At 39.2% G+C, this 285,263-nt stretch overlaps 17 protein-coding genes and 2 long non-coding RNA genes across 44 annotated transcripts in view; 14 read left to right on the top strand and 5 right to left on the bottom strand.

Annotated features, from left to right (window-relative positions):
• The window catches only part of card14 (caspase recruitment domain family, member 14), a 24,129-nt gene extending 8,678 nt beyond the window's left edge, over positions 1-15,451 (top strand). For both annotated transcript variants that reach the window (XM_025908215.1, XM_005470127.4), the window contains exons 6-22: positions 721-876; positions 974-1,093; positions 1,390-1,515; positions 7,127-7,276; positions 7,360-7,479; positions 8,407-8,507; positions 8,962-9,017; positions 9,445-9,505; positions 9,963-10,179; positions 10,264-10,390; positions 12,176-12,416; positions 12,521-12,584; positions 12,691-12,811; positions 13,242-13,406; positions 13,846-13,964; positions 14,234-14,349; positions 14,797-15,451. In XM_025908215.1, the coding sequence (XP_025764000.1) occupies positions 721-876; positions 974-1,093; positions 1,390-1,515; positions 7,127-7,276; positions 7,360-7,479; positions 8,407-8,507; positions 8,962-9,017; positions 9,445-9,505; positions 9,963-10,179; positions 10,264-10,390; positions 12,176-12,416; positions 12,521-12,584; positions 12,691-12,811; positions 13,242-13,406; positions 13,846-13,964; positions 14,234-14,349; positions 14,797-15,004 (2,268 nt within the window). In that variant the 3' untranslated portion in view covers positions 15,005-15,451. The remainder of the gene's footprint in view (positions 1-720; positions 877-973; positions 1,094-1,389; positions 1,516-7,126; positions 7,277-7,359; positions 7,480-8,406; positions 8,508-8,961; positions 9,018-9,444; positions 9,506-9,962; positions 10,180-10,263; positions 10,391-12,175; positions 12,417-12,520; positions 12,585-12,690; positions 12,812-13,241; positions 13,407-13,845; positions 13,965-14,233; positions 14,350-14,796) is intronic.
• An 864-nt stretch (positions 15,452-16,315) lies between these two features.
• LOC112847108 (uncharacterized) lies at positions 16,316-17,553 on the top strand. The gene is made up of 3 exons (XR_003220450.1): positions 16,316-16,399; positions 17,220-17,313; positions 17,398-17,553. It is a non-coding gene; the product is annotated as an uncharacterized LOC112847108 (long non-coding RNA).
• Positions 17,554-19,714: 2,161 nt separating this feature from the next.
• Positions 19,715-52,239, top strand: ctnnd1 (catenin (cadherin-associated protein), delta 1). 13 transcript variants are annotated; one of them, XM_013273009.3, is made up of 23 exons: positions 19,734-19,852; positions 28,936-29,083; positions 32,361-32,435; positions 32,527-32,652; positions 32,876-33,165; positions 33,284-33,374; positions 33,657-33,847; positions 33,925-34,177; positions 34,971-35,042; positions 37,032-37,182; positions 39,206-39,407; positions 41,755-41,872; positions 42,014-42,170; positions 42,980-42,997; positions 43,315-43,380; positions 44,875-45,002; positions 46,906-47,056; positions 47,206-47,401; positions 47,533-47,717; positions 48,432-48,479; positions 48,783-48,865; positions 49,637-49,691; positions 50,188-52,239. In XM_013273009.3, exons 2-23 carry the CDS (start codon positions 28,943-28,945, stop codon positions 50,244-50,246), a joined length of 2,856 nt encoding a protein of 951 aa, XP_013128463.1. In that variant the 5' UTR covers positions 19,734-19,852; positions 28,936-28,942; the 3' UTR covers positions 50,247-52,239. The 13 variants fall into 13 exon arrangements, with proteins under 13 accessions (XP_013128470.1, XP_013128463.1, XP_013128468.1 ...); XM_013273014.3 differs by having other exon boundaries at positions 49,637-49,733; XM_025908035.1 differs by lacking the exon at positions 19,734-19,852 and adding an exon at positions 19,861-20,102.
• Positions 52,240-53,434: 1,195 nt separating this feature from the next.
• LOC102082595 (uncharacterized) lies at positions 53,435-65,281 on the top strand. 4 transcript variants are annotated; one of them, XM_019359595.2, is made up of 8 exons: positions 53,435-53,587; positions 56,674-56,792; positions 56,891-57,825; positions 58,008-58,100; positions 59,690-60,155; positions 61,434-63,191; positions 64,300-64,446; positions 64,530-65,281. In XM_019359595.2, exons 2-8 carry the CDS (start codon positions 56,690-56,692, stop codon positions 64,832-64,834), a joined length of 3,807 nt encoding a protein of 1,268 aa, XP_019215140.1. In that variant the 5' UTR covers positions 53,435-53,587; positions 56,674-56,689; the 3' UTR covers positions 64,835-65,281. The 4 variants fall into 4 exon arrangements, with proteins under 4 accessions (XP_019215140.1, XP_019215138.1, XP_013128461.1 ...); XM_019359593.2 differs by having other exon boundaries at positions 61,413-63,191; XM_019359594.2 differs by lacking the exon at positions 53,435-53,587 and adding an exon at positions 53,979-54,109 and having other exon boundaries at positions 61,413-63,191.
• A 939-nt stretch (positions 65,282-66,220) lies between these two features.
• Positions 66,221-70,319, top strand: timm10 (translocase of inner mitochondrial membrane 10 homolog (yeast)). The gene is made up of 2 exons (XM_003447987.5): positions 66,221-66,453; positions 69,214-70,319. Exons 1-2 carry the CDS (start codon positions 66,383-66,385, stop codon positions 69,407-69,409), a joined length of 267 nt encoding a protein of 88 aa, XP_003448035.1. The 5' UTR covers positions 66,221-66,382; the 3' UTR covers positions 69,410-70,319.
• A 2,641-nt stretch (positions 70,320-72,960) lies between these two features.
• On the top strand, positions 72,961-87,519 carry unc93b1 (unc-93 homolog B1, TLR signaling regulator). Its single transcript, XM_003448036.5, has 13 exons — positions 72,961-73,144; positions 75,541-75,657; positions 75,813-75,954; positions 76,062-76,215; positions 76,299-76,460; positions 78,000-78,129; positions 78,224-78,320; positions 79,905-80,029; positions 81,382-81,564; positions 81,727-82,000; positions 82,081-82,202; positions 82,291-82,413; positions 84,861-87,519. The coding sequence occupies exons 2-13, from the start codon at positions 75,541-75,543 to the stop codon at positions 85,104-85,106; spliced, it is 1,875 nt and encodes a 624-aa protein (XP_003448084.1). The 5' UTR covers positions 72,961-73,144; the 3' UTR covers positions 85,107-87,519.
• A 1,103-nt stretch (positions 87,520-88,622) lies between these two features.
• cryba1l2 (crystallin, beta A1, like 2) lies at positions 88,623-145,137 on the bottom strand. Of its 3 annotated transcripts, none has more exons than XR_003220494.1 (6): positions 97,287-97,361; positions 97,077-97,195; positions 91,919-92,060; positions 91,554-91,696; positions 89,066-89,268; positions 88,623-88,911 (listed from the first exon to the last, which is right to left on the bottom strand). XR_003220494.1 is itself a non-coding variant. In XM_025908034.1 (6 exons), the coding sequence occupies exons 2-6, from the start codon at positions 97,359-97,361 to the stop codon at positions 89,121-89,123; spliced, it is 627 nt and encodes a 208-aa protein (XP_025763819.1). In that variant the 5' UTR covers positions 97,362-97,363; positions 145,016-145,137; the 3' UTR covers positions 88,623-89,120. The 3 variants fall into 3 exon arrangements, 2 of the variants coding, with proteins under 2 accessions (XP_025763819.1, XP_003448036.1); XM_025908034.1 differs by adding an exon at positions 145,016-145,137 and having other exon boundaries at positions 88,623-89,268; positions 97,287-97,363; XM_003447988.5 differs by adding an exon at positions 97,596-97,769 and having other exon boundaries at positions 88,623-89,268; positions 97,287-97,363.
• LOC100705765 (beta-crystallin B1) lies at positions 101,832-107,036 on the top strand. 2 transcript variants are annotated; one of them, XM_025908033.1, is made up of 7 exons: positions 101,832-101,904; positions 102,734-102,823; positions 103,601-103,701; positions 104,076-104,194; positions 104,679-104,811; positions 104,920-105,062; positions 106,268-107,036. In XM_025908033.1, the coding sequence occupies exons 1-7, from the start codon at positions 101,847-101,849 to the stop codon at positions 106,437-106,439; spliced, it is 816 nt and encodes a 271-aa protein (XP_025763818.1). In that variant the 5' UTR covers positions 101,832-101,846; the 3' UTR covers positions 106,440-107,036. The 2 variants fall into 2 exon arrangements, with proteins under 2 accessions (XP_025763818.1, XP_003448037.2); XM_003447989.5 differs by lacking the exon at positions 101,832-101,904 and having other exon boundaries at positions 102,637-102,823.
• rtn4rl2a (reticulon 4 receptor-like 2 a) lies at positions 144,337-147,864 on the top strand. Its single transcript, XM_003447990.5, has 4 exons — positions 144,337-144,528; positions 145,118-145,344; positions 145,468-145,701; positions 145,880-147,864. Exons 1-4 carry the CDS (start codon positions 144,471-144,473, stop codon positions 146,738-146,740), a joined length of 1,380 nt encoding a protein of 459 aa, XP_003448038.1. The 5' UTR covers positions 144,337-144,470; the 3' UTR covers positions 146,741-147,864.
• A 16,857-nt stretch (positions 147,865-164,721) lies between these two features.
• On the bottom strand, positions 164,722-166,620 carry LOC112847188 (uncharacterized). The gene is made up of 3 exons (XR_003220589.1): positions 165,818-166,620; positions 165,392-165,536; positions 164,722-165,196 (listed from the first exon to the last, which is right to left on the bottom strand). It is a non-coding gene; the product is annotated as an uncharacterized LOC112847188 (long non-coding RNA).
• Positions 166,621-168,121: 1,501 nt separating this feature from the next.
• Positions 168,122-172,194, top strand: LOC100696276 (N-acetylaspartate synthetase). 2 transcript variants are annotated; one of them, XM_025908291.1, is made up of 4 exons: positions 168,122-168,131; positions 168,899-169,293; positions 169,616-169,780; positions 170,555-172,194. In XM_025908291.1, exons 2-4 carry the CDS (start codon positions 169,077-169,079, stop codon positions 170,947-170,949), a joined length of 777 nt encoding a protein of 258 aa, XP_025764076.1. In that variant the 5' UTR covers positions 168,122-168,131; positions 168,899-169,076; the 3' UTR covers positions 170,950-172,194. The 2 variants fall into 2 exon arrangements, with proteins under 2 accessions (XP_025764076.1, XP_005470090.1); XM_005470033.4 differs by lacking the exon at positions 168,122-168,131 and having other exon boundaries at positions 168,798-169,293.
• Positions 172,195-173,301: 1,107 nt separating this feature from the next.
• LOC100706287 (CD209 antigen) lies at positions 173,302-176,975 on the top strand. Its single transcript, XM_003447991.5, has 7 exons — positions 173,302-173,416; positions 173,609-173,737; positions 174,371-174,469; positions 174,576-175,370; positions 175,457-175,599; positions 176,075-176,184; positions 176,283-176,975. Exons 2-7 carry the CDS (start codon positions 173,641-173,643, stop codon positions 176,419-176,421), a joined length of 1,383 nt encoding a protein of 460 aa, XP_003448039.1. The 5' UTR covers positions 173,302-173,416; positions 173,609-173,640; the 3' UTR covers positions 176,422-176,975.
• Positions 176,976-183,080: 6,105 nt separating this feature from the next.
• LOC102077594 (up-regulator of cell proliferation-like) lies at positions 183,081-195,988 on the top strand. Of its 2 annotated transcripts, XM_013273003.3 has the most exons (17): positions 183,081-183,126; positions 184,693-184,808; positions 184,919-185,002; positions 186,624-186,707; positions 186,814-186,906; positions 187,223-187,306; positions 187,414-187,506; positions 187,819-187,893; positions 188,262-188,324; positions 188,423-188,545; positions 188,919-188,984; positions 189,317-189,442; positions 189,528-189,819; positions 189,897-189,942; positions 190,736-191,005; positions 191,092-191,358; positions 193,501-195,988. In XM_013273003.3, exons 2-17 carry the CDS (start codon positions 184,780-184,782, stop codon positions 195,969-195,971), a joined length of 4,266 nt encoding a protein of 1,421 aa, XP_013128457.1. In that variant the 5' UTR covers positions 183,081-183,126; positions 184,693-184,779; the 3' UTR covers positions 195,972-195,988. The 2 variants fall into 2 exon arrangements, with proteins under 2 accessions (XP_013128457.1, XP_013128458.1); XM_013273004.3 differs by lacking the exons at positions 187,223-187,306; positions 187,414-187,506.
• Positions 195,989-195,997: 9 nt separating this feature from the next.
• cabp2a (calcium binding protein 2a) lies at positions 195,998-220,229 on the bottom strand. Of its 3 annotated transcripts, none has more exons than XM_005470032.4 (7): positions 219,722-220,229; positions 219,208-219,390; positions 201,587-201,617; positions 199,978-200,112; positions 198,154-198,263; positions 197,098-197,245; positions 195,998-196,927 (listed from the first exon to the last, which is right to left on the bottom strand). In XM_005470032.4, exons 1-7 carry the CDS (start codon positions 219,779-219,781, stop codon positions 196,902-196,904), a joined length of 693 nt encoding a protein of 230 aa, XP_005470089.1. In that variant the 5' UTR covers positions 219,782-220,229; the 3' UTR covers positions 195,998-196,901. The 3 variants fall into 3 exon arrangements, with proteins under 3 accessions (XP_005470089.1, XP_005470088.1, XP_013128459.1); XM_005470031.4 differs by lacking the exons at positions 219,208-219,390; positions 219,722-220,229 and adding exons at positions 207,017-207,238; positions 207,462-209,530; XM_013273005.3 differs by lacking the exons at positions 219,208-219,390; positions 219,722-220,229 and adding an exon at positions 207,127-207,231.
• A 4,621-nt stretch (positions 220,230-224,850) lies between these two features.
• vwa11 (von Willebrand factor A domain containing 11) lies at positions 224,851-248,209 on the top strand. 2 transcript variants are annotated; one of them, XM_005470030.4, is made up of 19 exons: positions 224,870-225,007; positions 238,765-238,796; positions 240,819-241,008; positions 241,401-241,537; positions 241,638-241,782; positions 241,917-242,010; positions 242,362-242,490; positions 243,443-243,629; positions 243,741-243,910; positions 244,104-244,216; positions 244,339-244,455; positions 244,554-244,727; positions 244,858-244,990; positions 245,151-245,303; positions 245,440-245,532; positions 245,929-246,200; positions 246,378-246,511; positions 246,887-247,046; positions 247,186-248,209. In XM_005470030.4, the coding sequence occupies exons 3-19, from the start codon at positions 240,826-240,828 to the stop codon at positions 247,564-247,566; spliced, it is 2,775 nt and encodes a 924-aa protein (XP_005470087.1). In that variant the 5' UTR covers positions 224,870-225,007; positions 238,765-238,796; positions 240,819-240,825; the 3' UTR covers positions 247,567-248,209. The 2 variants fall into 2 exon arrangements, with proteins under 2 accessions (XP_003448088.2, XP_005470087.1); XM_003448040.4 differs by lacking the exon at positions 238,765-238,796 and having other exon boundaries at positions 224,851-225,007.
• On the bottom strand, positions 225,018-235,062 carry LOC100696805 (prostaglandin D2 receptor 2). 2 transcript variants are annotated; one of them, XM_019359597.2, is made up of 2 exons: positions 233,986-235,062; positions 225,018-230,343 (listed from the first exon to the last, which is right to left on the bottom strand). In XM_019359597.2, exon 2 carries the CDS (start codon positions 230,324-230,326, stop codon positions 228,980-228,982), a length of 1,347 nt encoding a protein of 448 aa, XP_019215142.1. In that variant the 5' UTR covers positions 230,327-230,343; positions 233,986-235,062; the 3' UTR covers positions 225,018-228,979. The 2 variants fall into 2 exon arrangements, with proteins under 2 accessions (XP_019215142.1, XP_005470086.1); XM_005470029.4 differs by lacking the exon at positions 233,986-235,062 and adding an exon at positions 233,635-233,979.
• A 281-nt stretch (positions 248,210-248,490) lies between the features above and the next one.
• On the bottom strand, positions 248,491-261,356 carry LOC100697343 (mucin-17). The gene is made up of 5 exons (XM_005470028.4): positions 260,590-261,356; positions 256,271-256,431; positions 256,075-256,168; positions 252,308-254,658; positions 248,491-252,108 (listed from the first exon to the last, which is right to left on the bottom strand). The coding sequence occupies exons 1-5, from the start codon at positions 260,858-260,860 to the stop codon at positions 250,087-250,089; spliced, it is 4,899 nt and encodes a 1,632-aa protein (XP_005470085.1). The 5' UTR covers positions 260,861-261,356; the 3' UTR covers positions 248,491-250,086.
• Positions 261,357-261,598: 242 nt separating this feature from the next.
• si:ch73-109d9.2 (zinc finger protein 239) lies at positions 261,599-266,734 on the top strand. The gene is made up of 4 exons (XM_005470027.4): positions 261,599-262,875; positions 264,606-264,739; positions 265,045-265,141; positions 265,292-266,734. Exons 1-4 carry the CDS (start codon positions 262,611-262,613, stop codon positions 266,458-266,460), a joined length of 1,665 nt encoding a protein of 554 aa, XP_005470084.1. The 5' UTR covers positions 261,599-262,610; the 3' UTR covers positions 266,461-266,734.
• A 2,788-nt stretch (positions 266,735-269,522) lies between these two features.
• On the top strand, positions 269,523-275,473 carry LOC100697879 (zinc finger protein 37). Its single transcript, XM_005470026.4, has 4 exons — positions 269,523-270,392; positions 270,493-270,635; positions 270,870-270,972; positions 271,917-275,473. Exons 1-4 carry the CDS (start codon positions 270,089-270,091, stop codon positions 273,116-273,118), a joined length of 1,752 nt encoding a protein of 583 aa, XP_005470083.1. The 5' UTR covers positions 269,523-270,088; the 3' UTR covers positions 273,119-275,473.
• The last annotated feature ends 9,790 nt before the right edge of the window (positions 275,474-285,263 follow it).

The following is a 285,263-nucleotide window of genomic DNA, read 5'->3' as shown; positions in this document are numbered from 1 at the left end:
GATGGGTAACAGAGAACTTGTTGAAAGGAGACCACAAAAAGAGTCCTGTTTACTTCAATCATGCAAGGATACCAGAACTGACTTCAAATCATCAGAACTGTTTTGTCAGAGTCATCTCACCTGTTGTTTTCCAGCTGGTCAAAGTCATTTGATGAAGAGAATATATTTCTCCTTTACTAGCATCTCTCTATCATTGAATCTAAAATCCTTGTCCTCACATACAAGATCTTGAAAAGTCAAGCTGAGGGTATTTAAAAGTAGAATAGGAAGCAAAGCCTGCAGCACTCAGGCCAGAAGGCCTCTCTCCTGTGAATCCAGTTCCAAGTTTGGATTTCTCTACTTTTAAGATTAGGCCTAAAACATTCATTTTTGAAAAAGCTTGTAGTTAGCGCTGGATCAGATGACTGTGAACCTTCCCTTAGTTGCTGCTGCTGCTGTGGGCTTCTCATGATGCTCTGAGCTTTTCTTTTCCCTTCACTGCTTCTCTCTCTCCTTGTTTTCACACAACATTATTGCATTTAGTTTCTAGTAAACTCTGAACCTGGTTGCTTCCCACTGCCACCAAGTGCTTGCTCATGGGGGGATGGGGGTCATCTAATTGCTGAATTGAATTGAATTGTCTCCAGTGCCTCAGATTTACTGATTTACTCTCTTTGTTTCTTACCACAGACTATAAAAACATAAAACAAGTCAAGTCTTGTTTGTCTTGTGTGGTTGCAGGTGTATCAGCTGCAGACTGAGCTGCAAAATGCCCAAGCAGAGAATGAATTCCAGAGGCAGCGGTCACTCAAGTCTGTTTGTCCTGAATCACCACAGCTCCAAGATGAAGTCAGGAGCCTGCGCTGCCAGCTGGTGAAGGCAGAAAAACTAGACCCCGTGAGAGCATTTGTTCTTTTTTTGTTTATCACTTAGACCATTTTTCACTCATATTCTTTAGAAGGTGAAATCTTATTTGCTGTTCCTGTTGCATCAGGCTCGTCAGGACATCTTGGCCCAAGACCTGGCGGAGGCCATAGACAGTCAGGTGGAGCTAGCAGAGCAGCTCCGATCATACAGGGAGGAGAACGAACAGTTGCTCAGAGACAAAAAAAAGGTGTGTTTGGTTTTTTTTTCCCTTCAGTGGTTACAGTAACCGGACCAGGAAATGTCATACAAATTTAACCAGTAATCTCTGATGGAAAGTGACCTTTTCAGACTCCCACTCAGCAGCATGATGGGCAAAAGTATTCAGCCGCTACTAGGACACTAGAGTTATTGTTACCTAACACTAATATGAAGAAAAACATGAAACCATGAATACCACATAATTCTTTATGTAATAATTGACTTTCTAATGTAACATAAGCTTAAAATTAAAGCTAAATTGGAAAATATGCGTGTATTTGTCAGCTCTTGGATCAGAACGAGTCTCTGAGCCTCCAGGTGCAGCAGCTGACTCTGGACTGCAAAATGCACCAAGAGAAGAACACTGTGATCCAGAGCCAGATGAAAGCTCTCCAGGCCGAGAGAGACCAGGTAAGGAAGTGGTACCGGTGCCTCTAATCAATCTGACCTGGCTTTGGTAAACAAATTTCACATTTCACATTTTCAAGCTGCATTTTTCAGTTTTAGACTTTACTTTTACAGAGATCATCGGTTTTGCTCTGGTTCACTGTCGTCTTGTTTCAGTGCTTCACTGTCAGATATTACGCCGTTCTTCTGTAATTGTCTGTTGTGTGTGTAGGTGTGTGTTTATGTGTCTTTGATAAAGGACACAGTGTACACACCTCTCTGTTATAAACAATACCTTTTTTTTTAAAGGAGCGAATTCTAGTTTTTTCTAACATGTATGTTCTTACCTTCACATGAAACCATCGTGAAGAAATGACTCACTTTAAAGTCATTTAACATCAGCTGTCGTTCACTTGAACCCTTTCCTCCGAAAACAATGAAATGAAAAATTCTACCACACCCTAAAAACTGTCAGATTGCATTTAACAGCATTTAACTGCTTCACTGAAGCAGAGGAATTAGATTTTTTTTTTTTTTTTTTTTTTTAATTTGTTCATTTCAGGCACAACAATAAAGTTGAACATAAAGTGCACAAAAAACAAAAACAAACAACAAAATGTACCTGAAAAGGAGTGGGATGAAGAAAACTTATTAAATCCCACCCCTATATTCACTTATCAACAGAAACAATAAACTTCCCGCAGCTACGCCCAAGCAAAACAAATAGAACCTTCATAACTGAATACAGAATATATTAATTATAAATTGCGTTACCACAGGTAACAGGCAATAATAATTACAAGTAACAAACACACATACATATACATACATACATATATATCTACACACACATGTACATATATATACATACATACACACAAACTTTTTTTTTTTTTTTTTTTTTTTTTTTCCCCCCTTGGAATCCATACCAGCAATGGTAAGAGAACAGACATTTCAGAGCACACTAACACCATCATTGATTATACTGTGACCAGACCAACTGTTTGTAGAGAAATTTAAATCTATGAATATTTTTGCATTGTTTCAGTTGTAAACTCAGACTGTTCCAGATTTTCACACCACATACAGACACACAAAAACCTTTACGGGTTGTTCGAGTTCTGGGTAATTTGAATTGTCCAAAGCCTCTCACATTATAAGCCCTTTCTCGAATTTCAAATATAGATTGTAAATTTGCAGGTAGAAGTTTATTAAAGGCTTTGTATAAAATTATGGATGTATTGTAATTAACCAGATCCTGGAATTTAAGTAACTTTGCCTGAAGAAAGAGTTTGTGAGTATGATCTAGATAACCAGCCTTGTGAATAATACGCAGTGCTCGTTTCTGTACTGTGACTAATGGATTAGTTGTGTTTTTATATGTGTTTCCCCACACTTCCACACAATATGTAAAATATGGAAGAACCAGAGTACAGTACAGAGTACGAAGTGCATCTTTATCAAGGTATGGTTTCACTTTATTCAAAACTGCGAGGCTTCTGGAAATTTTGGTTTTTATGTGTCTGACGTGGGGTTTCCATGAAATTTTGTTATCAATTATGACTCCCAAAAATTTGTTTTCACTCACATTATCAATGGGTACACCTTCTATAGTAATTGGTAATTCTATATTATATTTTAAATTACCAAAAAACATTGCCTTAGTTTTATTTATATTTAATGATAATTTATTTATATCCATCCATTTTTTAATTAATTTTAGCTCCCTGTTTACGGTCATTACAAGATCGGTATAATCATCGCTACTGAAAAATATGTTAGTATCATCTGCGAACAGTATGAGTTTAAGTACTTGAGAAACATCAAAAATATCATTTATGTAAACATTGAAAAGTTTTGGTCCCAACACTGACCCTTGGGGAACACCACATGTAATACCAAGTTTCTCTGAATGGTAATGCCCTATACTAACATATTGTTCCCGACCCGTTAGGTAACTTTTTAACCAGTTTCCAGCTTTCCCTCGAACACCATATCTTTCCAATTTATCCAATAAAATTGAGTGATTGATTGTGTCGAAGGCCTTCTTGAGATCAACAAAAATACCGACTGCATATTTATTTTTATCCAGTGCATTGGTAATTTCTTCTACTGCCTCAATTATCGCCATAGAAGTGGTTCTTTGCGTTCTGAAACCATACTGACCAACATTTATTATTTTATGTTTTTCAAGGAATTTTTCTAATCTTGAATTAAAAAGTTTTTCTAAAATTTTTGAGAATTGAGGCAGTAGTGAAATAGGCCTATAATTGGTAAAACTGTGTTTGTCATTACTTTTGTATAGTGGTATTACTTTTGCAATTTTCATTTTTTTTGGAAAACAACCAGACTGAAATGATAAATTACAGATATATGTTAAGGGACTAGCAATGTTCAGAATAACCTGTTTAACTACAGACATATTTATGTCATGATAATCCATTGAAGACTTACTTTTACATTTTAATGTGATATTTATTACTTCTTGCTCATTTGTAGCTGAAAGGAACAGTGAAAAGGGATTTGGTTTTATATTACTGATATTTTCATTTTTTTGACACGGGATGTCCGCTGCTAGTTCAGGGCCAACATTTATAAAAAATTTATTGAACCCATCAACAATGTTACTCATGTTGTAATTTACACCATTTGCATCAATGAAATATTCAGGATATGATGTTCCAGAAGATCCTTGTTTAATTAAGTTATTTAACACATCCCAAGTTCCTTTTATATTGTTTTTATTATCATATAATCTTCTTCTATAGATCAAGACAGTACCTTCAATTATATAACTACTTCTTTAGGCATGACATATTCAGACTTACGCTGCCTATAGTTTGGCTTTGCTTGTTTTTTAAAGAAAAACTTTAATCTAGTGTAATTTGAAATTGTTTAAAAAAATTAAAAGATAATTAACTACTGACAAAAAGACTTACTTTACCTCACTGTGCTTTGTTTTCTACATGTATATGTATATTTGTATTTATTTGACGCTGCGCCCAACATTTCCTCTGAGTTTTCATAACAAGTATTCTCAAGCAAAGAGGATAAAAAAAATACTCATATTCCTACGAGTATTTCCTTGGAGAATCGTGTTAGGCATACAGATGTCCATTTCAGTGTCTCAGTAAGAAGCTGTGTCACCAAATGCAGGTTTATCACATTAAAAGTTTAATTGTTCAGGTTAGCCCAGATGGAAGCTCTTTAAATCACTGATTTTTCTCCCTTTTTCCAGTTTTTGAATAATGTCTGAAAATGCCAAAACATAAGAACTTTTTTTTTCATGAAAATTATCAGAGCGTGATCAAAGTATATCTTACACACCGGAAAAATATAACTGACACATTAACTATTTAACAAAGCTGTTTCCCAAACTAGAGCTTCTGATGCTCGTCTCCCCCAGTTGTGCCTTAAAGTCTCCCACTTCCTGTTCCACTTCCTGTTTTCTGGTGGTGATTTAAAACATAATTGGACAATAGCTTTCCTAATAATGAATTAGTAACTCAGTGTGCCATTGGAACACCACAGAGATGCTTTCCACAGCATGTCTTTTATCCTGTCTTCCTTCGCTCACCCCAACCGCTCACAGCAGATGGCCCCGCCCCCCTGAGCCTGGTTCTGCTGGAAGTTTCTTTCTGCTAAAAGGGAGTTTTTCCTTCCCACTTTCGCCAAATACTATCATCCCAGACATTCTTATAGACAAACTGGTAAACTTGGACTTCCCCCCCCCTCCACATGTGCATGGATCAAAAACTTCCTCACAGACCATTCACAATCAGTCAAGGTTGGCAACCAGCAATCATCCACCCTGTCGCTCAGCACTGGCTCACCACAGGGATGTGTGAGTCCACTATTATACACCATCTACACCAGTGACTGCACCCCTATGCACCCCTGCAACATCATCATCAAATTTGCAGATGACACCACTCTGATGGGGCTCATCACCAACGATGATGACACCGCCTACAGGGATGAGGTCCAGCGGCTGTCAGAATGGTGTAACTACAATAACCTCACCCTAAACACCAAGAAAACCAAGGAAGTGGTCACGGACTTCCGCAAAACAAGGACTGATCCTCCCCCCCTCTCCATAAAAGGTGACTATGTGGAGAGGGTGTCCTCCTTTAAGTTCCTCGGCACCCACATATCCAAGGACCTATCCTGGTCCACAAACACATCAGCCCTAGTAAAGAAAGCCCAGCAGCGCCTCCATTTCTTGAGGGTTCTGAGATGGAACAGGCTGCAGACTGAACTCCTAGTGTCCTTCTACCGTGCCACTATCGAGAGTGTGCTGGTGCACGCCATCCCTGTGTGGTACGCTGGTTGCACAACAGCTGACAAGAAGAGACTACAGAGGATCATCAGAACTGCAGAGAAGGTGATCGGCTGTCCACTCCCCTCCCTGGACTTAATTGCCAGCTCAAGATGTCTCTCCAGAGCCAGGGCAATTATAAAGGACCACCTCCATCCTAACCACCACCTCTTCAACATCCTGCCCTCTGGAAAAAGGCTCAGATCCATCGGGTGCAAAACCAACAGACTAAAGAACAGCTTCTTCCTGTGGGCTGTCAGAACTATTAATGGAAACTAAGAGTGTGTAAAGACTTCCCCAACACATCCACTCTGACACTGCTGTTGATCATCTATGTGCAATATCTCAGTCTTTCCATGTTCTGTGCAATATTTTTGGCTCAAGTGCAATTATTTTGGTCCCAGTCTGTTTCAATGTTTCCTACACATACACCATGTATATAGTTCCACTCACACATGTATATATATACACTGCTTTTTATTTTATTCTATTTATTTTTTTTATTTTTTTTCCACCTTCGATGTATATTGGTTTCTCTTTTTCTTACTTTAGCACCTTTGTGGTCCAGCTACCCAATTTCGCTGTGCAAGAAACTGCACAATGACAATAAAAAGCTCTAAGTCTCTAAGTCAAAGTGCTTGCTCATGGGGGTCATATGATTGTTGGGTTTTCCTTTGTATGTATTATTGTAGGGTCTACCTTACAATATAAAGCGCCTTGAGGTGACTGTTGTTGTGATTTGGCGCTGTATAAATAAAATTGAATTGAATTAAATTGAATTGAATTATACCTTATATTTCATTAAAAACTATAAATAATTTAATATAATTATATTAATCATTCATTTAAAACCGATCAATTTGATGTCATACAGAACATTTCTAAGTGTTGTGTTTTGGTATTTATATCCATATGAGGTTTTTCAAGTGAGTGATGCATTACTCACGATGACTTGGAAATACAGTACTTCTATTTTTAAGTTTCCATCGAGTATTGTTCCAGAGGTGTGTTTGCTGAAAGGTGTTGAAAATAGATCGCTGTCTGCTGTTGACGCCGCTTTGACAATCGACTGCATACCACATGCTTGTATCCAAGCCAGCACGTACTCTCCTCGGGGACACGTGCAAGTTATGTTGATATGTTACAGATGGTGCATGACGGGGTTTTTTTAGTTGTGGTTATTAACGCTTTGTGTTTTTTACATGAGGCCTAAACTTGGCTCAACTGTGTCTGTGTGCCTGACTAAGAATCAAAGTAGTTTCATGCGTAGGCAGCTAAACGACCTTAAATGACTGTCAATCATCCATGTGCTTCTAGGCTTATCAGTCCAGGGATGAGGCCCAGGCCATGATCGCACGTGTCCTGGCTGAGAAGGACACCCTGAGGTGCCAGCTAGTGGAGCTACAGGAGAAGGTGTTCAGCTTACAGACCAAGCGCAGCTCTACAGAACTGCACCAGAGCTCTGAAGTAAATTTTTTAAACACACATGTGCTCACATATGCATGCTAGGAAAAATGCTATTAATGACTGGCTTCATGTCTACCTTTAAGGAGACGGAGGGCGGCTGGGACAGTCCGAGTTCCAGCAGTGATGAATGCCCCGTATCATGTCGACGCAGACTCTGCCGCATGGATGCAATTAATCCTTCAATGGTTTCCTGCAATTCGGAGGTGTGTGAGTGTGGGAAATAGCTGTGAAGTGCTTGGTTATTTTTTTCCCACATGTAAAAATATAATCATGTATTTTAAATCTGATGTTTTTATACAGCCCTCCATTTTAAAGAATAGAGTTAATACAGTCACAGACAAGGATTAGGGTCAACTCACAGAAGTTAGATGAGGTGGAGGCGAGGCTGTGGCTGGCTGATGTGTGTAGACTGGAATGATTGGTAAGGAGTCATCTTAGGCAGAAGGAAAACAGTGCAGACAAAAAGCAACAAGAGAAACTAGGGCTTATTGTCTAGCGGCCCGATGAACACTGTAGCCACTTTGGTAGACTCAGTAATGCAGTGAGTAATGGATGAAATCTACAGCTGCCAAGCTGAATAGACAAAGAGTAGGTGTGGCCGGTCAAGTAAACAGTGAGAGTGACTACAGAGCCACACCTGAGCACACCAACACAAATCCCTCTTTTCTTCCTCTCGCTGCCAGCAGAGGGTGGTTAGGTTAATTTCTAAAATGGACAAAATCTGTAGGATGCACCTACCAGTCACTGTTAGTGCTTCCAACAATGCACCTAACAGTTTTATAGTGGAAACTTTTTCCCATGAATAAAAGTTATTTATTTATGGCATTCAACTGCATGCAACCAATATTAAATTGGGTGCTGGCACATTATCAGTGGGAAAAAAGGTGAGATGGAGACAAGACCAGGCACTAGTGACAACCACCAGTGTTCAAATACAAATATGTGTAATCAAAGCCTGATAGCACTAATAATGAAAAACCCTGGCATATCAGTTAACCACAGTGCACAGAGTGGCATGTTCCTGCTTTCTCATTCAAATTATACCCTTGTGACATACTGTTACTTTTCTTGCAGTCATGATTTTATGCTCTGTGTCTGTGTGTGCCGTGTATATTGACTTGTGTTGGAAGTGTGAAGATGGTGCTATGTGTAGCGTGCGATCCCGAAACGCTGAGCCTCCCAGTCCGGAGTCTCTCCGCCGAAGGAAGGAAATTCTGTATGCAGAGAGCAGGTATGCCTGTGTTTCCTAGAAGTGCATCTCATAATTTCTTACTGAAATTGTGAGATTTTGGGAAGCATTTCACTGGGACGGATGAATGAGCAGTGTTGCTGACCTCTGCATTCCTTTCTGTGTTTATATGATGGCAGCGTTTCAGGTTGATCACTGATTTACAGCAGTAAAAGAAAGACAGAAGAAAAGTGCGATCGAGAGCTAAAGAATGCAAATTTGTTTAGGAGCCTCAGAAGTTCTATTGAAATCACAAACTGAGTAGACTTTACATACCTTTCTAAGTGTTTTGCTGTTGTCATAGCAACCCACCAAACCAGTCTGTAGACGTTATCACCATTTATCACACACTTCTTTGCGAAGTAAACTCAGTGTAAAATGCATACTTTCATTGTTGTGTGCATCCATATTTGTTGGATCTGATAAGGGCGTTTGTCTGTATTTCTTTTTCTTGTAGCTCAGAGGCAGCAGAGACTGACAGTCTATTGGATGACTTTGTGTTGCTCCCCAGCGGTGTGTATTAAAAGCATTATTTTTCTTTAAATTACTGTATATGTGTACAGAGATACTAGAAAGAGACCTTCTTTCTTAGCTTTTCTTCTTCCTCTCACCCACAACTGGAGCGGCAGATAGCTGCCCGTTCCTGAGCCTGGTTCTGCCAGATTTTTCTTCCTGTTACAAAGGAGTTTTTCTTTCCCACTGTCACCAACTGCTTTCTCTATTCTCCATATTTCTCATAGGGGATCATCTGATCATTGGTGTTTTCTCTCTATTATTGTAGTACATTCTTTACCTTATAGCTGTTGTTTGAGGGGAGTTTCATTAGCTTTTGTCCCCTGTTGTGTCTTTGCCAGCATAGAGTGACACATTAACCCCGACACATTATTTCCTGGGAAACAACCCTGATGTCCAATCATTAAACACTCTCTCTTTTGTCCAGTGGTGAACGAGGGCATGCAGACATTCAGGCTTTCCTCTCGTAGGAGGTCCAGCTCTCGCAGGTGAGACAGTGACACGAATTTTTTAATAGAGTTAGATGCTACTGGACCAAAAGGGTATGGACACTTTTAAGGCCAATCATAAATCTAATGCAGGTTATTAATCACGGAAGAGGGACATACAGGACATTGTTGATCACTAGCTGGTGAAGTGAAAAAAACTCTTCACCAGTTGAGAATTTTACACCACAATAAAAAACATCCTCGGTGTCTCAGATCACATTCTTCCACACTTACTTCTTACACTTAGTAACTTGGGAACATATGCCTGTTTATAAAACAGTGCTCTACAAATAACCGGATATTGTACTCAAATGTGAGTCTGGACAGCTGTAGCAAAATCAGTCCAGGAGAGCAGGTCCACTTTCTATTAATCCCAGTGTGCAGGAATAATTTGTAATCATTAGTGATCAATATTTGCTAAAGAGCTTGGATAACTTCCCTAATTTTCTGTCGTCAGCCTGTCAAGATCCTCAGTCCCTCCCTTCCTGATGCGTTCTCGTCCAAAAGCGATCCGTGTCAGTGGCAGAGTTCTCAGCATCTCCTTCCAGGGTGAGGCGCTGCTCAGCCAGCTGGCAGTAGTGGGGGGCAATAAGACGGGAGTGTTTGTGCATCAGGTGACTGAAGGCAGTGCAGCTCACACGGTTGGCATCAGCCCCGGGGCTCAGATAGTGGAGGTAGGTGCAAATGCGTGTGTAAAAGCAGTTTTTCTCCTTATCACCTGTTGTGAAGGTGAGTCTCACCACGCTGTTGGTCTGCAGGTGAAGTACGAGAAGAATCAGAAGGCTCTGAGGATGGTGCTGGAAGATTCCACTTTAGAGGAAGCCATGTGGGCTCTTGGCCAGGTTGCAGGCATCTGTCATCTCTCCCTCCGCCCCAGGCAAGATGGTACGTCATATTTCTTGTACTGATTCATCGAGAACTTACACATGAATTGCATCCGATTTCCATATAACTTGTACCATAACCGGAACACCGTTTTACTGTAACCCTGCATCGCAGCCTTCTATGTAGCTTGGCGTGCCTCCTGAGAAATGTGACTACATGTCGGGTCAGTGCATACCACAACCACTTGAAGGCTGCGGTATAGGGATAAAAAGAACTTCCAGTTGCTACATAAGTTAGGACGTAAATTTCCCACAAAGTCTTAGTCTCATCATAAATCACTGATATGCCATTTTAGCGGAGATGTTAGATCTCGCTCTGTGACATGTCTGCAGTCTTGAAGCCAAATTGTTCTCTGTTATTATTTTTCTTCCACACTATCATCTAAACTTACTGAAGCTGTAAACATACCCATAAACATGCAAGAGTATTGGCAATACCGTATTATACTTTGTGTTTGTTTTACACGCATAGCTGCAAAATAAGACTTTATGGTTACAGCTGACTTCAGGAAGGAGGCTGCTTTGGTTGACATTAAAAGGATGCCTGACATGAGACATCTCCTCATGAGGAAGTAGAAACTGGGTATGATGAACCTGCTGTAGTCATAAGGGTGTGTTTGTTTTGAGTCATGCAAAGAATTCAGCTCTGAAACCCTATCATTTTGAAAAAGTAAACCACATTTTTGGCACGTATCCAAAGACAGAACATATTAAAAAGGAGGTCCTGCATGGTTGATATAATAAAATGATTGTTTGTGTGTTATTCCCTCTCCTTCACGCGTTGCATCACAAACTGGTCTTTTAAATGTTCTCAGCAGGTTATTTATGCGTGTACAAGAACTCAAAGTTCTCATGTATTCAGAAACCACACCTGATTTGATTTCCCCGTCTTCTTCCCCGGGGCGATCGTGGCTCAAGAGTTGGCAGTTCGTATTGTAATCGGAAGGTTGCCGGTTCGAGCCCCGGCTCCGACAGTCTCGCTCATTGTGTCCTTGGGCAAGACACTTCACCCGTTGCCTACTGGTGGTGGTCAGAGGGCCCGGTGGCTCCAGTGTTTGGCAGCCTCGCCTCTGTTAGTGCGCCCCAGGGCAGCTGTGGCTACAATGTAGCTTGCCATCACCAGTGTGTGTGAATCGGTGGATGACTGAATGTAGTGTAAAGCGCTTTGGGGTCCTTAGGGACTAAGTAAAGCGCTATATAAATACAAGCCATTTACCATTTGTGCACATCTGGCCCACTCTGGCTAGAATGCTACTTTGTGACTGCACCCTGGCAGTCCACTTCTGACCACTTCTGCATTTTCACTATGACCCTCAAACTATCAAGTAAAATCTTAATTTTTATTGTGTGGATTATTGCTCGCGAGGAGAGCAGGGTGTTCAAGAAAGTTCAGTTTGAAGGATTGCTGTTTTTAGCTACTCTGGAAAAGCTCCAGCCCTCATCACAGACACACAGGTGTAAGTGATCAGAACAGGACGAGCTTTGAAGCGGATCTGATAAAATAAGGTCTAGTATAGGTTTAGATTTTATCGGTGAAGTTTATAAATGCATCTTTACAGGTAAGGCATGTGCTTATTTTGGGTGTGAGGATTAAGCACAGAAGGTAATAAAGTACAGTTACCATGAAGGTATATTGTTCTTTAAACTTGACATTATGGCAGTTCTGCATCACTGGGATATAATGTAGAGCATGTACAGCAACTGACATCAGTTCTGAATATCATCCACATGGTGTGTACTGCAGAGTGTCAGTCCAGTGGTTTAACGTCCTCTTCTGTCTGCTCAGACTACGAGGCGCTGCTGCAACAGCTGCAGAGCAGTGAGACATCATCAGGAGACTCCTTTTACGTACGTGTCAACATGTCCCTCGCTGCCGGCCCTGGAGGAACCCTGGCCGTGTCCTGTAACGACATCCTGCATGTGACGAACACACGGCCCGCCGGCATTGACGACTCGTGGTGCGCCAGTCACGTTCACCCGTGTCAGCTGCTGGACCTGCAGAGTGGAACTGTTCCCAATTATTACAGGTTGGTGCACTGATGAATGAAGAGTTCAGGTTCACAACTGTGCACTCTTCAGATTATTTGAGAATGGAGTCAGATCACTACTCACTGATTTCTTGATGTCACAGGGCACAGCGGCTTCTGATTCGAGCTATTGAGGACATGAGCTTTCAAGCAAAGAAGTCTGAAAAGGTAAGAATAAATTAAAGCACTGGTTTTTTGTTGCTTTGTTTAGTTTTTTTCACAAATTACATCTTTCCTCTAATTAACTCCCTGGAATATTCTTCTGCTTCATCAGGGTGAGCGTGTGATGACCCAGAATACGCAGAAGACTGTGAGGATTGTCAGCACTGGGCGCCAGGGCAGGAACCCACTGTGGGTCAGCGTGGAGGAGGAGAAGAGCGCGAGTGCAGAATCAGGTACAGTAACCCCAGTGGTCACAAAAGAGCAGAATTCCTCAGGGCCACATATTCTACAAAAAGCCAGTGAATCTCAGCATTAGAGAAAAATACTTACTTAGCAGTTTTGTTTTAATTAGTGCAGAGCTACAAATTACAGACGATAATAAAATTAAGAAATCAAACATCTAAAGCAGTCATGTAATTTTTAAAGAACCTCCAGATTGTGTAGAAATCTGAAGCGTCAAATGACAGGACACTACTTTGGGCATGCACTGCTGTTAAAAAAGGGCGATGATGGTGCCTGTTAGATTTAAGTTTAGGTCAGCATTTTACATTTAGCTGTGACTTTTATTCTTACAATGCAATGCCACTGAATGTCCTTAAATTGAGATTTATGGAATTATTAGTGAGATATAAACATTTGCACTGTCTATTCCTTCCACTGTAGATGCAACATCTGCACCCAGAAGTTGTGTAACTCTCATGCCCTACACCCTGGTGACGCCACGCTATCCGCCCGTCTGCAGGCCTGTCCTGCTGCTGCCCTCGGTGCTGGGACGCATCCTGGACAAGAAGCTGGCCAGCTGGCAGGGCTTTCAGCTCTGTGAGCCTGGTAAGAAATGCTGTGTCAATATAAGCTGACATGAAATCTTATGTGAATCTTGGCTACAGAATAAACAGCTGAAGACAAATTGTTAGATAAGCAGGAGGGACACGGTTTCCTGAGCTGACTCATGTTTTATGGGTGAGATTGCTCACACACCTCCTACTCTATTTCCGATTTCATGCTGTAATGGAAGCTTAGTAAATAACCGGTCTCATACTGTACAATGAGATAGGTTTGTGGGTTACTGTAAACCAGGAAGGAAATAAATATCAATAAAAGAAGGACAGCAGCCATAAAGTCTAAATCTTTACCATCATTACAGCAACACAGGCGTAGAATATTTAGAGGAAATAACAGGCTACACCAAACGAAATCAATTAATGTGTGTTTCCAATAATACACAGCATTATCTTGAGTGTTATAATCTCTTTCCTCTCTGCTTCAGAGGTGCTGAGCTCCAGTGAGCATGCAGCCCAGCTTCAGAGGTCTGAGATCCTGGAGGAGGTTGAGCAGGGCGGGAGCCGCTGCTACACCCTGCAAAGTGTTGAGAAGGTCATGAAGAAGGTCAGTGCAAAGAAGGAAGCTGTGGCCAACAAACTGTGTGCAATGCTAAAGAGATGATGACCAGTTGAGCCACAACTTTTGGACAAATATGAATGAGATTTATGTTGTAAACATTACATTTTGGTTATCTGATGACTTTAGCACCATCATCAGGTTTAAACCAGTATTTTACTTTATCACAGTGCCAGAGATTCTTTAAAATGTATTTCATATAACAGCACTGCGCTTAAATCACACTTAAGCCAATTTTCTTTATTTATAACCTGCAGGGCATCCACTGCGTGCTGCCATTAGGCCTCGACTGTGTGCGCCGGCTGCAGCGCTCTGAGATCTTCCCCATTATCATCTTCATTGGCCAGTCTGCACGTAGCGCACGTAAACTGAGGTAGATTCGTCTTCATCTCACGCAATACTGCCTCATGCCTCTGATATTACATTTTTCTTCCGATCGTAAGCAGCGAGAGAATGCAAGCTTGGGCAAAAATAATGAGTCAACATTTTTCCCGGAACACCTTCCCTGTTTTTCCAGTTAGACTCCATGGCACACAGATTCATTGACAAATATCTTAGAGTTGTAAAATAACTTCATATTTTCAGACGAGTAAAACAATATAGAGTATAGAGTTTAATAGTGAAATCAATTGTTTAACTAATTTCACCTTTATTACTGCATTAATAGCAGAGACAGGAAATCAGGGAGACATACAGCAAAGGGACCTATTATAATGAGCCCAGTTGTAGGTGTAAAGAAATGTGTTGATATTACTTCATGTTAATACAAAAGTTCATAAAAGCAGGAGGTTATAGTTTATTTATCTAACTTTTACGTTAGGTCAAAGCTGCACCGTCACAGTCAGACGGAGGAGCAGCTGCTGGCGTGTTCGAGGAGCGAGGAGCCGCTGCTGGACAAGCTGCCGTGTCTGTATCACAGCGTGGATCCAGAATCCTGGTGTGACCAGACCTCCCTCCTGACCAGCCTGCGCACCATCATCTGGGAGGAGCAGAAGAAGATTGTGTGGGTGGAGCCTGACCTGTGGTAGGGCAAGAAAAGGCAACAGAAGAAAAACTCAGAACATTTATGTAAATAATGTAAATTTCTTAAAGGGCTTCTTGTTTACTGGATCATTAAAAAACACATTAATATTAAAAGAATAAATAAGCTTTACAAGAAAACTTTTTGTAAACACGAGTATGTATCTGTGATACTTTATGAGTAACTGGAGGACCATTTAGTGTGCATGTAGCTGCATTACTTACTGAGAAACATGTTCCTCGCTGCACATTGCCTCCTTTTTTTGACTTATTTGTTTAAAACAAACATTTGTAGTGTCCTCTGAAGACACAGGTTTTCTCATGAAACACACGCTTGTATTTACTGCATCCGTACAAAATGTTGTAGATAATTTTTCATTTTCTATGTTTTCTTCCTCACATGCTGTGTTTTGTAAGTCACATCCTTGATTTAGAATAAAATAATAATAATCTGAGCTGTTGTGTCATGTGGGGTTTCAAAGTGCGATTTCATTGAAGATGGTGCATTCTTTGGTGTGAGTGTGAAATAAAGTGCTGTAAGTACAGATGAGTGAATGTGGTTCGTCGTGTACGGGACAGAGCACATCCGGCACTATGAACACATTTACAGGTTTTGTTTTTTGTTTTTTAAATTAAGCACAGCTGCAGAGCATCATGTGATTCTTTTAGCTTGTCACAAACAGCCTGTTTCTTTAATTTTTTGAGCAGTGTATTACCTGTGTTAGCAGTAAATCTAAACAATATCAAAGTGCATTGCTGACTTGTAGAGGAAGTGAAGAAAAATCTCTCCAGGGTGTGGATCTTCAGAGAATATCAGCGCAAAATAAATCCTCATGCAAATATCGAAAAAAGGAAGGAAAAACACAAAAAGAAACTTGTCAACTTTTGCACAGTAATACGTTTCTATGGAGCAGATGTAAAGAAGTCTTATTCCTTGTATCCGTCCCTAAAGCCCCTCACTGGTGCCGCAATGTTTGTCACAGAAACTCTCAGAAATTTTCATCCAGATTGGTCCACTTGTCTAAGAGGAGTATGGGGAACATATAAATGTGCACACACACACACTAGAATCATTATAGTATCTGACACTGGGACCCAGTCATATGCCAGTCCAGCACAGGAGCAGCACAGACACACAACCTCTTATTCCACTCTCACATTCACACCGCGTGTGAAGAATCGCCAGTGAACTCTGAAGGATGACTTTGGACTTTGGGAGGAAATCGGAACAGGGCAGGTGGCGCTCCAGGGATTTATTTTGATTTATTTTGATGTGGTACTGCCACCTAGTGGACGAAAATAATTTTTAGGAGTCGCAGCCGGAGAGTAAAGAACCAAATCTGCACCACCATCAACGCACAGAAAAGAAAAGCGTTGTAGCTCATTTTTATGTCAACAGCTGGGTCAGTAAGTTCAGAATGTTATATAAATATGTTATAAAAATATAAAAACTAGGAACATTTTTTAAGGTTGCCAAGCATGCCATTGAACACACAGGAGTGACATGGATGTAGCATTTGTTGTGCTTTGTTTCAGTTTGACCCAGGGGGCCAAAGTGGTTCATTTTTACCTTACAGTTTTGCTGTTATTAATGCAGCATATTAAAACCAGGTTAAAGTCTACATATTGTTTCTTTTTTTCTACATTTTTTTAAAATCTCATTTGATTTTTAAGATGCCAAATTGTGTCTATTCCCTGAATTATTGTGCATTTGTGTGCAAATAGTCATTTATAACAAGTTCATAAATTGTTAAAATTATGAAAAAACTATAATGTGTCGATAAGAAAACATCAGTTAACCACAGTCTGCACAGCATTACTGCCACATGTTAAAGATGGAAGAGTTGTTACCATTACTGAGGAGGAATATTTTGTAGCTGACAAACCAGGATGCACCAAGAGCATATGTGGCTGTGCTGAGCTTTACCCTTACAGATGAGAGGTTTGCAGGTAAACAAAGGAGCACATTGTTTAGGTGCAATTTATGCATCAGAAACTGTTAAACTGCATTTTCCGTGCATTTTTAGGTGGTAATCAAAGGAAATAAAGTAAGAATGCGGTGACTTTCTGACTCTCCACTCCCACCTAGTGAAAGTTTTGATTTTTGCACTGCTCCAGCTACAGTTGAAATTGTGGTCCTTACAAAGAACTCAAAACACATGGACAACACAATATAATTAAGACATGTATAGGTGTGTGTGTGTGTTTGCTTCTGTGCTGCAGAGGGGAAGTGTTTCCTTGGACTCCGCCTTCGTTGATTGCACACCTGAAACTGCTTATTACAGCTGGGCTACTTAAGGCTAGCGCTTTCCCAGAGGTCATGCCAGATTGTTGCACTGCTTGTGCTATCCAAGCTGATAAACTTGTTTGTGCTAAACTTACCTTTGTTTCCTCTGTTTAGATGCTTGCTGCGTTGAGGAGAAATGTCAAGACAGAGCTAGAGAGTCTGAAAAGACAGATGCTTGCCTGTCCCCCTGCTTTAACCAGTCAGTGAAGCGCAGTCTGGAAATGACTGTTTTCACTGCTCTGCTTGCAAACAACTCAGTCTAACTTAAGAAATGTGTCACCATGACTGTTTGGAATTAAACTGTAAGAAATAAATGTGTAAAATTACAATAAATATTCAGTAAATATTCTTTAGACTGTCCTGTAATTATAAAACTGAACTCACAGAAAATGTCCTTTTTTGTGGACACTTTATAAAAAAAAAACAACAAATTTCTATAATCAACAGTGAAAAATCAGGAACTTTTCAGTTATTTAGTTACTGTAGTGTAGTGTGAATGGCCATTTAGGGAGGTCTTCGTTAGCTTAAAAAAACTGGAAAACTTTTTAAAATACATTTAATATTCCAAAGATTTAATCTCTTTACATTTTCTAAGTCCAGAGTCTTTGCCAGGCCTGTTCCAGACCCTGGGCCTTATGTTTGACATCTCTGCTATAGAGGGAGAAGTTATGACAGTCATGCAGCAAATTTGTTCATTGTTTAGCCAAATTAATGAAGATTTATAAAATAAATAGTGCAAATTTATCCTAAAAATGTTTTCAAGGATTGCAGCTAGCTCAAAATCACCAAAACATATTTCACGGAAGCTCCAACAGACAGTTTGAAATAAACAAAGTGAAAGTGAGGAGCAGTTTGATGTTATCAGTGTCCTACAATGCTGCCATAGAACAAAATAATATTTCAGATATATGTTCCATATGGCCAGTTTCACAGTTTCCCTATATTTTCAGTACTGATAAAGGGATGGTGGGATGCTGCAAAGGAAAAAAATGTAAGTATTAAACGAAAAGTATTAAACTATTCCACTGTGTAAATCTGAAAATGGTCTTACAGCTGACCTGTGTGGGCAGAAGAACACAGAATATCATTTACCATTAAATCCTGAATAATCAGCAAATCGAATTTACACACTGTCACTAACTCTGGACATTTTTGAATGTTTGCCATTTATGCTTAATATTTATTAAAATCAGTATTATATACTGTAAAATTCAAACATTAGGACAGATTTGATCTTCTGTTGCATTAATTGTTGCATTTAGGACATTTCAGTGTTGTACATTACAGATCTGAGAGAAGGAAAAAAACAAGTTACATGAAAATGATTTGTGGTGTTGCAGAAATGTATGACTGTGCGTGTTTTCATTATGGACCGATTTCTATCATTTGACTAAAATCTTAAACACTGTAAATGAATTGGCTCACTTTAAAAAGAGCTTGATTGCCAGCATGTGTTTTGCACTGTGGTTCTCTGAAACAGAAACACCTACAAATACTTATGTAATGAGGTCAAATGCAAACATAACTTAGAAATAAATAAATAAATTTAGTGAATTTAAAATACCTACGTTCTTTTTTTCCCATCACTTTACAGGCACTGTTTTCTTGCAAAGTAGGATGAGTATGATGATGTAGCAGGTTTACCTTTACTAAAGGTTTATTTAGTTTTTTTCAGGCCTGAAAAGTTGATGGGATACTGCCATCACCCTGCCAGACAGATGGGTACTGTGGTCACCCAACTTTGTGAACACGAACAAGGCGATGTAGAGTTTTACATTGATACCAGTGGTACGTCAACTAAGAATCTCAGATGAGGTTGAATCTTTCAAGTTCAGAGGTAAAGCTTTCTGAAAATTTTGTGAGCACAACAATTCAAGAAAGCTCTGATCTAGGATTTCCAAATTGACACCATAAGTATGTCTAATAAAAGTCTCTTAAAAATGGAAACTTCAAGGCTGGAGGTCAAGGTTTCTGAAAATCTTGTGAATAAATCGCTAATTCCTAAGAAGTTAATGCAATCGTTTTTTAAACCCCTTCAAGTAAAAGGGAAATGTAATTAAAGGGGAAAAATGACAAAAATCTTCCAAATATAACATTATAACTATAACATTATGACCACATGAGGGCAACAGCAGAACACCAAAAATGTCACCTGCAGTATTGGAGGCTAAAATATCATAGAATTTGTGTTAATTTTACTGATTGAAAGTTGACAGATTGACTGAAAGTTCACTGGCTGGAGCGAGTTCCCATGGAAATTCCTTTTTTTTGTTCCTTTATAATGGAAGAGAGCAAATTAAATGGAGACAAACAGAAGCTTTTTATATTATTACATGAATAAAATAAATCATTAGTATTGATTTGGAGTCAGACATACAGTGAACAAATATTATTACACCGTTTTTTTTGTTGTTGTTGTTATTACATGAAGCTATCCTGTTCTGTCTGTTCTCCTCGATGCTGCTCTCTTTTTCTCGGGAGCTCGCCCCCACCTCTCCCCCCCAGCAGAGAGGCAGAGCTGAGACAAGTGAACAACAAGCCAAAGCCAGGCAGACAGGAGACTGCATAGGTGGGTGTTTTCCCCGTCTTCATGTTGAGTGCTCTCGCTCCGCGGCGCTCAGTTCGTCTGCTCTCTTTTAGGGCGTACCTTCGACAACGTAGAGGTGGTTTTTGTTGTTTCATCCCAACTCTTTCTGATATTTGGATCGTGTCAGCGCAGGAGCGGCGACAGCGGCAGAGGCTAAGCTAAGCTAGGCCTGAATCTCCCATCTCAAATACTTATGGACTTTGCAAAACAAACCTAACAGTCTCCAGGATCGGTAATGGTTTGTCTTATGGTGTTTGTTTTATTTTATTTTGTTTTACCTTTTGCTCGATGCAAGTGTTTAGGATTTGTTGAAGGCAGATTTTGTTTTTCTTAGTGAACTTGATTGTTGTAGACACAGCGCTAGCAGGCTAGTGAGGCGCAGTAGAAGCTAATTACGTTAGCACTGGCTTGATGAATAACTCCAGTAGAGTGAGGCTCGGGGAAAGTTTAAGAAAACTCACATCATGAACGTATGAACAGGGCTGGAGAGGCAAGGGTATAAAACGTACTGTGCACTCGGTAAACACGGGACTTTGTGGTTTGAATGGTTTGTGGTTTTGGTGAGTTGGAAGGTGTGCAGTGCTGTTACATTACACGTCGAATCTTCTGTTTACGAAAACGGCGAGGTTTTAATGAACAGCTTCGTATTGCCGTTTTTTTCCCCGAGCTAGCTGGGGGGTTATCCAGGGCAGGTGAGAGAGAGAACAAGGAAGTGGGCAGGCACCTGGCTGACTGCATCGTAGCTTTTAGTGGAGTCAAAGTCCAATCTCGGCTTATCAATTTCCTATTATGTTACGCCCATTCTCGGTGGACTCTTGGCGCTTCCAGGTGTTTCAGCGCCTACGGTGTGTGCTTGTGCTTTTAATTTTGTTCATTTTAGTCACTGTTTATTGTTTCTGCAGCTGTCTTTTGATGTGGTTTGCCAGGTAGAGGAGGAGAGAGACGGGATTTGTGGTGCTGGTTGTTGCGGTGGCGGATCAACGGCAGCCAAGGACAAAAGCAAGAACCTGTTGTGTAGGTCTGGACGGGGTGTGGTAAGGTGGCTGGCAGGCAGGCAGGCGGGAAGGTGTGCTGGTTCCTTCATTATTCTGCCCCTTGTGTAGAAGTTTGCGACATAGACGCCTTCTCAATTTACTGTTTTACAGAGGTAAAACAGTGAATTGCCAGAGGGAGCAGATTGGTGTGTGTCCCTGTTTAGAGTGAGCTTTGAGCTTTCAGTTTGCTTCATGTGGCTTCGTTGTGATGTTAAAAAAACATTAATATCACACAGACCAGCATGTAAAGTAACCGAATTGTTGATTTAGTTTGATACAGTCAGCTGATTGGACATGCCTGACATATTCCTGTTCATACCCTACGGGCATATCTGTTTGAGTCTGTTGGGGCAGAGATGGAAGAGATTGTGGACAAGTTTGAACAAGTTGTTTGCTGTGATTTGCCTTCTCTGAAAGATTTAGAAATGAGGGACAGGAAAAAAGAAAAATCAGAAGTTGGGCACTTCTCTTGCCTCCTAACCATGTTGTCTGTGGAGGCTGAAGTCTTGCTACTCAGCCAGTTGTTTTAGCCAGGGCTATCATTTGTGAGCCTCTGTAATGACGGGCTTTCAGAGAAATACCATGGGTGTGTCCCTTTGACTGACACACACACACACACACACACACACACACAAGCTGGGGTTTTCTTATATTTGCTCCTCCTCCATGTCTCCCCACTTATCTCTCTCTTCTTCAGTCTATTTCCAGCAGTCACACCTGCAGTCTGTTTTTATTTAAACTCTGAGCTCTTCAGCTGGGTGTGCATGGGAGATGTGTGATAATGGGTGAAATCAGAGTGTACAGGGTATGACGCTGTGAAGCAAAACAGCCGTACAGCACCCCTCCCTCTGTGCTGGTGGTTATTTTTCTTGGACAGGTTGAGTTTGGTATGCACGTTTATGAACCTCACGACAGCAACTTAGCAAACTTCCGTGTTAAGAAGTGATTGCACTGTTGTTTGCGGTTCACTTGTGGCAAATCTTTACTAATGGCTGAATATTGGATTTTAGTTTGTGTGACCATTTTTTAGTGAATCAGTTGAGAGGGAATGTTTTGCTGCATGCATAATTTCTGTGATTTCTGGTAGTGATATTGACTAATGCTGAATTAAAGCTAAACTGTGTGGGTGAATCTTGAGCAACCTTTACAGGTAGTTTCAGAGATGCACTGATTGGAAAATTGTGGTCCTAACTGTGCAACTCTTTAACAACATTTGGCTGGCAGTTTTGTATCTTTGTAATCTTTTCCACCCCTATTTGTGTGAGAGTAAAATTTGAACATTTAGCCAGTGTGAAGTGATGTGACACAGCAGATAAATATTGTCCACTTGAGATGGGCAAATGTCATCTTTTCTGGATTCAAAAAGCTCGATATATCGGGGCATCCAGAGGCTTAATTAAATCTAGCTCTATCACAGAGCACACAGCAGAATATGATTATTTGATGACATTTAGTTGACTCATGATGAAATAGAATTTAATTTAATTTATAAATGATTGTTGTTAAATTTAATGAGTTCATAGCAGCCAGTTGTCTAAGCTTTGATAACTTAGTGCCAGTTTAGGGAGCAAGTGTTTGAGTGAGTATTTAGATATTGTTTCTAAACGGTCGGTTGTAGGGCTGGGCAATTTATCCATTTTTAATTTCCATTCCATTTTGGATTCCACGGATTAATTAAACAAGATAAAAGAAGTTCTGTTTTGCCCTTCAGCACATCTTTCTCTCTCCCTCCTTTACTTTTGCCACTCCTCTGTGGCAGGTTTATTTCAGTTCACAGTTATTTATTTATGTAGTTTGTTCATTCCAGTTATAACTAAAGTTCAGGGATAGTCACTTCATTTTAAAAAAGGAAAGTGTCTTCTGTTTTAAGTTTAATAAATAGCTCTAAGGTCTGTGAGTAATTGTGTTAAATGTCACTATCAATGACAATTGCTGTACTTAGGATTTTTGCCATAATCGAGCAGCCTCAGTTTGTTCAGAGAGCGGCCTTTTGATTCATTTGGTTTCATTTCTAGTTACCAGCTCTATTTATTAATGTCAGGAAGGTTTAGTCAGCTTTGGTGGCAAGGAAAGGCGAGCTAACGCAGATGGAAATGATTCTGTTCTGTGACATAAACTAGAGCTAAAAGAAATTTAAATTATTATTTTTTTCACTGTTTTCTTGTCTTTTCTGCAATTAGCATGCAGGCTGCACTGGTTGTAGAGGATGTTGTTGTTCAGTTAATTACTAATTAATTAACTGACCTCTACTGGCTTTGTATTAAACCAAGCAGGTTGAGGTCGCTCATCCATCTGTTTTATATGATTAATGTGTTGGACTCAAAGTGCATTCTTGGAATTGTTAAAAATTTTTTAACTTTGACTTAATAAATAACAAATATGACAAAAATAAAAATTGTATTACTTGATACCACCTTTTATAGTATAAGTAGAGGTAAGTGATATGTAGTTGTTAAAGTAATGCTGCTTTTGAGACTAAGCAGTACAACAAAAATGTATTACAGTGACTAATGGCATCCTATCAGTATCAGGGTTTTTCCTGGTTCAAAATGAGCCTTTGAAGGGCAGCTACACATGCAACCGCAATTGGTCTGCATGTAGTTAACACAAAGAGTCTGTTACCCGATTTAACAGACGTCTGTGCATTTTCCTGTCATTTTTAGCCATTTGATAAATATTATTTTATGCGTGATTAAATGAAACCCCACCTGCCAAAAAAATCAGTGCTGGGTTTTTGTTTTTTTCGTGTTTTTCCTTTGGGGCAAGGCCAATAACTCCCAAAAACTGGTGGTATCATATCTGTAGTCTTAGCTCCAGCTTGACGTCCACATATTTGAACTTACTCGCTCATTTTTAGACTCGAGCTGCAGTTAAAAGGCCCTCCGCTCAAATGGGGCTGCACGTTTCCTTCTCACCAAGAATAGTACGCTGGTGTTGTGCAGATTGGGCAGCTGGCCTTGTGGTGGTCCCTGCAAAGTGTGTGTGGGTGTGTGTGAATGTGTGCTCTCCACAGTGTGCCCACGCTGTACACCACATGGTGGGCTGTTTATACGCGCGTGTGTGTGTGTGTGTGTGTGTGTGTGTGTGTGTGTGTGTGTGTGTGTGTGTGTGTGTGTGTGTGTGAAGAGGGGGTGGTTCTACTTTGATGGGAAAGGTGGTAGTAGTTGGATGTGAGCCAAGGCTACACAAAAAAAGGAACAACTAAACTAACACACACGGGCCAAATCTCCGAGTGACCATTCAAATGAGGCTGAGTCAGCGGAGTATTTGGCCAAGCCACAACAGCATTTTACCAAAGCTTCACCTCAGCTGTGTGTGTGCGCATAGACAGGAACAGGGTGTATTTCAGCCTTCCACAACCACCAGTGACTAACTCCCTCAAATAGAAGTGATAGCATATGATAATAAGGCAATTCTCCAGACTAACAAACTGTTAGCGAGTTTTCAGTCAGTAGTGGACACAAACTGTGTGTGCGCGTGTGTGAGTGTTGTGTGGTAGCTCTGGCTGAGTAGTAAGTGGTTTAGCAGTGTAATTCTGAGTCTATCCCATTAGCAGATACAATTTAGCGTTGCTGCTAATGGCCTTACAGTAGATTACAAAAGCATAATGGCCAGACTTTAAGTGGCAAAAGCCATTAAACTTTAAGAAGGAACTACTTCCCGCCTCAAGAATGTTAGTGGTGTGGCCCTCATGGCTGCAGAGGCCGTGTGCATCTGAAAGTCCATTACACTGAGGTGCAGTCCTCATCCGTGCTAACAAAAAGTGTTGATGTTTTTGACAAAGCCTCAAAGAACATATCCTAAACCATAGCGTTATCTGGTTTGTGTGATGTTAGTTGAGTTCCATTTTCTGTAATGCCGGGTTCAGATAATTGTCAGAGTTTAGGCAAATACGTAGTAATAATGTGATGCCTTTTTGTGTCTGTAAGACATGACAGACTGCTCCCTGAAAAAAAAAAAACATCAGGAAGGAGCCTGTGTCGTACCATTTTACAGTTCCACTTAGGTGCTACAGCAACATCACTTTTCTTTGGTTATGGTTCAGATTAAATTATGATCACATGATGAGACCTATAACATCCATCTGTTTATCCATTTTCTTTCACTTTCCTGGTTCAGGAGTGCTGGAGCCTATTGCTGCTGTCATAGGGTGAAAGGCAGGACACGCCCTGAACAGGTTACCAGGCTGTCACAGGGCTAACATAGTTCTTGTTATTATTGCCTCTAGGGAAAAGTAAGATACGAGGCAAATTCATATTCTGAAAGCTGATGTGTGAAGTGAACCGCAGTTCATCTGTAATGTTCAGCTGAGTGGTGCAAAAAGATCCCTACACTAAAACTGTTCAGGCTTAGAGAAAGAGAAATGGCTTTCTGACAGGGATGTTGCCACCCTCGAGACCATACAGCATTACCAGCAATGTATTCCATGCCTGTTGGCTCACCTAGTCTCCTGTTACCATTAGTTGTTGAATGTTGCTGCTTAGTTAGTACTAGAAATACCAGTTTAATAAAATAAGCAAATAATTAATTTAACAATGTACAAATTTCTAAGATGTTGCGCAGCTACTTGTGGGAACACCTGTCTCTCTGTGATGCAAAGTTGTAAAGAAGCAAGGTGGAAAGTAGAACTGAGGACAGAAGCTTGGTTGTGGGTTTCTAGAAATTTAGAAAATGGGCACTTGTATTTAGGCTGCGTCAGAGTAGACTGAGAAGAAAACGACTCGACAGGAGCATCGTCGATGCGTGTTATGTTAACCTGCAAGGAAGGGTTCTGGTGCTAGCACTGTGTGTCACAAACTGCACACACAATATCACATTAGTTTGCAGTCTTACGCACAGCTTAGAGTATGATAATCAGAATGTTTGGAATGGGTCTCGACTATATACACAATGCATGTATGGCAGATGTTTAGTGTCGCTTAGTGTTGACTGTTTCCTGAGTGTTCTCTTACTTTCAGACAAGTCGACTGATTGATTTCCTTTGTATTTCTAAGGTTTAAACATCTAAATTTATTTTGAGGAACACTGAGCAGTTGGAATAAATAACTATGAAGTAAACTAATAGACCAGGTAAATGCTAATTGAATTACCTGTTTGGTTGATAGTCACCCACTTATATCAACTAATTAAGGACTGTAATGAATTACTGGGATTATCAACTTCCCTGGCAGAAACTCTGTGACACTAAAACATCTGTTAGTTTGTGAGCCCCGGACGCCCTGATTGGGTTGTAGAAAAAAACAGTGCCTATGCTCCGTTTCCAAGATTTAAATGTTTGTCTGGGGGAAAAACATTGTTGTCGAAGACGGATGAGAGCAGCACAAAAGAAAGAATGAAGGGCTCCCTTTTTAGGACAGCTTCCAACAGCTGGGACAGGATATGACACGCTGAATCTTACTGTGGAATGTATGACAATGGCAGGACGTGTGTGTGCGTGTGTTTTTTGTGCGGCTCATATGCATTTGTTCAGAAATGTGTCTATTTACTTTTCCAGGGAACAAAATTAAACAGCATTAAATTGGCCAAAAGCAGCTGCGTATCTGTTTGAGTATTCAAGGATAAAAGCGGTGTCAGCCAAACTCACTTGCCACCTTTATTTAGTCTCTGACCCACATACACTCACACACTCGCCCTCACACAGATGTGAACACACACTTGTGCTGGTGTAAGTGTGCGCTCGGGCTTTTGACTGGAGTCTTTGTTTGCTCCAAGAGTCTTGTATGTTTGGACGGAGAGCAGATTTGATCTACATGACTCAGTGAACTTTGAGGTACAAAACAGTTTTTGCTCTGGTTTGGAGATGAGCCACACTCATGTCATCTCGTTATTAGACAGACACTGCTGAAGCAATCATCTCCTAAATTCCTCATTCCTTCCTCACCAGTGTCCCTGCTGAGGGTCAGCGTCTCAGAAAAAGGACTTTGTCATTGTCTTAATTTGGGCTAGAAGGACCTTTCCTTTTTATCTTGCCTCTGTAATTTAGGCTTAGGTCATCTGTGGTTTTTCATGATGCATTTCCTTCGCAAAGTCCAAGTTTATGTTTAAAAACCCCCAACAAGTTTTGTACTTACTTTCCTTTGCAGCTACAGCTTTTTTTTTCTTTGCTAGCACTTTTCTCTCTGGCTCAGGATTTATTGCTTACATAAGTAAAAGTTTTATATAAATCTATTGGTTATTTTGAATTGTTTAAGCATGTTGCAGGTTTCATCTGTACTTTGTCAGACACTATTATTTATTTATATTTAAGTAACTGGTAAACCCACCATGGTTGCATAGTTAAAAGCACAGTAGGAGGAGCAGGTAAGTTCTAGTTAAAAAATGCATTTAATTTAAAGTCTGAAAGCCATTCAAGCTTATGTTTCTCTATCTGAGATTCTCATAGTGTGACTATTAATGAGATTGTGGCAGAAATAGACTTGAACATTGGAACTTTTATGTATTTTTTTTTAATGAAGCAGGATAATGAAAAGCACTAAAGAAGCAAACATCTTAAACTGATCTAGAGACTCGAGCAAGAACTAAAGGCAGTTTTTTATTAGGTAATTTGTGTATGGGAAGCATCCCTTCAGGACTGCTTTCAAGGATGTTTTTGGTAAGAGTAGCAAATACCTGCGTTGGAGTGGTTACTTCTGAGTGAGGGTTTTTATGCCTTTCCACTGTAAATGCACATGTAATAGGAGCAGATGTAATGAATGTGGAAAAAATGAGATAATTTTAAAATCACACTTACTGTTGTAATGTAAAATGTTTTTCATGTCTCAATATATTTGTCATCTCTCTCTCTTTTTTACGACTCACACTTAAAATGAGACCTATTATAGCAGAGATGATGCTTTATTTTAGCTTTAAGTGAGTGGATGTGATTGATGTGTTACACTTGGGCTTACAGTTTCAGCTTTTTAATAACCTTTTAGAGTGTACATGCACTTTGAGGGTTGCTATTTTAAATTGTTTGTTATGAAATGATTGTTTTACTGGTAAAGCTGCATGTGGGGCATTAACTAAAACGATTTGGAGCCTCCTTGTTTAACACATCAGCAAACTATGGCAAAGCATATCCTATTAGCAATATTAGACCAGACTCCCTTTAGAGTAATTGTGTAATAGCGCTATACAAATACAGGCCATTTACCATTTAATAGATACAAAGGTGGTCAGTCAGAATTGGAAAAGTGGTAGGGTCTTGTCCCACAATCCATACAATAATTTAACAGGTAAATCAATGAGTTTAAATACAGAGGAATTGTCTAGGTAATTTGCATGTATTCATCATTGTCATGCCAGTACTGAACAGTGCTTTCACACATGTTGCATTTTTCCTTCATCAGGGATGCAGGCCTTTCTGTCATCTCCTTGCTGTGGAGGTCACACCCTGAGAGTTTTAAACACCTCAGGCTTTTTAAATTTAGTTTAACTTGCTGGCGTGACTCTTGTCTCATGATATCTCCTCTCTCTGCTCTCGCACTCATCTCCCTCTTCCTTTCTCACTTCATCTGCATTTTTGGAGTGAGGAAGTGCTAACAAGCTCCACACGCTGCAGCTGAAAACACGCTGTAATTCTCTCTCTCATCATGCATCGCGCTTATTATTTTTAACCCAGCATAGGAGTAGGTGGAGGGGGAAAAGGAAAAAGAAAAAGGTGATGGGAGCTTTCATCCATGGCTGCTTTGCTGGTTCCACCTTGTTTGAATTGAATAATCTTTTTTTTAATGAAATAAGTATGCTTTCTTTTTACTGCTCATCCTTGCGGCATTTCTCACACATGCTCCAACTTAAATCACGTTTTCTCGCTCCTGTTCCCTCGTTGATCTCGCCTCGCTTTGCCTCCCTGCGTCAGCTCCAGCTGCTTTTTAGCCTTTAAATATCAACTTCATTAGCACTTCCCAGATATACTGTGCCAGCTCTTCTTTTATGTTTTGTACTTGGGTGATTCTGTCTGTTCTTTGTTAAATCCTGGTGTTGGTTGAATCTGATCTTGCTCTCTGGTGTTGACTCTGTCCTATCCTTTCCTGTCCTGTGCTCTGCTCTCAGCGTGTGAATGGAGCAGTGTGCGAGTACGGCCTCCCTGCTGGCCTCGGTGCGGGAGCAGGAGAGGCAGTTTGAGATGCTGAGCCGAGCTCTGGAGGAGGAGCGGAGGTCGTGTGCTGGCACCTTGCCCCGCCCCCTCCCCAACATGCAGGTAACACCAAACAAACCCCGCCCTTACCACCACCATCCCTCACGCATTGTTTTCCATCGAAACACCCCTTGGATTCATCTGTAATCTGAGCAAGTTTCATCCTCACGGTCACCCCATCCTCTCTGTGTGGACTGGCTGAAATCTAAACCATGCCAGGGGTTAAACATACCTCCTCTCTGGGTTTAATCTAACTGGACTCTTGATAACTGCTTGAATTCTGCTTGAGTTTTCGAACTTAAAAGTTAAGTCAAGCGAAGATGCTTTTCAGTAAAGTCTTCCGAGGAGGTATTTTACACCTGCTGTTTCTTCTCGCAGCTTTTGATCACACTTTTCGTCCTATCATCCATCTGTCCTGTTCTACATTTCCTCAGTAAACCACCTGTTCCTCATTCAATATAAGTCTAATCATCCTCATCATCATGTCCTTCCATCAACCTTACAAACCCAATATGTTTGCATGCAGAACGTCTTGTTTGATATTTTGTCTTTGTTTTTTTTTTTGTTTTTTTTCTTTCTTCATTCATTTTCAGTTGAAATGAAATTAAAGTCTGAGAAGACAAACAAACGAAAAAGTTTTTAAAAAATTTATAAATCCACTATTTTTACCAACTTAAGTAATCATGTTAAATAATGTTCATCCTAGTATTGGCTAAAGTAACTGTGCCAGTGAGACTAATGCATTATTACATTTATCAGACATCTCAGGGGGAAATTGAAATAAAAAAATAAATACAAGTTATAAGGTGTAACTTGGTTGCAATGTTTTACAAAATAACTGCAACTTGTTTGCAGAGTTGCCAGAGGTTTCTTCCTGTTAAAAGGGAGTTTTTTCCTTCCCACTGTTGCCAAAGCACTTGCTCATAGGGGGCCAAATGATTGTTGGGGTTTTCTCTGTATTACTCTAGGGCCTTTGCCTTACAATATAAAGGCATCTATCAGTTGTACTGATTTATATATTTTTAAAAAAAAAAGGAAAAATATCCATCCAGCCATCTTCTTCTGCTTATCTGGGGCCGGGTCGCGAGGGCAGCAGCCTAAGCAGTGAAGCCTAGACCAGATTGGGCTTCTAATAGAAAGATATATAAATATAAAAATTGGATAGTGCGCTTATTTAGCCTTTAGAGAGCAGTGTAATTTGTAAGAGAAGGGATTTCCAGAGTAGCCTGTGGATATAAGTTATCAGCTAATGTTTGCAAATGCAAGCTAAACTGACAACAACCTTTGGTTTCAAGATTGTGTTTTAGCTAATCCATTAAATCCATATTTTAACCTTTACATGGACTGCTTACAGCAGGGCTGTCCAACTCCAGGCCTGCAGGGCCGGTGTCCTGCAGATTTTAGAGGTGTCCTTGATCCAACACAGCTGATTTAAATGGCTGAATGACCTCCTCAACATGTCTTGAAGTTATCCAGAGGCCTGGTAATGAACTAGTCATTTGATTCAGGTGTGCTGACCTGGGTGATATCTAAAACCTGCAGAACACCGGCCCTCGAGGCCTGGAGTTGGACAGCCCTGGCTTACAGCATTTTTCCTGCGTATTAAAATACTCTGCTGTGCCTCCAAAGAAGTTTTGGGTTCCACCAAAGGAAAACTACCAGGATGAGATTTTTTTTTTTCTTCTTTTTTTTTAAACGATCTGAGGTCTGCTTTACTCAAACTAAAAATAAATGGTCCAAAATAACAGGAAAATTATTTATTTTGCCACCTCAGGTAACGTTGACCTCTTTTCCTTTAAAGGTAGGCGAGCTAATCATGCTTACACAGAAGCTTATTGTGATCCAGGAAAACCCCTGTTTACCTGCATATACCCAGACTCTGCTCAAAAATACAGAGAGCAGAACGCTTCCTGTACCAAAAAATATGTCTTACTTACAAATTCTGTGTATTAGTATGCAGATTTTTTTTTTCTGTTTAAAATAATATTTCATTTTGTTATGCCAGAAACAAGACTTCGCCTTTGCAGTAACAACCAGCAGATTACATATGAGACCAATGCCCTGCCTTTCAGTGGGCTGCAGTCAGACTTTGAGTCAGAAATTCTCTGTAAAACTCTTGATTTCCGAGAATGATGCACTCACACACCTTCTTTATCTTTAGAGTCAGTTACTTGTTTCAGAGTGACTTCATGCTCTGAGTTTACCTCACAGACGCCCACGCTTACTCATTCTTTCGCTTTCTGATTGTACAACCATTAGCATGCCTGAAAGAGCAGGTGTGTCCTTGCTCACACTTTTTGGCCCTGAGGAGGCCTGTGCAACATACCAATTAAACTTGGTCTCTTCCTTATTTTCCTTCTGTCTTTTGCCACTGTAGCATGTTGGCATGCTTTCAGTGGGACGCGTCTCAGTCCCAGGCTAATAAAGAGCAGTGTGTGTCACAGTGACAGCAGAAGAGAAGTGTAGTCTGTTCTAGTTCTTATCGCTGCTCTGTGTTTATATAGCCCAGAGGCTTTCAACATGCCTCTGCCACTTTCTCAAGGCAGCGCACTACAACCTCAGTCTTTACTGACAAGTTCCCACACGCTCGCCTCTGCTCGGTACTTTCTGATCTTCTCTCTGCCTGAGCCTTCATCACAAGGCTGTTTTGCTTATCTACGTGTTGCCTGTAAGAGCTTGGCTGCAGTTTTATTGCACCTCTAACCAGCACATTTTTCAGCATGGTGTTCACATCTTTTCTTGTGTAAATTTGAGACTACAGCTTTTCTATCAGTATGACGCATATTTCTAAATCAGGGTTGGGCAATTAACCTCCTGGTTGTGTCCTTGTAGTGAAGATTGACCTGCTGTAGTAACAGAGATAGGGCTCCATCTGTGGCTGGAAGGGGAAGTACACCACACCCATTGCCACTCCTGGACAGGCAATGTGGATGGTGGTGACTTGCATGAGGAAGTCTGATTTCTACAAGTCTAGTTTTCTTCACCTGTTCTCTCTACCATCACATTCATTATATATATATATATATATATATATATATATATATATATATATATCTTTTTTTTGTGAAAATAGGTATTAGATTTAAGCCTTCTATGACTTGATTGACCTAGATTAATGGTATAAGTTAAAATGAAAGTTGGCGATGGTTGCAACTCTTTCGCTTTTGTTTTTTGTTTGTTTTGCATGTGTATGTATTGCATATTGCTCAATATATGTGGAAAACCTGCTCTGTCAGTAGTGTTGTCAATGTTTGCTCATGGCTACATACATTCCTCTTTCATTTAGTTTGTGTGTTGGGCCATGTCATGTGTAATTTTTCTTCTTCCTCTATTTCTACAGAACGGCCGCATTCCTTGTGATGCAGACATAGAAAGGCTGACATTGAACGAGGGTTACATCAACGGGACACATCACGTAAGCACCTTTCAGATAGTGTTGATCCAGGGTTACTGAGTGTGTAACCTACATTTGAAGCTTACTCTGAAATGTATCCAAATGTGTGCAGTTCAGGATGGAGCCTGGTCAGGTGGTGCAGGAGACATTCACGGTGGAGGAACAACCCCAGGAGATGCCACCTATTGTGTCTGTGGAGACCAGTGAAGATGGGACAACAAAGCGTACAGAAACCACAGTAAGAGCTAGATGCTAATAGTAGTCACTTGTTGCGAAGGAGTTTCCAGCTGTAACACAAGGGGAAGAGTGGCATTCTGGCCAAACTGGTTCATTCTTGTTTTTGTTCTAGTTTGTTGCAAGGTTTGCTTTGGATGCTATCTCTGTAAAGCAGAGAAGTTCATACTTGTAATTATTCAGCATTGATACCTCATCTCTTTACTGTCTTGTCATCCCCTTTTAAGGTAAAGAAAGTAGTAAAGACTACCACCACCCGCACAGTCATCCCTTCTGTGTCAGACACACTGTCAGTGGATGGTGGAGGCTCTGTGACAGGTGGATACACTACACCCGCGGACCGAATCTACAGGCAGGGCCCTGGAGTTCCTGTGCCAATGGACTACCCCACTCAAACTGTGCCCCGAAACTACCACTACGGACCTCCAGTGGGACCTTATGACGACTACCGCACTGGACCTCCATCTGAGGTCTATACAAGCCTCAACAGGGGAGCTCACATGGATGATCGCTACAGGTAACATGTTCAATGAAATTCCTGTTTATCTAGGCTTCAAGGCATGCAGATTGTTTTAAAACTTTTCCATGATAATGTTTTATCTCATTGTCAACCTCCTCCTCCTCCTCCTTTCCAGACCGGTTCATCCAGATGGGTATAGGACTCTAGATCCCAACTACAGAGCCCCCAGTAGGAACCAGTTGGACCCCTATGCTGCTCAGCCACAGGTGTGTTAAGCAATCATTGCTCAATTTACTCTGGCACGTCTGTCTTGCCGGAATTTTACTTTGCGGGAATTTTACAAACGACACATTTTTCTGGCGAGGGAGCGAGAACATAAGAATGAATTCAAAACTGTCTCCAACAATCCCTTCCCACCAATCAATTGTACTTTTATCATAATGTGTATGTCTGAGTTTCCAAGCTCAGACACAAGCCATTGAAAATCTATTTTGGAGTGCAGCCATAGTTTCAGTTGTTTTTGGATCACAATCTTTGTCTCTGTGTAGGTTGGGCCTATGGGAAGTGGTATGGAGCTTTCCTCCATTCCAAGGTTTGTTCCAGAGCCATACGGTCTGGAGGATGACCAACGCAGCATGGGCTATGATGAGCCCGACTATGGCATGGGACCTCCAATGCATTACAGCACTGTGCCACGCAACCCCCATGCTTACCCTCGTGCACCGCCTCGCAGGACCGGGTAAGTTGTGTGATCTTTGATTTTCCGTAATATATTTTAGTGTCAGCCTTTACAGATCTCTTCCTTTTTCCTCTCAGGAGCTATGAGGGCCTCTTGGATGGCGACATGAGCGGTGCAGGAGATTACTACTGGGGTGGTGGTGCGCCGCTGGCTCAGGGTGAAAGAGGGAGCATGGCTTCATTGGACAGCACTCTAAGGAAAGGCCCAGGCCCCGGTGGCTGGCGTCAGCCAGAGTTGCCTGAGGTCATCGCCATGCTCAACTACAGGCTGGACCCCGTCAGGAGCAATGCAGCTGCTTATCTGCAGCATCTCACCTATAAGAATGATAAGGTAAAGGATCCGAAAACAATGCAAGCTCGTTTTTTTTCACCGTTATAAAGTTTGTAAGGTTTTATATGTTTATATATTATTTTTTCACTAGATTTATTGTTTCATATTTTTTTTCTCATTTCTCATTATAATGTCAGCTGAATTTGTCCAGGGCTGATTTTTAAGTAGTGGACTTTAAGTTATGTTGACTTCATGACTTGTAGACTTTCCAGTCTCTAAACCATGTGAACCAAAGCCTCCTAAAGCTTACAAAGATTAAAGCTAAGGACATTTCTTGATTTGTAAGCACATCATATCTTTTCAGTTGGTTTTCATCTTTTATAAAGGGGTAGTTTTTATTTCGATTTCGGTGGTAGTTTGCACAGTGCAGGAATGATTGAGACGTGGTTTAAAACAAATGGAACAGACCAGAGCTAAACTTTGAGGATGTCACTAAACTTTAGAAATATAAGCAATGGCAAAATCAGAGGTAATAACTTGTAAAATAGCATGATCTGACAGAGCCATTTTTGATTGTTCCAAGGGCTTAAGAAGTATTTTGTTTTGTATTTTGTGTGCATGCTTTTTCCCCTCAATGTTGATGGGAAATTCCCTCACAGATTAAAATACTTGTGGTTTTTATTGTCTTTTCAATGATTTTTCAGTGTCTCTCACTTGTTACCCTGTATCCTTGTTTTGGTCCCTTGCTTGTCTATTCATTCTTGATTTAATAATTGTTTTGCATGGTTTCTATTTAAATAATATAACAAATCCCCATTCACACTATTGCTGTGTCCCTCCTTTTTATTTTCAGGTGAAGTCCGATGTGCGTCGTCTGAAAGGCATTCCAGCACTGGTTTCTATGCTCGACAACCCACACAGAGAGGTCAGTTTGCTGTTTTTCTCCAAGGCTTTCTGTTCACTCTTTGCTGTTCTGGAAGTTTGTTATGATTGGGCTAAAAGTGAAGCTTAAGGGATGAAGTGTATTTTAAACTGTGAGGACAAGGTGAACTGTAGATTTACCTGTAATACCAAATGAATGTGAACTATAAACAAGCAGCATGTATTGGACTTCAAATCCTGGAGGGCGACAGTTGTTCTAAATCCGGTTTTGGCCGAAACATTCAGTGGTTTTTCTTCAGTTCCCTTTCATTTCGGTCTAGTTGTGGCAAAATTTTGCTGATGTTTGTAAGGGCACTACCAAGGAAACCACATCATGCATTCCAGTCCCGAGGCAAAGAAGCATCTTAATTTCACATTTCATGCTCCGTGGCCAGTGACAGGTTTGTAGTCTGGTGTGTGTGTGAGATAACTTGCTGACTGAGGAAATGGGTCACTCAGCAACTGCATCTTCTAAACATTTGAAAGTGGTTTTAAAGAGTCCATCCAATAAGTTTGTGTGTATGGAAAAACGAGTCCACATTAAGTATAATATAATGAAAAAATGGTCCAGGAATGCAGACTATTATAACTTTCAAAGCAACAGCGGAGAAAAAATTCTAGGATGTTTGTTAACTTAGTGGAAATAAAGTGGAAGTATTGCCTTTTTCCTTTTTATTTTTTTTCACCACTATTGATTATAACTCAGATACAAATGTTCTAATGCTGCAAACAATTGTGCAGTTCTTCTTTTTCTGTAGGTTTTTACATTATTAGCCATACATTTATTATTAAATAATACATACAAGTATTAATACAGACAAAATGCACAAAACAAAGTGATAGGTGAGGTATTATGGCAGTAATAAATACTATTATACAGGTATTGTATATTTGTGGGCCATAATTATCATGTTGTAAATATCTGATATTCTAACCAATAAGTACTGTGATAAAGGTGGATGCTCAAATTGAAGGTGCCTAGTTTGAAATGTAGGTCACTTCTCTTGGATAAGTTGAGTAGCTAGCTTGTGGTCCTCTCCAATGATGATTCTTTCTTGTTGTCAGAAAGAATTGTAGCCACATGAAAGTGAAATTAAGAGGCTGTTTGCATTTTAACCACAATAGAAACACATTTAGAAATAGAAATATAACACAATTACAAATAGAATGTCTTTATGCAGATAAACTGTTAGCTTAGTTTGCTACCATCTTTTACTTTAGCAGCTTTAGACATACTTTGTATTTTTTACTTAAGGCTACATACATCAGCCACACCTTCTGTTGTTGTAATACCGGTGTTCTGAGAAACTGTCCTACTTTGGCAAATCGCCCTACCCGTATGATAATGTGACAGTGACCTCTGACTAACCCTAACCATAACAAATATTCACTATTGCTTTAAAAAATGAAGTAAATTTGGGTTTTGTGTGTGCAGCAAATGCGCAGAAACAACGGGTAGGATGGTTTGTGTGGTAGGATGGATTCCCAGAACACCGGCAGCGTGCATGTGTGTGTCTAAGGGGGAACGTGGGGTACAAAAATATAGGGGTTTTTTTTTTGTGTGTGTGTTTTTGTTTGTTTGTTTTTCCCTAACTCTGAAAAATATTAATATATAAGGATCCAGTAAAAATGAGCAACTGGATAAAAAAAAAAAAAAAAAGGTTCCTTATATAAATAATTAAACCGTGCATCGTGAAAAGTTACGCTAGTGGAGACCAAGGACAAAACTATGAGTCTTGAAATGAGCATAATAGTTCCCCTTTAACATTTCTTTAATGTGTAAATGTGTGCAAAATGCAGCCTGCTAATTTACCGCTAATTGTAGTAATTACTCGTATGAGGAGCTCTGCCAAGACCTATTTAATGTGTGCAGTACAGTTTCGAGGCCATGACTGTTTCTTGCTAGCAATCTCCATGCATTTGAAATCAGTGCATTCAAGTACCACTCCATCGTGGCTGATGGCCCATTAAGCTGTGCTCGTGTATGTTACAGGTTCACTACGCAGCCTGCGGCGCACTAAAGAACATCTCATATGGCAAAGATCAAGACAATAAGATTGCCATCAAGAACTGTGATGGCGTCCCGGCTCTGATCAGGCTGCTGAGGAAGACTCATGACCAGGATCTGACGGATGTTATCACAGGTACATGATGCATAGAGATCCTGGACTCTGTTTTCAGTCTTGTTCAGTGTGGTTGTTTACTTTTGTTAAGGTGGCTATTATTAATTTAATTAATGTGTGACAATTTAGATTTTCATACTAGATAAAGCTGTTGGACAGCTATTGGATATGAATTTGCAACCCAACAGAAGTCATTTAGCCAACTGGCAGCAATCCCGCCAAGAACCATGCAGCTCCCTGCAAAATCTCCAAAATCCTACACCAAGATAAACTTTAATATAAAATGTACACAAAGGAAAGAGAAATTTTGTCAAGTCAGGATTTAAAACAGATTGTCTATTTAAAAAAAGGGTCAAAGTTTGTACTAATACATAAAATAGAACTGTCATACAACCTTATTTAAACTGCATTTTAAATGGGCAATAGGTTATATTGTTGCTTTTCATTGTGCAATCAACATTTATTTCATAATGTTATGGCTGTAGAATTGATGACACTGTCAAGGTTTAACGTGACAGTAACGTTAGCTTCGCTTTCACAGTGCAGCTCTGTCTGCCTCTGGGACCAAATCTCCACATTGCACAACCAAAATAGTAAGTTGGTAGGGCTTTTGTTTTCCATGGAAACTTCTGGTAGCTAAATATGGAAAAACTACCGGGGGGGGAAAAAAAGTCTTCTGTTGCAGGAGGCAAAAAAAAGGGAGTGAGTGATGCAACCAAAGTAAAGCAAATGAACCTTGGACAGGCAATTTCTTGAACCTAAGAGGGATCAAAAGCCACATCAAGTTGGCATTGTGCCAAAAAGAAACAATGTAACTCCTGCTTACTTATTAGCCAGCCTGGTGTTTTTTTTTAAATATTTTTTGGAAGAGCTCTGTTTATTCATTTGCATTCATTCATAGGATTCCTGAGTTTGCAGAAACCTTCAGTACTTTTAAGTTTAAAATACAAGAAGACTTGATGATGATCAAAATATAGTCCACAGGGTATTTCCTGCATATAAAAAATGTTGGCGCACATCGACGACGTTGGCCCTCCCCCACAGAAAATTCACGAAGACTGTGATAAATCTTTAACCAGTGTTTTTAATGTTTAATTTACTCAGGCTTAAACTCAACTTTTTATGATTTAAAAGAAAAACACCTATATTTCTGTTGAGTAAGCCAGCGCAGTCACCCCACAAAGGCCCGCTCGAGCCAAGAAAAACCCTGAACTGATTGTAAGATGTTTGTAAATTTGTGTGGAAATAAAGTGGGTGTATTGCATTTTTCTTATTATCTGTCACACACCATGGTGTTACAGTACTCCAATATTGATGACAACTGTTATAGTAATGTGCTAAAAGCAGTCATTGGGTGATTCCAATCATTTCTGTTGAGTCAGGCAGCTCAGACTCTCTTCCTTGTTCCTTTTGGACCAGTCACGCTTGCATGTGTATGTGTGTGTGTCACCACACAAAGGCTGAGTCCATTATAGTAATAATATATTTGTGCTCTTTTAGAAAAATATATTTGCAAAGTTTTCATAATTTCTCAGTGATATCAGTTGCAGGAAAAAAAGGTGCAGAAATCTAACTGAATCTTCTCGTCTGCTTTGGCAGCAGAAACAAACTTGTACCGGATGCATCTTTGTTTAGTTTGGATTCTTTTTTTTGTCCTTTGCAAGACCACAAATTGCATCAGGAGTGTTTGCACAGGATGCTTTATTTTGAAAATTGAGCATATTCTCTATGTGGTTCCTTACCTCCTTATCTGCTCTGTTGCAGCATCTGTTTAAAATAAAATAAAAAAAATAACAGTTGTAATATAATATGATATAATATAATATAATATACTGGACTTGAGAGTGGACAGCTCCTTCTGAGGCACTGAAAGTAGTATTGTGGTGGTGTTGTTTTGGCTTTCAGCTCTAGTGTAGTACATGGGTTGTCTTTTAGATTTTACACAGCTTTTTACCACATACACTGTTCATGGATGAGACAAATACAAATGCTCTAACCTGCAGGTTGTGTTGTAAATTTCAGTTTTATATTTTATTGTGTTAAGGAACGCTGTGGAACTTATCGTCTCACGATTCTGTGAAAATGGAGATCGTGGATCATGCATTGCACGCCCTCTCCGACGAGGTGATGGTTCCCCATTCAGGCTGGGAGCGAGGGAGCAACGGAGCAGGTGGTGGGGAGGAAAACTGCAAGCCCAGACATCTTGAATGGGAGACGGCCCTCACCAACACAGCAGGCTGCCTGAGGTATGGAGCAAAGGAAGGATGGAAGCAACATTAGAGAAGCATGATATAGTGGAGATGGAAGAAGAGAGGTTTATGTAGCTGGGAAAAGAAAGTGGAAAGTTGCCAGGTCAACAGATTGACAGAGCAGTGGGATGTGTGAGGGAGGATGGAAGCAATGATGAGCTAACAGAGCAGAAGAGCAGGAAATGCATCATGGAGTAGGCATAGTGAAGATGGAGAATGATGGTAGAGTCATAATAAAAAAATACTGAAGACAAATGTCTTCAGTCAGATTAAACTCAAAATGATTTTCTTTTTAAAAAAAAATCAGAGCTCTATTTACTTGGTCTTTATAAGATGCTAGGTGTAAATGCATACATGTGTAGTAGAAGTATGTTTTAATTAAAACTATCTTTTCTGTAGAAGGAAATGAATAAGTAACAAAAACTCCAAGCAGATTCAAAAATTCAGACTTAAAAAAGTGAGTATATTAGAGTGATGCATCTAAGATATTTTTCATGTTAAAGACTCTAATTACTAGTACATATAAACACTTCTGGGTTAAATGTCAGTTATATATCAACATCAAAGAAAAGAAAAATTACCCAGTAACTGAGCTATCAGGAAGTGAGGGTGGGGGGGCAGGAAGGGAATTTCAGAGTTTACAGGGAGGGGGCAAGCAGAGGACAGTGGGGCATTGACTTTTCTACTATAAACAGTATGTTCAGGCCTGTCTCTCTGTTATCTGGGATTTCCCTCAGCCATAAGTCTAATTATAAAAAGGTTACTCGCAGGTGTGGAAACGCATCTTATCTTGAGGATTAAAAAAGTTCAGTATTTACAGAAATGGTCTGGACAGCATCGTCAAATTTCAGCCTGACATTACGCAGGAGATGCCAGAGCTAAACAATCTCTTAAAAATTGGGCGGTTGTACTAGCATGTTGGTGACATAGTTAGAGCTGGGTCACTATGCCCTTTGACCCAGACAATTGTAGGACAAGTTGTAATTGGCCTTCCTGCAGCCAAACTCTGCAATTTCTCAGCTCACGTTGTTCAGACCAGCTGAAGAGTTGAGCTCACGCGGAGTGGGAATGCCAAGCTCCTACAAGCTTTTGTCTATGTTATTCCACTTAACAACATTCAAACAAACAAGAATGCTCTCTTCATTGTTGCCAAATAGACAGGGAGTGTTACTTGTGCAGAGATTTTGTGTCAATGAAGCTTCAGTTGCACTGCTGGGTTTAATGGTTAATTTAAGGTCATTATGAGTGCAGTTTGTTTTGCCTTAATGGATATGTATATACGCAGCAATATGAGTGCCTTAATTATAGTATAAATTCTAGCCAGTTTTGGCCATGTGGTAGCCACTATTATAATAGTCTACATATGGGCCATTGAAACGATGAGTGTGTCATTTCTGTTTAAAGCAGTTTTTGTTTTTTTTCAATTTAAGACTTGTAGGAGATCTTTGACAGAGAACTTGTTTTCTGCAGAGTACTTAATGACTATATTTACTCAGGAAATTCCTCTTTAAGTTTTAATACTGAGATGAATATTTTCAGGACTCTCTGTGACTGTAAATCTAACCTTTAGTTTCACTTTATGATTTCGTGTCACTTCACTGTTGAACTGTAAACGACAGATGGAAGGCAGAGTTAAACTTTTATGGCTTCAGAAGTCATGCGGGCATATCGTGAACAGTGGCACACATGTTTAATGTCTGCCTTATGTGTCTTCTTTTATAGCAAAGGTTAGTGAAGAGGGATTAAGGTCAAACACTACTTTATTTATATATGTAAATAGATATCTTCTTGCTTTTTTCCCCGTTTGTTTGAAATACGTTTAGCAAATTTCAAGCGTCGTTTTTTGGAAACCGGGACTCTCTTTTCGTTTCCCTGCCGCAGTCCTGATTTGATTCAGTCAGCATTTTTTATTTTAAATGTCTGCCTACCGCAGCATGTAAATAAACTTCTCAAACTATGTAGTGAAGTCAGATGAGTGCCCTGTGCAGTGAAAGAGAATGTGTCCTGGTATTATGTGAAAGGGTGTGTCTGCCGACGGGAAACATAAAAGACGAAAGGCCACGACACTCAGTTTTCCAGCTCTCTTGAATCTTTTAAGTGCAGCTGAGTCAGAGAGCAGTTGAGAAAATTGGCCCAGAGATGTAACTCGATCTTGTCAAACTGTACTCTCTTTGTAAACTAGTACATTTAACAGGAGTTTCATTCAAACTTAATGGGGGTGTGCTCGGGCATTATGTACTGGAATCCTTTTGTAGTCACTATAGCAGACTCCTTCCTCTCCCCTTTAACCTCTTCTAATCTGCATTCTTGTTTCTCCTCTTCTTAACTTTCCTCTCGGCTAAAGAAATGTGAGTTCAGAGCGAAGTGAGGCGAGGAGGAAGCTCAGGGAGTGCACGGGATTGGTCGACTCGCTCATGTACATTGTCAAGTCCCAAATTGACTGTAAAGATGTGGACAATAAGGTATGTGGAATCCCGATTGATTAAATCCTTTGACACATTTGTTTGATCCTTGTTGCTTTTGTGTGTTCATTAACATTTACCTGTGAATTTACAATGAGAAAGGCAGCATTTTGATTCTTAACTTTCTCTCCATCTCTGCAGTTGACAGAGAACTGTGTGTGTCTGCTGAGGAACCTGTCCTACCAAGTGCACCGTGAAATCCCCAACCCTGAGCGCTACCTGGAGGCCACACCAAACCACCAAGGCCCCGCCTACTCCAGCAATAAGGGCAGTTGCTTCGGTTCCCGCAAGAGCAAAGGTGTGTGCCCTAGACAGACAGAGATAGCGTAGTTTTCATTCAGTATCGAGAGCATTTGGTGAGGTCACATCATCTCACTGAGCTGATACTTGCACATACACACAATCTTAGACAAACACACTTACACAAACAAAGCCAGTCATCAGCACAGGAATGTTAACCCCTCCCCCCCCTTAGAGAAATCTTATCCTCTCTTCAGCTGCTCTGTTTGTGTTTCACCGAGAGTATTGATTTGTTTTTGTCAGACTACAGCCCCAACTACAATTTGCTGGCTTTGTATTACAAAATCAATTGCAACAACCATGTGTTAATATTGGTATAAATATGTCAAATGTTTAGTTTTTTAGTTTTATTTTTTTCCCTTTATTTCTGATTTGACTCTTTACTTTTAGAAGATAGTGACTGATGATATAAGAGTGAGTGGTGAGGTGGTAGGGCAGAACTTAACTCGGGCTGCTGCAGGTGAGGTATAGGGCAGCCCCCAGGTAGTTACTTTGTGTTTGTAGCTACTCTACACTTTGAGTGCTACTTGTACATTTTTAATACATCTGATGTACAATTTCATGTGAATATGAAATTAATTGTTTGGTTTGGGCGTTTCCCTGCATTTGCTTTATTTGGCCTTCATACATGGCATGTCACATGCTGATTCTGTGTGGTGGCAGTGCTGCTTTTGGGGTGTAAACAGGTGTTTACGGAGTGGCTCAATTATGGCTGCTTTCCTTTTTACTTAAATGCTCTCTTCCTCCTGTTCTGCTGCTCTTCTCTTTCTCCTCCCTGCCCTACATCCTCCTTCGGCCTGGCTGCAGATGAGTGGTTTTCCAAAGGTAAGCTTTCTTTACCTGGCTATGCACTTTACTTCTGCTTTGTACTTTTGTCTTGGAGTAGGAGCAGTAGGATCATGGCTTAGATAACAAATGTTTTACTAGCACTAACATGCCCGATTTCTTAATAGCGGAACACTCGTAGAATGTGCACTGTAGTTTTTAAATCTTCGTGTTTGCCCTGAACAGCATGTGTCTAACCAAATCAGAACACATGTACTAACAGTGCATGTGTCAGTCTGAAACAGCCATCACACTCAGAGTCAACAGCAGATTGTTTTGACATTTTTGTTGATGTTAATGTTTAATGTTGCTTCCAGGAAGGAAAGATGAGGATACAGCTGATGATACAATAGACATTCCAAAAAGGAACTCACCTGCTCAAGGTAAGCAAAGGCTCTATGAACACCTTTTACTGAATTAAGCCTTTATAGACATGTAGTTCAAAACACTGAACGTGTTGTGGTGACAGCGGTCTCTCATTCAGATGAAATCCACCTTTAGATGACTGTTTGCTACAGCTCCATTCACAGGCAGACACGTAGAGGATGTCATAGTACACCTGAGTTATCTCTTATTTGTCACAAATGCCAAGTAAACTTGGTGGTTTTTTGACACCAAATATGTTCCTTGTCAACTGATAAAGCGCTCAGACTTCTGAAAATGTAGTTTGCTCTGGCTTTGCTCTGGCTTTGCTACTGCACGCGCAGTTTGATGTAGGCTGTACCTGCTCCATCCACATGGACTTGGAAGACCTCTCTTCTTGATTGCAAATGGCAATAATGCATCAGTAATCGGTGATGCATTGTTTGTAGTATACTTTCTGTAAGTAGAATTTGGAAACAGAATTTTGTGACATATGACTGTTGTTGCTATACAGCTTAGAATAATCTACAGGACAAAAATCTAAATCTGGACCATGAATATTCATGAGATGATGTCCTGTTGAGCAGAGTGGTCATGTAAGGGCAGCCAATGTGAGTGCTAAAAGAAAGACATGCCTTCCAGCAGAGGAAGTGGATGAGGACAGTAAGGAAATGAGTTACAGACTTTGCTTTTAGAAGTGCAAATTTACACCAATTCATATTTGTAAGTTTTGCAGATTTCTGCCTCTCTTGTCCGTTTTGATTTCATACGTCGTCATAACATGCTTCTGGAAAGATCTGTTGTTGTGCACTTTTTCATGGGAGATTGATGAGATTGATTCATGGGAGCAGTGGGTGCCTGTTGTTTGCATTCATGTGGAAACAATCTCACAGACAGACACACACGGGATCTCTGCCATTTTCTCTGATTGGACTCACTGTGCTTTAAGAGGCTTTCAAGACACCACAACAGAGATGTTCTCTCTATCACAGGGTTTGGTGTAAAGGAAGATTTATTAGACTTAATGGTAAATGTAGGTGTCATAGTGGTCAGGCTCCTCCTGTCCTGGTGTGTCTCTGCTTATTCTCCATCAATCGTCTCTGCTGTTTTAAGAGTTAATATTTGGAGTAAGATCTTCTGTCCAAGGCTTTTAGAGCTTAATGAGCAGACAGTTGGGCACCATTTGTTTTGTCTCTACTGAAGCCTTTACCAAGTGTCTATCGGCTTGATGATAGTATAGAAGTTTGCTGTGTTCTTATCTGGAGGCTGGTATAAAGAAAACCGTATGTGTACTTGGATAAAGATTAGGTATCACTCCATCTTGATACCACATTCAGGAACACTTATCCTCTTTGATTTTCAAGAATTACTGCTTAATACATCCTTGCACATGTTGTTCAATAATTAATATGTCTGTATTTTATACTCCTGAAAGATTATTTCTTTATGAAGGACCTGTTACATTATCAATGTTCCCATCACACACGTGTCCACACTCTGCCTGTTTCCTGTAGGCTATGAGCTGTTGTATCAGCCGGAGGTGGTTCGCATCTACATGTCTCTGGTAAAGGAGTCCCAAAACCCCACAGTGTTGGAAGCTTCAGCTGGAGCTATTCAGAACCTGTGCGCTGGACACTGGAATGTAAGAACTGCCATCTTTTTTGATTTTACAGTAGCAGAACTTTATGTGCTAAGTAGTAAACCAGATTGGGAAGTCGGAATAAATGGTGCTGTTTTAGCATTAGTCATTGCAATCAAAGGTTATTTCAGGAACATTAGTAAACACTCTATGTGAGGATTTCTATTAGATTTGTCTGTTCTTAGAGGTTATCTGTGATGTAACATACAAGTATTTTGACTTTGTGCAAATGAGAAAAATCACCGTGGTATTTGTTTAGTCAACACTCCACCTAAAGAGCTGAAGTATTAGTTTACTGGTTGATCTACATTCCTATGCTAACATATGGCCTAAAGCTACAGGTCAAAGCAGCAGAAACAAGCTTCCTCTGAAGGTTGGCTGGGATCAGCTTTAGAGAGAGGGTGATAAACTCAGTTATTTGAGAGGGTCTCAGAGCTGCTAGTTCTCTTACATCAAAAGCAACAACTCACTGGATGGTAACAACTCATCCAGTCCACACATGCAAAAAAAATCAAAGCATAGGTGTCCCTAAATTATTATGTGCAATAATTAGAAATGACAGAGGGAAAAGTATTGAACACCTGAAGAAAGGGAGGTGTGGAACATCATGACACGCCTGAAATCTATCAGTAATTAGAAAGCAGTTCTGCCACTTAGTCAAAATTAAGATCTGCTCATGATGAGCTGTTGGAGCCAGAAGTGGAGGCGCCATCATTTCACCATAAACAACCGCGACCAAGATGTTCCCCACAAGATTTCACACAGAAGAGTGAAAAGTTGTCAGAGAGCAAAGGACCACTTGTGGAAAGCTACAGAAAGACCTGGAATCAAAAACATGTAATGCACTCAACTGCCATGGCATGCATGCACTTTCACCACACAAGATGCCGTTGCTGAAGAAAAAACATGTTGAAGCATGCCTTCTCTCAAGTTTGGTGAACAGCATTTAGACAAGCCTGTGAAATACTTGGAAAATGCAGTCTGGTCAGATGAGACTAAAATGGAACTCTTTTGATACCATAATAAACACCATGTTCAGAGGTCAAAAGGCACTGCAACTCCACCACAACACATTTTACCTGCTGCTAAAATGTGTTTGTCAAATAAAATAAACTGAAAAACACATATAAATGCTACAGTATTCTGTGATGCCATTATTATTATTATGGGGCTGTTTTTCAGCATATGGTACTGGCACGATTCATATGATTGAAGGAAGGATTGATGGAAACTGAGATATTCTTTATGAAAATCTGCTGCCATCTACCAGGATGATGAAGATGAAATGACGGGGGGATATTTCAGCAAGACATTATTCCCAAACACAGCCAAGGAAACTGGTGGTTTGTTTCAGAGAAAGAAAAATAACGCTGCTAGAATGGCCCAGCCAATCACCTGACCTCAATCTAACTAAAAACCTATAGAAAGAAATAAAGCTCAGATTTTGAAACCTTCAAAGACTGTTTGTGTGGAAGACTGGCACAAAATCACACCTGCAACTAGTTTCTCCTTACAAGAGACATCTCGAAGCGGTCATCACCAACCGCTTTTGTAACAAGTATTAAATGAATTTCAGTCGGTGTGTTCAATACGTTTTGCTTATGTCATTTATCATTATTACACAAAATTTAATTTATGAACATCGATCTTTGATTTCTTTGCATGTGTGGAGTGGATGTGTTATCAACATCTGGTGAGAATTTCATATCAGTGACAGCTTTAGAAATATATTTACTTAGAAAACTGGTGATGTGTCCAATACTTATTTTACCCTGTGTAAGTAGCATTTGACAGGCAACGGTGACCCACTGAGTGAAAAGTTTGTTAAAAACCAAGCACGAGATTTAGCAGCAATGGTCGTCAAGATGGTCTTCTAAATCAGTAAAAGCACATTGTGTGTCTGTAGTATGGCAGATGCATCCGTGGCTTGGTGCGCAGGGAGAAAGGTTTATCCATGATGACGGAGCAGCTGGCTCATAACAACGACCGCGTAGTCCGAGCCATGTCCGGAGCCCTTCGCAACCTGGCCATTGATGGACGAAACAAAGAGCTACTAGGTGAGACATTTAACTCTTTGTGTGACTGAGCTTCAGTGAAAATGGTTTTAACCAGAGTTTTAAAAAAAAAACAAACTCCCCAGCTTTATTACATACCAGTGTCAGTAGTTGTAAGTATGTTGCAATCTTAATCTTCCCTGTGTTGTCAGGTAAACATGCGGTGCCTAACTTGGTAAATAACCTGCCTGGTGCTGGTCAGAGTCAGCCAGTGCGAACAGTGTCAGAAGAGACGGTGGTGTCTATACTGAGCACGCTCCATGAGGTGCTGGGCTCCAGTCTGGAAGCAGCCAAGACCCTCAGGGCTGCGAATGGCATCGAGAGACTGGTGCTCATCAACAAGGATGGGTAAGCAGTGACAGATGGCTACAGAGCATTTGTATAATTTTCTGTCCAGGTTTTAGAGCATCTTGAAATTGCAATAACGGGTTATTTTCCTAAATTGCACCTTCCTCCCTCTCTGTGCCTCTCTTCTTCAGTAATCGTTCCGATCGGGAGGTGCGTGGAGCCGGCCTAGTGCTGCAGACAGTTTGGGGCTACAAGGAGCTGCGGCGCACTTTGGAAAAGGATGGCTGGAAGAAGACAGACTTCATGGTCAACTTAAACCCTCCCACCAACAAACCCAATGGATATGAGGAAAGCACTCTGCCGCTTATAGACAAAGGTCAGTGGTAGGAGCCAAAATAGCCAACACTTTGCTTAAAAGGTTTCAGTGTAATGATTGTTGCCAGTCTTGTTTTTAAAAAGTAAATTGTGTAGTGGTGTCAGTTGTTATTCACATTGGCATTTTAAGTATCTATTCAGAGTTTCACATAAATTCCTTCTTAGATCTCTCTAAACTCGAGTCTGAACGATTCCTCTGCATGACTGCAACTCGGAAGTTGATTGTGCAGAATGATAACAGGCTGTTTGCAGATATGGAGTTATTCATCTCAGCCAACTTTGGATTCATTACATTTACAGCTTTACCGCATGGGGAATTTTCAAGAATAGTGAAAGCACATTTGATCTGCACTGCCTCCCAGTCAGTTTGCATGTTTTTGTTTTTTACTGTGTGTTGGACCCTCCTGACTCCTCCCTGAGTACTGAGGTCAGGTTTAAGGTATAGAAGGGACCGGGCCTCCTGAAGTGTGTGGCACTTTTTGTTGAAATGTCAACACAGGACATTTTTATTACCGTTTTAAAAGCACAGTTTCATTCTTTGAATTTCAAAGTAGACTGAATCTGGACATTTGCTTTTACTTAGTGTTAGTTGTGGTGATTTATTTAGTTTAATTTTTTTTACCTGTAGAGCAGTTTGGTCAGCATTCGTTGCTCGTTCGTATTTGTCTCGACTTACATGTATTTCTGACTGTTTTAATATTTCTCTGACACACAGGTGGCAAAAGTGACCGGGACATGATTCCATTGAATGACATGGGACCAGGCAAGTGTGCAAACACAAAACACACAGATACAATTGACAGAAGAGCTGTCCAACATGTCTTTGCTTTTATTGGCGTCAAGTCATCACTGACTTCCAGCTGCTGCCTTTATGAGTCAGCACAGCGGACCATCTGCCTCTGTCCCTAGGATCCTCCTCTGTCACACTAACCTACTGCATGTTTTCCTTCACTACATCATAAATCTCCTCTGCGGTCTTCTTTTTCTCTTTCCTGCCAGCTCCATATTCTACGCCCTTTGTGTATTTATTGGAAGTACCAATTAAACACGTGCTTCTCCTCTTCAGATGCCTACTCCACACTGGACCAGACGGGGAGAAGGAACACTCTGGATAACACACTCGGACCTACTGACAAAGATTTTGATCAGGTATCGGCCAACCTCGTGACACACACTGACACTCCTCACACCTTTGCCTAGAGACATAAGCCCGCATGTCTGCACCTTTACTGAGAATTTACTGCCTCACTCCTAACATGCACTTTGCTCTTTGCTACATACTCCTACATCTCTCTCCTGACCCCAATGTAATGTAATGCTTCGCTTAATTTTTAAAGTTATCTAGCCAATCCACACCTTGTTGTTGTTTTTGATTATAAATGGAATATTTTGGGGTTGAGGATAGCTGATCCGAGAAGCCAAAAACACCAAGCTGTGCTGTAGCTGCAGTGCTTCATCTGATTTTAGGCGCCATCCAAGTTCAGTCTGCGCACTCACAAAGCTGCTAAAGTTGTTGTTCAATGAATCTAAAGGTAAAAAACAATTAATCGTGTAAATTTCACACACTGGTTTCCCAGAAAGTTACCGTGTGAATGGACATGTTCTCACACACACCCACAGGCAGCATGTTGATGCATGTCTCGGTACAGCACAGGAGTTGATATTTATCTTGTGCGTTATTTCTCACCCTTGTCCCCTTTTTCCCACCTTAAAACAGGACCTAACATTTCACTAACATGTTGCAACTCTTCTTTCTTTCGTCATCCTGAACTCCCTCCACTTTTCCCCCTTCTGTGTCTACTCACCTCCTCTTTGGATTTTCACACTAAACCCTCTTTATTAACCCACTCCTTTGGGCTCTTCTCTCTCCTCATCTTTCTCTGTCCTTCTCTCCTCTTTCTTTTTGTCTCTCTCTCCCAGGGAGGGATGTATGGGGAGAGGCAGGCCTCCTTGCCTCTAATGGATTCTTACGATGGTTAGGCTACACCCACTGTGTCACACTGCATGTCACCGCATGGTATGTGTGTCCCACGGGCTGCTCTCACAACTCACCGCATGGCCTAATATTCGTTTTGTAGTAAGATTTGTGACTATTTGTGTGTTTCTAATTGTGACTTGGATTATTAATGAGCTTCCATTGTACTATTTTTTGGACTGTTTTGCTCCCCCTGCTGGTGAAAAGTGTCAAATCTTTATTTTTTTGTGGTTCCCTGGGTCTGATATACACATATTATTTTTTTTGTTACCTCTGCTTTGCACAGTGTGTACATTTTTTTTTTTTTTTTTTTTTTTTTTTTTTGTCCAATGTTAAGTAACATTTTTACCCACACCCTTTATCGTGTATTGTATTTTTTAATTAATCTATTTATTTTTCTTTAAAAGTGTGATTCTTTCCGCCCAGGCATGGTGCCTCACCTGTTAGCTGCTCCATGTTACCCGTTCACACGTTTGTACCTCTTCTTCTCTTGCAGAAAAACTGATAGTGTGCATAACAAGACGACAGCCTCCTCCCACTTACTGCCCTTGCTGAACTGACAATGGGGGACTACCGCTACACTACCGACATGACTAAACTTCATCCCTTACACTCACTCTCTTGCAGCTTCTCTTCCTCCCTCTGTCTCTCTGTTACATTCCTCCATTGCAGTTTAAACACTCGAATGAAACCATATGGAAAACTGACGATGCTCTGCATTCCCTGTGGACAGCCGGATGTGACACTACGACCACTTGACTCCAAAACCACTCCATCAGCACTACAGCTTGCTTGGACAACACTAATGCTCTCTTTCTTTGAGACTGTGGCTTCTTTGGTATTTTCTCGGAGGTCAGAGCAAAGACTAATTAAACTAATTAAAAAGGAACTGTTGGAATCATATCAGGACACTTTATGGTGAGATTTTCCATAAATGGCTAACACACTCTGTTTTGAAGAAATCGAGGGAATGTGTCATTGGTTTTCTCTCTCTCTCTCTTTCCTTAATGGTCACACACTACAAAATATGAGTAATTTCCTACCGGTGGGATCTTGTATTTATCTGTCTAATTAGATATGTGTACAGCTTCTGCTTCTGTTTTGGTAGCGGTTGTTCCTCTACTCGCTTCGCTGTGTACTTTTCGTTGCGTACGCGTGCCAAATGACACTGCTACTGCTGTGACTGCCACTGCTAACGCGCAACAACATGGCACACTCAGACTTTTCTCCAGCAGCTACACTGAAAACTTGTCATCCGCTTTGTTCTGTTGGCATCTTGTGTTGGTGACAGCCCAAACGTGCGCGGGCGTGCTGCTTTTTTCTGCATTTGATTGTGATGATCCACAACTGTACAAGGTTAGTTATACAGCCAGGAATAAAGCAGACGAATGATTCTCCTCCTCCTTGTTGGAACAGACGGCAGAGTCTATTTCTAAAGTGATCTTTCTGTTAAATGCATCCCCCTTTTTCTTGGTAATTCTTAGTGGATATTTCAAGGATCCGGCGGGTGCATTTCCTTTTATCTGCAGGTCCATAATCTTATGAATGTGTACATATGCAAGATTGTCTTTAATCGTGGGCTAACTGGAGTGCCTCGCTTATTCAGGATGGGTCTCATGGGTGTGTCCAGCGTGACCTGGGTAACTGGTCAAGTTGTTTTTTTGTTTTTTCACAGCGGCATACAATTTGGGAGTACTGTATGTAGAACTCAGAAGTTTTTATTCTGCGAGAATATGTGATCTTGTATGTTATTGGATATTTCTTTAAAAAAAATTAAACTCTTGAGTTCTGTATAACTTACTGCTTCACAAATCCATAACCTGCCTGGCTTTAAGACTACAGATCGACACAGTGCTGTCTGTTTTTTGCCCACATTTCTTTAGTACGGTGTTTGTTCTGAAGAGGAATGCTTATTCTTAGTGCCGAGTGAGATGTAGATACTTGCTGCGTGGATGATTAAAAGAAGCACTACGGGGTTGTAATGTGTGATTTTTCTTTTCTTTTTTAACCTCCTTTTTTCATGCCAGTTGAAATATGACAGCCTCCTTTTCTCAAATTAACAAGTTGTCTTCTAGATTGGGCTGACTGACTGAAAGATGAAAATGATAGCGAGCGAGGGCTAGTGTTAGAAAAGGAGGCATAGACCAGAATCTGCTATTAGATAAAATCAAGAAAAATGTAAAAGCACATTTAAACTATATATACAAGAGAATATTTGTTAATTTTAATGGTTTTATGTATTATTATTTTTTATATATATATTGATTTGGGTTTAATTGTTTTGGGTGCTCTGGGTGAATGCATATGCAATCTTTTTTTTTTTTTTTCTTTTTGGTTTGATTGAAAACAGTTTGTCTTAATTGAAAGCAAAACCAAGTTAGCTGAATAGAAATCCTCCGACACCATCATCAGATACACTAATGGGAAGGAAAAAACCAGATTGTTGACTAATGTAATCTCTTTGCCTTGGCTCTTAAAGTTGCACATTCTCATTTATGAATGAATTATGTAACTAGCAATAATGTTTTTAATAAAAAAGAAAATTATTTCTTGGTGCCCGTGTTCTCTTTTGTCAGATTCTATTTTTTTATTTAATTATTTTTTTTTAAATGGGAACAAGGAGACGTTTATGGTTTTTGTAGTCCCTCAGTATCATTTACTTGTGGTTATTATAGTTGAAAATGGGGGTAAAAGAACAAGACTACAAAAAAAGTATTTGATACTTTTAAAAACATATTGAGGAAATTAAGCAGCAGTAATTTTAAGCATGAGAAGGAACTGGTCCAGACTTTTAGTGACACTGTAGGAAGTCCACATGGCTGCGAGTCAGGTGACAAAATTCCAGCAAATTAAAATTGGGACAATAATTCTGAGCCATTTATCATGTGAAGGACAAATTCCATTTGAAAGCAACATTCCTGACACCCGTATGCAGGTCTCCCTTTACTCATGTCTCCTTTTTACATGTTTCTGCTGCTGTTTCATCTACAAAACTTTTGGCCGTCTGAGGGGAAACGTCCATTAGCATATTTTTTTTTTCTTTTTAAATCCAGAAATGTTCTGGTCTTTGTTTTTGCTGCATTTGCTTTTTTGTGGTAGTATTTGGCATATTCCACATAATTCTGCATATTTTGTGACTTGCAGTGGTTTTTTTACCTTCTGCTGTCAAGCATTGGCAGAATAACCACGACGATAACCTTTAACACCCATGTCTGTCACATAGCTATAGATGCACTGTAGATGGGATAAAGTACAAAAACATCTGTAGACTCAAAGTTCTCAAGTCCTGATGCAAGACCACCAAGGTGGTTGAGAACAACAGGACTAAGGTCCTGTGAGACTTTAAGTTCCAGACAGAGAAGCAGCTACTGACCAACCAACCACACATAGTGGCGGCTGACAAGGAGGAGAAGACTGCAGTTGTGATAGTTATGGTGATGACCAATGCACACCGACATCAGGAAGAAGGAACATGAACACAAACACAAGTAAAAGGGCTCTCCCTCTCATATATACACATTTTGATTTCCGCTGATTCGGTTTCATGCTGTTTTGTTATCAACAAACTACACAGTATATGTCAGTAAAGATTTCCAACTTGAATATTTAATTCATAAATTTATTTATTTTTCACTATCACAGAAACTAGAACTAAAAAATTCAAACCAATGGAACTAAAAGTGAATCCACTCTGAGTCGACACCAAACTTACTAATAATTGAGCGCTCGGTGTCATTTCACAGGGCGGTCAGTAGGTGTCGCTATCACGTTGCAACACCATCTCGGATGCAAAAACTGGTGATGGGCGGTGAGGTGTTGCATATGATTGTGTGACTTTGGGGAAAAATAAACATAATCTTCCATGAACCCTCTGCTCCTGCTACAGCAAAATTTTGGTAAGTGTAATTTTAAAGCTAAGCTACATTAGCCAAAGTGTTTGAAATCGCTCCAGAGTTAGCCAGCTTAATAAAGTTAAGCCAATTAAACCTTCATTCTAAGGAATTGAAGGGTTATTAAATTGTAGTCTATGAATAAAGTGGGAAAATATGCGAAATGAAAGGGCGTTTTTTTTTTTTTTTGCATTTTTGTGCTAACTTGTAGCTACCTCTTAAGCTAGCTAGGATAAGTCTAGACAGCGATGATTAACCAACACATTTTGTTAAAAAAAAGTCGGCTTAGGTGTCCAGAAAAATGCGATTAATGGAACAAATGAAACAAATAAACAAATAAAAACGTTGTCTGATTGGTAACAAGCCGATAGTGAAGTTCGCAAACGCTAATTAATTTGTAGGGCTCCTCCACGTGGTCCACATGCTCCCAGAGTAAGTGTTAGCTGTGATCCTGCCAGAGAGACCACCTCTGTACACTCCGCACACAGGAAACTAGCCGTGACTCATTACACTGCAGGAAGAAAACAGGTATCTAGCGGTGTACCTAGTATTCAAATTAATGATCTCAAGTTGTACCAAGAACTTAAACCTGCAGAAAATTATAAAAAGAGGTCAAAAGTTTGGCTTCCCCAAACCATGAATGCAGCAATTGAGCAATTTCCTCAGAAATGTTCTTTTCGATTTTAGGAAACAAAGCTCTTCAACACAAAAGATAAAAGGTTTTCTCATAAATAAACTGGAGGTATTATTCAGATTAATAGAAAATAAATTAAACCATTATCTAGTATCCATGTATGCAGAAAAGCTCAAAATGGTATGTTAAATTACAATAAAAGCAGTAATACAATTATAAAAGCAAAAAATAGTAATTGGAATATTTGTGTACTTTTAAAGGAATACCATACCATGAATATGATTTGTTTCTGTTTTTTTTCTCATCATCAACAGATCTGTTTCCTGCCGTTTGGAAAAAAAAAAAACATTTCTAAGCAAAGTTGGTCAAATAATTCATTTTTGTGCAAATCAGCCAAACTTTGAAAGCAGTTTTTAATTTATTTGACTGGTAATTTCTATGCAAGGTTTTCCATGTCTGCTAATACTGACTACCTTATGACTGTGCTCGTATTCAATGGGATAGTGAGTTTTTTTCCCGCATGTTACCGGGATATTCTGTACATGCATTAATTATAATACCATAAGGAGCTTAACAGTTATAGGACACTTACTAGGACATAAATATTAACAGTAATAGGAATGAGAACTTTTTAAAGCCGGGGTAAAGTCAACAAGCTATTTAAGTGTTTAACAGATTTGTTTGGAGGCAGACGATGTGTGGCGACCTCTTAAAGTTGTAGCCGAAAGAAGAACAATGTTTCTATACAAGCAGTTTTTGTGTCCCAGTTTTTGCTGAAATTAAATTCACATGCCCTTCAGTGAACTATGCTGTATAGCCAAGCTGGAAAAAAAAAGAAATGGGTTGTGACTATTGTCCACCCATTTCCCTAAATAATTATCACAGTGATTTAATTTTTTAGCTGGCAGCAGGTTATTTAACCCTACCTAAGGCAGTGAGTAGGTTCTCTTCTATTAAACAACCATGTCTGGAGACGTATCCTGAGGTTGTGGAAAAGATCTTACTCTATTTCAGAAGGGTGAAATTATTGGCCTGAGCAGGGGAAAAACTCAGGAGATTCCTAAAATGACGAAAACTGGGTTAGTAACTGTCCAGTGCATTATTGCATTATTGAAACTGTAAGCATGGTGGGGAACCATCATCTTTGATGAAGAAATGGACAAAATCTTGAATGATCCTGATCAGAGATTACTGAAATATTTGGTGAAATTAGTTTGTAAAAGCCTCAGTTTAATTTATAGAACGCCAAATCACAGCAACAGTCTTGTCGAAGTGCTTTATATTGTAATAGAACAACCCTACAATAATACAGAGAAAACCATCCATGAGCAAGCACTTGGCAGTGGTGGAAAGGAAAAACTCCCTTTTAACAGGAAGAAACCTAAAAAAAACAGAGTCATGGCATTTCCAATCTTACATTGTAGCAATGGGACTAAATGCAATCATAGCCCTAAGAAAACCACTTCTCAGTGAGGCTGTAACGGTGGAAAGAAGACTTCAATTTGCTTAGGCGCTTAAAGATAGTCTGAGCCCAGATTTATCCTGCTTAAGAGTGATTAGCACGTCATACTGAGGGATACAGATAAATTGATGCACCAACACAAGCCTGGGGGGCAGTCTTGTGGTTGGTTTAGTTGCTCATACCTAGGTTCAGCATTGTTGAATGAATGTACTGAATGACCAGCTTTTTCCAGCCACGGATTTTTTTTCTTCCCTGATGGCATGGACATATTCCAAGATGGACATATTCCAAGATGGCCGCATTCATTCTGATCAAATTGTGGCAAAGTGGTTTGGGTCCAGATGTTTATTCACTGAGAATCTTTGGAATGTGCGTGTCGGCATAGAAATAAATGTTGTGACATTTCGTAAGCTTAATGAAATGACTCATAAAGGTCTGAGACAAATTCCAAATGGCAGCTGGTTTATAAGCTTCCAGATGAGAAGATGAAGACAAGCACACACACAGTCAGATAAGTCAGGAAGTCATGCAGGCACATGTTGATGTGACAGAGATAAGTCCTTGTAGTCCCTTATTTGGGCAGTTACTTTGAAGGACTATCTAATCGTTATCATTATCTGAGTGGTAACCATGGAATAAAAACTGTACATTTACAATCACCTGTTAAATCTGATTTAAAACGATTGCATACTTTGTGCCAAAATAAGACTTTGAAATGCTTTTTTCCATCTGAAGGTTGGGCTTCAGCCACCGTGTTTGCTGTTACAGAATTCTCACTTAAGGATTCTTTGCCATGTCTCTCTTATGCCTCTGATGTTGTGTAGGGAAACAGAATTTTTGCACACATGCCCTGAAATGTTAACCATATTACTTTTTTTAAATTTAAAAACTTCTCTTTGGATGGGTATTTCAAACTCCCTCTGGCTGCAAATGCTCTTGTGCGTGATTGATTTCGCTTGCAAACTTCAAGACGGCTTCTGTTTGTACTTCAAACAGAAGTGCCCATGCGAACATGCAGAGGTACCTGTGGCCTGGTTATGAGGTGCAGCTTCTTGGGGGGCTGCAGAGACAACAGAACAGTGCCCAGTTCTGTGACACCCTGCTCCAAACTGAGGGTGAGAAAGAAGGAAAATTACAAAGTTCTTTGTGATGTAAGACAATGTACAAAATGCACAATTGAGTCATTCTTTCCTAACTTATTCTTTATGTAAAGGTATCTCAATCCCAACCCACAGCTGCGTCCTTGCAGCTCTCAGCCCGTACTTGTCTCAGAAGCTTTCAGCCTCCCCCTCACCTCCATCTGGACAGAAGCGTCAGCTCCAGCTCCAGACCGTGAAGGCCCAGACTCTGCTCAAGCTGGTTGGTCTGCTTTACTCTGGTGTGCTGGAGGTAAAAGGAAACAATGAGAAGAGCGATGTGCTGGCTGCAGCCCACCAGTTTGGAATCACAGACCTTGTACGAGGACAGAAGGGTGGAGGGCCGAAAGAAGTCCAGGAAAGGAGGCCGAGTCTTGGGAATTGCAGAGAGAGATGGGGAAGCCTAAAAATACAGGAGACACATGTTGAGGCTGAGGTGGCTGGCACGGGAGAGGAAAATTCACCAGTCAGAAAGAAAATCTGTGTGTCTGTTGGCACACAGACAGTAACCATTGTTGAAAATTCAGTGGATTTTGGAAATCCGGAGCCTGCCTCCTCTGTAGCTCAAAGCCCGGATGTTTGTGTCACTGTTCCACATCTCACGCCTCGCCCCACCGTTCCCAGTGATGGAGAGTCTACATTTGGCCAAACTTGTGACAGTGTAACGAATCCCACATCCACTTCATCTTTTTCCATTGACACGGTGCCTTTTCCTACCATCCGTAATGATTCCAGCTCCTCAGAAGCTCAGGACGACTGTTACCAAGAGTCATCCGAGTCTGGAGACGGCGTCCGCTGGTTGGCCAGAGAAAGGGCAGGATTGGAGGATGGAAAATCAAACGGCACGGCAGCTGAGAATGAAAGAAATGCAGAGCAGCCACGACAGGTCTGCAGAGATGAGATGAACAAAAAACAAAACTCGAGTGAAAGGAGTCCTTCACAATGCAGCACAGCGGTGAAAGATCTAACCAAGATGAAGGAGATGATGGAAGACGCACAGATATCCATCAAGGTGAGAAGAAATTGTATTTTTTTCGTATTGTGAGCAAGAGTTCCGTTTCATGAATTGAGTGTAGGCATCATGTACGTTCGTTGTCTCTGGATTAGTTTGTTATATGTCACACCACATGTGTTGGACGCCTTTCTCACTTTGTGTGTTTTTGTCAGAACTATATTTGTCTTACCTGTGTGCAGGTGAAGCTGAGGAGAAGAACGACAGGAGAGATGTGGGAGGTGGTGAAGGTACAAAGCCCAGATGAGACGTCAGTCCTGACATCACTGACTCAGGTATTTAAGGAATTTTAAGGAATAAATTGCAAAAAAAAAAAAAATTAATTACATTGTTTTGAAGCTACACTAAATACTTTTCAAAAAAATTATTTATGGTTCAGGCTTTACATGGTTAAGTGTGACAGTGTCATGAGATTTGTCATGAGCTATTGGGAGATTTGATGTATTTAGAAAAGTACATTTCAGTATCACTTAAATTCCCAGTTCTGAGTCTGACAGACGGCATAATTGAGTGAACATCAAGACTTTCATAAAGTGGAAGAATTCCCTGTGACAAAAACGTTTATTTTGATAAAAAATAGGATAAAAAATTACAATAACCAGCTTCTTCTTATTATTATTAATCTTTGTTTATACTGTGTTATAGACCCAGGCAGCTGGAGACCTGAGAAACGAGTAATCATACCTTGTTATACTTTGAAATGTGCTTGAAGACCGTTGCTTGGTCTTTGCTTATTCTTGATGCCAGATGTTTCGCATTGTTTTGAAATATTACCTATGAAAGCATGACAACTAAACATTTGATATAACTTAAGCTTACACTGGTAAGCAAGAAACAAGACACATCCATTCGTCAACAAGAATAGAGACCGCAAGAGGGACGGTGCATTTCTGCAGAATAGAGTAGGCTGAAGAGGAGGAGGAGGAGGAGGTGCACGTGGCCTGACCGATGGTTTGGTGAGACGTTAAAGTCTCACTCTGCACTCTGTGAGAAGTAAGCATCAGCGGTATGATGTAAATGTGGTGTAAAACCTTAGCTGGGCAGGTTTAGCACGGCTGTTGCCTCAGGCTCGACTAGAAAGAAGGTGCGTTTCATCATGTTCTCCCCCTGAGATCAGCAGCACAGCAGACATATTTACTCTGTGGAAACTTTGCCATCCTTTTACCTGGTAAAGGGAAAATGTCTTGATGGTAAAGCAGTATCTGTTTTTATACTTGTCTAGAAATTTGTCAATTGTTTAATGTGAATATGAAAAATAGGAATTGGAAAAAAGTGTTTATAAAATGACAAGATCGTCAGTTAATTTCTTTTTCTTCACTTTGTTTTCTGTGAGTGCTGCAAACAGTGAAGTCGTTCGTTATTCAAACTGTGGGTCAGAAAAGTGAGTCTTAAATATTTTAACTGGTTTCTGCTGAGAGAGATTTCAGTGTTCCTTTCCAGCTCTCATCAAATAACTTGAACTGGAGGAATGAAAATCCAAACTTTGATATGAAACTTAGATTCCAGAGGTAAAATAAAGTCTTCCTCCCCTCGCCCCTACCCTGTCGTGGCTGATTGTCGGGGCTCCCTGAGCCAGAGTGTTGTTCATGTTTCAACCGTCGCCAAAGCGCTTGTTCATAGGGGGTCGTCTGATTGTTAAGGGTTTTTTGTTTTCTCTGTATTACTATATTACCTCACCTTACCTACCTTATAAATCACGTAGAGGAAAGTGTTGGGGACTCATTTTCAGAGAAGCACCTAAATAAAATAGTTTGTTAGTCCATAGTTTAGCTGCAGACAGATGAATTCACCTTTGTTTTAAAGTTTGAATGAAAGGTGATATTTTGTAATGGTTTTAATGGTTTCCTATTCATCTTTCAAAAAGCCACAGACAGATGCTGAGGAACTCGAGCCTCCTCCCTCCCCTGTCCACCCATGCCCTGTTCAGAAACCAGAGATCCAGAACCTTCCACCTGCTGTAACCAGCTCTCCCACACAACCAGAACAACACCACAACACCACCTCTGAATCCCAGTCTTTATCCACCAGCTGCTTCACCTCAAACCCCAACAGTGAGGTTGAATCAGCGCCGGCGCCTCAGCCGCAGGGCTCTGTGGACGAGTGTGACGAGCAGATAGAGAAGCTGTTAGAGGACGTCATGATGAGCCTGAACATCCTGCCCAACTTTGAGGGTAACTGTAAGAAGTTGGAGTCGAGCCACAATGTTTGCCGAGTCCCAGTTTCACAGGGTGACGCAGCCCAGAGTCGGATGGATCCTGTTACCAGTGCAGCAGAGTGTGCTTTCTTCCAGGATTTGGAGTCACAAAGCAACCAGACGTCAGTGGATACAGGTAGAAGCTTTCTTTGTAAATACACATATATTTTTAATATCACATTATGAGGATAGTCGTGGCGGACCTGTGCTATGCTGCCTTTACCTGTAAGGTTTTTTTGTTTTCTGTATTTTTCTTCTTTTGATGAAGACTCCTCAGCATCTCTCCTCACTGCTCCACAGGCTCCACGGGTCTCATTTCTGGCCTGTTTTTCTATTTTTATTGTTTAATTGTGGCTAGCAAACAGTTTTTAGGTCCATTACTGCCACCTTCTGAGTGCAGTAGTGTATTACATCTTACCAGTATTGGGGTTGTTTTTTGTTTGTTTGTTTGTTTTTAAGTATTTTGAGACAAGACATTGATTAATTTTAGAATAGGGAGTCAAAAATCCTGACCACCCCTCACTGTGAGTGTACTGAAGTTTACTGTTCAGCTTTTAACATTTATTGGTGATTTTTGTGTTTGTTTAGTTACATTTTAACAACATGTAAAGCCTTAAAGTTTGTCTTTATTATTTTTTATACCTTGTTTCTTTGAGAAATGGCCATCATGAGTAACTGAAGCCACGCTGCATGTTTTGTCTGAAACCTCAAACAGTTCTTCGTTCCTTGGATTAAACTTTTTAGTGTTTCTGCAAAGAAAATGAATTTGAAGAATTAACTGAGAGTAGGGAGCAGGTGGAAGAGAGCCTGGACAGAAGAGAAATAAAAAAGTCAGTGGAAGCAAAAAAAGAATACATGTGTATGAATGAGAGGGAGACTGGTGTAACAGTGAATCTGCAAAGAGTAGAGGTAATGGGAGTAGAGCAGGTTTGTGGTTTGGAGATGGGGGGCTCTGACAAAAAAATGCAGGAGGTGGAGGTGGCACAGTTGAAGATGCTCAGATTTTATCTGGAAGTGAGTAGGAGGGACAGCTGAGGTTGAGCAGTTTGTAGACGACTGTTTTAGCCCAGACTTCTGTCCTTTTTTTCGATTTTAAAAAGGCAGATGTGTATTTTCAGAGAGTAACACAGTAGAACCTTTTTCTTTTTAAAAGCACATTAAATGTTACTACAGAAGCAAACTGTGTTGTACCCGACTTAAGTCTCAGTTCAGGCGCTCTCGCTGCTACCCATCCTGCTGCCCTTCTCAGTTTTCAGGAGCTTATTAATTGGTACTTTAGATTTTTTGTTTGTCACAGGTAATGTCTATAAAAATATAGGACTTATCATTCACATACAGTTCTTCTTTGGTAATTCAGGATGAACTGATAGTCATCTTCCCACTTGCTCTTTAGGTATCCATTGTTGTTTTGCAGGTCCAAACCAGCCCAAGTTAATCCAGCAGCAGCAGCCGCCGACTCTCCAGTGCAACTCAGCTGTCAGATCTTTATGGCAAATCGATGGATTGAGCTGCCAGGGTTTACCTCCATTCAAAAGGAAATATTCTCTGTATCCGGAAACACCCACAGGCTCAGTCCTGTCTTCAGCTTTCTTCACCAGAGGCCAGAAACTCCATTACCCAGCATTTCAGCCACCATCCTCACAAGATGATCAACACAGTCTCGAGTTTTTACCTCTGCCAAATGGAAATGGGACACAATCTGAACCCACTTTTTCCTCACCTTGCATGGATGACTTGCGTCTTCCTCAGCGTCTCTCCCCATTAGAGCCAAGCACATCTGCAGCTAAAGGTCAGCCTCTACTCAACAACTCGGCAAACCCCAAACAGGGTGTCCAGCAGCAGCCATCCTTACGTAGGAGACCCTGGCTCTCGGACAACGCTGGTTTACTGCAGTTTCCCTTTAGCAGCATCATTTGCATGGGTCATAAAAATACATCTCCGTCACCAGATCCAGATCACAGCTGTCAGTCAAAGCAAGAGCAGCAGGAGAAGGATTCACATCTAAAAAATGGAGGAACTAGTGCAGAAGGTTGCAAAGGGAATAGCTTGAAAGAGAGAGGAAAAAAATCAGCAGCAGAAGTAAAATCGTACTCCAGGAGGCTGAAGGAGAGTTTCAAATATAGACATGATGACACTACAGGAGACGGGAGGAAGAGAAGGCGCACAAATGATCAACAAGACTCCACCGGTTCTTGTTCTGCGTACAAAGATTTAAAAGTCAGTGATGGAACAAAGGATTGTTCAGTGAGTTTGTCGAGTAACAATGTGCTATTGAAGGAAAGAGAAGAGACTATCAGGTCTTCAAACGCACCATCTGGTCTTCCAGGGAAACCCAGTAAAATGTCGCCCGTCATTGACAATGGGGGAGAAAAACCCTTTGGCACCAAGCCGTCTCGGATCAGGACCAGGGCCTTTATAAAAAAATCTCAAGAGGCAGCAAATAACACAACCCCACCTGAAACGCCTTGCATTTTCAAGCCTGTTGTCAGCAGAGCTCGGCTTGTGAATCAGGATGGCGTCTTGCATGCGAAAAGGAAACGTGGTAGACCCCGAAAAATAAGACCTGTAGAGGAATCTTCAGAAAGTGTTCCTGCCATTGTTGAAAACAATGAAAATGGCGACAATGCGCAGGTTGACAGGAACTTGCCAAAAGAGCAGGAGGAGAAAAAAATGGAGAAGACGTGCAGAAAACGGAGGAGGAATGAGAGCGAGGTGGAGGTCAGCCCAGTGAAGAAGACTGCGAGTGTCGAGCACACTGAAAAGGCTGAAGAAATGAATGCCTGTGACGTAAAACCTGGGACAGTGAATCAGCGGCACATGGTCACTCTGAAGGACATTCAGAAGCTTATTAAATGGCAACACGCACGAAGGATGAAGTCCAAACAGACCCAGGAAACACATGAACCTGTAAAAGGCACAGATGGCATATTGAAGAAAGGAGCAGACATTAAAGACGGGACAAACTCTGAAGAACATCACAAAGGTTCAAACATCGCAGTTGATAAAAATCACAATCTTCTTTTGAGCCCGTCTGCAGAGACAAACGGCCGTATGAGCGAGAAGAGGAGTTTGGATGGTGATGAAGACCACCCGGTGTCCTTAGACGTTGTGGAGGAAGATGAAGCCAAGGTGACAACGGAGAGAGAGCGACCACTGGGAAGACCTGATGAAGGTACTTTGAATTTTGCTGTTTCTGTTGCCATGGTAAATTACTTGGATTTTGCTTTGAAGGTTGTTATTCAGAATGAATGATCACATTGGTAGTATTGATTTTTCTGCTCTATGCCAATCATATAGGCACCTCCGAGGATGGGTTGGCATAGTGTGCTGTGGCTTCAGGCCATTTGTCTCAGCAGACGTGTACTGTAGAAAACACAGACCACAAACTGTCATGGTGGAGCTAAGGCACAGTGTTTGTGTTGCCCCCATGTGGGCTAACTGGAAGCTGCACAGTCTCACTTCAAAAACCTTTTTTAAAGTAGATGCAGATTTAGACATATGAAAGAGAAAAAAATAATTAAAAAAACTGAAGGTCATTACAGTTTAAACCTTGCAGTAGAACAATTTTACTTTTTAATATTTTTTTTCTTTTTAAGTCTGCTCATAATTTCAGTGGCTGTTCAGACATCAGCCTTAATACGGCCATTTTTTAAAACGTGCTGTTGCACAATCCAGCGCATGAACAAAATGTACTTAAGTGCTGTTTGTCCTGCTGTCTGGTTGCACTGCACCTTCATTTCTCAGTGGCTCTACTACATATAAAAAAATCTACCTTGGAATGAGAATGCAGTGTTTTGTGTAGGAAACACTTTAAAATTCTCTCTGTAGGCATGTGTCCATGTTTGCTTTTGCTATCTAGTTTCTTCTTTTTCTTTCTTTTTTTTAATGTCCTCAGTTATCTGTCACAACAGTGAGATGGCACTCGAGCAGTTAAAGCATGCCATAAAGCTTTCTTTCCATTTGGCTGTGCAGGTTTCTGTCATCTACTAACTGTTATTTTCAAACTAACCACCTAACCCTGGTCCTTCCTGTGGAGGACCAAGACTAGGTGGCAGCCTGACCAGGTTGCTCTTGTGGCAGTCACCATAGATCAGGGGTGTCCAACTCCAGGCCTCAAGGGCCGGTGTCCTGCAGGTTTTAGATAGCACTCTGGGTCAGCACACCTGAATCAAATGATTAGTTCATTTCCAGGTCTCTGGAGAACGTAAAGAGATGTTGAGGAGGTAATTTCGCCATTTAAATCAGCTGTGATGGATAAAAGACACATCTAAAACCTGCAGGACATCGGCCCTCGAGGCCTGGAGTTCCCCACCCCTGGTCTAGGTGGATGGACTGTGAGATCAGTGGCCACTCGACTGAGATGATGCTGGTCAAAAGCTCACTGCTGGCTGTAGAGGCAGGTGATCAGTTATTTATCATCGGAAAGTGTGAGTATGCCTCTTTGTGCTTGCACACAAACATGCATGCACATGCCCCTGCTACCCTCACAGTCTCCTTCTATTTGGCACAGGGAAATCGGATACAACAGGGTCTCCATTCCTCAACGATGACTGCTCATCTCACAGTGACACCCTCCTGCCTGAAGAAAACACAGCTTTGGACTTGTTGCACCCCTTGACCGTGAAGATAACCAGTACAGACAAAAAGGGAAAAGAGGAGGAGGAAGAAGAGGTGGATGTCCTGGTTTGCTCCCCAGAAAAAGCACCTCAGACCAGAGAGTGTGAGGGGTTCCTCAACAACATAGACATGACTCCGAATGAAGATGAGGAAGATGATGTGAATGAGATTGACGTGACTGGAGACGAAGCAGAGTAACGTCATGTACGTGTGTGTATTTTTTACCCCGTCCAGTGGTCGGCTCTCACTCTAATGCTGTCTCTGTTCTGGTTGTATTTATGTTCACATGTCACATGAAGTTGCGTATAAAGATTCATTTTTACATTCTTCACTTCATGTTTGCACCACTTTGGGTTTTCGTTTAGTTCCTTGTGTATGCGGTTCAAAAAGATGTTTAATTTCCATTAATAATATGCTAAAGAAAAAGTTTACAATAAGTTTGTTTTGTCAATTTTATACATTTTACATTTTCAGCGAAATTGTCAGATGAATAGAGGAAAAGGCACTTGAGTGGCCTTCAGTGATGTCCCTCTGTATGTTTCCAATGTGGAAAAGATCTGTTGTTTTAAGTCTATATTTGTAAAAGTGTTTTATGTACATCAGTACATAATATAATTATGGTTTATTAAACGTTTTCATGTGACAGCCTGCTTTCTTTAAAAAGCACCATAGCTGAACACAAGAGGGCACTACAGAATATACACTCACTGGCCACATTATTAGTTACATCTTGCTAGAACTCTAATTGGCATAGATTTAACAAAGTGCTGGAAATATTCCTTTTCCATTTTGGTCCATATTGACATGACGGCATTGCATGTCACGGCTGCAGATTTATGAGCTACACATTTATAATGCAATACTTTGGATTGAGCTCTGGTATCTATGGAGGCCCTTTGAGTGTCTTGCTGGAAGCAGGCATCAGAAGATGGGTACACTGTGGTCATAAAGGGATGGACATGACACACAAAGCAAGGTCAATCTCTGCTTTTATGTTTTCACAAACTTCTTGACCAACCATCCAAATACTGCAGAAGAAATGGAGACGTACAATTGGGAAGCAGTTTTTCCACTCCCAAAACCAAGCATCCGGTGGTTATTTGAGTTACTGTTGCCTTCTCATCAGCTTGCAGCAGTCTGCCCATTTTCCTTTGTCGTCTGCCATCCACAATTAATTTTTACCCAGAGAACTGGTGCTCACTGGACATTTGATCTTTTTCTGATCTCTCTCTGTATTGGAACATCTCAGAAGATTCAAAACGTTTATTGTCATGTGTACAAAGAAAAGCATTTCTCTGTACGATGAAATTCTTTCTCTGCTGTCCACACACAGATGCTGGTTAATATGTACTAATAGATAAAATACAAATAGCATGAATAAATAAATGGAGACAGAAGTTTCAGAAATACAGAACAAACCAACTTCCTCATTCTGATTTGAACTTGAGCGTTTTTTTTTTTGTCCTTCATCTCCCTGTGAGGCTCTTATCTTACTTTGGAGAAATACACATTCAAACACACACCAGTAGAGGGCGCACTTCCTGCTCTCTCCGCTTTCTGCTTTTTGAATCCAACTTTATTGTCACCGGAAGTATGTGGAGGAAACGGTACACACGTGTTTTCGTGCAGGTTTGAAGGTTACTGAAGCAGCGGGTAGTGCTCCTTGCTTGCTGTCCGGAGGAGAGGCTCAGCGGGACGGCGTGTTTGTGGATCGAGACCCGGTGTGAGCAGAACTGAAGCGGAGCCATGGATCCTGTGAAGGCGCAGCAGCTGGCGGCGGAGCTGGAGGTGGAGATGATGGCTGACATGTACAACCGGTAAAGCCCAAACAAGCTAACCTCTCAGCTAGCCACAGCAGTCTGCTGTGAAGTGTGGCGGCTTTTATGTGTCAAACTTACATTTATTTACAGTGTGCCAGAATAATGTGCAAAGATAATTACTGTTTAGTGAAGCTGAGCCTGTAGAGCTCATCGTTAATGCGAGCAACACCTGATAAAGTCAGTGTCCTGCTAAAAAGCTCATTATTATAAAGGCCCACCAGCCGGCATGTTTAAGGCAAGGGGAGGCTTCTACTAAAGGGTGGCAAGGGTTAAATCCAGTGTATTTTAAAAAGAGCTATACTGACTAAAAATTAAAGACCTGAGTTAAGTGCTTAACTCACTGAATTTTCTTCACATAGCACAAATTACAGTATAGGCACAGTACGGCTGTTACTCATAATATAAAGATGTGTCCTCGTGTCATAACACAGTAATCTACTTAAATGCCGTCACTGGTGTAAGAGTAAGAGTGCATTCATTTATATGCCTATAGCTGCCCCCCGGTCATTGTCTTTGTTGTCTTTGTTGAAAAGCCCAAGTTATTTTCTATTTGCAAGAGAAGCATTGATAATGATTTGCTATGCGCCAGTGCACAGGTCAGTGATGAAATACATGTGTTGTAAATGTGGACCTAAAATGCAGCGCTCACAAAGGGTTTCTCTTTATCACGTCCACATATAGTTAAAGCAAATAGGCTGTGTTACCTGATGACAGGTGTGTGGATTTTAATGTTCTTTTTGGCTTACAAAAAAAACCTGACAAAAAACAAAAGAATTAATTTAAGCTTTTATTAAATTAAACCTCACTTTAAAATACCCCCAAAAAAACAGTTAAGTGATTTTGATCACAAGTATTTTTATACTTGGAAGAAACCTTTACAGCACAGACCTGCGTCTCTGAATGAAGAAAAAACTAGCCTGGTTAATATTTATCCTTTAACGACCTTGCACAAATTATACATTCATGTGCTTTTAATAAAGTCTTGCAGTTAAAGCCCACCGAGCCCGAGTCAGATTCAGTCAGTTGCCAAAGAAAATAGTTTTTGTATATTTTTTTCCAAGTGTGTTTGGCTTGAGAAAGATGAATAAATATACGTGAGCTATGAGTTATTGGTTTGTTCAACACAGAGCAACAAACAAGCAGTTCGCTTGCTTTACTTTTTTGACTGAGGTTTGATTGGCTCTTGGCTCTCTGTCATTTTGCTGGGATTTTCTTCTGCAGTAATTTGATGGCACCCAGTTTTTGACATCACTCCATAAACCAAATACTATTTTTTGTTTACATTTTGTGGATGGAAGTGAGCAATAATTCTATCAAATTCTAGTTAAAATTTTCTGAACATTCATATGATACCTGGCAACATCTTAGAGCCATTAAAGATGTCTTACTTGCCACCTGATTATTGCTTGCTCATACGTGATAATTCCCCTTTTGCCTTTAGCATAGATATAAAAAAATTGGTGGAAACATTCCTCAGAGATTTTGGTCTGTCTTGACGTGATGGCGTCACACAGTTGTTGGACATTGTCAGATGGGCCGTTCTGTTTAGTTGGCTCTGGTGGGCGAGGCATGTTATGTTTGTTTGTTATGTTTAGTATCTTTTCACAGGAAACATTTTGACATGTCAGTAAGTTGATAATGTTTCAGATTTGGGTTTTTTTTTTTGGTATCCCAATGCTGGCAATACTTTTACAAGTATGTTGTGTAAAATAATGTTTTTAACAGTTTAACTGTTTCTTGTAGTTCACCACAACAGTGACAGTAACTGGGTCTTTCGGGCAGTTAGAGGTGTTCGTGGCTTATCGTCAGCCTTGTTGCAGTTTTTTGAATTCTGGGGCAGGATGTGAAGAACCTAACCAATAATTTTAGTCGGGTTAAAGAAATAATCCACTGAAATGTAATTTATCAGAATTAGCAGTAAGGTCCTATCAGGTCACCACCCCTGTGTGTCCTAAGGCAAACGGTGATGGTGACCTGCAGAAGGACCTTAAGGCTTCTTCTGATGAGCATGGTGTTGTATTGAAAGACGTTTGGCTCGATGAAGTGCTTTTGGATAGACTCATTCAGCACCATGAAATGAGAGGTTGATGACTTTCATGTGAAATGTTTTTTGAGTTTGGTCTCTTTGTGAATCTCCTGCAGTGAAGAGGAACTGGGTTTAATGTCCGTCGGTGGTCATGTGGTGTTTGTTGGGCAAGGATGTATGAAATTCTGTCCTTGGGGCTTATCCCTGTGAAGACTTTGAGGACAAAGGAAGTAATTAGTTGCCATTTAACTTTTTGCTAGTTCTGGTTTGAAGTATATAATTAAACTGAATCTGTGTCCCTCCCTGCTCTGATGGAGGATCTGTGTCAAAACTGGGAAGCACATTTCTGCTGTGACATGAACCAGAATACATTTTATTTGCAGAAATTCTAAATGCTCTTCTTAAATGCACCTTTTCTTGACCTAAAAGTTGGTTAATTTAACATCTTTAAGAAAAGAAATAACTGTTATATCAGGTAATGTGAAAATATGAGTTTTAAAAGGAGAGTCTTTAAATTCAGAGCCAACTTTAGGTTCACAAAAACAACTCCAGCAGATGGCGCTGTTCTGTTTTACTAAGTGACTGTTGTAAGCAAGTCATAATGGGACCCCACAATAAGGTGCTTATGCATGAATACATCATCTAGCAACAAGTTTGTTATGTTTTAAAAATGTCTGTATCATCACTCTTAATACTGAAGAATCTTGACTGTTTCCTTCCTTTCCTCTCAGAATGACTAATGCCTGCCACAGGAAGTGCGTACCGCCACATTATAAGGAGGCAGAGCTGACCAAGGGTGAGTCAGTCTGCCTGGACCGCTGCGTGGCCAAATATCTGGACCTTCACGAGCGGCTAGGACGCAAGCTGACGGAGCTCTCCGTCCAGGACGAGGAAATGATGAGGAAGGCGGCTGTGGGGAGCGGATAGATGCTGATGAAGAAAAAGTGGAGAATGATGTGGGATCAAAAGGTCATGGGGATGGGGTTAGCATGTGTGGCTTCAAACAATGAGAGACTTGTATTTTAATTAAAGGGTGGGAAATTAAAAAAAATAAATAAAGTGTGAAGTTAATGCTGTCGAGGGTCCGCTGAGAGAAACTGCCTCTTCCTCAGAAACCTGGTGGATCAGCAGCATAAGGACACGTTGAAACTGCTCACAGTGGACCAGACACTCTGGATCTTTTCCACTTTCTGTATGTTGAGCCTGGACTCTGGAAGTCACCTGAAAATCTGACTGAAAAGGAGAAAGGCCTCTGACGCTTAACATCAGAAAGTTAGAAACCAGAAACCTGGTTACATGTGACAGGTCCAGACAAATGCAAAGAATCATTCAACTTTAATCTTTATGTCAATTCACCCTTTGAACTGGGGTCAGATTTTTCTTGTTTGGTTTTGGAAGGCACTGAAAGTAAATATAGACTCTTTGCAAAGCTGCAGTTCAACCCGTGGAACTAGTTTATTTACAGTTGTCTGTCATGCAGACATGTCAGTCCTGTGCAACACCTCAGAAACAGCGAATCATGGGTCAGGGCTTGCACAGAATTCATTATGGGCTGAGCCAAAATGTCTTTTTTGTACTATTCATGGTTTACTCTTTTGACCCTGGTTGGTTCTTTGTCATTAACAGCTCAGATAAAAAAATAACAATGCCTGAATTTTGCTCATTTTGTCATGCTTGTGTAGACTGTGTTGTGCTGTGTGTCAGTGGACCATGTTTTAGTGTGTGTGTCTCTTTTTCTTCATGTTTAAACCACAGTGACACAGCTTTTCATCTGCACCGCAAAGAAGCTGCACAGTGTGCTGTTAACTCTAATAAAGCGCTGTCATCATGTAGCCTAGCTTCATGAGTGTTGGAAGTATTTATTCTGGCCCTCACACGAGGTTTGTGGCATGGTTCGACTTCACTCTCACGCAGTATGTGGACAACAGAGTGTGTGTGAATGAATATACAGTAACTATAAGATGATATACAATGAAAGCTTGTGTGATTATTACAGATACAACACGATGTTTTTCTACATTTTGAAAAAAAAAAGGTTCCCAAATCTTTTGGATATATAATTTTTGTAATTTTGCTGCTGTACACCACCATCGAAGATCTATAGTTTATTGCAGTTGTTGAACTTCCGTTTGGTACTTGTTCACTGGAACTCTCAATATGAAAGCCGATGAGATGTTAATGCAAGTGGAGGAGGCTATTATTGAACTGAAAAAAACAGACTAAACCTATTGGAGAGCTAAAAAAAAAACTAGAAAAATTTGCATTTCCTGCGAAAATGCTGTGTGGATGCCTTAACGCTGAAATTGCGTGCTGAAAAAGCTGAAAAAGATGAAAACTTGCAAAAAGTTATATGGCGGTGAAGAAACTGAAAATTCTGCTGAAAACAGGTGAAGAAGCATAAAATGTTTGCTGAAAAGTGATGAAAAGCCAAAAACTTCTACTGAAAGGGGTAAAGACAGAGAAATTGTTGCTGAAAAAAAACATCGCCCTAAGCAGGATTCGAACCTGGCCCTCAGGCAGCAACTCATCTCACTGAGCCAAAGTCATTCTGACAAAGAAGAGGTGGAGAGACTGACAATTCTGCTTAAATGAGCAGAAGCTGCTGAGAATTGTGCTGATAAGAGGTGAAAAGGCTGAAAATTTTGCAGAAAAGAGGTGAATCAGCAGAATTTCAGCTGAAGAGGTAAAGAAGCAGAAAGTTGCGCTGAAAAGAGATGAATCAGCAGAATTTCTGCTCAAAAGAGTTTTTTCTGAAAACAGCTGAGATTTGTGCTGATAATAGGGGAAAAGGCTGAAAATTGTGCTGAAAAGGGGTGAAAAAGCTTAAATTTGTGTTGAAAAGAGTTAAAAAAGTTTAACTGTTAAGTGAAAGAAATGTTGCCATAAGCGGGATTTGAACCCGGGCCTCCCAGTCTGAGAACGGATGCTCATCTCACTGAGCTAAAACACAGCTCAAACCGGCAAGGAAAACTAGTGACCCCACTGATAATATGGCAGAAATGGGCAAAAAATATTGCAAAAAAAATTCAATATCTCAAAAAGTATAGAGGTTATGAGCACCAAAAGTCATTAGGCATTAGCAGAAAGAGCAGAATTTTTTTTAAGTTTGAATGGCGAAAATCGGATAAGAACTGAGGGAGTAGTTAAGTGCCAAAAAGTGTACGGAAGCAACTAGAATAATATAGTGGAATAAAGAATAAAGAGAAACAGGAACTCAATAGTGTGGAAGCCCTTTAGGGCATCCACACAATTACTTTAGGCAAACAATGTGGAATGCACTCGTCACCTCCAAAACACTAAAGTTCTGATACACCACAGAAGACAACTGCTTTACAATTTCTAGCCAGGCAGGACGCTCTCAAGGAGGGAGGCTGATTAACCGTATCTACAATCAAGAGATGCAGATGCAGAGGGTTTAAAACATGAAGCAAACCACTGGTTACACAAGAACAGGAAGGCTAGATTAGACTTTGCAAAGAAACATGTCAAAGATCCTGCAGACTCAAAATAAAAAACCTGTGCTCAAAGGAGAGACACACCTTAAGATCTCAAGTACTGCATCATCTGTCATACATAGTGGAGACAGTGTTATAGCGAGCATGTATGGCGGCCAGTGGAACCGGGCCACTAGTGTTTATTTGTGACCAATAGAGCATGCTTTTCAGTTACTGAAGGCAGAGAGAGCCACAAACAAGCAGCAACCGAAACCGGCTTTCAGCTTTTTATCCATAATGCAGGCAGTGTCTGGATCTAAAGATCTTTCTCTAGAATAAATAAAGTTAGTGCATTTTTACTCCTGTGTACCAGCATGATGTCACCAGAGCAGGAACAGCAATGCATGTTATTTTTTTATTAAATGTATAATTAATGAGTTCACTGCAGCTTTCGCACTGTGCAAAGCCATCTGGTGGGTCGCTCTGAATCAACCAAACCGAGCAAGTGTGAGACATTGTTGCTCCCACCGCTCAACAGAACAACACGTGTGATGTTATAACAGAACTGCAAACTGCGCAACTGAGACGGAATTATAATAACCGGTGAATTTCAAAGGATTTGCTTCAGTATTAATTTTATATATCCGCTTTCCCATGCCCACTCCATCCCCAACCCGCGATACCGCGCTTAATAATTCATAATCATTCTTAAAAGTCCCGACACACACACACACACACACACATGTCTGGTTTGTTATCCTCGTGGGGACATCCCATTGACATAATGCTTACCCTAACCCTAACCATCAAAAATGAATGCCTAATCCTAATCATCAGCCTAAACCTAACCATACACTATTTGTAACTCTGACACTAAAATCACATTTTGAGCCTCAAAAATGCCTTCAAACTCGTGGGGACGGGCATTTGGTCCCCCATAGGTCCTCACAAAGATGCCTAAACATGTACACATACACACACATACACATGGAGAGTGAAGGGGGCGTGTTTCCTAAAATCGTGTCTGTGGCTTTAAGAGAAACAGGCACCAGTGAGGAAGTGAAGATAACTAACTTTCGTTTCCTCCACGAAACTTTTTATTTATACTGCACCTAATTTCAGAAAGGAGAAGTAACGACAACAGGGTCTGAAAGGGACACAGGGACGGGGATGTCCGTGTGTCTCTGTCCCCGTCTTCATTCTGCTCCAGCCCCGCTACACTGACACGGTAAGTGAATTTCAGGGTAGATGGCAAAACACGGTCGTGATTGTTTTATGAACGTGGGTTTGACTGATAACTTTGAAACGCTGAAAAGTCAACAAGACCTGGATGCAAACTGCCATGAAAGTAATAACAAGGGTCAAAGAAATCTGAAATAAGGGGTTAAACGCAGTTACACCATCCCGCACGTTTTAACTTTCATAGTTTCCATACTGGGAAGGAAAAGAGAAGTCAGGCAAACATAAGGCTTGTGAATGAGTGTGAAAGGTTAGTTTGTTAACACAGACACGCTTTTCTGACGATAAATGTGTTTTGCTGCTAATATTTTTAAAGAAGATGCATCACATCTGCTTTTATAAAAATGCAGTTTATAATTCTGGTTAAAAGTTTCAAAAAAGTCATAAAACAAACAAAAGACACTTCAGTAATTATTACAGGAGAAGGGAGAGTCCATGAACTGTGAATGGTAACCTATAATAGTAATAAGAATAATATTAATTATGCAAAAGAATGTGATGTAAATACAATTTAAAAGAAACAAAGGAACACTTCTTGTAGGGCCACTTCTCCTATGCAAGTTAATTTTCTATAGTTGGGGGTTTGACTCACCAAGTAACAACTTGATTTGGCAAGTTGTTAATTCAAAAGTAGAAACCATTACCACTTAACAACTTAAACAGGGTCTGAGGAGTGAGGCCACAAAGTGACTGCATGTATTTACACTTCTGTTATTGACTTGTTGGCCTTTAATATGTGAAACATATGTCAAATGTATCCCTCATGAATGACGTCATTGAGCTACAAACAACATTCCTGTCACAATGTAGAAGCTGCTGTCGGTTTTTGGCAAAGCGACTTTTATATATCCTTTATTTATCCAGTTGAAAAGCCTCACTGAAAGGAAACATGTTCTTTAAAAAAGTGATCTGGCCAAGAGGGCAGCAGAAACTGCAAAAATTTAACATAACGGTTGTATAAAGAGAGTTCAATAGAATAGGACTTTAATCGTCATTGTACATGCACAATTAAATTATGGATACTCCACACGAACTATGCAGGAGTATATAAATAGTAATAGTAAACAGCAGAGATGTACAGTCCAGAGGAATCTATACAAAACAACAGAAAAGCACAGTGGCCAAAAAAGACTGGGTTGGTTATAATGTAGCTACAATAACGCAGACTCATAAAGATACTTGCAAAACAGGCCATTTCTTAATTTCATATATAACCCCTGTGTGATTTCTGTTCACCAAAGTCTTCCAACATAAGTAAAGACATTAGACATCAAAACAAATTGGAAACATTGGAAATCAGTTTTTGGCACAACACCAGAACTGGTTGAAAAGGTCCAGCGTAGAATAGTGGACGGATTTACAAGCGGCAAAATTGCAGTGATGTCATAAATATCACCAGCTTTTTATAAAATGCATTGCAGTTTGTGGTGTGGTGATTCCAGTATTACTACAGAGGCATAACAATGTAAGAAGAGTTGAGAGTATTTAGTTAGTTTTAGTTATTTAGAAATGCTGCAGTTGTTTAGCTCCAAAAACACATGTGAAGGTTTTGGACTTTTGTAGCTGCACCGTGATCGGCACGCGTAATAAACGTGCAGCTCACGGTGCACGGGAAGGTCAACCTGCCACACACTACTCATCTTTTTTTATGTTTCATTAAATATGAATATGTTGTTGGACTTTTACGTATAATTATTTCACTTGAAATAAAAACTTGCATAACATAAGTTAAACAGTCGTGTGTTAAAGTATTCATTCAGCTAGTTTTTAAAGTAAATGAAAATATTATATCCTGATGTGAATGTGAGTAGCCCCTTATCTGAACATATCCTCTATATAACTGCCGCCCCTATTGTATGATTTCTTAATATTTGTATTAAAATAGCTTTTCAAGCTTTAAAAGGTTTTGGCTCTTTGTATTGAGAAACAATTAAGAGGAAGTATGGCTTCTGTAATGCTACAGGGGAAAAAAAATGCTGAATCGTGACAATAAAACATTTATGCATTTTTCTGAATTTCAACACAATCTCACTTTATAACGTGTTCAGTTTTAAAGCTATAAATACATGTGCTAAAATTAGCCAGTTATGTTTTGTCTCAGAGTACTGAAACCAAAAATAAATGAACAAAATACTTAAAAATAAATCAGAAAATGCATCTAAACTGATTTGGAGTCAGGCGTGTTTAATACAACTTTATAGTAATTACACTAATGATATTTACGTCTGCAGTTAATTTGATGTTGAAAACTTTAAGCATCTATAGAGTTTCGTTCATGTGCAGCAGCTTGAAAACCACGGTGGCTGCAGGTGGCCGATTGGTTTCGATGATGGCAGAAGGTGCAGTGAAGTACTAATATAGCGTGCTGCTTCTTCTGGTTACCAGATGGAGGCAACTGCCGATGAAGCTTTGATCCCTCATGATGATCAGTTTGTAGTGCCTCCAAATGGCAACGTGAACGAAATGCTTAATGTGGACCACGAAGACAACATGCAGGGCCAGGTGAGCTCAGCTGATTTCAGAAAACCTTCATAAATCCAGCTTCTCTGGTTGTCAGTTTCAGAGTTGTACGGATCAGAACAATCCTATTTTAATTTGATAAACACGTCTCTGCCTCTGCTTAAGTGTTGCATAAGTTTTTGTCCTTCTTTCCTGAGGTGGAGGAGTTTTTGGGCCCACAGGCAGATTACAACGAGGAGGAGGAGGAGAAGAAATACTATCGAAGGAAGAGGCTGGGAATCATCAAGAATGTTGTTGCAGCCAGTATTGGAGCCATGATTGTGTACAGTGTGTACATGGGTGAGTTTCACTGAAGATGGGGTGCTGAAACTGGCAAACAGGCACATACAGACAGGGTAACTTGAATACTTGTGAACATTTACTGTACCTGTACATGTGTGCAATAGGCCTCCTGCAGATGCAGTTGATCCTCCACTATGATACGACCTACCGTGAGGTAAAGTACAGCAACCTCGGCCTGCAGGACATCGACCAGAAGATGCTGATGGGGATTAATGTCACACCGATCGTAGGCCTCCTGTACACGCCTCTCCTCATCAGGTAGCGACATCAACTTACGTTTCAAAACATGTCTTTATATAAATGTCCCTGCTCTTCCCTTAAGCACCCCGTCTCACATCCAGGTTTCTAGGTACCAAGTGGATGATGTTCCTGGCTTCGGGGATCTACGCTCTCTTCGTCTCTACCAATTACTGGGAGCGTTACTACACCCTCGTTCCATCGGCTGTGGCCATCGGTGTGGCCATTGTGCCCCTGTGGGCCTCCTTGGGAAATTATATCACACGGTAAGAAAGAAGAAGTAGAAGTTTGGGTGGGAGGAAATGTTTCCTTAACCCTTGGTGCTTCTTAAGATTTAAAGAAATTAAAAAACAAACAAACAAAAAACAAACCAGCCCAAAAAAACCCAAAACTGTAGTAACTTTTCAGGATATTCTGTTCCAGTGCTCTGAGAGGGAAGTAGAAACCTGCTGCTCCTCTTGCCGCATTCATTCTTTTAAAAGCGAGCCAATCACGGGCCTTTTAACAGCCGATCAGGTAAAACGATAAACTAGCAGAAAGAGCAACAAAGTCTCCATGGGAGGCACAATACAATATTGTAGTGGGCTTTGTGAGCAGACTTTTAGATGAGAGAGGACGGTTGAAATCTAAAAAAAACCCCAACTTATAAAAAAGGCTTTAGTGCGGCTCTTCGGTTCATTCTCTGTGAGAAACACGCCGTTTCAGCTCCTCTCTCCAGTCCTTTATTGCAGCTTTCGTCTGACTTGCTCATGAGCAGAAGGTTTGAACAGCAAGTGGAGGCCTCTGTGGTCACAGCCAGCTCCATGTGTCATAGTGACATCAAACAGCCAAGACTACAATAAAAGTGTTTAGAGCAGTCTGAAGCTCTAAACACTTTTGGCTACCAGGAATTATTTGTTTATATGCAGACATCATTACTTGAAACTAAGTGTTTATTATGAGTAGCTACAGTATTTAACAGAGCGACAGAAGAAGATCTCAACTGTAGGCAGTAGTAGAGCTCTGTAAAGAACATTTTGCTATTGTAGTTCTTCAAGCAAAAATGGGACTCTTGGAGTTTTAGAGCCAGGCACAATTTTCCTAGTAGCTAATCGAGCAATGCTCCATATTGCTGCTAGATGTAAGGTCTAATGTTTACATGTTTCATGTGGATGATAAGACCTGCTGCTCTGTGAAGACACTGACAGTTAAAAATACATTCAGGCTGAAGTGGACTGTAGACAACTTTCAAAGAATACCCGTCCCTACGTCACGTGTCCCTCCGGCACAACAAAGCTCTCAGAAAGCATCATCGAGTGAGCATTTTTTAAAATGTCTTTTCACCGACAGATGTAACAAAACCTTGTATCAGTTTAATCAATGGCAGACTGAAAGAACAATTTACCAGGCTCTTTGTTGTATTTCTTTTGAGCCGTGCTGCACTGACTACAAGCCGAGATCTTTTTTCTGTTCAGTTTGTATTGATCTTTCTTTTTATTATAAATGCTGCTTGCAGAATCCTTTTTTTTTTTTTTGCTCTGATGTGTTTTGCCTTTTATGAAGTCGCTAAATCCGAAAAGAGGAAATGTGAATGTAAAGCTTGTTCTCGGGTTCTTTACACCTCTTGAATATAGACCATTTATAGGGCAAAGCGTAGCTGTTAAAGTGTGAAACAGAGACACACCCTATGTGGTTTTGTAGCATAGATCTATTTAAACACTTCATACACAGAGGCAAGGGTCTCGTGTGATTAATTGAAGATAAGTACAAAATAAATACCTCTAAATTTGTTTTCTAACACCATAAACACTCTCACATGTGTGCAGGATGGCACAGCAGTACTATGAATGCGTCAACTACAAGGAGGAGCACGTGCAGGAGCAGAAGAAGCTCCCAAAGGGAGCGTGCCACTGCTATATCATCGTCTTCCAGTCGGTCTTTAACATCATTTTCAATGTAAGTCTTTCAGCTTTCCCTCATTAATGATTTCATTAATATCATACTGTTTGCTGAACAAATGGGCAAACCTTTTTCTTTTCTTCTACATCAGCTGAGTTTTGTCTTCGCCGAGTTCCCCATGGCCTTCGTCCTCAACAACGTTTACCTCCATGACAACCCCCACATCCTCGCCCAAGTGAAAGTCTGCGGTAAAGACACGTGCCACCTCACTTCCAGTGGCGCCTCAGTACAGATACACCACGATAAGCTCGGGACAATAAGAGTTCAATTTACTTCCATGTTAATAGTGAAAGGAAGAGTACGGGAAATAGGAATGTTTATCAACTTTTCAACTAAATCCATCATCATTCCAAAAAAAGAAAACAATCTATCCTGTTAATTGTGAGGCTGTCATTTAAAACCAGTTAATTCATGTAGCTTTTTCTATTTATAACAAATTATATTTTAGGGATTTTAACTCCCATCCCTGCTTTTTATTTTGTAAACACACACGAGGAAGTCCATCAGTCTTCCCGTCTTACTTTTTATTAGTTCCCCTAGTGCCTTGTGGAGTGTTTGGAGGATTCAGAGTAATCATAGACAAACACTTTGTTGCCCGAGTGTTAATATTGGCTAGGCAGAATGTAATTATGGAAAAAGCTGACACAGCCACTTTATGTTACCTGGTTTAATCCAAGTACTAAAAGTAAAATTACACACTTCTCTCAGAGACCAAACCACAGCCAAACCTGGAGGCTCGTTATCTCACCAGGTGCTGGAAACAGGTTGAAATATCCACATATTGTTCTGTGTCTGCTGGATTTGTGAATTTTCAATTTCAAAAAGCAATAAAATGTCAATTTGTATTTTCAACTTTCAGTGCAAATTTAAAATCTGATGTTCAGTATTCAATCTTATCTACAAAGACTGCTAGTGATGTAATGATTCAGCCTAATTACTCTACATGACAATGATCCCTGCACTGCCAGTGCAGAAAAAATATACCTAGATAGAAAATCACAGTCACGGACTGGTCTGCCCAGAGCCTGATCCTCAACATTATTAAAGCAGCGTGGGATCGTCTTGACAGAGAAATGAACAAAAGGCAGAAACAGCTAAAGTAGAGCTTTGAATGTCCTTCAAAAAGCCCACAAGCTAGAACTGTTCAAGCTGTTTTTGCCTTATGCAGGTTCAATAAATTGCTGCATGCCTCTAAGATTTTTGCACAGTACTTTCAGTACTATTTAAGCACCTTGATCGCAGCTGCTTTTTTAAAAATCAGCATTTACCAACTAAACAGGTGGTAAATAAAAATAGTTGGAAACATTGGTGTTATTCAAAATGAAACTTAAAGAGAACTTAATGAGAAACATCACCAACTGACAGGCTGTGTCACTGTTTCCCCATTCAGATGTTTTCATTAAGAGGAAGTAGGTTTACTGGCTAAAACACACACATTTTAACAGTAGGAGGAAACAGAACTAAGGTAGAGGATCACACGACTGTAGCTGACCTCTTCGAATTACATCACAACTGCATAAAGAACTGTTTTCTTCAGTCTGCAGCTCTGTTAGGTTTTATTAAATCAGCATTCCTATCTACCTTTCATCCACTCAGAGACTTTTAAAGCATTTTTGTAATTTTATAAAGTACGGATGCAATAAAAGTAAAGTCTGTAAAGTATAGTTTGTTCCTTAAATGTACAGACAGACACTTTAACAGTCTGTAGGACTAACACAGGCTGTTTGGCTGACATTAGTTATCTTCTAATTTCTTTCCTGCCCCTAAACCAGGTGCTAAAGTCACCGGATTGATCCCTGGCTTCAACAACACCGTGCTGAAAAAACTTCCAAGCTCCATGCTGCTCATCAAAGTGGAGAGCGTGCTCATGGGCTTCGCCTTCCTCTCCATGATCATTGTGAGTTCTCTTCCTACACAGGCACATAAACACGTGGACTCGAGGTCGGAGGTAGTCAGTTTGTTTAGGTGTTTGTTTTCTAATTATCTAGACAGGCTTTTGTATAATCTGTGTCGCTGTTTCCTGTTGTGACGTTCTTGCAAAACAACAATAAAACATCAGCATTAAGTAGTCACTAGACAAGCATATAAAACCAAAACAAAGAGCAAATTACTGAGAGAAAATTGAATTGGGTACCCAAAAATGCTCTGATGGAATTAACACAGAGCTGAAACGGTAATCTTATTCTTATAAATCCCTGTGTACATCACTTTCTCATTAAAAGATAAATGTAAAAATGCTCTGAGGAAACCATTTCAGATGGAATTACATGTGATAAAAGACTTGCAAAGTTTTCTTAAGAATGTTTGGATTTACAGAGAAGAGAAATTAATTCTTAGATAATATCAAATCTTTATAAATAAAGGAAAAATTAAGCCTTTTTCGAACCTGTATTGATGTCTAAAATATGGCATGTTGTGCGCAGCTGAGAACCTCTCTCACAGTTAGCATGTGTAACCCACGAGAAGCTATAAATATTCAATAAACAAGACTTTCAGATTGATGTTATAAAAGAAGTCACAGGAGAGCTACCATAAAGAAAGCTGCAAACTATGAAGCCGTTAACAGAGATGCAGCAGAGCGCCGCAACTCCAGGCATCCTTTAAGGCCTGCGTTAGTCTTGTAGCAGAGTTGATTGGGACATTCATCAGCTGTAATTTTTGTGCTTGAATGTTCCATATGAGTTATTTTACAGTATTCTAGTATTGTGAGCTGCACATTATGCCATGTTGTGGCATCTTTTGCCCTGCAGTGTTTTTGCAGGGTGATCCAATCAGACGTTTTGCAACTGTTCTTGTGGCTACTTGCAAGATGTGAACAAAGTACTGGAAAACACCTCGTAAGGATACTCAGAGCTCCGGTATTAACAGTCAGCGAATTGGGATTCTTGCTGGGAAGCTGGCATCCATTTGGCTTAGAATTTGTTCAATGAACTGCTAGAAATGATGAAAGTGATGAGACTGTAAAACTAAAACAATAAGCTAATAGATGCTAAAACACTTTTTGTCCGTCTACTATTTGGAGGCAAAATAGTTTAACACTCCATGTTTAACACTTTTCACTGACTTTAGTCTGTACCAACTGGGTACCAGCTGCTAGTTTAAGAGCTAATATTGCTCTCAGGCGTCTGTTGTGTTTATTCTATTCTTAGACTTTTTTAAAACCTCACCATGGGACAAAAACAAACTGAAGCACAAGCTCCATTGAAAACGATTCTGAATAAAGTGATTTCTGTGTGCTGCTACTCACAGTTCCTCGGGCTGTGTGGGGCTGCCTACCGCCCAACAGAAGAGATCGACCTTCGCAGTATAGGCTGGGGAAACATCTTTCAGCTGCCTTTCAAACACCTGAGGGACTACCGCCTGCGACTGCTCTGCCCCTTCTTCATCTACAGTGGATTTGAGACGCTGTTTGCCATCTCTGGATTCACCCTGGTACTAAACTCATGCAGATTGTCTGTACAGTAGTTTAAGTTTGTTAAAGAGAAACGGAAATTCAGGGTGTAGGATTTAAGGATGTCATGAGAGAAAGCAGAGTCGTGAATCAGGACATAAAATGTTGAAAGAATGTATCTCTCGCCCCTTCTTTCTCAACAGTCTTATGGTGTGTGTACTTTGGGTCTAAATAAACTGTGGCTTCTCATCGTCGTCTACGGCCTCTCCGCCTCCGTCTTTTCCTCCCTAAGCCTTTCCCTCTTACGGCTTCCACGCTGGGTGTGTCTCATCAGTGGTGCTTTTGTGCATGGAGTGCTTGTCGTGGTTCTCATGGCATTTTCTCCAGAGCCAAATCACCTCAAGTATGAGGGCCCTCTACTGGTGATCTCTGTGCTGTGGGGACTCGGCACCGCCCTGAACAAGACAGGCGTCAGCAGTGAGTATCATCCATGGTCTCCGTGTTTGCATGTCTTCAGCTATGACACATGACAACATGAGTTCCTCTGTGTGTTCCAGCCCTACTCGGGATGCTGTACGCTGAAGAAAAGGAACGCCTGGACTTTGTCTACACCATCTATCACTGGTGGCAGGCAATCGCCATCTTTATAGTCTACCTTTGGTATGGTCTTCCTATGAGGGTATGAGACTCAGTGTTTATGTCGTTAGTTTTTCCCTCCATTTTTTTGTTCCTATTCTAACCTATTTTTTTCTTCACTTTCCTTTAAGGCAAAACTTTCCATACTACTAGTCACTTTGTTGCTGGCTTGCTGTTGCTATTGGGTGATGGAGCGTCGCCTGGCCAAGAGAGTGCCATTCAGACTGCCTCGCATCCCTCGGCCGCGACACAAGGTAACTAGTCAGTCCATCGAGGATCAATACATGAATGTGGTCTTTGTAATAAGCCCTTTTCAAACATGATTTCTGCATATTTTCAGGAAAATCAAAGTTGTTTTGTGACGTTCCACACAGCAGGAGATTTTGTCCGACATGTTTTCTCTTCGGTAAAAAAAAAAAATTGGTGGCACCTGATTAGAGCACGCAGAGCAGTGGGGACATGACAAACTCAGTGGGAACCTTGAGCGGTTTCTTTGCTCACACAGTGTGTTATAGTCTTTACCTGAAGTATAAGGTGACACACGGTGTAACATAAAGAGTGGACACTAGCAAACTTTAAGTCAGAACTAATGGACAGGCCTCTCCTCTGCTATAAATCATTGTAAGTCAACAAGTTATATAATTAAAGAAGGAAAAAGGGGAATAAAATAAGGAGGAAGCTAGACTTCAGGGTCTCCAAGGCTAGATCCCTGGACCTCTGGACCCCTGCTCCAACACCACCACCAAAACCATGAAAAAAAAAAGAAATCGGAGCTCTGTGTTAAAAACATAAAAACATCGAAGACTATAAACTAATTAGGCTCTGCTGTTAGTCACAAACAGAGGAAAACAGTTGGCAGAGAACGTGGCAAAGAACCCCTACCAAACTTCCAGATTCTTACAGGCAAACTTACTCAAACATAAAAAGACAGCGGAGTTGCCTAAAGTTATGATTAAAGGTCACGTTTTGAATTTTACTGGGCTCATCCTGAAAACACAGACCACAGTGGCCAAACCGTAAGGAGTGCTTTAGTAGTGCTGGATCGAAGCACAGTTTCATTAATGAGCAGAATGCTGATCAGCTGCAGCACTCAGGTGTGGCAGGCTTTTCTCATTTCTCTAATTTCATCTCCTCTGTCCTCCATCCGCCTCCTTGTCACCTTGAAATGGGTCTTAGTACATCATGCTGGAGGATGCTTCAATTTCTAAAATCCACCTGAAGGGCAGAGGCTATAATTGAAGATGCACACGTGAAGTGTTTTCATTGTCAATTTATAAAACAGGCACTGGCACACAGCTGAAATATGCAAACCATGGCCACAGGGGCACTTGTTAAAACCTTGTATTCATATGTTGTTTCAGTTATTTAATGTCATCAGACTCTGTGCTTTTCATAGATTCTGTGTGCGTGGTTAAAAGATCATTCAAAATCTTGTCACATTGTGCCATGTTATCAATCTAATTAAAAGTGTCCCTAAATATGAAACATGTTCTGAGCACTGTTAAACCTCACGTAATAAAATACAGCTGTAGCAATTTATTATGCAGCTGTGACCAACTTCATGTTTAATTGACATTTAATTGACTGTAAACTGAAGCTACGCAGCGAGGATCTCGTTTTGCCACCTGACTCCAACTTCTCATGTTCCTTCGTCAGCTCTTCGACATGAGAGGAGTCGAGTATGTCGACTTTTCTGTGGACATATTATAGTGGCTTTAAGATATATTATTTTAGATTTAAGATATACTAAGATATTATACATAAATCAGAATAAAAATATTCTGATTGATCTGAATTTTTGGTTTTGCAGTAAGGCAGCAGGCAAAAAATAGTCTGTTTAAAGAAGATTGAATACAGTGCTGTTTATCAACTACACCACAAACTGAGCAGTGACGCATTTTCTGCACGAGCTGTCATCGTTTCTTTAGATTTCAACAACAATCAGAGTACTTCTGTGATATTGAACTGAACATATCATAAAGGTCTCTGTGGGCCTTTGGGAGGTGACTGTGTTTGAAAGCAGACAATACAGGCAATTAGTGCGTGTTACCGTATCTGACGACATCCATACATATTCCTGTATTTCTGATCATCTGAAAAAAATGAAACCCTAATTAAGAGGCAGCTGATTATTTTTCTTATGCTCTGGCTAAATTTAGTTTGGGGCAAGCCAAAAACTCCCCCACGCAGTCTGTAAGAACTTTTTCTTTGAAGAGGAATGAATAGATATAAGCTCATTATGTTTTCCTTTTTTTCCTTCATTTTCTTTTGTAGAAAAAAAAAATCACACCAAAGGCAAATTAGTTTTTCAAACATAGTTTACAATTATCTGCAAATGTATGAGCAGTATTACCCATGAAGATGTCCTTTAGGACAATATCTGAAAATAATATTACATGTCTATCAAGTCCGTGTCACCGTTTAAACATGTGTGAAGTCACTGAATACACATAGTTATTGTTACATTTGCATTATATTCAACAGGCTGTTGAGAGATTGTCTGCTTACATAAGCGTTTTATATAGGTAGAACATAGTGTTTTGTTATGGGGTTAGAATAGAATTGCTAAAAACTGATTTGTCCTTCTTATGGAAGAAGGTAATCCAAGGATCAGTGCATTTTATTGTGAAAAATGCTACGGCATACTAAGCTAGAAACGTGTTTTGACATCAGAGCAACTAATTCAACTTTTTGTCCTCAGGTCAAAGGTTACCGCTACCTGGAAGAGGACAACTCTGATGAGTCTGACTCGGAGAGGAGCGAGGAGGACGACGGAGAAGACGAGAGGGAGGAAGACGACTATGATGTAGTGCAAAATTTGGACGGGGAGGAAAGGGACCAAGAGGGTTGGTATCAGGGAGCTAACTCACCCAGAGCCAGGAGAAGAGGAGCCGAGGGCCGTGGACAGGAAGACGCCCGTGTGAATGAGAGCGGCGGAGAGATTTGAGAAGAGGAGAGGAAGACTTAAAATAGCACTGGATGCTCTTTTTTTCATTAATATTTCTGTAACTTTGGTTTGTTTTTCAGTGGAAAATATAAAAATTAAGAAAAAAGCCCCAATAGTTTATAGTTTTCTAACTTTGAAGGAAAGCTATAGGTAACTGCTTAACTGAAATTACAGTCATCAATAAGAAAAGTACACCGGCTTTAACAGCTATATTGTTATAATACATCAGCACATTCTGGATAAAACAAAAAATTCGAGTCCTTTTTCTTTCTATGTAAACTGGCTAACCAAATGATAAGTGCAGAGAGCATTTCACTTCATCAGAATTTGTTGTTTATTATTGAAAAAAAATCTGCATAGAAAGACTTGAAAGCAAGCGACAAAATGAAGGAATTGATTTTCTGAGTTCAATCACAAGTTGTGTGTTTTGATAGAAAAACAAGCCTGCCTCTTGTAAGCAACATAAAAAGCCCCATATTTGTTGTTTTAATTCCTTATAATTTCAGTATTTCATTTAATAGTGTTTGGACATTGGTCAGAGAATCTGGAATCACACAAGGCATTGTCAGAAGCTCAGAGGACTGTCTGCTGTAAGATGCAGAAGATGAGCTTGAATATATTTAATGAAGTGCAGCATTTAGCATCTTTCCTATACATTTAAGAAATCTAAAATAATATTCAGAAACAAACAAACAAAAAGGGCTACAGCCACACGAGCTATATGCTAACATTAGCATGTAGCCCTGCAACATTGCTTGCTGCGTCTTGGTTTGTAGCAGCTGATACGGTGGGTATACCAGACACTAGTTGCATAGTGCATGTTAAAGCTGAGAGTACATTAGCATTGTATCTGTGAACTTTGCTCTGCTAATAATTGTTGTTATTGCTACAAGTTGATGATTAGCCGAAGACAATGCTAAGTCCAGATAAGGTTCATGCACTTTAAAATAGAGTGCTACAAATGGAAACCCACTAATTTCATTCTGACAGGGGCATTAGATGAAGGGTCAGAGATGTCAGTCAGAAAATTAAATTAAAAAAACAAACACTCATACATAACTTAGTGTTTTGTACATGTCAAAACAGTAAAGGGCCAAATATGCTTTTTGAACCTGCATACATACAGTATCATTTCACTAAAGTATCAAAGGGTCTAACATAGAAACCTTTTTGCTCATGCAGTAACTGCTTTTCTGTGCTGAATGATTATTTCTAATGACGGCTACACTCCCAAAGATGTGAAAGTGTAGGCTATTTAAAAGACAGATGTGAGTGCCTTGAAGACTTGCTTTGTTAGTGGAGTCGTGTTTAGAGCCCTCAACTCAATATTATAATCATAGGCATCGTCATGTTTTTATGTTTTCTAAAAAAAACTTGTGACATGACAAGCAAGAGGTAGATCTGACAAAGAAACACTATGGTCGTAAAGTAGGAACTTGACACAATGTCTCCACACCCTAAAGCTTACTCAGTCTATTTTAGTTTAAGTATTTTTACAAAGTGAACATCATGCTGTATTAAATAAGATTTGAAAATAAGACTTGAAACTAGAAATTGACTCCATGAAATTATCAGGAAAGTGTTTGCTGTGGTCACAAATGGAGTGAGCATTACAGTCAACTTCTTTCAAATGTTAATATATCGGACAATACTTTGGAGCCAGAGGAGTCACCCTCTGCTGGCCATAAGAAAGAATACAAGTTTAAGGCACTGCGGTTCCTCTGGACTGAAAACTGAAGTCTAAGTTAAACTGTCATTCAATCTATGGCTGGTTTGCCGTCATGTCATGCAGAAACACTTGCTGGAACTTCACCATCATAAATTTCACCTGTCAACTATTTGCCCTGTAAAAATGAGGGAATTCTGCACATCACTGTGCAGCCTTTGCTGTGTATATATACCAAAACTTTTTCTTATTGTGTCTATTTTACTTAAATGGGTTTCATGTCTTTTGTTTTACTTTGTATTCATGGTTTCCGAGGTGACTTTAGATTTACTTGACAGCACTCTGTATTCCCTAATCTTTCAGAACCGCAAGCCTAAATGTTTTCATACAGAAACCTTCATATATATATAGATATATCTATATATATATGTATTTGTGGTTTTCTATAGTAGTTTTGTATAGTAAGGTTGGATGTAATTGAACCACAGCTTCTTCTTTTCCAGTCATCAAGGTACAGATTTCTATTTTAACCAGCTGTAGGAGGAAGGAATGTAATCAACATCCTACGGTGGACATATAACATTTAATTTAACTTTATATGGGATTGTAAGTGTTTTAGAGAGCTTAGCTGCGTTATTGCCGTGCTGATGTTGTTCAGTTTATGTAATTTCTGACCCTGAGAATGTATTTTGTGCTTTTCTCCAGTATAAACATGCAGTTTGAAGTAAAAAGATGTGCTGAATCGAACTGTTGTTGACTGTGATGTTTACGTCTGACAGGCGGGTGGTGTGTTGTCAAAGTCACTGACTTTATATTAAGGTAGTGGTGACAGCTAGAGTCATTACCATGGAAACCTGAAAATGTAACCAGAGTGTAACCAGTACAAGGAACAGCAAGACTGAAGTAAATTGGTTTGCAATTATTCTCACACAGAAATATTTTTATAAATAATAGGCTACTTCAATGCCACATGAGGTATTCATCACTCGTCCACAGTTCACAAGAATCACTGCTCCTCCTACAGTATTGGGCAGAATTTAATTAAACCTAAACACAACTGTCATCTAAAGTTTATTTGTTGACTGGGCACGAGTATCACTACTCATCCTAGATTATAATGTTCATAGAAGTGTTTGTATGTGCCTCTCTACCATCTATAGATAAATCTTGTAATTCGGTTTATTTATGGCAAAATAATGTCTTAAGCTAGGTGCTCACGAGCCTGGGCCATAACATACGATTCTTCATGTTGAAGAACTCGAAATACAAAATAATAAAAAAAAAGATTAAAAATACAAAATGATGCAATAGCTTGAAATCTCACTGCCACATGCCGTGTAACACTCGTATCCTGTTATTTTGATGATATTGAGTTTAGTGTTTGTGATCATGGAGGGACTGGTTCCATTAGCTGACTCCCATATGAGGAAGGTGTGGTTGGGGCCTTTCTGTCGCTTTTATTGTAACACCAGTAATATGACAAATATGGCTGTTTGTGCATCTCAACTTCTCAGTGGATTTGAAGTTTCTTTTGTTTGTGCAAAAGAGAAAACAAATAAGAAATGGTACCACTTTCTTTCTGTACTTCACACGTTACAATAACCTGTGAATTTTGGTGGCTCATGAGCTGGATGAGCTACTTCGCCACGAGGTACACATGTAGTGCTGATTCTTCAGCTCAGGTACGACTGACACCTTAATAGTTTTACACAGTCTAGTATGTGATCACGTCTTTATTATTCACTGACTTTTGTTACTGTCCTGTCACCTCGCTCTCAGTGCTCATTTGGGAGATCAGCTGATCCAATACCGAACACTGTCCTGCATTCTCACACAACACAGGAATAACGTTTCACATTCTCACTCTGATCTTTATTTTACATGTACCAAAAGAAAACTGTAGCTGGCATAGTGGTAGCAGTGGAGCAGGTAGTCCAGGGTATGAATCCACCGCCCGGCTGGGTCCTTTCTGCATGGAGTGTGCATGTTTTCCCTGTGCCTATGAGGTTTTCTCCAGGTTCTCCGGTTTGTACCGTGATCCGAAGACATATTTGTGAAATTAGCAGAAATGTTTGTCTTTCTGTGTACCCGGCCTCTTGTCCCATGTAAGCTGGGATAGGCTCCAACCGTCCCGTGAGCCTGTATTGTGTAAACGGATGGATGGAAAACAACACACTTCATTTTTAAGAGAAACAAATACACGTGCTGGAATAAAGAGGTAGCTGCTACATCACTAATGGTTTGTGTCACAGAACTGTAGGTTAATGATTTGGGCTCCTAAATTTGAACACACAGGTGTTAGCCAGGGCCCAGGTTGTTCTGCTGCTGCTGTCCTGATCTGCCGCCTCTCAGTGCCTGATGCGTCTGATGGACTGGATCTTTGGAGTCTGACAGTGAGAGCCCCAGTTCCTCCAGTGCTGGTAATCGCCGCTGTGCCTGTCACACTCCATGATGTACTGCTGGCCTCTGTAGCCGGGGTACTCATAGCACACAAAGCTGTGGAAACGCAGAGGCAGGAGGAGGAGATTCATTAAGAACAGTCACTATGTGGATGACTAAATGAATGCAAACATATCTTTGATATTACTGCACAACTATATGATTTTAGTGATTAGTCAACAAATCTGTGACAGGCACATAACCGTATGCCAATTTTATTTGAGGGCTTGTTTTGATGAAAAATAGTCGTAAATAACAAATGTGTCATGACGAATTCAGTGGAAATGTGTAAACAAAAATACAGAGTCATGTTAGCTGCTCTTTGAGGCTGTGACACTCATAATAAATAACACCAAAGTCCGGCAGTTAATATGACAGGGCACACCAGAAATGTGAGAGGTTGTCACATCGCACACGAGCTGTTACCCTGTTAAGCAGACCGCGTAGACCCTTCTTATTTTAGCATGCTCATTAAAATGTTTTTTTTGCAGACATTCTGTCATAAAGAAAAGAACAGAGGCCAGGCTGAAGATGATAATAAAAAGATATTGCACTTCACCCCAGGGGAAACACGGACATCTATAAAAGACTGAATGTCACGCTACAGGCTACAGGAGTTGTTGAGATATTTCCCAGTTGGCCAAAGTAGTTGCCTGATTCACACGGCCGTCTCTGCTAACTGTGTTAAAAATAACTGTGTCATCCTTTTAAAGCTGCTAAAAAAACCAAAACAAAGATGAAAGTAGCTCTCTGAACTTTTCTATACTTCACATGCCATACGCACACGTGACAGCGCAAATGTTTGACACAATCAGATGAGATGCTAGAGAGTTTTTCACCCGCCCATCGCGGTTAGGGATATTTTTGTGTTCAGAAGTTTTACTTCCTCCGTTTTGTTAGTTCTTCCACATTTGTAATTATCTGCCCCGCCCACATTAGCATCATCTGTGTTTACCTAGCCAAACATGCTTCTTATCAGCTAATTACTCTACACAATCAGACTTTGCGGCGTTCTGCAGCTGGTAATTCTCATGTTTCCATTGTTTTTACTTTTTCTTCCTTGTTTTTGACGTTTGTTGCTCTGTTGACTGACCTCCGGCTACTGTACGATCTCAGCTCGGATTATATATTTACTCTACAGTTGTTACACTGTTAACTCCCTAATACACTGCTCAGAGTGTGTATCGGCGAGTATCTTCACCTAAACATCACTGACAGCACTGCTGACGCAAAGCATCTCCTGCTCTGCGATCCATGTTTCAGAAAGATAATTTGGAACAGAGTCTAAGTTTTATTCTCTCAACCTTTTGTTGAAGTTCATGTGTGAAATGTAGAGCATCAAGGATGTATTTTAAAATAAAAATATGTCTCCTAGAAGAGAATAAAGTCTTGCTCGGAACATTGACAGTGAAGCGTGAAGCCTTTTTCACACATGCATTTAACAAAGGGAGACATATTTGCAATTGGGGCTTAATTTTAAAGTAATGTCAATTCAACATAATGTGACACAACACGATCATTAATTTATTAGCTACAATTTGACTAGTGCTGTGGTTCATGATCTCAGATGTAACTGTGATCTCCTCTATCGAAAGAAAACTTTGTTTTTTAAATTACACACGAATGTTGAAGGACAGAAGCTTTGATCACATAGCTGACCATCTTAAATCACTGAAACAACCTATTAAAACAAAATATTCTTTTTGTAAAATCAGAGGTAAAAACACTTTGTCTTTGTAAGACCTGCAGCCTCCTCTCTCTCCTCTCTGGTGCATTTTAGTAACTGACACAATTTTCAGTTCTGACATCTGAGATCATTTCTAGGTCACAGTCAGAAGGTGGAGACAAGACGAGGAGGCACAAATTAAAGATATAATGTACGGTCAGACCCATTTGAGAGATTAGCAGATAATCTGGTGAAATGGTGCATCATGTGACCTACCTCCTGCATACCCTCAAAACGTCCTCATCAAAACAAGTTGAGTATTTCGAGTTGAGAGAAAATACCACACAAGAAAAGTTATGTAAGAAAGAACGACTCTAGACGAGGACCTGATCATCAAACATTTCAGGAGTGTGAAAGTGACTTGAGCATGTAAATCAGGGTGTGTTTTTAGTCTCAGTTCTTAATGGATTTTGTTCTCCCCTGTCTATGCAGCTGCTTTCAGATCAGTTTTATTTACCCCCAAAGGTTTTTTATATTGTAATGGAAACATTATGAAGAGATGCCCAATGATCCCCAATGTGCAAGCACTTGAAGAGCAAGCATCTTTGAAGCCACTCACGTTGGCTTTTACTTAAACCTAAACTGGAAGATTTATAGAGGAACGTGTCTGACTTACGCGCCATACTGCACATGCATGGAGCCCACCTCGGGCATGAACCAGCCCATGGCCTCCAGGGAGGGGTAGTCGTCACACAGCTCGGTGCAACGGCCCATGAAGTTTTCCCTCTCAAAGATCATCATACGGCTGCTGTAGTGAGACTTTGGAAATAGAGAAAAAGAAACACACTAATGTTAGCGCAGAGGGAGCACAGATTTAGCTCTGAACTGTCTCATTTCTATTTTTGAGCCGTCTCAGTCACCCGCTGTGTGGCTCACTGCACCTTCTGTCACTCACTATCATCATCTCTCTCACTCCCGCTTATCTTGTACCCTTTCATTTTTGTATCCCCCCAACCCTTTCCTCCCTCTGCTGCTACTCACAGCACAGTAGATGGGGCGGAATGACATGAAGCGTTCGGTGTGGTAGGACAGAGAGCCGCTGTAGGCTTCCCAGTTGGGGTACTCGCCCCTCTCCAGGATGAACTGCTGGCCTTGGAAATCATGGTGCTCAAAACCCACCCAGCTGGAAACACGAGTGGCAGAGGTAAAAATATCAGAGCAAAAATGGTAATGAGCACATTTTGAAATCAGTCTGAACATAAATCAGACAAGTGACATCAGACAGGATGAGAGGGCCTGCTCGTCAGCCTCATGAGTGCTGATGCATCATGTTGTAAGCTGTGAGTGTCTATTTTGGATTTTTATTTCTGTTTTTTTGCACACACGCAACATTAAAAACAGAATTTTCGAACTCATATTTACAACCAACAGGTCAGCCATCATCAGCAGCTTATGTAACTTTCCCACAATGAGTTATCAGCCATTAACAAGACTTAATGTGGAGCAAGAATGCGTTATTATGTACTAATTCAGAGAGATCTGAATGTTCGATATGTTTGAACTTCAAAAACACCAGGGATAAAATTGTTGTGCAGTCCCACATGTCATCCTATTCCTACAAGTCAAAGGAGCAAAAAGTGAAAAACAATTCTGAAAGTGTTTTTTTCCCACCAAACGATGTCTGAGAAAGAAAAAGTTGTGAATAAAAGACTGCCTGTCTTGAGTCTGACTAACATACATTTTTTAAAGACAATGGAGAGAACTTCACACAATGCACTGCAACTTCTGTTTTTTTTATTGACCAAACAGCTGTCAGTGTTTTTTTCCTACCTGCTCTGAAATGGGATTTGTACCCAAACCACCCAGGCCCAGTCAATACTTCATAAAAAACTTTTAACTCGAACGTATCAACAAAATAAAAGAAGTTTCAGCTCAACTTTTCCCCCCAGTGTTCAGATAAATGTTCTGTAAATGTACCTGAAAGAGTGTATATTAACACAGATAAAAGAGGAAGTAATCAAGCTACCATGTTTGAAGGGTTTTTACTCTCTTATAGTTCATTTTAAATTGCCTAAAATTTGGATCACTACTCTACAATCTTCTTTCAGCTATTCCCTTTAGAGGATGCTAGGGACAGCGGATCATCTGCCTCCGTCTCCCCCTGACCCTAGCATCCTCTTCTGTTACACCGACCCCATATGTCCTCCTTCAATACATCTACAAACCTTCTCTGTGGTCTTCCTCGTTTCTCCTGCCTGGCAGCTCCATTTTTAACATCCTTTGTCCAACATATCCTCTAGCCCTCCTCTGCACATGTCCACATGGCCTCAGCCTTGGCTCTCTACATCTACAAGCAGCTCAACCCGAGCTGTTCCTCAGTTATACTCATTTCTGATCCTGTCCCTCCTGGTCACTCCCAGCAAAAATCTAAGCATCTTCAGCTCTGCCGCCTCCAGCTCAGGCATATATAGTTCTTTTCTATGCTTACTGCACCACTGCAACACAATGCTTTTAAAAAGTATCTATTTGTAATTAAATTAGTCTTAGATAAAAATTGCAACCAAAATCTGAGTTGTGTCTACACAATAAAACTGCCAAACAATTTTTGAGGAGTATTTTTGATAGAAACACTTAAGTAAACTTTCCTTGATCATTGAGAATGTGGACTTTATGACCCTCCCCAGGCCAGCCGAGAGAGTTCGAGATGTCTCGACTTTTTGAGCCGCTGTCACATTGACGTGGCCTATCAACACAATTTAAAAACTGGTATATAGTTTGAAGTCGCCACTTTTAACACAAAAATGGAGACTCAGGGTTGTCTTGGGTTGTTGCTATGTCATCTTAAATTGGTCATGTGATTGGTTTACCATGGCTATTCTTCCTCAGGTAATCAGCAGAACTTGTGCAATTGTTTTGCCCCCCCTAACTCCCGGTAAGCTGAAGACAGCTTCAATTGTCTGTCTGTTGAAAAATAGTAACACACCGCAACACATTTTCTTGTTAGTAAGGGTTATGGCGTTATAACGATAGAAATAGTAATTTGTTAGATTACCAATTACTGAAAAAAGTAACAGCGTTAGTAACGATGTTACTTCTAACACCGTTATTCCCATCACTGTAAATCTCACTAGCCACCATCTTTTTTATTTGTCAAAACAGTCTTTCAGATTTTAGTGAGATACCTAAACCTGATGATGTCTTTACCAAGTTTGACTGAGAGGAAATCTTTCCTCAGAATAAAGGCTGGAACCTCAGAGATCCATTATGTAATTTTGTTCCCACTAAATATTAACGCATTTGCACAAAGGAAGGGAGTACAAATAGCTGACACTGCACTGTTAGTGAAAAGCAGTGCTCACCATCTTTTACTTTTCAGTGTGTGTTTTTCACTGATAAGATAGAACTGGCGAAAGCAGCATGTGTTTGGAGAATCACTACTCTGGCAGGCTTTACACACCATGACTAAGGCCTGGGCGGTTACGTATGAGGATACAAGCAGTAACGATTTGGTCTTATGTGCGTCAGACACAAGTTTGCTCTTACACTCAGCGTTAAGAATAAATGCATGCATAAATGTCCCAGACCATTACGTCTAGTGCTCTGCTCCTAAATTAAGACAAGTCCAAAGGCTTTCTGACCCTGTGAGACATCACCAGCAGACAGCTGCATTATTTACAGAGGAAGGGACTACACTTTCCTTTAGGAATCACAACTTGAGCTTCACAGTTCAAGTTGTAAGTCTAATAAAACTTTCTGTTAATTTGAAATTAGTTTGAATTTGAAAATTCAATTTGAAATTCAGAGTAAAATGACAACATGATACTCATCTAAACAAATTACTGGACTGTAAAATTCTTTGATGATGACTTCCAGAAAAGCAATCACCAATGTTTGCTAAACTGTTCAATATACTTCTTGTTTTGACACATTTCTATACATTTTAGGACCAAATATGTGGGTCACATTAAAGTCCTTAAGAATATATGATCAAAATGAGCTTCCTGTCGTGTTTTACATAAACACAAACAAACCTGCAAAAGGTGGAAATGTCACACACGTTCATGCTCAACCAAGAACATAATGTTTGAATCCACAAGTCATGATGGTGAAGGCACTGATCACTCTTGGGCTGGCTGAGTTTAAACCTAAGATAAATGTGTCATGACAGTGTAAAACTATTTAAACCTGTAAATTTAAAGAGGAAAATGAAAAGTGGCGCAGTCCTTTTAATGATAAAACAACAAGAGCTACTGATTGAATGTGCAGCTCTGCTCAGTTTTTCAGAACTTTATAGCAAATTTTAGCCCAGTATTCAACAGCATGTTGCAAATGTACATTTGTGCTCAACTATCAATATTTTCTTTTGCAATAAAGGCTTTAAAAACACCCGTTAGCAGTTAGCTAGTGAACTAAAACGCCAAAAAGTGAGAGCTAGGTAACACAAGAATTTGAAAGATTTGAAATACACGACTCTTTTCTCCAAATGGAGGGGAAAAAAGTTATTAATCACAATTATAAGCGAACAGTTCAACCGAAAATCAAATGAAGTCTTAAGCCCAAAATATCCACAAACCTTGTTGTGAGCAGTTTTCTTGTCTGTCCACTGCCACCGCTAATCTCACTGCGCAGAAGAAAGAATCTCTATCCTGACAGTGTGAAAGGAGGGTGTCCCCCTTCAGCTGTGTTAATGTTAGCTAGCTGCACCCACAGCTGGTGATTGAAGAAATTATGTCCTACATAAAATCTTTCAGAACAAAATTGCTTGTGGCTTTTGTTTTGTTTGTTTTTGGGTCATGATTTCTGGAAGGGCCCATTGCTGCTGTCTGCAGAACAGTCCTGTGTATTTTCTGGAGCTTTGTACAAAGCAAGCATCTCATTTCATTATAATTAAAAGCAAAATTATGTACATGCACACGCAGCATCACAGGCAAGAGGATAATTTTAAAATGTAATTTAGATTTTTGTCTCTTAAATATACGATTTCTTTACAACTTCTGTAGTCGGTTATTTAATGTTTTATGACAGTTGGGTAGTCGGCACGTTCATCTATTTGTTGCTGAAAATTAGCACGGTAGAAATATATAAACTAACATAAACGGAAATACTCTTTTAAAGTACTTCAAAGCAGGTACTCAACTTACTTCTCACCACTGATAACTCCAAACTTTACAACAGGGATGTCAAACTTGTTTTACATACACTTTGATCTTAAGTGGGCCGGACCCGTGAAGGACACTGAACTAAATATTTAATCCCTGAGATGAACTAATGTAGAACTAAAGAAATAAAATTGTAATTCCAACAGTATGTCTCAGTTTTTCCATAATCAATGTGTAAAATTACAGTAAAAGTACTGGTAGCTCATTAACTAGACTGTCCTATATTTATAAAATATAAAGTTTTTGTTAATTCACACTTTTAATCAAGCTTTACAGTAGATAATAGTTTTATTGCCTGTTAATTTACTACTTTGTAATACGAATGACAACGGAGGAGGTCTTTATGAATAGAAGAAGCTGTACAACCTATGAAAATACAGTAAAAAGTTTAAAATCTGCACACTGCTTCACATTTTTCAAAGCCCAGTGGACCCGTCTTTGCTGGGTTGATTAGGGCCCCCAGGGCTTATGTTTGACATCCCAACTCTAAAATATGTAAACTCATTAAGAAATCTTAATATCTGAGTAACACAAAAGTGTTTCCAGTCCAGTAAAGCTTCACGAAAGGTTATTATAACAGCACTGGTAGTACATAATGGATATCATTTTTTTTAAAGCTACTCTAAATAGATAGTTCTTTCTAAAAGCATCATCTTTATCTGAGAGATCCTGACACTGGCCTTCACATACAAGCAATGAAAAAAAAGGTGGACAGCAAGCTATAAAAATAAAACCATTCATGTGGCCTTAAAGAATGAATGATGAGGAAAGTATAACAGCTTTTAAAGCCAGAAATGGTGAAAGCAATTTGAATGTCTTTAAAATAAAAGACTCCTTTTCACCCCCCATTACTGCCTTGGTGTGTGGACCCTACATGTAGGACGCAGTGGCCTTTGCGGTGGCATGTTTGGTAGTGGGTGCCTCATTCTCTACCCTTGTATCACAGAAACACACTTACATAAACACACACTCACACACATACACACACACACAGTCAGCTGTCCACAGAGACTTGCAGGCGTACAGGCTGTGTGACTCACGCTCCACTCTCCACTCGGATGGAGCGGATGTTGTCCATACCACAGTTGTGGATGTTGCAGCACTCAGAAGTGAACTCCAGACACTTGCCCTGGAAATGCTCCTGTTCAAACACAGTCACCTGCACACGGGGGGAGACACGGAGAAAGGGTGAAGCTGGGCATGTCTACACTTTACATTTATGAGTGTAAATAAAAAGTATGTGAATTCACCTTAAAGAAATGAGCAGTGCCCATTCTAGGGAACATCATAGGTGAGGTCATGTGGGCTTTAACGACTCTATTCATTTCTAGAGTAAAGAGAGATAAAGAGCATGAATGAAAATATGTACAAGCATTAAAATGTAGCATCTCTGGAGTAGTTTTTAAAAATCACACCAACAGTTTCTGTTTGAGATTCCTTTCTGTATAAATTTAACCTCCACCTTCTCATTTCTACAATACGACCAACCAGGCCCATTTAATCAATTAAACCACTCCCGTGGGAAAGTTTTGAAGCAGGAAATGTCCGGGTCATCTTACCTGGATGCGCTGCTGGCACTCCTCACACTCTAAATGCTCTTTGCATAGACTTTAGTCTGAACCTGGAGGTTCTATTTTATACTGGCGTTCACGCGGGATCCTCATGCTCGTTAGTGTGCGCGTGCCGCCCTTCTTTTCCAATGACGTGAAAGTGGTGAGTGTTTGCAGTAGGACAGGAACATGACTGATGTCTTCCGGCTAAATTCTTCAAAATTAAAGTACAGCACTAGCTCTTTGTACTCTCAGAATAATATATATATACATTTTCTATTAGCTTGTCACAGAGAAGCTAAACTTTTTAAGTCCTCAGTGTTGTGTTTATTCCTGCTTCTTTATTCTGATTCAAACAAATTTACAACTTACTGAATCACTTTCACAGCAGCAAGCATTCTGGGTCCCAGGCTTGTTTCATAATTCCTATGACCCTGTGTTTTGAAGTCACCAGCTTTAAGTTCTGAGATTAGTACATTTTGCTTTTAGAAGATAAATAAAATAATCATTTCGCATATATTGAGTGTATTTTGTATATTAATCATATCGACACCTAACATGTGGAGGCCCCTCAACATTTATTTTGAAGGTAGCTTGAGGAAAACTTCCGGTAAGTGTGGGAAAATTGGCGCAGGTGAGAAAATAATCGCTCCTGGGGTCGTGCGTAAAAACGGTTTGTGCACGCGCAACTACGATTTTACGCACGGGCTCAGTGCTCGCTTTCCATGTCCCCCACACGCACACCCCCCTTACTTCCCTCTCTCTCTCTCTCTCTCTCTCTCTTTGTAACCCTATGGGGCCTGTCGACTCAGCAGATCATATACAGCGCAGTCACAGAGGTGCGGGCGATGAATGCGTGGCTGTTTTTAGTCTATTCGTATAGGTCAGCAGTGCCATCGTATAGAGCAACAATGGCCGGGGCTATAGGCAGAGAATGAGGAGGATTTGGAGAGTCATTCGGGGAGTCTGTTTAAATGGTGGCTTCCAAAAGTGGAGGAAATTGGGACCGAATAATTCAATATGTTATTGATAACTGTTAATTAATAATGCCTGTTATATAGATTCTATAAAAAAAGCATAAAAGTTGTGAAAAAAATACAAGCAAAGTCGTTTTGACATCACTGCGAGCCTTTGACAGATGACCCTTCAGTTGTTTTAAACGTGGGACTGCAGTCACCACAGCAACATCCACCTCCTTCGGTCAGCCCCTTGCTGCTTGACATTTCATCAACAGAGCCTCAAATTCTCCTTAACATGTTTAACATCACACAGGCAAACACACACAAACACACACATGAAAAGGCAGTGGCTAACTCAAAGACCTCTAAATCACGACTCCCAGCTTTTATCCTGCTGTGCTCTAAAAACATTTACTCACACTGTGTGGATTTGTCCAGAAGAAACTTGTCTTGGACAAAGTGCTTCAATCTGCTATTTTACATGAAAGACACGAATGAGGCTGGACAGAGGTTTCATTTGGGTGTTGGAGGGAGAAAGCATTAAGCAGACCTTTGGGGAAAAAGACATGAAATCCGGCACTTGTTACTATTAGCAGAAGGGGTTTTACAAAAGTATCACATTAAATGTTTAGTAGTTGCATTTTCAGAGGCTCAAAACTAATTAGGCAAAAAATATTTCAAATGTTATTATTTTTAATACCTGGATTGGCAGTCAGTGACTACCTGACATCTAAAACCCATCTAGATCACAAAATGTTGTTTCCTCCAGTGAGATGCTCTGCCAGGCCGCAGCTGCCCTCATTTGCTGCTGAGTTGTGGGCTTCCCTGCCTTCAGTTTTGTCTTCAGAACCTGAAAAGCATGTTTTATCGGGCTGAGATCAAGTGACAATTTTGCACTTGTCAATATCAATTTGCACTGTCTGATCAGTTTTGCAGCATTTCACCGAATCTAAGTGGAAAGTATAGCCCTGTACACTTCAGAATTCATCCTACTACTTCTGTCAACCTTCACATAGTCAATTAACACCAGTGGCCCACTTCAACTAGCAGCCATACTTGGCTACGGCGTAGCATTGCCTCCATCATATTTTCTCTTTTAAAATATATATTTATGTATGTATATGTATGTGTGTATTATAGTCATGTGGTACTGCAGATGTCATGCCAACCTTTCTGAAACACAAATATGTTTAGGTTTCATGTTTTAGGCAACAAGGACAGATGGTGTTGTATGCTGTACACACTGTAAAGCCCTCTGAGGTATATTTGGCAATAATGAAATTACAGAAATAACTATAGAAACTAAGTTGACTCACAACTATAATTAACAAAACTTTCATTTCACTGATACACATATGAGAAGTTTTTTTTAGTGCTGTGCTGTAAATGTCAGCTATACAAATTATATGATGAAAAATAGACACATAGAGGGGTCAGTGGATGGATTTTCAGTCATTGTAGAAATTGGTGTAAAAGCTCTGGGTGAAGGGGATGAAACAGGATTTGAGTCATTTAGCAAAATGGGCTGTCTTTGTTAAACACAGGATATAAAAACAAGCCTATGTATGAAGAGTAAAGCATACAATGTCATTAAAGGCAAAGCTAATCTGGCATATTTTTCCGCAAGTGAGAAAAATCAATCAAACCGGTATTCAGCCATTATTCAGAGTATTTCACATTTGTGGAGGTGCATCTGCTGTGCTCCACATATCGATCAATGGGCTCTTTGAAGAGGATCTTTTATCAAAGCACATGGAAAATCACACAGTTTTGTTGGCTATTTCATTATTCGATGCCACATCTGCTAAAACATGTTAGTACTCATGCCTTGCATGTATGATCTGACTTTGTATTGTATTATAAAGAACAGCCACTTCTTATGAAAGACTGCCTCTTGTATAAATGATGCATAGTATTTGAAGCTGTGTTAGGTTGTTACAGGGAGATTTATGCTGAAAAATGCATTAATTTCCTGCCTTAATATGTAACGGGAATTTTATTATATACACAACTGCTTGTATGTTTATGGCCAGTTGGACATGACTCTGTTTTAAAAGAAGTCAGTTTGCTTTCATCTATTATAATATGTCAGTATTCAAAAGTCTTGTAAATAATAATTAATGGAATCAGTAATCATAGATTGTAACTTAAATTTAATGAAATATACACAGGTATATTTTCAGCAGCCATCACTTCTGTGCCCCAACAGCACACTGTGTTATCTAAAATAAGTTTATTATACTAAAAGATCAACTGGTCATCACAAAAAAATGTTCTAATCATTTCAGAACAGCTGGAAATAGTTTATCCAATTACAAAAACAATGCATTGGACTATTGGATTATATGAACCATCTTATGGGTTTAAATATAATAAAATAAAGATTCTTGAAGAATCTTGATCTAGGTTATGAAGGGTATTGTATGCAGGAAGTTAAAAAAGGAAAATATCATACAGCAGAGTGTACAACTTTGTTCAGAAAACAGTAAAGCTGTCTCTAACCAGAACAGAAAGAAAACAATTGAATCTGCATCTTTAGCTTAAGGAGCAGACACATAACAGGTGGTTAAATTAAATGTGTTTCCAGCTGTGATCGGGAGAAAGGCGAGGTAAAGACAGGTCACCAGTCCATCACAGGAGCAACTCAGAGACACAGATAACACTCACATTCACACCTATAGTGAAATATAATCGCCAGTTAATGTGACATGCATGTCTTTAGACTCTAGGAGGAACCTGTAGCACCAAGAGAGAACCCAAAGTGCAGCGAGAACATGCAAACTTCACACAGAAAGACTCCGGCTGGTTCAGGCGACATTGCTAACCACTGCAGCATCCATTAATTTACTTTCACTTTTGCTTATAGAAATTGTTTTCTGTCCATCTGTCTCTAACATGTCTTTGGAGTGTGGGAAGACACCTACATGCAATGCCCCAATCAGTTTAAACCCAGAACCAGCTAACAGCCAAGAGGTAATAGTGCTGGCCCCTCCACGGCTCTGCTAAATCCATTTTCATGTGTATTATTGTGCCGTTTCCTGCTTCCCTTGTTTTTCTTCTTCAAGAGACTCTCTGCAGTCCTCAGCCACTTCACTGGGTCTGATTCACTCCTGCATCACTTCCTCCACTGACCTTTCAATGATGCTTAATTGAGCGTAATGATTTGAGCAAATTCAAGTTTCAAAATTAATAAGTCTGACCATTGAATTGAAGACATGAATGGCTTTACCTGAATGCTCACAATCTCATGTGGCACTCAGCTGCACCTCCTATTTCCCTCCTGTCGTCATCTGAAGCCTTAATGAAGCACAACACGCGACCTCGCCAGCTACAACTACGACTGTTTTGCTTGTTCTCTTGTGAGTGCTTTGAAATAAACATCTCAAACACTTTTTACATTTTCCAGCTAACACTCACTGTAACATTTTACTGACCCATACAGGGAAAAAAAGGCAAAGCTTTGATAGAAAAGCCTTCTCCTACTGAGATGAACAGAGACAGAATCAGATTATTGTCCATGCAAACCTTGAACCTCTTTGCTCACCCTGAGGTGCAGGCACTGGACCGTTATTGCTTCTCACAGCTTATTGTTTTTCCTGTTATTGTTTTTCCCAGCGCCTCTTTTTTTTATAGCACTGAAGGGAACAGGAGGGAATGATTTTGCAATAGGCTCATTAATGTGAACCTGGTCAGCTCGGCTGTCATTAGACTGAAACTGTAAAGGGCGTAGAATAGTGCATTATCTCACGTTACTCCAGCCGGACTGTCATTTCTTTCACTCGGTGCACGAGTTCATACCATGAGCAAGCTTTTATAAGGTTCCTTTGTCTTTTGTTAACCTATCAAAATGTAGCAGATCACTGACGTCAAGAAAAAAATTGAACAGAAAAATGTATTTGATTTCATTTGAAATTCAAAATTCTCAACATTTGCCTGTTTTAACATTTGGCTAAAACAAAAGTTAATCCTGATTATAACTCCAGATGCGGTTAAGTCATCTGAGGTCGAACATATGTTGATATATCTGAGTTTGTCATATTTTCTTCCTCATATTCTTTCAACCATATGCTCTGTCTCTCTTTCTGCCCGTCTCTCTCTCTTTGATGATGGGGGTATTTCTATTCTGTGGGGGCTGTGAGCTCAGCGAGTTTGTTTCTGTGTCTATAATCCCCTCTCTCTGGGCGCCAGCGTATAAAAGCGACGAGGGGCCCCGCGCACTCTCACACAGACCACCAGTCTCAGGCCTGAGTCTACTCCTTTACGCACACACAGCCACAGGTAAGACAGTGGACAAACATACTGAACAGAACAGAAAGATAAAAACTTTTCGCTAACCCAGGGGACAATCTAGGAAGTTAATTATAACTGAAGTCAACTGTTGGTGGTAAAATGCGATTTTTCTTTTGTACGCAGCTAGCAGCTGAGAGTAAATGCACTTGGGCATATTCAGAAAAAAGCATCAGAGTTTAGAAACTAATGTTTACATTTGAAACTTCTGACTAGGATCTGGGAATCAAGCTGGTTTCACAAATGCACCATTGAAAGTGCACCATTTCAGACTCAGAGCTAAGAAAAGCTTCATGCTACTAAAATCTGCTTTTGATGAGTGTTTTTTTTAGCTTTTGTTGTGAAGTAGGTGTTGTGTTGTGTAGAGGTTTTTGGGACATTTTCTGATTGGTTCTTTTAATGCCGATTACTTCAACACACATGTGGCAGCTTTGTAAATACAGCATGCTTAGAAACTGTACAGAAATGACTTAGGATGTATGAATCTTTGAACCTTCTGAGCAAAACAGAAATTTTTCTAACAGGAAGGTAAAAATAGTAAAAATAACGAATGTATAAAGAAAAGAGTCTGTAAAGAATGACCCTCATTTTTGCTATTTTTGGTCATTCCTAATTCAACTTCAACAGGATCAGAAGAACATATCAAAGCTAAAGGCCTTGTTCCCTGAATAACAAATCATTAGACCCCATTCTCAAGAAAATAATTTTTGTACAACCTCTTAGTGTGACAGTCAAACTAGAGCTATAACAGCTTCTTTTTTATCCCAGTCGTCATGTCTGCTGGAGGAGAGAAATCCAAGTCTGCTTCCCAGACTGATGGGAAAGCAGCTCAGACCAAGATGTCTGAGATGGGCTTAACATCTTACAAGGTACAGTACACACACACACACACACACACATATAAAACAGATGATTAAACATCACAAATACAGCATACAGTATTTTTCACACAGTGGGAAGCAGCTGGCCTCACACCACTGTAACAGTTTACCTTGTGAGCTGACGTCTGTTAGCGCGACCTGCTGGTTCTTATAGCTCTTTGAGGGGGTGGCTGACAACTATAACTGACAGAAAAAACCCCCAGTGTGTTAAATCACTGTGGAGGTAGCTGTCATAACAACATTGGCACTTCATCTTCATCTCCCCGTGTCACACTTCCTGCTTCATATATCTCCCCTTGATTCTGAATCTACCTCAGTGACCTCGGTTCTTATTTTCTTTGCTCCCCACTGCAATCGTTCAGATGTGGGTTTACGACCAGGAGAATTTCCAGGGCCGCTGTATTGAGATCAACGGCGAGTGCATGAATGTGTGTGACTTGGGCATGGACAAGGTGCGCTCCCTGCGTGTCGACTGTGGGCCGTAAGTATTCCGATTGCGTGCTGTGACATGTATACACCCACATGTGCTAGTGTGGTACCCAGCAGCACCCACACTCCTCTGAGAGAAGAGCAGGTGATTTAACAGCTACACTCCACCATTATGCGACATTTCCCCACTTTGCATTTAGGCATTATGCTGATGCTTTTATCCCGAGTGATTTTGCAGCGAGTACAGCAGTGGAGAGAACTTTGGCTGCTAACATAATAAAGCACACAACGCACCACAGTGATGGAAGCATGTCAGTTAATAAAAGAAAATAAAAGCAAGGAGATAAGGAGTAGTGTAACAAGGGACACATTTAAAAATCAAAGCAGCAGAGGCCAAGATGCTATAAGACATTTACAAGCTGCACACTCCTCAAGAGGAGTCAGCTCATTCATTTGAGTGTAATCAGTGAGCTGACTCTTCTTGAGGGACGTTCAATGATCACTCTCCTTCCTCTTGACCTTTTCCCCGTCCTCAGCTTTGTGGGTTTTGAGCAGATGAACTTCTGTGGAGAAATGTTCATCTTGGAGAAGGGCGAGTACCCCCGCTGGGACTCTTGGAGCAACTGCCAGAAGAATGACTACCTGCTGTCCTTCAGGCCTGTCCGCATGGTGAGTCCTATGTTCCAGCCACTCAACTGTGTAAGTTTGCTCTACTTTTATTGCCTTCTTTCCATCCTTATTCTCTTTATCTCCTTCCTCGTGCCCGCCACCTCGCAGGATCCTGAGAAGCACAAGATATGCTTGTATGAGGTCGGAGAGTTCAAGGGCCGCAAGATGGAAATCATGGATGATGACGTTCCCAGCCTGTTTTCCTATGGTTTCACTGACAGGGTGGGCAGCATCATGGTCAGCTGTGGAACGTGAGTAGGTTGTGAAATTACAACATCTTATTGCATTTTGCCAGAGAGTTAAATGAGTAGAATAACACCACTCTGTAGTGTGGTAAATATGAGGCTACAACCAACATCCAGCTAGCTTAACTTTGCATAAAGACTGGAAACAGGGCTTAAGCTAACCTGGATCTTTTTGAAAGTAATAGTCAGCTTAACAGCACATGCAAAGCTCACAAATGAACTTGCTATATGCTATGTGATTCCAACAAAACCATGAAACATTAGTATAAAACAAGAGTTTGTGGTTGTGGGCCAGATTTGGGTGCAGCAGCTTCAACAAGTCTTGCTGTCAAAGAGGTAACAAGCTAGCAAAGCACCCCATAAAACTCAGCTTTCATAAAGTTTTTACACTTCCTATTCTTTTAGAATTCAATAAACAATGTATAACATCTTAATTAGTTAACCTTAACAGTCTGGGGGTGTTTGTCGCAAGTGTGAAAGACCAAGGCTTGAACTGTTTCAAGCCCCAAATACGAGTGCTATCAGCCTTGTGAACAAACAGAAATCTAGAAGACCTGCATTTTCTGTAAGGCTGACTGTGAAGCTGTAACTCTGCTACCTTTTCCAGCCTTCTGGTTGATAAATCATGCATTTTTCAGCAGCACTGACTACAAACACCACACTCTGCTTTTGCAACAGCTGCGTCAAAAAAAGTCCAGCTCCTTGTACCATTTCTACATCAGTGACGTCATTCTTAAACTGACAGAAACAGCACTCTGTCTGGGAATGTGCTCAGGAATAGAGGCTTTTTCATCAGCAGCTACATGAGGGTGTCACGAACGTCAGCAGCTCCATGTCTCTGTCTGCGCTCCCAGAGGCGTGGCAGGCAGCGTACACTGTTGTTTTATCGGCTGTGATTACTTTATTTGGACTGCTACCCGCAGTCTCCAAACAGGCAGCTGGAAGGCAGACGACTCTGTGCTTTAACACCTAGAAGCACGATAAACAGATCGATGACTTCATTTGTTCGATGTTTACTCTCCCTCAATTATTAGCATGTGTCCTTCTAGCATCTTTCATCACGTTTCTCACTTGTCTGCTGCTTCTGTTTCACCTCGTGCTTTTTTTTGCTGCCTCACATTTTCTCTGCTGAACAGTTTGCTGTCCAACCTTGTAATCCCTCTCTATTTATTCTCTATCCTTGCCTCTCTTCTCCCTTTTTCTCTCCTCAGTTGGGTGGGTTACCAGTTCCCCGGCTACCGTGGCAGCCAGTTTCTGCTGGAGAAGGGTGATTACAGGCATTTCAATGAGTTTGGTGCCCGCTGCCCCCAGATGCAGTCCATTAGGCGCATTCGTGACATGCAGTGGCACCCACACGGCTGCTACACCATGTCCTCCAAGTGAAACCCAGCGAGGGCGAGGAAGAGAGGGACCGGAGGAGAGGCGGAGGCCGAGGGCGGGCACAGAGATGGAGGTGGAGGAGGAAGAGCAAAGAAGGAGAGGAGGAGGGAGAGGGTGTAATAATGTTTCCTCTGTCCTAAATTCTCTTGACGGTTTGAGTGCAGGACGGGGGGAGTACATTAGGTTGTTATTTATAGTTGTAATTTAGCGGCCAATGAAAAGTTATTCAAAGTTTAGGAGGAGATAATTACGCTAACCACAGAGACTACTTCTGATAAAAAATGCTCTCTCCATTTTTGTTCTTCCTCTTTCGCTGTCTCCGTTTGTCAGCCTCTGGCTCCCCACTCTCCTCTCTCTCCTCCCCTCCCTCCCTCTCTCCCCTCACATATATTATTCCACATCTCACCAATGTCAGCGCTCGCTCGACCCGTCAGAGCCTGACCGAAGGGGTACCAGCGTGGATTTGTGTTTGTTTGTGTGAAGAGGGCACTGAGACAGAAGAAAACAACCACAGAGACAAATGGCGGTGACTGCTCTTTGCTCAGATCCTGCTACCACACTAGCCTTAAACCCCAATAAATCATCTCACTACCTGCTTTACTTGGAATGACATTTTATTCAACAGACTTTTATATATATTTAACAAATGCACAGAAAAACTGAACCCATGAAACTGAACCCAGCATGAGACCCTGTTATATTTAGTAAAAACAGATCCTCAAATTAAAGCTGCTACAATCAATATTTTTTCCCCGTCTACAGTGGGAGCAACACCCCACAACAGAATCAGCTGAGTCAGTCGTTGTCTACAACTCTGTGGAGCCTTAAAGCACTCTCATGGCTATCATAGAACTATTTATCATAGCTGATGAACACTGTGCTGGATTCAATGGCTAAAGAGCCACAAAAGAACAACAGGGAAACTCAATAAATATCAGCTAACTTCTAATACATTAGAGTGTTTCCAAAATAAGTCCTGTGCATTTGCATTTGCCACTCACTGTATAACAAGGGAACTCAGCGTGTAATAAGCACACCAAGTTAATTTTATCTGCTTTAAACACAGCTTTACTGTTGCTATTGTAAATGCTCTTAGCCCCGAGTGGCCCAAGGGATGTACGCATAAAGCTGGTTTTCAGGAATAATTAGTCCAGAGAATCTAACTAATTTTAGTCCATGAGCCTAATGGTATTATTATACAGCTTATTATGAAAATGTTCACATTTAATTGACTGCACATTTAAATATACTGCCTGAGATTTCTTCAGAACAATCTGACTGATCTTAAAGTGGATCCATCATGTGCATCAATATGTTTTTACTCTTGGACTCTGCTGGAGTAGCTCTGTATCACTCACAGTTCAAAATAATCACTATTCTGTTCACATGGTGCAGCCTCTCAGTTCTTCTGTGCCTGAAAGCAGCTCATCTATTCCTTTAAGCAAAGTTGGTTCTGACTGGTTGTCCTTTGTAAACAAAAAGTTTGAAGAACAAGTTGGTGGGAGTTCTGTGATCAAAGTCAGAGATGTGAACCCCGGGAAATTATTGTTTTAAGGAAATTTGCTCCATCGTATAAGGAAAGAAGAGGAAAAACAGTCCACCATGATTTCCAGCACACTAAGTCTAAATAGATTGTCATTCTCTTTCTTCACTTTCTACACATCATCCAGCGAGGCCAGATGGACTCTTGAGTGATTCAGTTCTTCCATGTATGTTTGACATAACTCCTGGTCCAGCACACCTAAAACTTTGAATAACCTTTACAGAGATTGTTGGAATCAGATGTACAGAGATTTTAGCTTCATGACCACTTTGTTCCAGAAACCTTTGTGATGCAATATGAAATGTGGGCAATTGATGGAGTTTAATTTGTTGTCGTTTGAAACCCGAGGTATATTTTTGTCACACGGCTAAAGGAAAAAGAGTCAAGTACGGACTCGGGAGGGAGGCAGGATTTAATAAAAATCAAGCTATTTCATTAGACTGCTTTATATACTCACACACTGAGGGCTAATGGGGATTAGACAGCTGGGAGGAAATGAGACTCAGGTGTACACAATCCACATAACTAGATGTAAGACAACTTACTAAAATAAAAGAAGTAGGAAAATTAATTAAAATGGGATTCTCAGACATGAAAATAAACTTAACACAAAGACACAACAGAGATGGAAGACAGAAGGCAAAACAGGACAAAGGAACTAGCAAACTTTAACAAACACCATAACCTAAAATAGGAACTTAAGAAACAAAATATATACAAAGAAGAAATACTAAGAATCAAAGAAAAAAATAATTGACTATGAACAGAATTTAAGCATTCCAACAACTCAAAACCTTGCGATCTATGACATGGGATGATGATTTTCTAGGTGACCATTTCAGCAAATGTTTGACAAACTTCAAAAAATGGTGGTGGATGCATTTGTACATCACATACAACCTGATCTCAGGATCTCCAAAAGTGTTTGATCATGCAGCTGAGAGGGAAAATAACAAAACAGAAAAATAAACTTTAGATCTGAGTTGGCACGAGAGGGTTAATAACGTATCAATATTAAAGAATCCCTTCATATTTTAAGAGCTAAAAAACTTGGTTGCAGATCAGAAACATGGTTCTGTGCTTCTTTTTGATTTTTAACTTTCACCGAGCAGAGTGGTGCATCTGCACAGTTTGACAGATGAAAGCTGTTTTCAGATTAATTTGCTGGAAGTAGAAAGTTTTTCGGAGCTCCCCAATAATAAGACAAGCATATGCGAGCAGGAGTCATTCAAGGGGACTGGAAGTCGATCCTGCCCCAGTTACCAACTTTCTGCAGTGTAATGTGGATAGTTGAACCTGTGCTGCTCTCTCCATGACGTAAGAAACATTCGCAAATATATTTAAACTAGATACATTTGCGTATTCATAACATCATTGAGAGAGGACAGAACATTAAAAAATCCTCCTCTAATTTATTTAAAACAATGTTCATTTGTATATTTTTGAATATTGTGTAAATTGCACACTGTAAAGTTCAACAGCACACTTGTGTGACTTGCAAACTAGAATGTTGAACATATTTAGTATCTTGGACTTAATTGTTAAAAGCTATTTGTTAAAATTCCCCACAGACTCCCCATTTTAAAATCCTGAACTTTGCAGCATTAAAACCTAATTTACCCCTTCATAAAAACTGTACCCAGAGCGCTTTATCTGGTGAAGTGGGAAGTTCCAAGATGCTTTAGAAAAACAGGTGACATCACAGCACATGACACTTAAATGATACACTGCCAGCACCCGACCACTGCAAACCACAGGTGGCAAACGAATGCCCTGTGTGCATCCACCCATGGATCAGAGCTATTTTGGCATCACGGGGGAGACGTTCACAAAATTGGGCGAGGCTTTAATGCTGTGGCTGATGACTCTGCTATTAAACACCACACTACAGAGTCTGAAGAGTCTGCCTTTCTCAGAAAATCAACTTTTCTTGATTCCATAAACTCCAAGTAACTCGAAGAATAGAGCATCTCAATAAATCTGTTACTTTAGAGAACATCTTGAGGCAATTTACAGTTTCTATCCCCAGTCCACCCACTGTGTATTCACCCGGCATAATGCCTGCTCCAAAGATGCAGATTTAATTTGTACTGATGGAAAGCAATTTGGACCAATTTGTTATTCTATAAAAGAAAATCAAAATCTGTGCCACCGCAGCACTCTGTCTACAGCAGCACTTTAGGTCTTGAAGCCTTCTGTAATGAGTGATTTCATATATTATTTATCTTTCTCACCAAAGAGATTATTAATGGCCAGCTGTGCCAACGTCAGCACCAAAGACAGATATGACTGGATTTTAGTATTCGCACATCCTTTTCCATATGTGATAAATTATGCAATGCTTTCTTCTTCCCCTCAAGCTTATGAAATATTCATGAATACCAAACGCCATCATTCATGATGTAATCTGCACACGATATCGATGCTTTGCGGTTTATCAAGGGAATCATCAATGACATCAATTTTATGAAAGAGGGCTTTTGTATTGCTGAGTATTTGAAATCATGAAAATATAAGAAGGCAGCTTTCAGTAAACAGGATTAGACTATTATTCAATCACTATTAACCCAGAAATGATAGATATGGTACAGAAATATCTCCATCCATTAGTTTTCACCACATCCAGCCCATTGATCATTGTTCTGCTTTCTATTAATAGACACCAAAACTTGATTATTGACACTAATGACATAATCTAAAAGGACAATAGCTAATATAGCACAATGGCATTTTGATGTCACAGTTCCAGGAAGTAATTTGAAGCTTATTTATAGTATTGGGGTTCTTTTTCTCTCCTTCAGCACTACCTCGTTGAAAAGAGAGACAGTTTCCATTCACCTTTCTTTGCAGTCAAAATAATGCTGTCTAGTTGTATGATCATAAAACATGCAAGAAGTCCTTAAAGTTCAAACACCTGCACATTCTGATGAAATCCAGCATGATGCACCTGCAATCCTACTCTTTGAGGCCTTCAGTTTTCACTTATGGTTGATTAAGTGTCAGACAATTGTCTGGCTGAGACGTCGTGTCTTGTATGTTTGATTTGTCTATTATTAAACATATACAGGGATTTTTTGTTGTGCAAATGCTTATGCGTCTGCTTTCTTTTAAACTGCAAGTATGAATTTTAGGTTTAGCGCCCAAGTCAGGTTCAGTGTTTCATCCCCAGGTGACTATATCAGTTTTTGTGCAGGGCTGCATATGCTTTGCAGCCTTGCACAATGAGTCAGTGTTTGCTGTTTCAAATCATTCATAACATGGCTTTCATTTCAAAAGTGAGGGCTGAACCAACAATGATAGGATGCAGTCAAAGAGTGGACAGGAATGCCCTCTTTAGCAGGCCCACGAAATCACTGTTGAAATATGTCTGAGTTAAGCCAACTGGCAACCTCTGGGATCCTGCGAGGTCGCAGAAGTGCCAAAAGCTGGAGTTCCTCTAAAGACCACTTGAAAAGTGAATCAGTCCCCATAGATTATTATGTTAAACAGGATTAAAAGCAGGTTTACACACATTGTTTCTTCCTTGTAACAGCTGGCAGGTGATTACATTTGTTCTCATGTATGTGGATGGCAGTAAAGCTCAAAGTGTGGGACAGGGCTGCTTTGAATTTTGGTGCCTCCCAATTATCAGCCTGGCCATGAAGACTGGATGACAAGGCAGATGTGCGAGACAAAGGTTTCAGTAGGCTTATCTTTGAGACACACAGTACAAACTAATCTGACCAAAGTTTAACTAATTTGTATTCTAAATTTTGATCATTTGATCAAAGTTTGATCGTTGTCAGACTTGTCTTGTGTTCTGTCATTGAAAAGTTTTTAAAGTTGATTTTTTGCATCTCTGAATTCCTGCAGTTACCAAACTTCCTTTGCCGTGCTGGACAGAAGTTGTGTAAAAGATAAAAAAATAAATAAATATTGTGATTGTTTACTTCTATTGCAGATCGTTACATCTTCCACTGATTTGTAAGACTACATGTTCTTAATTTTCTGCTTTCTGCTCTCTTTATCTCTTTGATCCTGCAGGAAAGCAGTTGCATATAATGAAGTTGTGATGTATTCAGGATAAAGGTGTATGACTACTGTTTTATGGCTCCTTGCATTTGGTAATAGAACCAGAATAACATTTTCAGTGTTTTGCAGTAAAAATGCAGTTGAAGCCATTTTTTGTCTGCTGTGGATTACTGTGATGTGATTTATAGCTATGCTACTGCCTCCTGTTCAAGCCCTTGGATGCTGTTTATCATTCTGCCCTTTACATTTATTACTGCTGTTGTTTATAGTACTCATCATTGTATGTCATATGGAAAAGTTGGGTGGTCTTTGCCGTCTGAAGGACGTCAGAGGGATATGTTTCTGTTCATCTTCAAAGGTATCGTGGCAAAGCTGCCTTTTTACATCACCTCTGTGCTAGGCTGGTGCTCCAGGCCATATCAGACTCAATGTACTGACTGGCAATCACTGCAAGTGTGGACTTGGAAAAACTGCTTCCAGTTTTTATGCTTCATCTATTAGAACCTCTTTTAAAAGCACCCTAATTTATGTTTGTCATTACAAACCATTTAGCTTATTTCGTCACACTTTCAGCTTTATCAATCTTGTATTTTTAATAATTTTATTCTTTTTTTCATATTTGCATTTTTTTTACGTTGGCCATGACATTTTTTTTGTTATTGACTAATCACTTTAGGTGATCATTTTTGCTGAAATTATCTGGAGAACTGATTAAAATATCATATACATAAACAGTGTGTTTATTGGAGAGGGATTTAGAGTAACTCTGAATGAAGTATTAAGACACGTTCAGTCCCTGAACTTAAATTAAAATCACTGAGGTTAAATTTAAAGGGTTGTGGGTTGCAGACGCTCGTTAATAATTCACACATTTTTGCATTTCAAATGTCATCACTGACTGATTCTGGGTCAGAGCTGGAAGAATTTACCCGTTTCTGAGTTTTTCATCCTAGTTGCAACAACAAAGCCTTCTGAAGTGAGAGCTGCTGTTATTCATTCTTGCTAGATTCAAAACATAAAGAGATGAAACAAGGTCACAATATCAAAGACAGTAAAACTAAAACTAACGACACAGGAAGTAATTTTCTGAAAGATGACTGAGATTGTTTATATTTTAAAGAATGAGTCCTTAAATGCTCTCTATATTTCAGAAATATTTCAGTATTAGTAATGAATTTACTAGAAGAATATCTGCAATATTTGCAATAATTAAAATGTGAAACAGCTGCAACTGCTAACTAAAAAAACAACTGTTAGTGGATAGACTCATACCCTCAAGAATGGGACACGGGTAATGGCCTTAATTGAATAAATTAATTTGTAAAACCAGAGTTTTTAATGTTCTGGATTTTTTTTCAGGGATTTGACACACAGCTACACATCAGTTCTTAATTAAAATGTTTTCTAAAACACTAAAAGTCTCATCTTAGCAAAGACACTAATAACAACATCATGTTTTTTCTTCTTCTAAATAACACTCAAAGTTTTTCACTTTTCATACATAGGCCCACCAAGGTTGTCATGTTTTCCATTTCTTTTTCTTGGAGTGGCTCTCAATACATATTTTAACATCATTTTCAATGTGCAAGGATTTCTGTGAGAGAGATCAAAGTAACGCTGCAGCACTTCGGCCTCCTGGAATCTGCCTTAAAACATAATCTTTCAAAATGGGAAATTTTAAGTCTGTACAAGAACATGCTCTAGTGTGCCAGTTTATATGAAGTACATTTAAATATGCAATACTTAACACCTTAATCAAGGACAACTAACTTTTAAACTAACTTTAGAATTAAAATATACAAAAACAATAAGTTCATATAAAGCTTCAAAGAAATGTATCCTTGCCAGAGATGGGCAGTAACTAATCCGATTACTTTTTTCAAGTAACGAGTAAAGTAAGGAAATACTATTGCAAAAACGGTAATTAGATTACTGTTACTTTCCCATAAGCACGCTGCATTAGTGCGTTACTAAAACCGTGATTTTTTTGCGAGAGTGTCTCATGACAGTGACGTAAGCGAGTGCGACGTTCGTGGCAACAGCTGTGTGCAGATCAACAATGGATAATATATCGAGTGCAGAGAGAGTATGAGCATGCAGCGTTCAAAGCGTGGAAGTACTGACCTTATTTTGAGTTTGATTCCGTAAAAAGTGACAAAAACATTAGCGTCCGCTGTTCACTGCGTGGGAAGAAAACTTCTTTTTACAGCGAAAAAAACCCCTAAACTTCCGAGCAAGCACCGAGTGCGCTACCACAGAATGAGAAATTCACAGAGAAACTCGCCGATTCTTCCACTGACCGCTGTGGCACCTGCACCAGGCAAACATCCGCCTGCTATACAGGTGAAAATAGAGCAACAGGACCGCTGAGTCTTTGATTTTATTTATTTTCTGCTGTGTTTCACTTGCATTTATTTGAAAGACTGAGTGTAAACACAAAAAAATATTTTATTTTATGTGCTGGAATGTGCAGAAAATAGGTTTAAATGTTAAACAAATTTCTTCCAGTCAGAGAATTTTGCATATAATTTAATTTTTGCTTGATGCATAAAGTTAAAAGATTAAACTAATAAAACCAAGTTTTAAAAAGAGACTTTTCCATTTGATTACATTTTGTATGATGAATTATGCAGAAAAAGTAGAATTGGGCTGAAAGATCTATCGCTTTATCACCTATTCAGGTTGTAAATCGTGTTTTTAAAAAGTAACTAAGTAACTAAGTAACTAGGTAATTAATTACTTTTGAAAATAAGTAATCAGTAAAGTAACGGGATTACTTTTTGGGGGGAAGTAATCAGTAATTAGTTACTGATTATTTTTTTCAAGTAACTTGACCAACACTGACCCTTGCTATCCAGAATTAATGCTTTTGAGATCGTTTTTATCTTATACCCTCTTCTTATCCTTAATACAAAGGCACAAAGCTTATATAATAATTTTTTAAAACACAGCCAAAACATTAAGTGTGTAATTAAGTGCAATAAGTGGATAATCTGGACTGTACAGGAACTATGGGTGAAGAAATTCATAGCCCAAATCTTTCTTTTTAGAAAGATGGACTGAATTTTATGTGTCAATATTATCAAACATATTTAAAAAAAAAAAAAAGTTTTCTAACTTTTATAAACCAGATTTTATGGCAGCTATAATATTCTTCTTTCATAATCTGATATGTGTAAGGTTCTTATATGTATCAGATATGATATTTCAGTATATTAACTTAAAAACCTACCAATGGGCTAAAATGATCCATGTGTACTCATTACACATCTATAACTCTTTATATCAGTTTAAACCTAACTTAATATTAGTTTATATACACAAAACTGCAATTAGACATGATGTTAAGACGTCATTGTGTTGCCTAGCAAACACCTGATAACATACTAATTGTAAACAATGCCATAACATGTGCATGCTCTAGAGAAATAAAGACCACAAATCAAAATACAAAGAAAAATATTCCAACAGAAAAGGAAAATTGCTCCAGGAAAGTTCCCAGTTTTTACTCCCTGGGAAATAACATGACTTAACAAGTTTAATCTACAGGGTGGGCCATTTATATGGATACACCGTAATAAAATGGGAATGGTTGGTGATATTAAAGTCCTGTTTGTGGCACATTAGTATATGTGAGGGGGCAAACTCCTCAAGATGGGTGGTGACCATGGTGGCCATTTAGAAGTCGGCCATCTTGGATACAACTTTTGTTTTTTCAATAGGAAGAGGGCCATGTGACACATCAAACTTATTGGTAATGTCACAAGAAAAACAATGCTGTGCTTGGTTTCAACGTAACTTTATTCTTTCATGAGTTATTTACAAGTTTCTCTTTGTTCACAGCCATTGACATGTCGAAGAGGTTAACACGTGAGGAGCGGATCGAAATTGTGTTGATATCTGGTGAACGCAGTAACCGGGTCATAGCAGCAGATTTCAGTGCAAGACACCCTACGAGACCACCCATCTCCCATGCTACAGTTAGCAAACTGCTTGCTAAGTTTCGTGAAACTGGTTCAGTGTTGGATTTGCCAAAATGTGGATGCAAAAAAAACTGTCACTAATGAAGAAACATCAGTGGCTGTCCTAGCTTCAATCAGCAAGAGCCCACAGCGTAGCACTCGCCGCATGTCACTGGAGAGTGGCATTAGTCGAACATCCCTTCGGCGGATATTAGCTACTCACAAATGGCACCCTTACAAACTCCAGCTACTGCAGCATCTCAACGAGGATGACCCAGATCGGCGCACAGAATTTGCAGAATGGGCAAAACAAAAATTGGAACAGGACCCTCAGTTCACGCAGAAGATTTTGTTCAGTGATGAGGCAAACTTTTATGTGAATGGTGAAGTTAGCAAACAAAACCACCGCTATTGGTCTGACACTAACCCACATTGGATGGATCCCTCCAAGACTGTTGGAACAACAAAAGTGATGGTTTGGTGTGGTATATGGGGTACAACGATAGTGGGTCCATTCTTCATCAATGGAAACCTCAGGGCCACTGGATATTTGAAATTGCTACATGATGACGTGTTTCCCTCTTTGTGCACTGAAGCTGGCACGTTCCCTGAGTTTTTCCAGCAAGATGGTGCACCACCACATTTTGGGTGCCAGGTCCGAGCATTCCTAGATGAACAGTTTCCTGGAAAGTGGATTGGTCGTCGTGGGCCAGTTGAATGGCCCCCAAGGTCTCCCGATCTGACCCCTTTAGACTTTTATCTTTGGGGTCATCTGAAGGCAATTGTCTATGGTGTGAAGATACGAGATGTGCAGCACCTGAAACTACGGATACTGGATGCCTGTGCTGGCATTTCTCCTGCGGTGTTGCTATCAGTGTGTGAAGAGTGGGAGAAGAGGGTTGCATTGACAATCCAACACAATGGGCAGCACACTGAACACATTTTATAAGTGGTCAGAAACTTGTAAATAACTCATGAAAGAATAAAGTTACGTTGAAACCAAGCACAACATTGTTTTTCTTGTGACATTACCAATAGGTTTGATGTGTCACATGGCCCTCTTCCTATTGAAAAAACAAAAGTTGTATCCAAGATGGCCGACTTCTAAATGGCCACCATGGTCACCACCCATCTTTGAGGAGTTTGCCCCCTCACATATACTAATGTGCCACAAACAGGACTTTAATATCAATTCAATTCAATTCAATTCAATTTTATTTGTACAGCGCCAAATCACAACAAAAGTCGCCTCAAGGCGCTTTATATTGTACAATAGATCGCACAATAATAAATACAGAGAAAACCCCAACAATCATATCATATGACCCCCTATGAGCAAGCACTTTGGCGACAGTGGGAAGGAAAAACTCCCTTTTAACAGGAAGAAACCTCCGGCAGAACCAGGCTCAGGGAGGGGCGGCCATCTGCTGCGACCGGTTGGGGTGAAGAAGGAAAACAGGATGAACCAACCATTCCCATGTTATTACGGTGTATCCATATAAATGGCCCACCCTGTATTATGAAATATTGTAGCTCACCATTGGGTGATTCCAAATAAATAATAGTGCTCTTCTGTCATTCTGCCTCTCAGACTCTCATTCGCACAACCTGCCTTCTCCCCAGCTCTGCCTCACCCTGGTCATTCAAAGCCTCATCCAAGCCTTCATCTTCATCTTCACCACCATTAGCAAGACTCCAAAGGGTCCTGTCCTAATTTCTATAACTGCTGGAACTCCTGCTATGATGGTTCATTAGAGTCTGATCACCAAATAGATGATTGAACATATTCTGTATGACAATAAAAGACGTTCAGTTCTTCCAAATGACCTTTCCTTACGTTAGAGACAGCTGCATTTATGTGAAAATACTACTCACTGAAATGGTCGACTCTGCCAAGCCCTGCCCACCTGGTTGTTGATGCTTTCCTTTTTGCCTTAAATGCCTGATTAAAAAACGAATTGCTTTATTACTCCATTAGTAGCACCTGAAGCTGCTTTACTTTCCCTGAATTTAATATAATGCAGATTAAAAAGCAATTACAAATAAGGACCGCTGGGGCATGAATAACAAAGAGATATCAGGATGTCTTTGCTTATCTGTCTTCACTCATCCCTTAGCCCCACAAATGGATTAAGCGCTCAAGTGAAAGTGGTCATCTATTTGATTAGTCAGTCCATGGTGTTGGCTATAAGCACATTCAGGTTTACCAGTTGATTGCAAGCACTTTTATCTTCTAAACCTTAGTCTTTTAAAACTGTAGACCTTATTACTAACCACACACTAAGGTTTGGGGGATCTTCTAACATGGTTTTCCCCCTGAGAACTAATTCATAAGTAAGCAGTGATTCTGTATATGTCATCTTGAACCTAACATTCTGTGGAGCAGGTTAGGTTGGACATTTACTAATGCTGCAAATGCAGGTTTGCTTGCTAAAAGAAACATTTTGAAAAAGTAATGTTTAGTCATTTTTGGAACTAGTTATTCTAAAATATACATTTAGCATTATTACATTTCTTTATAAAGTTCTCTCCTGAAGCAGCAATCAGGAATTATTATATGTTTTTATATGAATGCATATTGTACAATCAATGGAGAATTCTCAGAATGAATGAATGCAGCACAAAGTGATCACCACACTAACATGTAGGTGGAAAAATCAACAAAAATAGCAAAACCAATGGAAAGAACTCTTCCAGCTGACTGAAAGTGAATATATCTCCACGTAAAGACATCCCATGAGCTCAATAAATAAGTTCTCTTTGAGTCGTTTTGGTTTACAGTTGAGAAACATTGTTTTTCCTGGGAACATGAATGACTTGAGAGAAGTGTGAATCCTCATCTGATGGATGAGTTTTTTCTTGTAATGGCTAAATGGCTTCATAGAGATATTTGAATAAGTGATGATGCATTATTTCAACACTTTCCTCGTATTTTTAACATTCACTCAAACTTCTATGTAAAAAAAAGGGTAATACCCATTTTTACCAGAATGCATTTCCTTGCAGACCCATTCCAGAAATAAACACTCTTGTTTTAGCTCAGCCATCCTCAAGCATTCACAATGGAGGGAAAGGCACACTTCACCTGTCACACTGGCACCCAGTTTAGTTCATTCTATAAATACACTGAGAAAAGACACCTACAAGGTGCTGTGAGCATTCCTCACTATGCAGTTAAATATGGATTGGAGGAGTATTGACGTCAGACTGACACGCACACACTCACATGCACAGACACAGAAGTTAACACACACATATGGGCCTTCATATGTGAGTTAACCAGCGCGCAAGCTGGCCCTCACACACACACAAACATGCACGCACACACTCTAACACACTTTCACACTTTCTCTTCCTCTCTCTCTCTTACACACACACACACACACACACACACACACACACACACACACACGCACACATGAGGCTACTCTTATTTCTAGCCCTGCTTCTGATGTCACTCTGTGAATTGGGACTGTCTCAGCAGCAGAGCATTATGGGAAGGCTTATGAGAGCTTAATGATTCCTTGAGGTACAATGCTGCTAAATAATGGGAAGAGTGAAAGAGAGCAAAGGATTAACATGCACACACAGATACACTCATGTTCAGCAAATCTTTCTCACAATCCGTTTGTAAAGCTTCACTTTCACTCCGTATTGGGATTTAATGTTGACTGCCTGGCTGGCTGCTCGCACAGGTAGTCCTTTACTCACATCACTAAGCATTGGCAAATTCATTACGAGCTAAAGACATGCAGAAGGACTGGTGTGACGGGAGAGGATGCTAGGCATAGGGTGAGATGGAGGCTGATGATCCACTGCTGAAACCCCCTAAAAGGGGAGCAGCCAAAACACGAAGAAGAAAAAGAATTAAGAAGAAGGAATAAATCATTAGATTTCACACTCACACTTTGATAGCCAAGAATGTTCCTCATCACATTTCTTCTATAAGAATAGGGTCACTTAGGTATCGACCTTGAAGTGCATATAATAACATAAGCTATAAAATGAATCTGTGCAACCAAAAGATGACTGTATAAATAAATACACCTACTCTCAAGACCTTATATAAACAAATTCATACCCATGACCTCGGGAGGTGGAACATCTCACCCTATAAGAGTCGTTCCTTTGGTCTCATCGACAATAACTACATGTATAACTTCTCATCTGCTTAAACCTGAATGGGACTGTGGTATGAATAGGATGACTCATGCTAAAAGGAGTGCAAAGAGCTGAGCAATCTACATTGTTCAAACCTCATAGGGCAACAGATCTCAGAATAGCAGAGCTTTCTGGCTGCTTTGGGTAATTTCTTCCGTATAAAATGTTAGCAAATGAATATGCAATGTGCCAGTAACTTTCAAACCTGACACCTGACATGCCACCTTTCCTATTTGCAGTGTTCTGACTTAGCTTTACACCTGAATGTGTTGTCACTCTGCTAACCTTTCCTCATTTGCTTTATTAGACAATTTCACACAATCCAAAAAACTCTGGTGCTGTCTCTGGTTTGGATCCAGCGCAGTGTTTTGCCAAATTTCTCTCCAAAGGGAGGATTGGTGTCCAAGTGCATCTTTAGTTTGCTTGGCACCAGGTTAGCATTCAGCAACTTCTCTCAACAGAGGACACACTCGGGCTGAGAGCTGTTAACCTCCACAGCATTAGTTAGGGCTTTCATGTGTTATGCTTTAATTACTGCCTCAGCCTTGTAACAGTGCAAGCAAACTGGAAGCCTTGTGAAAAATTTCTTAAGGATTTTTTGTTAATGAATAAATATAATAAATACATAATAAATAAAATGTGCAAAGTCCTGATATAGTAAATGCACCATTCATTTGTAATCTTCTCTGTAGTTGTATACTGGAGTAACAATGCATGGTTCTCACAAAAGTCAAAGGCACACCTGGACCTATGAGTTTGGGAACTTGGATCAGGAAATTGGAAAAACAAGTGGTACTAAAAATAAACACCTAGAAGAAATTTTTAATAATTGGTAGTAATAATTAGCTTGATTCGCAACAGTTCAGTAACATGTTTGGGTATAAAAAGAGCATCTCAGAGAGGCAGACTTTCCCAGAAGCAAATATCTGCAATGAACTGCATCTGCAAATATGCTAAACTGCATAAGGCATCTATTACATTATTATAAGAGTCTGAATGATGAACTGGAACTTTCAGCAACTCAAAACATTTGGTGCATCATGAAACAATGAAATATGATATATGACTGGTGAGCATCATATATCAGACACGAATGAGACAACTTTCCTCTCATTCCTGTCTTCCCAGACATTTGCAAATTATTATGATGTATGTACCCAAAATGGTCCATTTTCTTCATTTAAACATTTGACATGTTTTCTGTGTTTTACCGTGAATAAATATGGGTTTATGAGATCTGAAAATCAATGCTTTTTCTTTTAAATTTACATTTTACATAGCTTTTGAACTGGAACTGGGGTCATAATCAGACTTCTGGTTGAGTATCCCTGCAGCAACTGAACCATAACATTAAAATGGGAATGGCACAAACAAACCAGCACTGTTTAGATAGTCTCCAGACTCATACTTGAGAGCATGAATCACATTGGTATTCAATACCTTAACTGGACACTAGGTTAGTAACTCATTTTCCCTGACTGTGCGCAGGATAGGGGTTAAAAGTGATTTAGCACCTCATCTATAGCAGGGTTGTAGTGTGTGTCATGTGGCCCCATCACTCATGAAATCTGGGTTTGGGGCAGAGGGAGGGTTATGTTTGCAGAATGTGTTGATTTTAGGCAGACTGAAAACAGACAGCTTAACATTCCCCTAGTATAACTAGATATCGTTAGCTTCATAGCATAATTGCCTAAGTCACTTTGACCAGACAATGACTTAGGCACTTATGCTATGAAGCTAACGATATGCTTTTCCACTACCAAACGATTATAAATTTATTTTGAAGCACTACTATAAATTAGTTTAGTGCTAGATTGGCAACCACAGACTATAAAAGCAGCGTCTTGAGAAACAGTGTGCGTCAGACCATGCTGAGCACGCTGCTGCAGCTGTACTGCCAGGGGCCCTTCTAAAATAAGCTATAGCATCATGTAAGACAGTTTCTGTAGTTGTCAAATTCCATTTTGTTAATTTTAATTTTTTCCCCTCAGTCATATTCTTGAGATCTTGAGACTTTACTGTTAGCTCGACCAATTAATCCACACTGTAAATTTGGGGAAATAATCCACTACTGTAATATCTAAATCAGAAAAAAGACTGTATTGGTGAACTACTTTAAGGGCTTTTATTCAAGCCTCCATTGGATGGCCAGTCCTCACAAACATGAACAGGTCAACTTTATCTGTGTCTTTTATATCTTTGAACTGACTCTAGTTTTTAAAAATCTGCTGTGTAGGATAGATTAGTTTCTAAAGCCTTTGTTTTATCCAGAAATCAAGGACTTGCTGTTATCATAAGTGCAGGTTAATGTTTTGCTGCCAAAGCTGTTTCCAGTGTGGAAACTTACAAAGTCATGATACACGGGCTGCAACACGTGTCTCACAAGAAATGTGGCTCAAAAAGATGAGCCACATGCAGGCATCCACATGAATGGATGCCTGCATATTGAAATCAATCCTAAATTAGGAGCAACAAAAGCATCCTAAATAACAGCTGAACCAATTATTCATGTTTGTTCTTTATGTTACATATATCAAAATTGAAATCTTCCTCTGAGTACAAGCAACCTTGTCTCACATCATCTAACACAAACGAACACTTTGACCCACTGTTTGTTTGGATCTGATTACCATATGCCCCACAGGGCATAGAGACACCCTCTATGCCCTGTGGGAATCAGATTTAACTGATAAAGCTAGCAAAGCAGAGCAGTGTGTCAAAAACAGCTATCTTAAAAGACAGCTTCCATTGCTGCTTAGCATTAATCTCATTGACAAATGAGACATTTCCTGGAAAAAACTAATTTGGGTGTGACCTGCAAGTGGGGCTTAGACACAAGCCAAGGGTTCAAAATATTCGTCACTGCAGGGACTAGATCAGTATAGTTTTTTTGATAGTCTTCTCTAACAATATAAAAATAGCCCAGACCCAGAAGCGCTACCATATAAGATTAGAAAAGGTGAGATGAGATGTGATCTATCTATCCCGGAGCTGGGAAATTCAAGTGTTACAACAGCCTAGAACAAAGTTACTTAAATAAATTAGAATATACCTTGCTAAAATAAAATATAATACATCCTACCTAGGTTAGCTAGTGATTCTAAATTGTCAATAAGTTGCATCTCTGTATCTTTAGTCTTGTGAGGGATTAACGATTTGTCTGCAGCGTACCTGACGTTTGCACTATAATTCTGATTTGGATACGCTGAAGAAAATGGGTGGATGACAAGCCCAAGTGGCTCAATAAGACAAAAATTACCCAAAAGATAGGAACACAATTAAATAGCGAAACATATTTAAAAAAATCAACTCAAGAAAAATAAGTAGGCAATTTAAACAATAAACATTTCCCATAATTGTCCTTGTGCCAGTGGAACTGAGAAAGTTATGTGTGAAAGTTGTCTCCTGTGCAGTATGTAGTCTGGATCATCTATGACTGATACCATTTCTTCCAGTGACCTTCTCTCCAGGCTTGCTACAGTGGTGTGAGTGATGTCATGCTACATGCTACATTCACACAGCAACAACAACAGTAAAAAGTTTCCTCTTCAAGGACTTCAGACACATTCTACAGCTGGCAATTTAATATCCAGGCCTTCACAATGATACTGCACATATTTCATTCACCAACAGTGTCATTTTACAACAAACTGCAAGACAATTGTCACAATTCACAGGAACACAAGAACTGAGCGGTGGATTAATATGGCTAAATCAATTTTCTGACTCTAGTGTACCTGGTCTCTGAGGTGACAAACAATTGAATTTAACTCAATTTTTCTAGCGTAGAAAGCTGCACCTGCTGAAGTCAAAAGAATGACTTTGTTCACACAAGGTCTCAAGAGTTGGTGAAAGAATAGTTAATATTAGATTTCAACTGTAGTCAAGATCAGACTGAGATTGAAAGAGCAATTGAGTTTCATTTACACAAGCGAGAATGTACAGTAGTTTCTTCACTTTGGAGGCTTATGGGGATGCTACATTAACTTGAGGTAATAAATAAATAAATGCAATAAGAAATGAATAAAAAACATTAGTAAGACATATTAGAGGAAGAAAGAAACCCACAACAGTTTGTTGTGTATAATGTCACTTTTATCTTCCATGAGAACGCTGAACCTCCCAAAAAGTTGATTCTGTTCATCTGGACGTGATGTTTTCAGTGGGAGAAACGTTTCGTCACTTATCCAAGTGACTTCTCAGCTGACTGCAGGTTTTCCCAACCTTATAAACAGTCCATTTGCACAATGACTGAAACTACCACACTGAGTGAACAACAGGCTGTGAGTTCAGTTCCTTGATCGTTAATATGCAAACTGTCATGACAAAATGCTATGTCTAGATGAACAGATTCAACGTTTGGGGATTTACTTTGTTCTAATGTGCAAAATGAAAACAAACATAAAATAAAACAAAAACAAACAAGCACAATGTCCAATAACAATTTCAAAACCAAACGCGACTGCAGAGGCTGATTTTCCTTACTAAACTATGATGAAGCCACAAGCAAAGCTCTAACTGGATAAAAATGATTGCATGCTTCTTAGGGATGCTCTCTGCACACAGTAATAAGTTACAGGAGCAGCAGCGAGTGCTTTTGGATTTGGTCCCAGATTCCACCTCTCAGGCTGCCCTGACCCTCCAATGTGTGAAGAATCCTGAGAGGAATACCTGAAATTAGATAAGTGAAGTCTGACTGACAACCCCCCACCGGCACCCCCACCTGAACCGACACGTCTGATCATCAGCTTACTCTGTATTTTCAGCATCCTGCTTAACTATGTGGTGTGTTTTATATCCACTTAATATATATTTATCTTTTATATTTTGTATTTATAATTTTATGCATTTGTTTATGTTTTATTTGTATATTCTGAACACAGGGCAGTGATTAGCACTGTTGGCTCAAAGCAGGAAGAGCGTAGCTTCAGAAATAGCGGCCTGCTGGGGCGATTTTGTGTGGAGTTCACATGTTCTCCCCTGGCTTGTGTTTGAACGTGACTGTGAATGGCTGCCTGCCTCTTTGTGTTAGCCTTGCAGTTGACTGGCAGCCTGTCCAGAGCGTACCCCGCCACTGGCCCTGTGATGGCTTGGATTGGCTCCAGGTCCTTTGTGACCCTAAACTAAACAAGGAGAAAAAAGTAGATGGAGTTTTTTATTCTCCAATTTATTCAAGCAAATTTCTGTCTCATTTGATCCTCCATACGTAAGTATGAAATAATTACCTTTGCTTCCCACTCACTGCACAGTTGCTGTTTACTGCTTTTCCCTTCAGATTTGCAGGCAGATAAAATAAAATAATCATTTGGAGGATTCTTTGCATTGTTAGCTGCTATAATACAAAATTTTGCTTGCAATAGAATGCGTCATCTGTACTAATTTTACTATTTTAATAATTAAGTCCTACATACAGCCTTAGTAATCACAGTCTGGATGCAGCCATTGTTACGTGCAGAAGTTGTGATGTATAAGTGTGGAAACAGCTTGAACACGTATGTCGAGTAGGAGTCTACTGATGATTTTAGCTTCATTGTCCAATTATGAGTAATGTTACCTCATTATTATAATCTGGAGGGAGGAGAGGTGAGGTGGCAGAGCATATGGAGAAGTAAAACTTTCTTTGGTCTGCTGTATGATTCTGTGGAGCTACTTTCTAGATGTCTAGATCTGTATGCAGCCACTCAAATGAACCATTCACATATTTGCACTACTTCTCACACGCATAAGCGGACACGTGCAAGCGCATAGATACTCAAGCCTGACAGTTGGTGTGCGTCATGTGGTGCTGATGCTCATTCAGTGCCTCTATGAAAAGTCTCAGGCTGACTGTTGAGTGATGCAAGATTGATATGTAACTCCTCTTCTTTTTGCTCAGACAAACGAGTGGGTGTGTTAAGCTTTCAGGAAGATCTGGTAGTGAAGGAGAGGGAAGAAGTGGGAATAATGAAGCTTTGATTATGTTTTCTAGTTTGTTGACGTGGTATTTCACTGATGTCTGACATGTTCTGGGAAATCTACCTGTTTAGCTGTGCGATATGTGTAAAAAGAATCTTGACAGCGTTTCTGCCTCTCTCTAATATATCTCACCACCTATCTGTCTTCAGTGGTCTTTAACTCAGTCTTTCTCCCACCTTTCTCCCTCCCTTGTCTCTCTCTCTCTCTCTCTCTCTCCCTCACTCTCTCTGTCTCTCTCTCTCTCAGTCTCTATGCCTCCAGCGAAGGCCTTTTCCTTCTTTAGTTTACTGTGTCCGCATTACGCGCCCATCTGCGTCACGCATGAGGCATGGCTTAGTGTTAAAAATAACAGATGAAAGGGGAACAGACGGATGCAAAAAGAGAGGTGAGGGGGCTGATGACTAGGGTTAGGGATATGGAGGGGAGAGGAGGCGAGAGAAGGAAGAGAAGGAGGACTGGCCTTAGAAGCACCAGCCTGCAGGAGAGAACTAAAAAAACACCCCATCCATCAATTGTTCATATATTTGTTCTGAAGGCCATTATCTGCAACTGTGGTGGCACAGAAACAGACTTGAACAGGGCTTGAATCCTGTCTGCTTGAGGTTAATAAAGATCTGAATGAAAGCACCTGGGTCCCGAGTGATGGGAGGACTTGCGTCGTGTGTGGTGTCTGGTCTCTAAATATAAAAGAAGAAACGTGTATAGTTTTTGTTTAGTTTGAGTCAGACTCAAAGTAAAGTTGCTAGTCACTTTGGTTTAGTGTTAAAGGTTAATGATTAAATTAGATTTAAATTCAAGTTATTTTATGATCTTCTAAGTTAAGGTGAGCATTTATGGTTACAATATTTTATATTTCAAACATGCATATCATTCCATAGTTTTACAAAACTGGCTTTGTGTGGCTCTATCCAGAAATATTTAGAGCTACTAACTTTAAAAAACAGTGATTAATAATTTACCAACTTGATGCTGTAATTGATAAACACAGACAGAGGTTTAGTCTCTCTAGACTTCTTCTTTTCATTGTTTGGTTCTTAGCTTTGTTCACTTAATGAATCTGGATTTTTTTTCATGGTTGAAGGTTTTTAAATCAACCCTAATAAAAACACCCCTCACATCCCCCCACTTCCTTTACTAGTGTGCAATGCTGGAAAAATGCATAGAACCTTTTGATCTATACATGTTGTTAAAATGCAAATTACTTTACCATTTTGTGGTTTTGTGCATTAGTGGTGGATATTACCAAACAATTCTGCAGTTAATGCAAACCATTTGACACAATCTGACAGCTCCCTCTTTGCCTTATTTAAGAGGTACAGTCATAAAGTCCTGCATAAAAAAAAACTTAATTAAATTTTAACTGAGCTCCCCTTTAAGGTTCTTACCTCGTACAATGCAGAACTGCTTCCAACTGCTGCTTGTTTTACATCGCTCCCTCAAAGTCCCGTCTGGACCAATTTGCACTTGTGCTTCTCTGATCTACAGTGGCATAATGGCATGCACCAGAGTTCAGACTGTTTGTTCTGAATGTTCTTCATCAGATGCCCCAGGATGTTACAGTGAAACTCAGTCTGATCATTAGGGACAACTTTCTGTTTGCAGTTCTGACCTGATGCACTGCCTTCAGGCCTGAAAACTTTACACTCTAACACTTTAAAAGTTGTTTTGGGTTATATTGCACCAGTTTGCTCTGTCAAGTTTCAGGCCCATGTTGACACACATGCAAGTAGTGAGCAAAAAGACCGGGGCATTTAAAAATGGCAGATGTGTTACATCGGTACATGATGTGGCAATGTTGAAGGCAAATTTTGTTTGGGTATGATATTGAATTTTTATTAGGGAGAACTGTAGAACTTCTGGATTGTACTTCATAAGAATACTGACATGTTGGTTTGACCCTATAAAGAACAGGTGATGTGGAGACTATCCAGCCTTTACATTATGCTGCCAGATGAATACCAATGTTTATGTTGGTCAGTCTAAGTAATGTTCAAGTTCAGATGACAGTGCTGTAGTCACTGCTGTAGTTGTAGTTGTTCCAGAGAAGTTTTTATCTTTTATCTTTTATCCTGTCTTCCTTCTCTCACCCCAATCCGTCGCAGCAGATGGCCCCGCCCCTCCCTGAGCCTGGTTCTGCCGGAAGTTTCTTCCTGTTAAAAGGGAGTTTTTCCTTCCCACTGTCGCCAGTGCTTGCTCATAGGGGGTCATATGATTGTTGTTGTTTTTTTTCTCTGTATGTATTATTGCAGGGTCTACCTTACAATATAAAGTGCCTTGAGGTGACTGTTGTTGTGATTTGGCGCTATTTAAATAAAACTGAATTGAAAATTGAATTGAAAAAAGTTTGAGTGCTGCATAAAATGTAAGTATAATAATATGTAAATCTCACAAAGCCATATTTTATTCACAACTTTACTGGCAACAGGTTAGTAACATAGCTGAATATAAAAAGATTAGAGAGGCAGTTTCTCAGAACGAAAGATATGCTAAGGTTCACCAATCTGGGAAAAAATATTTGCAGTAATTGTAAAACAATTTCAGAATAAGGTATGTAATAATGAATGTTAAATAGTAAAGAATTATACCTCATCATTTACAGTACATAATATGACCAAAAGATTGTGAAAATCTGAAGAAATCTCTGTGTGCAAGGGACAAGGCCAAAAATCAGCACAAAAATCAGTTTGTGAATTTTAGAGGGCACTGTAATAGATTCTGTAATGGAAATCACTGCATGGGCTCAGGAATACTCCCAGAAAGCACTGTCTCTGAACACAGCTCACCATGCCATACACAAAGTTTAAAATCTCTCATGCAAAGAATAAGCTGTATGTAAACAAGACATATAAACATGATCCAGAAATACCAGCGAATTAGAAATTCTGAAATTCCTATACTACATCCTCTAGACTGAAGAGGAGGGGGACTTGTTATTAATACTCAGTTCAAAAGGCTGCATGTCTGATGGGATGAGGGTGCCTCATTAGTGCCTAATAAACTGGCAGCTTGCATATCTGGAAATGCACCATCAACGTTACAGGTTTCAGAAAAACATATGATCCCATCTAGATGACATATTTTTCGGAAAAGGCCTTGCAGATTTCAGCAAGACATTACTAAAGTGCACATTGCATCAATTAAAACAGCGTGGCTTTGTAGTAGAAGAGTGTGAGGGCTGATACTCCTCTCTATGGCCGCAGCCCAACTTTTCCATGAAGTGTTGCTATCATCAAATTGTCGTCTCAGGTTAAGCATTTAAACGTTTTCTTATTTAGTGTGAATAAGATATAAAAATATGGATTTATGAGATTTGCAAATCATTGCATTCAGCCCGACTTTTCTGGAACTGGGGCTGGATTTAAAATGTGTTGATGTGTGTGTGTGTGTTCATGGACAGACTGCTAAGCAGAGGAGTTATAGGGAGCCACACAGTGTTTGTTAGCTTACTAAATTTAGCTGCTAATAATCCTACAGACATCAGCTCCTGTTGGTCAGTGTTGGAGGATGTGTGAACCCCACATTATCAGTGTGAGGACTGGAGTGCTGCTGCCAAATGTTGATTATTATCCCTTTAAATGCAGTGCTGGCTATTTATACAAAGAGCTTTCTCTTTTTCCAATGAAATTATGACTATCATGGTAACTAGCAGAAGTGGAAGTAGAAGTACAGATATTAGTGTTAAAAAATACTCCACAAGTAAAAGTAAAAAAAGTATAGGCTCGGAAATGTACTTAAAATTTCTACCATCTATTTTTATGCAAGGCTAACTGAACTGTGTGCTATATAATATTAATAATAAAATAATATGAGTAGATAGAAATACAAACAAACACAGTCTAAATTTGAATTCTAATGCCCTGAGCTTGAATCAGTTAAATAGAACATGAGCGGAGAAAAAGATGGAAAATAAAAAATAGCTCTATTTTCTGTAACTTGCGTTGTAGAGGGTGACTTAAGAGGTTAAAGTGGGAATTAAAATGAGTTTTAATGGCTCAGCGTGGGGAAAAGAATCACAATTCACAATAACTTCTATTGAGCGCTCCGGTAGATTTTCTTAGTGTACATGCTGTGATCATCTGACCTGCTGCTCTTTGTGGATGTGCACACCTGAATTCAACCAGATATTTCATGGGCTGGCTGATTTCAGTCCTCTACACTGACAGTAAACTGTTTATGCTGTCTTTTCTCTCGATGGTATAAAGTTGGTATGAAGGTGAAATTCAGTGATCATCAGGTTAAATTCAAACTCATCTCTGCTACCCTTTCTGTACCTTACTCTGACCATGAAACCATGGCCACTGTGCACCAGTCACAGACTGTTCTTTACTTTAAACCCACCACAGTACAGCAAACTAACCTGTTTATCCTGCACTAACCTGCAGAGGATTCTTCATGCAACCTTTAAATAACCCAGTTAGTCTACCTCGGTTTGTTTTGCAGCAGGTTTCATAATATGAGAAAACATAATCTCACATGTGCAGATAGTTTATGAGACACCACTGAGCAGTCCTTACCTTTAAATCTAACCTCTCTTCTTCCTCTCCTGTCCTGTCTTTCTTATCTTTCTCCATCTCTGAGTGAAGTCAGCTCTTTCTGTGAAACACAGCAGCTGGACCTTTAGCTACAGCAACACACTGTGTGGCAAACTGCACACACACAGTTTGTGTGTTTGCTGATGTTTGTTGCTGATAGAAATGCTGCATTTGAAATGACCTGCCACAACATGTTACTCCCTTTATGCTCGCTCATATTCTGCATGGCCAGCTACACGTGCAGCAACCGCAACTTATGGACACCTGCAGTTGTTCCGATGTTGTGCCAAAAAATAAAGTTGTGCTCACTTTTACACCCCCACTGCCACACAGTGTGCACACAGTTTTTCCTCTTTCATCTCTTTTTATGGGATTAACACGCAAACAGGATTGCCTTTCATGTGTTACTGTTTAGGTGTCAAACCAAAAGTAACGAGCCCATTTTGAGAATGTAAGGAGTAGAAAGTACAGATGTTTAACACTGTGGGGAGGAAAAGTAAACAGTCTCAGAAAAATAACTACTCAAGTAAAGTACAGATACCTGAAAATTCTACTTAAGTATAGTAGCAATGTTTTATGTACTATTATGACCTTTGCTTTAAAGATTAATGTTAAAAGTTCCCTAGACGCACTCTGAGTGGTTCCAGCACATGCCACATGACCATAATGCATTTCCTGAGGAATATCTGCCGTGTAGCTTATGCACAACTTCAATATCACGCACTGTCTTGGCTTCTCTTGGTGGTAGTGGCTATTTCCTGAGCCTCTCTTTTCTTTGTCACTTATATTTTCCCACAATGTCAAAATCACCCCCTTCTCAGTTTTAACGTCACTACTCTCACTCAGTGATTTATCTTCCACGTTCTTTCATTTCATGTTAATCTCTCCCCGTGCCTTTCAGCCCTTCTATCAGCTCCGACCTCAGGATTGGTACGCCAGTGGGGGGTCCTGTCATTATTTTCTGTCGTTTTACAGGACTGGAAATTTTGTTCCTTCCTTCTCTCGTTGTTGAACCGAACGTTCTGCCCCCCTCTCTCACACTGCTTGTTTTTCATCAACCTCTTCACCATTACCCGTCGAATAGGGGCACACATTGAAGAAAAGTATTACTTTTCAGCCACATTATCACTTGAAATTGCTGGCGTAAAAGAGATAATGGAAAATGAGGGTAATTAATATTTCCTGATGCTCAGTAACAAGAAATTTCCTGATTAGTCAGAATCTGCTTCACACATCAAATGTGAAAAGATTTCATCTTCTGAATATTTCACTGTAGTCTGAATGACTTCTGCTGAGAATCCATTATTCTGATATTCATCTCGTTGCCTTATTTTTTCATTTTGACCTCCCATGGGTAGTTGCTGGGATTTGAGAGATTCGCCTTGGTCTCTGTGCGTCACATCACTGACGTCAGCCTACTTGCTCCTCACATATGGATTGAGGTTAATTGTCTGTTGGTTTATCCTGTCATGTTGCTGTGGCTTGTCTGAGTTTCCCATTTCCTGTTTGCTGGTGAAAGATTTTTTTGGAACTGGTCTGATCCAAGCCTTGGTAGATTATCTCAGACTCACAGCCTTGTTAGAGGTTACATTCCTACATTCTTCAGTGCATCCATTAATGCAGTCTCATATTAATTTATAAAGCTACTGTTAGAAAACATTACAATTTACTTTCCTCCTAATGTCATTACTACAGAGTTGATCCATGCAGATTTGATTTGGCACTGCTATTACAGGAGAGCAATTATTAAAGGCTGCCTTATTTCAATGTAACTGACACAGACACAGCATCCTGAAGTAGGAGTGAAAACATTTTCACAAGACCAGAAGATTTAACACCTGGAGAGAAGTGTTAATAAGAAAATGTATGTGCAGACGTAGGCAGACACAAAAACACAGGTGAAATAGTCACAGGTAATATCTGGAAGAAACAATGACGTCAGGCTAGTGGGAGAAATGTGAGAACAGAATAAAACTGTGATTCTAAGAAGTTCTACCATCGGCAGGACTATAATGATGCCAGCAAAGCTTCAGTGAATTCAATCAAACAGACGTCAGGGACAGATGGAGGCAAGAGAGGACAGTGAAGCAAATTAAACACTGATACAGATCAGACGAAAGTGAAACAAAATAGCTTTTTACCGGACACAGAAAATCTGCCTCAGCTGATTACTATCTGTTCTTTATGCAAGATCCTAATCAGCCATATTAACATTCACCTGCTCCCTGAAGATTAAGCACGCTTTAAAAGAAAAAAGGAGAGTGGAGTGTTTATGGGTCACCACATGCAAGCTGTACCATAGATTCTCTGCAGGGAATCCTTCCAAGACCCAGACGCTCTGTGTGAGCTGCCTTTCTTTAAACAGAAGTGTGTTTTTATGTGTACTGCATATTATATATAAGGGTGGCAGTTGAAGCTGTAGTTAGAGCTGTCACCCTACACCAAGTGGGTTCCTGTTTCCTCTAAGAGTCTTAGGACTTTTTAGATCAATCATTGATTTTAATCTGGCTCTGGATGTGAGTCTGAATGGTTAGCTGCCTCTCTGTCTTAGTCCTGTGACGATCCTGTGGTTAAGAAAATGGATAAATACTGTATTTATTTTTGTTTCTTGTACCCAGCAGGCGGCAACTCTTGTGGTAGAAAGAACCACGGGAATAAACATATCTTACATAATGTTCATTTTGTATAATATTAGTGCCAATTACTGCTCAGAAGAGACATAAATGCAGGGTTTACCTAAGAGAGGGTTGCTACTATGTGAACATGAATAGTTTTTCAGTCACGTGCACTCCTCACTTTTCACACCCAGTTTGAAAACATGAAGATGGAGATGGCCAAAATACTCAGCTTAATGCAACAGGATATCATCAGCCAGCATCAAGGTGGCTACATCCATCTTTTTATATGTGTACTATGGGTTCAACCTTATGTTTGGCATTTTAAAAGGCCAGACATCGATGGGATTATCAATTGCTGTTTTAAATTCTTGGAAATTGTAACACATTGTCATTTGGTAACCATATATCATAGGTGGGCTGTATGCTGTGCAACTTCACTATTTTCATCTTATAGTGGGATTTTTGGCTACAGCAGGCAGCTGTTTTCAGTGAAAAGCATTTAAAGGGGATCTATTATTCTTTGCCTTTTTGTCATGCACAGGGTTGGATTCATTAATTTAAAAAAGGTATGCATTACCTGTTACTTTTAAGCAACGTATTGAAGTATGTTACTTTATTACTTGCTGGGAAAAGTTATTTGTTACACTTCTTGTTACATTACATTTGTGTTACTTCATAACAAGACATGAACTGGATTGTCACACAATTATCAGAAACTATTTAAACCTCACACTACAGTTGTCAAGTCATACACATACATCCTTCTTTTAGTGCTTATGTTTGAACCCGCCCCTCCAAGGAAAAACAACAACAACAACAACAACAATAAACAGCATAAAGCAAAGTGAATGACATGGAAAAAAAGAGGCCACAGTGCTGCTCATAACTGCCTTTGTTACCTGTTGAAAATCAGACTCTGGCTGCTGGGCTGGGATCAGTATACAATTAGCTTTAACCTGGCTCTCAGTTCTTGGCTAGCTTTGTGTTAGCATGCTGTCTGTGCAGATGCAAAGAGCTGATGCTTTTTTTGCAGTATGATGCAAATGTTTCTGTTCTGGACACAGTTTGCACTTTACTGCTGCACTATTGCCCTTTCATGCAATAAAAGTAAAGCCAGTGTTCATATCTCTACTTTCCAAAAGCTGTAGACCGCACCACTATTTTCCTTCTCCCTACTAATTATAGCACACGTGTGTGTGGGGAAAAAGGTTTTTCTTTTCTATCTGCCTGTAATTCACAGAGGGTCTTGTAACGCAAATAGCAACATAATTGTATCTGTAATGTGATTAATGAAGTTAGTACAGTACATTACTGCATTAATGAAAAATGTAATGAGATTACAGTAATGCATTACTTTGGTACTTGTTACACCCAGCACTGGTAACGATATATTCTTACAAGGGTTGAAGCTTATATTAAATATGGCTTTATATGGTTTTAAGTAATGATGCCACTGTATGTATAAGTATGTAAGTATATGTCTGTTTTCTATATGAGGGGATATACTTCTGTAGCCACTCACCCCACACACCTGCTGTTCAAACTCTATTTTTGTGAGGATGAGCCAGCCAGAACAAAGTTGGGTTAAAGCGAGGGTGTAATTGAAGGTTAAACATTGAAAACACCTTTTTTCAGTCAATGAAAAAACTGCATGAAGGAGCTTCATGAATGCCCAAAATAAGTTAAATACAATTTAATTAAACTTGTGAAGCATGCAGTGCTACTCTTACATATTTTATTCTTGGACTAGAATCCAAGAATAAATATGGAGCTGGCAATGAGCATCATCTCCGTCAAAACCCAACTATACACTCTCTGCTCATTTAGGAACAAGCTGGAGGACAGCTGGTGGAGCAGCTAAAGAGTCATTTTCTTTGGGAGTTGGTAAAAATTAAAAACAGAGCCAAACAATAGTGTAAATTGGCCTTACATTTGCCAGGTGGTGAGAGACTCCAAATGAATGATTATGTTGCTATCTAAGAAGTGGCTGCAGGTTTTCGTAAACTCAGCATAACAAATTGCATCTCTTGTTTATTGAGCCTCCCAAGTTGCTTTTTTTTTTCTTTCTTTTTTTTTTTGAAAGAACTACATGTGAAACGAACATTTGTTTTTACTGCTGACACTAAAAAACGAAGATGAGGTGCACGTGGTAGTGCTGTGGCTGCCAAGTGGCTTTAATACTGTAATAGTTTCACTTCCTCCATCAGCAGGACTGTTTGGAATCTGCTAAATATGCATTTTGTCAAGGATTTATTTAAAGATAATACTTTAATCTTTACCTTTTGATTATGTACCATCAGCCACAACATTAAAACTTCCTGTCTTAGATTGTGCAGATACCATTTGTGAGAGGTACTGTCCAGGTCTCGACATTGCTGACACAGTGTTTGTATGAATACTTTGGGTTTAAATGCTTTCAAGGGGAAGACCTCGTTGGAATGGCCTTTTTCCAGTGCAGTCCAAACAATGATTGAAAAGACTAGGAACTGATAAGTCTGGAGTTTGGGTTAACAATCTGGACTTTTTCTCATGTTGCTTAAGCTGCTCTTCAGCTATTGCAATGAGGTGTATTGTCGTGATGGAGAGGACCATTACTATGATGCTGTTTAAGCTTATTCCGCTTCAATGTTTATGTGGGTGGAACTTGTTAAGACACCATAAGAATGAATGCCAGGACTCAAGGTTTCCCAGCAGCAACAATACCAGCAGTGTTATCTGTTTCACATGTCTGTGATTGTACTGTTGTGGCTGATTGGTCTAGTTTACATGTATAAAACTTTAAGAAAGCCTTTATATAAAACATAACATGATATACATTTATATAGAAACATAGTTTTAACCCCCACCCCCACCCCCTTCCCTTTCCACCCATACTACTGTAAACATTTTCACTCAATCCCTTGATGCCAAGAACCTGAACTATTGAAAGTCTATGAAGAAATCTTAAATCTGTTTGAACAGCATCTAAGGCTGCTGGAGTCCAGCTGTGGTCCTCTCTGATTATGAGAAGGAAAGAATGCACTGTACATATCATTCATCAGCACTTCATGTTATACTATAATACAATATAATTACACAGAGTGAGTCCAAGGGAGTGCTACTCTTCTGTTTCAGCTGAGTCATTAAGGGCTTGTGTTTGCTATCATAGCAGATTAAATAACGCTGGTGTCAGGAAATGCAACAGCCACCTAAAAAGGTGGCAACCTAAAACTATACAAAATTGCAAATGTGACTGAATAAAATGAAATGCAGAGATTAATGAGTTATCAGCACATCAAGGATAGTGTCATATGTACATGGCTTCCTAAATTATAAACCTAGTCATAAAAACGTTAATAAAGTGCAATCTCAAGCATGCTTTGGGGAATGCTGTCATGTTTAATTTTAAAATATAATAACATGTATTAGTAATATTAAATTACCTACATTATAAAATGAGGAAGTGACAGATATAGACATGAAAAAGAAAGCATACCCTCTTTCAGTTCTAAAGTTTTAAGTATCAGGAGACAATAAAATAATCATCTATTCTTAGCAAGTCTTAAAGTTTGACAAATGCAACTTCATATGAGCAACAAAACATGACATACAGCATGCCATTATTCATTTAATAAAAGGAAGAAGCAGTGTGTGAAAAACTTTGCAGATCCCATTATTCAGCAGCTTGTTACCACCAGCAGCAATAACTTGACACAATGTTTTTCCTGCAAGAAATTATTAGTCTCACGTAGGAATTTGGGCCACATTTCTTGACAACATTGCTTCAGTTCATTGAAGTTTGCAAGCATCTGTTTATATACAGCTTTCTTAAGGTTCCACTACAGCTTTCAGTTGGGTTGATTCTGGGACTTTGACTGGGTCATTGCAACATCTTGATTCTTTTCTTTTTCAGCCATTCTGGTGTAGATTTGCTGGGGTGCTTGGTATCATTGTCCTGCTGCGTGACCCAGTGTGGGTTGGTCCAAGCTTTAGCTGTTGGACAGATGACCTTACATTTGATACTGGAATACTTTGATATACTGAGAAGTTTATGGTGGAGTTGATTGGAAGGTGCCCAGTGGCTGCGAAACCCCCCCAGATCATTAGCCCTCCACCACTGTGCTTGACAGTTGGTATAAGGTGTTTGTGCTCATATGCTGTGTTTAGTCTTGTAAAAAATGGGACTGTGCGTTATGACCAAACATCTCCACATTGGTCTTCCAGAGGTGGAACAATATGATTTGTTCAGATGCAAATTTGGAAACTAAAGCAGTGCTGTCGTTTTCTTTTTTTTTTAGAGATAAATGGCTTTCTAGGGCAGCACGGTGGTGCAGTGGTCCTGAGTCCCTGGCGGGGCCTTTCTGTGTGGGGTTTGCATGTTCTCCCTGTGCTTGTGTGGGTTCTTTCTGGGTACTCCTGTTTCCTCTCACAGTCCAAAGTCACTCAGTTAGAGGGGTTAGGTTAACTGATGATTCTAAACTGCCCATAGGTTTGGATTTTAGTGTAAATGGTTGTCTGTTTCTCTGTGTTAGCCCTGCAACAGACTGGCGACCTGTCCAGGGTGAACTCTGCCTTTTGTCCTATGGTAGCTGGGATAGGCTCCAGTGCCCCTGTGACTCTGATAAGAATAAGTGGAAGAGAATGGATGGATGGAAGGAAATGTCTTTCTCTGGCAACCTTTCCAAACAAGCCATACTTGTTTAGTCTTTTTCTTATTGCCCTTTCGTGAACATTAACAATTAAAATCCTATCTGAGGCCTGTAGTGTCTGAGATGCAGCTCTTTGTAGGGTCTTTCCCTTACAATATAAAGTAACTGTTGTGGTGATTTGGCACTATATATAAATTAATTGAACTGAATTTGATTATTTGCAGTTTCATTGCACGGTCTGACCTTGGGGTGATTTTGCTGAGATGTCCTCTCCTGAGAATACTGACAGCTGTTTTGAATGCTTTCTACTCTTGAATAATCTTTATCACCATCAGCATCAGATTGTTCGGAAATAGCCTTAAATCCTTCCTAGATTGACGGGCAGCAACAATTATTTCTCTAAGATAATTGCTGATGTCATTCCTCTTTGGCATTGTGTAACATATATTGTTTTATAGCTCCAAGAAAACTGTCAAAACTTCTGCATTTATAGAGGTGGCCAGCTTTGCTGATAATCAAATAATCATAAATAATGACATGATGTAATATATCACGTGTCGTTGTTCATCTGGGGTAATAATTAAAAAGCTTTAGAATAAATTTAATGATTTGTTTATGTTCTGATATGTAAAGCCTTAAAACCAAAAAAAAGGGTGTAGTTTCTTTTTCACATGATTGTAGATCAATAGAGGGAGAGATATTGTCGGGAAAATGCTTTCATGTTTTTTGTAATACCAACAGGAAGCAGTGAGTGGACACTGAGCAGATTAGCTCTGAAGAGAAATGGAGTGAGTGAGCGAGTGAGTGAGAGAGGGATGATGGAGGAGGAGGAGGAGGAGGAGGAGGAGGAAGAGTAGAAAACATTGATCTGAATGCATGCAAACATGTATGGCTTAGAGTTATACAATTGTTCTCTTGATGAAAGATGAGGAGAGGAAGCTGTATTGACCAAAAAAAGCATAGCGACTCCAATCCTATCTACATAACTTAGCACAGCTGGGACAGCATTATTTTAATTTAGCTTGATTTAATTCAATCTAATTTTATTTTATGTGAATTCAGTCAATTTTAGTTACATTGATTTAATATTTCAGCTTAATAAAATTCAATTCAGTTCAAGTCATGTAAAACCAAATGACAACAACAGTCACCTCAAGGCACTTTATATGCAAGGTAAAGACCGTACAGCAATAGAGAGAAAACCCCAACAGTCAGACGAACCACTATCCTGATCTTCGGCAGAACCAGGCTCAAGGAGGGCCAGCCATCTGCTGCAGTGTGCCAACGGGTCGCGTGGCCCCTGTTCATATTATACACATTATGTCTTAACCTTTGTTATTAAAATGATTAATTACAAACAATTACAATGTGTGACCTAAGAAACATAAAGACAAACCTACAACTAACGACATAACTGGACAACCAACAGTCTTTAGCTGGATTTACTGCATGAACCCAGGTTGTTGTAGATTTTATGTTGATACTCTAGTGCAGGTCCACAAAATCACAATACAGACACAGTCTCGCCAGACGCCAATCCATCACGGAGCTCCTAATAAATGTCTGTCATAGATGGAATAAACCTCAGCCCTCCTGTGACCCTGACCTGGATAAGCAGTGGTCAAAAAAGTGGATGGATGGTGAAAAGTGAAGTTTTTGACAACTAGAATGATGGAACAATTCTTGTTCAAGCGACTCTCTTTTATTTGCATCATGCAGGCACTGAAAACACAGAAGCGCAACTTTTTTTAAATATCAGATCAAATTACAGGCAACTTAAAGTTGTTAGCAGCTGAATGATATCAAAGCAGTAAGCAAGGAACATAAACAATGAACCACAACAGCTGTATGCAGTGAACTGCACCTCAAAGACACAGAAATGGCATTTTCTTTAGAAATGATGAATAAATGCATTTGTCTGTAAGAAACCTCTGCAGGATATCTTCAGCATAGCTCCTCAAATTTTAAATGAACATGATTTTCAACATTTTATCACTGTTATTATTTTACATGTTAATGTTGGGGATATTCAAAAATAATCAGCTAGCATACCCGAAGAAGTAGATAACCAAAAACTATAGAAAAAACTGCCATGAAAAGTCTTGATTTGTGCATACTGGCTGCTTACTGAGGGTGCTGGAGTACACATCAGTAGGCAATATGTTGTGACTTTGTTAATTTGCTTTAGTCACACTAAACAATGGCTCATTCTGTATTTTTAAATGAGCAGTAAAACATTGCTGCATTATAATAATAATATAGGTTTTATAAGTCAGACCTAAATCAGCTAGTGCTGCCATTAATATGGGTATTCTCTCCTTCCAGAAAACCTTAGACCGCTGTTTTCACAGGCTTAATAGGAAGAATAATAAACAAAGCTTTTTGTATACAACTCAAAGATCGAAAAGACTGGTAGGCTTATGATTGTGTATTTGAGAGTGGACTAAGAAAAAGGACAAATCAAATTCAGCTATAATTTAATTACCCTGTGAGAATAATGATATTAAGTGGAATTAATTCATTTGTAGCAAGTTCATTATTCTCTACTGATTTATCTACATTCATTAACAATTTGTGAGCAAGCTTTTCTTGTAAAAGGAAGACATCTCATTATACTATACTGACTTATCTTATTATTGAAGAACAACGGAGTCAACTTTGAAAAAAAGAGGCTAAAATCAAATAACAATAGTGATGACGTGCTCCCTGAATGGCTGTCTTATATTTCTGAAACTCAAAAAACTACTTGCCTTATAAGTAGAAGGAACTAATTAAACGCCACACCAGTAACCATTGTGCTGCAGAGTGTGTGCCAGTGTGTGGAAAGACAGTCGCAGTATATGGTTAAGCGGAAGTGGTGACGCCAAGAGACCAAACAAATGAAAGACACTGGCAAAAAAATAAAAAATAAAGAAGAAGGGAGGGAGTACTGGAAGACAAAGAGCGAAAGGATGCAGGAAAGGGGAGGCGAGCAAGATGAGGGAGAACAGCACGAGCGTCTTTGTCTGTGACAATTGGACAGACGCTGAAAAATGCTGGTGCCTCTGTATACGCGTGTGAAAGATAGACGGACCGTGCCAGTGAGCAATGTATTAATTTGCTTCAAAACAATATGACATGTTGAGTCACCTTCAAGAAGTACATGTCCGGGGCTCCTTTTGTTTTGCTGTTTGTGTGCGTGACACTGCACTGTCTATGTGCTGTCTGTGTCTTTGAATCATTTTATTTCACTTATTAGATATTTTATTTATCTAACGCAAACACCGCAAGGCATGTGGTCACATCCTCCTGTCTTTCTCGTTTCTTCTCATTACTCTGGGCCTATGGGGCACAAATACTCTGAGTCTACAAGTTGTGCATGCAATAATAGTTCTTTGATTAAGTTTTGTGGAAGGAATAAGCAAGCAGAAGTCATCCACCTTTACTGAACTTCATTATTACAGCAACTCTAAAAAAAGAAGAGCTAATCGAGAGTGTTTAAGTGAACTGTTCACAATGGGGCTAAAATCCAATACCAGGAAGCTATAACCCATATTTAATATCTTCCAAATAAGGCGTGAGAAGAGAGGGCTGTGTTGTTACCTTGGCAACAGACACACCTTTACTACAGTATCCCATTACACTCACTGGCATCCACTGCAACCTGCTATCAGCGTGACATCACACTGGACAGGATTGCGCAGGCACACCTGCAGACGAGAGTACAAGAGGCCCTTTTTGATTGGCTGAGAGTGAAATCAGTTTATTTTAGAGTGGAGCAGGTGCAGTGACGCACGCCTTGGTTTGTTACTAATGGTGGATGAAAGCCCAGCATAGAGTGGATAAAGCGATGTAGGACTGACATAGAAAGACAGAAAGGCAAATGGACAGATAGATGGGTTAGGAGATGTGCTGGAGTGGGAGCAGGCCGGGGAAGCCTCGGTTTGTTTTTTGTGTGGGGATTACACAAACACGACGTAGCGATCATCATCACACACCGAGACCATGCCTACACAGTACTGCGAACCTGCTGTGTGGGTGACTGGCACAACACTGACTGACTGACACACTGCGGTGGCATTTAGACAAAGTTTGCCTCAACAGGCAAGCATGCTAACACGCAAGTACAGACAGTCACAGACAGACACACTACCACAGCTGGTGGCGTGGGTTTGTGGAAAGGGGAAGCCAATGAGGTGCTGGTCGTGGATGACCAGCGGCTACTGAAGCTTGCGTGTCCACAAGTCCAGTTAAGGACAGAGCAGGAGGTGTGAAGGAATAACAGCACACACCGTGGAATGGATCCCCTCAATTACTCATTTGTTTATCGTGCCTGCGGCTCAGTTGGCTTTGTGTAGAATGGCAGTTACAAACTGTGTGTGTATTCGCTTATGTATGCACCCGTGCACACGCCCAAATGTGTGACTCTTTCCTCACTCATACGCTCATCTGTTGAGCCGCCTGTGTGTTTCTATGAATGGGTATGCTTCTGTTGTCTACATTCTCACATCTCTCGGTCTGAGCAGCGGTCTACATTTATTTTTAATGTCAGACACACAAAGAAAAGCTGAAATTATTCTTTAAGGTCAACTCTGATCCACTCTAGTGCGGCTTGAATGATGCAATTTCACAGTTATTGTTAGTGTGAAGGTTATTTTCCTGTATTTTGAAAGTGTTGCTTGTGTAATGCCACATTAACAAAGTGCTTGCCAAAAACACACTGTAACAGTTTATCCATAGATTTTTATGCAGCTTTATTCAACTCTTGCATGTCAATCGAATTCATAATTAAATAAAGCAAAACTGAGTCATATCGAGAAGGTAGACAGGAAAGCATATTCATCAGTCTGAAGAGACCTTAAATGATTGCACAAAAGTCTTCAACAAATGAGCAGAAAATTCACAATAAAAAACTTATTGCAATCACTTCTGTCCTACTGACTGCAGATGCAATACCTGGTGGCATGTCTGTCCCCTTAGGCCAGTGTTTGAAATAGTGGGGCTGGACTCACTGGTGGGAAATTGAGCCACAGCAGGACTGAAACTCAGTTACATGTAAGATGCATGTTAGGATATATAGATCAAAGATGCTGTGCTGACCCTTATCGCTGAAATGAAACTCGGATTCTTTTTACTGTTATTGCTGGATAAAAACTGAGGTTTGGGCTGGATTCTAGGTGGGGAATGGCCCCCATAAAGTTTGCTTAGTTATGAAATATACTTGCTTAATGTCATATTATGGTTAAAATTGCACAAAACAGCAAACAGTTTGTTTAACTGATTTTCCAAACCAGGTAATGCGTGGGGCGCTATCTGCAAGGCATACCCTGGGTTGCCAGTCCATCACAGGGTAGTTTATCTAAAAAGGCTGAAAGACTACAAAAGACTTTTGTCCTTGATTGCATACCCAGTACACTCCTTCAGATGGTGGACTGCATGTTTAAAACTTAATGTGATCAAATAAAAGTCAAATGAGAGCATAATTTATCACATGGTGGCACTGTTACATCTGATGCTATCTTGCTATCTTACAGCTGGTGGCTGAACACAAGCAATGACAGCTTGAGGCACAGACAGACAGCAAAACAGTTTTCAAGTGGCATGAATATTAAGGCATCTGTTGTGTTTTACTGTCGTTTTTCTTTTTGGATTCATTACTAGCTAATCACCCCTCCATTATTAACCTAATTAACAATATTTCAACTAGTGCAATAAAAATATAGAAAAACAAGAAGAAGGACATTAGCAGAGAGAGGAATTATGTTTGATAACCCCCATCCTCATCTTCATATCTCAGATTTTCTTTAACGCGCCCAAATGTCCTTAAATAGCAAATGAACCCTCACTTTCATATGTCCACTTCTATCTCGTTTAGCTAATGACTGCCATTTGATATCTTCATCATCAAATTATGTCAGGAGCTATAATTAATCTACCAACAGTATGACTGGAGTATGTCGTAATTAACCTCCACACCAAACAGGCCACTATTCAATCACTGTTGTTTTGAGTGACTCTCTTCTGGCACCGAGCTCTCCCTTATGGTTGAATCATGATTCGGGGGCATCCTTCTTTGCTAAGACAGGACCATCTAAGTCTTTTTCTGTATCTTTCTGTCTGGCTGCTGCGCGCCGGAAGCAGACCATAATAAGCGTCGGCCAGGAAACAAGCTATGCGCTCTTCTCCTACCCGTCCTCCGCTCCTCCACAACTCAGTCATCATTACCGGGCACCGTGCCTTGGCTCATTCACCCCTCCCTACACTGCTTCTACATTCACTCTTTAGCACTCCCTCCCTCTTTTCCCAATGTGCGTCGAAAAGTCTCCTCCTCTCACAGAGTCTGAGCGCACGTCTCCAACCAGCCTTTACGCGCGAGCAAACTCTCCAAGAGAATCCCCTACGGTCGGCCCCTCCCCTTTCCGTTTCTTGCCGCCCTCACTCATTCATGACCCCGATCAGTGACGTAGGAGATTCCACGGTGCCTACTGCCGTAGGCAATGACAAGGTGCTTGAGTATATATGGGACACTGGTAGCCATCAACCGGCACACTCTCAGTCGCTCCGACTCGGGAACCAGGGCATCAGCGGAGATAGCAGGCTTTACTTCGCGGTCTTAGGCTAACTCGCTTTGGGCTTTGGTTCAGAATGGAAACGTCTACTTTTTCTCGGAGCCGACGATGCTCCATCATGCGCAGCTGCAAAAGTAAGTTTCTCTCTATCTTCTTTGGTTTTGGACACCCATTGGATTCAAATGACAGTTAATGCTGCTTTGCTTTAGAACTCGAACACTTTAAAGTTTTTTTTAAATGTAAGAATGTGTGAAGTACTTTGATTTATATGAAACAGAACATCCAAAATTGATATACGGATGGATGATACAACATCGAAATGAAAAACCGTCAGCTCTCTGCCTGTTTGGTGATTTATTCAAGCTAAATTGTATGTACAAGTGTGTTAAGAGCTTTTTCTTTGACTCTGAGAAATCGTTGCTGTGATTTGATTAAGTTCCTTTCTGATTACGCTGTGCGTAATGGTCGGCGTAAGTGTAGTGCCAAGGTGTAAACTCAATTTACTGCGACAGATAAGGTTTCTGTACATGAAACCTCAGAGAAAATAACAGTAGATGCAAGCCATAATCGCCAAAAACAATCAAATATTTTTCTTATTTAAAAATGAAGGCAGATATTTACCGTTATGCACTCTGCATGATGTTTCGTTCAATGGTAATGGATGATTATCGCACCATGGACAGCTCCCACTCACTTCCTTTTCTCTGTCCCCGCTCTTTCTAGGCGGTCTCTCCCTCTGGCTGGTGGTGTGGCTAGTCCTTGGCAAGCCAAGTCCGGCATCGGCATGTCCGCACCTGTGTGTGTGCTATCCGACGCCGATGACTGTGAGCTGCCAGGCGCAGAACTTCACCGCCGTTCCTGTCGGAGTGCCGTACGAGTCGCAGCGCGTGTTTCTCCAGAACAACAGGATCACGGAGCTTAGAGTTGGCTCTTTTGGCTTCGGAACTCAGGTAAGAAAGAATGAAGAAAGCAGCATCTACAGTGTGAAGTTGTTGCTTTTCCACACTGAAAGTTTAAAAATAATGAAAAATATGATCAAAATTTAATGTCATAAATACGTTTTCTCCCTTCAGGTTCTGTGGCTGTTTTCCAACAACATCACTTGGATTGAGGCAGGGGCCTTCAGTGAGCTGAGGGACTTGGAGGAGTTGGACCTGGGGGATAACCCTAACCTCCACAGGTTGGAGGGGGGAGCCTTCCGTGGCCTTGAGAAGCTCCAGAGCCTCCACATGCACCGCTGCCGGCTCACTGCCCTGCCCCATGACATCTTCCACAAGCTTTACAGTCTGCAGTTCCTTTATCTGCAGGTAGGGGCGCTGGAAAGCCATGCACATGCATACAGATAACTCTGACACATAGAAACACATGCATCCACCCACACATGTGCCTTCACATGCAGCATCACACAATGTTACTAATATTACAAATCACACTCATTGTGTCTGATTTTCTGAGCCTAAACCCCATTTTTTCTCCAATTTGCAGGAGAATAATCTTCACTTCCTGCAGGATGACATCTTTTCTGACCTCATCAACCTGAGTCAGCTGTTCCTGCATGGCAACCGTATCCGTACCCTTTCAGAGAACGTGTTCCGTGGCCTGGTCAACCTCGATCGCCTTCTCCTCCATGACAACCGCATCAGACAGGTGAACCGCCGGGCCTTCCGTGACCTTGGCCGCCTGACAATGCTCTTCCTCTTCAATAACTCTCTGGCTGAGCTGCCCAGCCAGACTCTGAGGGACACCCAGGGCATCGAGTTCCTCCGCCTCAATGCCAACCCCTGGTCTTGTGGGTGTGAGGCCCGTGCCCTGTGGGAGTGGTTCCGTGAGGCCCGTGTCTCCTCATCTGAAGTCATCTGCTCCTCCCCTTCCACCCGTCGTGGCCAGGATCTCCGCTTCCTTCGTGAGATGGACTTCGCCCTCTGCCCCTTGCCTGACCCTGGCTCCATTGCCGGCTCCACCACCACCACCTTCAGCACCAAGACCCGCTGGTGGTTCCACAAGAACAAGCCCCAGTCATCCACTAAAGGTGTCTTCGAGAAAGCCTCAGAGACTGTGAAGGCTGGTTTGTACGGAAAGGGCCCGTCCACAATCACCTCAGCAGTCAAGTATGAGCTGGGAGAGGATGAGCTGGCGCTGCCCAAACTCGAGCAAGAAGAGTACTGGGCAAACTATGGCAATGAGGACTCAGGTGTCACCCTGCGGTGCTTTGAGCTTGAATGTCCACCTGAGTTCGACCTGCCTCCATCTTCCTCCTCTCCCAGATCCTCCTCACCCTCTTTTCTTTTACTACTAGCCCTTTCTGTTTTCACCCTCTGCCTCAACCTTCACCTGCTATTTGGCTGAATCTGACTCTTAGTACCACACCCCTACCCTTCCAGCCTGTTTTAAAGGCTGTGAGGATCCCTGTTAGACTTTCTACACCCCCTTTGCCCACTTTGCTGTAAGCAAATCCTCAAGGCACAGCAAGGGAGATGGGGGGGACGGTTAGATTTGAAATCTACCAACTACAGGGCTTAACACTTTTCAGGGCTGCTAAGAGTTCTTCAGCTAAGGTATATATTTATCTACAATGCTCTGCAGGTATGGCTTTCTCTGCCTTACCTGTATGATGTCATGTTATGATTCCCTGTAATCAGGGCTACGAGGGCTGAGTCCATCTCTAGTACAAACGCAATTTGATAGCAGCTGTGAATGATGTTGTCAATTCTGTCACCTCAACTTATTTAAAACTACTAGTGCTTTTAGTGCATCCAAATAACTGGTTGCTACGAATGCTACAATTACTGTTAGAATCAGTGCACAGTAATGAAAATACTGTAACCACTTAAAGTGTCATGTAAATAGTTATGTGTACTGTGAGTGTTCAAACTAATATCTGTGGTTCATCACAATCATGTTCATCTTGATCCAGAAAAACTGTGAAGGCTTGTGCTTCTACAGGACAGAGCACCAGGCGCAATGAAGCTGAGGGTCTTAGAGCAAGAGAGGAGAAAGGGAAACAAAGTGAGGTTGAGCGGCAGCAAAAGGAACAAGAGAGAGATGCACAGACGTCATAGAAGAAGGAAGGGAGACAAAATGGCAGTGAGAGGAAGGGAGGAGATTTCAAAGGAAACAGCTTTAGAAAGAAGAAGATGTGGGTGGGGAGGGGAGTGTTCAGGCAGCAATAAGAAAAGACGCAGAAAAACAGCGAGACAGAACAGAGGACAGTGCTGGCGGTAGAAGCAGCAATTTGCAGGAGACAAATAATAAATCTACTCATCAGTAGTTGTTCCATCCATTATACTCATACCGTTCACCATTTTCTGTATATATAGTGTTGTTTTGCGACAACCACAGGGAATGAATGCTTCCTGTCAGGAAGCCAGAGATTTTGTTTTTTGGATGTCTTTCTGTGACATATTGATATAATGTGTGATGATTGTTGACTTGGATGCAGATGAAGATCTTGATAAAAAAGATATATTGAATATTTCTTGAATCATTCTTTTCTTGGGGGCAGTTTTTGCTGAATATATTTTAACTGGAGGAATTCAGAGGTGCACTTTACAACCTTAAAACAAATGTGGGATCAAAATGCACAAATTGTCTCAGTGCATCTGTAGTGTGGTGACTACACTGGACTGAAAGGACTGATCACTTGGCCACATGGAAAGCTCTGACTTAACGGGCATCTGTGTGTGTGCATAAATGGGGATGAATGGATTCTCAAGTAGGCAACACTGCAAAAGGCAAGTACGTCAGTAGGTTTCTCACTTTTGTGATTCATCAACAGGCGATGCCAAATGGACAGACAAAGCGCAAACTGGCTGATTTGTAAATACACCAAGAGAGCAATGAGAGAGTCTGGAGAGAGACAGAAATCAGAGTTAAATTTAGGCTGAAAGACTAATGGAAATGGTATGAGGTGAAACAGGAAAAATGTGCTGAGGCAGCAGGCTGGAGAAATGCTCTGATGGAGCAACACAAGAAGAGAAAAACAAAAGAAGCAGCAGGAAGTTACCTTATACACAAAAATTCTAGATATCCATCAGGAAGGTTTATTAATTGCTTCTTCTTGAAAACAATTTACTGTACTGACTTGGAAAAAAGGGAAAGATAGTGTAGGTGTACAGCTACTCTGTTTCCTAACAGTCTTTTAAATTACTCACTGTTATCCTAAAGCTCTCTTGATCTCTCGAGGGTAAAGACAGGATGAAAAGAGGTGATGTCTGGCTGTGACGGTGGTGAGTAGGGCAAGGCAAAGATGTAGTAGGAGTGAAAGAGTAGGAGGTAGTGAGCCACGTACAAGCCAGTTGGCCTTGCAAGGGTTACAGAAAACTAGTTCCTCTTTGAGATTTTCTTTTTTTTTTTTGCCAACTGACTTCCCCATTAGGAATGATTTTGGAAAATACTCAGTGTCATCTTTGTCAGCTTTTTTAGTCTCTTACAAAGTCTAATGGAGGAGGTCAAACTGAGCCCGGGTGCTCTTCAGTGGCCATGACAGTGAGGTCACTGTCAGATGACCAAAGTGCCAGTTATACCATTTCCAATTTTTGTTTGTTTTTCTGTCTGCATGTTCTATGTTTTGTATCTGAAAAAGAAATGATTCTATATGAAAAATCTGCTTATTTGGTATTTATTTTTACTGTAAAAGAAAATCAAAGATGTTCTTCAAAGATGCACCATAAAGAAAGAATAAATTCATACTTGTTATAACAAAGCATTTTTTAAAAAATGTGTGGGTGTTTCATTCTATGTCTTGGCAACTGTCCAGTCAAACACCCAAAGCAATCAAACTGCACACACACATATGCATGCAAGCATGCACGCACACACAAAATCACGTGGACACACAGACACAGTTGCCATTGTGTAAGTCCTCCAGGCAGTTCTCCAGCTTTCTTAACGGTGCAACTACTCAATAGAGAAAGAGAACAGGAAATGTGGGGGTGAAAACAGTGAGGAGAGTTAAACTATTCACTGTTTAAGGTTCAACCTGCCTCATAAGGAGCACCTGCTCTTGCAGTAAGATCACATAATCAAAAAGAGACACCAATAATGATAGTAATCAAAATATAATGACCATAAGCACTGTTTATGGCCACAGGGTTATTTCTGACAAAAAAGGAAAAAGACAAAAGTAAAAATTTTGAGACATTTTTCAATAAACAACTAATATTAAAGGAAACGTTACATATAATCAAAACTTTATTACAACACTCAAACACTCTCCTCTAATCATAATGTCTGGGAGGAAGTTGCACTTTAAGTGTAACGAAATCCATTATACTTGGTCATTTGAAGCCTCAGATTCAATCTGAGTGAAAATCTGACTTCTGTGGGATACAGCTGAGCTAACTGATTTTGGACCCAGAAAGATGACCAACACCATAGTTTAAACTTACAACAGACTTCCTGTGACACATACTCAAAGTTACCACTGTGACACTTTTATGACCAAAGAAAAGGTGGAAAAGAAAACCAGAGCAAAAACATGGAAAGTGAAATGAAGATAATCGAGCTGACAGGTTACAGCAAAATATATGATGTGTCCTGCAGTGGTGTCCCCATTTTCATTTAACCCTTTTCCATACATCAAATCTTGTCATACCAGATTTATTGTGTGGATGCCCTCAAAGGCATCCACACTATTGAGTTCCTGTTTCTCTTTATTCTTTATTCCACTATATTCTAGTTGCTTCCGTACGTTTTTTGGCACTTAACTACTCCCTCAGTTTTTATCCGATTTTCGCCGTTCAAACTTTAAAAAATTCTGCTGTTTCTGCTAATGGGTGCTATGACTTTTGGTGCTCATAACTTCTATACTTTTTGAGATATTGAATTTTTTATGCAATATTTTTTGCCCATTTCTGCCACTTTATCAGTGGGGTCACTAGTTTTCCTTGCCGGTTTGAGCTGTGTTTTAGCTCAGTGAGATAAACAGCCGTTCTCAGACTGGGAGGCCCGGGTTGAAATCCCGCTTATGGCAACTATTTTTTTCAGTGCACAATTATAGTGTTTTAACTCTTTTCAACACAAATTTCACATTCTTCACCCCTTTTCACCAGAATTCGCAGTTTTTTCACCACTTTTCAGCACAAATCCCAGCTTTTTCACCTTTTTTCAGCAAAAACCTCTTTTCAGCAGAATTCTGCTCATTCACCTCTTTTCAGCAGAATTTTCAGAATTTTCACCTCTTTTCAGCCCAAATTCTGCTTATTCACCTCTTCTGCAAAATTTTCTGTCCTTTCACCTCTTATCAGCACAAATCTCAGCCGTTTTCAGAAAAAACCTCTTTTGAGCAGAAATTCTGCTGATTCATCTCTTTTCAGCGCAACTTTCGGCTTCTTTACCTCTTTTCAGTAGAAATTCTGCTGATTCACCTCTTTTCTGCAGAATTTTTAGCCTTTTTACCTCTTATCAGCACAATTCTCAGCAGAGAATAATGTCACGTTTTTGTGTGTGTGTGTTTTAAGCGTTTTCTAAGGAAAGCGTGAAAACAGTAAGGAAAGGAAAAAAAGCCACCTCTTTCCTATCGGTGGAAAAATGCACCATGTCGACCAATTTTTAAAAAAGTCAACATGTGGGATTTTGTTGTTTAGGAAGAGGGAAAAGTTTTGGGAGTGACGGTAATGGCAGCGAGACAGAGCGAGCGAGAGAGAGAGAGGGAGGGAGAGAGAGAGAGAGAGAGAGTTTTTAGATGTGGGAGATTTGTGATGTTTAGTGTGGAGTGTATACTTAGTGTGTTGTGTTGTCTTGTGTAGTTGTTCTGTTGTGTAGTAGTTTTGTTTTGTGTGTCAGTGAGGGCACTAATGAATGTCACAAAGGCACATTTGCAATGTAAACACTGTCACTAAGTAGAAAACTAGTGGAGTGATGCACCTCCTGTTGTCAGGCCTGCAGGTTTGTCCCTGTGCTCTTCTGTTTTTGGTGGACAAACTTTTTTTTTTACTGGCACACATCATTTGTGGGGCATCTTATTGCAACACCTGATTGTTCTCTCATTTTAGTTTTAGTAATATTTTTAAATGGTTGTACAAAATGAAAAAACGGCAGGTGTATTGGCTGCATTTTTAGATAAATAGTTGTAGGCTATATGTTTACAAAATGTACAATTTATATTTGCATTTCAAGTTATAAAAATTTACTCAACATGTCTGTTTTTTTTACAGCAAAAAATACTACTAGGGTTTAAAGTTCTTTGTGTGATTTCAGATCCGTAATAGTACTATTAATAGTAATAGCAGTACTAATGCAGTATGTCGGTGAAAAAAACAACTAAATTCAGTTGAGCTGAAAAGAATGATACCAAACAAGGCAAGGGGGAAAAAAATAAAATGAAACAATCTGAGGGTGAAATACAAACGTAAACTCAAATTAGTCAAAAATGGCCGGGTGTATTTCAGACCTCAGTGGGTTAATCCAACAAATCATGAAAAATCAGGTTAAAATTTTTGTTCATGACAGTGCAGATTTCTGACATTTTGTGTAATTTAAGCTGTAACAATTTGATTGTTTTCTAACAAAAAACAGTGTGAAACTTAAGTTAGACTTGTGTTTGTAAATGAACCGCCCCATGTTGTGTAGCTTTCTGGATTTTATACTTATTGGGCTACATATTTATTTATTATACAGGCTATACAGTACATAACATCAAAACTCACATGTTTTATGTAACTAAAGTATGTAATTATGTGGGCTACAGACAATAATTAAGTTATAGACTATATTTATGTGAAAAACATGTATACTTACTGCATTTGAATCATTTTAACCATATGTAACCACCTGCATATGTGTTTGAAAAAAAAAGCCTTGATTTTGCCACCCCACTTGACTTCTTTGCCACCCTCTTGCCACCCTAAGAAAATTTCTCTAGATCTGCCCCTGTGGGTGCCTAAGCGCTAAGTTAATACACGGGGAGCGGCTCTCACAGAACACGCTCACACAAACACACAGCAAAAGTATAGGCTGGAAACCAGGGCCAGGACCACGTCGGCTGTCAAACTGCTCGCTTCTCTCTCTCTCCGGCGGGAGCTGTCAGAGCGCCTTTTTGAAAGCGGTCACGTGTTCCACGGTCCAATCAGCTGCTCACTACTCTTCATTAGGGGAGAGACCTGCAAAGAGTCTTAAGCACAGTAAAGAGACAGAACAAAACAGCCCACACAGTGTTCTTATGGCCACAGCCGTAACAAAATTGAATCATAATTTATACAAATTAATGAGAAGCATTTGTTTTTTTAGTAGAATGCAGCAATAATGGACCGTGCACAGATTTATCAAGCTGGCAGGGTAATTACCTACCTACTTGGCATGTGGGAGTTTTAGTTTAACTATATATGATTTGGTAGAGATTGCATACATCTTTAATAAAATAATAAAAACAAAAAAACAGTGGTTTAAATTGTTTCATTGCTTTGATGCAAATATGAGAAGGAATCCTTAATCTTTTCACATTGCCACACACCATACTGTTGGACAGACTTCAGTCTGTGCAAACACAAAGCTGCTACATACAAAAGTCACAGACTCCTGCTGCACACACACCACTCTCTGTGGCACGGAGCTCGCTCCGTGGAATCACAGCTTGTCATGCCTATATAAGGATGAAACAAGCACATCAGACAGCTCATCCTTCACATTCCTATTGGTCTCCAAGCTTTTGTTTGGCATAAAAATTCTATGACGCACTTCGTCGTAGAGTCCATTTAAACTGTGTGGGTTTGATTGGATGACGTCCATGTCACTCAACCATCAGATCAGACAAAATCAGAACCACAGCGAGTAGAGTGGGGAGGCAGGGTATGAATGTATCTGTATAAGCTACATTATGTTGAAAAGATGAATATTAATGACTACAGAGTTATTGAAGAGAAGTGAGGGAGCAGCACAGAAACGAGGAGGAAGCTCGTTTCTCTGCACTTGTTCAAGTGCGTCACTACTTTGTCACACTTATTTCCACCTGCTGGGCCTCATCCCTCTCTTTTTCTCTCTCTCGCGCTCACACACACATACACCTTCTCATGAGCATACGCAATTTGCATGTCTTTCGACTTTGTGCTGAGCAGCTGAATTTACACCACCTCTCAGATTCCTGTGCAACAAATCGAAGATCTTTTCACGTCTTGACACGAGGTCTTTGCGTTCTTGCTTTCACACATCTCTTTCTCTAAAGCGCACTTGACGTCATGTCTGTTGCTCTTCTCATATTTCTGTACTTTGCTTCCTATTTGAACAAAGAACCTTCCCTGATACATGGTTTTTCCTTTTTCATAGAGATAAATAGAAATGTGACCCTTTCAACCTCTCATTTGTAGGTATTTGTGTTTGGCTGATAGCTGAATTCGCTCTATGTCATTTTCTAAAATACTTTACATTTATGTTTGACGCTTTCTTTTGATCCTTCAAAGTATTCTTTGTCAGTTTCTGCACAAACAGCTGACTGTACATAACTGTTCATTATTTCTTTTGTCCCTTTTTACGGCCGGTAGGAAAAGAAATATCTTGCATATCAAAGAGACGACAACAAAAGTTGCTTGCTATAACAAGTTGAGAGAGAAAAGCTTTTTGATCCATTTTACAGCCATGAGGCCAGTTTTTATTGTCATTAACTTCATCCATATAAAACATATGGAAAGATTAAGAGTTATGCATGTATTATGCATAAGGTAAGCCCATTAAAAACAGCAGTACAGCACATGTATTAAACTTTATGGAAATGGTAGTATTTGATGCTTGATGCTATTCATTTAAATAAATCAAATCATGCCATCTATTACAAACAGATATGCATGATTAGACAGCATCTTCTGTGCAGTTAAAAAGTTAGCACACTCTTACTCATATCATGTGTGCACTCAGGAAAAAGTGAAAAGTCACTGACGCCAATATGAAGTTAAAAAACACCGCTCGCTGTTAACAGAATGAGATGAAAATGAGGATTTGTGTAAAAGAGAGGGAGACGGAAAGCTAGCAGCAGAAGAGGTGTGACGTTTGAGTCATGTACTTGGATCTCTTTTCAGCGAGAACATTTGGAAGGCTTAAGTGTGCAAGCACACACACACGTGCGAATGCACCCCCGTTGGCAGCATTTGGCGTTGCTAGTATGCCTTAAGAGAGACCCACTGGGAGACAGACGTTTCTCATCGCATCACACAAGCGGGATCCACGCACATACATGCCCACACACACACATGCATACTACACACTGACACCTACATGCAGACTCACCCGGTTTTCTCAACCAGGTGGCCCCAAAATAATCTTTCCATGGCATAAACATTTGCATTTCTGTGTGTATTTTGGTGTTTCTGAGGTGACAAGTACGTCAGGAACTCTGCTGCCATCTTGATCCCCCTGAAAATGTTGAATTTAAACAAAAATCTGCCTGTTCACAAAAATGTTTATGTATACATTGAAAAAGAGTCCATGCAGAGTGCTGAGTATATACCAAATAAGCAAAGAAGAAGAAGCTAAAACACACAGGAAACAGATGGACGAAATCACATACAGATGTCCCAGATGATTCTAACATCATCTGTCTGTTCGTCACTTAAAGTGAGATGAAAGAGCGAGACGAGGAGGTGGGAAAGAAAGGGAGAGAAAAAACAATGGACTGAAAATAGAATATGACAGGAGAAACAAGTGCACGGAGAGATGAGGGGGATAAAGGTGAAACAGAAAGAAGATATATGTTTACTATATCATGTCCTCTGACGTGTTTATCTAACCTTTCCTACTTGTTTTACTTTGCCACTGTAAAGTTCTCCCTGTCATTATCACCCAATGCTGAACCCGGTGAACTCGGCGACTGTGATAAATTCTGACTCAATCAAATTATGCCATCTGTTACAAACAGACATGCACGATTATGTCAGAGAATATAGACCCAGGAATCTATTTCGTGTCCTAGGATGCCAAACTCACCCAGACCCAGAAAACGTAACGTCTGAGTTACAAAAGTTACTTTAAAGGTTGCTGTAAGTGCTTATTCTGTCTTTAGCAGTATTTTCCTGAGGCCTAGATGCAGTTTTATGAATGTTTTTTCTTCCAAATATGGTAAATGACATTATTTATCGTGTAATTCACATTATTTGTAAAAAGAACAAACTTTGAAATATTGCATAAAGATCCTGGTTTGGCTTCTTTCTTGACAATTTCTTTAAAAATCCTATTTTATAGCAAAATATTAATAAAATATAGGCAAACTACAGTAGTACTACTGCTGATGTGTTAACGGTAAATGCATCCTACATGTAACATGTCACTCCATACAATATAATATTAAAATCAACTGTAAAGATGACATTTTTTAATATCTAACAGCAGAAATTACAACAAAAGCTAATAGTTGATATCATAATTTTTAAATCTGTGATTAAAAAGAAGATTAGGATGATTAACCAATAAGGGAGATTTTTATAGGTTCCATGGAAGGAATATGAGCCTTAATACCATTGGTCACATTATTACCTATACTACACCTTAGACTCTATTGTACCTCAGGGTCATAGCCGAGGTCAGCTGTCAATCCTCAGCTGCTCCAGTCTGGATGTTGAAGTTTCACTGGGCACAATGTTGAGCCCTAAAACTAACCCTGATGTGTTAATAGAGAATGTAGCTTGCATTGTAGTGTGCTTTGAGTGGTTGAAAAGACAGGAAAGAGACTTATTAATGCAGTCCATTTACCACTCACTCAGCTGTTGATAAAACTTGACTGAAGCATGCATGCTAAATGGCTGTGCCCCATTTTAAACCACAGAGGAGAGCACAGATTTAAATACTACAAAAGTCTCTAATGTGAGATTTAATTTTTGCAAAATGTAGGAAGGTACTGGGGGAAGGATGAGCAGGCTGCTTGCTTATAAAATGAGATAAGAGACAACTCCTCTTTAGAAATGGTTAATTGATTCAACATTTCCTCCCAAAGTGGGTTTGCAACTGTACTCCACATATGCAACTATTTCATAGCCGTGGTTTGCCCCAGAGGAAAATCTTTTGGCCAGTGTTAATAAACAGGCTCAAAAAGGCTCAGAGAATATTTCCAGAAAGTAGGGGGTGGCCATGTCTGATCTCTCTATCGCACAGAATCATGATACAGCACCAATAAATTAGTCCTCCTACCCACAGTTTCCACTTCTCCGTGTCCTAATTCTCCACTGTGCTTCACCGATTATAACTGTCGCAGAATAACAACATCACATGTTTTAACCAACCCTTGCTTCGTGTTTTTCCTCTAGTCCACGTTTTCTGGACTCACATGGAGCTTCACGTTTGCATCCTGGAGCACCAAATAAAACTTTGTGTTCATTTCAACATCTTCCCACCTCGTTGCCTTTCTCTTGCCAACTCCTCCCTCCTCTTTTCTTCTCCTCTGTCATCCACCAGTATGTTCTGTTCTGTTCTACCGCCGATGACTTGCTGTGTCACTGAGGTGTTGCCTCAGTCAGCAGTCATTTGTAGTCATCTTTCTTGCACTGTAATTGTGTTTAAAGACACTTCAAACTTGAAAGTGGGTTGTAAACATATTTTTCAGCCTGAATATTGACAACGTGAAGTCATCCAGTTATTTCCAGCACACAGAATTCTATTATGCAAATTTGTTCATGCTTTACAAAACCTGTGTAGTAAACACTGAAAACATCCAGGGTATCCACAATTTGTGAAAAGTTAGAGAAAGTACTGGTTAGTTTAATATAATATGTATAAACAAATCTTTACATACAATTCTGGAAGCGCAGCTTCCAGGTGCCATGGCAGTAACATGTTGTAAATAAGTTTGTATTATTTTATTCTTTAGTCTGTGCTTATGTATCACTAATTTGAGGTTACTGGTAGGACTGGTGGATTTAGAGGACATGTAGTGGACTACTGACCAGTAATTCACCTTCAAATAACTCTGGCTTCGTACACTCTCAATCAGGCATTTCTTAGTGATCACTTTGTTTCTTTATTTCACCATCCTTCCATCAGTTTCTCAGTTTCTATCACTTAGGGGCATCCCCACAGCATGATGCTGCCGCCATCATGCTTTACTATTGGGACTGTATTAGTAGGCGATGAGCAATGCTTGGATTTGCCAACCATTTGCAGTCTTTGGAGTTCTGCCCAAAGAGAAAATTTTTGTCTCAATACACCAGATAATCATTTCTTAGGCCTTTAGATGCAATTTGGAAACCACCAAGTGGGCTGTCATAAGCATTGTTCTCAGAGTGGTTTCAGTCTACTACTCTGCCACAAAGGCCTGATTCACGAGTGCAGCTCAGATGGTCATCCATCTGGCAGGTTACTTCATCTCTGCAGAGGACTTGTGAAGCTCTTTTAAACAAACTGTCTTTTTCACATCTTTGACCAGGAACGTCTCACTCATTTACATAGATTTGCTCATATTTTTGCTCTATTGATCTTAAATAGCACTTTTCTATTCTACTTTAACACTCAAAGTCCTTGTACAGCACACTCCATTCACACACATTTATACAAACAGGCCTAAGTGCTTTTATCGAACATTCACACACATTCACATCCTGAGGGATGCATAGAAGAGCAACTTTGGGTTCAGTATCTTGCCCAAGCATACCTTGGCATACAGACTGGAGCAGCCAGGAATGGAACCACCAACCGTCTGATTCATAGACGACCTGCTCTATCAGCTTTCTAAACTACCAAACCTTTAAAAAAAAAAACAACACGTCTCCCAACCGGTCACAGCAGATGGCCGCCCCGCCCAGCAGATGGCTCTGCTGGAGTTTTTCCCTCCCACTATCGCCAAAGCGTCTGGTAATGTGGCGTTGTATGGTTGTTGGGGTTTCTCTGTATTATTGAAGGGTCTTTACCGTACAATATAAAGTGCCTTGAGGCGACTGTTGTTGTGATTTCGTGCTAAACAAATAAAATGAATTTAACTGAATTTAAATTGTAGTCAATCTTTAGTATTACTGTTTCTTCATGACACAACACAACACCTTGATCTAAACTTAAGTATATTTAGGAAAGTTTTTTTTTGAATTGAGGTTTAACTACAATATAATATAATGCTAAAAACACACAGGAGACGGTGCCGGGTTGTGGAAGGTGACATGTTGTCCGGGTATCTTGAATACATTGGCTGAGATGGACATTGTATTCTGCCTAATTATGTTTTATGTATGTAACTAGAGACTGGACACAAACATGAAACACCTTATTAGTTACTTTTAATTTAAAAATCATAAATTTCTCTTTGAAACTATATATGACCATTTAAAATTTGTACATGTATATTTTCATCATCCCTTTCTCATTACGCCTTTCTTCTCCTCCTCTTAATTTGCCTTCTCACTCCTCCTTCATTTCCAACTCATCCTCTTCCTCCTCACTTCAAGCCTCATCTCCTGAACTGAAGTTCACAAAAACATGCGCAAACATGTTTCAGCAGAGTAGATATGTGACCATACTGTCTTTGGACAGCTGACAGTTTGCTGGCTAGACAACAACTGATTATAAGCTAACATTATGCCAGCTAATGTTAGGCTCGAGTGCCCTTAAAAAAAAAAGAAAAGAAAGAAAGACAAAAAACAGGTTCATTACATTTTGACATCAAATGTGAGTTTTGTCCAAGTCCAACAATGTTAGAGTGACTTCAAAGAAAGTTGCAATAATGCCAACCAACAGTGCCCAAAACAGCCACGCTTACTGACAGAAAAGTTCTTCAACAGCTCAAATCAGCTGACCCCCATTAGACTCCTTTCACCAGGGTTTACAGCCTCCTCCAGAAAATAGACAGGGACAAGTAGCATACTGGCGACTGAGTTGCCAGCATGTAGTGTGTGTTTGTGGATTGACAAACACACAGATAAACAACTACCAGAGTTTTTGAGGTGACTTAGGAGCAAAATACTACAAAATATTAAATTGTTTTGTTAATTGTTTAATCCTTTTTTATTCTTGATTTATTGCTAAGTGTAAGTATAAAAGTATAGTGTGTACAAAAATGTTTTTCTAAGTGAACATGGTCTGATTTACATTTTACGTTTTTGATCTCTTGGCTGACTTAAACCTCTTTGTTGTACAGTAGCCAACGTAGCTAGGCACTTGAATTGGGAGAGGTAAGAAAATAGACTTCAGCTGGAATTAATTGACATCTAGCAGTGAGATTTTTCACATTGTACCTTAAAATATTGTGCTTGTAGATGTTTTCTGATTTTTAAATTGTTACATAATGAGGAAGGGTGAAATATTATAAACAGACAAGAAGACATAAGCTTATAATTTGTTATTTTATTCATTATTTTTTTTTAAAAAAAACACTTTGCTGTGATACAGTGAATACTTAACATAACAGTTCACTTTGACCTTAAGGATTTTTAAGAAAAAAATCTGCATTGTTATGTCATTTAAAATCAAGTATATAAATTATTGATATAATAATTTGCAGAAAAAAAGGATCTTAGCACTTTGTAAAGACACCACCTGCTCTTTGTGTAAGAGAGCTAGTATGCTTCTTAAGTAGTTCTTGTTGTATCATCAGTTGACTTTGAAAACCTCCTGATTGCACTTTGTTATTTGTGGATTTAAACAATGTGGCATCTCCCCTGACTTTATGATGGCTCTCTTTTCAAGATACCCTTTTAGTGGGGAGACAGTTCAGAAAAAATGATCAGATGATGAAACTAAAGTACATCTCATCCAAATTCAAGTCACCCTACATGAGCTGCATTCGGTTTTGAATGCAAATAGCCCCCCGAAACCTAAGATTCAAATCTGTCAGCCATTACTGGGCCACAGCACAGCAACACTCTGTTTGTGGATCCAAACAGCACAACGTTAAAGAAGCTCCTGGAACAGAAGACGCTGTACTATTTTACTGTAATTCAGCATGCTGAATTTAAAAGAATGAAATCATTTCACTTAATCTCTTTTTTCTCACTGCTCTGTAGACTGATCGAGGGTGACTAATGCCCTCCAGGAATCAGGAGAAGCAGCAGCAAACACAAATTGACTGCAGGCATGGTGGGGGAACGAGAAAATGACGGACCAGGACAGAGGCCTCCAAGATTTAGCCCACACAGCACAAACTGAACAGCTTGATTTAACTCAGGGCATCACTCACTAACAAACATAACAAGGACATTTGTTTCCCTGCAGTTCAAGTGAGCCCTTTCTCAGGTGTGGGCTTGCTTAGTCAGATTTTGCCCATTTAAATTAGGGAAGTATTTACATCCTCTGTGGGATGGTTTTAAGGCAATACTCATTTGGCGAGGTCCAACATTTTTCAGCATAAACAAAATGTGTGTCCTATAACGCCTTTAGCAGTGGGTGTCTTTTGATTTGACTGAGTCACAAGCTAAATTATCCTAAAAATGAGCTATCACATATGTCACCACAACACCAGGATAAAGAAACAAGAAAAAATTAAAAAAAACATGTCTCAGGGGATCACCAGATATGGATGATCAAAGTGTGGCAAATCAATCATAGGCTTATATGACATTATAGCTGACAGGAAACTCTCTCAGCTCTGAGAAATCTTCAGTCAGTCTGGCCCAGAAATCAATAGACACAGATGATCAAAAGCAGCAAATATTCTTCTGGCACGCACCAAAAGATGATGCATGAATAACTGACAGGAAACTCTGAGTATAGCATAGCACTTATGTCAGTTAAAGTTTACTTTGAAATATTATGGTTGCATCTTGGAGCAGCGCATCAGGAGAAAGGCTCCAATGACCTCATCTATTAAATGGACTAGTACTAATATAGCACCTTTCTGCTCAATTTTGAGCACTCAGAGCACTTTCTACTACAAATCTCATTCACCTAATTATGCACATACATACAGTGCTTTTATCTATACATAAGCACTTTTCTCCACCATTCACACGCACTTTAGTGAATGCATCTGGGGCAACTTGTGGCTCAGTACCCTGCCCAAGGATGACACTATAGACTGAAGCAGCCAGGGATAAATCCACCAACTGCCTGAACCTTAGCCGCCACTGTTTATAGGATTACGGATATGCTCCTGTATCCAACTATAAAAGCACTGAATGTGGAAAACTGGAGTAATCATACAGTCTGTGTTACCATTTAGTTTGATCTGATTAGCAACAATGGTGGAATTTTGGACATTGACGAGTTTATGCTCTCCTTAAATTTTTATTCAGGCTGCAACCAATTTTTCGTTTTCTGCTCAGACCTTTTAACACCATCAGTGGTGGAGCAATAAGATTAATGGTAAATTTGTTTTAAGCACCATAGGAATGTATCTAGAAGAATCCATCTAGCAAGCAATACATAAACAGGCAACAATGCATTGCCTTAGTCAGACGCGTACATGCCGTAATGATGACCCTGAGATTGATGGATGTCAATACCATCATTAACTTACTAACTTTTTTCCAGCTTTCATTCTTATCTTTAAATGCACTGTAGCTCCTTTTTAGATTTACTGACCACTGAGAAGGCTTTTTACTATAAGCCACACTGATGTATTCAGACAAACACGCACATACACACTCATGGGACTCTTATGCTATACAAAATATCATAATTTGCTTTTTATTTGTAAAAGTTGCTTGGTAAATTTATCCATGTTTGTTTGGCCACAGTTTGTTTTGGGCAGCACGGTGGTTAGCACTGTTGCCTCACAGCAAGAAGGCCCACCATCAGGCCGGAGGTCTTTTTCTGAATGTTTTGTGTATGTTCTCCCCGTGTTTGTGTGTTTCCGGGTACTCCGGCTGTCACGGCTGAGCAGCCAGTGTGTTGGAGGAACGGACCCAAAAGCAGACACGGGAGAAATGAACTATGGTTTAACAAAAAGCGAGCTGTTTATTTAGGCTGATGAAAAAAAACAGAAAAGCAAGGCGAGTTGAAACAAGGGTGAAACTAAAATGAAACCTATAACTATGGCTACCTATGGAAACAATGAAAAGAGACTAGAACATAAAACTGAACAGGAACATGCGATAATGAAACTATGAAATAAAAATCTAACATGAACCTGAAGAGTAGGAGCAAAAACTCTGTGACGTGACGTGAGGCGGAAACAAACAAACGACCCAACACTGAACAGTAAGAGACAGAGGAGGGAGGGTAATGAGGGAAGTGGAAACACCTGGAGACACAGCTGACACAAATGAACATAATGGTGCCACAGGGGAAAAGTAAAACTAAGCACATTGTACCCTGCCTCTCTCCCTAAGACAGCTGGGATAGGCTCCAGCCGCCACCCCCCCCCGACCCTGAAAAGGATAAGTGGGACAGAATGGATAGTTGTTTTGGTCACATGTTTATAGACACATCTTCATTTTTGTAACAACATCTCCTAGTTTGGGAAACCCTGGGCTGACCTATGAAATTAATATCTACATTTGTGTCATTGACTATTCTGATATTAGGGTAAGTGAAGCCAGAAACAGAAACAAACCCACCAGACACTTTATTAGTTACACCTGCTATACTTCTTCTTTAATATAATATATATCCTATATTATGCAAATACCTAATCAGCCAGTCACATGCCAAGTTTAGACTGAAATAATAGGGCTGCATCTTGAAACAACACATTAGGAGAAAGGCTCCAATGACCTCATCTATTAAATGGACTAGTACTAATATAGCACCTTTCTGCTCAATTTTGAGCACTCAGAGCATTTTCTACTACAAATCTCATTCACCCAACCACGTACATACGTACAGTGCTTTTATCTATACCTAAGCACTTTTCTCCAACATTCACGTGCACATTAGTGAATGCATCTGGGGCAATTTGTGGTTCAGTACCCTGCCGAAGGATATTCTGACACATAGACTGATAATTGGAGTAATCATACAGTCAATGTTACCATTTGCCTTTCACTGATTTGGACATTGATGAGTTTATCCCCTCCTTAAAGTTTTGTGCGGGCTGCAGGTGATTTTTCTTTCCCTGACAGAGCCTTTAACATCATCAGTGGTGGAGCAAAAAGATGAAGGTTAAATGTGTGTTAAACACCATAAAGATACATCTGGAAGAATCCATCCAATCCCACACTAGCAATTCAGTCCATTTAGACAAACAGATATGGTTGACCTATTCAAGTTCAAATGGAGCTTCACAATCAGGATGAATGGTTTAAGTGACTATAAAGGTGATGTGACTGGTCAGGGTGTGTCAGAAAGTAATATACTGTGATTTTCCTTTACAAAGATCTCCAAAAAGTAGGAGTTTTTTGAGTGAAGATGTTGAAGTCAGAAAAGAATGGTTTTAAGCTGATAAGGCACCAGGAACTTAAGTAGCCACTCATTACAAAAGCACAAAACATTGAATCTTTAAGCAGATGAGCTACAGCAGCTAAGACCACACTGGTTGCCTGTCAGCAAAGACAATCTCCATCCAGCAAGTCTCCATTTCTGCTGCCAGAATTTGGAATAACACGGATCCATCCTGCTTTCTATTAGTGGTTTAGGCTGGTGGTGGGGCTGTAAAGGTTTGAGGGACATTTTCTTGGCACAATTTGGGCCCCTTAGTACTAAATGAGCATCATTTAATGCCATGGCCTAACTACGTGTTGCTGCAGACCATGGCAGTCCAACACAGTGTGCCAATTCTCTAATAGCTGCTTCTACCAGGATAATATGACATGTCACAAACCTCAAATCACCTCAGACTGCTTTCTTAAACATGGTAATGAGTTCACTGTACTCAAATGGCTTCCATAATCACCAGATCTCAATCCAACAGAGCAGCTTTGGGATATGGTGGAACAAGAGATTCACATCATGGATGCACAGCAGACAAATCAGCAGCAATTGCATCAAACAGCTACATGATTATATACTGAAACCTCTGAGGAGTATTTCCAGCACCTTAATAAATATATGCCATAAAGAATTAAGGTGGTTCTACAGGCAAAAAGTGGTCAGAATTGACAGTACCAAGGTGTACCTAATTGAGGATATTTTGCAAGTTAGTACTAACCAAAATACATTAAGTTCAACAGCTTGCACACACTGAGTGTTCTTCATGATAGGTGAGGTTCATTTGTGGAGAAGAGGGATGCTGAAATATGTCTGCCTGCTCGAGGATGATGGCTTGTGGCTTTGAGTTGTCATACAGTACACAATAATGACACCTAGGCAGCTTGCTTTGGTGGCTCATTTGAATGCACAAGGTAACCTGTCAGGACTGAATCAACATCTGAAATAGTTCTCATTGTAACTGTGGTAACTGCTGCAGACGGGAAAGGTTTGTTTTCCAGCATATGGTGATAGGGTGTTTTTTTTTTCTTTTTTCTGAAAACATGATCTTTTTCTAAAGATATTCAAGTTGTTTAAGGGCCTAAAACAGGCCAAAATGCCTAGAGGTCTGATTCCTCATCAAATTTGTATGTGGGGAACAACTGAATGAATATTTTAACAGTTTTTATTTATTTATTTTTAAAGCATATTACCTCTGAATTTGAACACAGAGCTCCACAGTCAGAAGTTTGAAGTCCATGTTTTACAACGTTAAACAATCTGAACAACATGCCATGATTGATAAAAGTAACTGAAAAATCAACTGAAGAATATGACTGGAGATTTCATCTCTTCTCTGTTGTAGTCCTTTAAAAATGACTTGATTTAGTGTTTTCCAGGATAGGTGGTTCTCTACATGGACTAAGTAACAAGTAAATTTTATCTGTAATATTTCTAAATGTATAGGACGCAATATTTAGCTATTAACATGATGGAGCATGTCATCATATTATATTGTCCAAAACTACAGCAACTGGGGGAAAGTAGGGTTTATCTGTAGCTTAGTTTGTAGATTTGTCATCGTATCAGCCTGGATTTTGTAGCTGGCTTGAGGTCCTAAAACTCAAAGTACAACAAAATACTGAGGTTAGGGTTTTTCATCAGAAAATGTATTTTATTCTACATAAACTTTTGGAGGAAAGATCGAAGGGACTGATGCAATGGATCTACAAACAGCAGCTGAGGTAATTCTTTAGTATTTTCATGAAATAGGACATAGCAGTTGGTGGCTTCCAGCTGCAATGTCCTGTTATGTACCTGTTGATTTATTGTAGAGCTCAACATTCCCCATGTCTGTGCTCGTGGCTCACTTCAGGTAACCATGGATGACACATCTACTGTAGAAGTGCACACCACAGGAGTTGTAATACCCATCAACATTCGGTGATGACACGAGATATAACTGCCAGAGGAAAGATTTACTGTGATACTTAAATGTTAAGCAATCATAAAGTTCTTCAGCGTGACAAGGAAACACTCAAAATAAAGTTTTAGGATGTGGTGGAAGATGAGATTCATGTCATGAACTGGCAGCTGATAAATCTGCGGAAGTTGTGTGATGCCATCATATCAGTGTTTCCAGCATTTTGTTGAATCTATGCCATGAAGAATTAGGGCAATGCTGAAGGCAAAAAATGTTTCCAACCCAGCAATAGTAAGGTGTACTGAGTATGTTGAACTTACTTCTCAGTACATCTCAAAACCACTGCAAAAACAACCCACTGTGATTTCATGCTTTCAAACAGAGCCACACCTGCTGCAAACCAACAACTCTTCCAACTCCTTCCACTTCAATGATCCAGCATCAAATGAAGGGAAACCTCCAGCTTAAATAGCAGCCTGATCCGTCACAGATTACCAACACGTGAGTTCATCAGTTCAGGTGTGTCAACAGCTGAGGTGGGAACAGAGGGAAGGCCCGGTCCTGCAACAGAAAGTGCGGTTATTGCATACACACACAGAAGAAGAGACGGATAGAAATATGTGAGACGCACAGGAGACTGGGGAACCATGACAGTTTTTAAACTAGGCTTAAGCTAAGTTAACAGCCTATTTACTCCACAACACTATACTTAGAAAAGAGAATTCTTTCAATTCTTTCATTTTCCTCTGCAATGAATGAAAATTTCAGCTATCGAACACAGCTAATATACAAGTTATATTTTGTTAAAATGAAAAGAGAAGCATTTTTACTGTAGTAAGCACAATAACAACAGAGTTTTAATGTGTTGCATTTATGCAATAGTGCTGCAGAATAAAGAGTTAAGAGGGTTAAATAGGGCTAGACAAAGAGGATAGTATTGATTTCAGAAGAAAGTGAGTACTTGAGAGTGGGAGGCAACGTGCTCATAGTATATATACTGAAAAACCAAAGAAGATAAAAATGTAGCTTAGTAACATAGAATTACAAATACAAATACACCCCCACACACACTGTGTTCTTACTGAATTGAAATTTGACATTACTGAGCTGTTTGTTCAGTGTATCTCCTTCCTAGACTGAAGCAGTCATGATATTACTGCTTCACCTGTGTATGAACGATGCGGTGAGGCATTTTTTTCCAAGCAGACGGCATTGCTGCTCATTTGCATCTAAAAAAGACAGAATAGTGTCTGCAAACTTTTCTGCGATGAGCTTATCTGAAGGATAGTTTCGCGCTGTGATCCAAGCACAGTTCTTCCATTTGCTTGCCTCCTGCCCTTGTTGTGGTTTTCCATTCAAGCCTTGAATGGATCAGTATCATTTTGTATGCATCACAACTGAAAAACGTCATCACTGTTAAATATAGCATCCAACTGATCCGACCCTCATGTCACATTTGGCATGTTTAGTCCTTTCGGATGTACGATGATTCTTTTTAATCTCAACAGATCTTTCTAGAATTTTCGGACTAGTGAGTCACTCCGCACCAGCTTCCCTGCTTCCTCTCAGCCTCTTGCCTTCTGCTGCCACCGTCGTATTCTATTTTAATACAGCGGAACATTTCTTAAAGTGATTACACTACATTAGTGACATCCTTTGTAGTGCTCATGAATAAGCAGGGTATTTTGTGGCTCATGTTTAAGCCTTAAGCCAACATAGAAACAGTTGGGGATTGTGTATATTCTTTATTGTGCTCAAATAATTTTAATCCTGTTGCAATCATTTGCTTTGTAATTTTGAGCAATTTGCTTTTCAGGTTTGAGATTTTATGCACAGTGAATAAGTGAGTTGTTGGAACTGTGCACAAAAGGTAATTCATTTCTTGCCAGATAACTTAGAATTTAAATGACATAGTTTCGTTTAAAACCATGTTGGTTTTCCATTTCCTGGCCATTCTACCTGTCATAGCTCCAGTCTTTTACTTACCACAGACACATGCATTGCTCCCCTATTTTACAGTGAGCGCACCTGTTTCTACTCCCCTCCATATATAATAGCTATCCAGGTTCAGTGGGTGCAGTATTTTTCTTACTGCTGGGGTACACGGTGTTACAAAGTGATGACCAAGTCATTTAAAGGCACCTATTTAAAGTGAGACTTCGGCAATCAAACAAACATTTTCACGACATTGTCATGCACAGGTGCAGTGGCAGGCAGGAAGATGACCCAAACACAAAGGGTTAAACTGAAGGAGGTAGCTTTATTGCACTGTAGCAAGATTACTAAATACAAAAGTAAGAAACCAGGAGCGCACGAAACACAACAATGTGGGACGACGCGACAATGGCAGAGGAAAACACAGGGCTTAAATACACAAAACATAACAAGGGAATTAGACACAGGAGGGAAACACAGGTGGGACTAATCTGACAAAATGAGACAGGGAGGAAGCAAAAGTGAATACACTAAACACAGGACGCGGGACTGTCAAAGGAAAACAGGAAACACATGGAGACAAGGAGAAGGACATGCAAGCTTAATGCTTGAAACAGACATGGGGACATAACTGACTTACTTAATCACACAAGCCAAGATGTGAAAACGGGTGTAGGTCACAATCAGCCAAGGTTTCGGGTGAGCTCACTGTGAAACCTAGCCCCACCCTATCATGTGATTTCTTGAGGTCAAATGGCCCAGGATGTGATTTAAGGTGTCTAGGAAGAGATCTCAAAACTGGATTATAGATGGCAGACAGTTGGTGTCGTAAACCACCACCTCTGTTCAAAAATGGTCGCCCACAGTGGACATAGATGGCTTCTTTCACTACTCTTTCAAACCATCTGTCTTCTCTGTCCAAAATGTGAACATCGGCATTCTCAAAAGAGTGACCTTTGTCCTTTAGATGCAGATGCAGGTGGCTTTTCTATGTTGTGCCATGCGTTTATGAAGTGGCTGTTTGGTCTCTCCAATGTAGAGGTCTGAGCATTCCTCGCTGCACTGTACAGCATACACTACATTGTTAAGTTTGTGTTTAGGAGTTTTGTCTTTGGGATGAACCAGCTTTTGTCTGAGTGTGTTGCTGGGTCTGAAGTAAACTGGGATGTCGTGGTTGGAGACAACTCTCCTGAATTTTTCTGATACACCAGCTACATAGGGGATGACAATGTCGTTGCTTTTGTCTTTCTGATCCTCCCTAGTTGGTGTTTCACCTTTTTTTCTGTGGGTCTTTGTTGACTTGATGAAAGCCCAATTAGGATAACCGCATGTTTTAAGAGCTTCCTTTGCTTGTGTGTGTTCCCTCTTTTCCCCTTCAGGCTTAGAGTTAATAGGAACTACAAGAAAAACAGTTCTTTACAAGAACCAGTTCTTGATTTTAATCTCTAATTACCATATTTATTTAGTGGGGGAGGAGGAGTTCTCGGAAATAGGTGTGACAGAAGACCCAAGTTGACTAACTCTACCTGTTACACAGAAAAACACCACATGAGGAAACACTGTTGCTGAAAGAAGGTCTTCCTGTTGGCCCTCAGCTTCTTATTTTACACACTCAGATTCTCTGCTGGCATCATCAAGTGTGATATGGAGAAAAAAACGCTAAAAAAGTACGACAAAAAACAAAGCAATGGACTGAAAGAGCAAAATGAATACATTCCATTAGTACGCAAATTTGAACCAGATGACAATCTGGTAGTGCAGCAAATTTTTTATGAAGGGCTGATGGAGATGGTGCCAGACACTGCCTTCAGAGGATTAAGACATCACCCTGAAAGTCTCTGGCTTTATGCTGCTATGACAGGTAAGATCACCTATCTAATGTCTGAAACAAACATTCTTTTAAGGTAAATTGTTCTCTATATTTCTGTTTTTGTAATTTGAAAATTTTGTAAGATTCTAACTCCAGATACACCAAGAAGCTCCGTGCCTGCACAAAGACCAACCACCTGTTCTGTAAAAGCTACTTGTCTGCTACTAAAACCTTTTGTTCTTTTAGTTCTACTTGAATCAGTTTTAATGTCCGAATGTCTGAATGAATTGAAATTTGTGCTTTTTGTGTTGTTCTTTATGAACTTTATAATTTATTTACATTTAAGCATCACGGTATATCTTTCCTCTGGCAGTTATATCTCTTGTCATCACCAAATGTTGGTGGGTGATAGGAGTCCTCCCAGCAAGTGTGATGTGTTTGCGCTACTTCTACAGCAGACGTGTCATCCATGGTTACCTCAGGCGAGCCATGAACACAGACATGGGGAACATTGAGAAGTTCTACATGAAGCCACCAGGTACATAACATTTACGTGGAAACCACAAACTGCCACGTTCTGTTTTGCCATAATACGAAAGACTTGTCTCAGTTTCTATTTGTAATGCATGGTCCCTTGCTTGAAGTGGTTTGAAACAGACATTTAGAAATATTACAGATACAATTTTGGTGTTACTTACGTCCACATAGATGACCTCCTGTCCCGGAAAACACAAAATTAAAGCTGTTGCTCATCAGTTCCTTTTATCAGTGGTGCCATGTTTTTTTTCTTTTTCTGACTGTTCTCATGACTGCAGAGTCATCAGCTTAGAACTTTTTCAGATTCATTGTGAAGCGTCACAATGTGGTAACAGGGAACTATTATCATATTTATTTCCTGGAGAGTTTCTTGGAAAGAGGTGTAAGAGGGGTAAATTGACTCTACCAGTTTGTGTTTAGACCTTATATAGACACAAACACACCACACAAGGAAACACTGTTGCTGAAATCTTAGAGATGGCTGTGCGATCAGGTTCTGAAGTATTACAACCAGTTTGTCTGGTACTGCATTCTCTGCTCCATTTTAATGTTCAGTTTCAATTTCAGGACGTTGCTTTGGACTGCACTGAGTTGCTTCTGTGTAATTGGCTGATTTGAACAGGTGCACCTAATGTATACACAACTATTTTTCTCTTAACTTCTGCGAGAGCCCTTTTAACCTTCATGTTGTCAGCATTCAATATTATACCAAATATTTTTTTTTCCAATATTTGAAGCAATAGGCTGAGTTCTGTTTATTGTCTGCTTGCCCCAGGCTCCTGTTTTTGGGTAGCAGTGCTCGAAGGCAAAGTGGTGGGCACTGTAGCAGCAGTTGGCCAGCAAGAGGAATCAGGAGGTGCTGTTGTCCTGCAGAGAATGTCTGTTGACCAGAGATATCGGAAATGCGGGGTTGGTGTTGCGCTGGGAAGGAAAGTTCTGGAGTTTGCTGCTCATTATGGATATTCTTCAGTTATCCTTGGGACCACAGCATATGCACCAGCAGCGCACCGCCTCTACCAGCGCCTGGGTTTCTGCTGTGTGGGGGTCACCAACGGGTATGCCACACCAGGAGGACGACAGTCTTTACTTGAACAAATTTTCTACAGAGTACGCCATCATCACTATAGCATTGATGTGCAAAACATCTCAAATGGACACCAACTCCAGTGATTGTGCAGGTGACTAAAAATGAAGGGAATTTTTGAGAATGATGGGAAAGTGAACTTGCATAGTCACCATATTTGCCAGCTTTCCTTTCTGCCTTAAAATGGGCTAAACTTTATTAATATAATAAATCTTTTCTGGTCTTACTGACGAAGGTAAAGTGAAAACATTCACACAGCAAACTACTGTACACAGTTTTCCCTCCCACACACATACTTGACTAATTTGTCTATAGCAGCTGTGTTGTTTTTAGTCTATATTTAATCTCTACATATTTTTCTAATATTATAGTTTTACCTTTGGAAAATCAGCTGCTCTGCTGCCAGTGAACTTATTCATACTTGTGACTGGTGAGGCACTGGCAATGTCACCCCTTTCATGTGAATACGCTTGTAGCTCGCTTGGAAAAATGCTAGGCTTTATTAATGAGTTGATGAACAGCTTCATCTTACCACTTAGCCTGATTGATAACAGAACAATGCCCCGAGTATTGTAAACTAATTTTGTAATACAGGGCCCAAAAAGTAAAAGTACAAGAGATAAAAAGAAAATTAATTTCTAAAAAAAAAAGAGAAATAATGAAGAGAAATTTGTAAAGACAGAATGAGACAGAATGAACACAGACAAGGAAGCGGCAGGGAAACTAAAGTAAAGAGTAAAGTAAAACTCAGAAATATAAACAAACCTGAGACTGGGATAGACGCACTTTTATCAGAGAGCCGTTCTTATTTCAGTTCATTTTTATGGGTGTCCTTTTGTTGCTTTTCTCTCTACTTTCTTCTTCATGTGTTAAACTGTGTTATTTTTTTTATTGTACTGGATTTTGTGATGGACCAATTTGTGCCTTGTTGTAAAGAACTCAATAAAGATTATTATTATTGTCATAGTGTTTGCTGACTTAGTACTATATGGCTGCTATTACCTCCCCATGTCTTTGTTGTTGCTTATTTGTCTGTTGTCAGGGTAACATCAAAAACAGCTTTCCTGAAACTGAAAGTTCTTTATCGGTTTGAAATTCATTATATTTTATTTGTACATTTATCACAATATGTGTGTTAATGTAACGGCACCGCAGCACTCCAATTCAAACCACACTCTTTGTGCATACTCTGTGGGTTGGCTATGTTCTATTATACTCTGTGGCTATTTTTGACATTGTAACTGATTGTGATACATACATCTGCTGGATGTATAACATCTGCTTGGCTGAGATAATAAAAGGGTTTATCTGTCAAACCCACACTTTCTGCACTCTTGCTTTTCTCACATTTTTTTTTATCACTTTACTTGCTCAGCAGAAACTCGTTGCCCCTACAGTAAAGTTAGATGAACTGGAGAACAGCAGGGTCCACCTAAGTGCAAAGGCTGGAGTATCACGTCTTCATGAACAGTCAAAGATGGGAACAATAGTTAGAGAACCGCTGATCATAAAACGATTAAAATCAGTGATTTTACTTTGAAAGATGCATAATTTTTGGCTTCACATTGTATTACAAAATGAGCAGACCTAAGAAAGGGATAGACATTAATCATACACAACACAGCCTTTCAGCGGCAGGTATTCTTCATAGCATCACACAGGTATCTAACGGTTAATCTGTTATCTCAGTAAAATGCAGCTCTATGGCATTTTCCTTTCTTCTGTTGACTATTTTATTGCACAACTCAGTATTCAGTATGCAGTATGGTGGTAAAATAGCCCTACTGCCTTAGAGCCACATGGTTCTGGGTTTGAACCTCATGGTTATCTGGAGCCTCTGTGTTCTCTGCCTTCCTTTCATATGTCAAAATACACACATTTTGGACCTCGTCTCTCAACCTGCAACCTGTGGGGTCGGCTCCAGTGGCCCAACAACCCCACATGGAAAAGTGGTTAAGAGAATGAATCGACAAAGTAGATTAGAAGGTTAAGAAGTTGGCACGTATTTAGCCTACTTATTTTTTTTTCTACAAAGAGATCTTAGAATAAAACTTTAATAATATATCTGACTTGGACTTTTTGCATAATACCTTCACATTGAAACTTCAATCTCAGCATTTTTAAGTTTTTGTGAAATCTACGGTTCCGCATATCTATTCATGAAAGCAGGCGGTTCATGTTGCGAAATTCCAACTCAGACAGCCAGGATCAAAACTTTTCTATGGTGTCAAATATTTGGCGAGTTTATTGGTGGGTATTAAATCAGAAGCACTATAATATTAAGTTTATCATAATTGCTTTGTGTTCTGTTCTGTTCAATGCACTGTTAAAATTCATCACAGATTTTTAGATTATCTTTTGATTTCCCATCATCTCTAGCTGACTCACTCAGGAAAGAGGTATGCTCTTGCTCCACCTCCTAAAATACCCCCCAAAGTTTGCCCTATAAGCAAAAAGAAAGGAAGTAGATTAGATTTTAAACTCTTCAAACTGAAAACGCACATCATTCTATTTCCAGCTCGTCCATTGTTTTTGTTAGATCTGCAAGGGGAGGTAAGGATTATTTCAATTACATTTTGCATTCATTAAAGTTTAGGCATATACATTTGATCATTGATCATTAACCTTATTTTAAAATTATTAAAATATTAAATTAAAATATTAAATTTTAGTGTAAATAGTTTGAAAGGGAGGGGATTTATTATAGTGAAAACTATTTCACATAAAATATTTTTGATTTCACAGATTGGACTCCAGCTTATAAGGCACATGCAAGGATGAGTGTCGAGTACCATGCATCCACACATGGCATTGAGGAGAGTAAAATTGCCTACAAGCAGTTTTTTGAAGAAGGCAGCAAATTTCACTCTGCAGGTAATGAACCTTGATTTGAAATTTCCTGTCTTTTTTTTTCAAAGGCAATCACAATAACATGACATTACTCTGCTCTCAACTTCTATGCTTGGCTCCGATGGCAAATTTTGATCTAAATGGAGCAATGAGGAAATGGTAACCTTCCTGTAGTTGAAGGTGTGCTTTTAGTGCTAAGCAGTAGTTTTATAGAAAATCAACAATTTGTCTAGTACCTGCACAAAATCACCATGCACTCTCATCTCTTTATTATTTCCACAATGCAATGGAACCAAAATGCACCAAGATGAATATTTAACTTATATATGCCCTTTCATCAAAATCACACCGTTATATGACCACAAAAAGCTTCATGTGAATATATTGTATTTAAAGTCAAACAGAACACTTTTTAGGGTGCAGTGAACGTAGTATTATTTATTCCATTAATAGTCATTGTATATAGCACATATGGTTGAAGTTGCTTTATTAAAAATATTTGAATTATGTACATTTTGAAAGAGGAATTAACCATCTTTATGCAAGATGAATGTTTTTTAAGTGTAATTTTGCAATACCACCCTCTAAAACCACAAGTTCCTTAGCACACTTCACCAACTTGTAGTTTCTCCTTCTCTTTTGTCATCCGTCATTCAGTTTATACAGTGAGAACCAGCCCTTTCAAGCTTGCCACAGTGTGCCTGGGGTTGCTGTGTTTACTCCTCTTGGCTGGTGTCATAGGTCAAACGATCCACTGTGAGTCTACCTTTTTGTTCTGTCTGTCAAGTATTAACATTTCCTTATACCAAGGTGAAATAAATTGATTGTCCTCACCTCTGTCTGTCTGACTCCTCTTCAACAGATCAAAATGTGGAACGAGACTATCAGAACAGCTCAAAAGCCATGAGTATGGAGAATCAGAACCTGCAGCAAAACATAAAAGCTGTGCAAAAAGAGAAACGGGATACGCAGATAAGCTATGATCGCTTACAGGAAAAGTACAACTACTTATCTAACAGCAGAGAACGGTTGCAGACCAATTACAATTCACTGATGGAGGAAAAACAACAGCTTACAGAAAGCCAAGCCCAGTTAAAGGACAATAACACTGCTTTAAACCAAGATTTGAAAAAGCTAACAACTCTTAAAAACCAGCTGCAGTTGAGCAATGATGCCTTGACTACAGGCAAAGACTTGCTACAAAAAAATTATGATTCAGTCCTCAAGCAAAGAAATGACTTGCGGACCAGTTATGACTCTGTGACCAAAGAGAGGAACAACTTACAGAACAAATTCAACAATGTAACCAGATCAAGAGAGCAGCTGCAGAATAGTTACAACGACTTGATTAAGACAGTGGAAAATCTGCAAGATAGCTACAACTTCTCTACAAGTGAGAAGGACAAGTTAGCAAAAGGTCACCAAAATCTGACTGTACAACTTGAGCGTCTTCAGTCTACCTACAATGTAATCAAAAAAGCAGAAAATGTCCTGCGGGCTAATTATGACTCATTGGTTAAGGAAAAAAATGCTCTTCAAAGCAATTTTCAGAATGTAACATCAGAAAGAGACCTGCTGAAGGTGAATAATGAAAACCTGACTGCTGAGAGAGTAAAGCTGTTGGAGGAAATTAACAGACTGAATGCAACAATGCAAGGTAAGCAAAAAGAAGACTGCTATCAAACATCTCTTTTTTCCCCACCAGAGTTTTTGTTATTGATCAACAAAAATTGTAAATTACAGAGAAGATATGCCCCACTGGCTGGAAGAAGTTTGAGCACAGCTGCTACTTCACTTCAGTTAGCAAAAAAACGTGGGAAGGGAGCAGAGCTGACTGCCAGAATAGAGGAGCAGACCTGGCAATAATAAAAAGCCAAGAGGAAATGGTTTGTTTACATTTGTCTTCTCTCCATATATAGTATTTGAAGTCATTTTCTTTTCTTAAAGTTGAACTAAGCTTTTTTTCCTCCCCATTTTCACCAATACATCAACTGACAACACATGCTATGAATTTCAGCTGCTGAAAGTTTTTTTTTATTCAGTCACTTTTTGATTTAGGAAGTGTGAAATAAAATGATTTTCATAAAACTAACATATTGACATACCGTAATCATTATGAGATAAATGGCAAAGGCTGCCCCTCCCTGTTAAAAGGGAGTTTTTCCTTCCTGCTGTCGCCGGGGTGCTTGCTCATAGGGGGTCATGTGATTGTTGGGTTTTTCTCTGTATGTATTACTGTAGGGTCTAACTTAGAATTTAAAGTGCCTTGATTGTTGTGATTTGGTGCTGTATAAATACAACTGAATTGATCCTTTTTTATGACAAACATTTGCTGTAACTTGCATGTCTCTTTTTTAATAGACCTTCATCAATGGCTTGTATAGCAGTGACAAAGAAGTCTGGATTGGACTGACTGATGAAGGAGTAGAGGGCCAGTGGAAATGGGTGGATGGAACTCCATTGACCTTAACGTAGGAAATTTAATCTATATGTTTTTTTGTTTTTTTTAAAGTTCTGCTTATCCAAGGACATTTTTATTCTCACTTTGATATTTCCCCATCTCCTGTAGGTTTTGGGGTAAAGGCCAGCCCAACAGCTATGATGGGAGAAACCAAGACTGTGTGGAGTTTTGGCACCGCACATCAGGCATCGGTGATTGGAATGATGAGAACTGTAATGTTGAACAAAACTGGATCTGTGAGATGTAGTTTTTCCAGAATGCGTTAGGTGATACTTACTGTTACCAATGAACATCATGTAATGTAAGAATAGAAACATATAAAGGATTATAATAGTATGTTTTACAACTCACCAATTTATTCAAACGTCATCTGTTGGAGCAAATACAGATTGATGTAGCTTGTTGAATGAGTGACCCAAAAGGGACTCCAAAAATATCTGCGTATACTGTTTATCATCTTATTCCTGACTCTGATGGGGACACAGTATCTGTCACTTGCCAACAGATATTTTTGAAGGTACAATTAATTTGAAACATGTAACTTGCCCATATGCTAGTTTGCATGAAATCATTTTACTGTCATGACCATTTAGTACATTGATTAATGAATGCCTTTACAAAGACTTGTACTGTTATAATCAGTTATATTATTATCATTTAATTATGCTGTACTTGCTTATCAGTGATTTTTTGTGACTGGGAAATGGTACCAAATTAAATGCTGTGTAATTATGGATATATTAATTTACCACCATTCAGTTTTTGCTTTCATTATTACAATTAAATAAAATGTGATTTTCATCTTGCTCTTTCATTTAGATATTAATCCAAGCAAATTAAATAACACAGCCTGCACTACTTTTTACAGAAATTATATTCAAAGACTTGTTATGACCTTGTAGTTTTTGACATCAAGCTGTGTTTTTACATACAACTCCCTGTTTCATTTGTTAGCAAGAGTATAGTCAAGGGTGACATGTGCTGAAACCTCTGTGGTCACGGTGGTTTCCTGTTTCACCGATGTAGTGGAATTGGCAGAATCAAGCTATAAACATTCAATAAAATTTGAATTTGAATTTGAATTTGAACATTAGGGTAGGATAACAGTCAGTTTGAGGAATGAATGTGTTAAAGTAGGGAAAAAAGGGAAGCGGTGGTGTGACAGCTCAGACTATTTCAGTGTTTAACAATAACGGTCCACTAGAGGGAGGTACAGCCAACACATTCCCATCAGCTTTGTCTGCTTTGCATTTTTCATTCTGAAAACTTTTAGTAGAATTAACTTTTGCAACCATATTAGCCCGTGTTGGTTTAAGTACCTTCTCCCTCATTTTTTTCCATGTCAACAGTCCTTTCTGGCACTAGTGAATGCTAATACATGTGCTCCACAAAATTTTTGTTCTTTGAGCCCATCAGAGGATACGCTTCTACATCACTAAGAAATAAAACGGTGTTACAAGAGGATGGGTCTGTTACATTTCTGCCTGAATCGCTTCTACCATTTGGCCTTGCAGTCCCACACAAGAGATCCTACTCATTTCTCTCCAGGCTACTTTTTACATTTGCAGGAGTTGTCTCTCAGTCTTGTATATAGTGTAGATATAGCTTATCTTTACTCTTTAACTACTTTTAAAAATGATTTATCTATCTATCCATTCTCTTCTGGTTATCTTCAGGATTGCGGGGGGGGGGGGGGGGGGCTGGAGGCCATCCCAGCTACAGGGCGAGAGGCCGGGTTTACCCTGCACAGGTCGCCAGTCTGTTGCAGGGCTAACAGAGAGACAGACACTATTCACAGACACCTATGGACAATTAAGAATCACAAATTAACCTATTCCCACTAACTGCATGTCTTTGGACTGTTGGAGGAACCCGGAGTACCTAGAGAGAACCCACACAAACACAAGCAGAACATGCAAACACACTAAAAGGCCTGGTGAACTCAGGATCTTTTTGCTGTGAGGCAACAGTACTAACCACTACTCCACCGTTCGACTGGTTTATTTATAATTATTTATCATCTTTCCGCTCATGATGCATTTCATTTACAGTGCCATGTTTATGCTTTTTACCATATTGCTGGGGAAGATTTCACACACTAGATAACAGAAGTCTGTAGATTTCACTGTAAAGAATCCTGCATGCCTGTGATTGTTAAAAAGACCACACACAGTGTACAGCCAACATATGAGACAAAATTGTAAAACACTTAAGAGGTTGTTGACTAAGTTTACACATACGGATCAGTTTACTTGTCACAGAGTGTTACAGACCTGGTTTTCAGGAACTCCTAAAGGAGCATTTTAAAGTTTGACCAAATAAATTCTCAACCTGCTGCTTTGATTTGGTCTATTTTGAATCTGCTAGTTTTACAGCTGAGTTCAGTTACAGTGTCTGTAAATGTTCAGTTCAATTTAGGCCAAATCACAACAACAGTTGCCTCAAAGGACTTTATACTGCAAGGTAAAGACCCGACAATATCCTGGAGAAAACCCCAGCAATCACACTTAAACTCACACTTACACAGCCTCACAAACATAACCTTGTCTGTTGCTTTTCCCACTATCTTGTTAGTTGGCATTTATTCACAGTTTTTTTTCCATCCTACATGTGGCTGTGCTCTTCAACAGTTGAGCTCCATCTGTTCTGTGACTAAATTTCTGACAATTATTCTGGGGTTGACAGGCAGGCTGTCTGTGTAACAGGGAAATTCTTACATTTTTAAACAGCATATCTATCGATGCATGTCGTGCTATAGACATTTGTTCAAATACCATATACAAAACAATGCAGAGTGTAGTTATAATTTTAACAATGTAAATTTATATAAAATTGTGACATGTGCATGACTTCTTTGGTTGTTATTTTCCTAAAAAGTGTTCTCTTGACATACCCCAAGTTGGACCGGATGCTTGTCCAACATGGGTTTGAAGGACCCCATTAGGATTTTTTATTATGCACAGTAAAAGTGTGAGACACACACAGTCTCTCTATGTGTGTCTGTTTCATCCATCTGTCTGTCTATCTCTACTTCTCCACCCACTCATACAAGTAGGTGGTGAGTTCTTAGTTTGGCCATACTGCTGTGTGGGAGCAGCTCTGTGTAGACTGACACCAACCCTCCCAGAGCTCCAATACAAAGTCTCCACCTCACACTCATTTACTGCACTTCTTTATAATACTATAAGACACATAATATCATTGGTATTCTGTGTTATAACCTCTGTAATACACTCAGAAAGCCTCATTGTAATATCTTTTAAGTGTAATACCTGTCATGTTTGTATATAAACCTGGAAATAATCAAACAATTTGAGGATTTAGACACATTTTCAAACACACATCAAATGTAGAATAAAGGAAATATGCAGTGTTTTACATCCAGCAAACTATAGGTCTGATTTCCTTGACTTCTGTTCCTTCATTAAAACTCAGGTGACACTCAGGTAGATTTGATCATAATCTCTGAAGCTTGTCCAAATATAAAATCTTGCAGCCAGCTATTACAAATACAGCTACCCATCAAGTTTCCAGAACTTTGACTACTATGAAACACTGTGACAGTGGGAAACATTGACACTGAATTAAAGTGTCAAAGTCAAAATGCTATACAAAGACAAGAGGCTCTTTCAGTGTCAAGTCATGGCTATGCTAAAGGTTACTAACAGGGCTGCACATGGACCTTTAAACAATCTGTGGAAACTGAATTAGGTTGCACATAAAGCACAGTCAGACTGACCAAAAGTGACCACACCATCAGAAGAGCAACACATCATGCTTGGCTGACTGAGCTAAAAGCAACATCAGACACAATGTAGCTCTGTGGAGTGTGCATTAATGGACCCATAATGCAGGAGGCAGGAAATTTCAAACAAAACGTAAAGTTTTTAATAGGGAATAATAGCTGGAATAATAGCTTGAACCCCAGACCACCTGTTTTGAATGTCAACACCCCTGTGAATAGCCTTTATCAGTTATTATCAGTCTTATGCATATGAACATGCGTGGGACTGATTATAAGTTCACCGTTAGTGGATAGTCAAATTTTAATTTAATCCCAGTGTTTCCCACCTTTTTAAAAGGACATGATGGGAGGACAAGCAGAATGTTCACATAATAAAGGAATAACTTAGCTGCTATCATACAAGCTCCTGGTGATCTCAGTCATGATGGGATAGCATACGTTATCAGGTTCTACAAAAACTTACATCTGCAGTGTATGCTGTTATTAAATAGGGGACAAAATGGGACAACAGAGAATGAGACATTCATAAATTCATATAAAATTCTTTGAGAAATTAAACTTTTCACTAAAATTGTTAAGAGTGTACTATTAATTGTAATTAAGTGCTTCACACATATTGCATAACACAAGTATCTTCATTAGTGGTCTCAGATAATAAAATTGTAGTTTAAATATGCATACATTAATTAAATAAAAAAGGCTCAAAGCACTTGGTTAGCACTGTTGCCTCATAGCAAGAATGTCCTGAGTTCAATTCCACCATCAGGCCGGGGTCTTTCTGTCTCTGTGGACTTAACATGTTCTCCCTGTATTTGTGTGGGTTCTCTCTGGGTACTCCGGCTTCCTTCCACTGTCCAAAGACATGCAGTTAGTGGGGATAGATTAACTGGAAACTCTAAATTGGCCATAGGTGTGAATGCAGGTGTGAATGTTTGTCTGCGTCCATGTGTTAGCCCTGCGAAAGACTGGTGCCCTGTCCAGGGTGTACCTGTTGCTTCTAATTATTGCCAGGTGCAATGATTCACAGTTTTTTTTTTTATCAGCAAGAGTGATTTGGATGAGTAATTACTGAATGAATGTTTTTGATACTACCATATCTATTTATTACATTTGCATGCGCAAAAGAAAAGAATGCCCTCGCTCTCATAAATTATTTTCACTGTGGATTGTGAAGAATAATATCCAGTTATTATATATAATAATATATTATAAGATATTATATTATTACTATCCAATTATTTAAACACTGAAATCAAAAGTGTAATTAAATGAATATTATATATAGATATATAAATAATATGTAAATATATTATTCGAATGATTGAATGACTGTCACATAGATGAAAGAAAGTGGGAAAAACAAAGATTGGTGGGTGAGCTTCATTCACTCATATGAGGAGAGGGAGAGCAACATGCTGTGCTGTAAATTAAAATATCTCAATAAAAAGCTCCTCTATGCATTCATTGAGAAAATATAACATGGGGAGTTTTTAGCTCTGACTCCTTCTGGTTTCTAGTTTTTTCTGCTTTCAACAAAAAACTGTTATTTGCTGCATCAGCTGACGTCATTCTCACTATAACCTGTTATTCACATTAGGTGTTGCCATAAAGAATATGTCAGAAAAACATATTCATGAATTACAGGCGAACAAGTACCATGTCAAATAACTTTTTTCTGTTCCTTTTCTATTCCTCCTGACACCTCTGGTGTGAATATCTCATAAACAGGAGGCTTGCAGGTTCATGCCAGTGCTACAAGATACAGCATCCACAGCAGTGTAAAGTTAATGAAAGTTTTGTCATGGTTCAGAGATCGCTCAGCAGAGGATGATTCAGAAATGTACTGGGGAACGTGCGTGACATGGACTGTTACAATTGGTCAGAAATGGCACGTGAAAATATAATAAATGTCACCCTTTTTTATAAGGAGAACAACACACATTTAATCTTTTTTATTAAATATATATTTTAAATTAATTAGAATTAAAACCTAATGCTTCTAGCGTTAATGTCAATATTTTTCTTGTCTTGTTTATGCAAAGATTTCTCCAAACCATGTGTTTATCATCATTATTGACAGTCTGGTGTAATAAGTAGTTTTGTTTGGAACTGTGCAGGACATGTCTGCATCACTGTTAAACAGCCTTATCAAGATGCGACGATATCAAGACCTGGCCAGCAGGTGTCACTGTGGAGATGGGCTTCAGATTGCCTTGATACAATTGATACAATTCACACACACAAATGCTTCGAATGTTTCAGTGCCTCGCTTTGCCCATCACTAGCTAGAACCAATATGGATCAAAGTGGAGTGTGAAGCATCTTATACATGGAACATGGACTCACGTTTATGTGATGGACACCAGTCATAACAAACACGTGATGGGCTACTCCCTTCTGTTCCCAGCAACCCTCTCATATCCTCAGCCAAGGAGCAAAGTCAGGCCGAGCTCAGGAGCCACTCCCATGACTGCACAAAGGCTGCTGGACACTGTAGTCCATTACTAAATAAAGCCTCCTGGGTAATGTAGTTCATACTAACAGGGACTTGATGAATGTAAATACATTCACCAAGTCCCTGTTATCTTGCAGAAATTCAGTTTTTTGACTCATTTCATTGTCTTGAGCTGTCAAAAAACCTGTGGGTCTAACTGAATATTTACATTGGATGGGAACAACTGCTTCAGAGCAAGGAGTCGAGGGATGTGATTGACTGAGAGAGTTATTAGTAACGCCACCTCTCCCTGTGATATGTGCTCCATCCTGTTCTCTGTGCCTCCTTGTACAGGATCATTCACCTAATGAATCCTTGAATCTGGCTGTAATCTGTGTTTTTAAGACCTTAGTTGTGGTTGGATTACTAAAATAAAACTTTTATGAGCCCGTTTAATTTATTTTTTTCCTTCAAAGTCTGTTGAAATGCAGTTTGCAAGAGGGCACATTCACAAAAGTATGAATACGTCTTTTTTGACACAAGGTCTTAACTAATCATAAATCCAAACCATATAGCATGCTAGCATGTGAACAGGTTAATTATTAAATATATGAGAATGAGAGTCCAGTAACTTTGTCAGTCATTTTATACTGTCATATTATGTAAGTCATATTGTGCAATTCAGTCTCCACCCTTTTAACTCTCTCACCTCCCGCTCACTACAGTGGACTCTGGGTTTGTCTGAGTATTGGATCTCCAGGAGACTCTTTCAGGTAAGTAATTTTACTTCCACATACAAGTCAAAAAAGGTCCAAAACACTTTAGAGTAGGTTTACCATTGTCTAAGTGGACAGTTGATGAGGAATGTAAATACAGATGGGTTTCAGTTATATCATTTTTATTCTACATCAAATTTCTCAAGTTTTGAAATAATAGTCTGACAGTGCAGGCGACATTCAAAAAAGTTCTACGATGGCAGATTTCCTGACCTTCAAAAGTTTCCTGACCTGAAAGGACTGTCCAAGTAGCTACACATACTATCATGTAATATTTAACTTCTGCCTTTCGTGATATATAGATTTTCTGTGAGCCTTTATAAGTAGAAATTTAAAAATTTAGTCAAGTGCAAGGATTCTCAAAGTGCTGTTGAGAGAGTGCCTAATTAAGATTCCAGCAAATCATCAAAAACAAGTATAATGTTTCTAATGTTTTTATTGAGAGAATGGTGTTTTTTGTTGGTAACTGCCATTTCGGTACGCTTGCTAGTTTAGTTTTTGACAAATTAGTGACGTACCATTAACTGAAACTCTATATTTGCTAAGTTCAGGAAAGTTTAGCCAGCTATGGTGACTTGAAAAATAAAGTTTGGTCATAATTATGTGCTGATTTTTACTGTATCATCTGTCCTTCATGGGCCACACAAATTATTATCAAGGTGTTCCTTTTGTCCTGCTTTTTTTTTTATTTATTTTTTTTTACCTTGAATCCATCGCTCTTTGCATACCTACCAAACTCTTCTTCTCCAAAATTGTAACTCTTTCTAACCCTCTAAAGCTGAAATCATCACACTTGATGATGCTTTATTTCTAAGAAAGGCAGACTGACTTTTCTGGTTTAAAATAGTTAATAGTTTTTGATGCCTGTCAGTTAGACTAATAATTTTATTTGCTCCCTGATTGTTAAGACTTAAGAGAATAAGTTAATAAAAACAGAAGTGATATATTATCATAGGGCTTCAGTTAGGATTAGGGCTGGTCCTGTTACTGATGACACGTAGACCTCAGAGGATTAATATTTACTTTCTTTCTTTTATAGTGCGTCCAGATTTTAGGTTTTTGTATTATACCATTACCTATTTTTCCTCTGACTTTGAAAGTGACAGTAGTTATTAGAATTAACATTTTAAAAAACTTTGTAAAACTTTGTTTAAAATCAGTACTTTATTATTATAATGAGAAATTATTATGTCTTATAAATTAAACAGAATCAGAATCTGAATAATTTATTAATCCCTAAGGAAATTATGTGGTTACAGTTGTGCCAAGAAAATAACAGTAATAGTTATTATATATTACAAAGTTTACAAAATACAAGAAATAGCTTTAATTTTGCTCTAATTTTGCAATCACATTAAACTTTAAAGTTAAAGGCATTGTGGGCAACATAATTTACAGCTGTTTACAGTTTTTTCAGTTTTTATAACCCCTGAAATTGTGAAATTTACCCCAGTGTGTCTAACATTATGCACTGAAATCAGAATACAACCATATGTTTATTAGATCACTCAGCATCACTTTAGGATTTGATACTTGATATGTGGTTTTTAATTACATCTGCAGGTTGGTACTCATCGTCTATGGCCCAGTAGTAGCAGTATTGTCCAAAAGAGGATGGTGTAAGATTTAATCAGAAAATCAGAAAAACATATGGAGTCTTCGGAGAACGATGATGCAAGGTAGGGATCCTTTTTTGTACTTTTTGTTCTCAAAATCTAGTAAGTAAGATTTGCTCTTCAAGGACAAAGAATGAAGCAGATTTACAGAATACTGTTTTGATACTTTTAAGGGTCAGAGTGAAGAGCCTTGTGTCTAAATTCAGTGATGAAGAATTGACAGGAATATCGTCTGGCTGTAGCAACAAGAGCAAAAGGTGAGAAGATCTTCCAAATGACAGTGCTACTGAAAAAATATAGAGATATGTCAATTACATGGTGACTTACTGGAAGAGGCTGCAAGTTGTTAGTTGTATTTAACCATCTGTTTCAAACCTTAGTAACCCATTACATGCCTTAAGTCTGTGCTTGCTACTCCCATGATTATGCTTCAGATGAATGGTCAATAGAAAGTTTGATTATTTTGACACCTCAAGGTAGTGAATGAGTGCACATAAAATCTTTTCAGGTGTCCTCCAGCCCAGCATAACGGCAAAGTGGTTTAATAAACCCATCCAGGCATGAAAACACAGGTATTGTCTGAGAAATGTAATGCAAAACATCATCTTCTGATGCCCAAAATATCCAAGTGCATAAACCCAAACAGAAACTAAAAATTAAAAAATTGAAAGTGAATGCAGAATGAAAAACCCCCAAAACAAAACCAAAAGAAAAAGAAGATGAAAAAACACAAAACGAGTCTACATTCGATTATAAAGCCAAGTCTCCTGTGTGAAAATCCAGCAAATGATTTATGCTATGACTGACAAATCTCTACTCTTCTGCTATTTCAGTTTTCTGGCTACATTCACACTGACATGGTTTGATTTAAAAATGAAAATGATCTCTTTACAGAATCATTTTCAATCCATACAATTCGCCCGTGAAGGAACACACACTAGTCATGCCTCCTGTACATGAACATGATAAAATAGAGACATTAACTCCAGAAAAAACTCCAGAAAGAAATTCTATCATAGACCTTAAGTCAGGTTACATCTGTTATATAATTTCCAGTCAAGGCTAATATCTTCATTTCCTTACAGGAAAAGATTCATGTGATAGAGTTGTGGCAAAGGATGGGCAGAGACTGATAAGACCCAGTCAGGCAGTGAAAATAACTGGACACCAGGCATAAACCTTGCAAATGTATTTTGAAACAAAACATGCTCCATGAAATGCTGCTATCAGGATTAATGGCCTACTTAGTGAACCAGAAGGCGCAGGAAGGGCCAACTATAGTAGTACAGTAATATTGCTGGCACTGATAATAATGTTGGAGGACACTCAACCTGATAACATTCAAAATAGCTGCAGTGTGTGAAAAAGAAGCCAAGGTTTCATAAACTCAGACTGAAGACACCGAGGCTAAAGTCCTGTGAAGGTTTTGGTGCGGAGTTTCAAAATTAAACAGCAACATGCTCACTTACACATTAAAAAAGTATTAAGGGATATTTTCATATGTAAACACCATTTTATTTTCTTGCTTTTTTGACAATGCTAAGGTGAAAAGATTGCTAGCCGCGTGCTAAATGTGACAGCCATTTAGCTTATCTTAGCAAAAAAGACTCAAAATAGTAGGTAGACACATCCTGCCTACCAATATGCATTCCTCAGGCTTCAGTAAGATCTCAGCATCTCATTTAAGCATGATGCAGTTTAAGGAACTGTACTCTGCTTTGTCAGTTCAACTCAGAGCTTTGATAAAGACTCATTAACTTCCATTTACATGTAATACACATATCAAGTAGGCCCATGCGTGGAGAGATTTGTGTATTATCATATCATGGAATCATTAATTAAATTTTTACATTCATGGATTTTGTGATGTTTTCTCAGTGGGAAAACACCGAAGCCTGCACACTCTGTCTGTGCGTCACAGAGTTCCTCCAAAGACATACCTCTCCATTTCAGGAAACATCTGTAAGATCTACCTTTGAGCACCCTACTGTAGCAAGCCTTCCCATTCTTTAAAAATACACATTTTAAAGGATGTTTTTTTTTTCACTAAATCCTTCTTTCTACACAGTAAAAAGATACAGTGGTCTAAAAATGAACACCAATCTGACTGTCAGTCAGTGAGCTCTTCCAAAGATGTACCTCTCCATTTCAAGAAACATCTGTAAGATTTATTTTATTATTTTTTCATCTTTGATGGTGAATTTTCTCTTTCTTCTTCTTCTGCTTTTATTATTATTATTATTATTATTATAACTAGTAGTACTAGTATGACTTAATTATTCTATTTATATTGATTTTTTAGCATTGATAGTGGATTTAGGCTGGCATGCCTGATATTTTAAAGGATGCCTTATGTAACTTTGAATGTAAACTCAGTGATGTTGTTAGTTTTGTTAGAGATTCAAAAATGGTATCATCTTCCCTTAGATGTCTCAGCTGTTTAAAAGACATACAATTTATTGTTACTTTTTTCTCAGTGAGAAAACACCGGGGTCTGCACACTCTGTCTGTCCGTCAGAGAGTTCCTCCAAAGACGTACCTCTCCATTTCAGGAAACATCTGTAAGATCTACCTTTGAGCACCCTACTGTGGCAAACCTTACTATTCTTCAGAAATACACATTTTAAAAGTTGTTTTGGTTTCTCACTAAATCCTTCTTTCTACACAGTGAAAAGACACAATGGTCTAAAAATGAACACCAATCTGACTGTCAGTCAATGAGCTCCTCCAAAGACGTACCTCTCCATTTCAAGAAACATCTGTAAGACAGATTTTATTATTTTTTCATCTTTGATGGTTAATTTTCTCTCTTATTTATTATTTTATGGTGGTGATGATGTTGATTAGTATTAGTTGTAATATTAGTTGTAGTATGTATTAATTTATTACTGGTGGATTTTAGACTGGTTAGCATAATATTTTAAAGGATGCCTCATGTAACTTTAAATGCAAACTCAGTGATGTTGTTAGTTTTGCTGGATTTTTAAAAAAATGGATGAAATCTGCTGACTGAGTATTTTTAATTTTTTGTCATCTGTTTAAGAGAAATGCAATTTATTTATCTTTTTCTCAGTGAGGAAACACCAGGGTCTGTCTGTGCTTCAGATAGTTCTTCCAAAGATGTACCTCTCCATTTTAGGAAAGATCAGTAAGGCCGATTTATTCACAATTCTTCTATTGTTTTTTCATCTTTGATGGTGGATTTTAGACTCAAATGTCTGACATTATGGTTCCCATAACTGCAAGATTCTAGTTCTTTTTTTAAACTTTTTTTTTATTATTTGCAGTACAGAAGCCCTATAGAAAGCTTGTTGAATTTGTTTTACAGTAAAACAGTAATATATATCAGATTTTTATAAAATTTCTTTCTGTGGTTAAACCTTCATAAGTTACAATTTTATTAAAATCAACTGTGTCTAGCTGGAATGGGTGAAATGTAAGCTTTTATCCTTGTAGTTTTGCTAATAAAAGGGCCAAATAAAGCTTCAATGTCCTAGTCTTGTTGGTGTCTTTCAGAAAAGTATATGGGATGCCAAAATATTGGGGTGGACATATGACTGGTGTTGCGAGTCTTCCCAAGTATGTTTTAAAAATTAAAATATATTAGACAGCATGCCACACATCTGTTTATTAACTAAATGCATGCATAACATTTGCTCTTTGCAATGATTTTTCAGGTTAAACTTAATGGGGCCTACAGCTGCTGTATATCCAGTGCAGACTTTTAATATCATTGAGGAGGCTAAATATTCTCCATGTTTGCCGAAGAGGACTTTCATTGATGACCAACCCCAAAACCAGTAAGACAGTCAAATCTGGCTAGTTTTATTTGAAGCTTTTTAAACTTTTTAAAGCAGGTTGTTGTTAAAATCAGGTTTGAGTAGCCACCAAAACGTTAACTGAAAATTCCATCCATTTAAGAACAACTGACACATACGTTTGCTAAAGCTAGGAGTACCCAGCTCAATCTGCTCATGTGTAAATTCAATTTTGACAGTGGAAAGCATAAAAAAGATCCAACCCTCAAAGTTGTTGAGTAAAGCCATCTTGGTAACCAAGTCCCTCCAACTTGGTACTTCAATGTGTTCAAGCTTGAAAGTCTTGCCTACTTTGTTCATAATTGTGAAGCCATGACAAGAAGTAGCTTAACAAATGATGTCATTATTCTTTCAGATTGCAGAATCCAGACTGGGACTATTTTGAACAAGAGACAGAATCAACTTCTGAGGACAACAAAACGTACGCCAGACTTTATCCCCAGCAGTTTAAATATGATTTGCTTATACCGCTTACAGATTTCTTTATTGCTGACCTTTAAGAAATGTGTCTGGGATGCCCCCAAACTAGTGAACACATGTGAATAGAGCGCCTTCCCTGTTTTCTCCATCTTAGCTACAAACACAATATATAAACTGTAGAAAGTAGATCCAGTGTATTCATTGCATTGTCACGCAGACCTAAAGTCAGAGACTTTAGATGGTAATGCAACATACCTCCATTGACTTCTTCCTGCTCATATTACAAAATTTTGAGATGGCTGGAATAAACCCCCTCCCCCCTTTGCCTTTCAGTCTCCACCAGGATGATCTAGAGAGAGCAGAATCCACAAAGTCGTCTACATCGGGTTACTCATCATCTAAAACAAGTGGATCAAGGGATTTCGACTCTGACGTTGAGACTATTATATACGATAATATGTAAGATAACTGCTGAATTTCAGTTCATTGATAAAGAAGGCAATGTCAATACTAATAAACCTTTTACTTTTCTGTTTGAAAACAGACAGGTGATCTGTGACATTTGTCGCAAAACTGCTGCTGTGAAGACCTGCCTGACCTGCAGCGTTTCCTTCTGTGAGAAGGATGGCCGGCAACACTACAAAGTGGATGCCCTGAATAGACATAAGCTCATAGATGTGTGCAGTGAAGTCGAGAGAAAACGGTGTCTTCATTATGAAAAGCCTCTGGATTTCTTCTGCAGGACTGATCAGATGTCTATTTGCAGCATTTGTGCAGAGGGGAAACACAGGGGACATGACATCACTGAGCACAGGGCATGGAGGACACAACAGGCCGTGAGTCATGTGAAAAGGTGATATCGAAATAATCGCTGATGTGCTGCATTTTGCTTACAATCACTATTTAATTACAGTTGTCTGATGATGAAGAACCCGAGGACTATGAAATGCCACACAAAGGTGACTGACACTATAATGATTCACTAAGGCATCTAAGTAACAATGATCTGTGGCTACAATAAGAAATCAATGGAGAGATTCACCATTTAATGATGTTTTGACACTTTCCTCTTTTCATATAATTTAAAAAAAAATTATATGAAATTAATACAGGGAAAAAAGACTATCAAATTTTGTTTGGAAAGTTCAGTTTCAAAGCAGAAAACAGAAAGTAATGACATTCATTGATGAAAATAATTTTTAATATATATGGATTGATTGCTGACAGCTTATAGCTGAAATGCATTTATGTCACCATCTGTAAATAATCACACGTATAATCACCAGTGTGTGCCATTACCTTAGATTTGAAGTTGAGCGCACTGCTACCATGTCACAGCAGACCAATAAAGAAATAGAAACATCTAAAATGGTTTTATGAAAGTGTTTGGACTTTACTCTAAAGTCAAAGGTCAAAGCTAAAAGTGTGCCGCGGTGTGCTGTTGGCAATATCTTCAGAGATTTATGGCTCTCCAAAGCCAATTAATTAGACAGACTTTGAAGTGCAAAACATTTTTTTCAGGTATTAACAAATGCATTATCAATTATAACTTATAATGACTAAATTATTGAGTCATTCTGTGGTTTTAAGACAAGAAATGCTTTTTTTTTTAACCATATTTAAAAATTTTGTTTTGCTAATAATCATAATAATGTTGGAATCAAAGGAATTCAAATATGTACCTTTTTTATTGTTAGGTAAATGAGTACAGTGGAAAGAAAATGTTTTCTTGTTTTACATGACATTTTCCAGTGGTGCCCCCTCCTGGTAGGATTCAGTTCCCTTCAGTGAAGCCAAACTCTGTGGTCCTCAGCTGGGGAAGCCCAAAGGGACTAGAAGGACCCAGAAGCTTCAGGATCATGTGGAGCTCTTCGCAGAAGGTGGAAGGTCGCTTAGTCATCAAAAATTTTCATAAAATAGAAATAAGCAACCTTGAACTTGGACAACAGTATTTCTTCAGCGTGGCCACAGAAGATGAAGATGGCAAATTAAGCGAATGGGTCACTGCAACTGTCTTCACGGGTAAATGTGAAAATCCACATCATTTTTAGATTTGCTTCGCTGTTCATATTTTAATTGGATTAAACATAATCACTGCTCTCTTGCAGTTGTGCCACCCCCTCGGCATTTAACAAAAGAGCACTCCGATGCTACATCTCTGTCCTTAAAATGGATGGATGGAGAAAAAATGGAGGGAATTCCTCAACAATTTCTTATAGCTGTTGAAAGTCCAGGAAGAGAGCCTCTGGTGATACACACCAATGATTACTGCAAGAAAGTCTCTGATTTAGAACCAGACACAAAGTACACCATCTCTGTCTCAACAGTGGTGAATGATAGGTGCAGCGAGCCAATTTCTATCTGCACACGCACAGGTGAGATGATGCTAAATGAATTGCCTTTTAATTATTTTTTTTAATGTCAACTATATAGACATATTTGATATATTTGAAGAATTACAACTGCTAGCATTTATTTTCTCACATTACATGTACAAATGTACTTGACTGATACCAATTTTCAAGAACAAAGGTGCATTTACTACAGAAGAATAAAGGTGATGAGTGATGCCATGAATCTATGGGAAAGAGCTGCTAAAGCTAGATTAAGAAAAGAGGTGACGATCAGTGAGCGGCAGTGTGGCTTCATGCCGAGAAGGAGCACTACAGATGCTATGTTTGTGTTGATGGAGAAGTATAGAGAAAGTTGGAAGGAGCTTCACTGTGTCTTTGTGGATCTAGAGAAAGTATATGACAGGTTGTCAAGAGAGGAACTATGTGTATGTGAGGGTGGTGAAGGAGATGCATGAGGACAGCAGAGACAGTGGTGAGGTGTGCTGTAAGAGTGAGAGATGAGTTAAAAGCAGTGTTGGGAGGTTACTTTTAAAATGTATTCCACTACAGATTACAGAATACATGGCCCAAAATATATTTTGTAACATATTCCTTTACGTTACTCAATGAGAGTAACATATTCTGAATACTTTGGATTACTTAATATATTATCATGCTTTTTACAACTACATGAATGTACTATTGCTGTGTGATTTATTACTATTACTGCAGGTTACTCGCCATATCAATACCAACTAGATTTTTATATCTTAATATAAAATGAGTAACAGTAGGCTGGACATTAGGTAAGGCTGCACTTTTTGCAGCGATCTCGTATAGAAAACTATTCCGCGCATTTATAAAACAGGTCTGCGGCTCCAAACCGTAGTAAAGGGACCTCTGGATAATACGTTCCGTGTTGGGCTTGTAGCTGAAAACTACCTTTACTCTGTTGTTTGTGTCAACTTTGCTACCGAGAGACAGAGAGAGGCATTGAAAGGCTGCTCGAACGGAACTTATTGTTTCGGCGTTAAACACGAACACAGTGTACAGTCGAGTCTTAATAGCTTACTTACAACTGGGCTACACTGCCCATAAGGCTACATTCTTTAGGGCTATGCCTGTAATACTGTGCCTGTTGCCTTCATATTAAACAATTTTTTGAACAATAATAATAAAAAAAAAACTTTCTTCACATCATTATGCGGCCGCAAGTAGTGGTAACATGGGCCGCGAGATTGAGACACAGGCATTAGAGCCTCTTAATGCGTGTTTTGTTTGGGTTTACACCGGCGTGGAATTACCAAAAATAGAGAGGGAGAGCTTAACATATGAAACAGGAAAAGATCCGCCGTGTACTCCATTTATTTCAACAAAGTAACTGTATTCTGAATACCACCTTTTTAAACGGTAACTGTAACGGAATACAGTTACTCATATTTTGTATTTTAAATATGTAATGCCGGTACATGTATTGTATTCCGTTTCTCCCCAACACTGGTTAAAAGTGGTGCTGCGATTGGTGTTTCCAGTGGTGATGGACAGACTGATAGATGAGGTCAGGCAGGGGTCTCTGTGGACTACGATGTTTGCAGACAACAGTGTGGTCTGTAGTGAGACAAGGGAGCAGGTGAAGAGAACCTGGAGAGGTGAAGGTATGCACTCGAGAAAGGGAAATGAACATTAGCAGAAGGAAGAAAGAATATGTTTTGTTATTAAGGCTTTCTGCTTCACTAGTTTTAATTTTACATAAATGCCATTAAATTGCCAGGTTTTAGTTTGACTTGAGGTTGAGGTAAGGCAGTTAAGAATTATATATGTTTTGTGTTGGTTACCAGTCCTTCACACTAAAGCTTTACCATGATCCCCTCACTATCTTAGTATGTTATCATGCGTCCTCTGTGAATAAATTAGTGCTGTCAGCGTTAATCTCATTAAAATGGCGTTAATGCCATAACCACATTAACGCAGGGTTAATGAGCTAACTGCGCTAACACGTTGACGCCATGCAGCCCCACGCACGGGGCGATCCGCGATAACTCGCTAATGGAGATTTGCCGTGTTAATGCGGTTATGGCGTTAACGTCATTTTAACGAGATTAACGCTGACAGCACTAGAATAAATGCACCATAATCAGTAAAAATGCCCTAGTACACTTATTGGTTTCTTTTGTTAATTCACAGAGCCAAGTCTAAGGCAGATGCTGTCAAAGATTGGACTGGAAGACCAGTATGACACCAAGCTCACACTTAGCACCGTCCTGGAGATTAATCAGTATGATCGATCACAGAGGAAACCAAAATCTGCAACGGCAGTTCCTGAGGCCTTTTTAAAGCAACTCATGTCACTGAATACAAATGCTAGAAGTGCCACATGTGTGTCTCAAGATGAGGACAAGTGCAATGCTATCAGTCTTTTGGACTTGGTAACTGCACTGTTTCTTTGTTCAGACAGTGCTCTTCAGCAGGACTTAGTCCTGAAAATGTCACTCTGTCAGTTTGCTGTCCCGCTCTTGCTTCCAAACTCTGAAACAAGAGAAATCACAATGATGCTGTGGTCTATGCGCGACATTGTCCGAACTTTCAGACCCTCTCAGCAGGCGTTCCTAAAGTCATACTGTGATGAAAGACTTGTGCTGTCTGATATTCCTTTGGTATCGTTTGTCAGGCTGGGGAAAACATCTCTGTCCAAATCTCAGATGTTGAACAAGTTGCTGAGCAACAATCAGCAGATTCATCACACATTTTGTAACCGTAGCATGGCATGTTGTGATGTCCCCAGAAGAATTTCAGATGGACTGGTGGAAATCAGCTGGTACCTCCCGTGTGGGAACAGGAAGATAGATAAATTCACAGAACCATTGGCTTTTACCAATCTGAGAGGAGATATAAAGGCTTCTGAAAGACAATTTGCATTCCTCTGTCAGACATCTGCAGCTGTTTACATCTACTGTGATGAATCAGAAACTAATTACTTCAAGCATCTGGAAGGAAAACATCTGGAAGCAAATATCTTTTTGATAAGCAGCACACAGGGGAAAAGCTATAGACTCAAACAACTGACTGTGAACCCAAGTTTAAAGATGACTGATATTAGTCAGATTAAAAAGACTGATACAGAACTACTAAAGGCACTCCAGGAATCAGTCTCTAAAATGCTAGAAAGCCCCCAAACCAAAAAAGTGTCATTGGCAGATTTGGCTGACACAGCTCACTGTTGTCAGATTCTCATTGATGAGGATAGGGATGAATGCCAGAGTGCTTGGGAGAATGTGAGTAAAATCACTGCAAAGGTAATTAACATCTCTGAATTCAAAGACAAGCAACTGCCTTATCAGGGAAACATCTGGAAAGCAATTTCATGGGTGGAAACTGAGTGCTGGAGGCTGCGTAAAGTTGGAAACAATAACCCTGACAATTACTGCAAGTCCATAAAACAAAAAGAGAAAGAGCTAAGGAACAAACAGCGAAGTTTTGAGATGACAACTGCAATCGAACGCTTCCACCATGGGATGACATCCTCAGAGGTTCAACGCTACCATTTTCTCAAATTGCTGGAAATGGAACTGGATAACCTGTCCAGGCATCAACTGTCAGCTCTCCAGGATCGATACAAAGAGCTTAGGCAGAAATCTCTCAAGGAAACAAAAGAAACTGTGGAAACTGACAACCAAATTTCAGGTTGCTCTTTAAGAGTAGACCACTTTTTTAGAGAGTGTGGGCAGCTGTATAATAATGTGACTTGCCTGCCAGAATACAGTCGTCAGAGAAAAAACATCGAACAGCTTCCTGGACAGTGCGCTCAGATGATGCTTGATGGTTTCCCTCTTGAGCTTGTTGATGGAGATGCAGCAAACATCCCAATAAAATGGATCAGCCAGGTACTTACTGAATTGCACAACATCATGAATTCCAGTAGCAAGCTTAAGGTCATCACAGTCATTGGAGCTGAAAATTCAGGTAAATCAACTTTGCTCAACACCATGTTTGGGGTCAGGTTTGTTGTCAACAAGGGCACATGTACCAGAGGGGCATTCATACAGCTGATCAGTGTCAGGAAAGATATCAGGAAAGAGCTGGGATGTGACTGCATCATGCTCATTGATACAGAGGGCCTGAAGCCACATCGGATGGTTCGTGATGATCACAGCCATGAACGTGACAAAGAAGTTGCGAGCCTTGCAGTGGCACTCAGTGATGTTGTAGTTGTCAGTATTTCAAACGACAGCTCCAGAGAGAAAGACCTCCTGGAAATGGTGCTTCATGCTTTTGCAAGGCTGAAGGGTGTTAGCAAGAAGAAGCCAGTGTGTCATTTTGTACATACAAACATGTATGACATGTCTGCGCTGGAGCAGCTGAAGCGAAGTAAAGAGCTGATGGAACAGCTCAATGAAATGATTGGAAAAGATGATAAAATGAAGAAGGCCAACATCAATAAGCTCTCGGATGTGATCAAGTTTGATCTAAACAATTGGAGCTGGTACATTCCTCCAGTGTGGGATGGGACTCCACCAATGGCTCCTGTCAATGTTGGCTACAGTGCAACTGTCTGTACTTTGAAAAAGGTTCTAATAAGTGACCTCCAAAAGTGCCCGGGACGAGGGGATCTAATTCAGTTCATCGGGAAGGTAGAGCAATTCTGGAAGGCTGTGTAAAGAAAATACATGAAATTGATATGGACTTAGTATATGGCCATAAGTTATCTGACCACAAAAAGTGTTTATTTTCAATATTTTTCACTCATTTTTGTTATTTACAATGTGTTTTCTGAGTCATTAAACGCTGTACAAATGAAACACCAAAGAGGTATATATGCATACTGTGTATGCTTACATAAAATAACCATGTACTATGAGGCAGGTTGTCAGTTAAATTTCACCAAGAGGAAAAATGGTGCAAGGATATGAAACTGATATTTACTGTGTGGTAGACACAAATCACTAGTAATTGTTCTGAAACAGGTATCAAAAAGATATTAAAAATATTGTTTCAGATGCTACTCTGTATAATAAATATGTAACTCATAACAAAGCATTCATGTTTTCTATGTGTATTAGATATTTCACAGTTAACACATTCAAGTTTAAGATGAAGATTCTATAAGTGGCATTAAAATATTGAAATTCAGAAAATACATTTTTACATTCATATTAATGTTTCAACAAACTTGTAGATACTAAACTGCATAGTTAATGACCAATTCACCCAAATTACAAATACAATAAAGAAACAGAAAATGCATCTTATAATTAAAGTTTCACAGTATCTAGTCAATGCAAACAGGATCTTATTTTTTCAGGCTTTTACATGCAATTCTTCTGCAAATTCATATGAATATAATCTTTTAAAGACACCATAGGTTTGGTCTATTCCCACTGAAATATCACTCTGTCATCTCTGATTACACACATAAAACATATTAGATTTATACAACAGTAACACATTTAAGGGATTTTTATAAGCCAGAGGTTTTGCACGTAACTGAAAAAACACCAAGAGGTCTTTGTACATGTGAGAAAAACAGTAACAGTCCGTAGTCTTGCCAGTGTTGTGTTTAGTGCATAAGTGTGAGGTTTACTGAAGAATCAACGAGACATCATTCTTACAAACTCTGTGGAAAGAGAGAATATATTTTATTGTTTGTTAGGAAAAGGGCAAAAGGGCACTACCATCTTTACAAGTCCCCCACCACCACACACACACACACACACACACACACACACACACACACACCACCACCACCACCAACACCGATCTTAACTAAAGGATAAATTGTATCACCTTCAAAGTCCACCTGTCCATCCCCATTGAGGTCAACATCTCGCAAGATCTCATCAATCTCGCGGTGGTTGAGCTGCTCACCCATTAGCTTCTTCATGGCTTCCCTCAGCTCTCCAAGGCTAATCTGACCATCGCCATCAGAGTCAAACTAGAAAGCAGAATGGAAGGATTATAAAAGGAAAATAAGCATTTAAAAAAAACAAAAACAAAACATTTTGGAGTGTCAGTTTGAGGAAAGGCCTACAGAGGTTAAGCTGGGCATACACTGTGCGATTTTTGGCCCATTTTGAGCAAATTTTTCAGTCGTCCGACCGTTTTGGGGATCGGCCCAAATTTCGCCTTAAGCGTGTGTCGTGCATCGTGTAGTATACATGGGGTAACGAGAAGCGATTAACACCTCACAACCAGCTCCCGATCATCAATCGTATGGTCGCAAGAAAATCAAACCTGTTTGAAATCCTGTCGGCCCTCGTGAGGGTGTCAACGCAGCCTCTCACACTGCGCATGCTCAAACAGAAATGGAGTAGCATGGCAGTGCAGCGTGTAGAATCATCCGAGCCTTTTCGATGTGGCCTCACAAAATTATCACGACCGGACCAACCGTGAAAAGAGTTGGATGGACATTGCTGCTGAATTGCAGCCGCCTGGTCAATGTTTTTCATTAGCAATTTAACAAAGTTGATGGTGGTGGTGTGCGTGTCTGTGTCAGTTAAAGACAGAGAGGGAGACAGATTTTGTGTTATAAGCTTCATGTTATGGACGCACAGTGTGAGCACTCAGGTCGCATTGGGTCGTATAGTGTGAGACCCTGCATCGTGACCTACAACCTTCTAACCCCTGCGATTCAATCGTACAGTTTGAGCAGGAGTTGAATAACGGGACTGAAAAAATCGCACAGTGTATGCCCAGCTTTAGCATGACTGAGGTGTGGACCTCAGTCATTTGTTGCACCTTAAATAGCATACATTAGGAGAAAAATTTTGGACCGCATTCATTTCTAAACCCTAGTTTAGGCCTTGATATGGTTTTCTGTTTTGCTAAAATAAAATTGCAGACCTCTTTGAAGGCGTCCCGTAACTCTTTAACCCCAATCATGTCTGCAGTCTCTGCAAGCATTTTGGGGCCCATCAGTTCCACAAAATCTTCAAAATCCACTCTGCCACCACCTAGAAGAAAGATAAATATGCATGCATAGTATATACAAGTATATAACAAATTGGATTATTTAGTGAAGATCCAGTTGTACTGAGTTAATTGTGGATGCATATAAGACAGAGCTTAGCAGACCCACGTCAATATGTTATAGACAGAAGTCATAATAAGAGCATATTTGTAGTGATGTGAAAATATCCAATGAAAACTGTCCACTGCAGCCATTAGCTGTGTTGTTCATGCATATTCTTTCCTTCCTGTTTGTGAAGAACTCCGCCATTGTTTGTTTTCCTGTTCAAGCCAGTTTTTTTAACCAGTCAGGTTTCTAAGTACACATATCATTATTGTTGCAGGGCTTTGACCTGGAGTGTTGAAGGCCTGCAGTCTGAGAGAAAAGTGCTCTGTTAGGATAATACAGCACTATAAGGGCTTTAAAATATGATGATGCCTTATTATTTAAGATGTATATGTGATTATATGTAAAGAAGAATTTTAAATTCCATTTTGAATTTAACAGGAAGGCAATGAAGAAATATGGTCTGACTCAGTTAGTACTCTTGCTGCAATATTCTGGATCAACTGAATGTTGATTGACTCAGGTAGGTTTTAGAGTCACCTGACAATAATGAATTACAGAAGTCCAGCCAAGAAGAAACAGATGCATGAAGTAGTTTTTCAGCATCACTCTGAGACTGAGGATGTTTCTAATTGTAATAATGTTGTACAAATGAATAATAGCAGTGCTATATATGTGTTTAATGTGCACATTGAAGGATGTGTCTTGATCCTAGATTCATTGCAGTGTTGCTGGAGGCCAAGGTAATGCCACCATGCTTCTATGAGTTTTAGGACCAGGTCTGCAACCCTAAATTGGGTAAGCACAAGAAGATGTATGTATGTATCTATAGATGGTACAATTACCTCAGTTTTGTCTGAATTTAAACATAGGGAATTAAAGGTTATCCAGGCATTTATCTGTTTAAGACATGTCTGTAATTTAACTAGTTTATTTGTATCATCTGGCTTTATGGTTAATTACAACTGGGTATCATCTGCATAGGAATGAAAATGGAGTGTTTTACAATAATACTGTAAGGGAAGCATCTATAATGTAAAAAGTTATGATCCTAGCACAGGACCCTTTGGAACTCTGCAGTACTGCAGTGATTCAAACCACTGCAGGACAGTTCCTAAGAAGATGATTCATCATTCATATAATTCACTACACTATTTCTGTGCTATGATGCACTCTAAATCCTGACTGTCTTCGAAGAAACCTTTTCAAAAGCTCATTTAACTACTTGACAACTTTCAAGAATTTTGGAAATAAAAAAGGTTAGAAATAAGAAATGATTTAAAATTTATGGATTAATTCATGGTAAAATGTCTTTGAGCAGTTTTGTAGGAATAGGGTATAAAAGACACATTGACACATTGCTGATATGAAGTTAACTCATATCAGCAGTTAACAGAGATGCTGTACTTAATGACAGCACCAGTGAATATTTTTTCTCCAATGGTTAAAATTTTATTTGTAAAGAAATTCATTAAATCATTGCTAGTTAATGTAAGGAAAACATTTTGGCAGTTTCAGAGTTAATAGATTTACAGGTGAAGAAAGGACAAACAGATATTTTGGACATGCTTTATCCTGGGGCTCCTTCACTGGTCTTCCGAGTGAAAGATTTTAGGGAATTACAGAATTATCAGTCTGTGTTCAGGACTCACAGATTTGCTGGCTGAGTTCGATAAGTTCCATCTCTGTTGGCATGTATCCCATAGTCCTCATGCATTCGCCCAGGTCCTTACAGCTGATGAAGCCGTCCTTATCTTTGTCAAATTCTCTGAAGGCCTCACGCAACTCTGCAAGTAGAACACATCAATACAGATTATGCGAAATATTTGCTGTTGGGCAAAGGTATGACAGTGTGTATTTGCTTTCTTGAGAAAACAGTTTCAGTCTCAGCTGCCCTGGATCAGTGAGTGTACATGGAGATGGAGTATCTGTCTGAAAGTTGCTTTTTTTAATACTTCCAAATTGCTTTAGTTTTATTTGGATTATTTTTGACTTGTTGTTAGTTTGACATAGTAAAAAATAATCATTAGCATTTCATAAGTTTCACAGACTTCTCTGTTCTCTGTGACATGTTGGATACAATCTTTGGACCAAATCTCTGATTTCTGTCTTATCAGTGCTTGAAGCTGATCAGTTTGTTGGCAGTAACACTGTGCACTGTAAATACTCAATACTTTTTGCATAAATATGATATTTTTGCCCCCAATAAAAGTCTTTAAAATACATAAAATACTTATGGTCGTTCATCATTATATCAATAAAAATGTAAAAACAGAAACTGAAGCTGCAAAGATTATGAAACATTATATTTTTAAATTGTACCTGGGACTTTTTATTTCATTTGCAATTTTTTTTTATTTTTGAACCACTTCCTTATGAGGCATTAATGTTTTGAATGAGCTTTTAAACTTTCATCTCATTATTTGCATGGAGCTTTTCTATTTTCTTTCTTCTTCAATCTTCTTACAACATTATAACAGTGAGTACTTTGCACTCTTCTGCCTGTTGTTTGTGAATAGTGTGATATGGATGATTGCAGTCCAAATCCAAACTTGTCCAGATAAAATTAACCTGAACCTGAACAGATGGTGACACAGATTCCCCTGTCACAATTAAATCAGTGCAGAAGAAGAGAGTGAAGCTGAAATCAATTTAGAAAATAAGACAAAAGTAAAGCAATTTATTGCGAACTGTGATATTTGCACATGGAGATGTACAAATATCACAGTTATTTTTAGTTATGACCTACTTCGCTCATTTTAACAAAGCATCAAACTGTTTTTTTTTGTTGTTTTGAATTTTTTCAGCACATTTTTTTATTGTGCAAATTCAAAAAGCTGATGAAAACAGATTTATTTTGGTCACAGTGAAAAATGCATTTATTTCCAAAAGAGAGTAAACTAAGATGGAAGCATTTCTGAGTGTTGGGTGTTTTTTTTTAATATATCAAGTTTCTACTAAAAGCAAAGTCATATAATCTATATTTAAAGTAGAAATGACATTTTCATTGCATGTACGCTGTTAAATTGTGAGCCAGACCTGAGGAATGGAAGCGGCGTATGAGTTGAAGTTAAATTGTCAAGGATTATTCCTCCCTGTGAAAGACAATCCTTCACTTTGTTCTTAAACATTTCAATGGAAGAAAGGTAAATTTAAAAAAAAAGTTCACAGTTAAACAGAAGGTTTGAAAGGAAGGTAGTTGAAAAGGAAGAGAGAGGAAGGAACAGACTGAGAGACAAGATTTGGATTAAGAATCTGTACCTTCCATCTCTTCTGGTCGTAGATCTCTGTCCTGCGGTGGTGTGGATAGAAGAAAGGGCATACATAAAGAGAAATGAATAGTCAGACAGGTTATACTTTGAATCTGCTCTATTTCAGTCACAAAAAATGCTGGAAACATTTTCGCTTCTTGTGCTTTTACTCCTCCACTCCCCTCAATCCTGTGAAACAGTTTTTTTTGTTCTATGTTCATCTGCTCAAGCAGAGATTCTATTAGAGGATTATTTGGTTTTTGATCTGACTGACCCTAATAGCCTTTTTAGTTGAAAACTGCTGCTACAGAGCAGCACTCATGCCCAGTCTCATTCTGCCCCTTCTGTTGGAGAAAGTCTGCTGTGCATATGCTCCACAAAAAGCTTTTGAAATACAATGTACTAATGGCAAACAGCAGATTCATAATGACATAACACCTAAAAGATCTACCTTCCAAACATGCAGCATTCAACAAGTTATAAGGAACAAAGAAAAAATTAATCACATCAAGAAATTAAGTGAAAATGAAATCAGAGAAATAAGAGGGAGTTATGACTTAAACTAAAAATTAATGCGGTAAGAAACACACACATAATTTCTTTAGGGATTAATAAAATATTCTAATTTTGATTCTGATTCACACATAAAACACCATTTATGGTTGATGTTGAATTGGCTAAAGGAATGCAAGGTGACACCAGGATAAATTTGTACGTGATGTGTTCTTCGAGATTGTGACATCATCAGCAGGAATAATACAGCCCTGGATTAGAGGATGCAGGGGAGCGAACAGTGGCAGGGAGATTACAGCGGTAAATTGTATTACAAATCATGAAGGCTTATCGGTTTTTCATTTCTCTATCTGCCAGCAATTCCTTTTTCTCATCTGCATCTGCAGTCCAGCTGGCTTTTGATTAAACGAACATTAACACACCTGCACAGGCTGAACAGAAAAATGTGTACCACTTTTTTTTTTGTGCGTACCTTTTTCCTAAAATTTGTGCCAGATTTATCCACAGACAAAGGGAAACAACGGTTTTCTGCTACCTTTGTTTTTTGTGGCCCATTAGAAGACAGCAGAAACTGAGCAACAATAAAAGTTTATGAAGGAACGCATGTTGCATGACACAATAAGATGAAAATGCCAGGAGACTGAGGTTTAAATCTTATCTAAGTTTTGCTTTCAGTCCTCATTTGTTTAGGTTTAGGCAAAAAAAACAAAAAAAAAAAACAAAACTTGAGTGGGGTTCAAATTATTGTTTGGGTTGAAATACACCCATTTACAAGATGTTATAGAACTCAGTTTTATCAGTGTCAGCCCCGCCCCCATCTAAAGTTAATAACAAGAGAGAATTCACCTGGCCACTTTAAAATATAACTATGATGGTAGTTAAACTTAAAGATACGATTGTTAATACTGCTCAAAATCAAATAATGTGCACAAAAATTAAGACAAAATATGAACCCAGACATGATGGACAAAGTTGATTTGATTATGGAAACACAGACACTGTACACTCTTATGTTAGTGATTTGTCAACCCCAAGACAGGCCTGCCCTAAAACACACCCTGCTTATTTGTGTATTATACCTTAATTAGGACTAAAATGTATAAAATGAACATCGTGTTGCAATTGTAGCTGTGCAATTGAGAAAATGAACTACAGAAAGCGTTTAAGAGGTCACAGATCAAGTGTGTAACACAGTGACTGTAATGGACTTCAGTATTAACAAACTACCCTAATATCCTTGGGCAAGATACTAACCCCATGTTTGCCTACTGGTGGTGGTCAGAGGGCCCGGTGGCGCCTGTGTCCGGCAGCCTCACCTCTGTCAGTGCGCCCCAGGGCAGCTGTGGCTACAATGTAGCTTGCTATCGCCAGTGTGTGAATGTGTGTGTGAATGGGTGAATGACTGAATGTAGTGTAAAGCGCTTTGGGGTCCTATGGACTAGAAAAGCGCTATACAAATGCAGGCCATTTACCATTTTACCCTGTGCTACTCAGCATGTGAAAGAATGCAGATTTAATAGACTAACACATTTGCTTCCCTTTTTAGACTAGTCTATCTTTTATGTAGTCTTTACTCAAAAAGACAACATTCTGATTCTTGATTAATTTAAGATTTGCTGAAGTTGGATGGAAAATAAGTTTGGATGTATTAACACAAGATTTTCAAAAGTATCAAAATTTATCAGAATTATTTGCCTGTTTACACATTCGGCAGATTCAAAGCAACATTTTTTTTTTTTTTTTTTTTTTATAATTTTTTATTTTTCAATAGACATTTAGAAACAGACCTTCATAACATATACATCACATGGGGATACTTCTTGCATCTGTTGTCTGCCCTTATTGCCGAAATAATATTTTAGTTCATATCCTGTTTATAAGAAGAAAAAAGAAAAAGAAAAAAAAACAAAACAAGCAAACAAACAAACAAAAAAAAAACTTACAACCATAACAATAATTGAAAGAAACAGACAGAGAAAAAAAAATAAAAATAAAAAAAAAAAAAGAAGAGGAAAAAAAATAAAAATAAATATGTACTGATAGGGAGTGATCTTACTCTTACATACTCTCATACTTCATAACTACTGTTTTGTGAAAGTAAAATCTGGCCTATGAGGCGTGACATATTTGACCCATTTTTCCCAATATAATGTAAATTTATCCAATTTATGATTAACAAAAGCTGTTATCTTTTCCATTTTATAAATGTCCATTGTGATGTCCATCCATAGATTTATAGTTGGGCTCTCCGATGATAGCCATTTTCTGGTAATACCCTTTTTACAGGCCACCAGCAAAATATTTACTAAATGTTTATCGCTTTTCGGCCATTCCTGAGGTACGTGTCCAAAAAACATAGTCTTACTCTCAAGGGGTATTTCACATTGGAAAATGTACTGTAGAGCGTTGTGTATTTCTCTCCAATAGTCCCTCAGAACAGAGCAATCCCAAAAAATATGGTAGTGGTTTGCATTTTGATTTCCACAGTTTCTCCAACAGACAGGGGGGTTATTATCATAATGAGACTTCTGGGAGGGTGTTATAAAATACCTAATTAGGCTCTTCCAGCCAAATTCCCTCCATTTTTGGGAGCTTGTACACATCCATTGATACTTCCATATTGCCGTCCATTCTTCTTCAGATATATTTATCCCTCCTTCCTTCTCCCATTTTATTTTAATATATGAAGTTGAATGTAATGTCAAGTCCAAAAGACCCTTATACAGACATGAGACAATTCTATCGATAGTTTCTGACTTATAGCTTTTTATAAACAAATCAATCAAATGTGTGCCCGTCTTTGTTGCATTTTTCATCTTTATATCAACATAATGCCGTAGCTGCAGATATCGGTAGAAGTCTTGTTTTTCTAGTAAATATGTCCTTTTAAGGATTTCAAAACTAAGCAGTTTTCCATCTTTCATTATACTACATAGGTCTGTAATACCCTTAGCTATCCAATCCTTGAAACTAGAATCCAATTTATTGGGTATGAACTCTGAGTCATAAGCACACCATTTAAGAGCTATAATGTTAGCCTCTAGTTTATGTTCCTTTATAACAGTTTTCCATGTTTTTAGGGTCTGTTTCACCCATGGGTTATCCATGTTATTTATGTAAGTTTGTAAATTATTATCAGCTAAAATTGCCTGGATGGGAATAGGCAACATTTTTTCCTCAAGGTTTTTCCATTGGGCAGTGTATGACGGGTTACACCAGCATATCACTGCTCTCATCTGCGCTGCAAAATAGTAATATCTGAGATAAGGCAAGCCCCATCCAGCAACATTTTTTTTTATCACACAGTATGGAGTAATGTTTCTGAAAGACTAATGTCTCTCTTCTTTTAGCTTGTTTTTTGGTGTCTGACTGAAATATCAAGCTGTTTGTCTGCTGAATGCTCCACTACATGCACTTGATGGTTGCCTGCTGTGGCTGAAAATGTGGCATATGAAATGAGTGAGGCTGAATCAAGACATAGTCCAAACTCCTGAGGAAAATTACTTAGCTTTTTAGCTGCTAAATGGCCCACTATAGTCATAAATCAGTTCCTTGTTGGTGCTGTGAAAGTGGTGTACAGAAGGTTTATCAGTGTATTTCCTCTGGAAACAGCTGTCCACTGTAGCTGGTGAAACTTGCGTGTCATAAAAGCAAAGCAATCAGCTAAAACGTCTTATAAATCTTAAGCGAACTGCAGAGAGTGAGTGTGGAACTGCAAGGGACCACTTTCACATTAGACATAGCCATTTGTTCAGTTGTTATCATATGCTGCTTGCTGTGAAAGACATGTTAATGTAAACTGCAAATTTAAACTGCGGTTGTCAATCAGTTGATAAACGAGACAGTGACTGAAAGGCTGTAGTTAAATATATCAACAGACTATTTCAAATCACACGCCCAAAAAGATTTTTTAGGCTGAGAGGAGGGCTACACCCCGGTCAGTTATACGGCTAACACAGAGAGACAGATTTTAACATTCTCACAGAAACTCGCATTCACCTTACGACCAATACAGCAAAGAAAATAGTATTTACATAACCACATTCTGAATACTCTTTTTTTTATACTTTTATCGTACACTTCTCGGCTATTTTCCCTTCACAGGCATCCAGTATCACCTCTGATCATATACCACTGTCCTAGGAACGCTTTTAAATGAGTTCCTTGTCTGTGTCATTTCCACTTTCCCCACGTAGGACATTAATTTGTAATAGGAGGTGCGCATAAAAGACTCCAAGACTATAACGGAACCTGAATCTGGACAAATTGTTGTGTCAGTTATCGGGTCTCATTATCATTATCCTTCTTTTATAGCTGTGAAAAAATGTAGTTTTATATGTTTCAACAGTTTTTATTTCTTATTTCATTTTAATTATTTGCTGATTTTTGTTTTTTTGTTTTTCGTTAGTTTCAGTTGGAGGTTTAGTGATTATTATTTTTTAATTATAATATGGAGTGGTTTTTTTCATGGGGAGTCACAGCCTTTGATGTCTATCTCACTAAGCTCAACTGACATGAGAATGACCAAAACATGTCCTTTCTCCTCACATGTTTTTATTTAATTTAGTTTGGCTATTTGTGTAAAAAGTTTTTTCAGTGTACAATAACTTTACTCAAAATAGTAGAATACATATAAGTTTGTGAGTAAGAGGCCCTCAGAACATTTTAAAACATTTTTATAGATATGATTGAATGTTAGTAGGGTAATAATGTAGGGTAGGTAATGCAGTCACAGTTTGTTGTCGTGATTGGTGGAGATGAAGGGCAGAGGAGCCGTGACGATGACCTCAGCTTCACCTTAACCTTCCTTTGGATGGCACTTTGGAAATGGATGGATGAAAGGATTTCTGGGAGATTTTGGCAATGACAGTTCTGGCAGTTCTGTATGTTTGTGTGGTGTGTGTTTGTAGTGTGGGTAAATACATACAAGCTGACTTTGGGCGAAGCCCTGTCTGAGGAAGATACATGCAGGCCCCACTATGTTGTGCAGCATGTTGCAGTTCTTAACCAGAGCGCACAGGGGTTCATCAAACTCACGCTCGTTCCCTCCTTCCTCCTCATCCTCTGTGTCCATCTCCCCTGCACCACCCAGTCCCCCCAGCATGGCAGCAGCCAATGGGGCACCACTTTGTTCTATGGGTGACATTACCTTAGAGGAGAGGAACCAATCGGATTATAAAACACATAAAGCTATTACCTAAATTTTGGCTAATTTGCCCATTTTTGTACTGTTACAGACTTTTTCAATAGATTTATTTATTTTGTATATTGCAAATAAAAGCACATTTGAAACGTGTCTTGTGTCAAGTAGAAAGGAAATTGCTATGAAATCCTAGTTTTAGTTATCCAAGCACAACAAAATGTTTCCTTACCTTCTTCTTTTTACTGTTCTTTTTAGAAGTCTGGTTGGTGTTTCCCATCACCCTGCCCTCTTCTTCCTGTCTTCCCCCCCGCCCTTCCCTCCTTGCTGGTCCTCACACTTCTCCAAAGTTTATCCTCCTCTTTTCCTCTTTCTCACCCTTCTCTGTTCAAACGTCACATGAAACTCCAAAATCCATACTAGATCCACTGCATCCTAGGTGGGAACGCCTTGGAAGGAGGAGGGCAAATGTTTCCACTTGCACCTCTACTACAAAAAGCGACTCCTCTCAGTGCATGTGCTTCGGTCCCAGATCCTATTGGTCCAGTGGTGTGTATATGATGCCACATTCAGTCCTAAACTCCTATGGGTTGTTGGCAGCTGCCATGATGAGATTTGAAATGTTTATGGTGATATTATGGAATCGGGGCAGGGTGATGGAGATTGACGGGTTGGGGTGGGAGAGTTGGGTCATATCTGGGCTGAAACAACCTGCTGCTGCCAGACTCTGGCTCTGATTGCATGACTCGACCATTTTCTCTCTCCCTTTCTATCCCTCTCTGTCTCTCTCTCTCTTACACACAGACACGGGCATGCGCTCTATTTTTCCCTTTATCTGTAACCCCCTCTTGCTACAAGTGATCCCTTGAATTTGGACCAACTTAATCTAATCCATCCCACCCACCTACCCCTCTCTCTCAAACAAACATCATGCTTATGGTTTCCAAATGACCAGTCTGGCAAAGCTTTGTGTGTGTGTGTGTGTATGTCTCTAAGTCAGAAAGAGAGAGAGATAGAGAGAGAGGGAGGGAGAGGGTGGTAGAATTATGGATGAAGAGTTGGCTGTCTGTTTAATCCCCAGCAGTTCAGATTAGAAGGAAAGAACTATGCTGACAGGCTATGAGAGCATGGGGCTGCAAGTAGAAGAAATAGAAGCGTAATATTTATTTTAGACAACTAGTCACTGTGAGACCAAAAAAAAGGGATTAAAAAAAATTAAAACATGGGGACAGACGAAAGTGAAAAGAGAAGCATATAGCAGTGCATGCGAAAACATTTTAGAACGTAAAACAGCAGGGGTGTATAATAAAAGCAATTGTGAGTAATTTGTATGCTGTATGATGTAAACTACTACTAGTACTACTACAAATAATTATAGCTTCATGAAATTGCTGATTATACTGATAATCATAAATGTGTTGCTTGTGGGGCGGTGGGAGCATCGATGTGGTGCAGATTCAATTTTATTTATGAACCTCACCTGCAGCATCTGTCTCTGAATGTAAGTCTTCACCATCACCTGCCTTCTACTAGTTTGCATAATATTTTTATGTATTACAAGCAAACTTTTAACTTTCACATCTGCTCATTGGTGTCTGTGATTTTGCTGCTTGTCTGGTTTTATTCTTGACTCTGATCTCAGCCCTGATTAAGTAGAAGTTATATAAATAAAGTTCTGTAAAGCCACCAGATGGCACCAAAGAAGGGGCCAGTGTTATTAATCTTGATGGAGTCTCTCTCCAGACTTGTGCCACAATTGAAAGGCTTTTTTTTTTGGTATGAGGAATATTTTTAAGAAACTCTCTTGTTATATCTGTGCTTTAAAAGATGATTTTCTTCCCCACAGCTTTTGAATCGTTTCCCTTACAATTGCCCACCATCTTGTCCTTAAAACCATCAAAGCTTATTCCTTTCCCTCTAGAAATAAAAACACTGGTACCTGTTTTCTTAGGATCATTGTTTGATTCTTTTGTCCAGTCCAATTCATCTACTGTTCTTTGTTGAAAATGAATTCCAGATGTGAAGCACTGTATTTGTTATACATACTGCATTTGTTATATACATGTGTATTGGATGTTGTATGTGTGTCAGAGATTTACGCAGTTTGACGAAGGCTCATCACTTGCAGCCTTAATCCTCTGTGGTCAGTTCAGGAGAACCGACACATTTTTTGTGTCTATCTACTTTCCCATGTATCTGGTCATTAGACCACCCATTTTCTTCCATCTGTTTCCTGAGTTTAACCTAGTTATATTTTTCTCAAAAACCCATGTTTCTGATGCTGGTAATCTCTTCTGGGTTCACAAATTACTCTACAGTTACTTATTATAAAGCAGTTTGTAAACAGTTTTTTTTAACAAGACATAGTTCCAGCAATTTTTAACATGGCTAATATGTAAAATGTATTTCTAGGCAACACTCTGCATTGCCTCAGTATTCCCAGCAGATTGCAGCAAAGCTTAGGTTGTTGAAAATAGTGGGATTACACACTTCACGGTAATACATATGCACTACCACTAGATGCCAGTGTCATCCCTAACTATAGAGTACCCAAATCCATCATATGATTAAAAGAAAAAAAAAGCTACATTGTATCAAAAAGAAGCAGTGGGATAGTGAGCATAGAGAGTCAAGCTTCTCCTCCTGACACTGCACTCAGACCTTTGAACTTTGGAAAGTTTTTAAGTAGAGAGGACATGAATGAGATGATTTGCAAACAGTATCTTAGTTTTATAATTATATATGCCTTAGATCACTGATCAGGCTGGATACCCAACAGATTAGCAAATGGAAGCCTCAGTGCTGTAATGGGTTTTTCCTGAGGATGCACCTGCCCAGTACGTTTATCCATGGCACTAAACCAAAATTACATCATTTGAGTGTCAACACCCAAAGGTAATAGGTAACAAAAATTACCATTTTGAAACAGAGTAGTGTGATCACAATTGAAGTTACAAGTTTTATGGTAAATATATTTTATGTGTTTTTATCTCCTCCTCCAATCGCTTCTGTGGGAACTTCATCTTCCTAGCCTACTACATATGCTCGAGCTGAGTATCAAATGTTAGAAGAGTTCAAAAATGCAGAAATTACAATCAGATCTGTAGACACGGGAGGGGGGATTGTGATCATAGGTTCAAACAATTATTGGACTAAGGTGCTCTTGCATGTGGAGGACTCAGAGTGCTATAAAGAGCTAAAAAATAATCCAGTGAATGAAATCAAAAGTGAAATTAAAAGTCTCTTCATGCATGCTAGCGTAGCTCTCACGAGCAACATGAGAGATTGAATTCCTCTCAGTGCAATACACCCAAACTGCAATAGCACAATTTCTAATCAAGAACTATTGTCTTTGGTATAAAATCTATTACTGAACCTCTACTGAAGTTTTTTCTAAAACATGTTATAGCATCAACACCTCATTTCTTTAAAGAAACAACGGATGTACTAAAATGCTTGGAAAATCATACAAAATCAACACTGACACTGAGAGCCTTTTTGCTTGTAGTCCAAATGTAACTGTTTTAATTTCAATCTTCAAATGTTTCCTCCCAATAATGCCTCCCAATAATTAAAAAGCATGGCAAATGACATGAAATCAAGATTTAATGAAATAATGTATCATCCCTCAATAATCAGCACCACCTACAATAATGCTTTAAAATCTGAACTGCTTATACCTAAAATATCAACTGGAAAGAATAATTTTCACCACTGAATTTAACCACTGTCACAAGAAACTCAGAGACATTACTAACACTGACACATCTTAAAATCTGAGTGGAATCACTGTGATTTTGAAGTGCTTGAACAGTCAGAGATAATTGTAAACACACTTTTCAGCCTATCAAACCAAATCATACACAAAAGAAAACTTCAGATGTGGAAAATGCAGTGAGTGTAACAACACTTTAGATGTGAAGTGGAATATTCAAACAAGAGTTACAGAACTGGGGACATAGAGTCTGTCTAAGCCAAACACAACTACGAAGCCAATTATGGCTCTCCTGCTGCTCCTCCTGCTGTTCACCGGACTTGAACATGTACTTCTTTCTGCTATTTCTGCCAGGGAATTTAATCAAATAAATAGATGTTGGATCTCATTACTAAGCACAATGACACCTGCTGGGCTGAATCATTTCTCTGAACAAGTATATGTGAAATGTAATAGTAGAGAAAACTTAAACCTCAGCTGGATTCACTCTGTTCTGTTTTAAAATATCTGACTGTTGTTGCATGAGATCAGAAACACTGTCAGATTGCTCTAAATGTTACAACCTTCAGTTTTGTTTCATGCTCTGATGAAGGCCATGAAGGAGAAATGCTAGCTTGTTTGTTGGCATGGCAAAAAAAATTGGTGAAATTGAGATTTTCCTGCTATTTCTTTGAAACTTTGTGCTTGTGCTGCCTTTTAGGTAGTCATGCACAGATGACTTTAGATGAACTGGACCAATGAGTTCAAGTGGTATTGAATAGGGGTCTTGTATTAATGCTGATGTGCATCTCTTGAAGAGCACATGCACCCAGAATACAGAACAGAGATTCTTTTGCTCTCCAAACAACAACAACAAAAAGAAGCGCTTCCACCATGCCTCCATCAGCAGCTTGGTGTGAGCACAAAGCCTTTCAGCCACAAAACCCCAAACAAAGCAGCTGGGTGAGAATTCATGTGGCATCCCTCGACAACTGCAAGCATACCAGATGCCTGAAAGACAAGGATGGAAGACAGGCCAACTGAAAATCCAGTGCTGGGGCTGTAAACAACATGATGGACAGATTCCAAAACCCAGGATTTTGCATGCTATGCAAACAGCTTTAGGGTGGGTCAGGTCAAACATTTTGCCATTTGAGATGGGGGATGTCTATGTGTATTTGCATGCCTACTTTTTGCACAATGGCACACAATCAAAAAAATGATCTCATAGTAAGATCAGATGAGCAAAAAAGGGTGCTTTCCAATTTAAAATGTGCAGACACACAAGTTTATCACAAAACAAACAAACAAACAAATTGTGCGATCTATTGTACAATATAAAGCGCCTTGAGGCAACTTTTGTTGTGATTTGGCGCTATATAAATAAAATTGAATTGAATTGAATTGAATTAAAGAAAAATTGCTAAAGCAGTTTTGAAGTCTTTCTTATATAAATCAGCTGCAGCCTGAACAACATCGGTGTCATCAACCCATTTTAGCATTCTGCACTTCTTACAAGTTCCTCACTGTATTAAAGACCAGGAATATGTATAGTACACTAACATTAAGAGTTCTTTTCTTCATTGGTTTTTTTTCTATTCATCTATTTCTGTTTCTGTTCATACCTTTGACCTTCAACGTGCGATAATCTCTTGAGTTGTGGATGAAGTTAAGCTAAATTGAGCTTAACCCTGTTGAACAGAGATAAGACTGAGCTGTAACACAAACATAGCTCACCGCAAACATATTAATGCGTGAAAATATATATCTGCGACAACACAACAACGGAGACAATGACTAAACTAGATGAACTCACGCACCGTTTTGAGTATTGGAACTTCCCATTCTATTACATTTCAAAGCATAATTGTAGAGACAAATACCATTATGCACTGAGGAACCCAAACCATGTTCTCTGTGTATAAAATAATACTTATGAAGACAACTTTTCTTAAATAACTGAATCAGTTTACTTTAAATTAAGTGTTGCTGCAACAAATTGTGAGCCTTTTTGTCTCCATCTTATTTTATTGGTTTTACAAGCCACATTTTTACTTATAATTCGCTCTAGACTTCCTGCTTACCACTAAAAGTCAGTCACAAACCCAGTAACTGACTATAAAACATACACTGCGACTAGCAGACACTAGCTTGGGAACATAGTGGAGAAAAAAAAGTAGAACGAGACACATGTGGCTCCATGGGCCTGACCACTGAAAGTGATTTATCATTTTACTCAGATCAATCTGTAGACGATTTCCTGAATATGTCAGTTCTTCAGACCAGATTTTGGATTAGTTATCACAGCAACTTGAGCATAAAGTTCCACCGTCTCTGAGTCTTGTCTGTTTAAACAAGATTAAGTGACAGAAAAAATGTTTGTGGAAGGAAATGGTTGCGACTTGTGCACTGATAAAAATAGGAACATTTCAAGTGGAGAGACTAGTGCATGATCATCATGTTTCTTTAGTGTATACTCTCTTATTAGTGCTTCAGTCAGCAATAGATAGAATAATTCTATCTAATATGTCATATATTAGCAAAACACATGGGGAGGTAAAAGTATGATTTACTACTTAAATAAGAATACAACCTGTGATATGACACAAGTATCACAATTAACTCGTTTTACCTGATGTATGCTGCCTGTGTCTTAGAGGGCAAATTCTACCTTTATCACCCTTAAAGTGGTGCAATAATAGTAGCATTTGTTAGATTTGCATTGTGATTGTCATTTATGCTTAGAAATATCTACTTATATATTCTTAGAGTTTTATAATTAGGTGTAGATTGGTAGAGGTTTGATCCTTAATAGTCTGCAAGCTTTGTGTGCATTCCAGAGCTCTCTGACTTTCACACCCACATTTTAGGAGCATGGGCGAGGTCGTACCTTGTCTTATTGTTTTATGGTAGGATAAACGTATCTATATCTGTTCTAGGCTAAGTGCCTTTTGTTTAGATGGACGGCTCTGGGGAGTCTTCCTGGGGTCACAGTTTGACCCCCACACACAGATACACACACACACACACACACACAAGGTATTCTTTGTTCACATGTATACCTATATAAGAGGTCATATGTTAATGAACTTATGCATATTCATGTAACCACAATAAAAGAGCAGTGTTACGGGAGAGCGGACGAGAGCAACTGGGGTCAAGCGAAGGAACAGCGCCTGTCCAGTTCTCTCCCGTGCACGAGAAACATAAAGAACTTGCCTACTCGTGTCTTGCTTGCTGTGTAATTACATTGTCTTCAACGTTCCAGCGAATAGGTTCAAGCTACAAACCTATCAGCGTTTTATTCTTATTTACTTTGAAAGGAGACAGAATTTTAATGACATTTATGACCTAATAATTTCTTTGGTTGTTGTCAGAGTACCTGGGTTGTTGACCCAGTGTTTTCAGTTCTGGAGCCTTTGTCAGTTTCCGTGCCTTTTTCCTGTTTTATTGTGTTAGTCATCTGTCTCTGTGCGTTTTGTTGAATTCTACTTCCTCTGTTTCATTAGTTAGATTTGTCCCAGCTGTGTTCTCACCTGTTTCCAGTCATTATCATTATCCAGTCTATTTAAACCCTCAGTTTCTCTCAGTTCCTTGTCTTGTTGTTGTCAACTCCTTGTGTGTGTTCAGTGTTCAGTTCACCTGTCTCTATAATAAATCCATGAGTCATGCATTTGGGTCCTCTCTCCATTTTTCCACACACTAACGAGACAGTTATAGCAGATGGCTGCCACTCCCTAAGCCTTGTTCTGCAGGAGGTTTGCTCCTGTTAAAAGGGAGTTTTTCCTTCCAACTGTCACCAAGTGCTTGATTATAGGGTCCATCTGATTATTGGGTTATTTTATGCATTTTGGTACATTATTATTTATTATTTACCTTACAATATAAAGTCATCCTTAGGCAAGTGTTGTTGGAATCTGGCGCTACACAAATAAAACTGAATTGAATTTAACTGAGAGCAAAAAATCAGTAACAGTAAAACAGAGAGATTGCTGCAGGCTGCTACAACTGAAAAGAACATATATTACCTGTTTTTTATTGCTACCCACTGTTGTAATTTTATTTTTCTGCTTTGTTTCTTTTGAGGTTTTTTTTGTCCTTCACTTTGATTTTTATGACATTATACTTAGATTATTTCATGTAAAAATTGTAACAGTGCTTTGTTTCTTTTTCTTCTTTTTTCTTTTTGCCATTACTCCTGTGGCTTTGAAGAATTGAATATGCTGGATCAGTGTTACCAGGAATAACTAAATGATGATCACCACATGAGCCTGGATCTTTAATGGAATGTACGGTGAATTGGCCCCGTGCTTACTGATGCCTAAGCACAAATTCATCAAAATCTTGTTCTTTCGATTTGAAAGGTTGATAGACATGCTAATCAAACCCGAACTCAGTCCAGAATTCCAGCAGCACTGTGCTGACAGGAGGAATATAATGTGCTGGTGTAGTCAGTAAAGGATTCCCACTTAACCTGACATCATTTTACAGGCTGCGACCACATATGGCTGTCTGGATTGTCCCACATTCTGTGCTCTCATTCTCGCCCACTTACCCACTCCCAAAAGGAGGATAATGCCTTTTGCACCTGTCCAGATATTATTTCTGCATTTTCATGTGACCTAAAAGTTAAATGTGGCTTTCCTGTTAAATTAAATCAAAGATTTCTCTTTCAAACAAAAATAAGGGACAGAAAGTCACAGTAATGTCAGAATATGTGTTTGTTTGATTGTTTTTGTTTTTTGAACAGGGAACAACTGTTGCTGCTTTGCCCCAGTGGAAATAGAACAACAGTTAACCCACTTATAAAGCAGTTTACTAAAGCTGTGCTTGTTATTATACCAATGTCCTCGTTGCTTTGTTAAAAATGTTGACCAATACGGAAAACTGAGTCTGTTTTTTTTAACGTATGTCAGAAATAAAGGTGTATTTTTTACTGTTGTGTGACATTATGACGTAAAACTGCAGCTGTAGCTCATTTCATCTTTCAAATATAGCAAATGTGTTTGATCAATCAGAAGTGAGATAATACAATATTTTTCAAGGCCAATGAATACTAAGTTACTAATACTAATTACCACAAACATGTGGAGTGGTGCAAATTAGACCCTGTAAAACCGGCTATTCACACATACTAGGTAAACAATGGGATGTAATCTTATTCAGTGTTTCCTTGCTGTTCAGTTATGCCTTCATGCAAGTGAGGTGTGGAATCTTGTTTGCTAGAATATATTAGTTTAAAAAGAAGGCCAGTAAATCACTGGCATCTGCTAACATTTCAGTTAGAGGATAAATTTTAGGATTTATTCAAATAAAGTTTTTCTTTCTATGGTTTCATGTGGTGGATGTGTGTGTGACATGTGCATGATATATGGATTTTTCCCTACATATGAAATAAGTTATTGATTTACTTGTTTCAATTCCTCACTCAAATAAAGCTCTCAATATAATTATAATAATTCGCTGTTTTTCTGTAATTTCTGTAATTCTGTTAATTACACCTTATACAGTTAAAAAAAAACATTTAAAAGCATTTACAAACAGAAGTAAATAAATAATCCCTGAATATGTGCACAATGTATCTCCTCAGCCAGTGTCAGATCTGTGTCTGTGTGATTCCTGGTTCTTAGGTTTTGTTCCCTGACCTTCTGTGTAAGTGTGTCGTGTCTCTAGTATAGTTTTGTTCTGTCTCTTTGTTTAGTCATCTGTCTTCTCGGTCAGCTGTCTCCTTGGTCTGCGTTTCCATGCCTGTCCTGGGTTTCCTGTTTTATTTTGATAGTCCTTGTTCTATGTCAGTGTTTCCTGTTTTGCTTCCTCTTTCTCATCCTGTCTGATTACTCTCAGCTGTCTTCCCCTCCTGTTTCCCATTCCCTCATTACCCTCTGTGTGTATATACAGTTTGCGTTTCTCTCGGTTCCTGGTCGGTCTGTCTGTCAGTCATCCTCCATATTGTCTCTGCAACATCTGTCTCTTGGTTTCTTGCTCCTTGTCTCCGCTCTCCATCCTCAGGTCATTTGTTATTCTTAGCTTTTCCCAGTTTCCTTTTTTTTTGTTAGTTTCTCTGTACCTCCAGTTGCCTTCTTGTTTCTTTGTATTTTTTCACAGCAAAACTAAAGGCTCGCTTTTTGTTATTATTCGCCCTTGCCACCGTGCCTGCATTTGGGTCCACAATCTCCTCACGCCACGCCGTCTGCTTCACCAGGCGTGACATTTTCAGCACTGATGTTGGACTAAACCACATCTGTCTGCTCAAAGTTTAGTTCCTTCCTTCTAGCTCTAATCTCACGTTATGTTGCAGTCGGTCTCTTCTTTCTTCCTTTATTACATTCAACTATCCTTCACTCTCTAGCCTTTATCCCAGACCCAGACTGATTCATTATTCAGTCAATCTGTTGCTCAGTGTATGGATGACTCATCTGAACAATGAGAACTGGAGATTAAACTAAGAAAAAAAGGGAAATACAAAAACATGTCAAAACCCAGCCTCGTTTTCTTTTCAGCTGGCTTTAGAGAACATTTAATGATTGTTAGTGTATGACTCTAAACCCAGGTGACCTTTTTTGACCACTGATCAAAACTGTGTTGCAATTGGTATTGCTATTTCTGCCATTCTCTTTTTCTAATTAAAAGGCCAGATTTACCACTCAACATTCCCATAATAAACCCCAAACATTGCTATTTAATAAAGAAAGGCACAAAGCAGGAAATATCATTTGTGCCTCAGAACTGTTATTTTGTTTAAATTTAAACACATTTGATTGCTTGAACTACCGTAAAGTAGTGTTTGCCTTTCATGTTAAAGGGGTACAGGGTACACAAGGGTACAGTTAGTCATCATCAGGGATTCATTTTGTAAGGTAAAAAAATTCCTGTGATGCTTTTACATTTCTGCCATATACAACAAAAAAGCAAAACTGTTGTCAGGACACCTCTAAACAAGGTCAGCTCTAATCTTTCCATTATGTATTTTTAATCCATGGAGGTTTTCTGAAACCTGCCCAGGAAGTGTATTATTATTATGATTATTATGATTATTATGATTATTATGATTATTATTAAGCATGGGAAAAGTGGCTCCATATGCACTGGTTCCAGCTGTTTCTGCCAAATAGTTTAGGTGTCTAAACCAAGCTATGCAGTCAACAGAAACATTTTATATATATGATTATGGGAATAGAAATAGCAAGCTTTCATCTTTTCTTCAGTAACACCACAAACATAAACAGGAAGTGGATGAAACTGGAAGCCATGACTGACAAAAAACTATGCTGAAGTTTTGCTATTGTGACACATTAAAATACACCAAAAATATCTGGATCAAACCAGTGAGAAAAGAAAAAAAGCACATGGCAAGAAACGATACATGGAACTGAAGTCTCAGGCTTATACACACAGAAATCTTTACTATTGGACAGCCTACTAACTACACTGACTACTTATTAAAGACTGCAAAATAAGTCCACAAGGCTGCCACTGACAAATACACACTTTTTAGGTACATTTTTATCTTTTTCATCTGTTTCACCCTATATCTGAATTAAAGCTGTAGAGCAATCAAATGTTCTGGTAGACAAAAGCTATTTGCAGTATGTCCTAATATCTAGGTGCTCAGATTGTCAGTACGAAGTTCTGATTTCAAGTTTGTTTCAGCAAAACTGAAGCCGAGTGTTTGAAAGCACTGGAGTAACCAAAAACATATTTTACACCTACAAAACTAATAAAATAAATAAATAAAAACAGAAGATTTTGGTATATGTGTTCTACTGTTCCACTAAAGCCACTTTCGATTGCTCCCTTAGTCACAAGGGCTCACCATTGCAGGTACCTCCACATAGTTGCCTTGGCAGATTTATTACCCTTCCAACTGTCAAGGAATTTGTGTTTCCTCCAAGTGTTCTACTGATCTAAATTTAAATAATCCTTCTTTAATAATACAGGCTGGTTCTTACTAATGTGTCACCAGTCAAAATATACTCTGTTGCAAAAACCTTATGCGCACAATTTTCACTACTGCAAACAAACACCTCTCACTACTGGACAACAGATCTAAACATAATCTAAATAGTTAAAGAGGTATGGATATATAATGTTTTAACACTATATTTGTGAGCCATTATTCAAAAGGGGTGCTACTATATATAATTTATACATATAGCAATATGATATTGTAACATTCCATGCCTCATAAGGAAAGACACACCCTCTTTAAAAAAAAAAGAACCTGTAAAAACGACAGTCTAATTGTATATCTTGGCTTTACATAGTTCCCAGTTCAATCACCTACCTGTCCAAAGACAGAGTCAACAATAGGGCGTAGCTTCCTCTTGTCACCTTCTTCCAGCCAGATGTCATCTGGGTCTCCCACGGGGGAGGACAGACTCAAAGTCTTGGTCTTGGGCTTTGGTGGTCTCTTGATGCTAGCTGAACTCCATCTCCTGAATGATTCAATTTTCTTCTTGATTGAACCCTGGAGAAGAGAGCATGAACAAATCATAAACGTTCAATGCAAAGTTTATGATGTACCAGCTCAGAAAAGTTGGCTCTAACAAACACAATAAAAATGTAGCTGTTGATCATTGATGGTTTAGTTTCTGACAAATATAAGCTTGGTCTGTGATGATGTTGTGTTTAAGTGCATAAAACTCCATTTGGTTTGTAACATTATGAGCCTTAAGCATTGTGGCATTAACTTAAAAAATTAAATTAGTACCAGCCAGACCTCAGACGTTAAACCATGTGGGATGTTTAAGAGCATCATTAGCAGGAGTTTGCATATATTGTCATCTACATGCACTGACCTTCTTCATTAACTTCCCCTCTGGCATCTCCACAGATGATGCATTTTTCACATCAGTCATCTTTACAGTCCTGATTCAAAGAGACGTCCTCTTTCTCTCTGTGTCACGCTCCTCCTCTTTATCTGTCCCCAGAGCATCTGACACCGGTTGATAATCTGAGGCATATCTCCTACTGCTATCGCTCCTCCTTCTCTCATCCCTCAGTTTTACTCTCTCTATCTTTCACTCCTCCTGTACAGTATCTACATCCCTCACTCACTTTTCAGTCTGTGTGTTTGTACTATCCTTTGCTCTTAGTTGTTCCCCTTGTGGGAATAAAGAAAATATTTTACTGCTACATATAGCCTTCATCATTAGCATTGCATTAATATGTTTATTAACACCACTGGCATTAGGTTAAAACTTTTATTAAAGGTGCAGCTATCATTTTATACATATTGCAAATTGTGCTCATGAAGAGTTGATGCTCAGTCTATTGAAGGTCTTAAGCTTCGTTTGGCACGACGTCCTGACGATTTATTGCGTAAGTGACTTGGAGCAGTAGAAGATAAATGCATGCACGCTTACAAACACAGAGGATTATAGAAGATAGTTAGGAATGGAATTCTTTTAGCTTCTAACTGCATTTGAGTTTGCCTAGCAACAAGTGACAGAAGAAGAATCAAGAAAATTGTAAGTCAACAGGGACCATCTGGAGGGTGAAAAGAGGAACTTCTCTTTCTGTTTTTAGCTTGTTTACTGAAGCATTAATTGTAATTGATGCATGAAGGGGCGGAACCCTGATATATTAAAAGCACTCTGAAGTGTATGTTTGGGTGGAGACTTATGCTGATAGGGTTGCAGTATACATCTCCCCGCGCGTGTGTTCAATAAAATCATCGTTTGACCAAACTCTTCTGGACTATTGTTGTTTTGTTCTCATCCTCAATATTTGGAATTCGGGACAGTTTCTTGGTGACCCTGATGTGATTTGAACACGCAACCTTCTGATCTGGAATAAATACTTCTATCTCACACATGTGCTAAATTCTCCAGGAGAACCCATTAAGGCACAAATCATTTTAAGCAGAAGTCTTCCCAAAATCTCAATAAATATATTTTTAAATGTCTCCTTTCCCGTTGATGTGGAAACCGACCAATTAACAAGCAAATATCAAAATACTGAGATGTTCATAAGTGTGTCGATGACAGTGGTTAACACAGATCTTGTCTTTTATGAGCCTGACACTATTTCCTGTCCATGTATGTGACATCTCCAGTAATCCCGTATTTATTTCCTCGCTCTCACTCTGATCTCGTCTCTTCCGATGTTGATGTAGGCTTGTCCTCAATCCTCTGGACCTAATAGTGCTTCCCATTGTTTACTACATTCCCAATATAGAAATGTGCCTTGCAAAACAGTCTACAGAATGAGTGTAAGAAGTCTCTTAAAGCTTGGGCTCTGAGACCAAAATGTGAAGATGCAGACATGGATCTAGAGGGAAGGACTCTCTTAGAACTGTACAGTTCCTAAAATAGGTGTGGCAGGAATGGTTTCAGGGAAAGAAAACAACATCAGTAACCAAACAGAGATTAATAAAATGATCCCACAAGAGAATCCAAAAGGAATTCAAAGAAAAACAGAGAAGGGATCAACAGAAAAAGACCCAACATGTAGACACGAAAAAGATTGCTTTCTTTCTTATCCAGCAACAAATCTATCTGTCCATCCGTCTATCTGTCCATCTATCTTATTTTAAAAAGGTTAAGATGGTTATCAGATTAATGCCAAAGCTGCTAGACATCTCTGTAAACAACATGTTTCACTAACCGGGTGTATAAAAAAGCAAATTACTAGCTCTGTTGGGGCAGGATTTAGAGATTGCAATTAAGTCAGTTTTCCCATAAGAGAAGCCAAAAAGATGACAAAGCGGGGTGGGAAATTATAAAAGGAGAAAAATGCTACTGGTGTGGTTTAGAAGCAATTAAGATGAGGCACAGTTACTGTAAGAATCTAGGAAGAACACTCTGCTCCCATGTCCTTCAAAGCCAAACTACTATCAAAATCATTCATTCTACATAATTACAGTAATTTATCATTTAAACCATTATGTGGTTTAAATTATAAACCACATAATGGTTCATAATTCAAACCAGAGAAGACATTTTTAGAAACAGCTGGAAAATGTTCATTGAGGCTGAATTCCATTTATCTGTTTCAATATTTGGTATTGTACTGGGTTTCTGAAATGGAACTAGGACGAAACATTTGCAAAACACACGTTAACAATGATGAACACAATGGGAGAGAACATACACTGACATAAGTAAAATAACGTTATGTTAGTTGTGTGGCACATGCTGCCTTTGGCTGAAAGTTTTTAGTACTATTAAAATAACTGCAATCATAACCACAGTAACCTTCTGGTCACTACTATTGTAATCACACTGAAAGACCAAATGTGTAATTTTTCACCTGATGACTGGTTCATGCAGAAGGCTTTGTTTTAGAGCAAACTTTGAGAAAGGAGAGAGCACATTCTTCCTCTTCAAAGAAAAGACCTATGCAACAACCTCTAAACAAGCTTGTGGCACATAGATTAAATAGATTAAATGTAATAGTTTATAAAAAAATATCTGTGACCATGCCGCTGTTAGACATGATACCAAAACATGTGGCCCTTTTGCTCACATTAATCAAATTAGAATTGGGCTTCACACATGTAGAAACAGCAAAACAAAAATAAGTTTCATGTTGCTACCTGTCCACACATTTTTTAGGGCATTTTTAGTTGAGGTTGTGGTTTACCGTGTAGCCTAACTCCTCTTGTCTCTGTCCCTGGGAGAATTAGAAAATGATAACTGTTGAGTCACATGCACGCCTAAATTCACACTGTTAGCATCATTGTGGCATCTCATATGTTAGGTTCCGTTGAGGCATAGATTTAGGGACTGTAACATATTTGGGGCTTCATCCAGGATTTGAACCTGGGCCCTCTTGCACCCCATCCTTCCTGCATCTTTTGCACTATTAAAAGGAGGCACACACAGTAATTTTAGACATGAAGCACTTTAAAGTTTCTCTGAGCTCCTCCCACAGTCCAGTTATAGTTTACACGGATCATAACCCACTGGTTTCTGTTAATCAGATCAGTAACTCAAACCAGTGGCTGATGCATTGGGTTTATTAACCTTCTAAGGCCCGAACTCTTCCACGGCATGCATTTTTAATTTCTCTTTGATATTTGGGCTGATTGGGACCTGATGAATGTAAAAACAAAGAATTAGCAGTTTTTTGTTTTTTGTTTTTTTTACCTATTTTTTGTTTCTAAGAAAAATGAAAGTCACATATGAGGATATTCATTTAAAATTTCAATAGAACAGTAGCAGTATAATGTCCTCGTAAGTGGATATCAGGCCCTTGTAGAGCAAAATTGAGTATTTTGGTCTAAATAACCCAAAATGTGATGTCCACGTATGTGGACGCCAGGTCCTAGGAGGTTAATTAACAGGCTGACTGGGAGTTACCGGCAGTACTATTTTTGGTTATTTTTGATTTTCCTGGGCTCTGACAGTTCCTCATTTGTTAATTTTGGCTAAAGCTTACCTCTCTTTTTTTCTGTCTGTTCTTTTGTGAGTAACTACATTCCTGTTAGTAAACGCTTGATGACAGTCATATACCAGACTCAGCTATCATTGTTGTAGTTCAATCTTTCTCAGTCCAAGATTGTTCAAATATCTACAAATAGAAATTCCTGAGCACCGAGGAACAAAGAAATAAGAACTTTGTGACTTTGATGAGTACTTTCTGCATATCTCTGAATGCGCTGCAAATTATTGTTATGTAATTCCTTCATTATGTTTTTGTTTAGTGGCATTTACTGTTTCACTGCTGAATTCTCGTGCTAAACATGGTCAAAGTTTGCAATAATGAGTTTGGCATAAATATGAGTTATCCCTGTAAGCCATTAGCTCAGTTTCCAGGCCACTCTAAATGACTACTTTTGCCGACTTCCTTTGGTTTGACTCATGAACAACTAAACCATTGTGCAACGTTTTGGATTCCTTTTCTGGTCACCCATGAATTCCTGGGTTATCTGCCAAAATCGACAGGAAGGACAGGGAGTTTTCAAAATGTTTGAGGTCAGGTTTTCATAATATGATTAGTCACATAATTCACTCGACATAGTGAATAAAAGTGTTATTTCTTCGTATGGGAGGATCTCCTACCTGTTGACATCTTTTCTTAAGAATCCATTTATTTCAAGAAACAGTGTTAAGCAAGCCACAACAAAAGTACTGCCAGAGGCACAACTGAAATGAGACATGATGCCAATCTGTTTTCTCAGTTGTTATATTTGTGAAACTTTCATCTTCATTGCTAGAGATTCCCAGTTACATTTTTTCAATCTAGTTTTAATCATTTTCTTAGTTTTGGCCAAATTGACCTGCACTGTTAAACTGCTGCACTAATCCACTGTTGTAACAGGAAAGGGACAGTTAAAAAGATGCTTGACCTGCTGAACTCTTTAAAGGCCCTTCACTTCTGCCTTCGCTGCTCAGCCATGCGTCGCAGAGGATTAAAGGGATTGCTGCTAAAACAGTTCGATTTAGAGAAAGAATGAAGCGAGAAGCTGTATAAACTGTGAATCATGCATATTGACTCCAGCAGAATACAAGAAAAACAAAAAGAAAAACAAAAAGAATGGAGCAGGAATGCACCAGCTGCTGAAAGAGCCTTTCTGGGAGTTAACATTAAACATTAACATTAAAAAAGTGATACTACTAGTGCTACAGTGCACTAGATTTTAAAGCTGGAGCTGATAATAAGGTTGGTAAGTACATATTGTATTTACTCGACCTTGGAAATCCAAAAGTTGCAGAGCAGTATTTGGAAATACTTCTATTAGTCCTACAGTGACATGATTGTGTTAATGATCCAGTTCAGCAGTAATAAACCAGTTATCAACTTTTAAGACTTTCTGGATAATGACAAAGAAACACAGAAAGAAGATTACAAAAAATTCTTCCTTTAAAATGAAATTCATAAAAGTAAATGAAATTCAGTTGCAATTATATGTAGTGTAATACAGGAAATGGCGTCTTTCCAGCATTGACAAACACACACATGCCTGATCTTGCGCTTAGATGTATTCTGCAGAGGCAAAACAAAAAGAGAAGGAGGAGCGCGAACTTTTAGAAGTATCCTCGACCACAGTTGAAGTCTGACACAAACAAAAAGCCTTTGTGTCAGGAGTTTCTCCGTAACCCTAAAAAACCCCAGATGACTCATTCTTCTATGCAGGGGTAAGTAAAATACTTCCACTTCTCCAGCTTTAAGTGATCTTTTATTGGAATGTATAATACAATACATGCATGTATGTTTGCATGTATAAATCAGTAAGCATGTATAAATCATAATGGACCTGTTCTTTCGCATTGTGTCAACGTGTTTGTAAATATTGACATTCTGGGGATTTGGGAGTATTTACTTAGTTTGTATCTTATACCAAATTTACATTTTTCCATCAACATTTGCACTAACCAAGCGCATTATTTAAGTACCAACAGCAGCGTTTCAAAAATACTCTGCTACATTTAATCATTTAAAACCAAGTGCATCATGTTTGAATCATGAGTTTCTATGAGCTTTTGAGACTGCTACATCTTTAGTGTTACTTTTTCTCCCTAAAAACCAAAATAAGCTGCATTTTAAAAAAAACAAAACAATCCATTTTCAAAGTATTTGAATTTCATGACAGTTATTTCATGGTTCAGGCTTTAAGGACTTGATTGGTTGATTGATGATTAGTACTGCAAAACAATGAACTGTGAAACAATTATTAAAGTAAAATTATCAGAAGGCCCACATGACTGATAGATTTCTAACTTGTGGCATTGTTAGATGTGATTCTTCAGTTTGTAGGGAGCATGTTATTGATACAGCTGGTTGATGTGGAGGTACACAACAACAATTTTTACATATCTACAATACTGGGTAAATTATAATATATTTCTTACTTTTGTCTTCAAACAGTTATTGAAACTTGAAACATTTATGTAACTACGTAACATTTAAAGGAAAAATGCTCTTAACAATTTGATTTGAAGTTCTTGGTAGCATTTAAAATATGACAGCTAGACACTCCTCACATTGTAAAGGGTCAAAAAAGGCATATAAGTTGGAAACTGCTAGTTTAACGCTTAGGAATACTTTGATGAACACTTTGTTATACATCCAATCATCTGCTTTCAATTACTGAGGGGCAATGCTTTATCTCCCCAACCTGTCTGGGCTGCAGAGGACCACTAGCTCCCCTCTGAGCCCTTCCCAAATGATTGTGCTCTTCACCTTATCCCCAAGGCTGAGGCAGGGTTGTATAGACATATGTATAGACAGTTTGTACCTTTATCACTAATGTGCACATAGGCATACACTTAAGTACATGATAGTCATGGGAAATTCACTGTGATAAACCTCAGCTTTGCTTAATTCTCTACGCAGCATCTGTCAGCTCTAGCAGTGCATTAAATACTTTAAAGCAATACTTAACCTCACCATACTCTTTTTCATCCTTTTCTTTTTTCAGATTTTTATATAATCTCTCTGACGATATCATTTGCAGCATATTATGCTGTGAGTGTTCTCACTGTTGGCCTGCTGGTTCATTGTCTCTAGTTGAGTGTCAGTACCCTTTAATCTTTATTACTTCTATATCTTTCATCTTTAGATTCACATCTCTTCGTTTTGAGAATTACTGAGAATTATTGAGAATTTAAAGAGATACTCAGACCATAAAGATTACCCCCTCCATCCACTGAACACTCGATCACTTAGATGGAATATGAAATTTAATTTGTTAGCACAGTAGTGGATTAAATACTAGGATACACAGTTTTTGTGAAAATATCACTAACTCAGGGTTATTGATGCTTTCTTCAGATTTTTATCTTGACAATTACCAAAAAAACAAAAGCAAACCCAAAAACACACTTTTTGGCTAACAATAAAATAAAATTTTATGTAACATAATCAAATATACAAATTATTATCAAATAAGAAGAATGTAAAAATTGGGCTGGCAATAAATAAAGAAATAAATGATAATAAAAAAATTACTTAATAGACAGAATACAGAAGAAACTACTTCCCCTCATGCTATACAATTTTTACAACACTATGTTATGCAACCCTGTGTATTGTAAAACTATTAAATGAAATGCCAGGCTGAGGCAACACTTTTCCTTCCCTTTGTGAGTCTTCCCTTTTTTTGAATTTCTTTTCTTTTTTCTATGTCTTTGGTGAACTGTGATCTTTTTATTTTACTATATCGTTTACAAAGCAAAATAAATCATTGCTGGAAATCAATGCAAACATACAGTCAGAAACAGATGATTACTGAAGGGGGAAAAGGGAGTGAGTTATAAGCAGAGGTGGAGAAAGAATGATAATCTGTTCACAGTGAAAAGCTGAGGGGAAAGAGGAATTTTTTTATGCTTGCCTGACCTGTTTAATCCTGCTCTGTCTTTATATTCTGGCTCTGCACTGTCTAATATTCTCTTCAAATTACAACTACCTCTATGGTAATCCCACCCTGCTGTGGCCTACATTGTACGTTAGTCTGTGTTCAACTCAGTGTGATGAAAGCAGACAATTGCTATTGCAGTGATGAGATAGTCAATCAAAATGGGTATCAGATATGATCAAATCCAATCACTTAGATAGGTGGTTGGGCGATCAGCAGTTTAGATTTAAAGGGTTCCTGGATGACAGGACCTGAAAAGCATAATCCTGCATTATGGATTCATGGCTCCTGTTTAAAATCAGTGCTATCCTGCCCTCTGGTGTCTAAAAGCAGTACAGTATGAATTGACAGTAGGGACCTTTTTTATTTTCACTGTTTTTTGCTCTAGTAATGCTATCTATCTATCTATCTATCTATCTATCTATCTATCTATCTATCTATCTATCTATCTATCTATCTATCTATCTATCTATCTATCTATCTATCTATCTATCTATCTATCTCAAAAAGGTTGATTGAAAAGACAAACAAGCTAAATTCCACTCTAAATTCAACCAGTCATTTAAATGGTCATGAGTTTAATACCAAAGTTCTATCAAAGTGATACAAACAATTATAGCTTTTTATTTAAACATTAGCTGCTATACATCGTTATAAAAAGATAAGTATAAAAATACTTGAAATTCTACTACTGACACATTTACAATGTTAATAACTGTGCATGAATGCTAAGGTTTAGAACTTTTACATTACATAGAGTAGGCAACTGTATTTTCTACTGTACGAACTGGATTTTGACCTCAAGATAGTGCTCGGGAAAGTTAACTACAGATCAACACGGTCTTGCACTAAATCAGAAGGATATACATTTCCCAGTTTTCAGTCACATGCACAAGGTGATGTATTGATCTTTTCAGGTTCACCATTCAGGGGTAGTAGTGACAATGTAGTACAATTTTAAAAGGCTATATAAAAACATTTGAAATGTAACTTCACTGATTACTGACAAAACTATATAGTTGTTGATGATGTATCGTTTCCCATATCCAAATGTTAATTTAGAATCCGCAAATATTGTGATAATAGTTTTTTTTTGTTTTTTTTTAACAAAATATGTTCTTGAACTACTCTTCTTACAATCCTACATCAAAACACTGATTGGTGGAACAATCAATGATGTCACTGTTAACATGGAAATGTTTGGTTTCAGGTCTCGAAACTTCAGCAACAGTGCGAGCAGTGATTTCAGTCAGGAACAAAGCACCGTACCATATGGATAACTATAGTTTCCTGCACAAACACAACACAAACCATACATTTACACATTATTATTTAATTCTATGAAAAGGGAGTTTTTCTTTCTCACAGTCACCAAAGCACTTACTCATAGGGGCCATATGATTGTTGGGCTTTTCTTTGTATTATTGGAAGGGCCTGTTGTTGGGATTTGGTGCTACATAAATTAAATTGAATTGATTTGAGTTGAACTATATTGCCAAAAGTATTGATTGCCTGCCTTCAGACCCACATGAACTTAAGTTAATGTGGGCTTAATATGATGTTGGTCCACCCTTTGCAACTATAACAGCTTCAACTCTTCCACAAGGTTTAGCAGTGTGTCAATAACTTGGATAGTAGAATGAATACTTTTAATAATATAGTGTATGTCTTACAGTACCTATATGGCACGTGTGCTTGATTAAATGTAATTCATGCACTTCCCTAGGCACAAAGCCAAAAATCAATTGATGTCTCAGCTATGCTCCACTTTATTGTCCTGCAAAGCTGATGAGAAGGTGGGCTGGGTGCCTTGTGACTGACAGGGTGACGCTGGGATTCCTAGGCCAACATCTCGACTGCTCCTCCTCCTAATGTGATTTATTAAGCTCTTTCCTGGGGTCATCAGTAACACCCCTCTTTCTTCTACCAGTCCATCAAACACTGCTCCCAGACTCTGCCGTATTCTTACACAGAAACGTGGGCAACTGAAGACATAGAGAATAGGGTTCAGTACTGGATTTAAGAATGCCAGTGTTGTAGCTAGAGGTAGACCTACCTCCACTAGTTTGAGACGTTCTATATTATATTGGGCTGCCACTTCGATCATACAAAAGATGTGATAAGGAGCCCAGCACAGTGCAAATGCTGTAATCACAGATGTCACCATTTTGGTGAAACTCTGGGATAGCTGGCTCTGACTCGTCAGATTAGGGGTAGTAGGGGTCAAGGGGCCTTCTTTAGTGGATAATGATGGACCAGGGATTAGAAATTTGAGAGATAATTTATTTGTGGCTGCAGTTCTTCCATGTGTAGTTCTTGATTCTTGATTTCTGTTTAACGTAATCAGATCATCAGTTAGTCTAGTGGCACTCTGCTTCCTCCTCCTGTTCCTGCTTCTCAGACTGAGACCAATTTTGATGTAGCTTCCTGCAATCACTGCCAGTGGCAATATGAATGCCAGCAGCAGCTTGGAGATAGCTGTGGCCCACTGCCTCATGCTACAGTCTCTCTCAAGTGTGGCATATGAGGAAAACATGGCAAAATTGTGATAGCACAACTTTCTTTTATGCTCCGTTTCAGTCACTGAGCGGAAAACATAATATGGCAATGCATTAGCTGCTGCCCATAGCCAACCCAATATGCACACTTTCCACGCTCCCGCTACTGATCGATGATTTTGGCTCCACACTGGCTTGGTGACCAGAAGTAAGCGGTCCAGTGAAATGGCTGCCAAAAGGAAGGCTGATACAAACATGTTGAAGAAAAAGATGAATGTCTGCACTTTGCAAAGTGGGTTGCCGAGCTCCCAGCTGTGACGAGAGTTTAGGTATAAAGTGAACAGGGGAAGCGTCAGGGTAGCCAGGAAGTCAGACAGGGCCAGGTTGAGCACCCAGATGGAGGCCACCGTGCGTTGTCTCAGGCGGAAGCCCACCACCCAGATGATCAAGGCATTCTCCAAAATCCCCAGGCCAGAAACCAGTCCATGGATGCAAACCACAGTCAGATTGACCTGTGTGTTGTTATTAAGTTCATGGCTCCTCATCATCTCAAGCTGGGAACAGAAAACCTGGTCCCCTGAGTCATTTGTCTTGTTGGACATGTTTGAGATGATTTTTTCTGAAAAGTGAAACAAGACACAGACACGAAGCTTATGAATAACCAGTTAAAGTCAGATTTAGGAATATAGTGCGCAGGTACCATTTGTTACAAGGTATTTTACTTTCCTGATCTCATATCCATCTTTGTGAGAATGTAATAAGTAATCTATGTGTTTAAATGCCCCCGTGGGCAAGCTTACACTTAACAAGCAAAGAGATACTCAAACAACAGATTTCAAAGCACAAAACAGCAATTTGGACTGGGAACATGGAGTTTTTCATAGCTAAACACCCAGCTGCCACATACTCCACACATGTTATAGCCAAACATACATGGAGTATCTATCAAAGTTGCTGTCTCTGAGAGAGAAGTATTGGATCTCAGCACTCGCTATAGTGACACCTGCTGGACTGAATTATGGTTTCACTTTTAAATGTTTGTTTTGAACAAGTAAAGGTAAATTAAAGGTAAATTAAAGGTAAATTAAAAACAACATATATTCACAAGAGGTTGAATAAATATATATATATAAAAGTTCTGGTGAAGGCAAAAAAAATTAGCATGTTTGTTGGAATGGAGAAAAATAAGCTGAGATTTGTCAGCTGTCCCTGTGGTTTGGCGTTAGTGATTCCTATTTCCCTTTTAATACTCATGATTTTGATTTGGCACAACAGATAAATGTGCTGGGGAGGTGCATCCTCTTGATATAATGTTATGAAACATTTATGTGATTGTGCTTACCACTGACACTCCTCCCACACCCTAAGGTGCATTGATTCCAATTTTCTTGCCTGTTTGTCTTTTTGTTTTTATTGAGCAATTACATACTTTGCTTTCAGCATTATGACTAATATGAATATTGGTGAATAGTAAATCACCTGGCAGTAATATTTTTGGAAATGAAAGCATAATTTTCTGACTAGAGTTACCTTTCACCACAACTGTCAAGGAAGTTCGTTGTGAGAAAAAAATAAGAAAAACACCAACACAGTCTCTTTGAAACATGTCAAAGCTTGTTTTTGTGGACTAGCCACATACCATCTATTGGGCAACTACACATGCTTAGTTAAAGACAATCCTTAGGAGAGAACAGAGATACCAACAATCTGTGAGGATGCCTGTCGTTATCAGCCCATAATATCGCCAGTGAAATATACACTTTGCACTAAAGACATAAGGGTAGCCAAAACTTAAATGTACGTGCACTTTTCAGTTTTAAAACATTATCATACTGTGTACACAATGCAAAACACCTATTTTTAAGGTTTCAAGTGATTGTTGTTAATGTTATTATAAATCATTATAAAAGTCATTTTAAAATTGTAAAAGACAAAGGAAGACATCAAATAATCACATTTTCATTTTTTCCTGATATTACTACTATCAACATAATTAAGGGTCATTTCTTAAAATGGACATGATTATGAAGTTGCTAGATCATGACTGATGTGGCAGACTGCATAATTTACAGTGCGTGAGTGTTATGATGTTCAAATTAGAGAAATAGACACTCGTTATCACTTCACTCCTCACAAAGATTATTTGTGGCTTATATGCTGGTCTCATCAGAGATTTGACTTTAACGTTGTAAGCCTCTCCTGTAAGTGTGAACGGTTAGGAACTATTTAAAGTCATGACTGAAGACACGACCTGCACCTTGGGCACAAAACCTACTAATGACAGTTACCTGGCACGTTAACACCAGGACCACTGTACTTACGCAAGTAGGAAGTAAATGAGGTAGTGAATGGAATCAAGATAACTGCATCTTAAACGAAGAGTCATTTCCCCCCCTGATTACCACATGCCAGATTGATTCAAGAACTATGGATTTCCAATTCCAAGACACCTAGCTCCAAAGAAAAAAAAAATCCTAGGGCCGATACGTTTGAATAATTTGTGGCTCCGCTTTAACACAATTATTTATTGTTAGATTACGGGGTGTAACACAAAGCAGTAAGGCCCTAGCAACAGAGACAGTGTAGGTAATAAAAAATTATCTGATTACTACAGTAGCTTTTTAGTAGTGCTAGTATTGAACATTAAGGGAGGTAAAATAGAGAAATACACTATTAATATGAACTTTAAGTTTCTGCCTGGTCTAAGTGTTCTCCACTGTTACTATTTCTCACTTATTTTCCAAAAGATTCCAGACATTTTACTGGCATTGAAATATGGGTTGAGATTTTTATAATAAAAACATTTGACTATTCACTTATAAAATTCAAAGCAACATTGTTCTCCTTCAGCTGTGGTTACATTCTTAGTCACATCCCTGCACACATGATGTAGATGAGGTAAACAAAGCACCAAGTCTGCACATGAATACAGAAGGATGAGTTGATAAAAACGAGACACAATGCTGACGTGAATGCATGAGTGATTCTTTCTTTCTCGGATTACTAATGCAGGGGTTGTTTTAGCTTCGGGAGAACTTTTTAAATATCTCGGGTGAACTTAGTCTTTGAATACCTACATTACGAGAGGCTCATCCAATACAGGACAGAACAATTTCACCGGGCAACTCTGCATGCTTTCGCACCAGCTGTAGTGATTTTGAAGATAGAGATTTGTGCTTTTATGAACACTTTCTTTTTTGAGGGTTATGCTTTCATGAACATTGAGTCTATTTGTGTCAAAGCGTATTATCAGTGTGGTATTATTTCTATCTTTACTACCTTGACAGCTGCTACACATTATGCTTTTATGTGAATTCTATTGATTCTTATGCGTTATCTGTGCTCTATGTAGTCAGGTCCCATTTTATTAAGTAACAGGGCAATTCAATTCAACAGCAACATAATATACAGCCTCTATATTGGCCATAAAACTGTGTTACACCTTTGTCTCAGTGAATTAAATTATATTGAAGTGTAGCCTTTAAAAGAAAAACAACCAAAAAACCTGCTAACTAAATGTACAATAATCCATATATCTGATTTACTGTCCATTGCTAAAATTAAATGTATAAAGAGACAGGTGACAAGTGCAGATATGAGCTCTGATCTTGGAACAGTTGTTTCTCATTTGATGATCACCATTCATAAAAAAATAACCCTGCTAGCTAATTACTGCATATGATTAGATGTTATATAATCAGGTATAAGTTATATAATTCATAACTAAACAAACACCTACTGTTGGATTGTTAGAAATGACAAAGAAATGCTTTTTAAGAAATGAAAACTTAATTATGCTCAAAACCAAACATAACTATTGCTTAACAACAGCAAGAAGTAGAGCAAAACCATGATGACTGCATATATAGCTTGTACTCAACTAAACTTTAGTATTGTAGAAAACACTCACCTGTATAGTTGGTCAGATTCACAGAAGAAATAGAAAGTTGAAACTTTTCAAAAATTTCTGTTGTGCATTTCTTGTGAGCCTATTTTTCTTACTCAGCACTTCAGTTCTCTCAGTTTATAGTACTTTCCAGTCCTGGAGACACCTACCGAATCCCAGACACACAGAGATGAATGCTGACATACCTCCCTTTGCTCCACCCTAGACACTGAAAACATTTCTAATGACACAGTGGGTGTAACAGCAGGAACTCATGTTTTGCTAAAATTGAAAATAGGTACACAAAAGCATAGAAAAATATTCAAATGAAAAATAAGAAGATAAGAGTATGTTACAGAAACAGAGAAGTCATACCTGTGGCATGGTTTCGGCTGTGGTACGTGATGATAACCCTTGATAGGGCTGGACTTGCGGAAACTAGTTCCTGCAACACTTAAACGGTGAGACAGTTTGCATGGTGAAACACTGCACTACGTGCGTTTCACCACCACTGGTATATTTTCATGTATGAGTTAAATTTAGCTGTGTAAAAAGATATTATTCAGTAGTAAAATCATTTATGGAATAGCTGACATTTCATTACCTGGAATTCAACCAAAAACTGCACTAATAAAAAATAACTAAATAAACTGATTAGCGTTTTGATAAAGTTTAAAATGAATTCACTATCACTCACTATCCCACACTGAGCACTTCACCAGTGGTGTACAACAGCGGTCCTCAACCCCTGGGCTCAGGTGTGAAATTCAGGGTTTCTTTATTGTTCGTTTTTTAAATCATTTTTATCATTAACTCATTTTTTCCTGTGTGTTATTCTTTTGGTACTGGTTTTATTTGTTGTATTTATCCATGACACCTTGAAGGCCGGTCCGTGAAAATATTGTCAGACATTAACTTGTCCATGGCGCAAAAAAGGTTGGGGACCGCTGGTGTAAAACAACTGTATATTCCTTCATTAGTACCAAATGGCAGACTGCCATCTATTACAGCATTTTTTTTAGTGCCAGTCATTTTCACTGAAAATGTATGGAATCTGAATTAGATTGGGCATCGCCCTCAGTACTAATACTGTGTTTGCTAGAAAGCTGTCCAGGCAACCTGAGCCATTTTCACTCTAACAGAACTCTACTGGTCTTGTGCTGCAATCCAAAAAAGTAACCATCTCAGCAGCACTGTACATCTTTCTAGTGTAGTAACATGTAGACATTTATGTTATACATTTAATCATTAGTTATTATTATCTCTGACTATATTCTACAGTGTGTCTTTTGTTCTGTCTTCTTCATTCATTTTTTTTAGTGCCAGTCATTTTCACTGAAAATGTATGGAATCATGCTAGGTTGGCCATGAAAGAACTTTCTGCAGCCATTAACAAACACCAGAATAAACACCCCGAGGCTGCTTTTATTGTTGCTGGCGACTTCAACCACACCAACTTAAAGACAGTCCTCCCCAGATTCCACCAACATGTCTCCTGCCACACCAGAGGAGACAAGACTTTAGACCATGTTTATTCCAACTTGGCTGGAGCCTACAAAGCAACACCCCTCCCCCAAATTGGACAATCGGACCATCTCTCCCTGTTCCTCACACCTAGGTATTCACCACTCATCCAACGTGTGAAACCTGCTGTGAGGACAATTAAAGTGTGGCCAGAGGGGACAGACGCAGTGCTCCAGGACAGATTTAAAAACACAGACTGGAATATGTTCACCCACACAGACCTGGACCAGTACGCCTCATCTGTACTGGATTACATCTCCGAAACCACAGACAGTGTCACCACCCAGAAACGGATCACCATGTACCCCAACCAGAAGCCTTGGATGAACCGGGATGTTCGTCGTCTCCTGAAGGCCCGCAACACCGCCTTTAGGTCAGGAGATGCACACGCCTACAGTACAGCCAGGGCTAATCTAAAGAAGGGCATCAAAAAAGCCAAACACCATTACAAAAAGAAGGTAGAAGAACACTTCTCCAACTCCAACCCCCGATGCATGTGGCAAGGACTCCAGACCATTACAGACTACAGGACCACCAAACCCTCCCCCACATCCTCTGATGCCTCCTTCCTCAACGAGCTCAACAACTTTTATGCTCGTTTTGAGCGAGGGAACCCCACAACCACAACCATAACAGACATGACGCCAGACCACCAACCTCTGACTCTCTCCCCCACTGATGTAGGAGCAGTGCTGAGCAGGATCAATGTCCACAAGGCTGCAGGTCCTGATGGTATCCCCGGGCGTGTTCTCAGAGCGTGTTCTGGGGAGCTTGCAGGAGTGCTCACAGACATATTCAACCTGTCCTTGGCCCACGCTGTGGTACCGGCCTGCTTCAAATCCACCTCCATCGTCCCGATACCCAAAAACTCCAACCAATCTAGCCTCAATGACTACCGCCCAGTAGCCCTCACCCCCATCATCACTAAGTGCTTAGAGCAGCTGGTCTTAGCACACTTCAAATCCTGTCTCCCCCCACCCTGGACCCCCACCAATTTGCATACCGCCAGAACAGGAGCACAGAGGATGCAGTCTCCATCGCACTGCACTCTCCTCTCACACCTGGACAACAACAACACCTACGCCAGAATGCTGTTTTTAGACTTCAGTTCAGCATTCAACACAATCCACCCCTCACAACTCATCAGGAAACTGACAGACCTGGGCATCAGTTCCCTCATCTGCAAATGGTTACTGGACTTCCTGACCAACCGCCCCCAACATGTCCGACTGGATAACCGCTGCTCATCAACAATCACAATGAACACCGGTGTACCACAGGGCTGTGTGATAAGCCCTTTCCTCTACTCCCTCTTCACCCACGACTGGAGACCTGCTGATGGTTCCAACACCATCATTAAGTTTGCAGATGACACCACGGTGATTGGCCTCATCAGTGACAACGATGAGGCCGCCTACAGGGAGGAGGTGGATCGTCTGGCTGAGTGGTCCGACACAAACAACCTGCTGCTTAACACCGAGAAGACTAAGGAGCTCATCGTGGACTACAGGAGGAATGCTGACCCACATCCACCCATCCACATTAAGGGGATGGCTGTGGAGCGTGTGAGCAGCTTCAAGTTCCTGGGAGTCCACATCTCCGAGGATCTCATCTGGACGACCAACTGCTCCAAGCTGGTCAAGAAGGCTCACCAGCGCCTCTTCTTCTTGAGGACTCTGAGGAAGAACCACCTGTCCTCAGACATCCTGGTGAACTTCTATCGCTGCACCATCGAGAGCATCCTGACCAACTGTATAACAGTCTGGTACGGGAACTGCTCTGCCTCGGACCGGAAGGCGTTGCAGAGGGTCGTGAAAACTGCCCAGCGCATCGCCGGAGCACCACTTCCTGCCATAAAGGACATCTACAGGAAGCGGTGTCTGAAAAGGGCTGGGAAAATCATCAGAGACCCCAGTCACCCATCACATAGACTCTTCACCCTCCTGCCCTCTGGGAGGCGCTACAGGAGCCTCCGGACTAAGACCACCAGGTACCAGAACAGCTTCTTCCCCACAGCTGTCAGACTCCTGAACTCTGCCTCCTGACATCTGACCCATGTTAAACTCATGGACTGAACATACACACACCCACAACCACTAGCACTTTACCACTACTGTATAGTTCTGTGTAAATAATCATTCTGTACATACGATCATTTTTAATCCCACAACTGTTTATAACTTACATAGTTCACATTTCTGTATAACTGTATATCTCAGATTTCTGTATAGTTTTTATTTCATATTTATATCCTGTTCATAGCCTGTACATAGCTTGTACTCACTACAGCCTGTACATACTTATAGAATATTCATAACATACTTCACACTGTGTACATTATAACATACCATAATAGACCCATTTCTGTAATATACTTACACGTCTCTATTATTGCTAATATATATTGTAATATATCTATATCACGACTAAAGCACTTTCTGGATGGATGCAAACTGCATTTCGTTGCCCTGTACCTGTGCATGTGCAATGACAATAAAGTTGAATTCTATTCTATTCTATTCTATTCTTTCTTTCTTTCTTTCTTTCTTTCTTTCTTCTTTCAACAGGTTTCTTCCTGTTAAAAGGGAGTTTTACCTCCCCACAGTTGCCAAAATGCTTGCTCATGAAGGGTTATCTGATTGTTGGGGTTTTCTCTGTATCTTTATAGGGTCATTGCCTTACAATATAAAGCACTTTGAGGCAACTCTAGTATTGATTTGATGCTATATAAATAAAACTGAACTGAATTGAACTGAACTGAATTAAAACCACTGTACTCTCCCCTCACTGGTGAGCAAGACTCTGAGATACTTAAACTCCTCCATATGGGGTTACTTTTCCCTCACTTTAAGTGCATTAAATCATTTTTACATTTTCAGACAGAAAATTTTCATTTTTTTTTACACTTTGCAAATTTCCCAAGTGTGACCTCAAGGTCAACAAAAAGCAACATGGTTTGCAAAAAGTGTAGACGTAAACCTCAGGCCACCAAATCACCACTGGGCCGTGCCTAGAAATTCTTCTCCATATAAGTTATGAACAACATGAGGAAGGGATGACTGCTTTCAAATAAAAAGAGGTAAAACCTGCAGTAGCGTGCCTGCAACTTCAGGCTTGCAAAATGGCTCAAATTACAGTTCAGCATTGACCCAAAGCGGTCAGACGAGAGAGAGCGTAATTTTTCTGTATGTTATGTCCTCTTTTTTCTGTGGCTGGCTCACAGCCCAACAATAGCACAAGGAAGCACACTACCTCTGCTTAAGCATGAAAGACCATGGGGTGGGCTGGATTTGAAGATGGTAGTTTAGAAACACCTCGGATTCACTCCGAAGCATTTCAAAATGATCTGCCAAAAAGTGTTCAGACTAACTCTTTCAAACTAAGAGTAATTCAGACTAATCCTGTTTGCCCCTGACTCCACTTTTTGTGCCTTTGCATTGAGCACACAGAAATGAATTCAGTAAACACTTTTTTTGCTTTTTAACACAGTAAGAAAAGGAGAATATGGCAGTTTTCTGCATGACTGAGACTGCCATTTCTACTTCCACTCCCTTTTTCGACTTATAAAGTCAGGTTGGTCAGAACATGACTTTCATGTTTTTCTTGTTTTTGTTTTCTTGGCCTCTTTAGGTTTTCCCACTGGCTTAGAACAGGAGGATAAAGTAAGTAGGATTTAGTTGGTTGATATGTGTAACTACACCTCTTGCTGCCACTTATCCAATGCACTTTTAGTATTTTTTTTAACAGAATGTCCAATTGTAAAAATAATCTAAAACCCCAAAGATAATAGGTACAACGTAAGAATCAGACAGTGATCTATCAGTAAGAATGTGCCAACTGAAGGGAGACATGTTAATCATTAGTTATTATTGGTGTCTGCCCCCCCCCAGTCATGGTATATGGCCGCCCATCCATGGGTCATGTTCTGCTGGAGGTTTTTGCCTGTTCAAAGGGATTTTTCTTCCCACTGTCACAATATGGGGTGTTGTGATTTCGTGCTATATAAATAAAATTGAGTTGAAATGAATTGAACTGAGTGGAAATAAATTTAATATTGCTTTATCACACAAAACCCTATCACACAAAACTTTGCTTCTCCAGGGGCTGGTCTTAAGGGCGGTCTAAGAGTCTAAGCAGAGACCTCTTCCTCCTCACTGCCTCTTGTTCTTCTTGGGAGACATTAAGGCTTCGCCAAATTATCCATTATTTGAGCATTTGCACAACTAACAAACGTTTGATGATATTTATGAATATGTTGTAATGACAGTACTTTAAAAATAAAATATGCATAAACCTTTTGGCAACATAGCGAAATGGCCCATTGAGTAACCCTGATCATTTTCAGTAAAATAAAAGATGACTACATGCTGCGCATAATGGTAATATAATATTTATTTCTTATTTTATAAACTAAAATTGTCACTTATGTTGCCATGAATTTCAGTTGATGGAATATGCGTGACACAGGTTCTAGAAAGGAGAAAAAGCTTTGGGAACATTTTATCAGGGTGCCATGAATTGAATGGGAAATGGATATAAAGGGAAAGAAGAACATTTAAATCCAAAAACAATGTTGTGTTTGTACTTAAAACTGACCTCATAAAGTAAATGCAGGTCAAAAATAATCTCCATTGGAGTTATTATACTTGTCCATAAAGACATACTGAGATAATTGAACTATTTGCCATATTGCTCAATTGCCCAACCTTTATTTGAACCTTTGCAGGCAAACTTTTTTGTTATAATGTGGTAATTGCTTGCTAATCAACCAGTACGTATTTTATAGCTTCAAGCTTTATATTTCATTTTAGTATGGCAAGTATTACAGTAAAAAAAACGTGTTCCTCAAGGTGTGGCCGAATGGATTTATTGTGGTGATGCACGCTTTGAAATATATTGCCTTCCAGTTAACTTAGATTACAGCTTTTTATGTCATGTTCAAGTTTCCACCCTTAAAGTTCAGTATATATTCAGTGACAGGGCAGCAGACTTTAAAGCCCACTGGAGTCGTCATAGGTTGGAAACATCAAGGTATGATTGTATTTTATAGTTTAAGTTTATTTATGTAACTGAAATTACATTTTCTCCCAGTATTGCATGTACGGTAGCTTTTAAATTATGTTTTCTTTAACTTAATTTGAAAATGTTTATTATTTTTCATTGGCTTTTTATTCATTACTACATAATAACTTTTACTCTGAAATCTGTGTAAATATAAATCATAGGATGAAATAGCGGAAGTAAAGTAGAGTTTTATTGTCAACCCAACAATATACACTCAAGTATGTGGGATGAAATATCGTCCTCTGGATTAAAGGTGCAAACTGTAAAAATAAAAATTCAAATATACATATATACAACTATAAAGAAATAAGATAAAATAAGAACAGTATTGTACTTGAATGTAACGCACTGGAAACATCTGCATATTTTTTGTAAAGTACAGTTTTTGTTAAAGATTCCAATGAATATTTCAATTATTAACATATTTTATATATATATAAAAAAACCTTTTAAAATCCTTATAAATGATTGAACCTGTTCTGAAAAAAAAACTACTTAATTACTTACTTTGTAATTTTCTCAAACCACACAGTTTTAGCGTGTTTGTAGTATTCTAATCAAAATTAACTGAATCAGCTAAATTAACAAATGCTGTTTCTTTTTTTCTTTTTTAAAAATAGATTTGTCATGAATTCATTGCTGGTCATAGCGCTGCTGCCTTTGGCTCTTTTAGGGCCAGGTATGGCCTTTGTCTCTATTGGGGGTGGAGGATCCACTCATGTCAGCATTACAGGAATGGCTCTATTGCAGAAAGTGCAAGAGACGTGTCGGGCGGTGGCTGAGAAAAATGGTTATGAGTTCAACCCCACGGTAGGTATACAAAATGTACAAAATAGCATAAACTTAGTCGCCTGCCACAGTTAAAAGCATTGACACTTAAATAAATAGAAAGTCAGATCCATTTTAATGTGGATGTTTGTCTGGATAAGCTTTAAAAGTAAAAAAGAAACCCACAGAATAAATGTACCCATTTATTGTCCTTTTTATGACTGTATTAAACTTACTACCAAGGCTTGTGTGTGTGTGTGTGTGTGTGTGTGTGTGTGTGTGTGTGTGTTTAATAGAACTTATAGGCTTTTTAACAATTTGAGCTTGCTTTTTCTGACAAATGCAGTTCCCCTCATAAAGTAAAATGTATTTTGAACTCACCTGTTCATTTTTAACAGGAATATTTTTTTGAACTTCTTAACTTTACCCTTTAGGGTTCCTCTCCTGAAGAGCTCGTGCAAGCCTGTCTAGGTCCCACAGCAAAAGGAGAGGTGTCTGGTGCCAAATTTCATTCTGCTCTTCAAGAGATCTACACCCAGAACGGGTTGGTAGACCGCGACTTTGTCAACAGGTAAAGCAATAATTAAATACATAATTAAATTAAATAATTAAATTACATTTTTACAAATGGTAAGGTAAGGATCTCACTTATATGTTAAAAAATCCTTTAGTGCTCCACATCACTTCAACTCTGAGGCTTTCTTGGAGGGGCGGAGCCTAATCACACAGGGCATGGTGACCATTAAAATTAACATTCACAATGAGAACTTTCAGGCTGCAAGGACAACACTGGGCAGAGTCCTTCACACACTACAGGTAAGAGGGGTGCAACAAAACACCAGGGCATAAATGAATTCACTTAAAAAGGTATTGGAACAGCCATACAATCAAAAATATAAGCATGAAGGTTATAGGAGGTTTGCATAACATGTGTTTCTCTGCACTCTCAGGACTTTTACAGTCACAGTAACTGGGTTGAGCTGGGGTACACAAAGCCATATAGCAACCTCATAAACCCAGGCCTCCCTCTGGATAACTTGGCAGGTAAGTGCGTATTATCACCATCCATCATGAACCCAACCCATTCCCTTGGGCTGGGTAAAGTGCCATAAAAAGATAACATCCATGCTTTTTTCTTTCCTTGAGAGAATATGTATAGACCAAATATCAGAGACTGAAGTCTTGTTAAGGACATAACCACTGGTCATTATGTTTCATTTTCAGACCACTGCATCTATAAAACAACTCCAAATAATAAATAATAAATTAAAGAGATGAGTTGCTTAGAGTCTCACTAGTTGTTAAAAAATACCTGAATATTTATCAAGCAATCGTCTCCTACAGTAATCCTGTTTTGTTTTTTTTTTTTTTGTGTGTGTGTGTGTGTGTGTGTAGATGTGAACACCCACACCTGCAGTGACTGTGCCAGTGGAACATGCCCCAATCAGCTGCTCCCCAACATCCTAAAAGACAAAAAACTCACATCTGGCTATATGGGAGTCTTTTCTTCTGTCAAGCCTAAAGGTATCATTTCACACACACATACATAAATTAGATTCAAGGTGTGAAGGCAGTCCTTACTGGCAGCAGTTAACACTACATTCTGAGCATTTAGCAGATGCCCAAACAATGTCTACAATGTCTGTAAAGTTTCTCAGTCATCAAGGCCATGGTAGTCTAAGAAGCTTGGAAAGAAAATGATTGGACCTCACTTCACATCCAAGGGCTTCAGTTTTCAAGTTTTCAGATTTCACTTACCGTAGCTTAAAATGTTAAATGAGCTTCTTATATAGTTCTTACTCTACCTGAGCACTCGCGCTTTAAACAACATGCCTCATTCACCAATTCATATCCATTCATACAAACAGTTTGCTATGCTTCAGTGCTTTTTATCTAACATTCACACACATGCACACTCTGATGGACGTTTAAATCGCATTATACTAATATTATTTATATTTTTTGTTTAACCTGTGCTTTTACATAATACTTTAGTTCTCTATAAAAATAATAAACAGAATATGTCAGTGAGCTTTAGATGTACTAACAGGATAGAGTATTTTGTTTTTTTACCTCTGAGTAGTGCCATGTTTATGCTGAGCCAAGCTAACTTGTTTTTGGCTGTGACTTTGTATTAATCAGACATGTATGAGAATTTTCTGATATGAATCAGCCGGGAACCAAATTTTCCCAATATGTTAAACCAATCCTTTGATTAGCTTTAAATGACCTGTGCCACTGATAAAGCCTGAACTGAACCAAACTAACACACACATCAGTTTGATTGCACTATTTTTTTATTTTATTTTTTTTTTACTATTATTACATGCTTTTAGGGGTTTTTTTAGGAGTACTTAAACACACATGCAAGATAAGAAACATAATTAAACTGTTCCTGGAATTTAAACTGGGACATCTCCTATCTACCGGTATATCTAATCAAGATATGGATAAAACGATCTCTTCCTTGTGTAAGGTAAATGCAGCCATGGAGGTGCAACTGATCTTACTAGCAAAATCAATCCTCGAGGAGGTATCAGCAAAGATGAGCGCCGTCAAGACAACTTGGCTTTTTACAACGCTGCTGTTAAAGCAGCAACAGATGCCAGCCTTGAGTTATTGCAGGACCTTCGCTTAGCTGTAGGAGACGAAGACTTTTTGAGGTACTATAGTGACATGTGAACAAAGTATTCCAGAGTATACTATGAAGTATTTTACTTCATTATTTCAGTACTCTGGTATTGAAATGAAAACGGAATTTTCTTTTCTCACAGAATGATGGGGATTGCTCGCTCATCTGTATTGTGCTTCGTAATTGACACGACTGGGAGTATGTCAGATGACATTGAAGAAGCAAGATCAGTTGTTTATCAAATCATTGACCAATACAAAGGAACACAAGACGAGCCCTCCGAGTACATCCTGGTGCCCTTCAATGACCCTGGTATGAACTCCTCTATCCCGTTAATAATATTAGCATTTACTGGTATTTAAACTACCTGTACTAGTTGTATTTATTTTCTGTTTTATGAAACATAAAGTGCATTTGTGGTGCAAATCTGCATATTGTCCCATCCAGCTATAATTAGTCCACAGGTCAGTCTACATGCTTAGCTCTTTCTTTTTCTTGTCTGTAGAGTTTGGACCTATGATCAGGACAACACACGCGGATAAGATGAAAGAAGAAATCTCGAAGCTTAAAGCAAGTGGTGGAGGTGATGACCCTGAGATGTGCCTGTCAGGGCTTCAGGTACTACAATCAGTTGTGACATTTTCACTTGTAACTGGGATTTTGGTTAATCAGACAAAAACATTTCAGAAAGATGAAAATGTGGATGCATCGAAGATTTTATGTATACTTTATTTCTCCAGCTTGCTCTGACAGGTGCTCCTTCCTCTTCTGACATTTATGTTTTCACTGATGCTTTAGCAAAAGACATTGAGCTCAAAGACACTATCGAAGCTCTCATTAGTAGCACCAAGTCAAAGGTAAATGCAAAACGACACTTAATGATAATCAGTATTCATTCAGCCTACTTAGGCATGACAGCTGCGGGTATAACTGTGACATTAACTGATCTCCACAGGTGTCGTTCTTCATTACTGCACCATTTGGCAGACGCCGTCGTTCCCTCAGAGCTGCTTCCTTTGACGACTACAAAGACATAGCTCTGCTCTCTGGAGGCCAGGCCATCCAGGTTTCAAAATCAGAGCTTTCTCAAGCCACAGATATTATCCTTGACACCTCAACTTCAGCTCTGGTATGATTCTACAATTCAGTGAATATAATGAGTCTTGTATAAGGTCTTAAATGACTGGACTATTGTTTAAAGAATAGAGATCGCTGAGTAAGTCACTCATGTTTTTCCCCCTTTCCCTCAATTCTGTCAGGTGACAGTTCTTCAGCGAGCAAGAAATCCTGGAACGCAAGAGACCTTCCCCGTCACACTGGATGAGACATTGAAAAACATCACTATCTACATTACAGGAACATCCATTACTTTCACACTGACAAACCCTGCTGGTACCTCTCATTTCCAAACATTTCACACAATCAATCCAAAACAATTCAAATTTCAACAATAAAAATAAAAATGTAAATAAAAGAATACAAAGTTTTCATTGTTGTTGCAAATGTAATTGCAAAATATCCATGAGTGATAATGGAAGTTAAACGTTTTCAGGTGTAACCCAGAGTCAAAGTGAGGCCAGTGGTAAACTGGGCACCATTCAGACTGTGGGCAACTTGCACAGGATTCGCCTCAACTCTGACAAGCAGGCAGGAACCTGGCAGATCAACATCAACTCCAACCAACCCTACACACTCAAAATCACAGGTAGAATAGAGTATATGTTTATTTACTACAAGTCTTTATTATACAAGTGTCAGAAGTGATTCAGGTTCAATACGTTTTTGCTGTGTATGTGCATTTCCTGTAAGTCTGTATTTACTGTAAGCACTTCCTTTTCCAGGCCAGAGTACAATTACCTTTATCTATGACTTTGTGGAAAGCTTTGCTGGACCTCACCCAGGTTACGCAGTGCTCAGTGGGCGTCCACAAGCAGGTACAGCACCTACAATAAAACAGTTTTATTGTTTTACAGTTGAAGGTAGCTACATTAACCTGACCTTATTTTGCTTTAAGAGATTTATTTTCAGTAAAAAATCGTGCTCCACACCCACACCCACACCCCACCAATAGAGTAATTTTTGACATTTTAACAGCATTGCCCATAAAGTATTTATATTACAACACAAGTAAAAAGTTTCTGTATTACAAGAGCATCATCTAGTGGTGAAATGTGTGAATACGTCACCACTGGTACCTTGCTTAGCTCAGCTAGACAGAGGATTTTTAAAGCTCTTGTAATAATATTTTATTTTTCTTTTTAATATAATTTTGTTTTCCATTTGCCTTTCCTCACACTTTGATTCTTTTCTTCTTAAATCTGAAAATCCAGGCCAGTCAGCCACATTAATGCTGACAGTTATGGGTAGAAGAGGTCCGTCTTCGATGACTGCTGAACAAGTTGGCCTGGCAAAAGTCTCAGGTCCTGAGAGTGTTAGCAACGGTGTACTAACTCAGATGGACAATGGAGAAATTCTGGTGACTGTTGATGCTGTCCCCGAAGGGGAGTTTGTGGTCATTGTGAAAGGAACTGACAAAGTGTCCAACAGTCAATTTCAGAGGCAGTCAAACACCCAAATGTCTCTCTCCAAAGTGAAGATACAGGTTTGTCTTTTCAGTTTCCCCTTCAATGTAAATGGGTTTTGTTTGACTATAATATCAGATACAATGAGTCTAATTCAAATCAAATTCCCATAAATAGATACACAATAATTAAACATTCACAGAGTACAAGAACGATACCAGTCCTTTTAACTTGTTGCTTCTCCTTGTCCACTCTAGGCTGTGGTGGACAGCAGTGTGGAGCCAGGACAGGCCTTTAAGCTTCCTTTCAGTGTGATGACTCAGAGCTCTGATGGAAAGTATTCCATCAGTGCCAGAAATGACAGAAACTTCCCCATGTCTTTCCCAAATGAGTAAGAGGTTCACTGCTAAAATAATACCTTAAATGCTGAATGTTGTAAAGACTGGCACTGATAGTCTGCTAATATCTATAGCATATTTATATCTTTGAAGCTTAGTTAGCTTAACTTAGACCAAAACACACAAATTGGGTTCACAGCTAGCTTGTGACCTGTTTGAGTCTAATTTGTCAGGTCCTCTAAAATTACAAAAGGGTGGAGTAACCTGTGTCACCCCAATAATCAGTTGGTATAGAAGGTAAGGGTAAGCAATAGCTGTTATTGCTCCACCCAAATGTGCTATCCAGCATTAGGTTTCTGTCACATCTTTAATGCATATTACAAATGTAGCCCCTGTGGTATTAGTATATTTTACTCTTGTCTTGACAGACTTACCCTGGTAACTGGGCAATATGCCAATGCTACATTGACCATAACACCACCTGCCAGCACGGAGTCGGGCACTGATGTCACACTGACTATTGACGCAAAGTCATCCAATGGCGTTGACTCAAATTATGCTGTTTTGAGATTGTCTGTTGTTACCAAGGTAAGTCAGTGAAATAAGCAAAAGAGCTTCTGAACATATCTGCACAAATTGCTGGTACAGACGTCCTACTGATCAAAAGCTGAATGTTGACAGTCCTTTAACACATGTTAAACACATCTTTCCTCTTTTCTATGTCCAGATTACAGATTTTATTCAGCCATTATGTAAAGTGGTTAGCGTGCAGGCTAACAAATGCCCTCATGATCTGTCCCAGTGTGGACCTTTCCGGTGGGAGCTCTCAGCTAACATTACAGATGGAAACGGCACCGGGATAGAGAGCATTTCCCTCCATCAGGGTAATGGAACCCTCACATACACCTCACTGAGCGCTCCTATCATCGTGGCAAACTACAATGCCTCCTGCTGCTCACAGATTGTTGAAATAATAGCTGTAGATAAAGTTGGCAATGTGGGAAAATGCTACCAATCAATTGCTCAGTCTGGTGTCCCTCCTGCTCTAACTCTGTCGCTGCCACTGTGGATATGCCTGTTGATATCTGCCTTCTTAGTAAGGCCTTGAAAGACTCAGGTTACATTATGCTAATCTTGTGTCTTTAATCTGCGCCAAATTTAAATAATTTAAAATAATGCACTTCTGCTATAATGTCTATTTTGCTTAGTGGTGTTCAGCTTAAATAAAGCTTCTCTCAGCTTTTCCCTTATTTAAAACGGGCCAACATAACAGATAGCCACTTGGTGGATTTAGCACAGATTTATGTCAGATAACCTTGACACAACGTTTCCAGGTATTTGTGTCTCCTTACAGTATTAAATGTTAACGACTGAACTTTGGTGAATACAGAAACTCAGTTTAAATAAAACACTGAAATAAAATTATGAATCTATACTTATGTGAAAATAAAAAGTCAGTTGTTTCTGAGTGTTTTGAGTAATATTGAATACCTTGAAATCTGTGGGTGGAGACTGTTCTTTTTTAAGTGCTTTTAAAATGTTCAGTGATTTGTGTCCCAATGCTTTCAGAATAAGCAGGCATAATATTGGTTAAAAAACAGGTATTATTTTTAGTTAAATTTAAAACATCAGTGAAATATGCTTCACAATGCCTTACAGAAGTCATGCATCAGGTTATAATTGCTTGGGCTAAAAGCTAAAGACTGTACATTGTCCAAATAAATGCAATAAACACGTGTTTCCGAAAATTAGATTGGCGGTGTTACTTTTTCATCTAAATGTTCCTACTTTCTTGGTTTCTGAAATATTAGTGGTGGCCTAGTGCAGTGTGGCTCTTTGAAAAGTTGTGGTCATAATGTGAAGAACAAACAGTGCAAGTGCAAGATCTTCTGTGTATTACTCCCACTGGAGAATATTGGTTTGCATTAGTCGATCTGAAACTGACTTTATTATGCTGTACAAAGTCATCATTAAACTCTAGGACTGCAAAGCTATTACTTGTGCTACACATTTTTAAATGATCACAAAATAATTTTATAAACAAGATGTTTATTCATATTTCTTTCATTTTTACAGCCAGTACGAACAAACTATGCAACTTGACTTGACAAAAATCAAATCAATGTAAATTCACAGTATGTACAATGAGGTTTAGGGCTGTAAAAGAATGTGTTAATATGGTTTTTAATATTTTTGGGAAAGTTAGCTTTTCAACCATATCTGAGAAAAATAAGACATTTATACCAAAGCAAAGACATTTTTTTTTAATACAGCACAATGTTAAACAGAATGAAAATATGTTTTTTTTTTAAAAAAAAAACAATTCACTTTTAGTCCTCCCTGAATGAGGTGGTTAATTACTGTGCAAGTAATACAATTAGATGCCATTGCCATTTAGACAGCAGCAATGACATGTGACATACTGACAGAAATTGATAGATGGGTAATGGAAATTAGATCATATTTTCAGTCTCAATTCAATTAAGACATGTTTTAACCTTAGTGCATATTTCAAAATCCAACATCCAAATTCCAACACTGGTCACAAGATGTGCTTTCCAGAGTTATTGTGGAAAGTTTATCAAATACTTCTGTTTATTAATAATAGACAAGTGCTTCAATTTTTGGAACTGTAAATATGAAAACAACATTAATAAATTACTAATTAAAAAATTAATAAATCATCCGTTTTTAAATGTGTTCAGTTGATAATATTTAAAAACGAATGCAAGTGTATTATGGCAATCTGAGAAATGAGAAAAAAATGAGAAAAAAAGATGACAGCTCTAAAAGCCCATGTCCAAAACAAAAGCATTATGTATGCCACAAAGGCTTACTTGAGTTGAAGCCAAATTTACCTTAACAATTTTCCCTAAACTAACCCAGGTACAACATTCAGGAAGAAATACCATGCCAAACTGGGGTTATGCTCTCACACATCTTGTGACATCACCTATTGAACCAAAAAGTATGAGAAAAAGATACCTGCATATCCAGACAAACCAACTTCAATTTAAAGATGTATATTACTGAAAAACCTCAATCTATATTACACTCTACTTTGCAAAGAGCACACAGTGCCATACAAAACATTGTTTTAAAAAAAAATAAATAAAAATAACAGTTCAACACTCTGGAAAGTTTCCTCATCTGCTTGCTAGTGAGGAGGAACCAAAGTGTAGCTAGTATAAAGAACAACTGTCACTAATAATTATGTTGCATCATTTTTTTTAGTACAATTTGTGATTTTGGGGAGATTTACTTGTCGAGCCTGTCCACATTGCATTGTTTTTATTTTCAATAGTACCAAGTGGCACGCATGTTCATCTGTTGGCTTTAGTTAAGTTGCTTCCGTTCTTTAAGACAGATGGATGGATTTCCAACAAAGCAACAAATGAGTACAAATTCCCAAACTCTCAAACCATTCTACAAAGATACAAAATAATTATCTCAAAAAGGCAAAATAAGTAAATTCTCCATCTGCATATAAATTCCATTATAAAAAACAAAAAACAAACAAAAAACCCCGCTCCACAGCATGCATTTTCTGAATTACAAGAACTTATATTTCCTATGTCAAAGCACACCATTGTTCCAAGTTGAACATGGTTTCTTAAATGTCCACCTCTCACCGACCACCATGCACATTTTTAACATGTTTTTTCAAGTGACCCGTCTGTGTGAATTTCTTTGGACAGTGTGGACAGGCATGTGGTTTCTCCCCTGTATGGGTGTATTTGTGCCTTTTAAGGTTATTGTAGTCTAAAAATCCTTTTCCGCAGAATGGACACCAGTGTCTTTTCTCTCCATTATGCCATCGCAAATGCACATTCAGTTCTACTCTTCTTATGAATTTCCTTTCGCAGAGGGTGCATTGAAATGGTTTCTCTCCAGTGTGGATCCTAATATGTACTTCTACATCTCGTTTTGTGAAGAATCCTTTGTTGCAAACCTGGCAAATGAAAGGTCTTATCTTGCCGTGCACCATTTGGATGTGTTTTGTAAGGCCAAAGCGGTAGACAAATCCTTTCCCGCAATGCTGGCAGATATGTATCCGACCATTCCGGTGCACCCGGCCGTGGCGTTTAAAGCTCTTGGAGTCTGGGAAATTCTTCCCACAGAATGTGCATGAGAAGGGCCTGTGTCCAGTATGAAGACTAACGTGGCTCTCCAATGCAGCACTGCTGCTGAGAATTCGACCACATTCCCCACACTGGTTCCTTAGCAGATGCCTACCTATGACTGACAAAGGCTGTAGAGGTGATACAATTGGTGATGTAACAAATTTGGGTTGGGGCGAATTAGGGGAGCCACTGGGGTTTTGATTATCAGATCCTGTCTCCGTCTTTACGTTTAACAAAGATGACTCCTTTTCCCCCGATGGAGGCATTTCACTTTCTGTCATGACAGGAGGTATCCACACTTTAGCTCTACATTTTTTCCCAACCCCACAGTTGGTCCGACTCTCTGATAACCGACTTTTTGCCAATTTAGATTTGTTAGACTTTTTCATTGAAGCAATTTTTTTAGCTTTTGCTGCTTTAGCTAACTTCATAGCATTAACAACTTTAAAACCCCTTTTAGGACCAGTAACATCTTGGATTAGTCTGGGCTTCTTAGCAGGTATAGATTCCTCAGTCTTTGTAGGACTGATGCCATTTTTAGCTATTGTAGGGGACTTGACACTTGGGGAACAAGTTTCACCTTTATTTCTTCTAGTAATAGCGCCATCTGTGGTTATACCAAAAGATCTTAATTCCCTTTTAATCCTTTTTGTCCTTGAGTCGTCCTTGCTGAAAAGTGAACTCCTACGGATGCCAGACTGCCTCAAACTAGGTGTTCTTGGGCTAACAGAAGGCAAGTCAGTCTTTTTAGGACTAGTGCTTCCTCTGGTTGACATTAGAAGGCTTACAGAACTTGATTTTTCATTTCTAGGGGTTGTATCATTTTTAGTCATTTTGGGGCTACCACTTTCTTTAGTTGAGCTAGGACTTCTAGAACTCAAAGAACTGGAGTTACAGTTTAAACCTTTTCTACCTGAAGGCGACCTCCTTGGACTTAAAGAACTGGATTTTTTATATCTAGGACAGGCACTATCCCTACCCAAAGACCTCCTAGGAGTCACCGAAGTCTTTTCAGGACTAGCAGTTTCTTCATTTAAATTTCCTTCTCTAGGACTCACAGATGTGGATTTTTTATTATCTGTGCCTAAACCATCTCTATGTGTACTGTCCGCCTTAGGACTCATGGTGGTGGAATCACTGTTAGCCCTGCTCGTCATAGAAGTTGGCTCATTATCAGTCGTCTTGGGTAAATCACCACCATTACACAGTACAGATCTTACAGGACTGATGGAAGATAGGGCATTATTAATTAGAGCGGTATTATCTTTAACCACATCTCTCCTTTCAAGGCAAATGGGACTGGTTTCCTTAGTTGAGTTTTCACCATTAAGATTGCCATTCTCTATTCCAAGTTTCTTAGAGATTACAGTGGTACTCTCACTTTCTGAATTCCCTTCCAGACTTGTTTCAGCTCTTTTAACTTGCAAGTGAGTTTTCAGATGACTTCGCAGTCGAACGACCAAGGAGTTTTTCTGTAAGCTTCTCTCCGTCAAAGAAGCTTTACCATTTGCAAAGTCAGAGTTGGCCTGTATCAAAATGGAAAGAAGAAACAAAAAATAAATAAATAAATAAATAAATAAATGAATAAATAACTGAATGAATAGGTACCACATTCTGGGGTACCTAATTTAAAAAAAACAAAAAAAAACAAACATAACATGATGACTATGAATTTCAATGTGTGACCACAGAAATTATGACCCCCGTGTATTGAATTGCATTTACCTGTTTTTCTGGATCTTGAACGATCGGTGAAACTGCCAGTTGTGCCAAGAACTGTGCTTTAGTCATCTGTAAGTGAGGGTCAGATGCCTCTCTGGACATGGAGGTAAGCTGTATGATGGCAGATTCATTCTCCTGCACGTCACTGCTGTCCAAATTAGGAATGGGTTCAACAGATGTGGCTGATGTAGATGGCTGCACATCTTCACCGACAGTTGCCTCTCTCATGACAGTGAATGTTTCAGATGACAGTTGACCCGGCTCATGATTATTTGACTCTTCTGACTTCTGAGGTGTATTTAGAGTCACAGGACTAGGCATTTCGGTTACATCTAAGCTACTGCTTGAAGATGACTCTAGCTTCTCTGAGATTGCTGGTTTTGAAGACTTCTCTTGCATAGTACCTTCAGAAAATCCCTTTAAACGCAGTTTCGATACGAAAACAGTTTCGTTGGTGGATATTGAAAATGGAAGTTTGGTTAATCTGACCACTGGAGTGAGCTTCCTACCAACAGTCAGCTGTGATGCTGGTATTATCTTAACTGACTGTTCTAAACTGGTTTCTGTAGGAGTGCTTATCACTTCAGAAACAGAGGCAGTTTGTTCAGGAGATTCAGGGCTGTCGGTTGTGTTTTCACTTTGAGAGAATGCTGTGTCATCGCAAGCTGAAACACTTAACTCCTGTGAAGCTGTAGTCGACTGTGCAGATGTCACTGTGACAGGAACATCACGAGGAGTTGCTGCCTCTTGCGTTGCTTTCACAACTATTGTCTGTGGCTGATGTTTACTTGGTGCCACTGCTGCCAACCGTATTGGAACTATGATTGTTATTTTTTTGTGTGGTGGGCCACCTGTATGCTGATTTGCTGATGGTTTAGTCAACTGTGAAACTGGGACTAATGTCATGGAGGTAGTATTCGTTTGTTGAGGAACACAGAAAAGTGGAGGTGTTTCCAGAGGTAACCCTGCAACTCCAGAAGTTGCAAATAAACTATTGTGTGTAGTCCTCGACTCTATAGAAGAAAGCTTTGTTGTAGACGATGCTATATTGTGAGATGGTCCTACTCTTGGCACAACAGTTATAATTTTAGGCCTAATTTTAGTCAGTTTTCTGGGTGCTACAGGGTGGGAAGATGGCAAGACAAAAGTTTGAGTAGCAGCATTTGATAAAACTTGCTGTTGTTGTGGTATAATAAATGCTTTGAGGGTTTCATTGGCCTCTACACTAGACTGAGATTTTACAGGAAGATTCTGTGTCTGTGGTTTAACTGGGATTTTGTCCACCGTTTGTAGGATATCCACAGAGGGAGCACAATGCATCAGAGGTGATGAAATTTTTTCGGAAGACGGGATAACATTTCCCATTGTTGACTGATTCATTGCTTCAACTAGCAGCATTGCATCCTGAAGTGTTACAGAAGTGCGACGTTCCTTGTGCTGACCGGGTGTCAGTTGTGGTGAGTCCAATGGAGGAGAGTTCCATGTTTTATTTGCAGATAAAGCTTCAATGGATGGAGCCTCAACTGCCTTTTTTTCTACACCTGTGGGAAGCTGCTGAGTTTGAGGGTCAACTGGCTTTTCAGAAGAACTGCTACTCAAAGACAAAACTGAAGCAGGCAGAGAACCAACCTTTCTATTGTCCATGTTTTCCAAATCAGTGCTTGCCATCTCTTGTACAGATGGATTGGCAGTATCTTTCGACTGAATCCCAGATGATCTTGGAGATGCAGAAGCAGAAATCTTCACTGCATCTACTGCAGTGGATTTGTCAACTATTTCTGAAGGTGTGTTCAACTGTTCCTGGCCTTCTAAGGCATCAAAAGTTGATGACACAAGTGCTTCTTTTTGTTTAATTTTCTTTGGTGGCCGTCCTCTTCTACGCCGTACTGACACATTAGTTTTGGAAGTAGCTTCATCTTCTGCCAAGCCGTTTTTTAATTCTTCACAAATAACTTCTTTGTTGAACAATATGGACCCTGCTAACTGTTCATCTACACAGTGCACATGTGCAGATGGCTGTACAGTAATAGCAGTTTGTTCATTTTCTACTGTTTCACCATCTCTTTGACATTGCTGAGGAACCTGTGTCTCTACTTCTGATGTCTCCTGATCAACTTCAGACTCTTCTTTGATATTGTCCGTCATTGCAGCAAGTGAAATAACTATTGAATGTTCTGGATCAGTGGTCTGGCTCTGCGCTCCCTCTGAATGGCTACTCTCTCCCATACAGGATACCTCCGGGACCATTCTGGTCTCTTCATCTTTTTGAGTTGATGTAGTTTCTTCTGTTGAATCTTCCTGGTTAATAAGCATCCCTTCATTTTCAGTTCCATTTAAAGAGACGTGTAAAGAACCTAGGCACCGCAGTGATAAAGATGTCAGAAGAAACATAAGAGGAAAAAGTTACTAAGGCAGGTAAAACTCTTGAACAATGAAACTTTAGTTGGACATTTTTTCTTTTCCCCTTAACATTACATGGCCCGTACAATTCTTTTAAAGGGAACTAGGGCTGTGCGATATGACCAAAATCTCATATCCCGATATAAGAATTCTATCGTCCCGATAACGATATAAATCACAAAAATGTAACATTTTCTGTAAATTCTGTGAATCTCGGGCAGCTCGACTTGCGGGAAGTGTTTCTAGCTGCGCGTCATGTAGCTGGAGTCGAGTATTTTAACTGATGCATGAAACGATACATTTTTAGACATAAGTTGTAACGGCTGCCGTTTTCTTTGTGAGTATTTATTACACAGCGTGCTGCGGGGAAAAGCCTGTTCTAACGTTTGAGTCTAAGGTTTATTTTTTAGCACCTGGCGGCTCTTTTTTACTTCTCATCCGTAAATAATCAGCTCTTTCACATGATTCAGTTTATTTTGAAAAGTCCCAACAGGATCTTGAGCTTTATTGTGAAAGGTTTATGTGGAACATAAACAAGCAGACACGCGATGGTTTTACCGTTGTTGTTGTTAACAACAATGCATAAAAACAGGCGCTTGTCCGTCCGTAGTGTGGTTATATTAAATATAAGAGAAAGAGAGAACTTTAAGAAATTAATATAGCCACTACAGTGACCATCAAAACGATGAAAAAAATATTGCCGTAAACAGTTTATTTTGCGACACCACGAAACAAACGATAGCGTAAAATGAAACGATAGACGTTTTTATATCGTCATCCGATATATATCGTTATATCGAACAGCCCTAAAGGGAACTGTTTTTTTTTTTTTAAAAAGATGTGCTAAATACTGTTTTGATTCGGCACTCATCATATAATACCACTGGGAAATGCTGCACACACAACCTGTTTACTGGTGAATAATCTTCCACTGTTATTTTGGATGTTTAAACTCTGCCAAACATTTAGCCTCAACCCTTTCTACCTTATGCTTTCCCTACTGACTGCTATTGTGTTGTCGTCAAGCTGCTTCCCAAATAAGGTTTCATCTCCTGGCTAGACATACACAAAAATTAAACTGTAGCTAGTGATGGCAGTTGTTGTTCTGCTCTAACACAATCTGCAGCAGGTGGTGAAGACCTGCACTACTGTTTCCAACAGCTCTCTTAGACAATGGAGCTAGGGTTCATACACAGAGGCAGAATCTCACTGAAGTAGCAGCTGATTATGACATTCAGTTAACTAAACACATCTGACCATCAGAAGATATTTGGGAAATAATAAATTTGCTGATGAGCAAATTCAAAATGGCATTATTTAATTCTTACAATTCTTTCTTTATTCCAAAACCATCAGTTTAAATTCCTCACCTGAAACATTACTAAGGGCTTGTTCAGAGGCCACTGCAGACTCAACTTCCTCTTCTTTCAACTCGGACTGTAGAGAAGTATCACTGTATGGTTCCTGTAGGAGGAGGACAGAAATGTAGGTTTTGAGAAGGTGCAAAAAAAATCAGAACATTTTATTTTTTGATTTTTTTTTAATGCTGCTATGGTATACACAAACCTCCTGTTTGACAAGTACAAATGTCATCGGAGAATTTCCTCCCTGCTCCTGCAAACCATATCCAATCCTCTCACCAGCATGTAACATTTGTTGGTTTTTTAATGATGACTGCCCCAGTGGCTGACATTGCTCGACCAACACTGTGCGGAAGGAGACAATATCTGTAAAGAGAAACATACAAACACACAAAGAAAAAACAGAATAACTAATTGTTCAAGAATACAGAGTTGAGAATAGAGCTGAGTACAGCGACAATTTCCAGCGGAGTAATGAACTAGTTTTATTGCACCAGCAGAAAAAAGTGAAGACCGCAATGCCACCGCTTTGAACTGGAGCTGGCAGTGGCAGATCTTGCAATTCTCTGGAGATCAACTGCAAGCTGGAAGGCCACTCTAACCAGAACTGGCAACAGGTATAGAGCTAGTGTTGCTATACTATGCTCACAAAGGCTGGAGAACAGAGAATACAGCAGCCACCTGGAGTCCAAGACAGTGGAGTTGAAGTCTTGAACTCACTCTGGAGAAAACTGTGTGCACATATATGCACACCCACTGTCACCAGGCCAGGTCCATGGAAAAGACCGCTTTACTCTGTGTTTTGAAGTTCTGGCGAGTGGTGGGTGTATGCATAACTTACCCATGACTTACCCTATCAAGCTTTGTTTTTACTCCTAAGTAAGGATAAAAAAATAATTTTGGTTTAAGTATTATTTTCTACTAAGAAAAACACATTAAAGTTATAAATTGACTTGCATATCATTGAGTACAATTAGGATTTGATCTGCAAGTAAAACATAGACTCACTACTTGGTATAGAAGCATTGTTGGTAAGCACAACAGCAAGACATTTATTGTAATTGGTAATCAGGTTTGGACACATCTCAGGAGGGATTCTGGCTCACTCCTTGTTAAAGAAACGAAATCCTTTAGGTTTCTTGGCAACCTCTTGGCAACTCAAAGGTTCTGCTTCCCTCCACAGACTTTGTATTAGAAGATCTGGAGAGTGGCTAGACCATCTCTTCTTGGCCCCTCCTTTTTTGCATTAGTGGACTGTTTTGTGAAATTTGTTGTTTTTTTCCTAGGTCATTGGTTGATATTCTGTCTCTGTCTATTAACATAAAGCCATTATAAAAATCAGAGACAATTTATTTCTTAGTAAGTCTTTAGGAAAATACTACAACTATACTGTATGGAACAATTCCACAAATACAGAGATTAAAAAAAAAAAAAAAACACTTCTTTATGTGATATATATATATATATATACACACACATATACATATATATACATACATATATATATATACACACACATACATACATAAATAAATAAATGCACAATAAGTGCAGTACTATCTCAATGAAGGCTCATATATGGATCTGATATGTGGCTTTACCACAAACCCAATGTGGTAGTCAAGTATGACACAGCTGCTCAACAGTCGCTCTACATTCTGTGCATAGCTGGGAAAGTGCCATCTGAGAGAAACAATTACCGCCAGTGAGTTGGTAATGAGAGTCAATTACTTTAATCTGCTGCTTAAATCTGTATTTTTTTCTTTAAATTGTGTCATTTTTATTTTTTTTTAGTTACAATAAAGAAGGCTGCTTCATTCATAATATCACTGTGTCTTTCTCTTCTGTAGGTAGACAAAGGTACAGTATGGGAAAAAGTGAGGATATAGTCATGATGGGACTATAAGACAAATAGTATGAACAACCACCAATAAATATGAAGTCTTACATTGTGCTTGTTCTAAAGGATGGCAGTGACACTTCTTTCAGTGTTTTGGATGCATATAAACAGATCTGATCAATCAAACCACCACATTTATGTTGCACTCGTGGGTAAAAACAGGCACCGGTACTGCATATACAATAATATGGTAATAGCAGAAAAATACAATTTAAATTCAGACACACAACTAGATGCTGGTATACCAAATGGGTCAATGTTAATCTGCGAAATTATTTCACTACCTCCTCAATGTGGTCCTAAATTTGCCAACACGAGCTCAAACTGCCCCACTGACCTCCTGAGCCAGTATGAAAGGGATCGTGATACGGCTTCAGCGCCGGGATCAAACCATGAAATTATCCCTGCTGTGGCCTTTACTTTGAGATTTGGATGAAACCAGAATCTCCATTTCTTTCTTTTCTTGTTTAGAAGCATCAGGACCAGCTCATCATAACTTGATGTTGACTTCATTTTCTTTCTTTTTTTTTTTACCGGTGCATTATTTGAGGATTATTTTTTTGCAAAAATGCAACGCTTTATATTTATTTAAATCTGGCTGTCTAATATACAGAGTTATACGTGGTCTGGCGCCTCCACCAATGAGTGATTTTATTAAACAGAAGTCTAGCAGTGTTGCCGGGTCTCGACTGACTCGAGCCACTGTTAGAGGTGATTGTGAAATGGCATTTAGACGGATCACCTTTTCACAGAATGCTCTGTCATATCAGGGAGTGAGCTTCTGAATAGTCTTCCACTGTCAGTGAGGGAAAGTACAAGTATCCCCATCTTTAAGAGTCACTTAAAAGGGTGGCTGAGGGACACACAAACATGTGATCATGTTTAATAATCATGCTTTATATTGGACGTGAAAAAGAGTTAGTGTATCAAAAAAAGGGAAACAACTATTAGTGTAATGGGTGAGTGCAATATCAGGACAGTCAGGGCATGTGTAATACTGGGGTTTGTGCAATATAATTGATGTGTTTCCGTTATTGTCATCTATATTGTCCTCTGTTGTCCACTCTTCTTGTCATTGTTTGTTCTAGTATAATGTGATCACGTTTTTTGTCCTTGTCACAGAGACACTATTTACAGATCATGTATGTTTTTACTAACTTGTGTTTAACACCAACCTGCCAGAGGGTCTGCAGATGGAAATTAGCCCAAGGCTATAATCTGGCATATTTATATTTCTTAAAATGTTCATTAATATGTATTGCCGCTCTTTCTAAATAAAATAAAAATAAATAAAACAAGTTTCCATTCATAATTTCATATCTTTTTTTTCGCAACACAGTCGTTATGTATAGACCTTAATACTGTTGTTGCAAATTCAAATCAGGGACTTCCGGACGCACTGCTATAATGACCCCACGCACACTAGGTGGTACTCAATTGCGACAGAAAATGGCAGAAACCGAGTAGAGTCGAGACACGTTGAGTAGCTACTAGTGGGAAAGGGTTCTAATTTCTGCAAAACATTCTAACAACAACAGAGATGCAGCAATTCGCTTAAACAATTGACTGGTTCATACTTTGTCTTAATCATCTCCTCTAAAGAAAAAAAAAAACATTCTGATGTTTTGAAGGTACAGAATGCTCTTTAAACACTACATTAGGGTAGACACAAAAACATCTGTGACACAAGTTTATGGACCTTTGTATTCTAGTTTCTGTTTTAGAATTATTACACAACTTATCGATATCTAAATAAAAATGTGGACTAAAGCTATACATTGATAAGATTTCAGTTCAGTTGATTTTTTTTTTAATACACGTCTTAGTGGTTTTGCCTGGCACTGTGCCAGTGCCATTTAGAAGACTGTGCAGTTCGTTATCAGCCCCCTCATTCGCACCTCACCAGCTTCCTGTGTGGGAAAACCTTAGTACCTCTGAGTGTGAACACCTTAGTACCTCTGAGTGTGAACATAGTGTACAAACAGAATAAGAAACATGTTTTCATGTGACACGTGTGTGCGAAAGCTCCACGACCAGGAGGCTGACTAACACATTTGTAATGTGTAACGGTCTGTAAACTTACAGCAGAACGGACAAAAATATATACTCCGGGAGCATAAAGAACTGATTGGCCAATTTATAACTGGTTCTGGCTTCCTTTAGCTAATCCGAATGGTTTTTTATAGATAATAACCAATATACAGGTAGAAGTGGTCATTCTGAGGTGTAAAAGAGCATTCCATTTAGCTCAAATCAGTTATACCAATGCTCGATTTCACTTGAATAATTAAGAAGCATCTGTTCCGTTCCTTATAAATATATATATATATATGTAAAACGTTTTAGAGCTCTATGTAGCCATAAAGTGACGATTTCTTGAAGTTTGGACTAACGTTCACTGTCCTCTAAAAATGGAGAAACTAGTATGGTTTCCCTCCCATTTTGGATCCCACGCTCTAGATGACTATGCTGAGAAGCAAGCATTAACAGCTATGATGTTCTGTGTGTTCCAGATAACAAGAATACACGTAACATTTTAGCTAAACACAACACATACCATCATAAGCCAGTTATAACTGTTAATATAAGTTAGCTAGGGGTGGCTAACATGCTGTGCAACTCACCACACTGCACGGCTGTGTCGCATTTCTCGGAGTCGTTGCTTTGTCCAGGAAGAGGCTGTTTTTCTCTTTGATAACTGCCCGATTGGCTTTTCGCGTTCTCAAACTGGCTGCATTTTGTTCTGAGGTCCTCATTCTCCTTCTTGATTCTGCATATTTCTGCTTTCAGCTCGTCAACCATAGTTTCGTAAAGTTTCGTGGTTTCTGCAACAGCGCTCTTCAGCATGCTCTCCATGAAAGAGGCATACTTCGTCTGAAAATCGTCCGAGGACATCTTGGTATGTCGTACTATACTTCCTGGATACTGATACGAGCCCACCTGGAAGAGCGTCTTTACTCTGGCGTTTCTTTAAAGGCACGCCGTCAGAAGCTCCGCCAACATGGCTTCTTCACATGGACGGACGGACGGACGCGGTCTGTGCTTTGTGTGACGCACATTGGCTGACTGACTTACGCAAGCATCCGGTGTTTCACTTCATACAAGCCAAACTTTGCTTTTTGAAGAAGTTCAGTAAGTAAACATAAAAATAAGCTAGGAAATCTGTCGGCGCCGAATTATTATTAATACTGTCGTATAATCCCACGCAACACCAAGAGACTTCAATCTTTTCGTTGCAGCTGAGATTATGCTTTCTTGTTCGTCGATTTTGCTTTAACCGCAGTTGGTAAACAGCTTTTAAGAGCTTTACCGCCACCGTCTGGATTGGAGGATTAATCGGAACTGTTTACGATATCCGGGGTGTCAAACTTATTTTATCTCCAAAAGTTGAATCTGTTCATCTGGACGTACGTCCAGATGAACAGATTCAACTTTTGGAGATTTACTTTCCTGGATCATTGAGAATGCATCAAGACAAACTTATTTTAGTTCATGCATAACTTTAATTTATTCCATGTGCTTTTTTTATTTACTCTTATTTATTGATTTACTTACTTTTACTTACTCATCTTCCTCCATAAGTAAATGAACTGAACTTTAAAATCGTAAAGAATATTTTCCAAATAATTCATTACTTAGACTTCATATCATCTTATCTGTAGCATCCTCTTCTGTCACACACACCCTCCGCATGTCCTCCTTGACTACTTTAAGGAACCATCTCTATAGTTACTATCCCTCGTTTGTATATTAATAAAATTATTTATTAATGACTGCACTGCAATTTTCAAATTTTGCAAAGCCTTTCATCAAGCCAAACTGAACCCTTTCATAGGCTGGTTGTGCAACCCATAACATGTGTTCATATGCTAAAACGGTTCTCTTTCTAATCTACTTGTTGTCTAAAAACTCACACAAAAAGCACGCAAGCTACACGGAGAAAACACGTTTCACTTCCTGTCTCATAAGTGAACGAGCTGAACTTTAAAATGCTAAATGAGATTTAACTGAAGCAACAAAAAGGTTTAATTTGGATGTGAAAAAGTTTATTTATGTAACATTATCCTAATATGACAATACTTCATCCACTACTGTCATTTAAGCACATTTCCCACTGGAACCAGTTCTCTTTTCTTTCTTCCGTAGCATGAAAATTGTTCCAGTCGACGACCCGTATTTAAATACCGGAAGTGTCGTTGTTTACGGAATCGGGAGAAATGTCATAACGCAGGAGTAAAGCTAAGCTACTGAATTACTTTTTCTACTAAGTCTGAGTTCTAAATATACGATATATAAAGAATGCGATCATTTATGTTAAAATTTTTTAAGCGAGCTTATGTTTTTTAAAAATAAATAGTGTCCAGAATCCGTTAAACATAATCAGAACTAATGGAGCGAGCTAGTTGCAGCTAACTTTAGCATGACACTGTTTAAACAGCAGGGTTCATGAAAGCAACCAAACTGTAAACTCGGACAACCGATACAACCCATAAATCATTAACTACACAAAAAGCACGCGTAAGAAACGGACACAACTACCTTAGGGACACCGACTTTAGCTGTAGCCAGTCAACAACAACAGCCAGTGATTTTTCCTCCTCCTTTTTGGTTCATTAAAAAGACTTTAAGCCAGAGCGCGGTTATAATGGCGGAGACTATACTAACGTTTCAGTCACAGCTTTCTGGCGTCATGGAGACGGTGTTCAAGGCTGCTATGTATGAGATCACCCGGTTGGTGGAGGACAGTTTTTTGGAAGAGGTAACGCGGTGCCGGGAGCAGGTTGAGTCCCTAAAAAGACGACTGAAGTGGTCGGAGACTCGTCGCAAAGAACGAGAGGGAGACTGGAGGGGGAGATGCATTGACTGTGGAAAAGTCGGGATATCCAGTGAGAACCAACCCAGAGCCTCAGGTGGGTGTTTCTAGGGTTAGTCGTCAATTTCTTTACCTGTATTTATTTTCTTAAGGCTAATGAAAAGTTAACCTTTCATTAGAATTAACATTACATTAACAATTTCCATTAGGAACAAAACTAGGTGTATAAATATTGCAAACATTTTAAGAAATATGATTATTTAAGTATTTGGGGTTGGACTACTCTACCTCAGGCCACAGCTGTATAAATGCAGCATATGCAGAATACATTTTAAAAACCATGTGGTTGTTTAAAAATTTTGCCCGGAAATAAATGTACTTCCAGTACATAAACTTGCATTACATATTCTTTAACCTGCATTATTCACACTGTGGTGCCTGACTTCTGCTTATCTTACTTGTGTAACTAGTACTTATGAAGCCAGGTTGGAGAATTTGATCACAAATGAATAAACACTTTCTGTCTGCGTCATTAATTACTCCAGTTCAGCTGTTCATTAACACAAATAATATTGAGCCAATCACATAGCAGCAACTCTGTGCATTTCGGCATGCAGAAATGGTCAAGACAACGGGCTGAAGTTCAAATCAAGCACCAGAATGTGGAATAAAGTTAATTTAAAATAGTTTGAACTTGTTATGGTTGTTGATGCCACACAGGCTGCTCTGTACTTTAGAAACTGTTCTTTTTCGTTGCAGCTGAGATTAGACAACAGTGAATCAAATAGTCTCTCAGTGTAAAAGCATGGCTCCATCCTGCCCTGTATCAGTGGATCAGGCTGCTGCTGGTGGTGTAATGGGGTGGAGACTCTCAGACTTATGGTGTGAGAAATATGTGTTGAATCTGTGACCCTGACTTCCATGCTACCCAAAGTAAAAACATGCCGAAAACCAGGATGTCTCGAAAATTCTTCTTATGAAACTATTATATATATTTCAGTCCAATCAGGGGCCCTTTGCTGTGTGTCTTCCCCCACTCTCGCTCTCCCCACCTTCTTCTCTATCAAAATAAAAGCAAAACACTCACCAGAAAAATTTAGTTTATTTGCCAGAAACAGGTAAATAACATTCCAAAATCAAAAAACACTGTTACCTTATCTACTTTGCTTTATAATTTAACATCTATTACAAATTTGAGGTGTTCAAAAAATGCACTGAGGAATGGATCATCTGCCCGGATTGGCTTTAGGAGATTCATAATAATATGGTCAGAAGGTGCACTGTCAGTTTCATAGCTGGGCCCTCTCCTGCTGGACATAACCTCTTCCACTCACTTTAATAGGGTAGAAGACTCACATCCATTTAGACCAGCACAACAAGATGCTAACAACTTTTTCTCCAACACAGTAGCACTTACGGAATATATTAGACATTGTGCCTTCAAAGAAAGCATCCTCAAGTTGTCCTCCCGAGGACTACAATACATCTTTTCACAAGTCTATACAACTTTGTAATATACTGCTACATGTCTTCCCCCAAAGAAGAAATCTATAATTCTATTTCTTGTGGGTTTCAAGAGAAACATAATCATATGTTTCTTTTGACTATGTTCATAGCCACATATTCACATATTTCTCTAAATTTTCACTAAACACCAAAAATTGTTTCCTGTTTTTTTTTTGCTGCTTAAAGAAGATTGCCTTTGAGCTCTAGCAATCTTCTTGACATTATATGACTCAACTGACCTTTGCTTTATTTTGTTTTCTAAATCTTTGAAATTTAAGAAAAGCCGTATTCTCTAATGGAAAGAAAATCTATTATTTTCAGAGAAAAGCCTGAAACAGGAGACTGTGCTTCATGAAGAAATAAATAGTTCCCAGGGAGCTGATGGATGTACACCGAGCCACGAGAAGGAAGGAGAGGAAAAAATAGAGCCCCAAAGTGCCACAAAAGCAACACAGGTATGATATTTTTATTACATTATACAGCTTCATAAACTTACAGAACAAAAGTTTTGTATAAAATGTGTGTTTAAGCCACTGCAGGGAGTGTGATAAACCGAGGAAACAGGTATAGGTAAACTGATGAAATGTGATTTCTTTCTTCTTTTTTTTTTCTTTTTTTTTTTTTGGTGGGGCGGGGTTCACTAATGCTCTCTTGGTGACGCATGCACCATGAAAATTGAATCATTTGTATTGTTCTACTTAAGGCAACTAAGGTAAAATCTGATGGATTAATGTTGCCTTTCCACTTTTTTTTTCCCCAGTTGTCAGGTATTCAAGGCACTGGACTGTTCAAGGAAGAAGCTCTTCAGATCCCACCACAAAATGATGAGTCACAAGGGTGGCACATCAGCTTAGATGGTAAGTCTCTGTGCAAGTACATACAGAAAATTTAACTAATTAATTTCTTGTTAATTTTTCAAGTGCTGTTCAAATAGAGACAACACAATGTATGCTGTACATTGAATGCAGTGCTGCTATTTTAACTTTTTCTCACTACTTGTGTTTCAGAAACAGATGCGTCAGCTCTTCCAGGACCCAGTAAACGTTTTAATGACCAAAAGATCCCAAAGTGCCAAGTACATTGGGAAACTGGATTTGAGCAGAGAGCAGAATCAAACCATGATGGACACTCGGGTGAACCGTCTGAACCCCTGTTCCCAAACAGGTACAGCATGGAAGACTTAGATGGCATTGACAAGTCTGGATATGGAGACACCGGAATGATAGACATGGGTAATTTTGATGGGATACATTCACCATCGCACCTGGGCAAAGATCTGAGTTATGTGGGCCATTATGATGAGGATGTGGAAGCACCAGAAGGAGCTGATCATCAAGCTTACCAAACAGGCACTCAGCGGAATAGAAAGGATCAGGAAGGGTCACCCTCAGATTCCCCCTCTAGGACTAACATTGATGTAAGTGGAGAGTTCAGCTGTTTACTAATTAATGAGGAAGGGTATCTGCAGGACACAAATGTCTTGTACCCTGAACAAGTGTCCAGTGATTCAGGTAGTAGATTCAGCTTCCGCGGCCAGGGTATTCGCATTGGCCCTTCTCTAGACAGCACTGAGGATATGTATGAGCCCTCAGATACGTACAGCGATACCTTAAACTTGGGACAACAGATGCAACATCAGGCAACAGTGAGAGGAGCAAGGAGACACACTTGTAACCAGTGCTCCATGTCCTTCCCCGATTCTGCTTCCCTCAAGGCTCACAAACACACACACAAAGCCACTGGACAAGGGCCCCCATACTCCTGCAACCAGTGTGGAAAGACCTTCACTCAAGCTTGTCACCTTAAAGTCCATCAAAGGACACATTTAGGGCAGGGGGTTCACCTCTGCAGCCACTGTGGTAAAGGTTTTCCTTCATTTTCTGACCTAAAGGCACACAAATGTGGTCAAGTAGGGGACAAACCATATTGCTGCACAGTATGTGGGAATAAGTTCAGTCGTCTATGGAATCTCAAGTTGCACCAGAGAATTCACACACAGGAAAAACCTCATCGGTGCACCATGTGTGACAAGAGCTTCACAAGAGCAGACATATTGAAGGTTCACCAGCGTACCCACACAGGGGAAAGACCATACTGCTGCACTGTTTGCGGTCTCAGCTTCAAACGCCTAGATCATCTGAAATCCCATCAACGCAAGCACATGACAGATCTATAATTCCTTGGGAGAAGAAGTATCAAATCATTTAATATTATTTGTGGTATCTGAAGATTTAAGTGAATATTTATATTAATGAGCCTGTGATGGATAGATAAGGTCTATCACGTTCAGTTAAATAAGTCTTATTTGTAATTAGTTACTGCTGCATATTTTATACTCATTAAAAATATACTGCCTTGGAGTATAACTGAAAAACTTGACCAACAATATCTTTGTGATTACACAGCTGATTAAAAATAAAACTGGCTTTAGATACCATCGTTTGTTTATATTCTTGTTTCCTGAAGTTAGTTCTTGGCACATACTTCCTAATGACATCCACCAGGTAGTAATGGAGCTTTTAATGTTTTGGGTACTAATGTGGGGCGGCATGGTGGTTATCACTGCAAGAAGGTCCTCAGTTCAATTCCACCATCAGCAGGGGTATTTCTATGTGGAGTTTGCATGGGTTTGCGTGGGTTCCTCTCCAGCTTCCTCCCACAGTCCAAAGGCATGCAGATAGTGGAGATGGGTAAATTGGAAACTCTAATTTGCCCATGGCATGAATGTGAGTCAGAATGGTTGTTTATGTCATTGGTTCTCAAACATTTTACATCATTCCCCATATAGCAGGAAGATATATTTTCACACTCCACCTAAACACAACAAAGAAGGAAAAGCCTAGCTGCAACTTTATTTAGATAATAAACTCATTCACAATGAGTCCTTCAGTAATTTTTGCGTTAAACAAACAACTTTCATTTCAAACAACTATTTGTAATTTTTGTCACTATACTGCTTCATTAGTCTGCAACACCTCTTCAAAAAAGCAACCAGTTAAACAGAATGTGAACTTTGCCAAACATGGAAAAATACAGTTCAGTCTTAGTCTTAAAAGACTTTTTATTTAAAAAAATGAAAAAAAGAAAAGAAATCCAGAAACTTGTTAACAGAAATGAAAAATATATAATTTAGTGTGAGTTTAGTACTATTCACTTAGTGGCTGCAGTGAGCCTGTTTTTGACTGCAGAGCTGTGGCGGGGGATGGTCTGTGGGGGAGGCGGATGCACCTGAGTGGCATCCCCAATCACGTCTCGCCGGTTTAAAACAGAATGAACTAGGTCCTGTTGTCGTTGATGTGTGTAGGCTGTAGCCGAAAAGCTGCAGCTGCGTGTGTAAGTTGACAGCCACAATAAAGAAGTGTACTGAAAACTGCAAACGTGGTCGGGTCTCTCGTGCCCCAATCCTGGGTTTCGGCACCACTTTAAACGATGCACGACAGACCTAACCACATGTTCGCAGTTTTCAGTACACTTTTTTTATTGCGACTATCAACTTACACAGACGGCTGCAGCTTTGTACCGCCGTAAAAGGGATTCCGATGTTAATCATTAGTTCCACATGACTTTTCTGCCAGGCAACTTGCGCCCCACCTGCCACACACTTTGAGAACCACTGGTCTATGTGCTAGCCCTGCAACAGACTGGTGACCTGTCCAGGGTGTACCCTGCCTCTTGCCTTAAGACAGCTGGGATAGGCTCCAGCCCCCCCGCGCGACCCTGAAAAGGATAAGTCGAAGAGATGGATGGATATCAATGTGTACTTTGTTCTGTTTCTTGGTCAATTCACCATCTGTGTGGAGTAAGAAATTATATAAACATCTGTAGTTAGGTAGACTGAGCCTAGCATAAGTCTGACCTCAGCTTCTCCAAATGCTTTATTTGATGCTGTAAGATCTGGTATTGATTGGAAAAGTCAATAAGAGCTTCTAGATTCACAAAGAGTAAAGAGAAAAGGTTTACTCAGGAAAAACATAAGATGCAACATGTGTGTGTGTTTTAACTTTTATTGTCTAAAGTTAGCTACTAAAGAGAATCCAGTATGACAAAATAAGATTTTTTTTGTAAATGTTTGTATATAATAAAGAGCTGTACATATAAAACAATTGACAGCTGATAGATACAGACTCAAAGAAGATGTTCTGCCCAATATTTAAAATAGACACATTTGTTGCCTTCGCGAAGTGCATAAAAGAAGCAGAGATCGCAGAATAATACTTTTTAAACAGGGGCTTTTTTCCTTCAACTGTCACTTTTGATTGCTCCTGAAATATAAAGTCATACAACTGATGAATCTTTTATGGTAAATATAACCATCCCTACCACACACACCAAACAGCACTGTGATTCAGACAGCAGCTAAATAGTCTTGGTCCCATGTGTATTAGCAGTCTGTGTTCTCAAAACAAATTCAGAGGTACTGTTTTTATAGTTGAAAAGTCATGTTGCCTGTTTACTGCCTAATGAAATCTAGGGCCTGGTACATGTAAATATTTCTTTTTAAAAGGAATACAAAGAGTGCAATCAAATTACTTTGATTCGTTTTATAGTTATGATTTCATTTGTTTACCTTATGATTTTATTTTGCTGTTAAAAAAACGTAATATTATTATTAGTATTATATACACTGGCATTTTCCTTAAAGACATTTCCACCACAAGGTGGTACAAATTGGTGCATATTATCCTCACAAGAATGCTGGAAATTTTTCTAATGCTCAAAGGTTTGTTGTGGGGATATCAGACAGAGCTGTAAACTCAGTGAAGTAGATTTAATTCAAGGTCTGGACTCAGGGAAAGGCCTAAAGCAGGCAAGTGGGAAAAACCACTGCCTCTTCTGTTTGTGTAAAGAAGTTTAGCTACATATTTAATTCTCAAGATACAAAAAAACTGGAATTTCAACAACATGTCTTAGATTTTCTACATGATAAAGTAATAGTTTTTTTAGTAAATGAAAGAAGCGTGACTCTTTGGCCTAAAATTTAAGAAATAATGTGCAAAAGAAGAAGTTCTGTTAGTTCTCACTGCCCATAAATTCTATAGTAGATAGTAAAAAACTGGCGATTTTCTGTCATTTAATTCAAAGTCCAAAATTTTCACTCTCCTTCACATTTTCAAACGCGGTCCAGTCTGCCGGAAAGAAAAAAAAAAAAAAAAAAAAGTCCGCAAAACGGTTACAAGTTAAAACTGACTGCCAGGTGCAGCCTGATGGTTTCACTTTAGTAAAACGCGTTTCGTTTTATTCTCGTCTCCAGTCGAGGCCACCGTACTGCGTTGTGTGTGACGCCACGAGCAAAAACAAGGACCACAGGCGAGTGATGAGTAGCTAGCTCCGTTCAACGCAATATATCTTATCTAAAAAGCTGTTACAATTGAAAGCAAAAACCCACGCGTGAAACATCTCGACAATTAAGATTTCACCCCCGATTACAGTGTCTGTAGCACTAGTACCGGAAACGATAGCACACGAATGCTACCGCTAAATATTAGCTGGCTAGCTGACAGTTCAAATCGACGTCTCATATCAGTAAACATCGCGTTAGGCTGCTTTTTTTTTTTTTTTTTACCATTAATAATGTTATTAATAAAAGCTTATCCCTGCTCACGAGGAATACCGACAGCGGAAAATTGGTGTATTGTTGAATAGAAATTGCTCAACGGTTATGGCCTTCAGCTTACACTATGTAGCAGGATTTTCACAATACAATTTAAAAAAACATCAAACGTCATTCTCCTGCATTCATTCACTAAAGCAAATAAGCCCTGTGAGTAACAGCTAATAGACAAGGGAGGCTGATAGAGTGCATCATGTCGGACCTGGACACCCTCATAGTCACCTTTCAGACCCAGCTTTCAGATGTGATGGAGACTGTAGTGAAGACAGCAATGTTTGAGGTGACCAGGTTGGTGGAAGATGTGTTTTTGGTGGAGGTGAAGCGCAGGAGCCAGGAGATAGAGTCCCTGAGGATGCAGCTGCAGTGGACTGAGAGCAAATTCAAGGATCAAGCAGGGAAAGGAGGAGGAAAGACTGGAAGGAGTGTGCACTGTGCAAGGCATGGTGTGGAACTGTCCACTGACACTGCAGAAGAAAGGCCTAAAGACCATCAGGACGGTAAGAAGAAACAGACGTAAAATGAATTTTATATAGGTCATGGGATGCCCTAAACATTGTAAACACTGCTGTGTTTCTGTTTTTTTTTTTTTTTTTCAAGAACAAGTGAGGGGCCTCAGTGTGAAGACAGAGAGTGACTCTTTTGAAAGATGGACAGCAAGCTGCAGACTAGAAGTCACATCAGAGTCGCTACCAGAGGCAGACAGTGCTACAGCTGCACAGAGCCCTGAAAGGGAGTCAGAGGTGAGCCAGATTAAATGACTACCAGAGCAAAGTTATGATGTTGTACTGACATGAAATGATCATCATCTTCTTTATGATGTATCTGTATCTTATTGGATGCTTCTGGACACATTTCAAGTGTTATAAGAGCTGTAATGTTGTATAAAAAAAACAACAATATCCATAATGGCTCTATAAATTGGTGAAATGTAACCAGTAGATATTCACAGTATTTCATGCACTGTATGTCTTCAGGCAGCAGAAGAAAAGGATGTGAGATCAGCTGTTGCTACGAAGGAGGAAGAAGTTAGTCAGCCATCTTGCTCTTCTGTGCATATGGGAGGGTGGAACTGTAGTGGTATGTATTGTTAGTATCTTATCTTTCTTTCAGTCTGTCCATAGTAAAGGAACATTAAGCATTATTTATTGCACAAACACATACCCTCTCGACCCTACCGTGTGCCGTGATATAGCTCTCTACCCCCTCAAGCAGGTGTTATGGTTGACACATTGCTTTACAATTTATTCTTTGCTTTAGGAGAGCTTGACTTGTTAACCTGAACTCAGTTCTGCTCAATATTCATTTTCTTTTTTTTTTTTAATCTCTGTGGCTCCTGGGGAAAATTAATTGCCAGACAAACATTGACCACTAGGCAATTTTCAACATCCTTTGTTGTTGTTCAAACCCCCCACCCCAGTACATAACAGGTTTGTGTTGCAAGTAGGCCACTTTAACATTCAGACTCTTTTACATGAAGAATGTTGAATTAAGCAAGACATTTTCTCAGAAAGGTGTCACTTGGATTGCAGTTGGTGTTTTTCAGCATTAATGGTACCTACAATGATGTGCATGCTAACATACGCTCAAATAGACTTTAAACATCTGAAAAGTTGGGAAATTCCTTCATTACAGCATGCAAAACATTAAACATAACCTAGACCAGAAAAGATTAGGTTTTTTTCTTCAATAAGCCTAATATGATAAAACAAAGTAGCTAATATAGGGTAAAAATCTTAATGAAGTACAATAGAATATAATGCAAGTAGTAGGATATAATACAACACGTTAGTACAATAAATTCAATAAAGTAAATTAGAATGAAATGGCTTTTCAAATTTAGCAGATGACATTAAAGTGACTGGTCCCTATCTCCAAAATGAATATAGAATTTTTGTTGTCCACTTTACCTCAGTGCACCTAAAATGAATTCAGGCCCGAAAGAAACAATAACATTGTTGCATTTTTTATTTATTTATTTATTTTTATTCCCTTAATTAAAAAGAAAAATCCTTATTTTCTAGATGAAGAGGGACCTGGATCAGACAACGAGAGTGGGACAGTTGAGGTACAACCCAAACAGACTGAAGAAAACAGTGAGGAATTATTGAGAAATGTTATGAAGAAAGACCCACAGATAGCTGCTGGTTATGGCTTTCCTGAAGACGGGCAGGAAAAAAACCTGTCTACAGATCGACCGCGTGTTTCATCTTTGGAAATAGATACCAGTTGGGCTGGCTTGACTGTCACAGGCGCTGAGTTGTTGCAGAATACCAGACTTGGAGCTGAAAAGGAACGTGATCCAGTCAGAACTAAAGCAGAACATGAGCTGTCTGATTCTGTCAGAGCGGACATTCAGGTTACCCCAGGCAGAGATAAAATTTCATCCTCAGGGTCCCCTAAGGCAAGACTAAAACACAGTGATGTTTTAGGCCTGACTATCAAGAAGGAAGTCATTCTTGATTCTGATGGATGTGAGGAAGGCGAGCATGTAGAAAAGAAAATAACAAACTCAGGTATGTCCTCTTTCTCATGTTCAGTAAAGCAGCACAAGGTGAGTTCAGAAGCACACAGACTAAACCGCATTTCTCAAAAAGCCGCTGTGCAAGAGGTTATGAAACTACATTCCAAAGCTGGTTCAAGTTTCAGATTGCAAGCTGCTTTACAGCATCTCCACCGACCAATGAAAAAGCCCTCTCACACTCCCTCAAACAGTAATGCTGCTGCACTGTCTATAGCTCCCTCTCAAGTTGTAAACTTAAATAACCTTCAAAGAATTCCCTCCACATCCAAAACATCTCCTGCTGTATCCTCAATCCAGCGAGTTCACCTGGGTGACAAACAGACGTCGACCCTTAACCGAAGTGGAGACTCCTGGGTCAGCAACAGATCCCAGCTACATCCTGCAAACTCTCATCACGTCAGTCCCGGTACCCATCCAGACTCTCAGTCTCACACCGCTCCTAGGCACCTCCTGCGCTGTGGGCAGTGTGGGAAGTGCTTCCCCCACCCCAGTAACCTGAAGGCCCACCTCCAGACTCACACAGGTGAGCGGCCTTTCTGCTGTTCGCTCTGTGGCCGGAGTTTCACCAAGCTGAGCAACCTTAAAGCGCACCGTCGCGTCCACACTGGAGAGAGACCATACTGCTGCTTGGCCTGTGGCAAACGCTTTACCCAGAAATGTAATCTCAAACGCCACCAGAGGATCCACCTTGATGTATGTTGATAGACATCCAACATATATGAGGAAAGGACAACTTAAATATGTGTATTTCTTTAAGATGCTACAGAGCTATGTTGTGTTGCAGTACAGTCTGTGTGAGGCTTTGCCGGCCTTCTTTTTGTATATTTATCTTTTAAAGTGATTGTCCTGAATAATTCTGTGCATTCCAGAAAGGTTAATCTAATAACATATAAAAATTTTTTAATGTTACTAAAGGATGAAAAACAAGAATGTGTCGTGTCGTTTACCGTGTGCAAAGATAGGTCGGTTGATACATTTGGTCAGTAAAAGACTGTGAATATGCATATTATCGTGTTGTGCCAACTGCAGTGTGCCTGTGAGCACACAAGCACTTGTCAGCCATGGATCAGAGCCTACATTTATCAGCTGTAACATTTATTCAAACTGGTAAGCCTAGCTCTAAAAAAACTTAAAAAAGTATTTTCCTTTGCAAAATACTACAAATTTAAACAGATATCCACATAACACTGAAATTGGTTAAGGTGCAGTAGTTAATGTCTGCAACAGCAACTTATCTTGCTATACCTCTCCTTATGCCAACTTTGTATTAAAAAGAAATTACTGGTCGCTGATTGATGTTTATTGATCGGTGCTTAAGTTTTGTTTTTAATAAGGAAAATTACATCATAAAGAAAAAGCTTATGACTGCTCCCTTATTTGTAAGGAGCTGCTGCAGCAGATGGAGCCACATATTTGATTTGGCACTGAGTTTTAAGCTGGATGCTCTTCCTGACGCAACCCTCCCAGGGATTTGTGTCTGCTCTCGGGGATTTGTGCCTCCTCCCAGTCTTGTACCGGGGATGTTTCATGTTGAGGGAATATGTTAACAACGCTGCCCTATTGATTGCATCATAAAGTAAGAAAAGTTGCGATTGCCATAATCTAGAAGAACATCCATTTAATTAATTTTTAGCATATAATTTTTTAATACAACAGTTTATTGCCTGCAGAGTAAGCTGATAAATGGTTCCAAGTTGTTCTTTACAACTTGTTTCTTTGGTGTTTTACTATGAATTTTAATAAATATAGGCCCAAATCATTTGACCTAAGAATCCTCCCTCCGGTAACGAAACAGTTTTAATGTAGATGCATCCTTTTTTTTAATCATAAAATTGTACAATGATCGATGATCTGATTGGATTTATTTCAAGATGCAAAGATTTCTTTACCAATGTCAAGTGCTTCTTTTGAAAAATTATGTATCATAAGTGATGACTACATTCATATTTAAATATTCATTAATCGTATCTGTTTAAGTAAAAAAAAAAAAAAAGCCTTAAAATAACCCTGATATTAAGGTTTTAAACAATATTGCAGTATCTTAATTGAACACTTGGTGTCATCCTTTCACCAAACTTATTGTGGCAACAAGGACCTTGGCAGAGATTTTTTTTTTGAGGATTTCGTATCCTCTTGTCTTGCTTCTAATGTAATAATGGAATATAGAGGTGCTCTCAAAGAAAACCCCTCCATTAGAGTAACAATCCGTAGTAACAAGTGTCTGTAAGCACTGTTTTAGCTGATCTGTGTGCCCAGACCTGTGTGTGTTACATATCTTACACTCAGGATTAGGCTTGATGTGTTGTATCTGTAAAGTCAGAGCAGCACTGTGCAGGTGGTACAACCGATAACATTTTAATCTTATTTTCAAGGTGAGGAAAAAGCTAGCAGAGGCTGATCTCTTTCTCTGTGTGTACATGTATGCGTGTGTGTGGAGAGAGAAAATGTGGATTAAAGCAGTGCTTCTGTCTACAGATGGTATCTTTCCTTTTTGATGTTTGAACCCAATAACAAGAGAAGTTATCTGTGAGGTGTAATTAAGAAATACCTACTTAGCTGAATCTGCAGTGAGCATAGTAGATAGTCCTTGCTGTTTGCGGGGGTTTGTGAAACTAGTCTGTTTAATGTGTGCGGTGCTCAGTATACGTAAATATTACTGTATGCATCGTGCAAACATTTACCTCCTGCCTGTGCATTTCAAACACTCTTGTATGAGTCATCGTTTTGTTTTAATTCCATCGCTGAAGCGGTTTTTCTGAAGATGTTTATTTGGTAAAAATAAAAAAAGCAAACACAAAAAAGACCAAACCACAATTATACTTTCATTTTCCCTTTCCTGCTCTCTTTTGCACTTTGATTTGAACACGTTTCCCTTTCTTCTGAGACTCTTTCTGGCCTGTCAGGGAATCATAAGCCTCACTAAGTCGGGAGCCTTATGAAGAATAGGAAGCTGTTTTTTTGTGTGCAGGTTGGTCTTTCTGACTTTTTCTTTGGCGACATCAGAAAGCCACTTCAAGCTGGGATGCTGTTAAGCTTGATTTGGCTTAAAAAAGAAAACATACTGTAAGAAAGGAGGAAATTTTTGGCACCCCTCCACAGAGATTTTGTTCTGAGCCAAGACAAGAATTATAATACAGGCATTTTTAAACCAATTTTGTTAAGTGGAGTTTCATTTATTCAAGCATGAAATACATTTTTGTTTGTCCAGTAGTCAGAAATAGAACATTTGTAATCACTCCCACCAAGGCCTGTAATGGTGGTAATACAAGGAAAAATGTGGGCTCTCCTGCCACTGACTTTAAATGCTTAAAACACTATAAAGAAATCATACCGCAAGACCTGCAGTAAGTTGATCTACTGGAAATAAAGTCATCACTGCTACTGTGCTGCTATTTCTTTTAATGTTGTCACCTTCCTATTCCTAAAAGGAGAGCGATAATAATTTCTCTATATTTTTACTAATCAATAGCTCAGTCACACTAGAGCAAAAATAGGACAGAGACCGATGGCAACTAGAAAAAATCAGGGATGGCCTGCGGATTTTATTGAAATTCTTCGCACTTTGCAAACAATTGCAAGTTGTGTGACAACCAGCTGGTTCTTTAAAGGCTGAGCGTGCAACACTCTCCACCTGTGGGCAACCACTTTCAATCTCAATGTGACTGCGCAGGTCACCTGGTGATAGACAGCTGACTGTGAGTGGTCACAGACCAGGGCCCTGTGGCAAATATTTTCATTGGGCTGTGGTCTCCAGTCACTGTTTTTCCTAGTGTGACTGTAGCATAATAGAAAAATCCAACACATCTGTATGCACAATATTATGGTGTTTGGTGGGCTTGGTGTCTGGTATCTTGGTCTAAATAATAAGCTACCTAAAACCTTTTGTAATAGATTGTTTTCTCTTGCCCTGGCCTGCAAATGTTTTTTTTCCTTGTTTTTCTTGCTGTATGAATTAACCTGTAGTATAAAACACCTCTGTAAAATTTATTTTATTGGTGTAAGCTGTAAGTCCTTGCATTTGTCATTACCACATCACCATGTCTCTTTTCGTCTGTGACTCTTTGGCTGATCTGATCCTTTCGTGGCTTTCAAGAACCCAAAAAAATGATCGCCCAGTGAATCTTAAGAAATGTTTGGACAAATGATAACTGGAGGGCATAAACAAACTGTGTATTGCCATGTTTAAGTTGGAGGACTTGTCAAAAAATGTAGTCACCTGCTATTGTTGAGTTGTTCAAGAAAAGGGCATAATAGTCAAGTAAGTGAACCAGGTGTAGGTTATAGCAAAATGCTACATCACACAAAATCAATAGGGCAAGAAGCCTTTCACGCTCTTCCAGAAAAGCTATTCTTCCTCCACAATACATGACACTTTATTGTGACAGCCCTTTATTTAAGCTTAAATACACAGAAGCCTGTAGTATATTCCTTCACAATCAAGACTCATATTGGCCTTGCCTTTCCATCTCCCACTGTTTTTAATATGTTCCTAATTGTAACATGCAATTTAGCATTGTCGAGTGTTTTTTAGCTACTGCCTTTCATTACCTTGAGTCTGTTAACACCTCCCAAAGCTGGGAGAGAGACAAAGGAATCTGTAAGAAGCTGACAAGAAAGGAAGCCAAAAGAATGCACCATAAAGAAGACGTAAAATTCCTAATATTCAAAGAACCGTCACCCCCTCGTACCCAGTTACAATAACAGTAGAAGTGCTTGACTGGACCTAATAATTTGTCTTCATAGCTGAAGTGATGGCTATACAATAAAAGGAAAAAAAAAGCACTTTTCTCTGCTGGGTCAAACCATTTCAATATTATATTCAGTACTTTCCAGGCCAAGGAGCGCACTGTGGAAGATTTATGTCATGTTGCAAGGCTAGTGTGCCTTATTCATCACACCTTCATATTTCATAAAAGCAGTATGATGTGTTTTTCATTCCAACCTTTATTCTCTGTTTATTCTTTCCTGTATGCTCACTAAAACTATTAAGAAGTAAGTTTAAGACCTTGAGACCTTCTTCTTTATTGTGTATTAAAGAATAAGTGCAACTATGATCATGGCACTAGATAAGCTTATTTCTACTAAGGTGGCGTGAGCAGGCTCTGTATTCAGAAACATTTAGAGAATACTTTCAGGACGCTCCACACTCAGCCCGTCTTCATTATGAAAATATTCAGAAAGGAGTTTAATCTTTTAGTTATTGCGATGGGATACTGGAGAACATTTTGAGGACCATTTATTAAATCTGTCACACTAAAACGAGTAAAATCCATTATTAATTTCTTCTCTCTTTACTCTCTTTGCTTTTTTTCACCTGCTTCTCTAAAATGTCTCAACCTACTTCACCCACCCTTGAAATGTCTTAACATTCATTGTTGTAAGGCCACTGAAGCTATTAGGATGGGAGTTGAAGACCTTGAGCTTCACCTTCTTTTATTTTATTTCGTATGAATGAATAAGTACAGCTATGATGTTGGGACTACTTTTTTTTCTCCTACTATAATATGAACATGGATTGTATTCACAGACATTTAGAAAATACTCAAGGGAAGATCTTGAAAGTTTTCATAGAGACTCAAATCTGATAAAAAACCGGACTTGAATCTTTTAGATATGGTGTTCAGTCAATGGAGAAATGCTTGCACAACCCATCACTCTCTTTTATTTCTTTCCTATTTCAACACCTACCTTACAACCATTGCCTTACCAACATTTAGATAGATTTTTTTCTCTAAAGATCAATCCCCCTGTCTTTCATGAACTCCTGACCTTTCCTTTTCAAGGCCTCCATTTGTGGGCTTAAATGAATTGCTTTGCCAACTGCTTTATTGAGTAGGGAGTTACGTTGACGCTTGGTACAATCATAGACTGCATATGAAAGATGGATGTAGCCACTGTGATGTTAACCATTGGTTTCCTATCTCTATTTTTGATTTGGATAGGCCAATAAAGCTGCCGTGGGAGGTGAATGACGCAAAACTCTTCACTGTCCAATCAATGGTGAGTGCTAATTAGCAAATATTAGCTAGTTCTGGAGCTGTAGTGAAAAGGCAGTAATATTTTCAATAATATTTTATGGCATAAATCTAATCGAAGTCAGTTTAAAGGATCACCACTGACAACCTGGCTTGCTGTGGAAGAGGAGGATTGATGTGAGATGGCATTTTATAACAGGACTAGGGAGCTGTGTGCACTATTTTCTGTACTCTGTGCTTGTGAGCAAACTAAGTGGCTTGTTAGTGCAACCAATTTAACAGCTATCCAGCATTTTGGCTAAACAAATCTGAAATAAGTGTCAGGCTGCAGAGGAAAGCCTTGTTTTGCACTGCAGGTGGGCTTTTCTATAACGATGCAAAATCATGTGAATTGTCAGGTCAAAATTTCATTCTCTTCAGTTTTGTTTTTTTGTTTTGTTTTCAGAAGTATCTTTCCCATCAGCCTAGTCTGCGCTTTGTGTTTAGGGGCTGTTAATGTTTACATGCTAGCCTGCTGAACAGTGACAAAGACTGGTGTAAAAATCATCAGCATACTGATATTGTTACTGCAAGTATTTTAGAATGCTAACATGAGTGTTTAGCTTTAATCAGTGATTAAAAAATCCCTCTCACTTTTTAAATTTATTTTATGTAACTACCTGCCTAATATTGTGTAAGTCTTCCTTATGCCAACAACATAGCTCTGACTGACTGATGTACTGTGGAGTTTGGCACTGGAACATTGGCAACAGATCCTATGGGCACAGTGGGTTGCGGGGTAGGTCCTTTGCGGATTGTGTTTTTCACCAAGCATCCAATGCATGTGCAGTCAGATTGAGATCTTGGCAGTTCGGATCAGTTGTAGCACTTTCATGAAGCGCCTCGCCCTGCTGGGGAGGCCACTGCCTTTGGGAAGTGCCATTGCCACACTGCTTATCTGCAACAGTGTGGGCGGTACTGGACAGAATAACATCCAAATGAATGATGAGCATTTTATTGTAAGAAATTGATCAATGTTGTTATTCACTTCTGCTTTCAGTGGTTTCTATGTTGTGGTTGATTGGCACACATAAAAACATCCTTGAAAGAAGATCCTTTTTCAAGAACTTGTTTTCATGTTCTCGAATAAGAAGCATTAACTGCATTTTAGATGAAGTATTCTCTTCATTGATAAATAACCGTTGCTCTGAGGAGCTTAGACAAAAATATTTAGTGACATTGAGGAGAACTCCTGGTGGTAAGATAAAACACATTGTGATTACTGTTCCCGGACACAAATAAGCATTTCTCTTTGATACTCAGTGAATGGCAATGAGAGCAGCCACTTGACATTGGGAGTTATTTATGAAAAAGGAATTTATTTCTATTTGTCTGTTTCTCTCTACACCTGTGTGTAGAGAGAGAGAAAGCGAGAGAAAGGGATGGAGAATCGTGCATACTGGTGGGGTTCACACTGTCATTGCCAATGGACAGGCATGCACATCTTTCATCGCTCTTTGTGTGTGTAATAATAGCTGTGCTTGACTCTTTCCCCTGCCATCCTCACAGTTTGATGCTTGTTTGTCCTTCAAGTTTGGCAAAAGCTTCTGAAATCACATAACCTGTCTTGCTGTGTGTGTAAGTGCACCTACAGTGGACAGACATAATAATAGAAAAATCTGTTTCTATGCAAGAATAAATCCAAAAGCCTAAATAGTCCTTTTATATAAAGACTAACTATGTACTACATTTGTAATATTAAGCACCTTACATGTCCATTCATTATGCAGTTGTCAGGAGAGAACCTTTGGCATGGACAAGAGTAGCACAGGGTCAACAAGATCCTTGTTAACAAGGTCTCTGAAATGAATCAGAGAGCCCGGAGTGTTTTCTCTTAGTAATAATTTCATATCCTTTTGTCCCTGAATATATTAGAAGCAACCTAATAAACTGTTATAAATATGGGTACAAACCAGTTTAGCTGTTGCATAAATCTCTGTGTTTGGCCAACATTATTGTCATGTTCCACATACAGAATATCAACCAAAAATCCAGAAAAATACATTATTTAAAAGTTACAAATTGATTTGTCCATCTCATTGAGTGTAAGAAGTATTTGATCCCCTGACAACCCAGGTAAAATTCTGGCTCCTACATATTTGCTCTGTGCCCATGTGACACACAGATCACAATCAATCTGTCAAATGGGCCACAAGACAGTCAGCAAGAAGCTTCGTGATGAAGTGACAGCTGTTGGTATGATTATTCGAAAATGGAAGAAATGACTGTGAATCACATCAAGAGCTCCACGCAAGATCTAGCTTCATAGCGTGAGGATGATCACGAGAAAGGTGGTGGATCAGCCCAAAACTAAAGTGAAGCTTCAACGTGAGCAGCAGCCAAGAAATGTAGGATTCAGAGCGTTTCTGTGCACCAAAATACTTCCTGAGATATCTGCAAACCAAACTTACAAATTCAACAGGATATGAAACAATTGTTTACTTCACTGTACAGAAATGCCAAACGATCAACAAACAGACCTGGGAAATCGAAAATTCCTGGAACAAAATGGAAAACGTTTTGTAACAGTGTTGGGATTTGTTGTAGTGGTTAACCTCCAAATAATTATTACAAACTAGGAATTTGGCAAACTGTCCTAATAAATGTTGGCTAACATTTGTTTGCAGGAATTAGTAGAAGTTAAAACAGGATAAAATGGACATTTATTTGTAACAAAGACAGAAATATGACTCCAAATCAGTGCAAGCTATCAAGTCTGTAAGGGTCTATTAGGTCACCGTTGTGACTCTGCAAAACTAACAGCTTCAGCTTCTTAAAAGATTATATAGTAAGATCATGACAGCATTTGTTATAAAAATCCAAGACCTGCTCATATTAGCAAAGCTAATCAAATCATGTTCAACCAGCTGAGGCCTGCTACTTTGCGAGGTTTGATTTGGTGGTGTTGAAGAGGTGATATTTGTGACCAGTGTGATAATTTAGGAGGAAGCACTTCAACCATTTTCCTACTACTAAATAATAATAGAGCATCTGTAATCTCCCGTTGATTGTTGATTCTCACATATTTAGACATACTCTCGATCCAGCGCCAGGCTTCCATTGGAACATCATTTTAGTTTTGAATCTGAATGCACTGAGCTCGAATACAAAATGTTTTCCACTCTGTTGTCAATCAAATGATCATTAAGCACAGTACAGTTTGTGCAAATGCTGCGAGAGATGATGTGGATCAATTTTGCAGCCATTATGTAGTTTTTTCCCTGACCTTTGTTCCTTTTTGCTAATGCATTTTGTCATGTTGTCATGGTCACAGTATTTGCACATTTGAGAAGTCCAGAGAGTTCCTTCTTCACACTGGATTGTTCTGCAGTTTCATTAATCCATACCTGGTAATTTGGACACTGACGATTTCTTTTTCTTCTCTGGAGCTCTGTTAATTGTCTAATGTTGATTTTGAAAGCATTCTCTGTTCAAACGGTGTTTGCTGATGTTTGTCAATACTCATCGGCGTCCAGCCTGGTACGATTGGCCGTGTCTATTCCTTTAAAGTCCATTTTCATTTGTTTTTCTCATCATGTTATCCGCATGCTATATTCTATGTCTTGATCTTTCTTGTTTTCTCTTTGTCCTCATTTGTACAGCTCCCTCTTCCCCACCTCCTGTGTTTTCTCGCTCTCACCTCTTTGACCCTCATCCTTCCTCCTCGGCTCCCCCTGCACACGTTTCTCCACCCACAGCCAATCATAATATAACTCTGGTAGCATCTGAAACATCTGCCTATAGCAAGATCCAGGACTTTAAAAAGTGCCATTTTGACTTGTCATTTCCCCTTGTTTAGCTGTAGGCACATATCCTCCCACACACTCAAAGCAAAGTGGCTTCGTTTGCAACTGTCATCATTGCAGCAGTTTTTAAAACTATGTTTAACTACTTTTTCTGTGTCCTTGTCAAGAAGATGAAACTGGTACTTTTGTGATGTAGGGAATCTCAGCATATTTACAGTAAAAAAGGTAGGATTCCCTTTTTGCCTTTTGTTTCTTCCAATGCTAAACATGCAACTTTACAAGATTTAAAATATTTCCACTGACGGTAAAAATGATCAATTATTAATGCTAAAAATGAAAGATGTATAGTTTAAAATCTGTCTTCAATGAAAATAAATTGTTCAGCATCGTAGTAGGCATGTTACTATGCTTATGCTTTCTATTCAACTCTAAACACAAAGCCTGACCAAAGTTCACTGGAATTTTATTAGTTTTGCTGGTATTTAATAATGAATGGAACTATTCAGAGGACCATAAATGTGATAATGATGTATTCTTAGAGGGGCTTCAATGTGTTTGACAGATTGAATGCCAAGCTAAACTGCAATTATTGAAACATTTCTCTCAAAACCTCAAAAGAAAAAAAATTCATCATTCATCATCTTATAACCAAGAATGACTTTGTGCCATTCTGTCCAGTAGATACTGAGATATTTCAAGGAATAAGTAAAAATGTATACCATAATACTCACCTTTGAAATAATTCTATAAAAAACATACTTTTTGTACAAGACTTTCTGAAGGTTCAGTCAGTTTGAATATACACCATACTGCTCAGTGAGATGTTAGAGCTCTGTGCAAAGGCATAATTTCAGCTAGGTAAGTTTCAGGTCATTTTTCTAACAGAAAACCTTTTAAATATATTCTGACATGGCAGAAGAGAGAAGAGATGAGCTGATAAATTCATCCATCTGAATCACGTTCAGTTATTACCTTGTGCGCAGCGCAATAAAGTTAACTAGCAGCAGCCATGTGATTGTCAAGCATTTTTCTTCCTTGGGTTTGACTCTCAGGTGGCTTTCTACCCCATCTTTTTACTGGAGGTTATTGGAGTCCTGAGAGGATGACTCCAGGCGTTACTCAGGGCTGAAAAGAAGCACCTGCTTCCCTGTTTTGTTACAGGCAAAATGCTTGCTTGTAGTGTTAATTATTACAATTATTATTTTCCCAACACAACACAAGAAGGGAGCATCGGTGGAATTGGTAAAGTGCAGTGGTGAAGATAAAAACCTTTCTTAAGATTTTAAATAAAGTCAGCTCCATCAATTCACACTCAGTTCAGTTCAGGTTTATTTACAAAGGGTCGAGGGACTTTATACTACAATGTAAAGACCCTACAGTATCCAGGAGAAAACCCCTGACAAACCAGTGAAAGAAAACTCTGTTTTACTGCTATTTTAGCAAACCTGTCTTCCTGTCTGACTCAATAACTCGGACACGCACACTTGCCAACAGAAATCAAAAGCTCTCTGACATTATAGGCTCAATCAGCCAACAGATTGCTGCTGAATCCCCAAACTGCCATTTGAAAATGTCGTGAGAAATATATCAGCTTGCGCTCCAGAACAATTATTACGTTTGAAGAAAACTGAGAAATGATTAAAAGTTATACCCATAACACCAAGCATAATAAATGTGGGCTTTAACTGTTTAGAGAGAAAATACAGGAAATTAAGTCTTTTCCTACCAATTCTCTACATTTGCTCTCAAAGTCAATCTAATTGATAGAGTCAAAATTAATAATTTCAAAGAATAAGACAAACCTCTCAACCCAGTTATCCTTGATTGTACAGATAGAACAGCAGAAAACTCCCTTCAAAGGACTCATTTCTGTACTGGACATCTCACATCTGCTTTTCTCAATTAGGCCTGTATGTTACATTACCTTACATCACTATTGCTAGCCGCAATCATTACTTTGTTCTTGAAAGCCTTCTTAGTCCTTGAGTCTAGGTATTCACAGGCTTGGTATGAAATGCTGTGATTAGGAGCGTCATACCAATAGTGATGCGGTGTATTTAAAAAATCTGCTGCATTCAGCAGGGGTCAGTGTTGCTCCATGGAAAACTGTGACACTGCGAGTCTTTTCTGGGGTGTGTTGATTGAGCTGTGTGTGTGCATGTACAAATGTGCCATAAAAAGTAAATCTTAACAACGCAAATTGACACGGTACCACGCAAACAAAAGCACACTCTTTAATCTAGTTTCCAGCTCTGATTCCCACAACTATCAAGCAGATGACACTTCCTCTTCTTCTTCTTTGGATGCTTCTTCATGCTTCTTTTTCTCCAACTTTTTGGTCTTTTTTCTGCTTTCTGAAGTGTTCTACCCTCTGGTCACACAACCACAAACACACACACACTGAGTAAGACACACACGATAGCAAAGCAAAGCAAGGGAGGAGAAGCAAGACAGGCTGAGAGTGTGGGTGAGAGTGGAGAGGGATGGTAGCTATGGTTTTGTGTTTTTCCCCCTCTTTCTCTCTTGGTAAAGGGATCCACCTAGAGCAAACTGGCGCACACACACAGACAGATATATACCATTTTTTTTCTCATGAGGACACTTAGCAGATGCAATACGGGGGGAACAGGCAGGAAGAGTGGCTTAAGAAGCATACTAGAATGAACGTGTCCATTTCTCTGTAAATATTATCTCATAGTTTTACAATGGAGGTGTCTGTGTATTTACAAGTGGGATGGACCATTGTATCTGTGTGGACATGTATCTGAATGTGTGTTATACATGTCAGCCAGAATAATTTTGACTCCGTAATGTTGTACTGTGTGGTTAAAGTTATTCTCCTGCTCCCTTTCCCATTTACCAAAGTCTATTAGATGGCTTATAGTGGAAGCCGAGAAGGAAAAAAAAAATCCAAGGCTACATTACCTCTTCCTGGCTAAGCCTGGAGCGAGTATCTGGACAAACTATTGAGCAGACAGGGGTCTGTCTCTCAGTGTACTGAGCAAGTGTGATAGAGAGAGAGAGGAAGACAGGGACTGGAGATGGAGAAGGAGAGACAGATCGGATTAGCTGAGTTGCAGTTATTCC

The sequence above is a fragment of the Oreochromis niloticus genome, linkage group LG6, assembly GCF_001858045.2.
Source record: "Oreochromis niloticus isolate F11D_XX linkage group LG6, O_niloticus_UMD_NMBU, whole genome shotgun sequence".
Classification (NCBI taxonomy): Eukaryota; Metazoa; Chordata; class Actinopteri; order Cichliformes; family Cichlidae; genus Oreochromis; species Oreochromis niloticus.
This window is presented reverse-complemented; position numbering and strand designations above follow the sequence as displayed.

Excerpts from the sequence above, each read along its gene's own strand:
- ctnnd1 (XM_013273009.3), top strand. The coding sequence starts at position 28,943 with ATGGAGCAGTGTGCGAGTACGGCCTCCCTGCTGGCCTCGGTGCGGGAG. Across the intron at positions 32,436-32,526 it reads ACATCAACGGGACACATCAC|TTCAGGATGGAGCCTGGTCA; the intron begins GTAAGCACCTTT and ends AAATGTGTGCAG. Across the intron at positions 45,003-46,905 it reads TGTGCGCTGGACACTGGAAT|TATGGCAGATGCATCCGTGG; the intron begins GTAAGAACTGCC and ends GTGTGTCTGTAG.
- LOC102082595 (XM_019359593.2), top strand. The coding sequence starts at position 56,690 with ATGCAGAGGTACCTGTGGCCTGGTTATGAGGTGCAGCTTCTTGGGGGG. Across the intron at positions 57,826-58,007 it reads ACGCACAGATATCCATCAAG|GTGAAGCTGAGGAGAAGAAC; the intron begins GTGAGAAGAAAT and ends ACCTGTGTGCAG. Across the intron at positions 60,156-61,412 it reads CCAGACGTCAGTGGATACAG|GTATCCATTGTTGTTTTGCA; the intron begins GTAGAAGCTTTC and ends CTTGCTCTTTAG.
- timm10 (XM_003447987.5), top strand. The coding sequence starts at position 66,383 with ATGGATCCTGTGAAGGCGCAGCAGCTGGCGGCGGAGCTGGAGGTGGAG. Across the intron at positions 66,454-69,213 it reads ATGGCTGACATGTACAACCG|AATGACTAATGCCTGCCACA; the intron begins GTAAAGCCCAAA and ends CTTTCCTCTCAG.
- unc93b1 (XM_003448036.5), top strand. The coding sequence starts at position 75,541 with ATGGAGGCAACTGCCGATGAAGCTTTGATCCCTCATGATGATCAGTTT. Across the intron at positions 76,216-76,298 it reads TACACGCCTCTCCTCATCAG|GTTTCTAGGTACCAAGTGGA; the intron begins GTAGCGACATCA and ends TCTCACATCCAG. Across the intron at positions 78,321-79,904 it reads CGCCCAAGTGAAAGTCTGCG|GTGCTAAAGTCACCGGATTG; the intron begins GTAAAGACACGT and ends CCCCTAAACCAG.
- cryba1l2 (XM_025908034.1), bottom strand. The coding sequence starts at position 97,361 with ATGAATAGAGTCGTTAAAGCCCACATGACCTCACCTATGATGTTCCCT. Across the intron at positions 92,061-97,076 it reads ATCCGAGTGGAGAGTGGAGC|CTGGGTGGGTTTTGAGCACC; the intron begins GTGAGTCACACA and ends TCGTGTTTCCAG. Across the intron at positions 91,697-91,918 it reads TCCGCCCCATCTACTGTGCT|TCTCACTACAGCAGCCGTAT; the intron begins GTGAGTAGCAGC and ends CTATTTCCAAAG.
- LOC100705765 (XM_003447989.5), top strand. The coding sequence starts at position 102,649 with ATGATGGGGGTATTTCTATTCTGTGGGGGCTGTGAGCTCAGCGAGTTT. Across the intron at positions 102,824-103,600 it reads TTACGCACACACAGCCACAG|TCGTCATGTCTGCTGGAGGA; the intron begins GTAAGACAGTGG and ends TTTTTATCCCAG. Across the intron at positions 105,063-106,267 it reads ATCATGGTCAGCTGTGGAAC|TTGGGTGGGTTACCAGTTCC; the intron begins GTGAGTAGGTTG and ends TTCTCTCCTCAG.
- rtn4rl2a (XM_003447990.5), top strand. The coding sequence starts at position 144,471 with ATGGAAACGTCTACTTTTTCTCGGAGCCGACGATGCTCCATCATGCGC. Across the intron at positions 144,529-145,117 it reads CATCATGCGCAGCTGCAAAA|GCGGTCTCTCCCTCTGGCTG; the intron begins GTAAGTTTCTCT and ends CGCTCTTTCTAG. Across the intron at positions 145,345-145,467 it reads CTTTTGGCTTCGGAACTCAG|GTTCTGTGGCTGTTTTCCAA; the intron begins GTAAGAAAGAAT and ends TTCTCCCTTCAG.
- LOC100696276 (XM_025908291.1), top strand. The coding sequence starts at position 169,077 with ATGGAGAAAAAAACGCTAAAAAAGTACGACAAAAAACAAAGCAATGGA. Across the intron at positions 169,294-169,615 it reads GCTTTATGCTGCTATGACAG|TTATATCTCTTGTCATCACC; the intron begins GTAAGATCACCT and ends TTCCTCTGGCAG. Across the intron at positions 169,781-170,554 it reads GTTCTACATGAAGCCACCAG|GCTCCTGTTTTTGGGTAGCA; the intron begins GTACATAACATT and ends TGCTTGCCCCAG.
- LOC100706287 (XM_003447991.5), top strand. The coding sequence starts at position 173,641 with ATGAGTGTCGAGTACCATGCATCCACACATGGCATTGAGGAGAGTAAA. Across the intron at positions 173,738-174,370 it reads CAGCAAATTTCACTCTGCAG|TTTATACAGTGAGAACCAGC; the intron begins GTAATGAACCTT and ends TCCGTCATTCAG. Across the intron at positions 176,185-176,282 it reads GGAACTCCATTGACCTTAAC|GTTTTGGGGTAAAGGCCAGC; the intron begins GTAGGAAATTTA and ends CATCTCCTGTAG.
- LOC102077594 (XM_013273003.3), top strand. The coding sequence starts at position 184,780 with ATGGAGTCTTCGGAGAACGATGATGCAAG. Across the intron at positions 185,003-186,623 it reads TGTAGCAACAAGAGCAAAAG|TGGGAAAACACCGAAGCCTG; the intron begins GTGAGAAGATCT and ends ATGTTTTCTCAG. Across the intron at positions 187,507-187,818 it reads CTCCATTTCAAGAAACATCT|TGAGGAAACACCAGGGTCTG; the intron begins GTAAGACAGATT and ends TCTTTTTCTCAG.
- cabp2a (XM_005470031.4), bottom strand. The coding sequence starts at position 207,509 with ATGGGAAACACCAACCAGACTTCTAAAAAGAACAGTAAAAAGAAGAAG. Across the intron at positions 207,239-207,461 it reads AGAACAGTAAAAAGAAGAAG|GTAATGTCACCCATAGAACA; the intron begins GTAAGGAAACAT and ends CTCTCCTCTAAG. Across the intron at positions 198,264-199,977 it reads CGAACTCAGCCAGCAAATCT|GTGGTGGCAGAGTGGATTTT; the intron begins GTGAGTCCTGAA and ends TCTTTCTTCTAG.
- vwa11 (XM_003448040.4), top strand. The coding sequence starts at position 224,985 with ATGACTCATTCTTCTATGCAGGG. Across the intron at positions 241,538-241,637 it reads GACCGCGACTTTGTCAACAG|TGCTCCACATCACTTCAACT; the intron begins GTAAAGCAATAA and ends AAAATCCTTTAG. Across the intron at positions 245,304-245,439 it reads CTACACACTCAAAATCACAG|GCCAGAGTACAATTACCTTT; the intron begins GTAGAATAGAGT and ends TTCCTTTTCCAG.
- LOC100696805 (XM_019359597.2), bottom strand. The coding sequence starts at position 230,326 with ATGTCCAACAAGACAAATGACTCAGGGGACCAGGTTTTCTGTTCCCAG.
- LOC100697343 (XM_005470028.4), bottom strand. The coding sequence starts at position 260,860 with ATGTCCTCGGACGATTTTCAGACGAAGTATGCCTCTTTCATGGAGAGC. Across the intron at positions 256,169-256,270 it reads TTGTACTTGTCAAACAGGAG|GAACCATACAGTGATACTTC; the intron begins GTTTGTGTATAC and ends CTCCTCCTACAG. Across the intron at positions 254,659-256,074 it reads AGCCCTTAGTAATGTTTCAG|GTTCTTTACACGTCTCTTTA; the intron begins GTGAGGAATTTA and ends TGCGGTGCCTAG.
- si:ch73-109d9.2 (XM_005470027.4), top strand. The coding sequence starts at position 262,611 with ATGGCGGAGACTATACTAACGTTTCAGTCACAGCTTTCTGGCGTCATG. Across the intron at positions 262,876-264,605 it reads GAACCAACCCAGAGCCTCAG|AGAAAAGCCTGAAACAGGAG; the intron begins GTGGGTGTTTCT and ends TATTATTTTCAG. Across the intron at positions 265,142-265,291 it reads GTGGCACATCAGCTTAGATG|AAACAGATGCGTCAGCTCTT; the intron begins GTAAGTCTCTGT and ends CTTGTGTTTCAG.
- LOC100697879 (XM_005470026.4), top strand. The coding sequence starts at position 270,089 with ATGTCGGACCTGGACACCCTCATAGTCACCTTTCAGACCCAGCTTTCA. Across the intron at positions 270,393-270,492 it reads GCCTAAAGACCATCAGGACG|AACAAGTGAGGGGCCTCAGT; the intron begins GTAAGAAGAAAC and ends TTTTTTTTCAAG. Across the intron at positions 270,973-271,916 it reads GGGAGGGTGGAACTGTAGTG|ATGAAGAGGGACCTGGATCA; the intron begins GTATGTATTGTT and ends CTTATTTTCTAG.